This window comes from Drosophila navojoa, chromosome 3 (assembly GCF_054131105.1).
Source record: "Drosophila navojoa isolate 15081-1374.11 chromosome 3, UAZ_NAV_1.0, whole genome shotgun sequence".
Lineage (NCBI taxonomy): Eukaryota > Metazoa > Arthropoda > Insecta > Diptera > Drosophilidae > Drosophila > Drosophila navojoa.
The window spans coordinates 5,408,677-5,611,648 of NC_142891.1; the positions used below are offsets into that span (position 1 = coordinate 5,408,677).

Consider the following 202,972-nt stretch of genomic DNA (forward strand, 5'->3'; position numbering starts at 1 on the left):
TATATATATATATATATATATATATATATATATAACACAAGAATATCCTCGCTGTATATATATGCATGCATGTATGTATTTATTCTGTTGCCAAAATCTCTTGCAAATTGTTTAGTGGCAGTCCCGCAGTCGATAATTAATAATTAATAATTGGATAAAATAACAACTATTTCAAGACTCTTTAGAGATCAAACAAAAACACATTTGTTAATCAAAACAAATCAAAAGCTTAAAAGTTATATAACTGAAATTATTTTTTATTAAATTAATTCTAACTTAAATCCACTCTGTGTTCCTTAAAATTAAATAATAATAATAACAAAAACTATTGCCTTTATGACAGTTTGAGCGATATCTTTCGCCATATAAAAAATAAAAAAATAAAAAAACCAAGACAAAACCAATTGGTTCTTATACAGAAGTGTCGTTCCTAAACTAGAGTTATTCTATTCAAAGAAAATTGAAAGTATAAAACACCAATATAAGAATATTCGCTCAATCCAGTGGCGCTACAGGTATCACAAATACGGCTTGCGGCGGTTGAAGAAATACTGCCATGATTACAATTTGTTAAAAATGTAATTAAATATAAATCAAATTAAAGAAAAAAAAAACATCAGTTTTTTTCCGATTTTTTTTTTTTCATAAAATTTTGTCTTTTTTTAAGTATTTTCCCACTAAACAAAAGTTGGCCGCACTGCTTATCGCTAACTTTATACGTCGCGAAAATGGCTGATCAAATTAAGTTGAATGAAATAATTTTTTTATGGGTATGTATTTAAATATGTTATGTTGTCAAATATGTATGTATATAATAATTTTACTTTAACTTTACTAAATTATAAACATTCTAGAAACATTATGGACGCTTCTATGGTGTGCGGGATGGGCATTATGATGGGCAAAATGAATTAGAGCATAAATCAAAATCAAATCGTGGTCCGTCTTTAGACTGTTCTGAAAATTGTTCCCTATATAATAATCTACATGAAAATGAACATCGACAATTTTCCGATGTACAGCTACTAGGCTGGGCGCAACAGTTAGTATTGGTATGTTCTATGTTGTGTTTCTTTGTGCTTTTGGTCTAGTCAATCAATGGAATAATTCACAATTCTAGGGTCTTAAGGCTTTACATGATTTAAAAATAATTCATGGCAATTTAAGTACTCGCAATTTATATCTCCTCGACAACTGTAAAGTATTAAAGATATATTTGGATGTAAAGCAACCGAAGGAAGGACCCATTTCCGCTTATACGGCACCTGAAGTTTGTATATTTTATCAAATTACATCATACTCTTATGTACTTTTTATACTCATTCACGAAAGTGAATACACATACTCTGAAATTGGAGTGTAGATCCACATTGACCACCCAATATCACGTGCAATGGTGGATATATCTACGCCCATTGGGGGAGTGGCAAATCGGATAAAACTGTATCTCCTAGAGTTTTTAAGCTAGAACGTAAAAATTTTGCACGTGAGCTAATGTTATGATTCTATAAAGATTAATGAAAAACTTATATGTTTATGCCTTTTAGGGGCGGACCTGAAGATATACTGATTTTTCAAATTAAGCTATATTTTGGACATATTGATGCTAGAGACCTCCAATTTGGTATATATACTCGGGCTGACCTCACAAGACCAAAAAGTTTTGATGGATATATGTCCGCCCACAGAGGCGTGGCAAACCGCAAAAGTGTATATCTCCTAAAATATAAGGGCTAGAAGCTTCAAATTCGGGTAGTTAAATTACTAATAACTTCCTGGCCAAAAATAAAGTGTCTACGCCTAGTAGGAACTTGGCAAATCGAGAAAAACTGAACTTTTTACAGTATTAGAGCTAAACTTAGCTACTAGATTGCTGATGGGATGTGAATGAGTATTCCGCAGTCGGTAACGCCCGACTGCAACGTTCTTACTTGTTATATATAAGATCATATATTTTCAGATTCTTAAATATAAACCAGCCACAGAAAATAGCGATGTGTACAGTCTTGGTATTATACTTTGGGAATTGCTATCAAGGAAGAAACCCTTTAATTTTGATACAAAAAATCGAAGGTTTCCATCTATGATCTTAGACGGTGAGATGGCTAAAAGAAATTAATCAATTAGCTTGTCTAACTATAATAATTTACCATATGTTAATTTTAAAGGCCAACGCCCCAATCTGGATGAAATAAAACAATTTAATGAAGTAATACGATTTGCGATCGAACAATGTTGGAATGAAGATCCAAGCAAACGGCCCTCATTGATCGATTTGATTCTTGTGTTCAAATACGATTATATCAATGCTGAAAAGCTGAAGCCAATTGCGAGCAGTCTAATATAATTTTAAAAATCATCCGTCGAAATATTTTTTTATAAAAACTTGAAAATATATAAAAAAAAAATAAAAAAATTTGATTATATATATAAATAATATATATATTTTGTTGTTGTATTTAATTAGACTAATTTAAGGCAGAAAATATTTTGAGAAGCCTTGACTTGGCCAGCGATTAAAATCGTACATTGCACTGCTATTCATTTTGTATTATTTATAAATAATTGTGACTAAAATTTAGCTCAGCTGCTCGTACATTAAAAGAGTTTCGCACCAACCAATCAATAATATCCTATCATTTGCAGTGCAATTGTATATTTGTATATATGTACATATATGTATATACAGCGAGGATTTTCTTGTGTTCTTTTTGCACATCTGTTGCCAAAATATCTGGCGAATTGTTTAGTGGCAGTCCCGCAGTCGATGTCAAAGTTACGCAGCTTCATTGTCGGCCAAAACTAATAGCATAACTTTTAATGCAGGCTTGCGCTGTGAAATGTGGGTATATGGATCCGTCTTGCTGATGGTGTGAGGAAAGCCCGAGACTTGTGAAATACATTTGTTATGAGGCTTATTAGCGATTGTGGGTTTATTTGACGCTTTAGAGCTCGTATATGATAAATGGAAGGACAACGATATTTATTTTATGTTTACTTATACGTGAACGAGCATGGTGCAGTCGATAATGTTCGATTGCAATCGTTGGTCCTCCTTCTCGTGAAATATATTGCTGTTGTTGTTGTTGTTGTTTTTGTTGTTGCAGTTATGATGCTGCAAGGACAGCACATGCTGACCCATTGGCATTGAGGACACAACATTTTCACTACACACAAATTGTTGTCCTCCAACGCACTTGATGACGTGCTCTAACATCTCGTTGTCCTTTGCCATTGGTATATATGTGTATATATATAATTATATATATATTTATATTTATATGTATGCGTGTACAGTGATTTCTGCCTGAAGCGAACCGACATATTTCATTTAGCTTTAGTTCAAAACGTGAATCAATGAAATTATGGCCAACCGCTGGATAGATTTATGTATATAAATTTTTATATGTATATACATATATATATATATATATATATATATATATATATATATATATATATAAGAATACCAGTCTCAACCATTCTCGCATATGACTTCTTTGCATGCATGTGGCAAATGATGGGTGCATTTTGGCCAAGTTTCACTGTACGTGTAGCCCGCCAAGTAAGCTATATTCGTTTTACTGCTGCCTTTGTCGCCAGCTCAACTAGTTGTGAGTGTGATTGTGAATATGATTGTGAATGGAGCTGTTGGGATGGGGCATTTGACTGCGTGTGTGTTTCTTGCCGCCAGTTTGGCGCCTTCGTCCAAATCTAGAGCATCTGTAGCTTCCGTTTTGCTAACCGCCCACCAGCGCACCCTAAATCCTTCATCTCACTCTACCACACACACACACACACACACCAACTTTTATTCAGCGAGTCTTTCTCTTATTTTCGTGGACTCTTTGGCGCCAAAATAAAAAAAAAAAAAATTGATTTTGAATTCTATGCGAGAGACAAGCCAATAATTTGTCTTCTCCACTTTGTTGTTGTTGTTGGTCTTTAATTTCTTGTGGTTGATTTTTGAGGGTGCGTAAGCAAAGCGCTCTCCGTTTCTTGGTTTTGCTACTGCTTCCCGGGACAGTGGGATTTAAGTCAACAAATTTTGCCATTCTCGCTCTGCTCTGGCTATACACAACATTTGGATTTTCGCTAATGCCGAGACTAGTGGAATCGAGGCTTCAAAACGCTAGAAATGACGGGATATTTTTTGAAATGCTTCACCCCCTGTGAACCATCAGAAGAGTTGTAGGCAGTAAACAATTCAAATAACATGCATTTTTCGATTTGTTGGACAATATGTCGGAAATCTTAGCATCCATGGAGATGCTAACATATTTGTGATCATTATTGAGGCGAACAACAGGGGCTAAAACGATCATTGAGGTAACAAACGACTGGAAAGGATCCCACTAAAGGCTCTCAAAAATTGGTGCATTCTATTCCAAACCACATCCAAAAGGTCATCGATTCCAGAACGAGGTATAATTTTCATTGACTTTTTGTATATATTAAATTTATACTGTATAATATTATAATTAGTAGGTAAGCAATTTATTATTTATTAGTTAGGTAAGCAATATTTTTTTGAAGCTCTTATTAAAAATATTTAGAGGGATGATTTTTAAAATTATGTTAGAATGGACTGAGCTTTTCAGCTTTCCTATAATCGTATTTGAACACAAAAATCAAATCGACCAGTGTGGGCCGTTTGTTTGGATCTTCATTCCAACATTGTTCGATGGCACATCGTATTACTTCATTAAATTGTTTTATTTCATCCAGATTGGGGCGTTGGCCTTTAAAATTAACATATGGTAAATTATTTTAGTTAGACACGCTAATTGATTAATTTCTTTTAGCCATCTCACCGTCTAAGATCATAGATGGAAGGCGTTGGCCTGTTGTATCAAAATCAAAGGGTTTCTTCCTTGATAGCAATTCCCAAAGTATAATACCAAAACTGTACACATCGCTCTTTTCTGTGGCTGGTTTATATTTAAGAATCTGAAAACATATTATCTTATATATAAAAAGTGTATGAGGTAATTTGATAAGATATACAAACTTCTGGTGCCGTATAAGCGGAAATGGGTGCTCCACAAGTTTTAGTTGGATCCAAACATATCTTCAATACCTTATAGTGGTCGAAGAGAAATAAATTGCGAGTACCTAAATTGCCATGAACAATATTCTTATCATGTAAAGCCTGAATACCCTAGATTTGTGAATGTTTCGATTGATTAACTCGATCATAAACTCAAAGCAACATAACATATACTGTACCAGTATAAATTGTTTCACCCAATTTAGTATAACTACATCGTCGATGTTTATATGTATATATATATGTAGATAATCATAGAGTGAGCCAAATTCTGAAAAGTCTATAACCAGAAATTTTATCCCATCGGGATTCGTAACCATTTGGACTGATAAAACATTATCATGATTTATGTGTTTAAAAGTTCCGATTTCAGCTTCAAATTCTTTTGGCTTTTCATCTACATTTTTAATAAGTCTTACGACTTTCTTGTTAAAAGAATTTTTCACCGTTGCCACATTGCTCACACCATAGAAGCCTTCGCCAATTTTCTAGAATGTTTATAATTTAGTAAAGTTAAAGTAAAACTATTATATACATATTTGACAACATAATATATTTAAGTACTTTTAAATCAATTATGTCACTCCACTTAATTTGATCAGCCATTCTCGGATCGCAAAAGGTGACTAATGAGAGCCGAATGAGCCTTAAAATTATGGAGTTGCATTAGTTCAACATATCGATGTATCGTTAAAATAGAACCGTTGCAATAACTACAACAACAAGTTAGCAAAAGCTGAACAATTCGAACTCGAAACACTTTTTCATGGATGTTCATGGTGTGACTAGAGTGGAATGCGGTTATAACGATGTCTTGGTCGGTCGTCATACAAACTTGTATGTAAGAACCTCTCTACGTAGTACGTTTCCGCTTTTAACGACAATCCACTGACACAGCCGACATTTTTAAAGAAATAAAGCTATAACATTTTTTGTTTTGATAAAAAATAATTTTGTTTTACCTTAAAATATATTATAAGATTTTTCATCTCCGTCAGGTTTAAGCATCCTCCGGGTATAAATATTTAAAATTGTCGGTCCGTTATAACCTCCACTCTCCTCCACTCCACCGTGTTTTCATTAACTGTCGCTTATTTGGGTCTTCAAGTGCTCAATCAGAGTATCCATGATGTCGGTCGTACATAAGTACCGGTTTAATTTAATTGCAATCATTATTGGAAGGGGTTTCTAGCTTTTTTATCGATGAATGATCAAGGCTAAGTAACAAAGCAAATATTTTCATTGACGGCCGCTTACACGGCTCTCCATCCCAGCCCTGTTCAATTAGGTCTTCCATAATTTCTACATTCTCACAGAAACTCAAATCCTTCAAGTCTGGTCGAACACCTGTAACAGAAGTAGAGAAATAATTTCAATTGGCCCTTTTCATAGTTTTGCTACCTCTAACCGTTTGGTATGGAATCCCAGCGTCAGTATATGCAGGATCAGTTTTATGAAAGGGTTTTTTCCCAGACATTACTTCCCACAGTATAAGTGCAAAGCTATAGACATCGCATTTTTCAGTGTATTGATTGTGGCGGATCTGTGATGTTATAATAGACCGTAACAGAAAAATGAATAAATGTTAAATATAACAGTTTTAAAATGATTCGCTTTCGGGAATGAGTATAATATCCATGAGCAGACACAATAAAATTCAAATTCCATTTAATAATCGAAATACATACTTCTGGTGCCCTATACACATTAGTTCCTTTGTCGGCTGTCATTTCTGGTCCTAGTTCTCGTGCCGTTCCGAAATCACAAATCTTTAGCGTACAATAGTTATTTGTAAGTAAAATATTTGCGGGTTTCAGGTCGCGGTGCAGTATCAAGGGTGTCAGACTATGAAGATAAGCGACTCCCTGTTATAGAAAACTTTAGTAATATAATCATTAATAACTGGAGGGCGCAAACCTCGGCGCACTGAAGCATTAGATTTTGACGATGTGATTTTGTAATCGTATTGTTCTCGTTATTATGTATGTACTCATCGAGAGATTTATTGTCAGCATATTCCATAACCAGTCTGTTACTTGTTTGATCTTCACATTTTTTTATTGAAATGCCGTATAATCTTATAATATTCGGATGTTGAGCACGAAGTAAGTTCGTGGCCTCCGCTTCAAATGATTCACCTCCATCTGATGACCTGAGTTTCTTTATGGCCACATTCAAATTCGCAGTGTACACATCACCGTAGGATCCGCTGCCTATTGACTACATATGATGAATAAAACGGTATAGGTATATGCATACATATACATACATATGTATAACCATTAACTGTAGAGATTTTACCTCTGTCTGGTCTGTTATATATTTAGGATTTATTATTGCAGCCATGCTTTAACTGCTTGCAAGAAAACGACTTCAATTAACAAGTAATTGACAAGAACTGTGAGTCAAAACAATAATCAGCAAACTGTATGAAGATAAGCGCAATAAAGGGTCAGTATAAAAGCCGTATTGTCAATCAGAATAGTCGACAACTATCGTATTGCAGCATTGTAGTGTATTGTATCGATATATACAGTGTAGCCACATCGATGATCAATGATCATATTGGAGTACCACTACCATTAACTATACCCACTGGTTAGTGCTATACCACACACCATATGGCTAGTGACTCTACTGTTCTGGAGAATCGATAACAAATTTTTCCATCCCATCCATATGTGTATATATATATTTTATTATTAAATTTAATTTGTTGCAGTGATCTGATTTGATAGAGAGAGAAATACGGTTACAACGCGATCACATTGTTTCTGAATGTTCATATATTCCAAAGTCCTAGTACTTAAAATACGTTTTTTACAAATTGGAGTCAAAGGAAGCATAAAGTCCAAAATCGGTACATTACAAAATCTGTGTAATTATAATGCATAATTTATATACGCAGTAAATCTGAAGTCTCTAGGGTAATAGTAGTCAAAATATGCTGAAAAAGTGAAATAAATTAATCGAATTAAATTTTCAATGGGTTCAGGGTTCAGGGTATACAAAACTATCACATAACAGTGCTTGAGATAAGAATTTGAACTTTTCAGTTTCGTGATCGCAGCGCTCCGGCATTGCTGTGCTATATTTTCAATTATCAGCGACTGATCTAGAAGGAAATGAGGTGTGGCAATGCTGGCCGTGTTATGTGGGTAAAAGTGTCAAGTTGTAAAAATCGAAAGCATAATTTATGGCCAGCGGTTCGGGTGACCTTTGGACTAAACGGAAAGAGAAGTGGATACGGAATGAGAAACGTGCGTAAACATTTTTAATTATGTGCCCAAGAAGCATGCAACGTAAAAAATTAAAAGACAGAACAAATAAAGAAATAAAACGAAAATAGCAAAGAAAATAGAAATTATGACATCAACGTCGACGTCACCGACAATTGGCAACTGGACGCAATCGCGTCCATTTCAGTTGAAAATGCGGCCTTGTCACGCAACAGACGCCAAATTTGGTCAACTTTGATTTAATGTTGACCTCCATTCGCATATCGTTTGCCAAATTGCTCGCCCAGATTTTTCGCCCTCCATATAACTAAGAGCTCAGAGCTATTCATACACAGGATCCAATTTGAATGTAAGCATATTAATTTAAAAATTATAATTTAATTATGTTGTTGATATTAGCATCGGGTCTACTTTTGAATTTCCCAGCGCGAATTTCGTTTTCTTTCATCAACAGAGTTTTAATAAAAACCCGCTGATGGCATTTCTTCGAGGTCAAGCTAATCTTCTAACAAATAGTTCTCTTAGTTCTTCCAAGCTTCAAGCTCTTTTTTATACATTGAAAACAAACGACCCCATTAGCCAGCACTTGGCGCTAAAAATCATTTGATACTCTTTCGTAGAAGGGTATTTCGATTTTGTTGAACACATCCTCTGACCTAATAAAATGTAATGTATGTATTCAAGAAAAATATACAAATTTTTGGTGTGGAAATGAATATTCCCAAATTCTCTTATCGATATATATATATATATATATATATATATATAGATTGCTGTTCAATAAAAGACAGAGCAAAATGAAAAATTACACTTAAAAAGAATTTGAAATGCGAAAGAGTATTAAATATTTCAAATTACAAGTCGTTTGACTAAATATTTTCTAGTGGGACAGAGCCTTGACCTACACCAATCAGAGGCCGCATTGTTTATGATAAATTTGAAATGCTTGCTAGTTGCACTGCCTGAGGACTCAAAAAGGATGTTGAATGCGATAAATAAACGCCCACGCCAAGGCTAACATCGAGGCTGAGAAGCGGAACGGGCAGAACGACTCCACGAACCGGATGAGTTTTCGCTCTGGGGCGCCAACTAATTGCGGCTTCTGTGTCTGTTCTCTAAGCTCTCCTATGCATACATCATTTTACAGAGGTGGCTGGATTGATAAGTCCAAAGCACCGATAGAGAGACATGTATGCAAAAAGTATATGCACTGCAACAGTTTTTGCAGCGCGAGGAAGGGGGCGACTTAGAGGCTGCATGTGGCTACGTTTTATGGAATTTGAATAACATTCTTTGTGGCTCGCAGCCATGTGGGAGCCAAGAGGTTATTACTGTCAGCGCCACTCGAGCGCTGCGGGCCGACGCACCCACGCAGCGTACAAGGACAATGGAGTTGGAGAACCGCGAGAGGCACATAGTCCAAATCAGAGCAACCATCATAAAGTAGCGAGTTTCTGGCTAAATTAAATGCTACAAAAAAGTCGTAGTCAAATTAGTCGAGATATTCAGAAGTGGGCGATTAGGTAATGTCATTTAAATAATTCTACTGCATGTTCCAAGGGCCTATGGACACATCAACACACATACATACACACATACTTCTTCAATTTTAGGGAACTGAAGTGGTTTTGAAATATTCCAAATTTCGCTAAGATCTTAGTGAATTTCACTGAAATAAAAAATATTACGGCTTATATAACAATTATTAAATTGGATATGAGAATTGATGATCTTTTTAATCACTTACATATTTAATAGCAAGCAAGCAAATCTAATGAAAATCGCTAAATTTTAGAGGGAAATCTGTGCAATTCTGTCAACACTGGCTTGAGCAGCGCCGCACCCCGCATGCCTCAACGTTCGTGCCGCTCACTGTGACTTCGGCTGGGGGGCTCGTGTATTTTGCCGATGACGTCTCCGGTTTGTCCTTTGGAGCCAACGCCAGCAACAGCCACAATTCAAAATTCCTCGAACAGTTTGCAATTGGCCAACGCTAGCGCCAGAGGAACTCTGCTCAACGCGTCTCTCAAAGGAAGTGCAAAAAAAAAAAAAAAAAACAAAAAAAAAATCAAAATATATATATATAAATTTATATTTATATAAAAGGAATAAAATCAAACAAGTTAAATAAAAAAAAAAAAGAGAAATTGTGTCAAAAGCAGAAGGAAAGCTTCAGAAAATTGTGTTCTGTGCAATTTGTTGAGCTGGTGAAAAGCGGAGAAAAGTGCTGTGCGAAAATGTGCCATCGCCCGATTAGGTCGTCAGCTATTTTGTTGCTATTGCCCATCCTATGCTGCATATCACAAGGTGTGTGTGTGCGTGCGTGCGTGTGTGTTAGTTTCAAATATAAAAACTTTGTTAAGAACATAATTAAAGAACATAATTATTCAACTTTCATAACTGTAATATTATCAGAATTAAAGTAGATCGTCTATTATCTATTACTGCTCAATGCTCTATTCGACAAATTGGATCAATTCTTTAAAGTATGCAAAGTATTCCAGATGCCTGATCCGGATTGTCAGAGGATCTTTTATATTCAAGCAAATAACTCAAGTTAATTTGGTTTTATATTTGCAAATCACAAAATAATATTAGGCTTTTACCCAGCCGATATGCTCTTTCAGTTATTGTTTTATCTCTTTATTAGTGCAGCATGAAAACTTTTTGAAACTAGATTAAAATAATAAACTAAAATTCAGCTTTTGGAGCTTTTGGCTTCTAGTAACAAAACTAAAATAAATTGATGTAAAAATTATCAGTAAAAGTATTAGTAAAAAATAAAATAATAATAAAAGTTCTACTGCAGCCTAAAGATATGCAAGTGCTTGTATCAGACATGGGAGAAGACAAAGTGGCCGTAAGACCTAAAAGTCGTGGCCTGACCTTAAATAAATCAAATTTCGCCTTTAGCTTTATTTTTGAGAGTTACGCTTTATATACATACATAGGTACATAGGTCTTTCGTCGTAAAAGCTATGTATTCTGAATTCTTCTATAGACTTCAGATATATATATATATACTTCATTTATGTTATGATTAAGGTGCTTAAAAGGTAGCAACACACCATTCAGTAAATATTATTATCAGTATATAATAAAAGTAAAAATGTATTTATACATATTTAGGGTTTAGAAATTGTTTTTAAAATCTGAAAACATATTGTTGCCTAACCCACAGGCGCGGCCATAAAGTGCTTTGTGTGCGACTCAAGCGACAATCCCAGTTGTGCGGATCTGAAGTCCAACTCGAGCATTGTGCCTGAGGTAAGTTGATAGACGCCGCGAGTCTACCAATTGGCATCGGGCATGCCCTTAACCTTTGCCCAGTTAATGCCATTCACCTAATCAGACACCGTTGACCTTAATCAAAGTGCAGCTCGTACTAAATTAAAAGCACACAGTACATAAATTCTTAAAATGCAAGAATAAAAAAAAAAAATAAGGCAAAGCAAGAATTAAAGAGTGGTAAAATCGGAATAAAACGGAAACGGAAACGTGCGCCGCTGTCGTCATTGTTGTGACCGTTAAAGGAATGTGCTGGCATCCTTCCAAAGGCATGAGGCCCTACCGTCTTGGGGTACAACTCTATAAATGCGTTTTTTATTTCAGACAGACCTGGAAATGAATTTGGCATTACTAAGTGAATATTTATAGCTTAATCTGTAGCCAAGGATCTAGGCATGGAATAGGAGTCAACTGAGTTTCCAGACTACAGTGTGCTGACTGAACTATTTAAAGTATATTAGACATACTTCAGTAGGTAAACAGAGATTCCTAGAGAGTCTGTGTTTTTCTTTGTTTGCACAAAAAAAACAAAAAAAAAAAAAAAAAAACGTTATATTCATGAAACAATTCCTTTGGGACGTATCCATTTTTGGGTACTTTGAAAAATGTCCCAACGAATGCAAAAGTCTTTAGGCTACCAAGAAATTCAATTTATACAATGAACAATAATTTTCATTGGACGCTCGTGAAAATATAATGTTAATATGGGTAGAATTTTCCAGTATATTTTGGCATAAACTTCATTTCATTCACTTAAAAATCGAATCAAGAGTCGAAATATGATAATCCCATTCGAATTATTTTCATTTTTCTGCATATACATAAGTATATGTTCATCAAAGAAAGGGAAAGTCCAGAAATTCGCTATAATTTGTAACTGTTTACTGTTTATAGTATTAGCCAAGTCATATAGTTTCTGCACTTCTGACTGCTTATATTTTGTGGGCCAACGCATGATGCACGGCAAGGCCGTTGCACCTCCGATAAAAATAACAACAACAACAACAACAACAGTAACTACATATGATAACGATAACGATAACAAGACCGATAAGATAAGAGCTGGTAGCTGCATTGGCAATTATGAGCACAATTAGCAGCCCGTTAGGTGGGGAACTGGACTGGCAACATCTGATTAATCATTAGCCATTGTTCGTACGTGCTGCGCAAGTACAAATATTTACTATAGATGTTTATGATTAACACTTGAAAATGGTTGGGATTGTAGGAATGCACATTGGACAAAATGAAGTCGTTGGACACCTGGCTGTTCGACTTGAACAAGTTCTCCTACTTCGATAATGGGGCCAACAAGCATCCGCTCATGAATTGCCAAAAGGTGGTCGCAACTGATCGTGAGTATGAAGTCATCCATTTCGATCTATTTATGTACCTCAGGTACATATATTTGTATTGGATAATGTGAAAGTCCTTTGGCTGGCTAACATTTCATCTCTCCTTTCATTTGGTTGGCCGCAGCGAATACCAATAAGCTGGTGACCGCACGCTTCTGTCAGCTGGACACTGGCGACTCGGATGCATGTGATATACTGCGCTCGAAGCTGCGAATCACCAGCGATGCCAGCGGCGGGCAGCGACATCGGCGACGCGAGCACGACCAACAGCAGCAGCAGCAGCGACGCAAAGGCTATGGCCAGGATGCGGATGAGAAGGCGCCGGAGGAGGAGTTCTTCTGTGACATTTGCAAAACGGATCGCTGCAACGGCGCAGCTGCAGTGACGCTGACGTCATCGCTGTCGCTGCTGGGGCTGCTGCTGCTCCTGCTGCAGTGGACACGGACACAGCGCTGCTGAAGTGGTGGACGACGGAGGATAGACGGCGATGGCTGGCGACATTGGTTGCATTTAGGTTGAGTTAACGTTAACGTTTATCGTTTACCTTTTGTACATATTCAAGTGGCCATTGAGCGACACAGAAAAAAGAGAATCACAGCACACAAACCTTACCTCCCCCTGACCCCACCCCAAAACCTGACCACTCTTATTGCTACCAAAGCCCTAGATATGTAAGTGACAGCGGAATACGAATGCAACAACAACAACAACAACAACGAATTGCTCACAGATGCAGGTGAGCAGCAACAGCTACACAGACACGGCTATAAAACTACAGCAACAGGAACTGATGCGAACGCATAGAGAGAAACCGAATTGTAATAACGTATATATGTAATTGCGGCTATAAATGGACATACAACTGGACAGATACATAACTGCGGCTACCAAGATACAGGTAACATCGGAGATACAGTAAAGATACAGTACATATAAATGTGGAAAGGGAAACAGACATAGATACAAATTTAAAAAAGTCTATAAATAAGCAGTTACAGTTACAGATACAGACACTGAGCTACAGATACAATTAGGATGAAACATCTTCGATTATCTCTCATATATATAAAACTAAAGATACAGACCGAGTTCGAAATACAAGATTCGATTTTAAGACATAGAAAAACCAACCAGATACAGACAGGTGAGATACAGAGACCGACTGGAAGATATGCCTGTACAAAGTTACCGATACGAGACCAAAAATACAGATACAGATAGACAGCTACGGCGACTGAGATACAGATACACAGCTATTGATACAAAAAAAAAAAAAAAAAACGCACACACACACACACACAGCTACAAAGATACAAGTACGAAAACAAGGTACAGATACAGAACAGCAACTGCAGACAGACAGATACATTACCGCAGTGGCGCATTGACTCCAAGTAAATAGGCGAGTCTCAATTAACAGTTGGCTGAAAGAAAGCCAAAACGAAAGGTTTATTTAGCAAAAGGGCAAAGGTAACGGCAACCATCCAATGTATGTGTCTTATATCAAGGATTTGCAATTCAGTTCATTTGATTGAGAGTCCGTCACTTGGTCAATTAACACGAATTTTGTCAGGCAGTTGGGCTGAATTGTTTTGTTATGGCTTTATTGAGTTGTAATTGATTTGCTTTGAGCAAATATGGATGAGCTGAATGTCAAGTATGAATTCACAAAATGCCTTTAATTTTCTATTGTTCACATTGCAGTGTTGAATGAATATAAGATATATATATATAACATTCAAATGAATGATACCATGAAGTAATTCTACAATTAAAACAATAAAAACCGAAAATCAAAATACAATAATTCTGATTGCCTGATCTTTAGTTAATTTAGTTTTAAGCGCAGAAATAACAAATTTTTTATTATAAATGACATTTTGCAAGCACTCTTCTGTTGCTTGTTCATGGTTATTTCATGGTATTCGATTTGAATGTGTATTTTAGATAGATCGAACTTAAATAGATGTGCTTTACAAGACCATACAAAAAATAATTAAATATGAAAAGAAAAAATTCAAACACACTGAATGTATTTAATTCTGTGCACTCTTTCCGAAAACCAACAGCAATAAAAGATTCAAGATTTTTTACTATACTCTAACGAAAATACAAGGGAAAGAGTGTGCGAATTATGAAAAATATGTTAGAAAAACCGTTGATATCTGAGTGTTTAAATGTTTCAATAAAAGCGAGCGCTTTAAGCAATAATATTACAAGAAAACTATATATCTATATATGTTTATGTATATCAGTATATTAGAATGAAAATGTATGTATTTATACTCTGTTTTTGAAATACGCTAAAAACAATCAACAAAAGTGTGAAAAAGAAAAACAAAAACAATAAGGGGAAAACAAATCATAAAAATGAACCGTGCAACAAATGTTAATTAAATGTGCAATTAGAAAAGTTGAACAAAGCAATACAGAAAACTATTTGTGAAATAATAAACGAATAAAAAAAACAATGAGCAACACCACTCCACAGCGAGCTTAATTAAGTGCTTACGTCCCACGGCCACGCCCAAAAAAAAAAAAAAACAAAAAACAAAATCTGCACATTTCGATTGCTGCTAAAATTGTTGGAAACAAATGCAATTTTTTAGAGCTCAACTTAGTGTATAAGCAAAATGAAAATATGGCAAATAAAATGCACAAGCAATGCTGTATGACAATATAACAGTATAACACTCGCCATTGCTAGGCTTTTATTTACAGCACTTTGGTTAGTTGAACAGTATAACAGTTGAGCAGTATAACTGAATATCAGTATAACAGTATGCCAGTATAACAGTATATCGAATTGAGTAACTATAACAGGATGTCAGTATAGCAGTGTGACCCTATGAGCGTATTACTGAACAAGCTATTATTTTAATAGTAGCTGTATAACAGTTCTAAACAGCTGGTGGCGCTCCTCTTATTGTTGTATATAATAGTTCAATGCAATACAGTCCAGCTGCAATATTTTGATGCATTCCTCAAATAGAAAACTGTAGCAAAGTAGAGAGCATCTACAATGATAATTGGTTGACTGTCTAACAGTTTCTAGTGTAGCACAGTTGCCTGTTGATCGTTACAGTTTGGCTTCCTACGTTGTCTTTTGCCAATCAGTGATAATATTCCCATTACTCATGTTAGATGCCAACAATCAACCAGCAAATTGTCAAACCGCTCAACCACCCAACCACCCAACCATCCAACCGCCCAAACATGGCGGGAACGTTTAATTTGAAACTCTTTTTGGCGATGCTATCGAGCCGGCTCGACATGTCATCCAGCACAGTGCACGACATGTTTCAGCAGTACCGCAAATTATTTTCGCCGTCACATTCTGCTGATAGCAAATGGGCAGATGGTAAAAATTTTTGATAGAGTCATCCACAGCACAGCAGCCTGACGACGACGACGACGTGTCGCTATCAATGCTGGCCGTTCAATTCAAATTTTCGGTAGCTACGGCCGCAGTGACACGTCATTTAACAATAAAATATTGAGAGTAATATTTATCTTCAGGATAAATATTCATAATCGTCGTTGCGAGCAAAATGCGTCTCATCTACCTTTTGCTATTGTTGCTGGCATTTTACTCTGTCGGCAGCTCAGGTGGGTGAAATTGTCATAAGAAAAGAATAAACTAACTGGGCGATAGATATGGTTCGGGATAAATTATCCGTTGAGTGGAGCAGATAACGTTACTCCTGACTTCCCGATTTGCAGCACTGCGTTGCTATACATGCGAGGACTGTGATGAGCAGTCGGTCCTTACGGAGCTGGAGGTATGCAGTGTGCCAGCCTTGACAGCGGAGCAGCCGAGTGCAACTGGGCAGCCAGGTACAGCTGTATCAAGTCCCAGCGCTCCATCGAAACCCAATCCAGCGCCTGCCCCTAGTCCAGCTGCTCCGGCAGCGAGCGCAACTGCTCCAGGCACTGCAGGAGCAGCTAACAAGCCAGCTGCCGCTCCAGCACCGGCATCATCACCAGCTGCCGCATCCGAGAGCGAGGATGAGGATGATTATGACAGTGATGAGGAGGATGCTGCCCCAGGTGCATCTGCTGGCACCAATGGGGCTGGAGCTGCTGCTGCTGCTGGCGCGGGCACAGCAGCAGGTGCCGCAGCTCCAGCCGGTGCACCAGCTCCAGCCGCCGCTAATGGCGAAAGCGAGGAAGAAGAAGAAGAAGATGAGGATTACGATTATCGAAACAAACGCAGCATCAGTCGCCAGACTCAGCGACAGATCCAGAGCACACAGCGAGCCGTTTGCTATATAGCAAGTCTAGAGCGTAAGTATGGGCTTAGTATACGATTGTGTGCGTGGTTGATGACTCATAGAATGATTAGAGACTGATTGATAACTCTCTGATTGACAGTTGAATGTTTAATGACTGACTGATTATTGCTTGATAACTCATTGATCATTGGTTGATTGATTCCAGATCGATAGTTTATTGATTGACTGATGACAGACTGACTGATTGACGTCAGATTGATTGATGTCAAGCTGATTAATAACTGATTGCTTAATTGACAGTTATTTATAATAATGTTTGGAATCAAAAATAATGGACGCTTTGATATTTGATTAAATCTAATATGACAGCCTCATACCTAATATTTTAGGTATGGGAGCTTTTGGATTTATTCCTTAATAAGCCAATCAATCTTCCATTTCAAACAGAGCTTGAGCTTAAAATATTAAAAACAGGCTTTCCACCCGATATCTGATTCTATAAATAGCTTCATTAATATTAGGGTCGTAACAGGCTTCTTATCGCTACATTTCAAACTGTTTGCATTGATGAAGTGGTATCCAAGAAAACGTTTTACACTCGCTTTCCTTGCTATGGTATCAGTGAACATATCATATTATTATTAAATCATATTATTCAAATAATCACACTTAAGCCGAATGCTTAAGAAATGTGAGTTATTATACGCTCTTGTGCGCTAGGGCATGATAAATGGAAGCGGTAACAGAAGGAAAAGCGATTAGCTAGCGCGTTGATTGAACAATGCTGATGTAATGGGCCCATTTGTTATTATTAGCTGAACAACTGGCAACTCAATTGGAAACTTTGGATATTTATATAGTTATATAGTCAAAGCTGTTTACTGTGCATCTCTAATTTACGGCTCTACTTTGACTTCTTCTTATGCCTCTGTCTACTGGAAACTCTGTCTCCCTGATTAGGATGAACATGACATTGATAACAAATATGATATTGATGATACGAGCTATAATATTATGGATAAGAATAATGATAAGAAATAGACTAAGACACTCCAATTGAACACTTGTACTTATACTAATATTTATAGTAATGCTATTAACAAGAATTTCATTTACATGAACCTCGCTTGATTTTGATCTCGTTCCTAGTTAATGGCACGGAAATAACGAATCGTGGCTGCACCCTGGTCACCAATGACAATCAGAGCGATGTCTGCAAATCTCTATTTGATGGCTGGAGTGTGCTGGGCTGCACCTTATGCGAGTATAACGGTTGCAATTCGCCGATTAATGCCGCCGTTGTGGGCTCATTGACTGGTAACACTGGCAATGGGCGTTTATCGAGCGAAATACCGTTCGCTATGACGCTGCTGGCCGTAGTGTCTTCCTTGTGGATCTGTAACTGATAGCAAAACAAAAATATATATAATTTATAATAATAAACTATACATATATGTATATAAACACAAATACAAATATGTGTGCATAGTAGTAGTATGCGAGGGCGCTATTTCAAGTCTATTTCGATCTTAATTACGTGCCAGTCGCGGTGAGCTAATGAGCGGCCGATCTATTTTTGCCTAATTGTACAATTGGCCCGGGGCGATAAGGGGCTCGTGCTAGGGAAAGTGCCCAATCATTTCATTTTTCTTTCGGGCTACCCGTTCCCAGGTCCACAGCAATGACAAATCAATTACAGCAGCTGATAAGCCGAGAAATGAAACCGAAATCAATGTGACTTCATTTCTATTGCTGATAACTGATGATCAAACTGATCAACTGATAGCATTAGGCCTCAAGTGGCAATCGCTGCCCGCAAATTGAACGATTTACAGCCAGACAATTGGACACTGACACGAAAGGCGTTGCACGTTCTTAATTAGGTGATGAACGAATCTTCCGTTTGCGCACAAACATCGGAAACAAAGCAGCGTTAAAAACGAATTGGCTTTTAAGGTAACTTGTGCTCCATTACGAACAGCTGTTGGCATCTGAAATTAGTTTGCGCACAGCTTTGCAATGCGGTGTAATAATTAAGGCTATAACAGATGTATATATAATATGTACAAGTTGAACTCGATGATCGATACAAGAAAGTTACTAAAAAACTAGTTTATAGAGATATAATCACATAAAGATCAGCTGCTAACAATAGCTAAAATCCGTTTATCGAAACTGAATATATATATATATTCAAAGAGTAGTGTATCTGCTAGTCGACCAATCTGTGCGTAAATGCAATTGCCAAATTTGTAAAGCAAATTCGATAAAATATACTATATGATATTTATGTACTATATAGATATATATATATATGAAGCACATATAAAGGCAGGCTGGGCCTGTTGGCTTCCTTGTTGTATTTTAGTAACGCTTAAAGCTTCCGGGCACAGAGCTGTCAGTCTCGGTCGCATCAGTATTGGTTTTTCTCAACAACCTAACGAATTCTGAGAGAGTTCTCTGAGGGAGCAGATTAATATAGATATATATATATATATATATATATATATATATATATATATATATATATATATATATATATATATATATATATATATATATTCGAATATATATGTATATGCATATTTGTTTTGCTTTTGGCGATTTACGTGATATCGCCAGCAATTGCAGATCACAAATTTCACATTTTACGTTCAACTGGTTTTTGCTTGTATTTCTTTTGCCAGTTATCTGCGCTCGGGTCTCTGAAAAATATTGATGCGTCAGTTAATGCCCCAGACACAACACATAATTTTTGGCCATTTGGCACGATTCAGTCGCCAGCAGAAACAAAGTTAACAACATAGATGTGTACGCACGATCTATGCATGAGAGCGAAAAGAATCAGGGTCGAAATTACAAGAGCATAAACCTCCAATTGTGAATATCTTTCGTTTTTTAGCAACTTTTTTGAATTATTTCAGATGTTTCGTCGATAGTGTCAATAGGAAAACAAATACAGATAACTTCCACTCTTGTATTCTAATCTCAAATTCAAAATTCTTGCTGTAATTAATACAAAATTCTTATCTTGCTGTTTAAAAATATTTTAAAAACAAAGAATTTTTTAATCACTTATCGGGCTTACGATTTGTAGCACTCATAGCATTTTCTTCCCAGATAATGCGGCAATTATTGAAAATTAAAAAATTCCTACCGTTCTGCTATACACTTCATTATATTGTTGAAATAGATCTAATTGGGGTTAATTACTGTAAGCTGTAAATTGTATCCAGGTTATTCTTGCTTCGCATTAACCTCTATTTGACCTTGACTTTGCTGTTATCAAAGTTTTCTTTTCGGGCAGTCATACAGTTTGATTAGCAGCGAATGTTGTTAACCCTTTTGTGCATTCAAATGAAACACTTTTTTGTTATTTTGTTTTCAAATTTATGTTTTTTTTTCGTTCTAGTAGTGCTCGCGTACTCTTCTCGGCGATTCTCACGACTTGTTGTCGCAACAGCAGCTGCACAATAGGTGTAAATGGCACGGGTAAATACCAAATAAAAAAGTGTTAATTTATATAGCCGAGCGAGGAAAAATTGAAATCAAGCTTTGTTTATTTTGCGTGCTTTTAATATTGAGTAATATTAATCATGCGACATCCAGAGTTAAATCAACATTAACATTAACATTAATCTGGTGCACGCATAATGCAGTACCTCTATTAAGTAAATGTAGGGATTGACCGTTGTTTATATTCAAGGCGGGAGAGTCCCGTCAAGGTGTGCACATTGATTCCGACCAGAGCATCGACAGTAAACAATGTGCGACAATGTGCTTGAATTAGCATACAATTTATTACAATAGCTGTAAATACATTGTACACACAGAAAAAGTGAGCGTTAAATATTCAATTAATTATAATTTTTAATTTTTGCGCAAGAGAAAATATTTTGTGGCAAAATTGTAGCCTCTACTTTTAGACTTTACCGATAGTTTCTGCTGTGCCGATGTTTTCCTCTAAAAGCTGTACCTAGTGTTAAGTGTATGGATTCCAAAAATAAATCCCAAAAAAATCATATTTAAAAAAATATATATATGGTAATAAAATTTAAGATAAGAAAAATATTGAGTTTATAGAAAATAATTTTATTATAAATTATTGTATTATATTTCATACCCCTTTATGAATTATAAAATGTATAAAATTGAATAGATATTTGTATAATATTAAATGTAAATTTAAAAAAAAAAAATTTTTTTTAAATAAATAAATATTTATCTGAACTTTCATATATAACGCTTTTTCAAGTGTTTTTCATCAGGTTTTTCTAAAAGTTTTTTTGATATGCACATGCATAATGTACCGAGTGGGGATTTTGTAAGAAACCCAGACATTGAATCATTAAAAACAAAAGGCGGAAAACCTTTACGCATTTTGCTCATTCTCTTCGCGAGAATTCCCAGACGTTGGCGCGCATCAAGCGCAATTCGGAAGAGCTGCAGCTCTAGAGGGCAAAGCTAAAGAGCCGAAGAGAGTGTGCTCTCTGTTGCTCCTACCCTCTCTCTTTAGGCCCGTTCAATTTTCATTTTTTTGGCCATTTGGATTTTGCATTATAAATTAATTTGTTATCAATAAAGAAATATTTACCAACGCACACTCAGTACAGACGGGCAAACCTAAACTTAAACGCGCTCTCTTTCTCTCTCCCACTCTCACTCTGCCTCGGTTGTCTCTTTTACGCCAGCTAGCTATCTCTGTCTTACGCCGCGGCGCAACTGGCTTATAAAACTCTATAAAAAGTCTCAAACAAATCACAAGATTTTCAGTTAAATTCCAGAATTCATAAACTGCGGTCGCGTAAGCTGAAGTCGCGTTTGCATCGATCCATACATATATGTATATATAATTAAATATAAATGCATATATTTTAAAAATTGTTTAGTTCACGATATATACGATAAACAGTATATATAAGTTTCAATCAACTAATACCAAAATAAATACCTATATATATAGAATATAAAGTATATCACAATGAATCGCAGTTTTTCTTCAACTTTGTACGGCGCCTTTTTTCTGCTGCTCATCGCGCCAGGTAAGAAAACCCAAAAAATAAAAAAAAAATAATAATAATAAAAATAAAAAATCCAAAATATGTGTTGAGTGTCAAAGTGTCTGGGTCGATATCCTATTTGATGCAGCCCAAAAGACTGATATTAACAAAAAGTGATAAAAATATGCGGCCGCATTAGTTTGGCCCGTGAATCAACGACGGACTTTTCTCTATGCTAAGCACTATAAATATTATTGATAAAATGCAAAAAATTCAAATTAATTATATATAATCATTATTTTTGTTGCTGTGAAATGCAAAAGTACAAAATTCATAATGAACAAAACAACAATTAAATTATAAAATGCAAATTCATTCATTTGCATTCATTGCAATCGCAATTTTTTTTGTGCTTAAAAAAAAAAAACATAATTGTAAGGGGAAAAAACCAAAGTAAAACAAAAATTATCATAAATAATGCAAAAAATTGCTGACAATTTTGTACGTTCACATTCCCGATTTTTATGATGCGGAAATGTTGACACTTCACAGACATATATATCACAGATATATAACACTGCAGACAGCTTTTGATTTAAGTTTTGCTTTGTCATATTTTATCTATATATGTAAATATTAATAGTTCGACTTGAATTTACACTTTGAGCTTTAAAATATCTGAATAAGTTATAGTTGAATGTCCTTCGATTCTATAGATTATTGAGGCAAAAACTTCCGGTTTGCAATTTTATAACTTAGAAAAGAAATTGAAAAAAAAAAAACACACTAAAAATAATGATACAAAAAGAAATAAAAAAATATATATATACAAAAACTTAACGAAAACAAAAATAGATACAAATAATGACAAAATATAACTAAAAAATTGTAAATATTTAAAAAATTAACAATACATATTTTTGATAAATATATGCAGAATAAAAATAGAATCATACAGCCGATTATTTACGGATTTATATTGATATATTTTGATTTTTAGTAAATATATATATAGTACGATACGCTGCCATTTGTAACGTGGAAATTGAACTGGTTTTGCGAGGCAGTTGTAAATTTGGGTTGCACTTTAAGTGGATAGTTTCAGTTCAAGTTTTCTGTGTAACATTTAGTTTTTTTTTACTATGGGTAATCTCGTTTTTGACATTGAAACAGCGCTCCGACTGCTAATTGAAAAGCTGCGACTGTGCTGTGAGTTTTCAGTTAGTTGACTTTGCAGTGCACTTGGTACAGACATGTTTGGGACACATGACAGCTGTCGTTTAGCACTTATGCACAGCAACAACAACAACAACAACATCCACAACCACAACCTGCCTGAGTATTTAGCACCAAATCCAATAACCTGAAATTCCCACCCGATTCGAAAACAAATGTAAAACATTTGCGTACATTTACGTAAGCTTCACTCGTATGCAGATGTACCTAACTATCTATAGTACTGCAACTAACTAAAGTTCACTATTTATAAGTAGTTCGTCTGGTTGTCAGTCTATAAACTATAATTCTAATAGTGCCAGTTCCGGCTAAGATCTGAAACGCGTGAGCAGTAATTGCATCTGAAATAAAATTTTCTTCTATTCGAAAACAAATTTATCGCAGTGTTGAGCAATACACTGAAAAAAAATTTAATCATACAACTATTTTTATTAATCTGCAGATTATCTAATTTCGAATAACATTAGAAGTTTCACAGGCTGAAGCAATTTTTTTTTTCGTCAAAATTTTTTATATTTTCTATAAATTGAATCTGTTTAGAAAACAAAATTCTTAAATACAAAAATTAATTGAGCATTTAATGCGTTTGAAAATTAGTATTTATTTTAAATAAATAAATAAACGTTGATCCATTCCAAAGCGAGAAGTAAATCAAGTTTGATTCAATTCAATTCAATTCAATTTTCTACTTAAAATGCCATAAATAGATTCTCGTTGCGTAAACGGATCCAATTCTAATTTTAGGAAATATTTTCGCTCAGTGCATGCGTTTCGACAGAACTTAAATACCTTGCAGTAAGAACGCAACAATCTTGACTCTCTTTCGCAACGAAACTGGTTTGGATGAGTCGTGGCCGCCTAATGCTAATGATATTATACAACTCTTATTTATTGCAAATGAGAAAGGAAAATAAAATCAACGTAAATAAATGAACCCCAAGCTCATGAGCAAATCAAGTATAAATTCGCTTATCACGTGCCATTAAAGCCACATTCCAGCTATAGCCGGTGTCTCTCTCCGACTTCTACAGCCGAAGCTTGCCCATCAATCAATGTGATTTATTAATAATTTTTAAGTCAACAGTCGGGCAACTCAACCATATCATATATATATCATAGCCGTAGCAAAATGTGGTGGACGAATTGAATGAGCAGACGCAGCGTATGAGCAATATTGTTATACACTGCACGCGTAGTTTATGAGGGGTATATTTATTATTTACAGCTAACTCTACTGAACAATGAAATGGAATAGAAATTGCTTTCACTTTTAGTTATAGCAGAGCTTTTAGATCATAGACATGTAGACCTATAGACTTTTACTTCTGGAACCTATATAATGTATACAGTCTTACAGGCACTCACACAGTTGTGGAGCATTCCAGTGTCATTTAATGAGCCTAGCTCACTTCACTTCCGCCTCCCATAAAAGTCAGTAAACACTTTTGGAGCAATTGAATAAAATACACTCTGAAAGGCATTAGCAGCTGACTAACTGAAGAGTTCATTGAAATAAAGTTTATAAGTTATACTAGATTACAGTTCATAACATAGAAGAAATAGTTAATATATTGTATCATAGACAGAAGGCTCATAAACAATTTGCTTAATATTTACTTAATCTATTTTCTAATAGAGTTAAAGTCCTGAAACTGACGAACCAAGTATCATCTAGTCGTTAACTCCCAAATTATCGGCGTTTATCAACGGCCAGTGGACAGTTTGACTGGCATTTGAATAGACAGGAACTAAGCCCCGCCTACTTTGCTATTGGCTCGACTCCCGTTGGCGATGCGTCATACCTACACAGAGTGTCAATTGGCATCTGGTGAACAGAAGCTATATTGACATTGACTGCTCTGATAAGGCAATTGACGTAATTATGACAGTGTATCAAGGGGTTTGCATTATGCACAGGAAGACAACTATTTGCTGATTGTTGTTTTTAGTAATTGAAAATTTGCATGGCCGAAGATCGCTTCACACACCGTGGAGCTCGATCGATAAATGGTTTGATAATAGCTGAATAATGCAAACATTGCTCGAACATTAAAAGCTAATAATAAGAAATGAGCAAACATTGCGACAAATATTTTCGATGAGTCTATGAGCCCATTGCTGTGATTTATGGCCCACACATGGTCGACTTTCGATCGCTTTGTCATCGTTAATCGTTTATCGTTTGCTCGTTTCGCTGTTTACCAAAGCTGTAAATTGTTTTAAGAGATACAGATAAGGCCAGATATATATGTATCACCATAATTAAACTTTGAAGATTTCGTATGCGATATTGTTTAAGAATTTATGGAGCATTTAATTTATGAACACAGAATGCTGAGTCTTAGATCCCTTATTATATCACATACGAAGAGTTGTCTGTATTTATATACATATGTATGTATTTTGAAGCTACAATTTATATGATTTATGATATATGATACAGCGGTCTTATCGAGAATACGATCTGTATATACCAGGAGTAGCTTGGCAAATTTCTAACTAATATTACGACTAAGACATAGCTAAAAACATATCAATTCTACTTTACATCTAACCATTATCTGCTTTCACTTGCAGCCTGTCTTGGAGATCTGATGTGTTATGTTTGCAATAATTGTGAGAAGGTGGACAAGAATACACCTCTATTGGCCTGCAATGAGGACTTCTTCAATCAACACGGCAGCACCGAAGCCTCCACCGTAACGACATCCTCAAGTATACCAACAGACAGCGAAACCTCTGAATTGACACCGACTACCACCAGCAACCCGGAGACCATCATCACTACTCTAGAGCCTGAATCCACCGAACCAGGCACCATCGACACGACCGTCAGCACAGACCTGCCCATCCCGACGCCTGCTACAGTGGGCCCGCCAGAGACAACCACCGGCGTGCCTACGCCCCCAGCTGAAACTGGATTGGATAGGCTGGAGATATCGAGTAAATTTGCGGTCTCTACTGAGCCAGAAAACTCCACAGATCTGTACATTCGCCAGCGCAGAGCTGTGATTGATACAGGCATTAGCTATCACTGCTACAAGGTGGAGAAGACATGTGAGCAAATACATATAGATGACTCCTGAGCTGACATTACTAATTCCAATCTCTATCCATAGTAAACAATGTGAGGCAACTGGATCGCGGCTGCTCCCGTGTCAAGACGGACCAATCGGTTTGCAAGGAGCTTGAGAATCAGAACGTCGGCGCTGTATTGTCGCGTTGTGATCCGTGCACCATGAATGCCTGCAATGCTGCCACATCCACGGTGCATGCCTCCATCCTGGCGACAGTGGCTGTGGCAATAACTGCAGTTGTGCTGCAGCTCAAATAAAAAGTGAATACTGTGAGAAATGTTCTTCGCCGCCATCAAATCTTACACGCCCCCAACCGCCCCTCCATTGTTGTCCAACTCTCACTCGAACCCGGTGTTATTTAGTACATATTGCTCATCTCTTTAAGGTACACAAAAATACACACACACGCACACACACACAAACACTCTCGTTGTTAAGTCATGCGAAAACTTTATGTAATTTGTAAGCGATACAAAAACAAAACAAACACACACGAATATCGAAATATACATATATGTATTATACATACGCCTCTATATATATATAATTCTAAATGAACTAAAGCTAACCAAATGTGAAGCATAAGACAATTTTAATTGATATGTAATAAACTATTTATGTATTAAAGATTTTTCAAATTTTCTCTTCAAAATTGATTGAGAAATCTCAATTTTTGCCGTTTTTATTTTGATTGGGATATATTTATTTTAACTCTCAATAGGTTCTAGTTTGTGGCATAGTCGAATGGTTCGGGTAAAGGTTGATCCTAACTACCTTGAAAGTGTGGAAATATACGATTCGATGTATTGGATTAAGTAAAGAAATCGATAGAAGTACGGTATTTCCCTGTAGACAGGGACAGGGAGACATTATAACGTGCTGTGGTACGCCATGAGGAGAATGAGATTTATTGGAGTCATCGAAGAGTATTGGAAGGCTGAGATCATGTTTGAAGATCTGACAGCAATGTAAATCCAATGTAGGGGCTGCTACAAATCCGAATATATATTTGTTGCAATAAATTAACAAAATATCTCGCACAGAACTAATGTGTTTTAGAGATCCATATGAGTTAAAAATATATTTAATAATCTCTATTTTTTTATTTTTAGTAAAGAAATTTGTATTACTTAAAAAAAAACTTGTTTTTTTGCTTTTTTTTTGACTATGATAAACCATTCCTGTTATAGAGCTCTTCAATTTAATCTTCTAATCTGCAAGGCATGTTCACATCCATAAATCTCGTATAGCTCAAACTTTATCTGGAAAGATTTATGCATGCTATAAAAAAATGAAAGTTAATAAAGCTAAAAGATCTGTTATCTAACGTTATATAAATAATTACCTGGACCACAAAGTTCTTTGAGTTATGCTAATTATATTAACCCGCTGATCTGCTAAGATGAATTCTATTTATACCTGAGCTACAACTTAACACATTCTGTTATTTGATTAGGCCTTCACAACTTTCGTCACGATTTAAGTAAATATATTAAGAAGTCAGATAAATCCCCATATATCTAGTCATCAGATGTTTTCGTGTCGCTTGAATCACTTGAATTGAGTAATTTAGCTCTGGGTCAATGCTGCGCCCGTTGCGCATACGCCAACAAAAACATTTTTGGTAAGGAGGAAAGGGGCATACTTTTAGGCCCAACTATGCTAAGTAAATTTGCCCAGAGCAAACAGTGCACAAAAGCAAATCACCAACAATAAGATAAGATAAGATTTCATTAATAACAAAAAAAAAAACAAAATAATAATAATACAAATCGACAAAAATGTGCTCTGCTTTATATTTATTATGTATAAACAGTGCGTACGAAAAGTGTATGTGCGCATCCTTCTCTCAAAATATTGTGCCATAAATTAAAAGCGCAATAGTCAAATAATATTTATATTTGTAGATACGATGAGCCGAGAGATATGTCACTTTCTCATGGGAAATTTACAGCTAAATAGCAAGTGGAATCTGACTCATCGGAAAATAGCTAAATATTTGAAACACAACTGACTGAATGACACTTGCTCTAAATCATTTTTCTTCTTATTAATTCTTCTTATTAATTGATTTCGATCTTATATTAAACCAATATACTTTTTTTAACTGCCTGAGCGAGTGCTCGCCTCCTCGAGAAGTTGACCTTCATAAATCATAAATATATATAATTATGTGCCCCATAAAGTGCTACGATTTGATAATGATTTCTATAAAAAAAATAAATAAATAAATAAAATTAAAAAAAATGTATATATATGTATATATTCATATCTCTGACGATGATAAACAGCTCAGGGTGAGTGAAAGTTATTTTTTTTATATTAAATTTCGAGTTATCTTCAAACTTGCCGCGAGATAACGTGCAATGAGTGAACTTTTGATTTTCTTATGACTTGTATTAAAAAATCAATAATATATAAAATTATAATTTGAAATAAGATAACGTAATTTGTTTAGCGAAAAATTGAAGTCAGATTTGCCTAACTAAAAACTAATTGAAGTGCTCTATCTGCATGCCATACTTTCTGTGCCGACCTCGTATATACTATCATATATACATAGTCTATATTTTATAGTCATGATTTCTTAGACATAAAGATAGAACCACAGACGGGCAATTAACCGTCATATTTCCAAATTCGTTGACAATTAAGTACTTTGTTTTAAATTTAAGCAATCTAGATAAGACATTATCCCATTCATGATTCATTCACTAAAAGTGCATTTCAATGACATTGAAATTGGTTTTTCCCCTGAACCGTTTTAAGTTTATAGACCTTAGATGATAAGCGTTCATAGCTAAGTTAAATGCATTTCATTTCTTTTATTTTCTTTGCAATTACGGAAATGTATTGTTCCGTTAAAGGCAATATTTATTTTTATTAACCCACTTCTTGTATTTTGTTTTCATTTTGGAGCTATTAAAATATTTTTGAGAACTTAGTGTTTGGTTTTTGTTTTTCTATTCGTTCAATTACGTGTGCTGTGCGCAGACAAAGGCCATTTGTTAAACGGCTGTCCAAATATGTGAATCATCGGCAAAAAAATTGCTGGCGAAAATATTCATATTGCACCGCCGTTAGGTACTACTATATCTAAATACATATATACATAAACATATGTGTATATACGGAGAGACAAATATTCAAAATTATCTTTGATTTTTTTTATCAATTTGTCTTTGAGCTAAAGCCACACAAACATTCAGAAACTTTTATCAGTTTTCATAACTTTTGGCTTAGAGGCTTTGCCAATCGATAAAAAAAATAATATTAATAAAAAAAAAAAATGATTTTTTTGACTTGCTATTACACGAGTCTAGTTCCTTATAGACCCATCGTGAAAGGTATTGCAAGCCCTTAAGACTCCAGGTCATCCACATAAAGTCCATTGGCCTAGAGTATTTGACGATCGGAATGCGCATTTCGAGTGGTCAATAGGAAGCCAGCTTTTATGGTTCCCGCTTATCGCAGCACACTTCGCTGGCTAGCGGGCTCTTACACAAATGGTCTATATCCTGAGGAAGTGCGCTGTAGATATTGGGTCGACAAAAAGGCAATACAAATATTTGCCCTGGAAATCGTAATATGCTAGTTATCAGCAGCAGCAGCAGCAGCAGCAGCGGGGCGTATCATTCAATTCATAGCCGATCTTATCGACTCATCGAAAATTATCTCTCAGCAACAAAATGCCAAAAAAAAAAAAAAAAAAAAATACAATAGTACAGTGAGCGTACGTAAGAGTGGACAGTTATACATAAAAATAAATGTATTCATCTCTCTCACATTTATATATTTCTTTTTGATTTTAAATTAATCGCCTTCCATTTTGTTGCATTCATTCCCTTTAAAGTTGTTTGCTCATTTTCAAATGAAATGTTTGAATTTTAGCTTTATTCATGAACTAAAAATTCATTTCATACCTTCTAAGGTGCCATGTATTTTTTTTCGGCTCTTAATTTTAGTCCTGCTTGCAGAATTTTATTATTCTTACTTTCAGTAGTTCTCTGCTTGTGGAACTACATAAATTCCATTTAATTTCTTTTGGCTCCGCACGTGAAGTTAAGACTTTGCGAACTCCATCTTCCATATCTTGCGTTTCGACGACTCTCAGATTTAAATGTGGAGCGAATTAGTTCAGATTACAGCTTTGTTCTTTTTTCTTTTTAAGAGGTGATCCAGTTCCAATCAGCCTGGAAATTAAAGTAGTGAAACGCCAGCAAACTCCGTTTATAGAGTGTTCACTGTAACCGCTTACTAACCAGCCAACGGGGCGCTCTACAGTGTGGCCTTATCAGTGCCATTGGCCCGACCCGAGCAGCCAACCCATGAGTATCTTGGCCGGTGCCAAGTGATAAAAAAAAAGCCATGTTAACAATTTATTTAATTGGTAGTTTGCATTCGAGAGTCGAGCCGAGCTGTTGTCTATAAGCGAGAGCAACGCGAGTGTAGCCAAACGATCCTTGAGCCACATATCCTTTCAAAGTGAAAAAAGACTAACTATAAATACCAATGCGTTTCACTTACCTTTTGCTGTTATCCTTGTGCGTGTGCGCTGCCGTTTGGCCAGGTGAGCAGCGCGTTTTAAAACGCGCGCAAAACGCGCCCAATTATTAGGATTTATGCAATCATCAATACTCGTTGACAAACAGTGAAAAGCATATTCAAAGAATATATAAACAAATTAAAAGTTTTTTAATAATTGATATATTAGCTAAAGAGAAAGGAAGAGACAAAAACAAAAAACACAAGTTTCATAAATTTCAATTTCAATCAATCACAAATGGAAATTAAAAAAAAAAAAATAAAATAAAAAAAAAAAAAAAATTCCAACATCGATCGATTTCATTTCTTTATTGTCCTAAGTATAATGTTGAACGAGCTACGCTAGTTGCGCACGGGGCACGCGCCTTATCAGCATGTTCCACCCAATTCAAAGAAGAAGACCACGGCCATGCCCATTATTGTAATTAGTTCACATTTGATGTTACGCATGCCGCAAGAATGCCTTGGCACACACATGTTGTTCTATGCGCACTATTGAAGCAGGACACCGGATCGAACGCTATTCTCGACTCTACGAATTTTAGGCCTCGTTTATTTCACATTTATTACATCATGCATTGCAAGTTTTCCAATTATTTACAATGCTCACATACACTGGCAGAAAAACTGATATTTCTTTTAATTTACAAATTGATGAAGATCTTTTTCAAGTATATCTACTCTGTTTACAAATCTTTAAATTAAGAGAATTTAATTATATTTTTTCCTCCAATTATATACATAGAAATTCTCCAGAATATTCTGCTCTTCGATTCAATATATTTACTAGGCTGTTTTTATGTATTAGATAAATTATTTAGATAAATATATTTGAAGTAAAGATTGCCTTCACTTCAACTTAAAGCATATTTTTTCCAGTGAACTCTGTTTCCTCCGAACCTCTTGGAAAGAAATCTTTTATAACGTTATCAGTGGCTTGCATTACATATGAGCACACACACCCATATCATTTATCAATCAGGGTTATTTCTGACACAACTTTTATTTTATTTATATGAACAACTTTTGAATGTACTTTTTATTTTTTTAGCAAATGCGCTCGAGTGCTACGAATGCGTTGGATCCGATTGTAATGATCTGAACGAGGATCAGCTGGTTAGTTGCGAGCTAGATGATATTCCAGCGTCGACAACAACTACGGAAGGCTCAACGTCAGAGTCATCGTCGAGCTCAACGGAGTCGGAGTCAAGTGATTCGACGACAACACCGTCTGGTACCACTGATCCCACCAGCGATGACACAACGGAAACCACTTTAAAATCCACCGAGACCTCCACGCCAACGGCGGAAACAGGATCAACCACATCATCGGATACCAGTGAATCCACCGGAACCTCAGAAGCAGAGACAACTCCAGCTGAAACAACAGAATCTTCAACAACGCCTGACACATCAGAGTCTACTGGTTCCCCAGCATCATCCAGTTCATCGGAACCAACTACAGTTGAAAGCAGCGAAGCTTCCACAACGATCGATACATCAGAGTCCACCGGATCCTCAGCATCCAGTTCATCGGAACCAACTACAGCTGAAAGCAGCGAAGCTTCCCCAACGATCGACACATCAGAGTCTACCGGATCCTCAGCATCCAGTTCATCGGAACCAACTACAGCTGAAAGCAGCGAAGCTTCCCCAACGATCGACACATCAGAGTCTACCGGATCCTCAGCATCCAGTTCATCGGAGCCAACTACAGCTGAAAGCAGCGAAGCTTCCCCAACGATCGACACATCAGAGTCTACCGGATCCTCAGTATCCAGTTCATCGGAAGCAGCTACGGATTCCTCAACAAGCCCTGAATCCACAACGATAAATGGAGAGTCCACAACGATTGCTCCAAATGGAAAGCAAGCCGCTTTTGCTGCCGGCGCTCGATCCAGCCGTGCGCGTCGCTCATTGGCCGCCCAGGCAGCCGATCAGCTGATTCGCAACTATCGGTCCCTTGAGCCATCCGCAAGAGCCGTTGAATATCGTACGGCGGCCTGCTACAGCATCGAGAAAGATGGCGGTAAGTGGAGCGAAAGTTGTAGTAACTGCGAGCGGTTGTCAACGACTGTCAGATGCTCTATAGTATTCGTAGAGCTTTCTGCATTGAATGTAAAAGCTAAGGCAGTGTCCACAAACTGACTAGAACTAATCCAGCGACTTAAAACGGTGTCCCTTGGGTAATATTCTTTTTGCTTAGTCATGGTAGATCTTAATAGGATTATACTTTTAATTTTTTAAATACACGGCTGTCAACCTGTGAAGCCTTGGTAATAACACTCAAACTGTAAGGTTAAGTAATATTTGTTTAGAATTTATTTTTGAGTGAGTTCTAAACTCTATTCATGCCTTATATGTATATCTAAAAAAAAACTACATAGATATTCGAATGATATATTTGAGTTATATATATTGTAGAATAGTTATTTTAAATATATAGATAATATAATAGCTATATGTGGTGAGTGCAGAAAATCTAGACAGCTGCTCTAATATACCCTTCTGATCACTTTTTGAGTTCCTTTCTAATCGATTTTCTTTTCTCTTCTATCCCATCAGTGCTTAATCGCGGCTGCGTTCGCATACCAGTTGGCCAGAGTGGCTGCCAGGCGGTGCGCGAGAAAGTTGGTTTGCCGGAGGACGCTGTGGGAGATCTGTGCGACGTGTGCCAGATGGATCGCTGCAATGGCAGTGGCAGTCTACGGATGTCCTTGGCAGCGCTGCTGCTGCTTGTGGGCATAGGGCTGAAGAGCCTCTTCTAAGGCTTATGTTAATTTTATAATATACATATATATATGTATTGTATATCTATATTATATATAAATATGCTTATTTCCATTAGGTGATTTGTATTTGTACTTCAAGATGAAATTATTAAACGGTATAATAAAAATAAAAAGATAATAAACCATATCAATAGAATTTTGATTTGAAAAAATCATAGCATATTTATTTTACTTTATAATAGGTATAAAAAATCGTTTCAGACACTTTGTTCAGCTGACCGAATTGCTGATAACTTCAATTGCTTAGATAAACAAATCATCTATCAACCTCTATCGTTAGTTAATAATCCAATAAAAGCTAAGGAAATTATTGAAAGCAACCTGTAAATGGTAAAAATCGAATTGTTCCACTCATTGCTGGAATATGTTTATGACGGGTAAAAGTTCAACGATACCCATGGAAAAGCCAATCTTAGCTACAAACTAAATTTTTGAAGCGACTGCAAAATATGAAACTTATTCATTGCAAAACTTTGGTAAAATTATATGAAAATTTCGACTAATTTTTTATTGAGAATCCTAATTTGTTAAGATTAAACTAAATATTTCGCACGATATTAGTTTTGTCTTGGCGTATTTATTCAGGATTCTGAGAGCTTTATACATATGTACATCAAATATCAAATATTGTCGACGTGCGAAAAAATCACAAGACTTTTAGTAAATAAATGGGTATCAATATTTATGACCAGCAAATAATGAGATCTCTTAGAAAGGTGCGTTTCCAGGAAACTTTATCTAATCAATGTCATCATTTCGCAATTGTGGGGATTATAAAGTAGACTATTTCTGCACAAATACGATCATATTTTCTGCATGTCTATCTAAATGGCATCTGCGTCATATATAAATATATTATATAAACATATATATTCATATATATACATACATATGTCTGTGTCTATATAGGCCGGTAATCTTCAATGCAGTACTTATCGCAAAATCAAATAGTGACATTTCATACTTTTCTATTGGGCTATTCAAGGTGCAGCCTTGATTTTTATGATGTCTATTTCACCTATTCAACCAAATCAATACTCTAATTTTCAATCATTAACGAATTAGTGATACAGTCTAAATCGTAAATTATACGAGCACTCTTCGCAGAACAAAAAGTCTATAAATTAAAGATTTGACAATTTGTCGCTATGGAGTTAATTCGATCGATATTTTTATTTACATTCAATTTATTACACTCAATTAATAAATAATTTATGTATGTATGCGTATCAAAAGCTACATATAATCAAGTACATGAAAATGAGATTATTTATCATACACATTTTTAAGCATTTTTTTTATTTTTAACTTTTAATTATTTTATAAAAAGCTTCAATATGTTTGTTTCCATATATAAGTTGATTTATTATATTTTAATTTAGTTATTTTTATAAATTAATATGTTAACAAAAAATACACAATTTTTGTTTATTTATTTTATTTGTTTATTTTATTCTTTATTTCTTAGTATTATTTACATTGTTCTACATTACTCATCAAAATATTACAAAACTCCCTATCGTTCAGTCAGTCTCTAACTGTTTGTTATTTGCAATAGAATTTCCTCAGTGCTTAAAGCTCTGTGATCCTCAAAAAGCTCCAATGCGCAAGTCCGAAATAAGCACAACTGCAAGTGTTTTAGCTGGAATTCCAACCCAAACGAAAGTTAAAAGCTTTATAGCTTTTACGTAGTTTTGCTTACGCTTACGTAGTTTTGCAAAAATAAAAGCTTAAACTGCATTTATTGGTACTTACCATATATAAATATATTTGTATAGATAAATGTGTATGTATATGTATACATGTATAATATATGTCTATGTTATCTCGCCCCATTTGCCGTTATCAGCAAAAGAATTGGCTGAAAAAAAAAAAATATACAAAAGTCGAAAGATAACAATAATTTGTAGTGTGTGTTGAAATGGAATTAGAACTGGAATGGATCGAAGTCAACGAGAGGGCTAACGGCTACCTGTTGCAAAAGACGACCAGTTAGCGAGCAACAGTCGTGGCAAACGGTTTACATAGAGCCTAGAACAAAGCCAAAAACTAACCCAGAAGAGAAGACCAAATTCAATTACACAATGCAAACCCATAAACTGAGCATTCTGTTAGCTGCGCTTATCGCAATAAGCCATTATAAAGATGTAGCGGCGCTGAGTAAGTTATTGTATAGTATATCACTAAATCAACTTGTAAATATATGGATCAATCGATCAATCTTAAATTTATATAAATATTTGGATTGTTACTTACAGCATGCAGCACGGGTGCAGGCACATCCCAAGCCTGTGCAGATAATGTAACCGAATGTTTTGTAAAAACAGGTAAGATACATTCGCTGGAGCCCATGAATCATCCATAATTGGGATTGGCGCACACACAACTGTATATGGTTACAGATAAGTTAATATTTGGCTTACCAAAGTTCTTTATTGGACAAAGCTTACTTATCTGCAGCCAGGTGGACATGCGATAAGAAATGTATATTTTCATATACATTTTTGCACCTACAACGATATAGAATATGTTCACAAATCATTATTGGTCATTAAGCCGCTTGTGAAATCCGTAATTGACTTTAGAGTGCATTAAAGGTAGTACACTGTGTGAAATGTTTTAAGCATTTCCTATAGAACCAAAATTGCGAAACTATTTAATTATTTAGTTAAAGAGTATATATAGTACTAATATTCTTAAAGATCATTTCTGCCGGAATTTACGTCAATATTATGGGCATTATTCTGTAGCTCTCACACAAACATAGTAAACAGATAAGAGAAAGATTCTTCCTGGAACTCTAGCAGAGCGCTCATAAGTCGAATAGTTTTTATCAATATCTAAAAAGAAGGCTTGATTTTATGGTATTCCCATATATGGAGTACTTTGTAAAACTTGAAATTGTTTAAAATATTCAAAATAGTTCTGATGAAAGTGTAAATGTATGTCTGAAGTATATCTACTCCTGAAGACAGATCCCTGACAGCAAACTCCTAGCCAAGATAACTGAACGCCTGCTTGACTTTTGCAGATAATGGTGCTGTGACGCGTGGCTGTTCAACGGACCCCGCCTGTGCCCCGCCCAACTGCTTGAAGTGCAACACGGACAACTGCAATGCGGCACTGATGTGCAAGCAGTGCGATGCCTCCCAACCGCACTGCGGCAGAACGACTGGCGCGAGCTCATCTAACATGATATGCGGGTCGCCCACACAGCAGTGCGCGATACAGTTGCAGTCGAATGGTACTGTGGCACGTGGCTGCTGGAACTGTGCTGCGAATGATGCCACCTGCAAGTCCTGCGCTACGGACAACTGCAATGTGGGCATCTTTCCGGAGAATCGTCGCCTGTGCTACCAGTGCAGCGGCGAGTCCTGCAGCAACTTGGACAACAGCACCATGCTGCTGGGCTGTGCGATCTATCAGGCGACAGGACAGAAGTGCTATACGATCGGCACCAGTGCGACCGCAATGCAGCGTGGCTGCCAGTCGGACACGGCGGCGGACAACAAATGCTCGGCCACCTCAACCGATGCCAACTGCCTGTACTGCGACAACGACAATGGCTGCAACAACAGGCCGTATTCACGTGTCCTGGGCAGCTGCTACAAGTGCAATGACAACGACAAGTGCCCGCTGCAGCAGGCAGGCAATGTAACTGAATGTGCAGCGGCCGTGTATACCCAGAACGTGAACAGTTGCTATACCCAACTGCTTGCGAATGGTGTCGTGGCACGTGGCTGCACCAATGAGCTGACTGGCGGATGCAACGCATCCAACAATTGTGATGCATGCGAGGGCACCAGCTGCAACGCGGCCGCAGCCGTATTCAAATGCTTGATCTGTCGGAGCGACTACTTTGCGGGCTGTCGTGAAGGACACGTCGGACAGGAAAATTGTCCAAGCTCCAGTCTGAGTGGACCCGATGCGATGAAATGCTTCAGTGGAGAGTGGGGTGAGTGCGGAGATAGGAGATGCGTTAAGAAATAGATTAACAGATACGAGATCAAATCTACACTTTAGCTAGATACAAACATAGGTAAAAATATATCTAATTGATCCAATTTATGATCAATTTAAAAATACTTTTAGGAATATAGTTAATACGCTCATACCAACACTCTGAGATACCATGTGAAATATACCAAGAGAAAGAAAGAGATGGAAAAAGATACAGATAGTGTGTCAGTGAAGAGACACTGCTATATAGAAAGACCTTTTAAAGTAACGGAGATTAAGAAATAATGAGATTCCACAGAGGTACTCAACAAAGATATTTCCTACAGATACAATGCAATACAATACACTTGATACTACGTTCATCGTTACTGTAGAAATATAGGTAGTCACAATAGAGACACATTTATAGGTATTGTGAAAATCTTTAAAAAATACTCTGAGATATATTTAGGGTCACAGAAGCCGGGAGTATCTCAAAGACCTGAGACGAAAATGTTTATAAGCTCAGATACACTCTGGAGGATACATTTTGAATTATCTAAAAATATCTCCATAAGCCTCATCGATAATCATCCACATTTCAAAACACACAAATTTCAGTATTTCATTTCGCAATGAAACAGATTTGTCTTTCAATTAGCTTAAACTCTTTTTTTTAATGTATATAATTATAATAAATGACTTATCTTATCTTTGTAGATGGAGTCGTGATTCGGGGTTGCCTCAGCGAAGCGAGTGATGTGATGAAATTCCAGTGCTCAAAAGCGAGCTCCGCAAGATGCACCGAATGCACTGGCATGGGATGCAACACCGAGTCATACAGTGGAGCCGGCACCTTGCAGCAAATGGCTCTGACCCTGTTCGCGCTAATTTGCATTGTGCACAAATATATATAATTTGAATAGAGCAAACAAAAGCCAATTATATGACAAACAAAAAATATATATATACATACATTACTTATAAATCAAATCGGTACGGCCCATGCTACTTATGAGTCATTCATGAATCATTATTTACAGACCTCCCTAAAGGCCTTCTAGATAAAAAGTAGCTAATTAGGAAGTTAAAACACTTGACAAATTCTCTAAAAATTGTTATAGATGTTATAAAGTTTATTTCCTTTTTATTTAATAATAAATTGAGAGTTAATAAATAAATTATTCTAATAACAAAAAATTTATAAAAAAAAAAAGGAAATTTTTCTTATTTTTATTGCATTTATTAAAATTGGTGAAAAAAATATTTCAAAATTTCTTTAAATCCATTTCAGTTATTAAACATAATTTATTAGACTGTTGATAGCAAATGATTTTGTTATCAATCATTGTTATAATGTTACTGATACTGCATGCTTATATACTATATAGAGCGAAAATTGATAACTTGAAATTTTCGCTCAAGTGAATTTTGATATAGATGGAAAAGGTTTTTAAGATTTATTTCCTGCCTATAAAACATACATATGCAATGCGACTTCAATATCTCTATAGCTAGACGAGTCCTAGCCCAATAGAACTGTTACACATAGACTCAAGATCGTTAAACTGGCCAAAAGCTTAGCTGCCCCAGCGTTTGGTGCTAGATCCGAATTGCAGAGTGAACTATTGCAAAGCAGGCAGAGTTTCGTTTCCTTGCGACAGTACTTGTCCCCTTCCTCCGCGAGATCTGCCGCACAGCCGCGCATAATGAGCTGCGTATCACCTGAAAAAAAGAAGCGTAGAAAAATCTTGAAATAAAAAAAAAACAATCACAAGAACACATATGCATACACATATGCTTAATATTTCTTAAATACTTATATATGATACATATGGTTATATTCCTATTGTCCACTCTTGTATAACTCTTTCGAGTCTCAATATCGTTTAAGTAAGAAAAACAATTTTTTGAATATCTGGATGTCTTGTCAGAAAAGTCTGTCAACAGAGTCGAGTGTACCAAAAAATATAGTTAAAGCAGCAATACTGTAGCATTAATAGATATAGAGAGAGGTAAACAGATGGAGAGACTTCAAGGCATATACTTTACACACTTAAAACCTGAGCCAAGAAAAGGTTTAAAAACATTCACTACGTATTTAAGCCTTGATAAATAATAAATACAAATAATAATAATTTCAGATTTACTAACGTTTGTAAAGCGTATAGCAGCCGCTGCGTTTGCCGTTGAGTTGGCATTTGAGCTGCTCTTTTGGGTGCTCCAAACAGCTTCCGTTCCGATAGCTGGAGCAACTGTAGCAGGAATTGGGCAGCACGGGCAATGGAATGTTCACTTGTTTCACGGGCGCTGTGGGCGCTGGGGCTAGTGGTTGTTCCGGTGTTGGAGGATTGGCTAACGCTGCTCCCTCGTCCTGATAGTCGTGTTCCTTTGACTTGTCCTCTTTCTCGTTTGCCGCTTCGGCTTCATTTTCAGCTTCCTGGGATTCCTTCGACTTGTCTGTATCACTTGTCGGTTCCGGCGGCTTGAATGGAATATCGAGATGTGGCTCCACATCTGGCTCAACTTCAGCTTCAGTTTCCGTTTGCTCTTTGGACGTGTGATCCATTGGATCCGCTGCCTTCGTTTCAGTTTCCATTTCAGTTTCTGTTTCTGTTTCGTGCTCTTCCATTGGTTTGTCCGTAGCTCCTGCCGGCTCATGCTCTTTTTCCTTCTCCTGCTGCTCCATGGATTTAATTTCGATTTCGTTATCCGTCTCCGAATTCGATTCAGGATCCGGTTGCTGTTCCTTGGATCTGTCTTCCATTGCCTTATCCGACTCTGTCTCCACTTGTACTGTAGGGCTAACTTGTTCCCCTGTAACCATTTCCACATCCTGGCGTACTTCCTCCTCGTCCTGGTCCTGCGCCAGACTCCCATGCAGCAGCAGCAGAAGCAGCCAACATAGAAACTTCAGGTTCATTGTCAACTCGGTTTATTATGAAATTATTGTTTAAACGGGCGTTTAATTGGCCTATCAAAATCAAATTTTTTTTGTCAATTTGCATGGGATGCGCTGAGAGCTATGCAAATAGCCCAATAGCCAAATAGTATGCACAAATTAAATTTGATTGTCGTTTGTCCGTCTGTTCCAGTCCCGTTGCCGACGCGGCCGCAACTGAAGCAAGGCCATTAAATTGCTGGCCATATGTCGCTGATAGTCACGCAATTATCCGACTCTAAATTAAATCGATACATGACAGTCGACCCATTTAACTAAACTAAAGCTACCACCCGACCTTCCCAGCCCATCTATCTCATTCCCCATTTAATCGCTCCGTTTCTTCCTGAATAATTGATCATGTGAACTTTGAGCAGAGCTGAAGCCCTGTGCTCCACAACAATGTAGTATCCAAACATGTCCAAATGATATGTCTATTTTGCACCCGACCTATGACATCTGCGCTGAATCGCAAGGTCAATATGCAAGTCCAACTCAATCCAAAATGCCTATTATAATATATACATACATACATATATATAATCCACTATAAATATGAGAGGCTTTTTGTATAATTGAATTTGTATTAAAAGCTATGAAGCTATATAGTCTAATTAATATACGTATATTCACATATATACTATACATATAGGCAGTTTCTGTTTCATTAGTCCTTTCAAACCCCCTTAAAAATTTTATAGAGTGCGCTAATTAAATCTTGCTGCATCAGACATTGAACTATGCGATTCTCAGGAATTTAATTAGAACCCATTCGTGACGTTCAAGTTCCATGTTTATAACGTACCCACAAAAAAAAAATGTTTTTATTTTGAGCTATTTCCCACCTCTGTGATTCTCATAAATTCAAATTAGTCATAAGATCGTGCGTGTACTGATAAGAATTTCCATACATACGGGCACATATTATTGGAAATATATATTTACATAATGTCATTTTCTCATTGGTTATGATAATTTAGTCAAACTATAACAGGTATACCATATACATAAGTGATACCTATTAAAGACCTAGTTATATATGCTTTGTATCCTTAATGATTTCATTCGACACGACTTTATGTAAATGTTTTTATGCTGCGAAAAGAGTATATTGGTTTTCCCAATCTCACCTCACCTTATAAAGGATGGATCAGGATCAGAACCTATTTCGTTGTGAACTGATTTGTTTATTGCTTATTGAATATGATAAATGTAAGACATGGTCTTTACTATTTTAAATTCCCACTAGATTTATTATGAGCAAACTTTTATCTATGCATTGCATTGCATTATATTATTTCCAATTCTCAGACGATTTAAACAAAATGATATATAATTATAGTCAATACCTCTTTAACGACCACATTGCAATATGGATGGCCATTGCTCTTAAGCTCTTAGCCACAAATAGGGCTTATCCGTATCTCTGTATCAGGCTGATAAAGGCCTTTGTTCTATGGCCCAGTGATAAGCCATAAAACGGATCTCAATTGTCAATTGTACAGAAGCAATTTGACCAAAGGCTGGTGCAGTACAAGTCGTAATGAGCCAACCGTCTACTAACCACCTGCTGATCCACCTGTCCGGGCTCTCGCTCTGGCTTTGGCTCTGGCTTTGGCTCTGGCTGTGCGGTAAGTGTTGCAACTAATGCTTTTCCAATAATGCGTTAATCATAAATATTTCATAGGCCTCGCTCTGCAGCCAGCTAATGCCATTGTGTGTTATCATTGCGATTCTATCGCTCTGCCCGAATGTGCCCAGACCCTGGGCGAGGTGGGTGTATTGCCCTACAAAGAGTGCGCCACGGAGTTGACCTGCGCCATGTCCATAGGTGGGTAATCCATTATTATAAGCCATAAAGCCGTGAGAATACCTATATTCTATAATATTTCACTGTTAAAGTTGACCATTGTTGACAAAATGCAGGAACTAGAAAACCTACACAGTAAATTTAAGAACTCAAGCTATAAAAACATTCAAACGAAATAGATGTATCAACTAAATGGAATTAGTTATCGAAAACAAATTAAATTGTTCTGCAAATGGAGTACAAGTCTCTAGATTCTTAGGTATATAAGATCGGTACGTTCATTCCATTGCCATCTGCCTCTTCTATACGTTTTCCCATTTGAATTTTTTCAGTCGATTCGATAACGTATCGTGGCTGCGGTGCAGAGACACCCACCACAGAGGCCACCTATGCCAAGAGGTGCTCCAGCAATCTGTGCAATACTGGTGTCTATCCACCTGGACGACTCAAGTGTCATCACTGTGCCGGCGAGAGCTGTGTTGGGGCACCAGCAGGCAAGCCTCGGCCCTGCCGCTATCATCACGAAGAGGACCAGTGTTATACGGAAATCGTGAGCTCGACAATGGCCTATCGTGGCTGCAGGTCCGATACGAATCACACGGCAGCTGCCACAGCCCAGCTATGCGAGATTAATGGCTGCAACGATGCACTGGGCGCCTGGACGTTGAGGTGCGCCACCTGTGACTCACTCAAGGCACGCGGCTGTAAAATGGATCTCTTTCAGCTGGGTAATCGCTGCAATGTCAGTCAGTTCGAGCAGTGCGAGCAACAAATGCTGCTTGGCCAGGAGCAGGAGCAGTACTGCTACACGTACAGACACCTGGGGCGAGTGGTGCGTGGCTGTGCCGCCGAGCTGCCAAAGGAATTGGAAACACAACGCGCACAGCTGGAGACATGTGCTAGCGGCGACAATTGCAATGCCGGTTGCTTGCCACAGCAGCGCTGCCTCAGTTGCAATTCGTTGGAGAAGGAGACCTGTCGCAGCAATGCCACGGCTTTGATGAGCCAGGTTTGCGGCTCGGCTGAAGCATCCTCTTGCTATACCTGCGAGTACACCAATGGGCAGCTGAAACGAGGCTGTGGTGCACCACCAACTGATCCACAAATCCTCGACTGCTACGAATGTGATGGAAACAGCGATCAGCAGGCTTGCAATTCCTTAGACTTTACGCGCTGCTATCGCTGCAGCAGCGACTATGCCGCGGGCTGTGCCAACTGGGAGAAGCCGGGTGGCATTGATATAGAGCGATGCACAGAAACGGCAGCACCCTGCCTGGTGGTCAACTATATCAATGGCACCACCGAACGTGGCTGCCAGCGCACAGATTTCAACTGTGATGGTGCTGCCGTTGCCAGCTGCCGCAGCTGTGAGGGCAGCTTCTGCAACAAGGGCGCCTATCCGGAGCAGCGTCTGTGGTGTCATCAGTGCAGCAACTGTGAACAGGTGCAACGTGGACAAGATGCAGTGCCCTGCGGACTGTTAGCCAACGAGCCGACAGATCAGTCAGCCGCGTGCCTAGAATACTACGATGCGTTTAGTAAGCAGGTGATGCGTGGCTGTCGCTCCAATGGACAACTCTACTACGAGTGCATGCTACGGGCTGGTGGACAGGCGGGCTGTCGTCTGTGCCAGGATCATGGCTGCAATTCAACGCCTGGACAACAGCTGCGCGGCGCTCTGCAGCTGTCGGATTTCCTTGGCCAGCTTAAGCAACAGGAGCAACTGCTAGATCAACTGATACACCTGGAACAAGCTGAGCAACAATACCAGGTGAAAAGCTTGGAACCGGTAAACTAGTTGAGAATGATCTGCGCAGTTAGCCAAGCGACTCACAACTAAAATAAACATTTTAAATTGGTTTAGCATAATTTATGAAAAAATTGCATTAAACTAGACATTTAAACCGGCTACAAATGAACATTTAGTTAGCACAACTATTGCTGTGCGTCGGGTTCATTGAGTCGCGGAGGCTTGTAGCCGGGACTCAAAGCGCGACCACGATGATTGAATGTGTAGAATGATGGAAAGTTGCCAAGAGTATCCCAGGTCTTCTGCTGCATGTCCACGGTGGCGCGTATCTCCTTGAAGTTGCCCACGATTTGAATAATATTATAGACAACGACCACCAGGCTTATCACCGTTTGCAAAATTATCTACAACAGTAATGGTATAAGCATTATTCAAGAGATAAAACTGATCAGTTATGTACGTACATCTAAAGGTAGACTGGTCCACTCCTGCTCTGTTAGTCGCAAATAGGTGCGATCTGTTAGATATCAAAATGAGAGTTAATTTAGTATTCTTTTCGAGCAAAGGTTGACAAAGCTTTTTTTACTTACGATGTGCGGCTGAAAAAGCGGCATGCGCCAAACTAGCAAAGCCAGCAATTAACAGTAATTTGTTCAGGAATTTACTACCCATTTTAATACCTTGTTTTATTGATAAAATTTACAATATACGTTCGAGTGACTTGTGAAAATTTAGTGCAATTGAAATTAAACTAGTTAAATTGTAATTTGACAACTACACGTGAATGTTTTCCTGTCCAGCTGTTTGCCATTCAGCCGTTAACGTTGCTAACCTTGCCATATCTGTGTATTAACATAGCAATAACATTCACAATAGAATACAGCTAACGCTCGTGTGCATCTCTCAGCTTGCTTTGCCTTTCATTCGTATCAGCTACTTCGTGTGCTTTGGACGTCCGACGCGCTTTAAACAGACGACAATTTTTTCAACTACAAATAACAGAATCCACTTTGCACCGGTATTTACGCGCGCGCGTCTTTTTGCAAACTATTTAAACTGCAAAATTATAAACTGCTGTCCAGTTTCAGTTAATTTGACAGTGAATAATTAGGGCTTGTCTGCACTTGTTCTCGAGAGACCTGCGTGCGCCTTTTCTGCGTCAGTGTATTTGTGTGTGTGTGTGTGTGTATCCTTACATCCTCGTCTCTACCCCCGCCGCCGACGCCTTTGCATAGGGTGTGGTGTATCAGACAAAATTCCAGCGCATACAATTTAAGAACCAAAAAAAGGAAAAAGAACATGTCTGTCTCCTCGAATGCATCCTCTGCCTCGCGCAACGGCAGCGTCGATGATAGCACAACAACAACAGCTACTACGGACAGCTCCGAGCTGGCGCACATTTTGAATAGGCGACAGGAGATCATGGACTCCCAGGAGGCTGGCATCGAGGTTCCCCGCACCTTTAAGGTGGTCAATGTCTATACCGAATTCCATGAATTTTCGCGCAAGCAAATCAAGGATTATCAAAAGACATTCAATACGTAAGTTGAACCAAAAATAAGGAACCTATAGATGAAAATGATATCCTACAAGTTGATGTTTAAATGATAAAACTACAAATTTTAAATTATGAGTTTCCAATAGACAATACCAAGTTCAAAACTATTAAGATTTTTATAAAAACACCAAAAATAAAATATCTTATCTAACTCTATAAAGGAATTCAAGCTTTTTGTTTTCTATTATCATACCATTTGGGTTTTAAACAATATATCCCGTTTCTAACTTTTTATTTGTTAGTATTTTTACTGAATAATATACCCTACAAATTTAACGAAATGTTGCACAAAAAATGCATTTCTTTACGATTTCTGTTTATCAGGGAAGTGGATCGAAGTGAATCTGAATAACTAATACGAAATTATGAGCTACTGTATTACTCACCGTACAGGGTATAACTAATATCGTTTGCTTATTTGTTTACGTAATAAAGAGCCTATTCCAAAGCTCAACTCAGTTTACAGCCTCACAGCTCACTTTGACGCCTCGCAGCAGCTAGAAACAAAAAAGGCCGAACATCAAGCTAAACATAAAAAAAACTTTTGCGGTTAATTGACAACTAAACAATCGAGTTCTCCGCCACCCATCCCAGTAGCTCAGTTTCAACCGCAACAGCCCTCCCGAGTGCAATGAAGCATGACTCACACCTTCACTGACTTTGTCACAGTCATTTGCACTCATCATCGTTTAAAATTTCAATTCCGCGCCCCAGGCAAAGTGGGCGCGCTGATACTACTCAGAGGATTGAGTATTACATATTCAAATAAATTTGTTATATGCGGTTTTCTTGGGTTTTCAGTTGTCAGATGTCAAGTGACTAGAATTTTCCTGTCCAACGGGTAGATGGGTTTCCTTATCATATTATGTTTCATAATGATCTTTTGACTTTGACGTATTCAAGATTTAGAATGAAGAGAGTATTAGGGAGTCCGTGTTTCTCGATTCTCCAATGACGCGCTTGTTGCACAATCTTAGGTATTTGAATATCTTAAGTATGCTGTATACAGTATATAGAGTATATAAAGCTAGACATCCACTTGACACGTCGTATTTGATAACTTATCTCAAAGCTCATCCGAATTTGACTTTTGCGCGCGCTGATTGCGCTTTGCATATTTAGGCACAACAAAAAATAAAATAAACAAAAACAAACAGCATGCGATATGCTCCTTCTCTGTCTCTCTTTCTGCTCTCTTTCACTCGTTTACTTCTCAGAACCTGCTGCTGATTCAGCGCTTTGAATCAGCTGCATGTGTCTAACCGGTGTTGCCAGAGTTGGAAAAGTGAAATTTATAGCTATATTTTGGATTTGAAACTAAATATTTGACCATAAAAAGTTAAAATTATCTCAAATACAAAAGTATAAAATTGAAATTGTTATTAAATTGTGGGAAATAAAAAAGGTCAACCTTCCATTTTTCTCAAGAGCTCAAGGCAGTACAATTTAAATATGCTTTATTTACACAATTATTCAGATAAACGTTTCTGTAAATGATAATGGCTATAGCTATAAAATGGCTATCACAGCAGCAGTGCTCAACAGCATGCAATGCACACATACACACACACACACTCGCACAGACTACCTGGTAATTAAATTGCTCTTGCAATTAACAGCTGGATTCTGTGTGTATATATGCCTTCCATTAACACATCCAGCCAATTGGAGCACTGCAGCTAACTAGCTGTCAAAACAAAACTGTGAACAGGCAGCAGGTAGTGAAACATAACTCCTGTTTATCATCCTGATAATCCTATTTGAATTCATTTGTCATGACTCACCGCTGGGGCCAACTGGGTCAGTGCTTGGCCCATTGTCAAAACTCAAATATTTGTAAGACGAGCCAAGAAGTAAAACAAATAAACGAACGAACGAGCGAAAAAAAAAACGTGCCTTGAAAATTAAATTGGGCAGGGCTCCAAATGCTATTGACGCAACTCCAGAATTTCTGTAGAATAAATAATATACATGTATAGTATGACACAGAGCAGATTAAGCATTAATTGGGCCAAAGGCCTTCAGGTGTATGATGTACAGTATAATCAGTCCAGTCTAATAGAGAATAGAATAAAGAAGTTTGTGTAAGAATGCGAAATTGTATCTAAATTATAAATTGTATACATGTGATTTAGACATACATACATGTGTTATATAGCATTATACATTCATATTGATGATCTTCAATTTGCTCTTGACGCATTAGCTTTAAAAGTTTACTGTAACTATTCAAAATATTTCTTAAATTTTATGTGCATTTCAATTATAAAACTGGTTTTTCAGTCGATCGGACATTATATTCAATTCAAATTCTCTGAACTATCCCGGCAAAATGCCAATCGAAGTCTTCAGTTGATCTTTTAAAGAGTTTTTGTTGTTTTTTTTTTTTTTTATATATATATAAAGTTAAGCGAGCGACAAAAACAAAAACAATAACCGGCTGTGGCTGATGCGCAGCGAGCTTCTGACATTTCCAGTTGGATAACCCAGCAGCTCCCCTCCTCGTACCACGCCCCCTGTTATCAGATGAAGCGCTAATATTGTTATGAAACTGGAAGAACGTCGTAAAAGCAAACAATACGGAAAAAACAATGCATAATCAAATAAAAATAAATATTATATACAACTCAGTAGAACACTGAGTCATTTTGGTTTTGAAGGAAATTGTTTCTGATTCAGTTCTGAGATTAAACATAAACATTTACAAAACATATAAACAAATGCAGGGTATCTTAATTTCCTAGAGTACGCTAAGTTTGTATGTGTGTGCACGACCCAATTGCGCATAAACGAATGTGAATTTATAATTGTTTATACATATATGGGTGTATATGTTGCAGAGACCAGAAAATACCCCGTAAATAGTTAACTAATATAAGCATTAGAACATTATTCCTTAGGGATAAATCCAGAATAATTATTAAAAAATCATACGAATATCTCCATTAACTTAAACGAAAATAACTAATTATATGTATACCAGTGTATGTAACACATGAATCGAATCAATATACCCCATCCCAACTCAACTTTCTCAACTAAGTATAGGGTATCCTAAAAATGAAGAGGAAATCTCATTTGCCCAGCTCTCAGCGCTAATCGGACACGCAATATGTAATGCATTTCTTATAGCGTCGTAATTATTTGTTGATATTGCTGGATTTTAGCTTCCGGGTCGTTTTTTATTTCTTTTTATTAAATGCATACATTTTGGATGCGCCATTTTCCGCACGTTTTTCCGGAGCGAATGCGCAGACAAAGGCGATAAATGCCAGACGCTCACAACTTAATGATATTGATTTAAGTCTCTTTCTTCGTGCATTTAATGGACACACATGCTCTCAAGGGTCTGTCCATACATAAATCATTGGGCTTGTCTAGTCGTCTGTCCGCCGCTGATAAGCCTACAAATCCTTAAGCCAAGTGGAGAATACCAACCACCGGAGCCATGCTGACGCCTCTCACTTCTCGGTTTTGCATTGTTCAATTTGCATGTGGGCTTCGCATTTTAGCTTATTGTATTTTCAACTTGATTTCAGTTCAGCCAGAATAGCAACAAGAATCGAATTAGGGATGAGCAAATTTTAAAATAATAAAAAATGTATGAAACTTTGAAATATTTTAAATTTGTTCATAAAATATATTTTAATAGAATTTTTAATAAATTTGGTTGTCTTTAACGAAATGTGTGGTCTACCTCTAAATATAGAAATACCAAAATTTGTTTTGAACAATATCTGTTATTTTTATGAAATCTATAATATTTTCAACGATATATCGTTATACTGTCCACCTCTAGCATCGCTATCAATGCCAGGCCACTTGTGCTTACAAATTGGGTTCATGGCAAAATTTACGCCACTACAGACCACACACATGCACTGTCGCACACGCACTCACACACACACTCACGCACACAGACATGCAGGGAAATCTGTTACACGCACTTTAAAATTGCTCGGCAGGGTTGTTTGGTGGATGGACCCCACACGCACACTATGCTCATATCATTTCAACTGCTGAGCGAGACCTTTTAATTAAACCACACATTCACCACCCATTATCGCTGAAGCAGAAGAGAACGCCCTCCCGGAGGCCAGAGTACTTATGCAAAAAAAAATAAATAAAAGAAAGGGTTGTTATGTTGCACATTTTAGGCTAAACTGCAGTGCACTTCCTGTCTATGGCGGTGAGCAAGCGGGTCAAAGTGCAGTATACAGCACATAATACATATACATATACACACATACACATATCTTGTGACAGGTTCATTGACATTTGCAAATGTACATATTTGTCATTTTACATTTTGTGTTTACATTTTGCATTTCCACACCTTTGTTGTTGCTTCTGCTTATCTGCTATTGACAGCATTTTTTGGCCAATCGATAGCACTGCGTCGTCATTGTGAATAGTTTTTGCTTGTTTTGCTGATGCTGCCATATTGGCGCTCACTGACCTTTGCCAAAATGTACCGCATAATTGCAATGCAGGCGACCAGCTGTCTGGCAACATTCGCAGCGGTCAGAAGAAGGCGGAGAGCGGAGTGGAGCGTGTCTTATTGAGCACGCACGCCTGCGTCGCGACGCTGTGTGCGTGTGCATTGTGCTTGCAATTACCATTCATTGATTGACAGTGACTAAGAGTAAATAAATAAAAAAAAAGCCAGCATATATGTACGCATGGTAAGTTTATTATCTGTGACTAGTGGCAATGTCGTCGTGCCACTCAATTGCGGAAATATCAAATTAAATAAAAACCACATAGAATCATCGCCAACAATAAGCTGCAGTAACGGCAACAACGGCTCCCTTCCATTGTGCTTTGAACTTGCTGCACAATTAGTCATGTGCATTTGATAGTTAATTCTATTAGAGATGGGGGACACGAACCAAAGCCAGCCAACCGCAATGGTGGTTTAAATAATTACGACATTTGCTTTCTGTGGAACTTTTATTATTAATAAAATTTAACTTTAGCCCATGTATGTTTTTAATCATTTCTCACAAAACTTTATGATATCCCTCGTCCACAATTGCCCTATAAAGCGTAATTTTAATCCAGATAAAATCTAGTTGGTTCTTAATCAGCAATTACTTATCGACACAGTCTCAGTTTGTCATGCATTGTTCTTCAGCTCCATACAGCTCACTGCGAGCACTGACTCATAGAGAGTTGTGCTCGTTGCGTCGTCGTTGTTGTTGTTGTTGTTTCCTGATGCAACTAAAAATAATCGGATGCGACCCACGCAACGCTATGATTTTTGTGTTGCTCCAATTTCGAAATGTCAAAATATGATGCCTTTTTGCTATTGCTCTTTCAGTCTCTCTGATTGGAATTCTGCTTGAACTGAGCATTCCTGGGTAATGGGTACTGTAGAAGCTCTACTAAGAAACACATTTCAACTTTTTTGGGTTTGTATACATAAATTGTGGCTGGTATAAATAAGACATAATGGAAATGTGGCTATACACTCTAGCGAGCTTTTACTGTAGCTCTGTGTTCTTGGCCAAATTTACGATGCAGTTAAACTGCTGTTCATTTTTATCGATACTTTATGCGCACGCACTTCTCACAAAACTTTACATGTGTCTTAAATTTAAATGGCCCAGGCAAAGTGTATATTTGAGTACACAGGTGCAAGTGGGATTTCGAAATGGAAACAGACAGTCAGTCAGCGAGACAGACATACAGACAGACGGGCAGACAGTCAGTCCGTCCGTCAGTTCGTGTTGAGCGAAATAAACAAGATATTGTGTATGCAAGACGTCAACTGTGTACAATTTTTTTGTTTTTCATTATTCATTGCCTTTTGCTGTAGTTGACTTTACAATAGATTTAAGCGCTGTGCGCAATCACATGAAGAAATCCACCAAACTCAACTCGTTGCAGTGCATTTTAAACGTTATTCACAATAACCGTTACCCAAGCCCAATGGACACACAGAAGCAAACCACCAAGAGTCAGAGAGGGCGAAGATTGAATACTCTGACGTACATATGTATATCAAACTGAAAGTGTTTGGAAAATATTAGAAATGGAACTTATACCAAATTCGACCAACAGCCAAGTTCTTTTTTTTTTCACTAGTTCTATTATTAGTTGAGCAGTTGCATGCACGATAAATAACCTATTCAGTCGAACAATAATGATTGTTCAATAGTTCATAGTAAACTGCAAAACAATTCAATTGAAGGTATTACTCTATTATAGAACATACGGTTCTTTATTACTTAATGAACGTCTAAACATTACTCATTTATAATATATTATGTAAATTAAAGCCGTAATAAACAATTTATTCGAAGTCCTGCTATAGAATACGAGCCAAACTCTAGGAGTTAGCAAGCTGAAAGGTTTCACAATTCATTAAATGCTCATCATATATGATATATTCTATATGCTGTATGCCAAGAGTACTTCATACGGGGTATAGAAAAAGAGGTTCAAGAACATGACGCGCTGTGACTGCTGAGCGTTGGCATTAACCCGCTTGGGCCACCGAGCATAGAGAGCTCAGAGACCAAAAACTAAGAAACATACATAAATTCACAATGGGCAACAGCGAAAACAACAACAACAATTGGCGTCACATTAAGTTGGTAATAGAGAAAAGCCACGACTACACGTTCAATAATTGCAGCGACTTCTGTAGAAGGTTGGGATGGGCGGTAGGCGGTTAGGAGTGCAGCAAAAGGCAAAAATATATATACTGAAAACATGCATTTTGCGATTTACGATTTACGATGCAAATGCGGCATGCAACAACAATGGCCAGCTGACCCCGTTAGCTGTTGAACTGTACAAACCTACATGCATGCATCTGAAAAAAAAAAAAACTTAATTCGCATGTCTAACAAAATGCAATGAAGCATCCATCTATCTAGATTTTCACCCGCACTTATGAAATTCAGTGAATTGAAAACATTTCGTAATCGATAACACACAAAAATTAGGTTAGCTCTAAGCAGGAGGTCGGTCAGCGTTGCCTCAAATGCCACAGGAGAGCTGCAAGCGCTCAGGAGGAGTGCCTGTGTTAGAGCAAGAGGGCAAGTGTAGCGACTGCTGCTCGCCTCAGAGTTGCCAGAATTTTAGCAGCTAAGAATTCCAGCCAAGTTATATGTGAATTTAGCTTGCTATTAAGTTGCTTCAGCTAGAAACTTAATTAATGCTAAATTTAGCTAGAAGTTTGCTAAACAATCATTTCTAATACTTAGTTAGCTGAAAATAAATTAAAATTGTATCCACCTGGTGAAATATCAATTGAATTGAATAGCCACAAAAAATGCAATCGCTGTCATTTAAGCTTACATGAAAAACAAACAAACGTAACTTTACGTTTAATGAGCATGTGTTAAGCGAGCCAATTAATTGAAAAGAAAACCACAAAAACATAACAGCAAGAAAGAAAAAAAAGCAAAAGTCTGTCAATTGTCACATTGACGCAACCGAGTGAGACACAGAGACAGGCGCACAGTGCAGCTCATGGCAATTGAAGTTAATTAAATACGAAGTAGAGAAATAGCAACAATTAGCTGTTATGCCTCTAAATGCGTGGTAACACCTTCGATATGGGAGATGTAGAGATGGAACGAAATGTCGATTATTTCAATCTGAATCATGTGAAAGCACAAAGAGAAGATGATAGTATATGAGTTATATTTAATGTGATTTATGTTCAGAAAGCTAGGTAAATAAATTGAGAACCAGCATTGTCTTTATAAACCATAATTAACAATTAGGCATTGCTGATTTTTAATTTTAACCTGTGATTCTCGATTGAACTGTGCAAGTCTTTAGTCTAACTTGTGCTCACAATCTGTATCACGCGCTCATCTCTAATGCTCCGCTTCTGTCACCGTTAATTACTTTCACTCTCATCGCCGTGACAAGCGGCAACAACAACAATTTGTCGACCCGCGCAATTGTCGATACAATTAACAACGAAAGCATAAAAAAAACACGAACAGAAGAGAAACAAATTCGTTGGGAGCTAATGCAAGCGCTCATTAGACGAGATCTCGCAGTAGTTTTCTAATGATTGTGAAAACGAAATTGAAAACATGAAAACTGAAAGTGATGCTTGTATGTAATCGAGTGCAATGTGTAATCGATTGCGTTATTATTTATGAGCAAATTGGCTGACAACGACAAATACGACGACAACGCAACTTGTTGCAAGTTGCACGTTTCCTTTCCTTTCCTTTCCTTGGCCTGGCCGGGCTTGCCTTGGCTTAGCTAACTGCCTGACAGCGACTTTAATGGCAGCCTGTCTTATTTTTAGATGCGACTAGTTTGACTCGTTTCGCGGCATCCTTCAGAGACAAGGCAAGGTCGTGCTGTTTGTTGTCGTCACATTGTTGTTGCTGTTGTTGCGCCTTGTTGTTGTTGCCGCCAGCGCATCTGCCCCGCACGCGATTTACCCATCACAACAACAATAACAGCTGCTGCAACATTAGCTAATGCTGCGTTTTCTCCATGCCACACGCTGCCTCAATGCTCATTACGTAATTTAGCTAGTAAAATTTCTATTTACATTTTTATCGTACAATTTCCTGCCCACACGCTCAGTTGAGGAAGTGGCCCCAAACGAGCATTTGAACTTTTGACTATCCACGAATTCGTGCTCATAAAAGACGATGATTAATAAATATTTAAAGAAGATATTAGCTTGAAACTAAGTTAAAACGGGAGCAATCACCTATGAAATTAACCGCTAGTTAAATTTGTCTTCTAAATGTTGCGAATTTTACCATGATACGATCTAAATGAAAATATCAATTCATTTTATTGTACAAATGTATGTATGTCTATGTAGGGCTAGGCTAGTTCGACATTTCTATTATATTTACTTTTGCCGATATATTTTACTTTGTAAACTATTCTATAACTAGCGGGCAAGAGGTCACTTTTCATAGCTTTATTTAGCTAGCGAGAAGAGATTGCAATTCTCAAGTATATAAAATCACGTTTCACGTTCACGTTTTTTTTTTTATTAATTAGCAATGGTATTTATTGAACTTTTCAAGTGAAATTAGGTTATATTTATATAATCTTATCACTATACTTACTTTTTTGAGATTTTTTCTTTTTTTTTATTAATTTACATTATTTTTTATTTGTATTTTATTTATTTGTTTCGAATCTATTGTTTCGTTTCTATTTTACTTAATATTTATTTTATGTTTCTAATTTATAGCTATCATTTATCTATTTTTTTTTTTCATATTATTTTTTTTTCCATGAAAGTCTTTAAGTTTTTATAAAATTTTTATTTAAAAATTTCAAGTCATTCTACTCTCTTCTCATACTTTCACACTTACTGTGCTCAAATTTCAATGCAGTGTCATCCCAGGCACAAAACGAAACGTAAAGCGAAATTTAAGCCTCGAGTGAGCTGCAAATTTAGCATGAAATTGGGTTACCTTCACGTCTTATCGATTAGCAGGTGGGCGGATTGAAATAGCAGTTAACGTCCTTGTCCTAAAGCAAAGCGAAATATATAGATATAGATATATATATATACTTATGTGCATATATATAATAAAATTTGTTTCTTTTCTTTTACAGCTATGATACTGCTAGGGATGGTTTCTTGGATCTGAATGAGCTAAAGTATATGATGGAGAAACTGGGCGCACCGCAAACGCATTTGGGATTGAAGAAGATGATTGCTGAGGTGGATGAGGACCACGATGGAAAGATCTCGTTCCGTGAGTTCTTGCTGATCTATCGCAAGGCGCAGGCCGGCGAGCTGGACAGTGAATCGGGCCTGAATCAATTGGCGCGCCTCACCGAAATCGATGTGGAGCAAGTGGGCGTCAGCGGCGCCAAGAACTTCTTTGAGGCGAAGATCGAGCAACAGCTGCGCACAAATAAATTCCACGACGAGATCAGGCAAGAGCAGGAGGAGAGACGCCGCGAGGAGGAAGAGCGTGCCCAGCGACGCCAGCAATTCCAGCAGCGTGCAGCCATCTTTCAGTAGAGCGGCAATCGAAACGATTTCTACATGAAAATATAAATATATATATATATATATACATAAACTATATAATTCGTAGTCTAGCACGTAATCCTTGTGGCGTAGGTTAAACAAATGCAAACAATTTAGGGACGTGTCAGCGCGGAGCAGAAGTTTTTTGATATCACATCACATCGTAGTATAAACTAATCATTCACATATAACTCACTATATAGATATATATGGTTATATACATACATACATATATGTCTCCCACACTTACATATAGTTAACGAGCATACCAAAATCATAAATTTTAATTGTGTTTAAGTGAAATGAAAATTTAAATTTATATATTAATTTCCTGTTTAGTTTTAAGGATTTCTTTTTTTTAATTTTCTGTTCCGTTTTGTTACATTTTTTAAATCTTTCTGTATAAAATTTTAATCTTTTTTGTTGTTGGTGCCATTTTTTTTATAAATTTGTTTTGGCGTTTTGTTACTAATCTCATGATTTATGTTAAAAATTAAATTGAAATTTAAAAAAAAAATAACAAAATTACAAAATATATAAGAACAAAAAACAAGCAATTTATTTAACTTTCAAAACTTTGTTGTACATAATATGTTTTGCATTTCGTAATTTTCATATACGTCTCTTGATTCATTTATAAATTAGGTTAAATATTTCAGTATTTTCATGCAAGCCGTTCAAGCAATATTAAAATACATTTTACATATAAACATACTACATATACAAACATGAAAATACGAGAATACGAAAATAACGGCAATTACTATATCTAAATATGAATTAATGTATATAGTGCAAATAAAACTAATGCGAAAATTTAATAAATTGTCTTTTTATTATGCGAGAAAATTAAAGAGCAGCTGAAAGAAGCATGCAGATTTTCTTAATTGCTAACATAATCATTAGCATAATCCTTCTGGTAAGTCGATAGCAATGTCTATAATAATAATGACCTTGATAATAACGAACTAGAAACTCCAGTTTAAGAGAAGAGTCGAATAAAAATGCCAAAAATAATGAGAATGCAAATAAGAATTGATGATAATTATGAAGAAATATTTATAATCATTGAACTGAAGATGCCAATAAATATAATCAATATATATTGTCAGAAATTGTCATTATTATAACAATTTTTGTCTTATCATTAATTATGATCATTATCATATAAATTTTCATTATTATTTAAGTATAATTATTTATGTATAAGTACAGTAATTAATTATTTATTTTCGCATTAAATAATCTTGTATAATTACTTAAATAATCTTTTATAATTAAAGCACATTTAATATTTTATAAAAACTATAGCAAATATATTTAACATTTGTTATTACTTTTAAAGATCTAGCATAGAGAAAAAATTTGTAAAGAATCTACTCAATCCTAAGTGTCCTGTTTTGGATTCAGCATAGAGACATACTATTAATACTGTAAATTAAGTATAGTTAAACATTTTACAGATGAAGTTAGGTCTTCAATAGAGCATCCCCAATTCGTTACGTCTTCGCTGGCTCAAGTTCACTGAGGGCGGCGCCGCGTCGCTGGGAGTGGCGACAGCGCAGCATGTCGCATTTGAGCGCGTAGCGATGCTGGCAGACGGGACACTGGTGCGGCTTCATTTGCAGATGATAGCCCTTGATGTGCTGGGAGAGTCCGTTGCGCCGCTTGAACACGCGCTCACAGATGCTGCACTTGTATCTCCGCTCCGAGCTGTGGGTGATGCGATGCTGCTTCAGTCCGGTCAGCGAGCTGAACGTCTTCTGGCAGACGCTGCAGCTGTGTACAGTTCGTTTCGTATGGCCGGCCGGACCAGCGGTGCCAGCTGGACGACAGCGTCGCTTGGTCGGTCGCTTCGGTAGCAGCCGCTGGCGGCACTTGAGCTCGTGCCGCCTGTAGAAACGCCAGTGGGTGAAGTTAATGCTCTGGCAGTGCCGGCACTTGTAGCTCTGCAGCTGGGCATTGCGCAACGGCAGCGACTGGCAGATGTAGCGCATGTGCTGCCGCAGACCTAGCCGCGAGCAGAACAGCCGCAGGCAGCCAAAGCACTTGACGGCAAAGGTGCGCTTCGGTGGCAGCCCAAAATGACGCTTGCGTCGCTTGTGGCCCAGCAGCTGCTGCACGCTGGCAAAACGACGCTCACAGCGGGCGCAGCGCAGGCGAGGATTGGCTCGCGAGTTGGCCAAAGATTTTTGATTCGTGCGCAGCTGGCGACACGTGTGCTGCAGCCGTCTAAACCGTGCGGCCAGCTTGGCGTACGCATAGTTCTGGGACTGCGGTGCACTGATTGCCGGCTCGGCTATCAGATCATTGTACTGCAGGAAACTGCGCTGCATGTCCAGGATATCGATCTTCTTCTTGGCTGGCAGCTGCGGTGGCAGCCAATCCGCTTGCCAGTAGTCAACGGGGGCGGCCAAGGGCAGACCAGTTCCCGCCGCAGCTGGGTGACCCTCCAGCTTGAGAGAACTGTGAGCTGTCTGATTGAGATTGGGCGGCGGCACGCTGACCATGGGCATGGATGTAGATGTGGCCGTGGGCGCTGGAGCTGAAGCGATCGGAAGCGCGGGCGCGGGCGCAGGCGCAGGCGCAGGCGTGGCATGTGCCAGGGCATAATGCTGCTGCAGGCTCTCAGCTGTGAAGAACTTTGTGGTGCAGAAGGTGCAATTGTGCAGACGAAAGGCAGAGGACTGCACCACACTGTCGTTGAGCACCACAATGTTGGGCTTGGTGCTGGCCACTGGTGGTGGCGGGGGCGGTGGCATCAGTTCACAGATCAGCGGATTGGGTATCTGGCTGACATTTGTCACAATGGGCTTGCAGCTGCGCGGCTCAGCTGAAGCACTGGATTGCGATTGCGACTGCGTTGGCGGCAGCTCCTGCGGTTCGGCACCCTCCACCTTCTCCGTTTTGTATTGCTGCAGTGGCGGTAGCTGCCAGTCCTCCTTCGCATAGTTGTGCTCCTCGCTGAGCAGCTCCGTTTGCGGCAGCACTGGAACATTGCCGGGCTGCGACTGGACAACATCTGCATCGTCTGTTATGTTGATGAACGGATCGTCAAGATTTATAATCTCCATGATGTCGCAGTTGTTGATGATGTCCTGGGCATTGAGCATGGGAAAATTGCAGAACTGAAACTTTTGTTCCGTCTCGTCGTTCGTCTCTGGCTCATGGTCACAGCAGCCCTCATCCAAACCCATGTCAAGCTCGTCGGGAAACAGATTGTCGAGACTTTCGCACGCCTCCTGTTTGACCCGTACCACCGGCTCCTGCTTAATCTTCAGTTGCCGCCGATACTTGCGCTGCAGTTCGCCCTGGGCGACAATCACAACGTCGCAAAATTGCGAGAAACGCTCCAGTTGACGGCAACAATCGCCACAGATTTCTTTCGGCAGGGGCAGAGTGTCATCTTGGAGGATTTGCAGCGTGGGAAAGCACTTTTGGATCATGGCAAACAGCTCGAAGCTCTTGTCAAACGACACGCAATTGAGCGCTGCAATGCCACAGAAGCGACAGGTGCTTCTCGTGCCGCCAGTTGCTGGTGTCTGCTGCGTCTCCACTGTAGGCCGCGTCACCTGCTCCACAAGCACATTTAATGCATCGTCTGGAAACCGAACTGTTGGCACAGCATTTTTCTTCAACGTCTTCCGATTGTTGCTGCAATTGAAGTCGGCCTCCACGAAGTGGCGGCTGCAAATGGCGCTCCATTTGGAGGGCATCCACTGCCCGCTGCGCTGCGTGAACTCCTTCCATTTCTGCAGCAAATCCTTGCGCTTAAATGGAAATCTGCGACAGAGAAAACGAACATCTTCAACGGCTCTTAATTTGAGTGGACCGAAAATTTACCTGTGAAACGATATGCTGCCCGCATGCACATATTTATCGCTGCAATTAACAACTGCACAGTGTGCGGGCATTTGGCATTGTCTCCTTGTTTTTCGAATTCAATTGTCAATTTCAAATATTTTCACTTTTTCGTTGTAAATTGTATTTGTTTAATATTAGATGTGCATAATAAACAAAAAACGCCAATAACATTCAGCACTGTTAATAACATAACCATTTGAGATGCTGAATTAAATACGTTAAACAGCTGTTCTAGCTGCCGTTACAAAATTATAACCATTTTTTTTATTTTCTATCCCCACCTGCACCTTAAGACAAAATGTGATAATATACACAATTTTAAAATTCTATAATGAAAATTTGGCTGCGATTTGAAGAAATACATAACCGCTGAATAGTGCACGCAACAATGAGTTAACAGACGCCGTAAACGCTATTTGGCTCACAGACGCGGAACGAAAGTACTAGTTCACCTCTTATCACAGACAGCTGATCTCTGCGATCTCCCACCTCCCAATTAACGCCTTCTTTGCTGCCCGCTGGCTATGCTGCTAAGTTAAAATTGTTCGGTCGCTCAGTAACACTGCTCTAGTATTTTGGCACTGTTGCTGGAGGAGGAACGCATAGTTTGTGACAAGGTCAAACAAGGTCTTCAGCAAGAACAAAAGTGAAAGTAAAACAAACAAAAAATGTCACAGCTGTTGAAAATGTCGAGAGGTCATCTGCGGCAGCAATACAAATGCGCTGCTGCATTCACTGCAGAGCTGCTGCCCTATCTCGATGGGCAGCATAGGTCGATGTCGTCGGCCACGGGCGGCAAAGGGTGCGTGCATAGTGATAAGAAAATTCGACAACCAACGCGTGTTGCTTGTAAAGACGAGACAGATAAATTTAATTTTAGATTTTCGTCCATTGCGAGTCAATCTAATATTAATTCATTATTTTGCTGTTTAAGCGGATCATAAAATTTGTAGGCGTAAAATTTGGCACATTTTGTGGGACATTTTTATTAAAAGAATTCCACTCGTAAAAAAATGTCCCAAAATTTGTTCTTGTACCAATTAGACGTGACTGAATCGAATCAGCTGTTCCATGTTTAACCAACTAGATGTGTCTGCTAATTGATAAATGTACCAATCAGATGTTAACACGGAGTATCTTGTTTAGAGTTGCCAGCGATGATGCTAAGATATTTTTAATTTAAATTGGTTGATTAATTATGAACGATAAATTAACTGATGGACTAATATTGACTAATTTTTATTTGTATATTAAAAACACCTTTATATATGTAAACAAAATAATTTATAATATAGCTTTTCAAGTATATAACAAATAATAATATACTAAACAAGTTTTCATTAGAGATTTTGAATTTGATATTTCGCATTATCTACATATCTGTGCTACATATCTCTGCTAAATTTCCCTTTGAAGGATATGCAATGTAACATTTCCCTTTACTTGCCCAGGAGACTAATTAATGTAAATTAGAAGTACTAATTGCCGTTTCAATTAGACATGCATTAAAATGCAAAAAGACACACATAAAACATACTAAACTTATGTATTCCAATAAAGCATAAGTATTTATTTATATCTTCCGTTTCCTTCCAGTGAATATGATCTCGTAGTAGTGGGCGGGGGCATAGTAGGCGCGGCTTCGGCACGAGAGATCCTACTCCGTCATCCGACGCTCAAATTGGCCATTTTGGAAAAGGAGCCCAAGTTGGCGATGCATCAGAGCGGTCACAACTCGGGCGTCATCCATGCGGGCATCTACTACAAGCCGGGCACACTGAAGGCTCGCCTGTGCGTGGAGGGCCTAAACCTTGCCTACAAGTACCTGGACGAGCATCAGATACCGTACAAGAAGTGCGGCAAGCTGATTGTGGCAACAGATGAGAAGGAGGTGAAGTTGCTGGAGGATCTGCATGATCGCGGCATCAAGAACCAGGTGCGGGACCTGCGCATGATCGACGGCAATCAAATCAAGGAGATCGAACCATATTGCCAAGGCCTCAAGGCGCTGCACAGTCCCCACACGGGCATCGTGGACTGGGGCCTGGTCACCCAGCATTACGGCGAGGACTTCAAGAGGGCAGGCGGCGACATCTACTTGAACTTCAATGTGACCAAGTTCACCGAAACCAAAGAAGGTTCCGACTATCCCGTCACCATACACAGTGGGAAGGATGGCCGGCAGGTGCGCACCAAGAATGTTCTCACCTGCGGCGGCCTGCAGTCCGATCTGCTGGCCGAGCTGACGGGCTGTCCGCGAGCGCCACGCATCGTGCCCTTCCGCGGCGAGTATCTGCTTCTGTCCAAGGAGAAACAGCACATGGTGCGTGGCAATATATATCCAGTGCCGGATCCGCGCTTCCCCTTCCTTGGCGTCCACTTCACACCACGCATGGATGGCAAAATCTGGCTGGGACCCAATGCGGTGCTCGCAATGAAGCGGGAAGGCTATACGTGAGTAGACAAGAGATTAGAGTCGAATCCATTCGTTATCCAATTTAATACGTACAGCTGGGGCGACATCAATCTGTTGGAACTCTTTGATGCGCTGCGCTATCCCGGCTTCCTGAAGATGGCCAGCAAATATATAGGCTTCGGCTTCAGCGAGATGGCCAAGTCGGCGTTCATCAATCTGCAGGTGAAGGCGCTGCAGAAGTACATCCCAGACATCACCGAATACGATATCGAGCGTGGGCCGGCGGGTGTGCGCGCCCAGGCGCTCGACATGAGCGGCAATCTGGTCGATGATTTCGTCTTTGATCGCGGCGAGGGCAGCGGAGCGCTGGCCAAGCGGGTGCTCCACTGCCGCAATGCACCATCGCCAGGCGCAACGAGCAGCTTAGCCATCGCCAAGATGATCGCCGACAAGATCGAAACGGAGTTTGCCATTGGCAAGGCCAACTAGTTCCAATTGGACTCCAGCTAATATTTCTTATTCTGTGCATTTCTCGCTCATTCACTTTAAATCATAAACTCTTTTCGATCACCCCAATGTTTTTACCATTGTTGATTGTCTTTGTTTTTATTTTGCGAATAGATTTAATATCTATTTACTTTTTTGTTATTTTGTATATTTTTTACAAATTAATTTCAATTATTTGACGCGATGACAAATTGAGCTTTCACTGAAAGCGGCTAATTTGCTGAAATGTGTAAAATTATTTTCGAAAAAATGTTAACTAATAATTATATATAAAATAATAGAGATTTGTAAATTTTGTATGCTTCAAATATTAATTTATTTGTTTTCTAATTTTGTATATCTTCTGAATGAAATTGGAGTTAATCAGATAACAAATTGAGCTTTCACTGAATTTGTTGAGATATGTGAAATTGATTTCAAATAAATGTCAATTTTTATATATAAAGAAATTTATTTTTGTACATATAAGCTATACATATAAGCTATAGAAATGGCTTTGAATTCCCTTTCTCTTACCCTTTTCAAATGGAATTCTTGACGACTTATAAAAAGTTACTTCTTGTATATTTCTTATAGCTTAGCTTGGTCCTTGATCTCTTTAAACAGTGTGCTTACAGCTGCTCCATAGATCCTTTGAACATATGTATTATATATTCAAATCCCTTTCTCCCTAATTCAGCTCCAGTATATGCCGCTTGCATTTCGCTGAGGGCTCCTTAATGCCCAGCACCTTGATCTCTCTCTGCAGCTGCTGCACAGGCGCTTCGCTCTTCAGCAGCTCACGACACTTTTCATTTATGACTTTGAGGCCATTGGCCGCATGTTGTCGCATTTGTGGATCACAGTTTTCGTTGGCCTCAATGGCACGCAGCAGCCGATAGATGGGCAAGAGCATGTCCTGGTAGTTCAACAGGCTGTCCATGCCGGCCAATAGCTCGGCAAGCACCAGCAAGGCGCCCCGCTTGGCAGGCAAATAGCGCCCAGAGCTGAGCTCGGCGTCAATAAGCTGCAGCAGCTCCTGGAAGAAGCTGTGCACCTGGTAGGTCAGCAGGCGACAGAGCTGCGCCAGGTTCGCATAGGCGGAGCTGCGAAATTCATCCAGCGACGAGCGAGCGCCGTGCAGAAAGCAGTTGATGAGGACGGCCTTATAACGATAGCAGAGAGGACCTGCAATTAGAAATCAATAAATACCTAAAACTAATTATAAAGGGTATTTGATCATTTACCAATTTCTTGAGCTGCTTTAAGTATGGCTTCGCCCACAACCAGACGATAGTCAAGATCGGCTGTCTCTGACAGATATTCATCGCTGAGCAGATCCAACACCTCGGCCTCCATGATGTGCACCAACTGCACAAACAGACGGACGCAATTGAGAAATGTGTAGGACTCCTTCTGCTTGAGTGTGCTCAGTGCCAGCGCTATGATGCGATGGGATTGGGATAGAAAAGTGGGATCCTTGTTACGCAGAGACTCCAGCATCAATTGTATGCCATAGACCTGCAGATGCGGCTGCTCGTTTTCGATGAGCTCACGTGCTTTCTGAAAGGATGCGAGAGAGGCGGGAGCTGAGGGAGTCGAACGGTTCTGTTGCTTCCCGCCAACCAATTCGAGCAGCGGCTGCAGCGCATTCAGCAGCAAAGGATTTGATGTTCCACTTGCCAATTTCTGCAGTGGCTCTTGTAGCTGGCGAGTGGACTCTGATAGCTGCATTTGCTCGCTGCGCTCGAGCAGCTCCTGCAGCAGTAACAATATGAGCAACTGCATCTGTTCAGCCATCTCCGAAGGCTGCACTGTGATGGCCATCAATTGGGCCACCAGCTGAATAAAGTTTTTACTCTGAGTGGCAACCAGCTGCGCCTTAAGCGGCTCATGCCAAATGAGCTGCTCCAGAGCCACGAGGAGCTCCAGTTTTAGGTGATATTTTGAGTGCAGGAAATCGGCCAGTTCAGTTTCGGTGGAGAGCAACTCATTGCTTGTGTGTTGGGTGACCTGGAGCTGCTGCAGCATCAGCTCAAGCAGAGCCAGAAAAATCTTCGCAGTTAACGTGTGATCGCTGCCAGCCTTAAGCAGAGCCGTCAGGGCTCGACAATAGTTTTCCTCCTCCTGTTCTTGCTCCACTTGCACTGTAACAAGACCAGACTGAGAGGATAGCTTGATAGCCAGACGTGGATGCAAGGCTTGCCAAGGCGGCGAACCAGTCCTGTCCAAGCTATACAGGCGCTGCAGCACGGCAGGCAGCTCCTGCTTCGACTCCCTATTATCCAAGCATCGCAAGATTAAGGCAGCCAATGCGTTTCGCTTAGTTAGAATGTGTGGGAGGTGTTTGTATAGCTGCAGAAGAAGCGGCACAAAGGGCACCAGAAGCACGCTGGGCAAACAAGCGACGCTGGAGCTGCAGAAAAGTTGCTCCCAGAGGCGAATACACGCGCACAGCTGCGCCTGCTCCCAGACAATGAGACCATTCAGCAAGTCAGCGGGAGATGTCAAAGGCAGCCAATAGCTGCTGAGTAAACGCTCCACGAACTCACGATTTTCCACATTCAGTTCGTAGAGACGACGCAGGCTTAGCACGCCCGCTATTATGCCATTCGTCCGCATGGCACAGAAGTCGAAGATCTGCTCAATCAGGCGCTGCTGCAGACGCAACGAAAAGCCGCGCTGCGCCACAATCTGAGCCACAACTTCAGCGGTTTGCGTAGCGTTCGGTGTTTGTAGAGCAGCCAAGAGGCTGGCAAAGCCATGCGTTGCACCCAGTTTGTTCAACAGTTGATGATGGAGCTCTTTGGCCAATGGAGCAGATAGATTTGGAGTTGCCTTCAGCAGCAGCACGTGTCTAAAGTAATCCGCTTTGGATTCATTGTGCCATAGATAAGCGAGCGCCGCATTCAGTTGCAGAAGTTGTTCCGGACTGGGCTGAGCTACGCGCAGACTAATTACGGTCGCCAGCAGATCTCGCTGCACTAGCTCCATAGCATTTGCTATGTGCAGCTGACGTATGGCGAGCAGGCGAATGAACATTTGTACACTGAGGTAAATCAGAGTGCGATAGCAGCTGACACGCTGAACATCCTTGAAAACGGCTGACTTATAGAAATCCTCATGCAGCTGCGAACGCAACGCATAATAGCTGAGCTCCTGCGTTGCCCGTATGCAAAGTTTTAGATGAGCCACCGAAATTAAATCCTCCTTTGCATCGCTCTGGAAGTTTATGTTGATACTCAGCGTGTGCAACACGTGTAACAGTTGGATAATATAGCAATTGATGCAGTTTTTCAAATCTATCTGATCACTCTCCTGCTCCACTTGTAGCGCTATGCACAGCTCTTGCATCTGCTCGTTTAAATCCTTTTGAACATAATTCGACAATATTTTTAAATTAGCTTGAAGAACTTCCAATCCAGGGCTGTCCTTTGACTCTTTTCCACCGGCTGAAATATCAAATTTTTGATTTATGTCATAATTATAAGCCCGCTTTACTTACTTGCAGCATGTTTAAAGCTTAAATTTTCCAGCAAAGCAAAATATTTAGCTGTATTAATCATTGCGCGCAAATTTCAATTGCGCATGGAAATGTTTTGTAAAAATTAGACAGCTGTTCTGAAAACAATGTGGCAACGCTAAACAGCAGGTGTAATGCCAGAATGACATTAGCAATTTTCTATAAGTTTTTAATATTGTTTATACTGTATGCAATAAAAACTGTTTGCACATTTATATTTTTGCAAAATTTTAAGAACTGCAATACTTATATACCTAAGCTACTAGAAATCTACTCACGCAAGCACGAAAATTGCGTGCCCGATTGTCACACCAATTGCACAGCTCTAATTCGTTTTATCGGCTGGCAACCTTGCACAGTTAGTGAAATCCAATTTAATTGCAGCTAAAATTCGTTCGCTTTTTTTGTGTGCTGCAAATATTGTAAATAGTTATTCCGCGATCTGTGTATATAGACAAACAATAATGTGCTACTTCAATAAATAGTAAATAATACCAAATATCATTGATTTCGTGAAGCAATAGCTTGTCGTAAAATTCGTACGTGTAAATCAGGAAAATCGAACAACTTTCTTTTTCTATAGTGTGAGTGCGTGTGCCTGTGTGTGTAAAGTGTGCGAGAGCTACTGTGTGTGTGTGTGTGTATGTGTGCGTGCATGTGTATCGCTGCCATGCAAATGCGAAAAAGCGCAGCGTAAATTACAAAACTACGCAACAACAAAAGTTAATTAAACTAGAAAAAACCGAGTTAATTATACAGCTAGCGGGAAGCAACACACGCCCATCGTTGTCGAACGCCCACGCGATTAAAACACACACATTCACCTGCCGACGTCGACGTTGACGGCGCCGTCGCTGCTGCTGCAGCAGTAAACAACAGCAACTAAAATAGAACATAAAAATGAAGAAAATCCTGTCGAAGTTCGACAGAAATGAGAAATTGGAAAACTCGCACAACAGCTCCTCATCCAAGGAGACTAACAGTTTCGTCGGCAAGGTCTTCACTGTCGGACGCGTCACGGTCACCGTGGAGGATGTCTTGGCCGAAGGTGAGTACGAGTGCGAGGGGGAAAGTGAGCTGCTTATCAGATTTAAATATGTATGTATGTTTTATGAATGCGAGTGTGTACGTATGTGCGTAGGGTATTACACCACCAGACATTACCACCAGATTTAAATTGTGTTAGCCAGATTAGATAAAAATTGTGAAATATACATACATACATATATGCATATGTACATACACTTGAATATGCTAGTGTGTTCTACTTTTTTAATGTGGGGCGTAAACAGCTGCATCTCCCGCTTTGGCAATTTGTCGGCGCCACTTGTCGCGTGCTGCGCGACTGGGCACAAAGAAATTGTCGATTCCGTTTTCTACTATACAAATTAATAGAAATTCAATCAATTATACACATTAATCAAGCCAATAAAGCAAGCATTTTATACATATACATATATTTTGCTATTTCTCTTTTCTGTACGCTTGCAAACAAAGCTCTGGCAATAGTTGTCATCCGCAAAAGGCAGAGTTCAACCGCAATGCTGTTGCTCTAGCCTTTTTATAGCTAAAAATATATGAGATGTGAAAGAAGAGAAATTTGTTTGAACTTGGTTAGTTGAGTTCTTTGGGATTCTCAGTTGAAACTCTTAATATTTAATAAATAAAAAAACAGTCATTTTATTTCTTTGAACATTCTTATAGACAGCTAGCTATACATATTTTACATAAATACAGCTGTTTTTAGCTTTCGCCCGCCAGCCGCACACACTGCCACAGCCCAAGGCAAGTTGCAGAGATTGCCAATGTCCTTGAATTGAAGTGAATAATATCCTGCACTGCAAAATGCCCCCTCAATCGTCGAGTGCTTGGCAAATACCAGCTACTATTTTCAACAGATGCTCAACATTTTATTTGCATTTATTATTGTCCTATTGGTCTTGTGTATGTATGTATTCATTGATATGTGTGCGTACGTAAGGCCCGTTCTTCCACCTTTTACTTGGCTACAGTTATTGATATATTTGTGCTTCATTTTCATTTTTAGCTATTTTTGCAACTTGGCAAGCAATGTTCTTATTGCTATTGACTATAGAATGTCGGCGTCAGCTGTTGTTGTTGTTGCTGTTGCTGTCATTTGACTTGACTGTTAATTGACCAGTGTTGCCAGCACGTTAAGAAACAAAACCCCATTGCATGACTAAGTGCGCAAGCAAATGCCAAAACATAAGGAGTTAGCCACGCTTGCTTACCGCTATCTTTCTTAGTCATTATTTTGGGCAGTTTCTTATTCGACTTTTCATTGACGTCACAAATTGCAATTGCAACTGTGCATTGTTTTTGTTGGCTTTTGATATGTATACGCTGCCAACCTTCAGCATTGATTAACATTTGACTTTATAATTTCACAAACGCCAACTAAAAAGTCGAACACAAATCAAGCACTGCTACAGTTACAATTACAATCATACACACATATATATACATATATGTATATGTACAAACACGCATGCTTGTCGCATTTGTTGTTGTTTGTGGGTTCCCTAAATGATTTGTATGAGTGTATGTTTTATTATTCTTGTCATTGTTGCTGCTACTGTTGTTGTTATTATTATTATTGTTGTTGTACGTGACCTTCAGTAGCTTTGTACAAATGTATACATGTACCTATTATGTTAATTTTGTATGTATGTATATTACGTCGCCTTTTATCGTTCATTGGAGTGGCAGCAGAGTAAGGAAGGGTGAAACTACTTGGTCGGTCGGGCTGAGGTTGGGGGTATAGAGCCAGAGGTACATGTTAACATTAACGCCGTTTGTTGTGCTTGAATGAAATATCCATACACTATATAGCTGGCATAGCTAGAATAGAAGTAGATAAGGCTTGATTGGTTTCAATTTGAAATATACAAATGAATTCACGTTCAAAAGTATTAAGTAAAAATACTTTGAATACTTTTACAAAAGATAACTGTCCTAATGCTTAACAGACGTAAGTAAATAAAAAGTTAATAACATTTTAAATTTATGGAATATTGTTCATATAAGTTGGTATAGATATTTACTATCAGCATAAAATATTGTGCTAAATTCCCTGTTATTGATATATAGAGATAAAATAGCTTCCATTTCTTTAAGTAGTCTGTTATTGGTGCAGATATTTGATGTTAACTATTGTTAACATGAAATTTATTGTTATTGGTATAATTACATATCCAACTGATCCTCTTCTTGCTTCATTAACTTTTAGATATTGGTTTTGTTATTCTTTTCGACTATTCAAAACTATTCTTGAATAGTCTAACAACTTAAGAATCATACTCCACAGTGTTATAGTATACAAACATTGGCTGCCTGTTGGCCTTCAGTTGATGTTGTTTTTGCCAGCTGTAGACAGTCTAGACTTCACAATCGATTTAAATCTATAAGGATGACTAATAACGAATGAATTCCCTTATTGCAGGCGGCTTTGCCATGGTATTTCTGGCACGTGGCAATGGCGGAGGCAGTGCATCAGCCACCAAATACGCACTCAAACGAATGTACGTCAATAATGAGCACGATCTGAATGTGGCCAAGCGTGAAATACAAATTGCCGTAAGTGATAATACATAAAATATATGAACATTTGCTAAAACCTTTAATTCCATTGCAGAGCAATTTGAGTGGACACAAAAATATCATCGGTTATGTGGACTCGAGCATTACGTCAACTGGAAACGGAGTGTGCGAAGTGCTGCTACTGATGCCATACTGCAAGCATCACATGCTGGCCATGATGAATGCGAGGTATGTGAAAATTTATATGCAAAATATTCGTGTATCTATAGAGTATTTATTTGATTGCAGATTGCACGTTGGCTTCACCGAGCAGGAAGTGTTAACCATCTTCTGTGATATTGCCGAGGCCGTCTCACGTTTGCATTACTGCCAAACGCCCATTATTCATCGGGATCTGAAGGTCGAGAATATATTGCAAACGGATGCTGGAAATTTCGTACTCTGTGACTTTGGCTCGGCCACGGCCAAAACTCTGAATCCTCAGCAGCATGGCGTCAGTGTGGTCGAGGAGGAGATACAGAAGTATACAACGCTATCGTATCGTGCACCCGAAATGATTGACCTTTACAGTGGGAAGAGTATTACAACTAAAGCGGATATTTGGGCTCTGGGCTGTATGCTCTACAAGCTATGCTTCTTTACCCTGCCCTTTGGCGAGAGCACGCTGGCCATACAGAATGGACAATTCGCCATACCAGATAACTCCAAATACTCTCGTGGCATACATCAATTGATTAAGTATATGCTCGATACGGACATGGAACGGCGTCCAAACATTTGGCAGGTGTGCGAAGTGGCATTCCGGCTGGCGGGTAAAGATAATCCCGTGCAGAATTTGCATGTAAGTTCAGTTTAACCAATAGAGGAGGATTAAAATGTTAATGGGATTTTGTTTTGCAGAAATCCACTATGCCCAATTTTGACCAGCTGTTGGTGCCTCCGTTTGAGTCGGAGGCAAAGCGCATTAGTGCCGCAGCCAAGGCAGCTAAGCCGCAGCAGAACGTATCTATAGTGGAAGCTGGCACCAGTGTGGCGCCACGTTCGCGACCCAAAGGCTCCAGTTCAGTGCATGGCCAGAATGCATTGGGTCTGGGTCTACCGCCCAGTCCACTGCCACGTCAGAATATAACATCGCCGCAGCCACAGGCCGTGGTCGAGCAATTCCAGGCAAACTTTCCAGCAATGCCAGCAGTAGCCCCCACACCAGCACCAGCAACAACTGCACCACCACCAGCACCAACTGTGCCGGCAACAGCAGTGACAGCAGCAACTGGAGTGGCTCCCACAGCTGTGAACAACCTGTTCGAGTCGAGCGTCTATCCGGATCCCTTCAATGAGGCAGCAGTCGCACCCGTTGCAACTGCCGGAACTGCGCCATCAGCAACAACTACAGCAGCAACAGTTGTTGCCAGCGATGCCACCAGTGAATTGCCAGAGACATCAATCAATGAATTAGGCGCTGCCGGCACTGTCGGCACGCCCACCAAGCACATGCTCACACCGCCCAAATCGAGCGGCGCCGGACATCGCAGGAATGTCAGCGACACCTCGGCCTTCAATAAGTAAGTGCTCCATGAATATTAGCCACATCTGGTTGTCTCTATTTGTGTGTGTGTGTCTGCTCTTCTCTTGCCTTCACTCTCAACGCCCACGTCTTTACTTGTGTTTTCTCATTACACTCCTAAGAGCGACAAATGACGACGTTGAACAGCCACAGAGTCAATAAAAAACATAAGATATCATGTGTTCCCTTTGGCTCCGCATGAAAAATGCGCACAAATTTTATTACACACATTTCGCAATATTTATTTCCCCATAACTTTTGTGTTTTATTGCTTATTACATTCAAGCCTTAAACATGGGTTTCAAATATGTGCAAAATTATACAGTTATGTCTATATATATATTTATACATATATAGCTATGGTCAAGACTGTTCATTTTAGATATACAACTCGTTAGAGGATTAAATTGATGATCCCAATTAAAGTGAGAGCCATAGTCATATATCCAATTGTAATTTTCTAATTTTATATATACGACAAATCGATAATTATTAGAAGTGAACAGCAGATATCGAAATACGCTTTATTCATTATAGAGCCCTAATATATTTTTCAGTAAACTTATATCTCTTAGATCGATTGGTGTAATATTATACAACTATCGCTCAAATGAAGTTGATAACTAAACGCTTAATTAAATCTTAAAGTAACTTTCATTTAAATAAATTAACTCAATTACATTTTGCTACTGCACTAAACAAATTCATGAAAATTAATCATTTTTTAATACTTTTTTAAAGAAAAAATAATTTTTCCTCACAAAGGTTCACAATTATGTTATCCCTCTTGAAATGGTTGCCAATTGAGGGCATCTCTTAATCTAATCTCTATCCATGTAATTGATTTGGTACGCTTTGCTATCTCTTCCTCCCCGCTCATCTGTCACCTGATGCTCATTTCCATTTCCGTGCACTCATAATTGCATTATTTTGTTGCGCCGCCGCAGAACCTTTGCCAATGAGACGAGCCAGTTCCTGGCGCCATATAACAACAACATTGCCATGTGCGGAGATGGACCGCCGAATGCTGCATTGGCCAGCGCTGCCTCGAATCCGGGCATCTATGCCAGCAGCAATGCCACGGTCACATCCCTGTCCAGCAACGAGCTGGCGCGCCAGACCATGGACAAGCGTGTGGAGGCCTGGAATCCGTTCGAGGAGGAGCAGCCGTTCAGCCAAATGACCGAGGATCACATTTTTGAAGCCGAGTTCGATAAGATACGACAGCGTGGCAGTCAAGGCAGTGAGTAAATAATGACCTGAAGCTATAACAGTATAGAAATAAGTTTTCGCAACAATTTCTCAATCAATTTTTGAAGAGAATGAGACTTAAGCCTAACTTAGTAAAGTAATGAATCAATCAGGCAATGTGATTCAACGAATTCTTGAAAAGCCTTAAGCTTAGATCATGTAGTACTCAATCAATCAATCACAAACTCATGAGCTTTCATTTCCCACAGGTATAACAGCGAAATCTGCATCCACAACGTCAACGCTAACGCCCACTGAACAGAATGTGGCTTCTGTGCCAGCAGCTGGAGCAAACGCAACGGCTACGGCAACGGCGGCCTTGGCAGCTCCTCCTCCTCCGGCTCCAATCGGCGCGGCTGTGTCGCCCAATCCGACAGCTGCACTGGCTGAGGATCCGTTCGGCTCGGCGCCGTTCAGTTTGCCGCCCGGTCTGCGCGAGAAGGCGAGCTCGTTGCGCAAAACTGGAGGTAAAGCATGAAATTTGTAAAATTCTTATTGTTGCCAAGCCAGAAATACGTTTAGTTTCTCGATTGTTGCTTTTGTTGCTCTCAATCTCTCTCGATCTAGAAAGTGAAAATGAATTGAACGTAGACGTAGTCTAAAATACCCATCCACAATAGAGTAACAACAGCTACAACAGCCACAGCAGCAACAACAACTTCAACAACTGCAGCAGCAGCAACAACAGCAGCCAAAGCAACAGCAACAACATCTACAACAACAATTGACGGCCAGTAAAAAAGAAAAGAAAGAAAGGATTTTCATGAGAGAGAAAGAAATTGTCATAGTAAAGACAAACAGAAAGTGAGCGATTGGCTTGAGACAGAAAGAAAGAGAGCGAGAGAGAGAGAGAGAATGAGAGTGGGTGTAGGTGTGTGAGAGAAGTGGGGAAGTAGTAGTTTGCTTCGGAGTGCCATAGTTCGACCGACGATCCTCATGTTGCGATCCTGTCAAAGCTTACTTAAAAACTATTCTATAAAATCTGTATATGCATATATTTATATACATATGTATATCAATAATTTGTTTGTAAATATTCGAAATGCACAATTACTAACCAAACAAAATTTGGCACATTTGTTGTATATAGTATACTCAATTATACATACGTATATACAATATATATTTTCTAGTATGTTGCAACAACAATTTGACAAACAGACAGAGCCGAGTTGATCAACCACTTTGTCTTTAACTATAACCTTAATCTTAACTTCAACTCCAATCTAAGCGCTTCTAACAAACTCAAATATTTGGTGCTGGTTCTATGCTAGAGAAACAATTATTAACTTAGTAACAGTAACCGTAGCAAAAACTGTAACAGTAACAGTAACAGTAATTTTAACAGTAACTGTAATTAGTGGTTGTGGTTTTGTTTAACCAAAAACAATATTCAACAATTTCAATTGTAATTATGTATTTTAACATTCAGACTATGTATGTATGTATATATATGTCAAAAGGCAGCTGTGTAGTGCAAATGTTAACTAACAGTGCAGACAAGTGTTTAGACACTAGCCAAACAAAAATTATTGTCAGCAAAGGCTATGCTAAACTGCATTAACGTAAACGTTGCTATGTCTGTTATGTTAAGTAACAGCGCAATTGCAGTTAAACTGATTCCTTAAACATTGAACAGTGCCCATAACAGTAATTTGCTATGCTTCCTTCAATCGGAGATCTGTTACACTTAACATAAAAGCGAAATCAATTGTTATTGGCAGCAAATGTACTTCCCTATTGCCTTTCGACATATACTTCAGCCTTTTTGGGTCAACTTGATTGTACGTTACCATGCGCTCTATTTCTGTGTGTTTTTCTGTAAACTAAATTAAGGCCAATGAATATATCAAAGTATGATTAAAGCAAAAATTAAAAATTAATAATAAAATGTGTTTTAAAGCAATAATTTGCTGCATATCATCAAATTCGACAACCATTTACTAAGCTAATTTAAATATATATTGAAGTCGTGCAATTCTAAACATTTTATGCTAAATTATAAAAGATTACAAATTAGGCAAATTGAAAATTTATTTTAATTAATTTCATAAACATTTTTATTTTATGCTTTCCCAACTTTGCAAAGTTCGCGTTAAACTGCGTTCGCTGCGGATGTGGCGGCAATTGAGCAAATGAAATGCAATGCCACAAAATTGTTAATAATATAATTCAATAAATGTCCAATCAATGCTAGACAATATATATCTATATATATTTGCATAATGTCCAAGAGGTAAAGAGAGATCATTCGTTCCTGGAAAAAAAAAACGATCACAAAATACAAATATTGTTTAATTAGATGTTCAAGTGAAACCTGTTAATACTTGTATATAAAATTATGAAACAAAAAGAAAACTAAACTATTCGAACTTAAAGTATTATTCCAAAGAGTAAATATATAGTTTTTAAAATCAATGAACCATATATATATGTACATACTATATGTATATATATATATAAAATATGAACAAATATGAAGCGCAATGAAAAGCAACACAAAAAGTCAGGTAAAGATAGAAACGTAAAGCAGCAAATGCAACTTACAATTGACAGATATATATACACACGCAAATATATCAAAACCAAAATATATATTTATATATAAACAAATGTTGAATGCAGAAGAAATTGTATAAGCGTTAAGCAGCAAAAAGTTACAAACGATTTAAAATGCAATAAACCAAAAGAAAAATCAAATGCAAACAAATTTAATTAGCCTAACTTAAGCCGCGTGCACTACAGTGAATGCTCGATAGTATTAATAGAACTGAAAAGTTCTCCTTGCGAGCATTCACTGTACTTGAAATAAAATGGGATTTATCAATAACTATTTACTAACACCAAACGGCTATGCACAGGACAACATTAACTAAAATATTAAAAAAAAAAAACTATTTTAAGTTTATTATAATTTAAGAAAGCATTAAAACACTAGATCCGTCAAATGATGCAAGACATTTGTGAATACAAGACTTGTATTGTTTGAAAATATTTCCATAATTAATTTCATTCTATTCAATTCTTTTTTACAGTACTTGTGAGTACTTTGTGGTAAGGCTCTACTGTGTAATAAGAGTCACTAGATATAGACATACTCATCTGTCTGAATGTTAACTAAATCAATATGATATGGAATATAGACACATAGAATTAGTTAACCCTCAATAGATTCCTTAAACTGTTAACACAATCTTCCAAACGAAAACTTATTTGATAGAATCGAAAAAATATATCAATATAACAAGTCTTTGAATGAAATGTAAATTATGCATGAGACTATTCAGCCTTTATATAAATTGAATTCCAGATCTTTGATCCAACAAACCCAACACAGCCTGCAGTACGGCTAGCATAGATAACTGACATAATCCTTTATGTAAATGGAATTGCAGATCTTTGATCTTCAGTCAAATTAGTTATATCGTCCTGTGCATAGGCCACTTGAAGAAATGTATTCATAGATCATCGTTTAACTCACAGCTCCCAGGATGGCATCAAGGACGTCATATCTAACTAACCAACACACACACACACACAAATACACACCTACATGTACATGTACAGATGCACAGCTCATGATACTCAGACACAGCTCTACAGAATGTCTATATAGCATTATACATACATACATATAATAAGCATATGATCGTGTAATCCTAATCCCGGACAGAACTGTCCAACTGTCAGCCATGTCGCACTCGAACCAGTCCGTAAACTCATAAACTGCATAAAAGTACTTGATCTCATTCACAGCCAAATTCATTGTGAGCTGCTCGTCGGGCAGCGGCGGCACGCCCAGCATCCCAACAGCAGGGAATGCCATCTCATCCAGTTCATCCAAATGGCTGCTGTCCCCGACACTGGAGGAGGACAAAACGTCGCTGATAAGTCGCCTGAAAACGGACTCCGATGGCGCTGGCCTCGGGCTGCAGAGTGAGAGCGGCTCTGTGGGCACGGGATTCGTGAAGCTGCCGCTGGAGGATCGCAACAAGTATGAGAAGCTGCGCAGCAACGATCAGCCCACATCCGATGACTCCGACTCGGAGTTCTTTCAGCAGGACAGCGACGATGGCGGCGGCGGTGGCATCGGCGTCGGTGTTGTCGTTGGCGGCGGCAGCGCCAAAAAGGCGGCCATCTTCAAGCAGATCGTGACGAACAACATACCCGAGACCATACACAAGATCCAACAGGTGGCCTACCAGAAGGTGGACAAGACGACGCACCTGCCCATTGTGAAGAAACTGCGCCAGACGGCGACCACAAAGCGACCCTCATCGTCGGCACAGCAGGCGGCCCAGCAGCTGAACCTAATGGCCGCCGCCGTGGCTGCCCAGGCAGCTCAGCAAGCGGCCCAAACGGCAGCGGCGGCGGCCAATGGGGAATCGGACGATGATGCCGATTCCATTGGCTCGGCCAGCGATTTGCGTGCCGAGGATGATGATCTATTTGATGAGAATCCGCGCGCCACCCAGGCCAAGCCACGGCGCGTGGTGCCCCTGGACATGGACGGGATCAGCGAGAGCGTCAAGACCTGCAGCAGTTCGGCCTATCATGCCGAATGCGAGAGCGTCACCACGCACGAGGATGATGTGCGCAGTCGAGTCGTGGTCAAGGTGCGCATGCGTAAAAAGGATCGCTGCGCAGCGGTGGCAGCGGCCAGCGGAGACGCCAATCCGGGCTGTGTGGGCAGTGGTGCCGGCAACGAGGAGCTGAGTCCCACGTCCAGCGATCTGCTGCACAAGTTTGGCGATCGTCCGCTGCTGCTGGACGATGAGTTGGACTATGGTTCGGCGGAGAGCAAGAGCAGCAACGAATCCTCAGCACCAGCGGCCAGCGAACCAGCTGAGCCCGAAGAGCTGGACGTGTTTGCCATGGCGCCCTTCAAGCTGCCCGTTGGCAAGCCGCTCAAGCGTGTGGCCAAGCCCAAGCAGCCGCGTCCGCGACCCAGCGAACCGGAAATGTGGACATCGACGCCGGTCAAGGGCGCGCCCGAGACGCCAACCAGCCAGGCGGCAAACTTTGCCAACTTCCCAGCACAGCAGGAGCAACTGCAGCAGGAGCAGCAGCAGCAGCTGCAGCTGCAGCAACCGCAACTCGATGAGTTCAATGAGCCCATTTTCAATCCGTTTATCGAGCAGCCCATTAACAAGGAGAAGCAGCAGCAGCAGCAGCAGCAACTGGACGATGGCGAGCAACGTGATCTCTTTGGCTCGGAGCCATTTCCACAGGTAATACGCAAATGTGTTGTCGTTACGCCCGATCCAGCCCAGCTCCACTATCCCAACCACAACAACAATAGCAACAACAACAACAATGTGATTAAAATGAATGCTGTTGCACCTGTTGTCACGATCAATCATTCGATAATAATTAATAAAACGCCCGAACCGTTGACCAACCACCAACCGAACAAGAGCTCCAGCAGTGTCTATGTGAACGCGATCAGCTCCTGTTCCTTGCCAGCTCCAGGTCCAGGTCCAGTTCCAGTACCCAGCACACAGTTGCCTGCAATCACAATCGCCATTGCAGCTGCAGCTGTAGCTCCAGCTCCAGCTCCATCTGCAGCTTCAGCTTCAATACCACCAGCACCACCAATACAGCCCGCACCACACTTGCAGCCACTGCTGCCCATAGCCGATAATGGTTTTGTGCAAATCTCTCAAGAACGCTGCTCGGACTATACGCCCGACGACGAGGAGGAGCCCGTGGTGCTGCGCTCTGCCCACTTGGTGGCAGATAACGATGCGCCAGCAGCGGCATCGGCAGCAGCTGCGACGGCATCAGCCGCCGCCTCCATCACTGTTAAAGCCAAGAAGGAAAAGTCCCATTTGGCTGTGAGAGCTCTGCCGGCCAAGCTCACCCAAAAGGTCAAGGGACATGCCTATAAAAAGGTCAGCGCTGGCGCTCTCGGCTCCACCTCGTCCCTCAGCTCGGGCAGCAAACAGAAGCATCAGCGACTCCAATACCAATCCCATGACGATGATGACGATATCAATGTAGTCGGCGGCTTGGCTCAGGACGAGAATCGCAGCAACTTTCAGTCGAATACCATTCAGAACTCCGCCAAGACTGGCTTCAGCAATATGAGCTTCGAGGACTTTCCATCCGATCAGGAGATCGATCGCATGTCCAAGACGATACCGTTCGAGGTGGTGCGCAAGGAGAAGATGCTGCTCGAGGCCGAAAAGAAATTTGGCTCGCTAAAGCGACGCAACAATTTGTTCTCCTAAAACCGTTAACCGTTTACAGTTGCGTCTGTGCTTATCGGCACACTGTTATCAGCGCAAGTGGAAAATTCCTAAACAAACAAAAACAGAGTAGAGACTGAGACAATGTTTCAAAAAATTGGTTAGATGAAAGGCTGCTGCTTTTCTCTCAGTGTGCGTATTTACTCTATTTTATATTTTTATTTAATTGTTTTATTTGTTATGCGTTTCTTTTATACTTTTTATTAGCAGCTGCCACAGTTACAAAAACAAACACACACACACACCACACACACAATGAACTTCCAAGCACATAGAAATATATAAATATATATTGTAGACGATTTAACGTTCAAGCGCAGATCATGTATTTTTTGAGAATAGTATTTCTCTGGCTTTTTTTAACCCAGAGCTTAAAAACCCAATAAGAGAAGCAAAAGAATAGCAGCTCATCTATATCTATATGGCAAAAGATATATATACATATAACTAATAACTGTTATTTAGTGAAAACAATAAAAAAAAGAAACTGTAAATTAGTTGTAGCACATTTGTTCGATCGACCAGAAGAGATGTTGCTTTATGCATTATATAGAATTTATACGATTGCGTAAGTTTACCAAAGTTACAATTATTTGTTTATGGCATTTTCCCTTTGATTTGCATTGTCAAATTAACACTATTATTTATTTATATATATTATATTATCTATACATACATACATATATATAATCTTTATATACATATATATACAAAACATCAATGTGATTATCATACCCCCTAACACGCTAACAATATGAATGAAAGAAAGATCAATTTAAAAAAAAAATCAATTAATTTACTAACAATGAAATTCGTACTCAATTTGTTTATGAATGAATATGTATTCTTATCGACTATATATAAATTATCTATATATATATCTTTATATATATATATATATATTATTATCGGCGAATAAACTTGTTTCACCACAAATAAAAAGGGTATACGCTGTGTGTCTTATTTGGGCAGCCAATGTGCATCGGGTTGATGGTAACATTTTTTCGCACGCCACTGTAAGCATGCAATAGAAATATCAAATTATAAATGTGTCAATAATATAATTAATCTATATAGTTGTATTTATTTGTTGCGGAATAACGCCTCTACGCTCACTCGATACACTCATATCAATAACAAACGTAGAAAAATAATCAGAAACTGTAAGAGAACTGCTTACTGTGCCTTTTATTTGAGCGGCCACTGTGCCTATTGTAAACAGTGCTCATCTAAGAAATAGTCAGCTGTGCGAATGAGAAAAAGGAATAATATTAGACAAGCTCAGTAATGTTTTAGAGTAAAACTGTACCCCTTTCTGATTGCCACAGCTCATGACCAATAGCAGTAGCATTTTTCTGGACGCCACTGTACCCACTTAAGTCCACAGCAACAACAAATGTAAACAATAAACAGCTGTTTGCGAATGCGAAAGTGAAAAAATGTGAATAAGAGATGTGTAAGAAGGAAAAGTTGCCAGACACGATAAAATATTGTACAAAAAAAGTGAGCGACGAACAAAACAACAAAACGGAAATCAAGTTATCAGCAAAATTCTTAATAATCACGTACATTCGTAGGCAAAAACCGTGGCTAAATCCATAAACGCCGCAATTTTAAATCGCGTTAAATAACCCTAGATATACATACACACAGCCATATAAATTTGCTTTACCGTATGCAGTCGCAGCTGTCACGTAGCACCAACCGGAGCAAAATGGTGCCCGAGTTCACCGGCAATTGGCATCAGCATAGGGAAAAGCCACGCATCCTGGTCAAATGTGGCGGCTTCTCCAGCCAACTGGCACGTAATGTTAACGAGAAGGTCGACGGCGATCCATTGTGGGGTTCCCGATTCGATGCCACCCAGCCGGATGCCGTGATAAAAACCCACTTGGATTTTCTACGCAAGGGCGCGGACATCATACTGACCAATACGTATCAGTCGAGCGTGGAGGGCTTCATGAAGCATCTGGGCAAAACGCGCGAGGAGAGCATTGCGCTGATTGCTAAGAGCGTAGAGCTGGCGCGTCAAGCCAGGACGCTGTACCTGACCGAAGTAGCAGAAAATAACGGGGATATTGCCCCCGACATGCCATTGATTCTGGCGTCGATCGGGCCGTATGGTGCCCATTTGCACGATGGCTCCGAGTATACGGGCAGCTATGCCAATCTGGTCAACTTTAGCCAGCTCCAGAAATGGCACAAACCCCGGATTGACACCTGCTTGGCTGCAGGCATCGACGGGCTCGCTGTGGAGACGCTGCCCTGCCAGCTGGAGGCGCTGGCTGTCACAGATCTCATACTGACTCGCTATGCCACTCCTCGCTTCTGGGTGTCGTTTCAGTGCAAGGTGAAGATTAATTTGATAGCTTCAGCTAACTGTTTTTAATTTTTAATTGATTGGCAGGATTCGTCTAGTCTGGCGCATGGCGAGTCGTTCGCCGAGGCCGCTCTAGCCGTGTGGAACATGGTTGTGAAGTATAGGGCGAAGTCGCGCCTCATAGGCATCGGCGTGAATTGTGTGAATCCCAACCATGTGTCGCCTCTATTGAAATCTCTGCTGGCCAAGCTGCTCGACGGCGATACAGTTCCGCTCGTCGTCTACAGCAATCGCGGCGAGATCTACGACAGTGATCGTGGCGAGTGGACAGGCACTGGACTGAATGTGGCTTCATTTGTGCCCGAGTGGCTACGCTTGGGCGTACGCATCATTGGCGGTTGCTGTCGCGTCTATCCGGATGACATACAGGAGATACGGCAAACTATTGAAGACATCGCTCAGCAGCCGAATTCGCCAATACAAACATCGTTAGTTATATAGTCACTATCACTGCCGTGTCCGTCTCCGTCTGCCTGTCTGTGTGTGTGTGTGTGTGCGCGTTTTTTATTTCCATTCACTTTTCGGCCTAGACCCATATACATATGTATATGCACATATATACATACATATGTATATACATATATAAATTTATATATAGTTCATAAGTGTTTCTAACTGTACGAAATTGTTGCTAATTAGATAAGAACTAACAATTCGACAAATCAAGTGAATTGATGTCATTGAAATGTGCGAATTAGATTTTATTTTTATATATAAATATATATACATATATGTATATTATTCATTTATACATACGGTTCTACAAATGTGTATCAATGTCCAGAACAATACAATAAATCAACGCAGACCCAATCTTCTTGCAAAGTAAATGTGAATAGCTTCAAGCAGTAAAGAGCGATTGCTACTCGCCGATAGATGGCGCTGATGTGCTACTGCCAAGCACACAGCAGCCTTACCAGTTATACGAAACCTTTATCGTATTAAAATAGTCATGTATAGCTGCTATACTCACATCTCTGGAGTATTCTTTGTTATTCTGCCATATATAGCCATATCTGTAGAGCAATTCAGTTATGCGTATGCCACTTGTGTACCGTTTAAAGTACACTCGCCGATTGTCTGAGCCATAGTCTGCCATATGTCCGTCTGTCAGGTTCACACGAACAGGTCAAAGGCTATCAGACGGCGAAAATGTACAGCTTTAACCAATAACTGATTAAACAATTACAGTCAAATCAATACAGAACAGCGCCAACTAATTGCCGCAGCCGCTTCTCGCTTCAACTAGAAATTCCAAGTGGATAGTACTTATGTAGCATCCAATTGGCTGTGAATGCCCTCCGCTTGGTATTGCATCAGATATTTTAGCTCATTGGAGCAATGTGCCCCCGGCTGCGCATCTGTCCGTCCGTTTGGCTTGATTGTCTGCCTGGCAGCTGGACTCTACGCTGCTTATCACTAAGCCGGGCACTAGTTTGTTTTTGTTTGGCTTTGCATATATATATATATATATATATATATATATATTTTTGCTTTATTTTTGTTTTGTTTTAGCCGCTGATAAGAAGGAGGCACGCTATAAAAGCAACCAGACGGCATTGTAAACCACTTAAACGCGCCTAGAACGTTCACAGCACAGCATAGTTCATTAATATATAGACCAACGCACCGAGAGAGACAGAGAGACACATATGTATATCAGCTGCAGACTGAACGGAATTTAATAAAGCACAGCCACATTGTTGATCGCATCACAAGCAAATAGAAAACAACTATTTAATCAATTACAAGATCTATTTATAAGCCCTCAAGGTGAGTGTCAACGAAGCCATGCCTAGAGAGGAGAGCGTGTCGTGCGGAGCGTGAGTGAAACTTGGACGAATTTAAAATTGAGCTGAAGAGAAATTGGAGAGTTTTAAATTAATAGAGCTGAGGAGAAAATTTGTGTAAAGAGAAGAGGGAGGCAGAGAGAAAGTAAGGAAATATAAAATGTATATGAGGAAGCAAAGAACGAAGATAGAAGAAAACGGTGGCAAGCTTAAGGCAAATCTAGACAAGGCGAACAGGTGAGAGGAGAATAACAAAAGGAATTAGAAATACTAAAAAGAAATATCGAAGGAGAAGGTGAAGACTCTTTCTTCAAGACAATACAATTCAAGTAGAGTAGACAAGGAGCAAAATGAAAAGAATTAGAAAATAAGAGGAAAAGGCAGAACTTTCAGATGCAGGAAAGAATGCGTAACACCCAACACCAGAAGAAGAAATCAGTTTCAGATATAGGAAAAAGGCAAGGAAAACGTAAAGACCAAGACCTAAAACTACTTCGTGTCACGCATTAGACATGCATCTCTATTTCAATTACAAGATCTGCCATAATAGAGATCAATTGAGTGTGAAATGATCTCAAGTCTTTAAATTATATAGCTCAAGTTCAGTGAACTGCGGCACGGACAAGGCTATCGGGTGGTAAACAAACTCAACTACAATGTGTTTTCATTATTACGATTATTATATTAATCAGCGAGAAAAACAAACAACAGAAAGTCGTGCGCTTAGGCAGATGTCAAGGCTCACATTGGGTGCAAAGAAAGCTGTCCAGCCCAGCTGGTCGCTGCGCCATTGATAAGCGCAATTACAGCGATGTAATCAGTGCCTGGCAATACTATATAGATATGTGTATTCATGTAATTTAATATATAAACCAATACTCTTCATCTGCCCGCCTGTCGCACTCTAGCAACGGGTTATCATGGGTCTGACGCGAATACTGGTCAAAGATGGCGGCTTTGGCACACAGATGACTGTCCATGTGGGCAACTCTGTGGATGGCGATCCGCTGTGGAGTGCTCGCTTCAATGCCACCAATCCAACGGCTGTTATCAATACGCACTTGGACTTCCTGCAGAGTAAGTGTAAACAGCTCCAATTAGCAACAAACAATGTAATCAAATTGTAATCTTATTGCTGTATCTGCTCACCGATAGATGGCGCTGATCTGATATTGACAAACACGTATCAGACAAGCGTTGAGGGCTACATGGAGTATCTGGAACTGGATGAGCAGGAGAGCGTGGAGCTGATAAAAAATACGGTTCGATTGGCGCACATTGCCAAAGAGAAGTACCTGACGGAATGCTATGAGGCACAGTTGGCAGTACCTGAAGGTAGGCACTACTCTAGACCTTCCTTGTTGCTCTGTCTCTAAATCTCTTTTGCTCCGCAGGCTATCCGTTGATTATTGCCTCAATCGGGCCCTTCGGTGCACATCTGCACGATGGCTCCGAGTACACTGGCAGCTATGCGGACTATGTGCCAGCAAAAACCATTACGGACTGGCATCGCGTTCGCATTGAGGCGTGCCTGGAGGCGGGCGTGGATGCTTTGGCCATTGAAACGATACCCTGTCAAATGGAAGCGGAAGCGCTTGTCGAAATGCTGTGCGATGATTATCCCGACGTTAAGTTCTGGGTTGCCTTCCAGTGCAAGGATGAAAGTACTCTAGCTCATGGTGAGGATTTTGCAGATGCTGCGAATGCCATTTGGGATTTGCTAGCTGAACGTAAAGCCCTGGACAAATGCCTGGCGGTGGGTGTAAACTGTGTGCACCCTAAGTTTGTGACGCCCCTCTTTAAGAGTTTAAATGGTGAGCGCAGTCCCGATGAGCAGATTCCCCTGGTGGTCTATCCGAACAGCGGGGAGGTATACGATGTGACAACGGGTTGGCAGGGTCGTGAGCACTGTGTGCCGCTCGAGAATTACGTCCCAGAGTGGGCGCAGCTGGGTGCAAAAATCATTGGCGGCTGCTGCAGAACGTATGCCCGGGACATTCGACGCATAAGCGAGGCTGTCCACGACATAAACAAGCTGAAAAAATTAGTCTGAGATGAATATGAAGATCTCTGATGGGAACAAACTGCATTCGTTATAGGTATTGAAGTATATTTTTAGGTATTTAGTATGTAAATAAAAGATATGTCAAAATGTTCTAAATATTCTTGTCATACAAAAATAAACAAAACATTATTTCTGTAAATTTTGAATTGACATTACGTCAATCATGTAACGGCGCCGAAAATATCGAAATTAATCGAAAGCGTGTTCTATCGCCATTCAGCAGGGAGCTGTGTGTTTTCAGTGTACTTCACCAAGTTGGCAGCATCGCTTGAATGACATTCGCAAAATAACGCCGCGACCAGAACAAGCTTGCGAAAAATTGTAATAAAATTACTTATTTTAAATTAATTTTTACTTGCGCAAGCCACAACACACACTAATACAATGCTGATTAAAGTGAAGGTAAAGCTTGAAAGAAAATAAAATTATGAAATTAGAGTTGGTGAAAGATGAGTGCGCTAGCCATGCGTCAGCTTTGGCGGACAACAACAAAATTGAATAAAATAGTGTAAATTGCTAATTTTCTTTAATTTTCATACATTTTTAAATAGACACTGACAGGCAAGGAAATTGAGATTGACATTGAACCCACAGATAAGGTTGATCGCATCAAGGAGCGCGTCGAAGAAAAAGAAGGCATACCACCCCAACAACAACGTCTCATATTCTCCGGCAAACAAATGTGAGTCTGGCGAAAATCAAATTGAAATTAAAACTAACAACTTGTGATGTGTCTTTATTAGGAATGATGACAAAACGGCGGCGGACTATAAGGTGCAAGGCGGCTCAGTGTTACATCTGGTGCTGGCTTTGCGTGGCGGCAATCATATCTATCTAAAGAATTAGACTGGCGGCCGGCGTGTTGAACTCGTCTTAGTAAATTGGTAATTGGTGATCCATTTAAGTCATTTTCTACAAAGCCACTTTCATGTTACTCAAATAAAAGCCCTGAACGGCATTTACATATTTACGAAAACTAACCAAAATTATTGGCGGCTGTTTAGCTATCGAAGACGGATGAAAAGAGAGATAATTTTCTTCCGGAATCTGGAATCTATAGCAAAGTGTTTAAAGAATAGAAACAGTTATAAAAAAATACATAGGCATATATATTTTTTGAGCTCTATTTGCGTACATAACGTCCGACTAGCAAATGATTCTTTGGCGTGCACTGCTCCGGCTTGAGACGTGTGAGTATCACTTGGTAGCCGGCTTCCTCGGCCTGCAGCTTGCGATCCGTGTCAATGATGCACATGCAACGCATGCCCTGTAGCGTTGTCTCCGGCTTGCAGTTGCTGGTGCCCAGTTCGTGTGCTTGATCCGCCGTATGCGCTATATACAAATAGTCCTTCATATTGAGCACCTCCTTAAAGCGGGCGCTCAGTGGATAAGTGATGTGAGGCATGGGCTGCAGTGAGCCGTAGCAGCATGGACAGCAAACAAAGCCCGCATTCACGCGCTGGCACTGCTGCAGCACAATGTCCGTGGCTGTGCCGCAGGCATGCAACGAGGCGCCTATATCGAAGCGACCCATAAAATAATCAATATTGCACTGATAAAAGACACAGTTGTTCAGCTTCAGTTCGGCTGCACGCTTCTGGGCGTGCGCCAGCGAAAACGCCTTGTTCTCCAGTACAATGATGATGCACTGGGGCAGCTTTAAAGCGAGCAGTATAGCCAAGTGACCTGTGCCACTACAGAAGTCAACGATACGATCGCCAGGCTGGGCCAGGGAGACAACCGCATTAGCCATGTTCTCGAGTTGTTGGCGCTTACGCTCCAGACGCTCCGCTGGCAATGCTGAACTCTTGGCATGTGTAGGCTCAATGCACTGCCAGTCGATGAGCTGTTCCCCAAACGAATGCTCCGAGTCAATAGTGAATTGCAGCTCTAGTGATGATAGCTTGGATAATGCTGCCTCCACTTCGGACTGACTGGTATAAATGCGATTTCGTGGACGATAACGCTTGGGATCAGCCTTATAGAGGCTCATCTCCTCACAATCGGGTATGCAAAGTAACTGTGTATGCTCCGCTGGAGACACAAGAATGGGCACATACAGCTCGTGTAGGATGCGAGCACAGCTTGAGTCGAAGCTCTCAATCTGCAATATGATTGATGAGTATATAAATAAGTTAATATTCATTAAAGCGTACACACCTCGCTGAACCAGGTACTGATCAGTGGAAAATGCGGCAACATCTGTGCACAATGTTGGAAGACTAGACGCAGCAGCGGGTAGAGTATCAGATCAGCAATGGTAAAGCTAATCCCCTCGGCGAAACGATGCTCGATCAGCAGCTGTTCCTTCGGTATGCTGCATTCTATGAGCACACGCTCCTTGCGTTTCAGCGGGGTACCGTTCTCTGTTAGATTGGCCTGCTCTCTGGCCAATTTATAAATGTTATGCATTCGCACCGGTTGATTCATGTGCTGTTCAAAACGCACCACTTCGACAGGCACCTCACGCAACTGGAGCTCCCCGCTTTGCAACTGGCTGACCAGATTAACCACGTCTACCTCACAGAAACGTGTCCATATGGAGGCCTCCGCTGGTGCCAGAAGGCAGCTTCCCTTGAAGCCCAATAGTTGACGCATATGCTTGTTGGGTTGGCGTGCTACAATCTCTCGGCAAACGGCACATGTGCCTGCAATATAAATATTTCCATCCCGCTCATAGATGGGCAGACGCAGATCTCGGAGGGCGGGCAACGTGGCGGCATCGCGACATGTGATATGCTCATCGGTCAGTTCGCGTCTTAGCTGAGAGCTGCGCAAAGCAATTTTTCCAGCACCGATTTTGCTTGCAACAAAATTAACTTTAATATTTCGGGGCTCCTTGAGGTAGCGATAAGTGTAGAGCGCTAGGAACGAAGGCACGCTGGTATAAATCGTTGTTTCTGCATTCTGGGTGCTTAGCTCAATCTCCACATACAGTTGATCCATAGTTTAATTAATTAAATTAATCATTTAACTAAGGAGTATGAAATTCAAACAAAAAATCAGCCGAAACACAAAACCAACAAATAAAAATAAAATCAAAGTGCGTTTGAGGTTATGTGCAAAAATAAATAAAATCAGCTGTTTACTGCCAACAGGCGCAGGCAACAGCTAACAGCCATTCACAAGTAAACGCGCGGGGGAGATATTTGAATTGGTTTTTCGTACATTGCGCTAGAGTTTAGCCAATTTGCATTTGTTGTAATGTTTTTGTTATGCCGACATTTTAATTCAAATAAATCATTACGTAGTTAAACATACAACAAAATAAAAATTGCGACACAGCTACCCATATACAGTCACAGCCAGTCCAAGTCAGGTACTTGGGCCAGCGGTCAACGCTGTATCGAACCGAAACGCCAATGTTAGTTTAAATTGACCAGTTGTATGAAACAGGTGCGTGCTTTGTCTACCTGATTGTGAATAATAAGAGCAGGCCTAAAACTTCTAATTGGTTTGCCAGCAATTTGCATTATTACCCATCAGCTGTGCATATTTACAATGTGCGTACGTGTGTGCTCGTTTGTTTATTTGTTTGGATATGCGCCTGCCCAGTGGCGAATGCAGTGTATTGCAAGTGCTACAAACGTCATATGAGCGCAACAAAACTGCATTCGAGTCAAGGTCATCGGCTCATTCATTAAAATTGTATTTTAAAGTGAGAACGGATGTAGCCCCTTCAAAAAAAAACTCCAACAATCATTATATAATTATTTCAAGCGCATACTTAACTCTCTCTTTTTCTCTCGCTCTCTGTCTAGCTTTGTCTGTAAAGCTCATTCAAGCAGCGCTTTAAATGCGCAATACTCCCGCTACGTTGAAAAGAAGAACCAGTTAATGCTTTAATTGAAAGCTTATGACTAACGGATACCCTGTATGTCATTTATTTACACAGTGTCATTCAATGTTAAGCTTTTGAATTGAATGCAAATAAATGCATTGTATAATTTATTCGATTAGATTAGGCAATATTACGTAGACCCATTGAGTTTGTTTATGTCTATCAATTGCAAGATTGCAGTCACTTGTTATTTACTGATTTGTACTATCTAAATTGCAACTCAGACGACATAAACTATAAAATATATATAATATATATGTATATACACAATTCAATCAATCATATACATATGTATATTTATATACCATGTCCAATGATTAACATTAAGTTCGATTAATGAGGTGCGATCACGACTTGCTTTGTGCTCTGATTGAGCAATGTTGATAAACAAAGCAAGAGTTACTATACTCGACTTTGATATCACTAAGTAAGCGATAAACAAAATTTAGAGCATATTTGTCTTTGAAATTATCATACTTTTGTACATCGTTGTACTTTCTAAGATTCATTTCATGAAGCTGCATTGTATTTGATAATTTAGTGTCTTGCTTTATCTAAGCATAGACTTTATTAATTTTTCTGTGTCTTGTCGGTCATATTTCATAAATTTCAGTCTGTATTTATTTTCTAGTTTGAAACCAATGTTTGCATTTAATTTTAACTACTTTTTTATGATCTTCACCCTACAATTTTATTTTTACTTATTTTAGATTTTGTAGATACTAACTCGTTAACTCACTTCTCAAGACTTCAGTGTATGTTCAAATTATTATTCGAAAAAGTTGTTGATGCAGTGTCCCAATTGCAGGGCTAGGATAAGAGGCAGGGGTAATAATGTAGCCAAGTCGCAATCAAAATGTAAACAGTAAAATGCTATAAAAAATTAAACAAATAATAAAATTAGCTGAGCAAATGTAGCAGGCGTGACCCACACAAAGAAACACACACACACATTTGCAGTCACACGCACTGCCTTTAAGATATGAAGAAGATGTTGGCAACGTTGCGACGTTGACGTTGACGTTGACGTTAGCGTCGACAGCGCCGTCAACTACGACATCAACATCGACTGCGACAACGAACTTGTTTCAATTGAAGCGCTGCTGTCGTCCCCTTCGCATCGTCCCTCTGAAAAAGCTGAAATTCAATTCATTTGGCTTTTGAACGCAAAGCCGAGCACTTTTCGATCGCATTCAACATCATCGCGTGTGTAAGCTTTTAAATGTATTCTCTTTCTGTTGTATTCCGATAAAGGCAAGAACAACAATATAGATAGACAATAAAAATGGAGCAGTGGAATAATGTGGAGCTGAGGAGCATTACCAAAAAATCGTACACATTAAATCACGACTACGATGGAGCCCAAAGGCTGACCAAGGCTAACGAGAGCTCCAACGAAACGTCAACAAATGGAAATGGCAATGCCAATGGCAGCGAGAATAATCCGTCGGACAGCAGTCAGGTGCTGCAGCCCGGCTCAGATATCAAGCCTAAGCTGCAACTGGAGGAGGTGGAGCCATTGGTGCGACGTCTGTACGGTATCACAGTTAACGAGCTCAAGGAGCTGAAGGCCTACGATGATCGCAACTATCTAATACAGGAAGATTGGTGAGTAAAAATATAAGAGAGAAAATTAAAGTATCTGAATTTTTAAAAACTATTCATTTCAAAAAAACTATTCATTTAAAATGCTATACTTCAGAACAGTTTATCGGGATTGTCAGAATTCTAAAGAGATTTTGTTTATACTTCTTGAATTCAATTTTTTTTTTAAGTTATAAAATTACATCATTTTTTAATTATACTAACAAGATCTTATCAAAATTATTGTTAAACTCTAGATTGCTAGAGAACTATGAAAACAACATACTAGTAATAGAAAATAAATAAAATAAGAAAATTCAATAGGTACTAACTATAATAATATTTATATTTTATTGTCTTGCACATTCCGCAACAAAGTTTAAAAATCGTCGGCGGGGGTATTTGAACACAGATGACAAGTATTTACAAACGGCGCGGAAGGGGCGGCTAAACAGAGACACAAACACATACAAGCACACACACATATGCACACCTAGGTTTATTTATAGCAATATTAATTAAAGTTAGTCGTGCGGGGGGCAATGGAGCTTGACGTAGTTGCCGTGTTTGTTATTATTCTCTCGGTCACCTTGACAGCAGCCCATTTTCGTTATCTAGAAACACGCTGCACACTTACCTTGGCGCATCTCCTTCAGGTCATATGATCAGTTGCTTCATAAATTTATCCAAACACCATTCCCAACTGCAGCTGCCAAGTGCTTGCAACGACTTATGAAGCGCCATCTGGCGGACTGCAGCGCAGTTCATATAACACCATTGTGCCAATTGGAATTTATAATGCCACTTACTGAGCGGCTCGACTCGACCCTAATTATTTACATTTCTAATGACTCATTTGATAAGTATCTCTATATATATTTGTCATTTGGATATTGGGGCAGTGTTTGAGAGTACAGCCTTAGTCAGCTTAGTATTTCAATAAATTAACTTATAACAAATTGATGGCACTTGAACAACAATTACTACACGATACAAATGCATATTGGGCAGGTTATTTGAGTAGGCGTGGCTTGTGAAAGCCAAACATGCTTAACTTTGTTTGATTCTCGCTGATCGGCATCGACTTGGTACGCCCCTTCGCCTTTGGCTTGGACAGACCGACGCGCCTGGCAACGGGTGCCAATTTTAGCTGTGGCTTTGCTTGCACCTGGATGCTCGGCAGCGAAACGCTGTCATCGTCCGAGGATAGCAAAAGGATGTCTTCATTACTAGAAGCGGCTACGGAATGGGTTGTGGAAGAGTCTACGTCCTTTTCTGGAATGTTAGCTTCTTGCGACTGTTCGTTTGGCTGCTCTGGCTGCACCATTTCTTGCAACACTGGCGGTTCTACCTGCATCTGTTGCTGCTTCTCGTCTGACAGTTGTTCTTTAGGAACCCTTGGCATGCGCTCTGTTTCCGAGGTGCGAGCACTGAAGAACCGACTGCGTACCTCTACCTGCTCTAGCACCTCTGTCAAATTGCAACGCTTCGGGGGATTAGCTCTGGACTGCTCCATTGTCTTTAGGGGACTGCATTTACTAGGGCTCACCAGACGCAGCAACGATGCGTTTTCACAGACAGCAGGCGGGCGTTGCAGTGATTCCTTGGCAAAAGGGTTGTGGCGACTTTTACTCAGTACAGGCGAAGATGGGGGCGTGCTCTGGCTATTACTCCGGCTCGGGCTACGTTTACGTTTGCCCTTAAAGCTGTAAACATTTATCAGTTCAGCCTCTGTCGGCTTCGCTTGCTCCTGCCGTTGATTGGCTTCGATCTCAGCCTGTATGTTCTGGCCCACAAAGTCGATTTTCTTGAAGAACAGCGCGCAACTGCTCTGCTTCAGTTCCACTGGAGTTTCCTTGATTTCCTTTTGCCAAATACTTCTGTGCTTGCTGCGCTTAATGGCATTTGCTGACGCCGCTTTTGTGGCAAGCGGCGTAGCCTGATCCGGATGCCAGTTATCCAAGGCCTTGAGAGTAAAAGGATTGAGATTTCCCAATGCCAGCTGCATTGCCTTTTCGCTGTCTGGCAGCAATGAGCCTGCATTGCTGCAATAGCGTTCATCCGTTTCATAATCCTCTAGAGGGTGCAGTCTTTCCATGCGTTTCTCCAGCGGATTGTAGATGTACATGTGCTTGAATGTCGCCTCTGCCTTCATGAAATTTTCAATGTAATCATCATCCACCTGCAATAGAAATGCGAACATGTATATTTTTCCAATTGTATGCCGATTGTCCGTACTCACCTCCAAGTTACGCATATTCAAATATTGTGGTATCTTCTTCAGTGCTATCCGCATATCGTCCTGCTCCGTTTTCAGTATGAATTTACACGCTTTCGCCAGGCCAATGCCTGGCAGTGAGTCCAGATAATCACAGCCCGATAAGATGCACATGCGGCGAAACTTTTCGAAATGATAGCGTTCCTTCGAGCAGCCCATGGCCAGATGAAACTTTTCAGCCTCGACCAGTAAACCGTTACCATTGAGATCCAACTTAAATATGACTTTCTCTGCACCAAAGAGTGTGAGATCCGAGTCCTCGGTTATGATATACTCTGCTATGCCCGCCTTGTTGAGCCACGCCATTTGTGCGTCGGCTTCGTAGGGCGCCACAATACAATCGACGTTGCGCTCGCGGCACCTCTGTATGAGCCGTAGCGCCATCTCGTGTGTGACGTCGACACCACGACGCATCTGGGAACGCGCCTCTTCCACACGGCCCAGCCTCAACAGTTCTTTGGCCCGTTTCTGACTCTGTTGACGCGATTCGCGGCGCCGCTGTTCAGTGAGTGCCTTGGCTGGCAAATGTTGTCCGTCGAATACCAGAATTACCTTGATATCGTAGGACATCAGCATTTGGACGAATTTCATGCAATACTGTACGTAAAGATCCGTATCCTCTCCACGCACAATTTTTTCAGCACAGCTGAAGACACCTTTATGCAGCCAACAGTAACTGTCGACGGCGACGGTGCTACCTCTCAAGTCTTTTAGGTGCACCTTGGCTGATGCCTTTTCCAAAAACGGTATCAGCCCGGTTATACCCATCACAATTGCTTATATTTTATTATTAAATTATTAAAGTTAATACAGCATTAGGTAAAATAATTAGCAAAAAAAATACGCGCCAAAAAAAAAAACAACTTATGCGGATGCTGCTTCTTGCTGCTGCCAATCGCCCCGAATCGCACGTTAGAGAAACATTTCTGCGCTACTCAGCACTACAGAAATTTAATTCAAAATTAATAGTTTCCGTTTTCTTTTGCTGCAGCAACGTCAAGAATCCGCTGATTGTTTCGCATTCGCCACATGGTTATGTGCTGAAAATTCTCAACGCCTTGGATTCCAAAAAGGAAGAAGTTGTGGATGCACAAAATCAACTTTTGCTTTACTTGGGTAAGCACTGAATATATTTACACAACTGTTGATAGTAATAATAATATATCCAAAAAAGCCAAACAAAATGTGAAATGTCCCCGACCCATCGCCAATGCACGTGGAAATTATTATTCTGTGGAGCAGATCAACGGAAACAGTCATGTGGTTCGTCTGCTGGAATTTATACCAGGTCAAATGTTCCACGAGGTGCCGACAACCAAAAATTTGCTCTATCAAAGCGGTGAGTATTTGGCCAAATTGGATCGAGCACTGAAAAAGTTCACGCACAAAGCGTATGACACACACAAGACTCTGTGGATGTTGCAATCGGTGCCGCAGCTGCGCGATTTTCTGTACGTGCTCGAGGATCATCAGCGTAAGGCCTTGTGCGAGGAGATAATCGAGGCATTTGAATCGAAAGTGCTGAGCGTGCTGCCCACACTGGAGCTGCAGATCATCCATGGCGATTACAATGAACAGAATATCGTGGTAAATACGCTTGCTCAAGCAGCAGGCGGAGATGCACATCGTGTGACGGGCGTCATTGACTTTGGCGACACCAGTCGATCGCCCTTAATCTTTGAGCTGGGTATTGCCATGACCTACATGATGTTGCAAGCTAAGGATTTGGCTAGTGGTGGCATTTTCCTTGCTGGTTATACCAGCATCCAGTCAATTAGTACCAACGAGCGTAGCTATCTCAAATATTGTGTGGCCGCCCGACTGGCCCAGAGCTTGATCATGGGCGCCTATACGCACACCCTGCATCCAGGCAATGATTATGTCCTGGTCACTCAGGCTCAAGGTTGGCTGCTTCTCGAGCAACTGTGGCGAGAGAGCCTGGATACGATTGATGAGCTGTGGCAGACAACGGCCCATCAATATCTCACACAGAGCACTAAATAGTTCGGATTCGATCTTCCGCCCTTCACGAAAAGTTTGATGTCAATTAATCGTAGAGTGTGTCCAATTTGTAGTATTGAAGTATCTTTGCATTTTACTTTATTTTATGTATTATTTTAATTATTGTTATATGTAATCTTTTATAATTTACAATAAAACTTGTTAAACAATTAAATGTACAGCTTTATCTTATTCAATTTAATTTTATAGTGGGCGAATAACTATGTATTTATTTTCTTTAATAATTCAAGGGAAATTCGCACTTTGAACTAATTAACAGCTAAGTAGATTACAGCAAAACTAAAAAACAATTATGAAAACTAATATAAAACTGCGAAATAAATGTTATTTGCAATATACAAGCGCATCGAAAGATTTGCTGTATAAAAACCTTCAAAATGATAAATTAAATTGCTAAGTGTGAATTCAGTTGAATCTATATATATACATACATATATAGAAATAATCACCCGGGTACTTAGGCTAGTTGTTAATTTATGTTCTTAGAAGCTAGAAAATTTACAGGGTATGCTCATGCCAGAACTCTTCTGCTTACACAAACGTTGCACAAAGTACAGATATATATATATACATATATATCAATATATATATAACGAAAGTAATTCCAATATATCAAAACTCAGAGCTCGAATTGTTATTTTTACAACTTGTTCATCAAGTTTTATTTATTTATTTTTGCCGCGTATTCTTTTTTTTTTTTTTTTGGTTTTGAATGAAACAAATTTAAGTCTTGGGTTCAAAAATTATAATTAAACAAAAATCAAATATTGTGTTGTGATTGCTTATTCGAGATCCGTAGTTGATTCAGTACTAAATGCAGACAGCTGTTCATCTACCCTTAATTTGCAATCCTATAAAAACTAGTCAAATGACGATCAGACTTCTCTATATAAACTATGCAATTTATTAGTACACAACAAATCTCCTCCTCGCACACATACGCACACACTCATACAAATATATACCTGAGTAACGAGTTTCTCAATACACACACACACTTACACATGCACACTCACATCCTGTAACCAGTCTGCATTCAGTTGGCAGCTACGGATCCTTATAACAAACTATGAATACAAGCATTTCTGCAAAAATTACTCAATAATAGAAATACAAAAAAAGAAAATATAGTAATATTCATATACATAGGGTGTTTGAAGTCTACAATTTTCGAATTTGTTAAAGCCGAACCAAGCCAAAAAACTTTTCGTTTTCTGCCTTTTCATTCAATTATTTTTGCTGTTAACCAATTTAGGATAAAGCTGAGATGTTTTTTTGCTTTTTTTGACTGTTTTATAAATATTTAACATAAGTTTTGTTTACGTCATTTCAATACGCTTTAAAGTCTCTCTATAACTAACGACTGTTTACATAATTATTAATGGATATAATTTAAAGTTAATAAAAAAAATATTTAAAAAAAAAATGGATAAAGATTTCATATATATCTATAAATATATATATATATATATATATATATATATCAGCAATGTGCAACGTCAATCCGTGGGTATGTGGCATGTGGCAACTGTGCTGCTGCTGCTGCGGCACGCCTAACGTCGCCTTTGCCGCTTTCGCCGCTTGAGGAACACATAAGATGAATTCATTTCTTGGTGCCGCGCCTCTGCCGCCGATGTGGGCAGCTTTTTGCTGGCCAATGTTGCCACTGGCATAGCCTCCGCTCTGAGCCGGGCAATCGCCGTCTCACCGTGCACCGCCTCGAGCCAGGGCAGCGTAAAGTTCGGTTCGCTCTCACTAGGCTCCGCCTGTAGATTGACAACATTCTCGCCGAATGCCTGAACGGGCACCTCGGTTACATAGTTTATGGCCTCAATGTCCTCGGGCAGCGGATAGAATGTTGATATAGGCAGGGGCTCAAGCGGCACCAGCACCTCATCCTGATTATGACGCACACGCAACGCCTCGCTGCGCATCTGTTCGCGTATGTAGCGTGCATCGCGCTTCTTACGCTCAATCTCATCGCGCACGTACTTTTCGTGGCGACGCACAAATTCGCTATCACTCAATGGCTCCGTGTCATGCTTATCGTCACTGGGATGTTTGCGGATCACTTTCCACTTGGGTATCTCGAGACTGGGATTGTCGGCAAGCAGCTCATCGGCTTCCTCCAAAAAGAATTCATTGTCACAGTGAAATTCTTGGTCCTCCCACGAACGTGTCGTATATGGCTCCAACGATGTCAGAAATCTGGAATTGCTACGCGGTTTTTTAATAATTGTGCTCTTGTTGTTGTTGGTGTTGCTACTATTGCTGCCACTGCTAACGCTACTAATAGACTGCGGCGTTAATGGCGTTTGTATAGATGTTGTTGCTGGTGCTGGCACAGTTGCAACTCCTGCTGTTGCTGCTCGCTTATTATTACTGCTACTACTCGACAAAGTCAAACTGGGCGACGTTGCATTTGTCGGCGATGGTGCTGGCGTAATTGTAGCGCTTGTCTGCGCTATGGGTGGATAGATTAGGCTGGTATTCTGCATCTGAGATTTCTTGAGACGCACAAGCGGCAATGGTTGCTGCTGGCTCTGCAATCTTTGTTGTTGCTTCTGCAGATGTTCATGCAGCTTACGTTTCGTCTCTTCCTCAATGTTGGGGTCTTCCTTTTCCTCTTGCTGCTGTTGCTGTTTGGACTGTTTTAGCTCTTTGCTGCCACGTGGCGTCTTACTACGCTCCTGCTCGATGGGCTTTTCTTTTTCTAACTGTGGCTCTATTGGGCTATCATTTACTTTTCTCTTTAGCTTCTCGCGCTCTAGTCGTAGTTTTTGCTCACGCTCCAGATTTTCCTTTTGCTCACGCTCCAGTTTCTCCTTTTGCTCGCGCTCCAGTTTCTCCTTTCGCTCACGCTCCAGTTTCTCCTTTCGCTCCCGCTCCAGTTTCTCCTTTTGCTCGGCTTCTTGTTTTTGCTTTTGTAACAGCGCTGGATCTTTCGGCTGTATCCGTTTCATATTTAGCTGATTCATCCACGCCTCTTCATCTTCCTCCGTAAACGTACCTAAAGTTGCCTCCTGGTGCTTTGTATACGGTGTATTCGCTGTCCCCGTGGCCTGATTATTTTTCAACTTATCTGCACTACTTGCGCTTTTCACCTGCGACTCAGTTGCCTGATGGTTCGCCTCCAACTGATGTTGCTGCTTCTGCTTCAGTTGCTTCGGCTGCTTCTGATCCTCCTGGTTTGCCTCAGGCTGATGCTGTTGCTGTTTCTGCTTCAGTTGCTTGGGCAGCCTTTGATCCTTGCCTTCGCGTGGAGTTTTACGTTCATTTTCCATCGACTGTTTTTCCGACTTGGATTCCGGGTATGACTCGTCAAGGCTTTGCATTAGCTTTTTCTTTATCACCTCAAGCTCCATTGTTAATTTAAGCTCTCCCTCCTGCTTTTGTGTATGCTTTTGCTCGTGCTGTTGCTTTCGCTTTTTTCTTTGCTGTGCCATGTTCTCTGTATCTTGCTCTAGTATGGCATCGGACATTCCTTCTTTTTCACTTGCAGTTGATTGTGTTGTTGTTTTTGCTGCTGTATTCGGTCCCTTTACTGGCAGGTTTTTAAGTTTAACAATACGCTCCTTCTTTGTGGTTTCCACATGCGACTTGGTTATCCGATGGTTGGCCGCAGTTTTAACCGTTGCCGAATGCAGCCTTACTTTTTGTGACATTACTGAAATTGTTTTTTCTTCAATTTCCTCTTTAACATAAGAAATGTGTGTGGTATCCTCCTTCTTCTCGCACTTGTCCTCCTTCTCATCATGCTCCTTCTTCTCCTGTTGCTCCTTAATCTGCTCTCGCTCTGCCTCCTTTTCTGCATTTACCTCTTCCGCCTTCTCTTCTTTTAACTGCTGTTCTACTTTCTTCTCATTCTTCTCAACTTTTAATAGCGACTTTGTGGTCTTTGTTACTGCCACAGGCAATGTGGGTTCATCACATTTTTTCGATTGGAAACATTTGTTTACAATATCCTCTGAACAATTTAAATATTTCAACTCATTTTTAATGATGCTTGAGACTTTCTTGTGTGGCTTCGCGTGCGCGGTATCTTGCAACTGAAAATAAAAATATATAAAAATGAAACTCTCTTGTAAATATAGCAAACGCTTACCTGTCGGAGCAAGTCCTCTTGCAGTTCTTGTTGCGAGACATCCATGCCCATGTCTATGTCGCCATTGTTAACTATTTCGGAGCCCATCTCAATTACTTCCTCGTAGATGTGGCCATTGTAATTGTTATCATCGACTGTCACCTCTTCGGCACCCAGCTCTTCTTCAGCTCCGATAATAGTTTCGTTACCGATTTCCATGTCATGTGCTTCGGGCGTTTCAATATCCACATGTTCCTGTTCCTCGTCAATCTCCATTTCCATTTCCACTTCCTCCTCTTCCACCTGCTCCTCTTCCACCTGCTCCTCTTCCACCTGCTCCTCTTCCACCTGCTCTTCTTCCTCCTCCTCTTCATGTTGTTCCTGCAGCTCATGTTCTTCGTGCTGATCTTGAAGTTCGTGCTCCTCAAGTTCATCGTGCTGCTCATGATGTGCGTGCTCCATATGCTCCTCGTGCTCCTCATGCTCTAGCTGCTCTTCCTCTACAATTTCTAACTGACTATGAAAGTCGTCTATCTGAATTTGCTCTTCTTGCTGTTTTTCCTCTTCCTGTTGCTGTTCTTCTTCTTCCTGCTGTTGTTCCTCCTCCTCCTGATGCACACGATGCAAAAAGAAGGTTCTGACTTTCTTGCCGCCATTGAACTCATTGCGAGACTTATTATTCTCTACAACCGGTGTTCTTGGCGGCAAATCTGTAACAGATGTAACCAAAACATTTTGCGTTTGGTTCGAATGTGTCGCATGCGTCGAATAGCCTTGCTGCAGCGCCTCCTGCTGCAGAAACTCTATTGTCTGTGTATGCTTGTCCGCACAACATTGATATTTAGCCTTGGGCTGCTCATCAATTTCGTTTGCTGAACGCTTGATATGCCTGCGAAACTCCTTGCGGAGATCCTCAATGGTTTGGCTGAGTTTGGCTATCTGCTGCATTAGTTCCTGGTTTTGAGAAAGTAGGGTCTTGATGCGCCCATTTTGATCCTCCAACTTCTTGTCTTTCTCCATTAAACTTTCGTTTTGAGTATGCATTAAATCCAAGTGGAGCACAATCATTTTTTTCAGCGTGTTGTTCTCCACTATCAATGCGACAACATCTGAACCGCTACTGCTGCTCCCGGGTTCCGGCAAAGGGACTTGAGATAAGCCAACGCCGTCGACTCCTCTGGCATGTTGTGGTAGCTGTTGTTGCTGCTGCTGCTGTTGCTGGGGCGGCGGTGGCTTGTAATAGATGTTGCCACCGCCAGGACCAATGGGAGGATGTTTGTTGTAGCCGTAGTTATTGTGATTGCGCTTGTAGTTCTTGTAGGGTACCTGATAGGTGGATCTTGGTATATGCGGAGGACCACCGTAATTGGGTGGCTCCATGTAGCCACCTCTTTGTTGTTGCCATTTGAAACGGTTATCCATTGCACAGTCACAAATGGCACACGCACAAACGTTTCTTATTACTGTTTTCTGTTCACAAAATGTTGTTCATAGTTTTGTCGTGTTTTGTTTTCGGCTTGCAGCTATTCACCACGGCACGCCAACTTTTGACAGCCGCAGCTGATGGACGAACACAGCAAAATGCGTAAAACGGAAATATTCACCACTCTAAATTTTTTTCTTCTATCGCTTTTTCCCAGAAAAATGCGCGTTTGCAATATTTTTGCGTGTTAATCACACTGACGCTATGACATTTGGTAATTTCATTTATTTTATTTGCCAAATGGCAACTTTTCGAATACTTCTTTTAGTTCTTTTTTCTGCTTTTTTGATTTTATGCGGATAATGTAAACTCGCCCGAAAAAAGCATTTTAGAAGTATGGCGTTACTAGTGTTGCCAGGCTGCACGAGTACAGGGTTGCTTAACTCTGCCACGCTGCCAACTGTTAATTTTCACCACTTCTATTTTGCCGTCTGCTCTGTTTTTGTATGTTAAAATTCATAAATTAATTGATTGTTACAATATATTACTGCAAATTATAATAATTCCATGCCAAAGACACATAAATTATGTAACAAAAACCCATATCTCAGGACACGAGTTGGCATGTTTGCGAAACGTGTTTAGTTTTAATGTGAATGTCAATGGCAAGAAGCAGAAAAATGGCGCTAAACTAGCTTGTTTGGCAGTAGCCGAGTGGTAGACTTGTAGGCTTTAATGCATCTCAATGGCATCCATATTTGGTGAGGATGGGGTTGACGACCTGTTCAATGATAATATTGCCATCGAAAACGATCAGTTACCAAGTGATGGCGAGCCAGATGCAGGCGAAAAACTGTTTGGCGACGATGATGAGGATGCAGCAAATGGAGCTGGCGAAGGAGAAGAAAAAGCCGTTAAGGTGGAACCCAAGAAGCGCGCAGTACGGAATCCACGTCCACGCTTGACAGTGGATACGCTACGTGGCCCACGTGGCCTGCACACGATTGAAAACTATTTCAAAGACATCAAATTTAAGGGCAAGGGCTACGAGAAAGATGATTTGAATGAGATCCTGCGGCGCTTGCAACATTGGGGTCATCGGATGTATCCGAATTACACTTTCGACGATATACTAAACAATATCGAACGTCTGGGCAAGAAGAAGCCATTGCAGGTGCATATGACACGCTATCGATTGGGTCAGCTGGAGGAGTTAGCTGAACAGAATATTGAGCTGCAAAACGATGCTAATGATCAGGAGAATGATGATTATGGCGAACCATTTGATGAATTCGATGCCTTGCTGGGCGAACAAATTGCTATGTCCAAATTAGCACCTCGTACACCGGCAATCAATCGTAATTTGTCTACTACCAACAGCACACTGGTGACACCTTCATTCTCACGTAACGCTATCGTATCCACGCCATATACAGGAGCTGGTCCTACGATAGCTACTGATGATAGCATCCATGATTATGGTCAACCGCTGCCGCCATCTCAACCGGCAACCCCTGCAACAAAAAGAGCACAGCTGTCCGCCGAGCAAATGGCGCGCATTGCAGAAAATCGTCGGATGGCACAGGAAAAATTGCGAGCTAAGCAAGCGGAGGCCAATGCGGACAAATAGTTTAATTTAAGTAGAGTTATTTTTGTTGTATTGTTAAGTGGGCGTTAAGAAATAAATTAAGATTCCAGTACATATGTGCTCTAGTCGTTTTATAGATTCCCCAGAATTTTACTATACCAGTATATATACACATAGTACATATGCACATGAATGTTGCAGAGAATGAATACAAAGAATTGATTAATATTTTATTTATTAATATTCATTCCTTAGGCATACTAATAATAAATTAATTAATATTCGTAAATAAAGATGTTCCAGTCGTTTCCTATACTAATGTAAATATACACACGTTCAGGTGCTAAAGTCGAACTAACGAGAAATACTATTGAATTCGATGAACTACAAACAAATTCCTAACTGGGATGCATTGCATAATCAAGGTACAAGCGTGATTAGCGAGTGTGAGTCGGTTTGGATGTGCCTTTTAGGTTGTGAAGCGCAGGGCTACGCGTGGCAGCATTTCGAATAGACCCTTGGCCCCCTTAAGGATTACAGCGATAATATTCATGGTGAGTAGATCAGTATTAGGCACAGATTGCTCATCTGTATCCTTTGGATCGGAGCTCTGTTTGATGGCTTCGCTTATGACGTGAAGAAGGCGCTGATAGAGAAACGATTGGCGATAGATCGGCTTGGACAAGCTAAGATGGTCATCTTTGAGCAAAAAGAATTCACCGAAATCAATTCGCGACGATTCCTCCGTGACAATGCGCAACGGGAACTTAAACGTGGTCAACATGGTGGGCGATCCTTCAGCCACACTAAGGACATTCACATGACGTAGAACGGTGTGCAGACATCCCATGAACCGACGATGCATCTCCAGCAATTTTGGTGAGTTCTCTTCCATTTCCTTAACCTCAATCGACGGCGACAAAATCACTTGCATATGCTGTTTCCATTTAGCAATAGGCGAGCCGCGATGCGGAGTACCCAGAAATACAATTGCTTGCGTATTCTTGGCTAACTGTTGCACATTCTTTTCTACAGAATCTACAGATTTTAGCAGTATTAGCTTTGTAAGCAGTCCTCCCATGGAATGACCTATCCAGACCACAGGTCGTCCATTGCCCACATCGGCGGTGGCAATGCGTTCCAGCAGCGAGCTAGCGCGAACATCAATATGACCCTGGCCCTTCTCACAGGGACAATACTTGGTAAAGTTGGCAGACCATTCGGTCACTGCGGACGTATAGTCAATGCCAATGATTCTGTAATAGTGATTTATATGTGAAAATCATTTGCAATACTTAGCAGCTGAACGTGCTTACCTTGAATCGGGATAATCATCTGGCAACCATTCCATTGGCCAACAATTTGTATACTCTTCGCTACTATCTTGATTAGTCCATTCATTGCCCGAGACACTAAAATTGCCACGACAGTTCTCGTTAGCTTCCAGTGGTACATCTGGATGCACCACTTCCCAGTCCGAATCCAGCTCAGCTTCACTGCAAAGAGTTTCCATAAACTCTTTGGTAGCCGTATCGCTGATGTTCAAATGTGTATCCTCAACCTTCTTTTTGCTCGCCTTAAGCAGAGCCTCTGCGGGTACAAAGATATTTCAATATTAATCGGAATAAAATTGGTAGTTTCTTTTCAATTACCTTTCGTTTTGAGATTATGCCTGTTTGGATCGGGCTGTATTTGTGCTGGTATTAAAGGTCTACCCTGCTGCTTGTTGTACTGTGATCTACTTCCATTCCTCTTTTGTTCGCCCACAAGAAAAACATCATCTGTTTCGCTGGTGTAAAAGGCATTCTTGCCATAGAGCCCTAGTTCGGTTGGCTTACGATCGCGTTGACGCCACGTAATGAAAACGCCACCTAATAATCCATGAATGAATACAATATCCGCCTTGGGCTTGCGTCGGGTGCGCACACGTGGATGCAATGGATATACATTGGGCGGGTATGTGAACTGATTGGGATCATCGTGATCCAGATTGGCCATTGTCTTGGCCGATATGACCTGTAGACGCAAGTCGGGGCACTGTTGCCACTCAGCTAACGCACCAACCCAGCCAGACACAAAGAAATGCTCAACTGCGTCTTCAACCAGGGATAAATTAGCTAGAACTTTGCACAGTGTAGAAAGCGTTTCATTGTCATCGGCGAAAATTTTGCGCAGTTCCATTAAATGCATTAGGCCACCCTCGTGTATAATCTTTGCCGCAACTTTGGTATCCTTGGTGATGTGATGCAAAAATGAGATGATTTCCTTCATCAAATCTGTGTCCAATACGGAAAGCGAAACGATTTGATCCTGTGTTAAAAATTCACTGTCATCGTTCTAAGGGGAGAGCGACGAAAATCGTTTAGTTTTTGGGTCAATCCTATGACTTAGCCATATACTCACCACATGAGCCTGATTGGGAAAGTATTTACTGAAGAAGTGATCCACACAGGACATGGGACGCAACCGATCGAGCATCGTGTGCAGGTCACTGAGCAACAATTTCGGATTGCGGATGCAGCCACGCCTCGGCAGTGGCATAAACCAACGCATATCGGCGCCGCAACGGGCCAAAGAGACAGATGTACGTGCATCACAGATCTGTGCCAAATGCCGGAAATCCCAATCTTTCAGGTGATCCATACAGATTAGCTGTTGCACGGCCTTCAAGCGCTCCGCCTGGCTGCCGTTTTGTGCTATGTTTAGCAGACGCCAGGCCACCGAATGCTTTGCTGACTTCCACCATTTGCCAATGGGATTGATGATCACGCTTATCCATTTCTTATCGTCCTCCTGTTTCTGTTGCAACTTGCGCATGGATTCCCGATAAATGTGATACTTAATGTAAATATACTCAGTGCGACGCTTGTCTGGCTCCTGTTGCTTCTTTTCCACATATTGCGATAAATATTTACGAATTTGAGGCGACTCGTATAGAATGATGCCGGCACTAAAAGAATAAGTTTAAGAATAGTTGTAAATTGATATATTTAGCATGTTGTTGTTGTCGCGCTTGTTATTGTTGTTTACTCGTTATCGTTGACTTGTTTTCATTCTATTTAACCCAAATATCAACAAGCCAGAAAGTGCTGCCAATAAAACCTTGTTGACAAAAACGTGCCATAAGCAAAAACAACTTTTAGTTTTATAAAAGTGGGCGTGTCACCTATAGCAAAGCACAAATGGCGCCACACGCGCCAGAATAAATTTTCATGTATAAGCAAACAATAGTGTTGCCAATTTTTGAAAATAAAATCTAGCAGCTAAAATAGCCGAATTTTTCAGTAATTGAGATGTTGATTTGTGACTACATTTAATTATAGTTTATACATACATATCTATTTATCTATCTATCTAATGCTTTCAATTTTAGTACATATTACAAAAATTTTAAGATTACTTTTCTCGAATATTTTCAAATGTACTGCCAATGTTATCAGCTGAATGACTCATATTTCTGACAAAAATGAAGCCAAATGTAGCTAAAAATTAGCGAGATAACCAACACTGAACAATATCAAACAAAAATCGTTGGGGGCCGTTATTCGCAAAAACTAATGCGCACTATTTCGGCGCTCAGCACGTTTTGTTGTTTATGCGCATACGTGTCGGTGTGTTGGTGTGATCACTGATCAGGAGAGGGCCATGACCAGCTGTTACGCACAAGAAGCAAAGAAGCGATGAAAGCAACAACAAAATTAACTCTATCATGCTATCTCATTTTGGCAAAATCATACGTTTGTTTTGATCGTGTTTTGTGTTAACATCAACAACAACAACGTCCGTTGGCTGTTGCTCAAAATGTGCAGAGTGAATAATATGTCTGTTGTTGTTATTATTCTCCCTTACAAATGCTGTAAACAAATGACGTCACAACTGCAATCGCCCGATTTATGGCAACAAATGAGGAAACACGTAATTATCTTCTTTTTTTGAGTGCAGTTGCACTTAGATATATTTAGTTAAAAAATACAGGCGAAGTACTTTTGTTCAGGGCCAAGTGGCGCCACACTCAGCACATGTGTGCCAAGACTTTTATATTTCAGCTTGAATTTGAAATGACGAGCCCCCACATTTAAATGGTATGGTTATTCATTCGTTTTAATTATATATATTATAGTACCAGCTGTTGCTGTTACAATTGCACTTGCTTTCACTTACGTGGTCAATATGCCAAAACCCCCAAGTAGCTTTGGAAAACGGCGTAATGTTGCTTTAATATCCTCTAATGACATTGCCTGCTGTATTTCGCTTGTGTTTGTGTAGCCTGGTGAACTCACTAGTAAAATTTGTCAAGTAGTTGCCAAAAGTTTACTATGTTATTTATTTTTTTTTTTTTTTTTTGTTTTTATATTTGGTTCTCACTATCACAATTTAAATTTAGATTGTTGTCTCAGACTTCGAACTTATCACTTTTACTCAAATTGTATTGTTATTTTTTATTTTATTTTTTCTTAGTAGTGTATTAATTAATAAGTGTATTAATTAATAAGAGACCCCTCTGGGGTCTAGAGTTTTCTTTTCTTGAACTTTTGTGTTGTGCTTCAAATTGTTGAATGACTGTTTTGTTTTGTTTCGTCTCTTTTATCACTTTTCGTACGTGCAAGGGCTGCCACACTGTTTTATAATACACACAGTGCTGCCACGTCGTTAGCAACAATTACGGACAATCTCTCAACAAGAATGTTTAATTAATATGATGATGTTGGTTTGAAAAAGGTTTGGTGGTTTTAAACAATGTGTTTATTAAAATAAAAATATATTTTTGGCGTCACAGTCGCTCTTGTAAAATATATTTTTAAACTCGCGCTCGCTGTTAATAACACTTCGGCATATGTTAACGGCTCTCTCACCGTTGTGCGCTCTCCAATCAGAAAAACTGTTTGCTTTGTAAAAAACTGTGGAGCGCGAGTATGTTGCCTACGCTCAGCGAGTTTGCACGCACTGGTCTCGCATTTTGTGTAAGCAGAAACTGTGTTGAATTAATGTACAATAATGAAAATACATTTTCGCGAGCAATATGGCACCAAAGGGGAGGAAATACTGTATGTGACGCCAGCAGGTGAGTTGATAATACCACAATCATATCTGTAGACAATTATGCAAGCATCATTATCCGCAGATCAAAGCAATATTGTTCGAGTGCCTCTACGCGGCGATAAGCTGGTCATTCAAGAGAAGTTCTTGTTATTTCGTGTGCTGCAGAATGTCTTTCTACCCAAGGGTTATCCGGACTCTGTGTCCGATGATTATGCGGCGTATCAAATCTGGGATACAGTGCAAGCATTCTGCAGTACCATTTGCGGCACACTCTGCACACACGCCATTCTCAAAGGAATCGGAGTGGGCAGCGAGAATGTGAATGCCTATTCGGCGACGGTCACCTGGATACTAAAGGAGGGCAGCGGGCATATGGGACGCATTATATTTGCCTGGTGGCAAGGTAGTCAATTGGATGTGGACTCTAAGAAATGGCGACTGCGAGCGGATTTTCTCAATGATCTGGCAATGGGCATTGAGATCTATGTGCTTCCCAAATATCCGCATTTTAGCACGCAAATTCTTTGCGGCTCCACCCTGCTAAAGGCAATTGTAGGCGTGGCGGGCGGTGCGACGCGTGCTGCATTGACGCAGCATCATGCGGTGCGCGGCAATTTGGCGGATGTCGCCTCCAAGGATAGCTCCCAAGAGACGTGCGTCAATCTGATTGCCTCCTTTGTGGGTCTCTATCTGCTGACTATGATCAAGAGCCAAGCGATGCTTTATACAGTTTTCTATATTGTGGTCACGCTGCATCTCTATGCGAATCTAAAGGCTGTGCGCGCTGTTTGCTTGCGCACCTTCAACGAATCGCGTTATCTAATTACATTAGAGGAGTTCTTTAGGTCGTCACAGATGCTAACACCACAGCAGGTGAGCTTTATTTTTCATATACTATTTATATCTAATATCTAACTACTGTCTCTCTTTCAGGTCAACAAATTGGAACGCGTTACTCTCGGCCAAATGGTCTCCGTATCACTGAAAATTCGGCTCGGCTTGAGCGTAAAACATCTCATAGATGAGTACAAGAGCAGCGATGTCATCGAGGATATTGTGTCCTCGTTTGATCCCCATGAACACTTCATTATAGCGGAGAGCAAGAAGTATTTGGGTGTCTATTTGCATTTCGATACACGACCACAGGATGTCCTGAAGGCTTATTTCTTTGGTGTCTCCTATCTGCAGGATCGGAAACATATAAAGGAAAAATATTGGGATATCCAAGGCAAATGGCAAGAGTTCTTGAGTCTAGCGCAAAAGGAAGGTAAGATATACCAGTCGGAACTGTGTCGATCTGGTTTTGTAATAAACAAAATATTTATAATACTCCTTTAGGTTGGATAATTAATCAGCATTTATTGTTGGTTGATGAATATCGTTTGGACTGGAAGGCTTAAAGAATGACCTAAGCTTACTAACTGGACCAGATACGATAAAATGCTAAGATCGCCGCTTGCTATGAATGACATTATTAAATTATTATTTTGTAGGCTTGGAGCATTTAAACGACACAGACACTCACTCACACACATTCTCACATATCTCACATGGTTAATAACCATAAGGCAAACGTTGATATTAACAAAAATGATTGCGACTATGCATATTTACACATTTTAGATTTTAGACACAAGAAAACATTCATGCGCATCTATCTCAACTATACTTAATAACTGAAAGGTAAATCATTCGAATATAACGTGAACATCTTCCAACTAATGTAACTCTGCCTTAGCACAAAGTAACGTTTGTAAACGATATTCAATATTATACTCAAAGAGTCCTTATCTGGACTTTCTCTATTTGTATCTAGGCCATCTAAAGAAAAGACCCTCAAGAATTTTAGAATCAAACGATGTGTTGGAATATTTAATGAATATAATGTCTATTTTTTACTAACTTACCACTTGTATATTTCGAGGAGGTACTTTTTACCACAAATTGAAAGCAAAACTAAGAATATATAAAAAAAGGAAACTTCGCAACGATCGATCCACTTAAATTGCAAGTCATAAAATGTGTACAAAGTTCATTAACTGAAATTAATTAATTAAGCACTCTCAATTAGTACATTTATACAAGATACAAGAAACGTGTAATATTATTTATAAGCTTCGTATATTTATGTAATAATAATTGATGTATGAATTTTATATTTTGCAATATACTCAGTCCATTAGCTTAGCACTTAAAAGTTAGCTTCAAAAATGCTTTTTTTACTATGCGAGTCAATGGTAGTCAAGAAATGCAATTGATTTTAATAGAACAATAAATAAAGTTCTTCGCAATTTTATGCAAAGATAATCGAATGATGTCTTACTAGTTGAATACTTAAATTTTGTAATACAAAGATAACGGATTATGCGTCCTGTGTCATGACAAGCAGACAACACATATTTAGAGCAACTTTTTGCACCAAGTTTGAGCGTTTGGTCCCACTGTTAAAGACGCTGTAAGTTATTCAAACAACAGTTTCGTTACTTTTGATGTTAATTAACAGCTTTGTCGCTTCACAGTTTTGCTCTGTTATCCGATTTGAAATTTGGCGGGCACTTAATTCGAGATCCCTAAAATGCATCTAAGCAATCAAAATTAAGTATTTCGTTGATAGATCCAATAGTAGTGTATTCATTATTAAAATTATTGAAAATTCAAAGATGGAGTCTTAAAAAGAGAGGTAGTCTGACTGCCCCAAAATCATATCCACAAAACAACAATATCATACTCTAATTTTTTGCATAGACTGTGAAAACACCCCAACAGAATTTTTATACAAACATAAAGAGATAAACATACAGACATGGACATAATATAATTAGAATTTTACAAAAGATAACAAAGCATAAAATACGTTTTTTATAAATGGGAAATCGCATTCTACCGAGGCAGTTAGTGTCTTTGCAGACCCCATAAAGTATTTATATTTTTGATCAGGGCGACGAGCTGAGTTGATCTAACCACTTCTAAAGCACTCTTACTTGTTAATACTAGATTTCAAACAAATTATTCTGGCAGTTCTAAGCTGATAAGATAACCATATTTCACTATCGATACAACAAAAGTGAAGCAAGCTATCAATAGGGTAGTGATATTATGCAATACCCGCTGCCCAGTATATCCACAGAGAAATGACCTTGGAAGTGCATGGGCAACATGCTAATAAATCGAGCGATGCACCCAACCTGAAACGCACCGCAATGCGATAACAATTAATAAGCAATCGAGGAGGCACAGCAATTGGCAATCAAATGTGTTTTTCAAAACAAAACATTTTACTGCCAAACTATAATTATTATAACTGTTCGCCGTATGGACAGATATAGCAATAAACAAAGTCGCCAAATCGGTCAGAGTGTTGGAATTCCTAATGTAGTACTTGTCGCACTTCTCAGGTCTGCTTTGACTATTCGCCTTTTAATGCACGAATTTGTATGCCGAGCAAGAACCTTTAATCGGCGAGTTTATATTATAAACACACGAATCACATATCAGATCGATGTCAGTCGTGGTGCGACGCCGTTGTACACAGTCCGTTGTTGGGTCGAGCGCTGCTAGGCACGGGAATTCAATTGAAATTCAAGCAGAATGTTCATCAGCCTATCGACGTTTCTTATCAGCGTGGGGGTATATGCACTCGCCGCTTATCTGTACGAGCAGCTGAGGACGCCCTATCGCTTGCTGAAGTTGCGCCTGCTTGGCGATGCGAGCCACAGGCTGAGCATCAAGGAGCGCTTCGGCAGCTGGGCGGCAATCACGGGCAGCAGCGATGGCATTGGCAAGGCCTATGCCATGGAGCTGGCGAGGAATGGCATCAATGTGGTGCTGATAGCCAGGAACGAGGAGAAACTGAAGGCGGTGGCCAAGGAAATAAGTGCGTGAAGAGAGAATGGAATGTGTGTCACATGAAATTGGTGTATAAATATTCTTTTTTAAACTCTCTCAGCTACGGAGTGCAATGTGCAGGTGAAGATTGTCATCGCTGACTTCACGAAAGGCTCAGCCGTCTATGATCACATTGAGCAGGAGCTGAAGGATTTGCCCGTAACCATACTCAGTAACTATACTCATTCAGTAATCTTGATCTGAGCTCATCCTCGCATCCTGCATAGTTAACAATGTGGGCATAGGCTTCCCTGGTGGCGTCGGCCGCGTGAGCAAGGATCAAATCCAGCAGCTCATCGATACAAATGTGTTAGCAGCAGCCCAGCTATCCCGCTACTTCCTCCAGCGCCTGCGCTCCGAGAAGAAGCAGGGCGCCATTGTCAACGTCAGCTCCGGCACGGAACTGCAGCCGGTGCCCTATGCGGCGCTTTATGCGGCCTCAAAGGCATTCGTGCGCAGCTTTACGCTGGCGCTGCAGTGGGAGGCCGCGCCCCTTGGCATCCATGTGCAGTTGCTGTCGCCCAACTTTGTGGTCACCAAGATCAACAGCTACTCGAAGCGCATTATGAGCGGTGGCCTCTTCATACCCACGGCGGAGCAGTATGCACGCAGTGCTGTGGCCCAGCTACGGGATGGTGTGGACGAAACTCCTGGTTATTTCTGGCATCATGTCCAGAATGCCGCAATGACGGCCTTCCCATGGAGATTGCGTTTAAATTTGGCTCAGATATTCTTCAAAAGAGTTGCTGATAAGAAATAGGAGCATTGCATACTTCTGGACTGCTCGAGAAATGAATATGGTTTGTGTCTTAGCTAGTTGTCTTGGCAATGACGTACAAAGTTGTTCACAAATTAAAAAGCTCTAAGAACAGTTGTTTTTTGTTTTCATTGTCAAAATCAATAAATTTTCTTGAATGTACAAATATTTTACTGCGAGTTCTTTTTAGTCTTTTCACGCGAACAGACACAGGAATTAGTTTTTCGGACTGCGCAGGTAATTCATTGATGTTGTTTATAGTTTTCTATGTGTATAAAATTGGATTGTTTAGAAATTGTGTATTTATAAATAGTTTTTCTAGTCAAACAGGCATGCGCCCAAACAATTTTTGCTATATCTATTTCGTTATTTACTATTTTCTCGACACCTTTTCCATAAAGTCATTCAGTTAGGTTTTTCAATCAATAAATATTTTCACTCACGCAAGCTAAGTGCAATCAAAATACTTTTCAATTATTATGTTTATTTAGCATGTTTGTTTATTTTGTATGGAAAAGGTTTGAAATACGTCAGCTCATAGAAATCGTTTTATGACTTGATATCAAAGTAATTAGATTTTCAATAGCATGGTTCTCTTAGTTATTAAAAGAATTTAAAAAAAAAAATATGTTTAGTTTTTCTTTTATTTCATATAATTGTTGTATAATAAAAAAAAAAAAGAGTTTTTTTTTCTTCAGTCACAGTTTTAATATATTATTTACTTAAATCGTTTATCATGTCGGAGCACTTTGACAACGGAAATTTGTTATCATTAGCAAAGGCTCCAAGTTCAGTTCATGTCGTGTAAAAAACAATTTATGCATCTTTCACTTAATTGATAGCAATTAGTTGTTGGTAGCACTACAGTACTACTACTAGATACATATATACATAGTCCGACTCGGCGTCCAAGTGTGAGTAGCCCAATTATGCACTTGAGAGCTTTCCGAAATGTGAACCAATTTAACAATCACACTTTTGCCTGCAGCGTGGAGACTGTCCAAAATCTCTACTACAATAGCTCGGCGATAATTAAACGTCTCATAATTTGCCAGATTTTGTAATCTTCGCACCGCGAGCAAAACATAAACTCTTGCTGTTTATGAAGTAATGAAGCTTAAAAAAAAGCCGAAAAAGAAGCCGAAAGAGCTGCAAGACGTCTCGTCTGGGTTTTGTATCTCTCTGTGTATCTGCAGTCTGTTGTTCGTGCTCATGACTTAGGAGACAATTGCAGCTTGTAAAGCCCGAATAAAACTATATATAAATATATATATGTATGTGTATATATTGCTGTACACATACATACATACGATTTGTTGTGGTCGTGAGCTCTGCGCGGCCTGCAGCTCGAGCTCAGTTTTGATTTCGGTTTCGGTTTCAGTTTCGGTTTCGGTTTTTAGTGCGTGATCGACGCTCAGACTCGCTACTTGTGGCCGCAGCTCAAGCCGTGCAGACACTGAAAATTACAACTATAAACACAAAAATTAGTTTTAATTGAAATTCAATGAATTCCCAATTGAAAACTGTGCGCGTTTATTTCCCATATAGTATATGTGCCCATCATGCTGATTAGTGAACCGAACTGAACTGAACTGAAGCCTTGCCGACAGCTATCAGCTGTCGCTTATCAAATTTATTTGTATATACATATGTATTTGTGTGAATATCGTGTACACTATATAGACTTTATACTGAAACAACAATATTCATTATGCAGCCGGCACTGGAATTAAGCATTTATACACTGCTACGCATGGCGTTCATTTGGCAGCTCGTTTCCGTGGCCATTTACCTGGTCGGCACTTTGGCCATTGCCGCCTATCTCTACGACAACTTCAGGTCTTTGATCAGCATTATCAAGGCGCTGCTGGAGCCGTACTTTCAGCCACAGTTGCCTCAAACATTGCTGGATAAGTTTGGCAAATGGGCGGGTAAGTTTCGTTTAATAGATTGTCTCTATTCCACTCTCTCTCTCTTCCTCTCTCTTTCTAATTTTGTCTATGTGTGTGTGACACATAATATAAATAATAAATATCTAAATAAATTATAGAATATTACTATATCATGTAGGAAAGTAAGAGATGAAGTTTTTACATTTCTGAAAGATCTCAAATATCCTTTCCCTCAAAATCCATTACTTCAGTTCACTGAAAGCATTTTCAATAATAATCATATAATAACGAAGATAATCAAGTATAATGCACATTACATTATTGTATTTTTCTTACATTATTATTGACAATTACATAGAAATTTGCAAGCTTACAAAATAATGTAAATTGCATGCCCAAGGGCAGCTTAATAGAATTTTTTTCGTGATCATCTATGCTATATTATTTCTACAAATTATTTCCTAGATTCATACACTTAGCCAAGTCAGCATGAAACAACAATTACCTATCAAACCATTCATGAGAACTATTCGTTAGATAAGACTAGGAATATCTCGATTTCATTGATAAGGCTGGCCCATCGAACAGCTGTTTTGGCGTTCACTTGCTCTATATTTATTTACGAGTTGTTTATGGAGCAAATCGAAGTCATTCAACTCGCACAGTAAAAGCGAAATCAAAACCGGATTTATTAAGATTTGACTGCAAGATACAGATAATATACAATTAATTATTCAATTTGCATACTTATATAAATAACATGATATAACATCTTGGGTATACCAAAAAAATTTTATATACCGTGTATATGAAGAATAATAATTGGATTAATTACTTCCATTGGCATGGTTAATATATTAATATCTTAATTCTATGCTGATCAAAATTTGATAGAAACAGCGCATTTAAAATAATCAAAAATATATTAAAATTTTATTTTCAATTTTACAGCAAGTATAAAAGTTTTCTTATATTTCCCTTGATACAAATACAATATTTAACTCATGAAGGCAAAGTAGCTTTTTTTTCGCTTATTCACTTTCTAATTGTTACCCACGTTTAATAAATATTATTTTCGGAATATTCTCAAGTGTTTTTGACCTTGACTACAATGAGTTTTACTTGATAGTTTTTCCCCAATTTCGAGTACAGCTGGCGAATATTAAACAAACTTTTTAAGAGTCTGTGCACATTTGTTGAGCTATTCATTCAGCTGGAGCCAAAACACACGACCCGTTGCAGCTGCCATTCGCTGTCAATATTTCCGCTGCACAAATATTTGGCAACAAATGTGGCCAACAGCTAAAAAACAACATCGCCAGCACCAGCAGCAGCAGCAGCAGTAACTACAACAACTTGTATTTTAACGGTGCCAGCAATTGCCGCCTGTTGGTCAGTTGCGCAGTCGCACAGCGGCAACAGTTGCATTGACTCATTGCAACAGCAACATCAACTGATCGCAAACATCAGCAGCAAGCGATGTGTTGTATTTCAGTGTTTATGCCAATTTTTGTGGCAGTCATATGTGTATTTGCTTTGGGCTAGATAATGGCCACTAACTGGTATAACAAATACGCCCAAATAAATAAACTGATTATTTAGATAATTAGCAAGGGTGTGTGATGCAGCTAACTGTAGTCTATTGCCTAAATGTAACTGAATGTGTTGCATGCAAATCTAACAATGTTTGCACACAAATCAAATAATATGATGAAATAATATCATTGCTTAGTTTCAAATGATTTATATTCCAAACATGAAAGCTTGCATTGATTGAAACATTCATATATTTATACATTAATAAACTCATACATTCATATACATATGTCTACATTTATACATGCATATATTTATATATTCATACATTCATTCATTCACACATTCATTCATTTCATCATCTTCGCGAAACCTGTTGAAACGGTTTCATAGCAAAGAGAAGATGAATTTTGAGAAAAATAAAACCATGGACTAATTGCTTAAGTCTCTTGAGTATTCCTCCATTCCGAGAATAATTAAAATACCTTCCTTTCTCTTTTTAGTGATAACCGGTGCTACAGACGGCATCGGTAAGGAATATGCCAGGGAATTGGCGCGCCAAGGTCTCAATCTGGTGCTCATCTCACGCACCAAGGAGAAGCTCATCGCGGTAACCAACGAGATTGGTGAGTGAACAAACATATTCTGCATATAACTGAGCTGATGCTGACTCGCGAAACAACTTTTACAGAGAGCGAACACAAGGTGAAAACCAAATGGATTGCTGTTGATTTTGCCAAGGGACGTGAGGCCTACGAGCAAATCGAAAAGGAATTGGCGGGCATACCAGTCGGTATACTAGGTAAGTGGAGTGCACTGCGAGAAAATGCGCGTGGCTAGGTTGACAAATTCAAAGGCACAGCAGATATATGATGAAATGCTAGAGGGAACAAAGACAAGAGTTAAGACAGATTCGAGAAATTTTTCATTTGCTGAATAATAAGAATCAAGAGTATTTATTTTACTAAAATCTAGATTTAATATGTCATTATATTAAAGCAGGTTCTTTATTTTGAGAGAGCTTAAGCAATCAGGAATTCGCAGAGTAAATATTTACAGAATCTTACTTTGAACGAAAAATTTCTCACCAATTATACCTCGGATGTATAGCGTGAGGTTTCGTTTCTTATATATTATTAATATTATATTTGCATACATTTTATGTTTCTGAAACCTAAAACAAAAATTCATTTAAACGTGGAATTATTTAGAATATCAAGGTTTTACCCACATTCATTGTCTTCTCTTCCTATAATTCCTACATCTCGTTGATCATTAGGAAAATTAAACAAATTTTAGTTGATTAATTTGCTCAAAGCTTAAACTCTAAATGAAGCACTTGAACAGGCTAAGCTCACTCAATGCACTTCAAACTTCAATCGAATTTCAGTCGCGAAACATCAACAACCTCTCTGAGGCAGCCGCCCAACTCTCGAGCGAGATTGTAGCCAACTCATTGTTGGCTAACAGTAGCCGTTTGTAACCGCATGACGAGTGACACTAGCAATTAATGTTTCGGGCTTTGTTGTTGTTGTTGTCAATGCCATTGACAAAAGTAGTAAGCTGAGCAGAGCTACTCGTAATGGCGTGCAATTATGATGACTCTTTGGCTCGCCGTGGTAGGGCCAGTTTTTCAAACATTTTCAAGTACATCTAAATAATTTCTGTGTCGAATTTGGTTTGGCGAACGCATAAACGCTTTGACGCGCTTCAGCAATTTACATTTTTGGTCGAGACAACCTTGCCAAAAGAGCAGGCAAGGTTCCGCTGGCCGATAGGCATCTCTGGCCTTAACCCTGTGATAACTCACTCCGAATCCATTGCAGTGAACAATGTGGGCAGAATGTATGACTATCCGGAGACACTGGATCTGGTGCCGGAGGACACCATCTGGGACATATTGACCATCAACATTGGCGCCGTCACCATGCTGACCCGCAAGATCGCGCCGCAAATGAAGGCGGCACGCCGAGGCGCCATCGTCAACATTGGCTCCGGCTCGGAACTGCAGCCGATGCCCAACATGGCCGTCTATGCGGCCAGCAAGAAGTACGTCAGCTACTTCACCCAGGCCCTGGAGCAGGAGCTGGCCGAGTACAATGTCACCGTTCAGCTGGTCATGCCCATGTTTGTCATTACCAAAATGAATGAGTATTCGAATTCGGTGATGCGCGGCGGCTTCCTGATACCCAATGCCCGTAGCTTTGCACGCTCCGCCGTGTTCACGCTGGGCAAGACCAGCATGACAACGGGCTTCTGGACGCACGGACTGCAGGTGAGGCAATTTATTAATTATCTATTTAACTTTGATTAATGCATCTCCCATTTGCAGTACTTCTTCATGAAGATGGTGCCGCAGCATCTGCGCATGCTCATTGGCCACAAGTTGACGCGGCGACTGCGCCTCGAGGGCTTGAGCCAAAAGAAGTTGACTTAGATGACATGCTGCGAGCCAATTGCAGCAAACGCACATAAAACGTACATTCTAAGAGTCTTGTAAATATTGAGGCCTAGTTTTAACATTAACCAAATTATATAAACTGTAAACATTTTTCGTAAAAAAAAACCGGATAAAAATTCAGCAATTTTTCGCCAGCCGATTGCATAATTTCTGCAGTAAGAGAGAGAGAGAGAGAGGAGTCGTGGAACCGGTCTTGACCAGCGGGCGGAAGAGCCATGTGAGAGCCATGCTTCATTGCATCGAGTTGGCATTCTTGAGGCCTAACGTTGTTTGAATTTGGCTTAAACCCAAATTGGAATTATTGTACATGCATCCGCATGCAAATGAACGTCAAATGGAACTCGTGACGGCCTCTCTCAGTTGCAGTGGACAGTGCCCCCAATTATGCAAGCTGACATTACCATGCAACTTTTCGACTGAGGCAGTACGGCAGAGGCAGCTAACCTCTAAAGCATTTGATGGATGGCCCAAAGGGCGCTGTAATTACTGGGGCTTGGACACCTGTAAAGCTTTTCAATGTTATTTACAAGCCTCAAACTGAGCAATTAGAAGGGTGCAATAAGATTCGAGTGCGGATGAAAGAAAAATGTAATTTAAAGTAGGCCTGCGAGATATCAAATCAAGCAATGTAAAAATATTATACTACGATAAATATAAGGAAAAAAGTATCATAAAAATATATGAAATACCTGTTATTAACAATCCGAACTTTCAGCATTTCAAATATTTACATCTTTTTATCCAAATTTTATCAGCTGTATAGACGAAACTTTTACAGATCTTTACTTTGCTTTACAAATAGCTAAATTGAAAGTCTCTTCGTCCATAGCCAATGGCAACTACTTCTCATATGAGAAGCCTATGATGGCTGCCAAGACTAATGAAACATTCATGCCATTTGTCAATTAGTCTGAAACGAAAGCGTAATCAGTGAGGCGAACAGGTGAGGCCATCAAAGGTGTGCGCTGTAAAAGTAATCAAAGGCATAAACGGAAATTACATATAGCTTCCGGCACCCAAAAACTGATCACATATACCTTAAATCATTTTATTGCTTTTATTTTAAATGCATTTTTACTTTTTGGATTTTGAATGCTTGAATTTATTTACTTCACAATTTTAATAATTATAAAATTAAATAATCAAACCATATATTAAATTTATGAATCCATGATGGCGTGGCAGATCTCATAAAATATATATGTATGTACATATAGGTACATTTATAGATCGGGATGACGAGCTGAGTTGATCTAGCAATTTTAATTTGTATCGATAATAATCGATAAATTGACCTCATTTTTAAGGGTATTTTGAATAGTGCTAGATATATAGCTTTCAGATTTACGATTCAGGCACACGAACTGAATTCTTGTATCATTCCGATATTTTATTAATGCAGCCCAAGATCCTTTCGCAATTCGGATATCTCTCAATGATTCAGAGCAGCGTCTTAACGTAAATGGCATTTTTTCCATAACAATCTTAAACTTAATAACAAATGTCTCATAAAGCTGCAAAGTAATTTGTCTTCAAACGTAAAAAAACGTCTTTGGTTGAGTAATTTAATTCAGGCAGTCAAAGTTATGATACTCATTATGATACATAAGATTGCCAAAATTCATTTCACTGATGTGAAAACTTAGTTCCATGAACTTCGCTTCATAACTCAACCGAAACTAACTAATCTTGTAACTCTAATTGCCAGCAATGCTTCAGATAAAACTAATAAATGAAATATACTTACTTCGCTTACATTACATTAATTTTTCCCTTTATTTATTATTTGAAAGACAGAATAAAATCTCTTCTTTTTTTTGCGTTTTGTTATTTTATTCCTGCTTCTGGTTGTTATTTTTGTTGTTGTTGTTGCATTTTGTTGCTTGTGCAGCTGTTGGTCTTGTTGTTATTTACGAAAAAATGCAAATCGAATTAAATAAAGATCTTACATATTATGTGCAAAGTGTTAAACAATGAAATTCGTAATTTTCCTATGTGCGCCATGAGCTGGTTGTTGTTGCTTGTTGCTTGTTCGTGTTGCTGCTGCTGTTGTTGTTGTTGTTGTTGTTATACACACTTATACTGTACATTATGGTCAATTAATAATTAATTGAATAAATTCCATTGAGAAACAAAATTGTTGCCTGTTAATATTTATGATTAGAGCAGATGACGCCAAGGCCTAGCAGGCTATAAAAGTTGTGAGTGTCCCAAACGTTCCAATTGGATTGCACGAATGACTGCAATATATACATAGATAAATATAAATATGTTATACTATTTGCATATGTGTGTGTGTACTCAAATCAAATCGAACTCACCGGAACACACATTTCCTCTGGCAATCGCAGAGCCCCCAAATGGAACCGGGCAGCTGCTCTTATGGCCTGCAGCTTTGACGTCATCTACGGGAAATCAGAGTCCAATAAGAATACATTTGTTACAAGCATGCCAACTAGCATGGGCAGCTGGCTGGCTCAGTAAAATATATTTAGTTTGCAAAGTATATATTTAGTTTGCAATGAGATAATTATTGCCCGCCCTCCAAAATAATTTATTTGAAAAGGGAAAATGTTAAGTTTTGGCAGCCAATATTGAAATTCAATTTGTTGTTTTAAATATATACTATAATGGCTTTTCTTCGCATTCAAGTGGGTAAAACACATAAACAATGGCCACAGCAAATGTGTTTTAAAAAAAAATGTTATTTTTAGCTGAGATTAAAAAAGTAGAATTCTTCAGATTAAATACATTCTGCTAAAATAAAATTTTATTTATGCAAATTCTTTTTCTATTTTCAATTTTTATTGCAGAAAAAAAAACAAAACTTGTTAAAGAAATAAATAAATTTTCTTTTATGCATTTTCGCAAATTTTCAGAAATGCTCAGAAAAAAAAGAAATCTAAAGGAAATCAAAATATGATCAACGCTCAAAATATCACGTCGAATTCATTTGACAAATCTCACACGCTGCAATAATAATTCAAAAGCTATTTTATACACATGTACACATACATAAACAAATTATATATACATGTGTTTTATATATATAAAACGCAGGGTAGGTTAGATCTCTAGTCAGGCATGTCGCTAAAAAAAATTGAAAACTTTTTGGAAAATAATTTTTCTATTTTTTCTTTTTTTTGTCGCAACTTTGGAAAGCGTTGCCAAAAAATAGAAACCAAGCATAATCATGAAATATAGCTATTGCTATCTATATCTATGCTGAGCTATAGTATGTGTGTCTTCAGCTTTTCATTTTTGCTAATTTAAATAATTAGTGTCAGAGAACTGCTCATTATAAATAGGAAAATACTTTTTGATTTGCGATCGATGGCAATAATTTGATTTTTTTTTTTTTTTTTGTATTATGATGATTCTTATTTTGGCTGTGACTTACCTGACTTAGGGTACTAATAGAAATCCATTAAATGCTAGCGACTTAATCCTAGTCGGTAAGTAAATTTGTTTTTTATTTGTATCATATTTGAAAATGTTGTTGTTGGAATTCAAAATTCAACATGTAAGCATATATCCTTGAACTAGTAGATTCGAATCATAATTAATTTAGAAGGCGGCTTCGTAGAAGGCATAGAGCAAGAAGAGCAAGAAGGCCAGGATTAAGAAGGTGGTAAACAAACTTCTGGCTTCATTCATTTTGTTATTGTTGCTGTTGTTGTTGTTGTTGTTGTTTGCTGGATTTTATTTTTAATAGAGAAATAAAATTATAATTAACCAATTAGTCAATTGTGGAGCACAGCTATGAATATTGTTTGAGGTCTGTTATATCAATGCACTCTATATGATTACACACAGTTTGGGTAGTTGCAGGAATCGGCAGACCGTTCGTAGCAAATGGCACGAAATAACTGAGAAACGCACCAAAAAATATTTCTCCACAATTTTTATCTAGAATCAAAGTCGGACAGCGGCCCGCAGTCAGCAGCCAGCTCATTGGAATTATGGTTTATATATGTATATAAATATCTATATATGTGACTATATATATGTATATATATAAATAAATATATTTCGGCTATATATATATATGGTAGCCGGCCACACGTATTGGTGTCCAGTTGTTGCGCATATTTTGATGCGGCACACATCGTCTCTATATGTGTGGACCACCACACGTATACGCAATATTATATATAAGTGTGTTTAGATTCCATGTGGATGCGTGTGGGCGCTACAGCTGTAGCTATAGCTCTTGACAGCTTTCTGTCTGCAGCAACTTCTCCATAGTTCTCCCAGTTTCTCTCTTTCTCTACCCTTCAATGCGGCCATCATTCATTTGAGGCATTGGCAAATTGCTTGGGAAATTTATTTATTTCTTTGTTATTCAGTGATTGCTTCTATAAGGTCGGCCGACGTGCTACTTTACCTTCCAGGCAGCTGTAGTCTAAATCGCAATTTGCATTTATTTTCCTTTGGCCCGCTAAATACGTTTTCAAATTTCTTTTGCCACATGTTTGTTTGGCCTTTTTGAAACATGTCCAAAACATTTCAAGGCACGTAGCCCCGACTCTGCCCTACATTTGCTGCTAATTGAATTTCTCGATTGCTATGTGCATACACATTATAAAGGTGCCTTTTTAATTTAGTGTTTGGAATAATTTACTGAATGCATGTTGAGACAAAATTACCGAATCTCGAGAATCTTTATAGCTTTGAAAATTCATTAAATTCGTTTTCTTAAACGAAGAATTTTATATTAAAATTTCTCTTTCTATATATACAAGTGATTGTTTACAATTTTATATTGTTTACAACTAGAAAGTTTCTTTAGACATTTTTCTAGAACATTGTGTTTATGTTAATAGAGAGAACAATTTGTCATGGAATAAGTCTGCGCTTTTGGGCATCGATCATCCCTCGAACTTTCAGATTTAACCTTCAGCTATACTCTACATCATGTTTCTAGCTGGCAAAACTTTTAGTCTGGTTTCCTTTAGTGTTCCTGGACATGTACTATACATATAGTCCTTAATACTTTACCCAAATATAAATATCGTTGCATAGACATATAAGTATATGTCTGAACATATACATACATATACATTTATTTCTTCAATCCTCTTAGTTTTTTACATTTATGCCAAACCCTAAATTACACCAAATCAATATACCCATTTTTACTCTGTGAACGAGTATAATGTATGTATGTATGTAATGTAATGTATAATTTAAAAGATATACATATATTTATACTAAACGTTAAACCATCCCCGAATTCGGACTCACATTTAATTACTTAATCTTATAACAATGCACACACTCACCTTTGCTCTATGCCCCAGCCTGGAGTCAGTGTTATTTACAACACTGCATAGATGATCCAAAGGAAGAACAGTAAAATGGCCAAAATGCCAAAGGTGGTGAACAGATTCGTGGCCTCACTCATTTTAATTCAAGCGCTATAAATAAATGTTGGAAAATACAGGCAATTAATAAATTATTAAGGTATCATATTAGATTCCAATTGGATGGTTTTATCTCTGCTCAGACAACCTCGCAAAGGTCAGGCAATAATAATATTAGCTCGTGCGTGAATATTTAGTAATATATTATGAGCTCTCCGCACTCAAAAGGTGTCCATTAATTTTCTAAAAACACATATCATTTTGTTTTTGAATTATACAGCGTGTTTTATTTTTCATTTTATTATTTTATTTCTTTTTATTGCGAATACAAGAAATCATATGAAATGTTTTTTAAACTGCCGACATTCTCCAAACAGACGCGTATACTAGAAATATATTATAATATATATTTATTTGATGTTCTGCATTAATTTCTATTTAAATCTGTTTTTTTAGTTGTTGTTGTTGTTGTTGTACTGCTGATAGAGCAATCAAAATGTCTGTCTGTAGTACATATATACAAAAAATTGTTGGCATAATAATAATTCCAGCTTTATAGATTGGAACAGTTCCAAATATTTCTCGATAAATTTATTAGCACGGCACACTTAAATTCGATTGGGATTACGCAAAGCGATTTCACTCGACACAAGATAATGCCAACGCTGCCCCTGGGGTTACCTGGATTCTTATGCGGGTATATGAATTTTAAAATTTTAATTTTTTCTAAAAGGGAAACCTTTTAGTTTTGCGGACTATTTGTGCTATTAACTGCAGCGAGGCTTTGGCCCAACTAAAATCGATTCACGCACTTGCTCGCTGAGTTGCGCAAAATATAGCAAAAATTCAAAAACATTGGCGTGAAAGTATCTATAAAATAAAAAAGAACACACACACACGCACGCACACCTAAACACAGACACACTCACAGTTAGATGTTGGATATATGGGAAAAGAACGACACTCAAGAGAAAAACGTTGCGCTGTCAACTGACAAGTGGAAAATGAAAATACATATCTGTGTATATATGTATATATAACTATATAGTGGTGGGAAAAAAAAGTCTGCTTGCTTTGCCTCGCTTTCGATTCCAAAAAACACATTGGCCAAAGTGAGATGCCAATAGAAAATGTTGCTTGGAGCATGCTTAAAGTTAAAGCGAAAATTCACATCGAAAATAAATAAAATAAATTTTCTTAGCCGCTTTGACAGTTTGCGAGCAGCCGCAACCGCTAAAAAACGCAACAAAAATGTTTTGAAAAAAAAAAAAAAAAAAATTTAAAGAAAAAAGAAATAATGGAAATGGGTAGAACAATTCTGTTCTGCATTAAAAATAATTTATATACTATATACACTGAACAAACATGTTTGTTTCATATCAACACTTGCGAATCTTTCCATTCACAAGTCTTTTGTTTCAGCTTTTCAGGTGCAAAGGAACCTAGCCAAAATGAGGTTCTTTCCAAGGCACAACAAAACTCAAGATGACGTTTTTAAATATCATTAAAATTCACATGCCTTGAGCTAGAGCATAAATTCTGCACTTGAGCTGTGCGGATTCAGAAAACCTAAGACGAAATGCTAATAAATACGCAGAGCTGTGTATATAGTATATGGCTTATATACTACAGTTTATATAGTATATTGTTTAGACTCTGCCCACACTTTCGTAAACAACAATTTGACGTATAATTTGGGACATGTTTCCATACCAATATTGAGTGCCTGACAGTTGTCATTAACTCAATTTGAAAATGCACTGCGCAAATGCTTGAAGTGAACTCTAGAAAAACAACAATACAAAGAAATATATTATTAGAAATTATGGTCTAAATCATCTGCATAATGACTGAAACAATTACTGAAAAATGTTTGGAAATATTTTAGGTTCAATGATCACGAAATTTTGAAAACATTCGACCTGACATGCAGTCAAGAATGGAATGAAAGGAAAGTGTAAAAAAAAAAAAACAATGTGTTGAAAGTACTGAAATACGAAATTTAAAAGCTATTTATAGTATTATTTTATGGATTTTATTTATTTTTTATTATGTTATACATTTTTTACGTATTCTGCTTGCAGCTCATTTAAAATGTACATATTTAGAATTTTTGTAAACAATTGTTTTATGCCAATTAAATGTGAAAGAAATTTTCTGCTTAAAGATATTAATAGCCTAAAATCAAAATCAATTTAAATATTAAGAAAAAAATTAAATAGAAAAATATTTTAGGAAATAAATAAATGAAATTTATATTTAGTACATTTACATATATCTAAAATATATAATATACAATTAAATGGGTGAAATAAAGTTCTTCAAGAAAAACATTTTTCATTGTAGAAACTGCTCTTTAATCTTAATTATTATTATTATTATTAAATCATTAATTGTACACGGGTATTCTGTACATATCTTAAATATCATAAACTCTCCTCGGAGAATCTCTATTCCAATTGGCTATTCACATCGGTTGATCATGCATTTAGCCGGCGGATTCATCTGTGCCTCCGGCCCACACTTGAAGGCAGCCTGAAACTCTGGCAGATTCATGTAGCCCCGATTGAGCTGGGCCGCAAAGATCTCGTCCTGGCGGTTGCACAGCTGCTGCGCCACCGCATAGAAGAGTACGCGATGTTCGTCCAGGCCGAAGTACTGCAGCACAAACTGTTCGGCAAAGACGAATCGCTCGCCCTGCAGCCAGAAGTGATAATCCCGCAGAGCGGCCTGAAACGAGCGATGGAAGTGAAAGACATCGGCCACCTCATGCGCACTCAAGGGGCGATAGATGGCCGCCAGCTGAGCGTCGTAGAGCTGCTGCGTCTGTCGCTCCAGGCAGTCGAGAGCCGTGTAGTAGCCATCGGTGTCCTGCAGGAGGCCAGAGTCGCGCCACAGCTCCAGGCCCTGGGTGGCGTAGTAGTGATACATGGGTCGATGCAGCGACAGCAGCACAAAGTGCAGAAAGTGGCGCAGGAAGTAGGCGGACTGCTGCACATCCTCCGCATCCACATAGGCCGACTGGAAGCTGTGCCGCAGCTGAGCGCGCCGCAGCTGCAGCAGATTGCCGTAGAAGTGATACGGCCGGAAGTGCACCTGGCCATACCACGACGTCAGCGCGCTGATGTTCAGATAGTGCTGCGCATGCGCCTGCAGCAGCCGCGCCACCTGCAGCTCGCGGCGCTCCACAGACGCCGGCCACAGATGCCCGTACCAGTCTCGGCTGCCCAGCGTGGAGCGCCGGCGCTTCTGGAAGCGCGTCGTGTGCAGCTGGTACATGGCCAAGGCCACGTCGCGCGTCAGCTGTGGCGCCAGCACGTGCCACTGCCAGTACTCGGCGTGCAGCAGCCGCTCGAACTCCGTGGCCAGCTCGTAGCAGTCCCCGTAGGCCAAGCGCTGTTGCGCCTGCCACAGCACATAGTTGTAGACGATGCGCGGCTCCGTCTGGCGCAGCACGCCCCACGCCCGCGTGATCTGTGCCACATCCAGGGGCAGCTTGCGAGCCGTTACCAGCTCTTGTGCCGTAAAGTTCAGCAGGCCAAAGAACGTTTGCATATAGTCCATGGTATTGTCATCCAGCTCCAGCTGCTCCTGTCCCGGCGCCGGCGCCGGCGTGCTCTGCCGTCCTCGCTTGCCCTCGGTCAAGCTGGTGGCCAGGGGCAGCTCACCGCGCATGCCGCGGCACAGCATGCGCATCTCGTGCGCCACAATGTGCCCCACCTGGGCATGACGGCCTGCCAGCACGTCCGACATGCTCGCCTGGAACTGCCGCTGGCTGGGACAGGGCAGCTCCGCTATAGGCGCCACATAGATGGCCTGCTCGGCAAAGTAAATGTGCAGCAGCGTGGGCAGACCGTGCGCCGCCAGCTGCGCGGCCAGCTGTATCCAGTTGAGCTGCTCGTCCAGCTGCCGGCGCTGCCATTGGTGGCGCAGGAAGGGCCAGCCGGTGAGCGCCTCCTGGTGGGCAGCTAGAAACGGCACTTGCTCCAGCATGTGCTCGAGGTGGGCGTGCTGCCGCCCTCGCATCTTGCACTCGCCGTACAGCTCAGCCAGCAGCTTGCCCGGCAGCGTTTCAAACTTTTCATAGTGCCGCTCAAAGAACTGCATGCGATCCTGCATGTTGTACAAAAACGGCGGCAGTGCATCATCTGGATCCGGCGCTTGCTCCAGCTGCCCAAAGTTGCCGCACGCATGTGCATAGAAATCATCGCACGGCTCTGCGCTCCCATTCCTCAGTGCCACCAGCTGCTGCAGATTTCGCTTGTACAGGCGAGTGAAAAACCTGGCCGCCTCGTCCTCCTGCTCCTCAGTTGCTGCTGCTGCTGCTGCTGCTGCTGTCCCTGTCGTGCCTTCGCCATGTGCCAGACTCGAGGCCATCAGCAGGATCGCCAGCTGCCATTGCCAGCGCATTTCGCTCATCCGCTCGCCAGCCTCAGCGCGCTAGTACTACGTCTCGGCATCGAAGCCGGAGGCAGGCAGCCGAGCAACAGCTGATAAGCCCCCAACTAGATGTGGAGCACAGTGTGACGTACACCAAGCAAAATGATAGCAGTGCATGCCCCAGGCGTCTAACGCCTTGACCTTATAGATTTCCGCTCTAGCGAATTAGACGCAGAGAATGTCAACAATCTATTACTCATTGCTAGGTATTAACCGGCGTTACACGGCTCGAATTTCAAAAATGTTTATCGAACTATTGCCTGCTGTTTGAGATGGACTTCGAAATTGATTAGTTTTAGACCGAAAAATTTCGAACTAAAAATATTTAAATATTAATTAAAATGTAAATGAAAGGCAGAAAGATACGATATATGTCTCTAAGTATACATTTTAATATTTTCAATATCTATTTACTGCAAACAAATAACATCAACAACTCTGATACAAATAGCATATGTTATATAACATTACTCAACAGCCATTACAGCTAACAATAATAGAAACATTTCAAGTATATACATACATTTGTATGTATGCATGCATATATTATGTTTAATAAAATTAACTTATAGAACTTATATCATGTTAGACTATATACAAATTAAACAAGTCTCATTTATGCATTTAATAAACGAATTTACTGCTGTGCGAGTACATTATGTATGCACTGTATACTCCTGTAATCGACATTAACAGCCCAATTGATCTAGACCTGCCCATCTGTCTGCCTGCCTCGATACATTTAAAAGCTAGTGACTGACCTAAGACTTTTCACTGTCAAGTTTACATCGATAGGATTTTCTCATTTTCAATTTGAGGTGAGGTACAACCATTTCCGCTCAACTCCTACAACGTTCAACAAGCTCCGCATCCAATTTGGTAATTATACTATTCTATCCACACTTTAACTAATCATGTTCAGTGAGAAGGTAGTTTAACATATAAAGTTCAATTAGAGCAGGCCAAAAATATTTGAATTAACCATTTTATCTTGGATTTGGTAAAAAACGTGCGCAGGTGGACTTCTGCGCAGTGGGTGTACATAACCTAGAATGCCCAAAAGAGCCGCACGTCACGTGCTCTCGTCTGCCGTTGCTTGAAGGAGTCTTACTTAGTTTAACAACGATATTAATAGATTCAATTGCTTCAATGTCCGCCTGATATAATGAAAGGGTTTTCCTGCAATTAAAGCCAGAGATTTCGAATATATGTAAGGATTTGTTTTTCCATTTTTTGGTTATATTAACAGAAGTTGTGAAAACATTGTGAATTGGTAGCGACCAAGTGTCCACTAGAGGTGTTTTTATTGTAACATCCATCACAACTATCAAGGATATAATGCAAAGTTATTTTCAGTAATTAAAATGTATCAATTTAGTTTTTGTTTTAAATCGAACCCTTACTATTTACTTACTCAGCTTACATCTTTTTAAATAGAGATTCGTTACAATTATGAAGAAACTGGACACCAGCACCGTCGAGGAAATCCTGAAAGGGGAGGAAATCGCGAAGCTTCGCGATGCCCTGACAGATGAGGTACCTGCGAAAGATGAGAAGACTTTAAAAGCTGAAATGGCACCGAACGATGGTGATAATCCGAAAGCTGAGGAAGCCCCGAAAGTCGATGAAAAGATGAAAGATGAGGAGCTTCCGAAAGTTCAGGCAGCCCTGAAAACTGAGGAAATTCCGAAAAATGAGAATACTCTGAAGCTCGAGAAACATGTGAAAGCTGAAGAGACTCCAAAATCTGAGGAAACTTTGAAAGCTAAGGAGACTTCAAAAGATGAGAAGACATCGACTGATGATGAGGATTCCGCCTCTGCTTCCGATGAAGAATACAACCTGCCTTTGGGCTTAAAGACGTCTCAATATTTAAAGTTTTTGAAAACCAAACTGAATGATAATCAAACTACTATTAGGAAAGAAGTAATTAAAAGTGAGATAAAACGCGAGATTAAACGCATAATATATGAAGCTACAGCTGAGAAGGAATGGCCCTATGATAACCATAGTTACTGAGCAATGCAAATACTTTCTCAATGAAGTAAATAAAAAATGTGAATCAAACAAAAAGTATTAAACCGAAAAATAAATATACATATGTATTGCAAATAATATTTTTATGCATATTTCCAGATATAGTTAAACTTGTAGCGCGTGTCAAACTTGAAAAGTCTTCATAAATTTAACAATGTTGCTAAACTGAGTTATAAATAAATTAATGGATGCTGTCTGAGTGTAAGAGAGAGAGATAGAGAATGAGAATGAGAATGTCACAGCTGTCGCTCGTTTAGGCACTAATGCTTGTTCTATTAGTTTCCATACTACTTGACATTCCATGCCGAAAAGATTATTAGTGCCCCTGAAAGTATAGACAGCAGCCATACAGACTTGTGCATATACATAGTTATCTATAGATATGTTTATATATATGTCTAAATATACACTCCATAAAGAATATACATATGTATACTGTGGGCGTTGGCAGCCACACGCAGCGCTAATAAATTGGGAAATGATAGAAATTGGCCAGAACTAGAAAAGAAAACTGAAATCAATTAATAAATCAATTGTATACCGCGCACATACCACTAATAATCCCCCAGTGCTCCAATTAGGTTAGCAGCTGTTGCCCGAGATTCCAAGTGGATAAACAAAAAAGAAGCCCAATTTTAAGTATGTTGACGTGGGTCGGGAATAAAATATTTGTATTTAACTTGCATTATCTTTGAGCTCTAAAGCCGTAAGCCCATAGAGTCGACGTTCCATGTATGTATGTATGTACATACGTCTTAAGGGTTTGAGCGCTATAAAAGCAGAAGACAAGCAGCACTCAGCGATCGTTCGCTTCTTTTCTGTTGTTGTTGTGCGACGTGCTTGACTTTTATACGTTGCTCACTTATTAAAACAACAAACACGTACGTAGCATATATATGTATACATGTATGTGTGTGTGAATGCAGATAAATTTAAGGTCTGCATTGGTCTCTCAGCACTTGAATTCACAGTTAGCTAATCCTCTGACTCTCAATGTTTTCACTTTTTTTTATGCTCAACTCTCACTTTACACACAAACACACGCACACACACACATACACATTTACACTCGCTGGACAGCACATTGGCCAAATTGGTCATCGGCTTGAAGGCCGGCATTCAGTTTCTCCAACATATTCGGAACAGGCACAGCTCGCCGCCACGCTTTAATTATTATTAATTCGAGAAATAAATATAAACAGCGCGCAAGATGAGCTACTACAGGCTGCTGGCCATAGCCTGCCTGTGTTCAGGTAACTACCAAACAGTCTTAGCCAAGTCTAATGTCTCACGAAATTGAAATCTCTCTCTAGTCTCCACTTGCCAGGGCGGCTCGGTGTTTGATTTCGTTACACAGTCTGCACCACAATTGGATAATGTGACAGCCAAACCCGTTGCCAATCGAGACATCACTATCGGACCCTGTAAATGGGCCATTGGACGCAGCTGTCCCGATCCTGATGTCAAATACTATATTTACACGCGACAAAATGTCATGGATCGTCAGAATCTGCACGTTGACGAGTCCGCAGAGCTATCCAATCTCACCAATTCCAACTTCAATCCAAGAAATCCCACCAAAATACTCATACATGGCTACAACTCCGATATGTTCCTGAGTCCGTTGCAACAAATGCGAGATGGTGAGTATGTGATGCCATAGAAGGGCATTGAAGATAGATATATATATATTGCTCTATAGTTCCATATAGCTCTATATATCAATATACAAACGATGTAGTACTTAGAATGCATCATGCAGCTTAAGATTTATTTATCCAATTACCTAAACTCCCATTAAATCCCTTATAGAATACCTAGCCAAAGGCAATTACAACATAATCTATGTGGACTGGAGTGTTCTGGCGCCGAGCCCTTGCTACATAAGCGCCGTGCACAATACGCGGCAGACGGGCGCCTGTACGGCGCAGCTGATCGAGCGTCTGGTGGAGATGAACAATACGGATATACACATCATTGGCTTCTCGCTGGGCGCCCAGGTGCCCAACTATATAGCGCGCAATTTGAAATCGTTTCAGCTGCCGCGTATCACAGGACTGGATCCTGCGATGCCACTGTTCATTACAGCCGGCCTCAATGACAAGTTGGATCCCAGCGATGCGGCATTTGTGGACGTGATACACACGAATGCCCTGGTGCAGGGCAAGCTGGAGCGTTGCGGACATGCTGATTTCTATATGAATGGCGGCATTTCGCAACCGGGATGCTCGGGACCACAGTGGATGAGTGGGTGCAAATCTAAAAGGGAAGATTGACGAATTTAATTGACTCATGAATGTTTGTTCTAGATTCCTTTGCCTGCAGCCATCAGCGCGCCAATGCATATTACCTGGAGTCCATACGCTCGCCCAAGGGCTTCTGGGGCTGGGCCTGCAGTAGCTACATCTCCTACCTGCTGGGCATGTGTCCGCCCACGAACTATCTGCTGGAGGCCGGTGACAATGTGCGTCCCGGCACGCGCGGCATGTTTCTGATAGACACCAACGACACCTCGCCCTATGCGCTGGGCAAGTGGACGGATCTGCCCACGCTTGGCGTCAAGCGGCCACGCACACCTCCGCTGCCGCAACGCATACCAATGCAGAGTGTGGATCCGCTGCTGCAGCACATCGATCCGTTCGGCAAGCTGGCCTATAATTTCAATAATCTGCCAAGCACACCAGATACGCACGATCTGTATGAGCACTGGACCAGCTACAGTCCACCGCAAATTACGGAAAGCGAGAGCGATGACTCCATCGAGGAGCAGGATGTGGGCTCGGGCGATTTTTCAGAGCCGCCGGATGATCGTCAGCTGAGGAGCCCGCTAAACTGGTGGGATTACAGACGTAATCTTACCTATGGCTACATAGACAATGATATATTCAGCACGCCGAACGTGCACTAACCATACACCACAAATGCTTAGCTCCCTTCCCTTGCCCCATTAACCATAGAGCATCTGAAAGACTCTCTCATGCAAATAACATTCCAATTAATGATAATATAACTGAACTTAAAATAGTAATATTAATTTGATCAAATAATATATTCCCCTAGGTGTAAGTAGTCAAAGTCAAGTAAAGTAAAAACTAAAAATTTAATGTTGTAGCTACCCCTACTACATATAATTATTAGTAAATACATATATCTTATTATTTGATTTATTGTATTTTTAAACAAATCGCAATACAATAGCAGTTCGTACATAATTATATTGTAAATTGTAATAAATCGCCATATATATATATATATATAATTAGTAATGGACTTACGAATGTTGGTGGGCGTGCGCGTGAGCTGCGTCCGCAATGAGAGTGGATAATAGATGGGGTAACTAAGCCAGTAGACACTGAGTGGAGCCCATTTGGCATTTACAATACAATTTGTTGCGGTACCGCCGCCCTACGTCTGACAATCGAACGGTGACATCTTGATTGGTGTTTGGTGGCATCCTGCAACGCCACTACTTGATTTATTATTTGAGCTTACTAATAAAATGCTAAGCCGTATCTCTAATTCCGCTGCTGCCCTTGTCGCCTGCGATCCGATGCGGCCTACACTTTCTTTTTGACCACGCGTTTGGCACGCGGCGCTGGTGTAGCTGATGACGCATCTGCTGTCGGCTCTGACGTTTCGGCAACGGCGGGTGCTTCGCTAACATCTTCCGTTTTTATGGCTGGTTCCAACAACTCTGCTGCTGGCGATGTTGCCTCATCAGGTTTAGCGTTTGTGCTTGTGGATTCTGGCACTGGCTCTTTCGCTGGCGATTCGTCAGCGAGCTCGTTTTTAACATCAACATCCATCGAGGTGTGCTCCGTGTCGCTGGTGCCCGACATGGGCGACGGTGGGGCACGCACTGCATCTGGATCATCGTCCTCCTGTGAGTTCGCTGCGTCGTTGTTGCCTGTGCTGTCATCTTCGGCTTCAGTCTCCTGTATGTTGATGTGATAGAGTTTCATATCCTCCTCTGAAATGGGGACAGGTGCATTAGAGAGCGGATCCCGACCATTGAGTGACTTGGGGAATGCAATCACATCGCGTATCGAACGTGCACGACACAATATTGCTATAAGACGATCAAGGCCCAGTGCAATGCCACCATGTGGCGGACAACCAGACTCCAGAGCGCTGAGCAAGTGCGCCAGATGATCGTGGGGTATTTTCAGAACTTGCTCCAAAATGAACTGCTGCATATCACGATCGTGAATGCGCATAGAGCCACCGCCCACTTCCTGGCCATTGAGGACCAAATCATATGCCTCAGAGCGTATGGATTCCAAATTGTCACAGCTGGTGGCGAACTTATCCAGATCCTCAACAAGCGGCGCCGTGAACGGATGATGCACACTCTCCAGCTGATTTGTAACGGGGTTGCGCTCAAACAGTGGAAAGTCAACAACCCAGAGGAAGCGATATTCGTTGGGTTTCTTGGTTTTTACATTCTCTACAAGGAAATCGTGGTAGTCTACTCGAATGCGACCCAGAAGATTACGCTGTGGAGAAGGATGAAGTTAAGCATTGTATGAAAATAATAGTAATCATTTACTAACCGTCTCCTCTTTGGGTCCAATACACAGGAAAAGTAAATCGTTCTCCTCCAAATCGAATTTCTCAATAACCTCAGTGGCCACCTCGGTGCCCAGCAGCTTTGTGAGCCTCTCCTGCACGTCCTTGGCAAAGTTAAATTTGCGCACGAACAGCGTGCCCGAGAAGGCCTTGCTCAGGCTCTCGTAGTGCTTGCGTGCAGCTCCATTCCAGAAGGCTTCGCTGGCGCGCACCACAATGGCATAGGCGCTAAAGTCATTATATTTGCCCTTGAAGTTCTCACTCTTCTCGATAATGTCCGAGACGTTGTTAAGCAGGAAACAGAATCGTGTGTCCGGCTTGTCGGTGCCATATTTCTCCATGGCCTCTTCGTAGGTGATGCGTCTGAATGGCGTTTGTAGCTTGGGCAAGTGCTTGGGCCACGAGTAGCGCAACGTTTCCTCAATCAGTTGCATTATATCATCGCGACTAGTGAACGACAACTCAATATCAAGCTGTGTGAACTCCGGCTGACGATCGGGTCGAGTGGCCTCATCGCGATAACAGCGCGCCACCTGGAAGTAGCGATCGATGCCGCCAGACATCAGCATCTGCTTGAACTGCTGGGGGCTCTGCACCAGCGAATAAAAGTGACCCGCCTTGCGTGTGGGCACCACAAATTCCTGGGCACCGCCGGGCGTGCGGCGGAATAACGTTGGCGTCTCCACTTCCACAAAACCCAAATAGTTAATCAAATACTCGCGCATGCGCATTATAACCGCCGAACGTAAGCGCAAATTATGCTGCATATCATTAAAACGCAAGTCCAAGTAGCGATGCGTGAGACGTAAGCGTTCGCCGGCGCGATTAAATTTACGTATCTCGAAGGGGAGATTCTTTTTGGCCGCGTTTAGTACGTCGATTTTGTCGGCCTCGATTTCAACATGTCCTGTGGTCATTTTTGGATTTATGGTGGCTGCTGGACGCGGAATAACGGTGCCCTCGACGCGCACAATCGACTCAATGGGCACACCGGTTTCAGCATACTCCTCCAGCCCCTTTGTCTTGGCCAAGATTAGTACCTGCGTTTGGCCATAAGCATCACGCAGTATGAAAAACTTGTTCATACGTTGAAATTCCAGCCAGCCGCAAATGACGACCTTTTCGTTGATATCATTCGAAGTCAGTTCGCCACAGTTGTGCGTACGATCTGCAAATTTGTTGGTGTCCGCCACCTTCTGGCGCTGCTGCTCAACACAAGCCTGAACTGTGCTCGGTGCGCTCGTTTCACCGCCATCCACATCGCCATCACCATTATTGGCGCTGATTGCGTTGCGAGCAGCGGATGAGGCCTCCTCGGCCTCGAGATCATCAATGGACATCTTCTGTACTTTTTCTTTAACCTTAATGGGGCCCTCGTAGGGATCATCGGGATTTAAGACTTTTACACTGGTCACACTAACTTCCACTTCGCCCGTATCATATTTCTACAGATAAAATCAAATCATATTAATTTATATTGCGACTTTTGAATTGTTTTATACAATTACCAAATTTATGTTTGCCTTCGGCCTTCCGAGTACTTTTCCAACAATTTGCAACACAGTTTGTTCTGGTGTGGACATAAAGGTGTCCATTAGCTGCATAATGAAATTGAAAGTTTAAATTATGCATATAATTTATATAAATATGTGATTTACTTATAAGACTATCTCAAATTGTTATATTTTCTGGAAAATTTAATATACAATATATATTGCATAATAGAGTTAACTTTCATATATTCATTATCTACTAAAGTTCATGGATACTCACAGATTGATCTTCGATCATCAGCTGAGTTTGTCCGTAGCCATCCTTTAGTTGCAAGAACTTGTTGTTTTTTGTTGATGGTATCCAGCCCACTAAGGTGACGGTTTTGCCAACATCATCTCGGCGCAGATCATTACAGGTGAGATCACGATTCTCAAAGTATTTCAAGATATTCTCATTCTCTGCAAGAAGAGTTCTAGAGTTATAATAAATAATGATTGACCTATCAATTCATCTACTCACTGGCAATTTTATACTCTGTGCTGGTGATGCCCAGACTGCTCTGTTGCTGTGCCATGGTGCTGTAGGTGCGTTTGTCGCCGGCGCGTTTCGTGCCGCTAGCCGGAAAATGTATGCTGAGTATGTCCTGCACCTCCACTTCGATTTCACCTGTGGGCATTGTCTGGTTACACGAATTATGTGGTCTTCGCATCACCTGACCCACAATTGTGAGCGTTGTGTTCTCTGGCATGTTGTTCATGCGTCGTGCCACTCGTGGATGTTTGTCCTCCAGCACAACCAGCTGACAAGCGCCACCATTACGATCGCGCAGCTCAGCAAAACGATTCACACGCTTTTTAAACAGTCGCCCGGAGAGCTCCACAAACATGCCGCAGTGATGATTCCTCAACTCTCCACAACTCTGACGCATTGGCTGTGGTGGCTGTGAGTTCATGCTAAAATTACTGGCCATGGCGCTCATTAACTGCATCAGATCGTTGCCTGAGATATTGGGACCCACTGAGAAAATAAAAACATTTGATATATTTTAATTGCTTTGGCTCAAAACTCTTTCTCATATATTATTATATATTATATTCAACCTATATGGATGCTTAGCTTTCCTCTAAAGCCTATCTGCTATATCTCGAAAAATTAAAAAAAAAATTATAAATTCATAAAAATATTTAGAAGTCAAATATAAGAATATTTGAATTTCCATTTCTGTATGCTTTAAAAGCTCAATTATAATTCACTTCAGCCATATGACATGTTATTTATATAATTCTCGGTTATCGCCTTAGCCGATAACAATATCGTTGTTGACATTTTTGTCGACTGTGCAGAACTTGAATGTTGTTGCAATTTATAGTTTCTTATTGAAATAATTTACTTACTGTTGAAGGGATTTGGACCAGGGCCGAAATTGTCATTATAGCCGCCTCCTCCACAACCGCCTCCGCCACGATAGTTATCAAAGTCGTTGTAGCCACCGCCTCCGCCACCCCCACCATAGCCACCGCCACCACCATAACGTCCACCTCCTCCGCCTCCTCTATACCGACCGCTCATGATCTATAGAAAGAAATATACGAAGCCATGAGACTTGTGCCTTGTGCTAATCGATGCGCCAGACTTACGTGACTATAAACTTCTGCCGCTATTGGGGCTGTTGCTGCCGGATCGCTACCGTTGCTGTTGGAACTACTTAAGTTAGTTTCTTTTTGGGTCGATTTTGAGCTGCTATAGACTGCTGATGATTTCCCAAATTGTAGCAGTCGCTGCTGCGGACAACGCCAAACGTTTCTGGAAATTATAAGCATTTTAATTTAAAGCGTTGCGTTCTTCACTCGCACAATTTGCGCCTTTTGCAACCGATAAAAAAATTTTCTTTTCTAAGCACGAGCAACACTCACACATTTACAAAAACCTTATACGTGCGTGTGCGTGTACGTACGTGTACATGCTTATGTTGACTGTGCATGTGTGTGTGTCTGTGCCGGGCGTCGCGAAAACGCCGATGAGCTATTGACCAATTTGTAATTGGTATTCGCGCTTACCTAAGCAATATGATGTCTTTCTCTAACACAATTGAGGGAGTTATTTAATGCACTTAGCTAGTTTAACACGCGCACACAAATTTGTAGTTTCAACTACAAGTCACTTGGTTTTCTTCTGAAAAATAACTCAAATATGTTTTGGCTTGGTTCTGGTGGAGGAGAGAAAAAATAAGTAGAGCAACCTTTTATCGATAGTGCAATGCAAAACATCGATAGAGCACGCTAGTGGTGAACTATCGCGTCACAACTACAGCTGCTCGACAAAGCACGAAGTACGACCTCAGCCTCAGGAACTAGTTTAAAAGAGTAGGTAGATTAATACAAATTTTTAAGATATACAAAATCCATTCTCTTTATTTACATAAAGCTTAAGATCATTAACAAATGCATAAAATAACAACAGATTTGTGTTACTCAGTACTATGCATGACTTGGATGTGGCATTCAAGTTTCCTCAACTTGCATTTGGCTTATAATTAAAGAAAAGTACGGACCAGATAATATTACCCAAAGTCTACCTGTGTTCAGTTCCATTCAGTGCATTCTTATAATGTGTAATGACATAGTCATGATAATAGGCCATAATGCACAATGGTTGTCCCAATATAATAGATGCCCAAACAATAATATTTCCCATGCGCGGACCCAAACGTCGCTCGACATATCTAGATATCGCTGATAACGGTATTTGACCCATCATGCCAAGGAAAGCCCAAATCTTGTACGTTTGCAAGGGCACTGAAACCTGTAAAGAAAAAATTACATTATGAATCGAAATTTATAGCATTCCAAAGTTGCATAATAGATCTTACCAAATACTCATGGAAAAACGCACTGAATAGGAACACAATTGTGGATGCTTGGCGGGACGAATATCCCATTTGTACAACGGGTATATATAGATGACGCACGCACCACCTATGCACCGGCATATTCCAGGTACGCCAAAATGTATCAATATTATTTGCGTTCCACCAATCACAGTAAAAATTGCGATCGGCGAAATATAGCACTTCGCCAATGGCATTAAGAAAAGAATGGAACAACAGATAGAAGAATATCAGCCAGACTAAATGATTGGGAAGCTATAAAGAAAAAAAAACATATATACAAATTATATAAATCATCATATATGTATATAACAATCCGTACTTACTGCAAGTTTCAGCAGACGTTCTGTGGCCAGAGCCATATCCATGTTGGAGAATGGTATCAAGGAGTTGCGTACTGAGGGTATAATCCATTGTTGAAACAAGGCCATCAAAACATTAACTCCAATCAGCACTTCCAGTAAACGTTTCAACAAAAAACGCTTGCGGACGCGCGAAGTGCGTGGAAAATTCAATTCATAGCAAAGTGTTGGTGCGCACAAAAAGTACATAATGTCCTTGTAACATAAGTTTTCGGGATATTGAACCAACTTAGCTACATCTTCATCATCCTCACCGCCCGTCGAATGCTTTCTCTCTAAAAATAAGAAAAAAATTATAATGTTTTCAAATAATAGAAAAGAATTACTCAGCACTTACTCAGCTCTGCTACTGTAATACTCGGTCGTCTTTCGCGTGGCTGCCTTTGGTAATAGGTCTTCCGACACCACATATTAGTCTGCACGTAACTCCAGAGCTTAAGGAACAGTACGGAATAGTAGAAACACACAGTAGTTGCGCCCACTATACATATATAGATATATATATATTAACATATACATAAAATATATATTTCCTCTTATTACTCACTTATGCTAAATGCAGATCCTTTGAGATGTATTATAACTACCGGCAATAAAACCGAAAAAATTATGTTTGCAATTTGAATAACCATACCAAGGCCTTCGGATATTATTTCCTGCAAATATTCAAAAACAATGTCCGTTACTTATCGATAGTCATGAATAAACAACTTTTTGCACAACGCTCGATGTATTTCTAGAATTCTTAACGATAGCCCTACTTATCGTTCATCGCTTAAATGCCCCATCACTTCCGTCGGCACATTCGTCATTCCACCGTTTCGCACAACGCTTGGTAGCTTACGCTTTGTGTGCGCAATTTCGTTATATGTCGTAAAATAGTGTTAAACAAGACTTATTAAAAACGCAAAAGCCTACGTGATATATAAATATAAATAAATAAGAAGAAATCAAAAAAATGGAAGTCACAGACGCCAATTTGCAGTTGCTTGCCGGCTATTTGCAACAGACGCTTAGCGCAGATCCAAATGTCCGCAGACCTGGTAAGTATGTGTGTGTAAGCTTAAGAGAGAGCGCGAGAGAGAGAGCAACATTGTATAGGTGCGCGCGCGGGAAAACGGCGGTACCTTAGCGGTTCATCAAATCAACGGAAAAAAATGAGATTGTTGATCGAGAAGCTCTCTTTCTCTTTTAATCTCTTACGAACATGTAGATCTTGACTAAAACATGTTTCATTTATTTTCATTAAACAGCCGAAAAGTTGCTGGAATCAACAGAGTTGCAGCAGAATTATCCGGTTCTTCTGCTCAATCTAATCGACAAGGCCACTATGGACATGACCATACGAGTGGCGGGCGCCATTGCATTCAAGAACTACATTAAACGCAACTGGGCCGCGCACGAGGACAGCGACGAGCCGGATCGCATACACGCGTCCGATCGCAACACAATCAAAACGCTGATTGTCACATTAATGTTGCATTCGCCAACGGCGTTGCAGAAGCAGCTGAGCGATGCGGTGAGCATCATTGGAAAACATGATTTTCCCAAGAAATGGCCGCAGCTGATCGACGAAATGGTGGAGAAATTCGCCTCCGGTGATTTCAATGTAATCAACGGCATTTTGCAAACCGCACATTCGCTTTTCAAGCGCTATCGCTATGAATTTAAGTCGCAAGCATTATGGGAGGAAATTAAATTCGTTCTGGACCGGATGGCCAAGCCATTGACGGAACTACTGCAGGCCACCATGCAGCTGAGCACTCTGCACGAAGGCAATGCCGAGGCCTTGAAAGTTATTTACAGTTCTTTGGTGCTGGTCAACAAGGTGTTCTTCTCACTCAACTCACAGGATCTGCCCGAGTTCTTTGAGGACAACATGAGCACCTGGATGGGCGCCTTCCTCCAGCAGCTGGCAGTTGATGTCGCCATTCTACGTACTGATGATGACGAAGATGCCGGCGTCTTGGAGCATCTGCGCTCCCAGGTCTGTGAGAATATCTGTCTGTATGCACGGAAATACGATGAGGAGTTCAAGCCCTACATGGAACAGTTTGTGACTGCCGTCTGGGAATTGCTGGTGAAGACCAGTTTGCACACCAAATATGATGCGGTGAGTAAGATTTATATTTCTATTGAATTCCGCATTATATGATACACCAAATATATGCTTTAGCTCGTCTCAAATGCCCTGCAATTCCTTACGGTGGTCGCCGAGCGGAAGCATTATCACGGAATCTTTGAGAATCCGGAGATATTGGCGCGCATCTGTGAGAAAGTTGTCATACCCAACTTGGACATACGCCCCTCCGACGAGGAGCTGTTCGAGGACAGCCCGGATGAGTATATACGTCGGGATATTGAAGGCTCTGATATTGATACGCGACGACGCGCCGCCTGTGATTTGGTGAAGACGCTCTCCATCAATTTCGAGCAGAAGATCTTTGGCATATTTGGTCAATACCTACAAATCTTGCTAAGCAAGTACAAGGAGGATCCGGTTGCCAATTGGCGTTCAAAAGATACGGCCATCTATTTGGTCACCTCCTGGGCAGCGCGCGGTGGCACCCAAAAGCATGGCATCACCCAAACCTCGGAGCTGGTGCCCTTACCACAGTTCTGCGCCGAGCACATTGTGCCCGAACTGGAGCGACCCAATGGTAATTAAATAATTCGCTCAAACCGTGGGCTATGCATATATATCAGAATTGAGTTGGCCTTAAACATTTCTCCTTTCTCTCTTTGTCCCGCACAGTAAATGAACTGCCCGTGCTTAAAGCAGCTTCTATAAAGTATGTGATGGTCTTTCGCAGTTTGCTGGGACCCCAGACTTTGGCAGGCTGTTTGCCACATCTCATTCGGCATCTGCCCGCCGAGAGCATTGTAGTCCACAGCTATGCGGCCTGCTCGCTGGAGAAGATATTAACTATGCGTGATGCGAACAATACGCTATTGTTTGGCCCCCAGGTAATTGGTCCACACTCCAATCAACTAGTTAGCGGATTGTTTGCAACGCTTTCGCTGACTGGATCAGCGGAGAACGAGTACGTTATGAAAGGTGAGTTCAAGGTCACACGCAACATATACAATATGGACACATTCATTAATTCGTTTGTTTCTGTTGCTTAGCCATCATGCGCAGTTTCCATGTTCTACAGGCAGGCGCTTTACCATTTATGGCCGTTGCCTTGCCACGCCTTACCGAAATCCTCACATATGTCTCAAAAAATCCGTCTCGGCCGCTGTTCAATCACTATCTCTTTGAAACCCTGGCTCTATCGATTAAGTATGCTGTTTTCAAAAATTGCAAGGCTATTTAATTAACTAATGTTCCCTCCAGAATCGTCTGTCAAGCGGATGCTACGGCTGTTAGTTCCTTTGAGGAAGCACTCTTTCCCGTTTTCCAGGGCATCTTGCAACAGGACATCACGGAATTTATGCCCTACGTATTTCAAATGTTGTCTGTTTTGATGGAAGTGCGCGAGGGCAGTGGACCCATACCGGAGCCCTATTGGGCACTCTTCCCTTGCCTTTTGGCACCACCTCTATGGGATCGCCGTGGCAATGTAACGCCTTTGATTCGCCTGCTGTCGATCTTCATCAAGCAAGGCTCTGCACAGATCCAAGCGCTTGGCAAATTGGTAACTCAAGTTTACGAAGCATAATGAATTGTCGCAGCAATCGTTAACAATTTTAATATTTCAGAATGGCATTTTGGGCATATTCCAAAAAATGATCGCATCCAAGGCAAACGATCACGAGGGCTTTTATCTGCTGCAGAATTTGTTGTACTATTACAACGCCGACGAGTTGCAGACGAACATGCGGCAAATCTTTGGCTTGCTCTTTCAACGACTGTCGTTATCGAAGACCGCCAAGTATGTGAATGGCATCATTGTGCTCTTCAGCTTCTATGTGGTCAAAGTTGGTGGCACTCCGCTGGTGCAGCTCATCGAGCAGATACAGCCAGGCATGTTCGGCATGCTGCTGGAGCGCGTATTTATAACGGACATGGCTAAGGTCAGCAAGGAGCTGGATCGCAAAATTGTCGCTGTAGGCGTTAGCAAGCTACTCACCGAATGCCCCGAAGTCTACTCTGGACAATACAAAACCTTCTGGCCCCGTCTATTGCACTCACTAGTTGATCTGTTCGAGCGCCCGCCCGAAAAGTTGCCCTACTTGGATGGACTTGATGGTGCCGCTGACGCAGATGTTGCGGTCGATGCAGAGCCTGGCTACCAGGCCGCATTCTCTCAACTAACATTCGCACAGCCAAAACAGGTGGATCACCTGGCCGATGTGACCGATTCGCGCCTATACTTGGCCAAAGCGTTGTCCAACTTGTCACAGACTGTGTCGCCAGCCGAATTGACCAATTTAATCACACCACTGGAGATGGACTATAAGGAAGTGGTGATGAAATATTGTAACCAGGCGGGCGTACGCCTTGCATAAGTCCAACTGCTGCTCTCATCCATATGCAAAATAACACACATACACACACACATAGACACACTCAATGCATGCATTATTCTCATACAAGAATTTTTTATAAGTGTAATTATATAATCGATGAATTATTAATTGTCATACATGAATTGTTTATAAGTGTAAAAATATAATCGATACATAGTTATGTTTGAAAGAAGGTAAAATATGGAATTGAATTGATTGAGAATCGGAAAAGGGGGCATATTTTGAGCTGAACTGGAATTGAAACCGCATGAAATTTGTGACGAACCGAATTTCATATCAGTTTGCATAAGGAAATAATGACAGAATCAATTTAAACTAGTATTTCAAATCAAATCATGTGTGCTTAGCGCCTTCTGCCGTTAGCTGATTAAACAAAAGGCATAAATCCAATTGGGACAGTTCTCGGCTCAGCCATGTAGCAGCTGTTTAAAACTAATCTCTTTTCGACCATAAATCCAAATTGGAAATTTCAAGTTTTTAACAGCAACGTTTAGGACTAAGTTCGCCAAAATACAATGTGGGGACTAATGAACGAATGCGGTCATCGATTGTACCAACTGGGCCGACAAAAACTACAAAGTGAGTAAATCATGTACTTACCAGAGCCAAACCCTTTTCGACAGCCAGACAGAGGGAGATGTGCACAAAAGAGTCTGAAAGAGAAAGTTGAAAGGGAGTTATTGAGAAACTCGACTAGAGGTGTGCGGATAGAGGCTCACTTACACAGGATTAGAAATAGAGCATTATGACCTTCGCCCTGATCGCGTCCGCTCACAAAGAAATACCAATCAATAGGATTGATGCGTATGCCGTATCTGTAAAGGATATTAGTTAGGATTCTCTCACTCTCTACCTCTCTCTCTCTCTTTGTAATAGTCACTTGATCAGATTCTCTAGACCCAAACGCAAACCGCCTATGCAAAGCAGCAGAAAGCCCCAGTTGACCAGCCCCGTAAAGTTGGTAAAGCCTGAGCTCCAGGAGAACAACGAATCGCGGGGACGATGAATGCTACAAAATGATCGTTAGATAGATACACTAGCCAATCAGTTTACGTCTCTCTTTTCACTCACGATCTGTCGGGCTGGGCCTTGCGCAGTTTGGCCTCCTTGTTGGAGATCTCCTCGGCCCGTGTCACGCTCTGGGTGCGTCTGTAGCGCAGCTTCTTCTCGCTGGTGCCGTTGCCATTCTCATCCTTGTCCAGCACCTTGCGATACTGACGCAGATCAATCGGATTGCCATGCTGATCGAACAGGTGCTGCGTCGAGTTGCGATTGCGCAGATTGTTTAGGTTATGTTCCGTTACAGAGGCGGAGCGTCGCAGGCGCTTCATCAATCCCCCAGCGGCGCCATCCTTTTGGGCCGGCTGCGTCGTTGTCTTGGGCACCTGATCCTTGGGATCTTTGGTCGCTGTCATGGCTCTCACGTTGTCAAAAGCTGCACGGCTGTGCTTATCAAAAAGAGAAACACATCGATTAGCTTTCAATTCCTCTTTTATTTTTATTTCTATTTATTTTTACATTTTTCGAATCTTATCGTTCGCATTCCTTTAGAGCACTAAACATTTTGCAGTTGATAAGAAAAATCGTAGTTTGTTTTTGCTGCAGCTCTTAGCGCTTTATCAACGAGGCTCTTGAGCTAAGCCAGCAGATCGCAACAGTCGCAACAGTTGGAAATTATTGTCTAAAATTAAACTCTCCAAGTATCATAAAACCGCAGCTGGTTTGCAGCAATTTGCGGCTAAAGTTCATGCACTTTAACAGAGATGGAAGGAGAGGGCGAGAGGGAGCGAAAGCGAGACAGAAATACAGGCATACTGTGTAGCTAATTAATATTTACCTATCCACTATATATGTGATTATATTGTAGAGAAACATATTTACACATCTGTGCAACTGGAAGCTGTTAGCTGGCTTCAAAACCTGAACTGTGATAAGCTGCAGCAGCAGCAGCAGCAGCAGTTGCATGTGCTCGGTCTGGCCCGGGCCAGGTAACAGGCATTACGCGATCGAGAAGATTAGCTATAGTGCATAGTTTAACATGCGAGGTGATCGCTAAACGTAAATCGCAAATCACAAGTCGTCAATTTGCATTGCAAATTCTAATGGAGCAATCGACGCTGAATGTCAGACTAAGTTAGCTCAATGACATTATCTTAAACTAGCACGGGTGCTAAGGATTTTCATACCTCTGGATACTAAAAGCAAATGACTTCAAATTGGATTTCTAATTGAAGCAAATAATCATTAGCTTACATACTAAAATTCATATATGCAGTCCTGGTCTTATTAGCAATAGCACAGATACTTCTGGTACTTGAACATAATTGATAGATGCAAGTTCTAGCTAGAGATAAACAATGCTATGTTTATATACGCTTATTAAGTGGATGGGTATATTAGTTCTGTATAAGAAGAGACTTGAAAGTACAGTATATTTCCCAAAAGCCCAATAGGGGCTTGACAAATTTCGAAATACAAGTTGTATAACAGTATATATATTATATTGTGACTGTCAAAATTATAAAATTTAGAATAAACACTCGCATTAACGAACCAAGCCTACAAATCTGTAGTAGGTATGCCTACTTCCAGCTTAAAATATTAATTATAGAGGTCTGTTACTTCGCCTATTCACTTACCAAAAAAAATTACAAAATTTATGAGCCTTTGTTAAGGCGAGAACAAATATATGTTTTATGACAGTCTACAGCTTATTTTCTCAAACTGAAAAGCAAAAATTACACCAATTGGGAAATTACAAAATCGAAAAAAAACTACCCAAATCTCCATGCTTTTATGTGCTCGGATCTTGGCAAATCCGAGAGTATTATATAGTCAGTTACGCCCAATAGCTTCATTATTACGTATTCCTCCCTTTTATAGAATTTTTTACTAAATGGTCCTAAGTTTTGGTTGGTTGTTTCATTGCTCTGAGTAATTTGCGCATAGAACTATAATTCTAATTATTTTATATATATTTGATATATTCCTATTTATAAAACAGACCTTGAACTGAACCATTGACTTTTTTCGCAAATTTTAGGTTGAGCTGATTAGCGAATTCTATGCTGAAACAGCCTTGAAAATAGAGCTTTTACAATCAAATGGACTTTGCTGCATTGTAAAGTTGCATTTGTCCAATAGAGAGTTCTGAACATATAAGTAAATAATTTAAGATGTGCTCAATCAGCGATCAAATGAAACATTCGCACCTAATTAAAATAGTTGTAATTGTTTTACGCACTTCAAAGCAAAGAAATTCAGTCAAATCAAAGAGCAATTTAATGAAATTGTTTTTGATTAGCTAAGTTTGTTGTTCTGTTTAGCTCTTAATCTAATGCATCACTAAATGAAATTCAGAGCATAAACAAAAGCAGCTCGAGGGCAGTTTTATTAAGCAAAAATTAAATAATATCAGCACATTCTCTAATATATACAAAACAAGCAAACCCACACAGCAACACACTCAAGACTATTCCAAAATTGATATACTAGCTATACAATATATATGTATGTAGGGGAATACATATTATGTGTACATACATACATATATATATAAGGAATTAGTATGTATTTTAAGTTGGCGATACGATTCGCATTCGCAATTTGCGTTCACGTAACTTGTTTATTATTGATATTCTCACAGAGCAGAAATATGATTAGAAATTAGTTTAAGCAATTACTGCAAGTCAATATGAGTGTTTTAATGTATATTTTGGTTTATTTTTAAAAGAGATTTAGCATTGAATCACAGCGCCGTTTGGTGGGGTTATCACAATAAAATATAATAATTGCTTGAGTAGTGAATATTCTACGTCATTTGTTGAACTAAACAAAATCAGAATAAAAGCAATTTAATTAATTAACAGTGCTTCGACTATATTTAACTTCTAATATATGTACGTAAACAGAGAGATAAGCAAATACGATTATATCGCCGCTTATCACTGCCTATAAAAAATTTATGGATTTATTATTGGAGCAGATAAAACAAAGTGTTACCACACGCATTGAACTGTATCCGAGAAGTTAGTACATACATACATCATTGACCTGTTCTTATACATTATTTTCTCTACTTTTGGTATGTCATTCAGTTGCACTTCTCTTATATGACTACGCATAGCATAGAACGGTTCTTATACGCTTGCTCGTGTCATTGCACTACGTATACCATTCAGCTATTGATCTAATAACATTGCACTGCTCTTATACACATGCGTATGCCAATTAACAGTTCTTATACGCTGTGCATGCTTGCGTGCACACAGTCGAGTCATCGTGACGCGATTTCATTAGGCAGCTCTTATGGCTCATCAGCAACGCGAAGCAAAGCGGAATGAGAATGCGGCACAAAAGCTGCACTCAGCCAACACATGTGGAAATAAATACCAACCATATAGAAGACAAAGAATAAAAGTATTTATACATATTTACATGCATAGGTGTGCGTGTGTGTGTGAATATTTACATTGTCAAGGTGCTTGCTGCGTTTTTAATACAATTGTTCGTATTTACTTATACTTTAAAGCAGGGCATTGACATTACGATATCTTGTACTCTTATAACAAGTCCAATAAGACTGACCAATACACTTCCGATTGAGGGTATTCGTATGTATGTACAAATTACGTAATGGTGGATTGTTGTTAAAATGACTAAAGCATTTTATATATGTATGTATCGATATGTGTGTATATTTAATAATATATACATATGTATGTACATATATTATATTTATATATTTTGTGTGTGCTTGCAATTAATTCAAGCACATGGCCAGTAAGCTAATTACACGGACAAACCGGTCGCCAAACCGGCAAAACTGTCGAGAATCGAAGCCCGCAGCTAAAGTAGGTCAGTAATGCAGGTCAATTTGGATGCCTAGATGACTTAAGATGCGGCGATAAGATTCAATTGTTTGGCATGGATTATATAAATGATCGTTTGAACGCGTTATCTCACTTCCAATTAGAACTACTATGTATGTAGGCGCTCAGACGCAGTGATTCAAACGTATGTGCATATGTATGTATGTTCTTTACAATGTAAACGGATGCTTGGCCACACACAATCGAATTGAACAGCTTATCAGCCGGCAACTGGTGTCTGCGCCCACCGAAATGCTATCAGCGACGTCTGACATTTGGCTGATAAGAACTCGTAACAGGCAGACCAGCATTTTTCCTTATTTTACATCAATGGAATTTGACTTCCAATTGGTTTTGTGCTAAGTTCAGAGGAAAAACACAGTTTGATTGCAGTCTTTTTGCTGTATGCATTTCTCTCATTCAACTTCGCACTCTCCCTATGCCTCTCTTTCTGGTTCTCTTTTCGTGCTGTTTCTCTGTTTTTGCACGTTGGATCGCTGAACCTGTTTTCTGCTTAGAAGTTTGTTTGGTTAGTTTTTTGTTGTCGTTTGGCGAGAGACGCGAACTACTCAAAATATTTGTTCAATCTGTTTTAAGACGCTAGCAGACAAATCAAGGTTATCTGAAATACGCATATGTATATACATCATAAATACGCACACATATGTACATATATACAGTCTGATCAGATATGTATGTACATATATTGACACCGACACATTTAGTCACACTTTCAAAGTCCAAGTGCGGGTGAGTAAAGTTACATAGTTGACTGATTTCTTCTTATATACACTGTAACTTATCGTGAAGCCCTCCCACGCCTGCCTCTGACTCATGAGACAAGGGCTACAACTACACGTGTTTGTCTAAAATTTTGTTGCTTCAATTTGCGATTCCCAATTCCAATGGAACAGTCAACAGATATGGAGAGCGAGCTCAAGAGCGAGAGAGACACGCTGCAACATGGTTACACTTAATTGCTTTGGTCTTCAGTTATTTGTCTTCTCGCTCACTCATCACTATGCAAACAAAAGCGAAAGCGAAGCAACGAACAAAATAAAACAGCAACAGCATTGCGTTTTAGCGGTCAGTTTGACGCTAGGTAAACAAAAACAAATACACAAAACATTCATATTCACCGCTTAAATCAATGCACTAGTTGATCTAATTTGAATTCAGATATTCACTATATGTATGCAGATTAGCTTAATTTAAACACTTGTCATACAATTTAGCTGTGTGTAGAGTAGTTGCTGTTATTTGTCACCCACGGCGCGCATGGAGCTTATTCCAGAGAGCGTTGGAAGCGGTCTGTTTTACCGTTCCCTTCGAAGTCAAATTCTCAACTGTTGCTTTGAAAATCGAAACAGAAATAAACAAAGCAAAATTGCAGAGCGCGTTCGACGACAACATGCATACAAACAAACGTTTGTATGTCAGAGCAAGCAGTGTGGAAGCTGAAGAGAGCATTCAACTATCTATATCCAGTTGATTAGGGCAACAGCGAAAAATTAAGAGAAGATTTGATGAATAGCGACTAACGATCCCCATAGGGTGGTTGTCTTTGCTAAGATAGTTTTGGGTCGACTGCTTTATGCTATAGGTTGTTGCAGTTGCTAAATGTTGCTGTTAACTGCTTGCTGTTAGCTGTAAAAAAACTTCGTCCATTATTCAAATTCAAATTTGAGAAATAATTTGTAAATAAATTATTAATATTTATTGTCAATTATTGCACACTTAACAACTAAAAAACAAGACATTTTTCGATAATTTAATTTAAATTACAATACGAACAACAAACAATACATGATATTATAAGACTACAAGCTAACAGCATCAACTTCTTTAAAGCTTACTATTATTTACAATTTAAACAATTAGGTGTATGAAAATTTTCTGATAGATTTGGTATAGAGCGCAGTTTTAAGAAACACACAAAAAAAATGCTGAATTAATGTTAATGACGCTGCTCGACATCGTCGCCGTCGCCGTCGTCATCATCCTCATCGTTGTCGTTAGCTTGGCCAGGTGCTAGACCCTCAATCAAGTCGTCCAAATCATCATCGCCATCATCGTCCACATCATCGACGAATTTATCGATGCGTTTGAGTAAATTATGTTCACTATCTGACGTCTCGTCTTCACTCACATCTTCCAGATTGTCCAGTTCGCCATCCTCCAACAACTCGTCAGCCTCCTCATCATCATCATCAACACCATCATCATCGTCGTTGTAGTCAGCTTCGTCTTTGGCCTCGGCCTTAATACGCGACTCGGGCAATTGATCATAGTCAAAGATTTGCCGGGTAGCACGCGGCGGCTGTTCAGGCTCCGTGCTGGTCGCGATCTGTGAACCATTTTTGACCTTCTCATCATCATCAGCAGCAGCATCATCATCATCATCATCATTAGTGTCAGCTGTCTCCAGCAGACTCTCTATGCTCGCCCCTTGGCTGCCTATGCGCGGCTCTGGCTGCTGCGGCTGCAGCTTCGTCTTCATTGTCACCGGCCTCAAGACGGTGCTACTGCTGCCCATTGTGGGCGTGGCCAGCGAGCTGGTCGAGACTATATCTTGCGCATCGGCAAACATGTTGTCCAGCAGGCTAAGCAGATCATGAACCCCACCAACATTCGCTGCCGGACTCTGGCTAGTCGAGGCTGGAGCTGGCGTTGTTGTGGCGCTTAGACGAGGTCGCGCTGTGGTTGGCACTGTGGTTGCTCTTGTTGTTGTTGCCTTTGTTGTTGCTCTTGTTGTTGCTGGTGCTGGTGTCGTCGTCGTCGTCGTTGTCGTCGTCGTTGTTGTTGTTGTTGTCGTTGGCATTGTCTTTGTATGCAAATGCTTCACCTGATAACTTTCGACTGTTCCGCGCTTCTCATTGGGATCCGCAATTCGCACCACCGGCTCACGCTTCGAGATGACGGGCACAATTTTCGGACTGTGCGGATCCAGTTCATTCTGTCCATATGTCTTGACCTTCGAGTGGCCCTCGATGATGAGATACATCGGTCCGAGCAGCGGCTTGGGCGGCTGTTTGTAGTGCGAGAAGAGCGCATCGGTGGTTAGCTCCAAGGCGGGCGCCACAGTGGGTCGCTGGGCCAGATTACTCGTCTGTGGTATCATCAGCCGAGAGCTGCTCATCGTCGTCCTCGTCGACGTCGTCGTCGTCATGGTGGTGGGACTTTTATAAATGGGCAAAGCTGTGCTAGTTGTTGCTGTTGTTGTTGTTGTAGTTGGTGTCGTTGGCTGTGCGCTGGACATGAGCATGGGTCGAAAGCCGACGCTGGCCGTGGGCATGGCCATCGTGGGCGTTACATACAGCTCGGCCTGGCTGCTGCTCGCCGTGGCCGTGGCCACAGTGGGCGGACCTGGCACAAAGGTCACGGGCGCATAGGCGAAGGGCGGCCGAGTGGCGCTGGCCATCGACTGCGGCTTGGTGGTGCCCATTAGATACTTGGTCGCCGGCATTGTGGGCTTCATGCGCTGCTTCATGGTCGGCTTGACCAGCTCCTTCTGCAGCAGCTCGTGCAGCCAGGGCTTGCGCACGGGCTTGGCGCCCGTTCCATGCGCATGGATCGAGTTGGGAGCATAGCTCGCGGTTTGTGGCCGGGAGAAGCTGTAGTGCTGCATGGACTCTTGATGATGGGCATCCGCGTAGCTCAAGCGATGCGGCTGCGTTACGCCCATGCTGGACAGACTGGACAGACTGGACATGCCGGACATGCTGGACAGGCTCGGCTGGGAGTGCGTATACCAGGGCGCCGTGGCACTCGAGGTGCTGCTGTAGTAGTGCGTGGTGCTGCTGGAGGGCTTGCTGTGGCTGCTGTGGCTGCTGCTGGTGCCGGGCGAGCTGTAGCTCATGTAGGAGCTGCTGCTGGGCGAGTTGATGATGTTGTGGCGATACTCCACATGACCCATGCCCTTCATCAGCATGGGCGGCGGCATGAGATGCGTGTGTGGCATGTGCAGCATCTGCTGCTGTTGCATCTGCATCTGCATCTGCATCTGCTGCTGCTGCTGCGGCGCATAGTAGCTTCGGCGTATGGGCGCATACTTGGATGGCATCGACTGATGCTGCTGCTTCTGTTGCTGCGTCGGCCTGGGCCGCTCGCCAGGCACGCCCAGCAGCAGAATTTCGCTCTTCGTCTTGTTGCGCAACAGCTCCGCGGGCAGCTTCTGCCTGGCATCCTGGCCGCTGCTCGCATTGTTCTCCGCCCAGTAGCGCACGCGATCCAGCGCCGGCGGACTGTAGTCGTAGGTGGGATCCTTTTGCAGTGGATCCCCGTGGCCCAGCGGTCGCCATTCGTTGTTGTTGTTGGGGTCCACCCGAGGCGCTGCAACGAATCGAAGCAACAGTTGCATCAATTAAGTGGAACATGTGCACCTTTAATTGCTCCCCATCAAACTGGCCTGCAGGCGGCCAGCTAGCCAGCCAGATGGAGCGAGCGATGCCCCCCGGGCAGCTCTGGCAACCGCCCAGTCATTGCTCGTTAAAGTGTGAACAAATGTTTTGGCACCGTGCATCTAGTCAAGGTGTACAGCGCCAGATGGTAAAGTAAACAAAAGAGGTCTGGCTGAGACTGCTCGACTAGGAGAAAACACCTGAACCCACTTCCACATTTTATAGAATATATGAATCTACACTTAAACGTTGATGACTCTACCTCTAAAGATATAGGAGCTATAATTTTGTAACTTATTTTCTATCAGGGCTTTAATCGATAAAACAAGAACGGGAGTACTTATAGATTCTTGGAAGTAAACTGGATATGCGGGCCTAAGAAAATAATTTTCAGGTTTCTAGTCTTCTGAGATCGACGCGTTCAAGCATACAGACAAACGGACAGACGAACAGAAAGACATAGCTATATCAGCTCAGCTCGTCGCCCTGATCAAGAGTAGACATATATATATACTTTATAATATCTGCCACACCTCCTACTGCCTGTGACATACATATTCACATTTTCAATGGGTTCAGGGTATTCAGAAAAAAAAACCGTTCTATTCAGCTGAGAATCGAGTGTAGAAGGAGTTGATGGAGTAAGGCAGGAAAAGGTAATTTGAGTGTAACAAAAAATGATATTTATTTAAAAATATGATTTATATGAACTTTATATAAACTACATATAATAATCGGAATCATGAGTTACAACTTTTATCTGTTTAGACTTAAGACTGTTTAGGCTTTCTAAAATTTCAATTTGCATTGCTGATCGAATATTCTGCAGTGAAAATGTTGAGCTACATATTTGTTATTGTTTATTATTAAATCTGATTATTTACTATTTCGCTGGCAACATCATACATTATAATTCGCTATAAATATATTCAACTAGTGATTTCTTCCATTCGACTCTTCTTCGTTCATCGAAGGCCTCCTCCAGAGACAGCTGAATTAGCCGCTGCTCAGGCAAAGAGTGAGTGACCTGCCATTCAGCTGTGGGAATCATGACAAAGTGTGGCACTTATGACCGGTGCCGGGCCAACCAATAACGCTGAAGTCATAGGTCAAGCTGCCTGGGGGCGGTGTGCGCCCACTTGACTGCCAAATGGCAATCACCAGTTGGCAGATCATGGCCAGCTTCCAGTGCTGGGAGGCAGGCAATCAACACAGCAAACAACTGATTGACTGATCAGAGACTGCGACCGAGCTACATAGAGACTCTCCATGGTAGTTGTATAAGCTATTAGCTGAAACCAGACAAATCGCTTTCCATTTGAATGCGACGTAGATCAACGTGAGGACTTGCACCGAACTAGGAAATGTGCGCCCGGACCTGAGCATTTTGATCTTGTTGCTATGGCCGTGCGCTGGCAATTTTCGATTTGTTTGGCTCAATTGGTTTTTGTGCCTGCCAATGATTAAATGGCTCTGGGCGGCACCGAACTACGCTCTGGCCATTCACATCTATGTATATATGTATATGCACTGCACTCACTATGCACCATATGCATGCATGTATGTGTTTTGTATTTTTCGCTTGGCATTCCCATTTATCCTTGCATAATTGTCCAAGTCCCAAGTCCAAGTCGTTTTCACTTTCATTTGCGCTGCACCACATTAAAATACCGCGCATGATTGCGTTAAAATTGTTTGGATCTCCTAATGCTGGTCATTAAAATAGCCCCCCCCCCCTACTTCTCCCCCCTCTCTCTTTCTCTCTCTGCTCACGCGATGCGACTGTTGTAGAGCAAACAGGTGGACAGGTGATTGCGTCTCCGATCTTGTGGTCGTGTCAATTATGTCGGCATTTGGCGGTCGAAACAAAATCAAAGTGCAAATCTTTCATATTTGCGGCATTTCATGCGGTTCATTGGCAGCTCGCATCAGTCTAACAAATGCACCCCACTGTCATGCCCCTCGCTCCCTCTCTCTATCTCTCTCTCTCTGTCTCTCTGCAGCTTGGCTCACCTGTCGTCGCATTGGGCGTTACGAACGTCAAGACATTCACTTCATCCTGTTGACTGGCAGCCTCTGCCGTTCTCCTCGCCGCGGCAGCTGCCTCGGCTGCTGTTTGTGGCAAAACCTCAAACACCTCATCAGCTGCACAGGGGGCGTGACAGGCGGCATATAGGCAGAGCCAGACGCAAAATATTGACAGCAAATTGAGGGTTTTGTGGCGTTCGCTAATCATCATGAAACGGTGCGGGTTATCTGGAAATACAAATGCAAATTATTTTGGTTGTTTTTTTCCTGCATTTTTTTTTTTTTTTTGCTTCTATTATGCATTCCAGATGATTCAATTCAAGCTCGGCTTCCATTGCCAACGAAAGACTTAGGCAACGAACGCGATTTGTTTTAGTTTTAGGCATTATCTAATTGGTCTGTGGTATTTTAAGATAGTTGAGCTGTTTGTTAAGATTAACTACTGTGGTATCATAATTGCTGAGATCTGTAGAGAGCACAATGTAAATAAAATATTGCAGACATAAGTCAGGTGTTTGACCTTGAGCATTCCAATAATAAATGTTCCTATTAAAACAAATGACGGGCGAAAAAGTTGAAATCATAATAACAAAAATCACTATGATTATACAATTAAATTGTAAAAATTGTGAAAATGATAAAAAAAATAAACCTCAAGCTATTTGCTTAAGCCTTTTGTTCATTTGAGAAAATTAATGAATGAAAAAGAAATTTATAAATTAAGTATTTAAATAAATACTAAATATTAGTTTACAAAAAAAATATATATACTGTAAAAAATTAAATAAAAGTTTTATTGATATATTTAATTATTTAATTTTGTTTACTAATTGGCATTTAAGTCGTAGGTCCATTCGATTTTTTTTTTTTTTTTTTTTAATAAATTTTTATAATTTGGTATCATATATTTTCTATATATAAATTAAACTACAATAATAAAAAAATAAAAATTAAATGCATAACAATATATAAAATAAAATTTAATAAATTAATAAATTTAAGAAAATAAACGAAATTATTTGATCCAGTCGTAAGTTCCTCAATAATAAAAGCCGCTTTTAACAGCTCTTACTTTTAATTTGAGTAAACGCGAATCGGTATATATGTCTAGGATATCACCTAGTCCGTCTCACTGACGCTTTGTGTCTTAGTGAAGACTCAACATGATCTCGAGATTTCTCAACTGTGCTCGAAACTGTTTGCAGAGAGTGACAGAGAGAAAGAGAAAGAGAAAGAGGCGCACAGACAACTTTATTAAAAATCATATCGCCTGAGACATCATTTCTTTGGGTGGTCCATTTAAAAACGAACCAACAACGACGACAGCTTCTCTGCGGATCTCCAAAGGTAATATCTCTTGGTACATGTCCTTAGGGTTTCGCTCGTCGCTCAACGAACGCGACTCTGACGCTTCACGCAGCGCTGTCATCGGACGTGTTCCCGTTGAAAGTGAAATTTGTGCACGGTTTTTCGATTTTGGAACATATAAAAAATACGTATATGTACGAAAATTTGCATTTATTTTGCAGCTCTACTGGTTGCTGTTGTTGTTGTTGTTGCTGCTCTTGTTGCGGCTGTTGCATGGCGTCTGTTGCCGCTTGGCGGCAATCGTAAAAATTAACTTGATTACTACACGCATAAATAAAGCCATTAAACGGCAAACATCTCAGCACGGACAGCAATTAAAATCAAATAAAATTCACCGACGGCTTTGCTAAAGAAGCCACCGAAGTTGGCTAATTATTTGTCGGTATGCGTTTTTGACTTTTTTTTGGGGGCGTGGCCTGCACAGAATTGGCGGTAATTACTTTTATTTATAATAAAAGTGAATTACACGAAGCTGTCGAGTATGAAGGATTTGTTGAGCAATCTATATGAAATGGGTTATAAGAGATATGTGTATATAAGGCATAGACAAATTAAAGTTAATTTATCTTAAGCATTTTACCAAATACATTTACAGCTCGCATAGAAGACAGTGAGTAAGATATAGAGATAGGGAAGAGTGGAGAGATATTGTGAATGATCTAGCTTACAGAATTTTATAATTTATTTTAAGACATTTTTTCAGAGAAACGATTATTTTTGTTACTTTTTTTAAACTTATAAATGAAGTATGCTGCAATATTCCAGCCATGTTTTACATCATGACTATAACATTTAAATAATATAATAGTAAAAACCAAAAACGACTCTTAACTATTTGAATTAGGCCTAGTTTTGTGCCAATTCATCATTGTTAATTGCAATTTTCACACTATTGTCGCGTTGCGTTGTTATTTAATGCGCTCGCTAACGGCTGCAGTTACGATTTATTTTGCATAATACATTTAATTATGCATAACTTTTTTGTTATTTAATTGGCTTTTATTATGTTAACATGAATGAGCCGTGAGTACGGTCGTTAAACGAGTTTATCTCAGCAGCAGGAAGTGGCTCGAAAGTCTGTCTAACCATGTGCCTCTCTTAGTTGTTGTTGTGCAAAATGTTGTGATCTAACATATTATGCTTAGGCCCGAATGCCGAGCAAACGGAGTATATGATATGAATTTCGTTCAAAAAATAAATGATTTTGAATGCAATTGAATTTCATTTGCGTTTGATGCAGCAGATTCTTCTTGTCTCACGAACAATAATGTTCTGTTAACAGGGCCTTTAACTCATTTTAATAAGTTGCCTTTCTTTACAATAGCTGCTGTTAAAATGTAACGATAGCTACGTAAGATAATTCGTTTATGCCACTAAACGCAACGTTCTTAGCTTTCTTTACGTCATGTAAGCATTACATACATCAAATATGAGGAATTACAGAATACTGTTACGTTACTAAATAAAGCTTTTTGAGCTTTATATTATACCACTATACTTTGCATAAAGTACATAGATATGAAAACTTAACTATGGTTCTTAACAGAATTTACTCTAATTGCATTAACATCAAATGTTCTTCGCAGAATTTGTCTTAATCGCATTAACAGCGTAATGTAATTTAACAGGCTACGGACCAAATGAAATTAACTTAACATATCGTTGCACCTTAAACTGTTTGCCGAATATGCTTTAATTTAGTATATGTCATGCGACTGTTTGGAACACCTTACACAGCAACATACTGACTAATTTGACTCTCATATATTCAACCTATATATCTCAGTATTTCATCCCATTTCTTTTTTATTTTAAAAGTATATTCATGCCTGCCTTTTCCAATCAAACACGGTTCGTAATTTCAGAAACAATTAACATTTCACTCAGTTGAAAAGTGCAAGTTATTTATATCCTAGTTTCCCTGAGTGTGGGCCACACGAGAGTGAAATATATTGGCTTATCAGCACGATAGATCAACTTTTGAATACGTGACGATGTGTGGGGTATTACAAGTCCGGACTGTGTGCATATGGCCAATATGTTTTCAATACGTACTCAATGTACTTTCGATGCTTCAAACAATCTGCAAATGCATCTGGCAATGGCCCAACCCAGAGACCTCGCTCGCAAAGTGACGGCTGCTGTTAAGTGAACGCTTAAGTCAATGAGCCGGCTGTAAATGCATGAATGCATGAAGCTAACAAACCGACCAATAAATAAACAAACAAGCGCAGCAACAGCAACAGCAGCAACAACAACAACTACTACTACTAAGTGACAAGCAAAGCCAAAGCCAAAAGATTCATTCAAGTGTGCGACACTTTTTATGCGTGACATAAAAAGCGACAACAACAACAGCAACTGGTCAACAACAAAACTGGGGATGCATACCAACATGGCAGCGTATTAGCAAAGACAAATACTAATTGCAGCCAAAGCACCAGCAACATTTGCAGTAGCAACAGCAACAACAATAACAACAACAACAACACCAACAGCAGCAAGAGCAGCAGCAGTTATTGTTGTTGCTTTTGCTGCCGGCAGTTAATTTCATTTAAAGAATGTCATCTTCACTTTAAGTGAAAGATAAATACACACACACACACACTCGCACAGAGTTGGAAAAATCGACAGTTGCAAGTGTTTGGCTTTGTCTCCTTTTCCTTCAACTGCAATGCGAACATTTGGCGCTTACCGCTGGCCACGCTGCGTATGAGTGATGAATGTGTTTTATTGTTGTTGCTGCTGTTGTTGCAGCTGCTGCTGTTAGCTGATGATCGTCTTAATTCTTAGCGCAAATAGCATGGCACATTCGATTTCGCCGAGAGTCCGCCGTGAAAAATTGAGTTTGCTGAAAGCTTCAGCTCATCGCTAAACAATCGATAGGTAAACATAAATGAGCTGACAATGGCTTAAGCTAATTATCGATTATTTATGCTAATATCGGTTAGCTGGCTATTGCAAATGCAGCGATTGAATTTCTTTAATTAAATATTAATTTATATAATTTATATATTAATAACATTTGAGATTAAGGAACGATTCTTTGAAAACAAAAAGTCTCCTAAGCTCATAATACATTGAAAAATGCATTCATCACAGATATCTATTAGGCCTCTCATGCTTGTCTACCACATCTATTAAGTACCAAGTAGGCAAAAAAATAAAAATAAAATAAAATAAACATAAAAATGTTTAAAAAATATGTTCACACGCTCAATCATCATTTTCTAAATGATAAATATTTAATTATATCCTTTTTTTTTCAAAGCTACAGCATTTAAAATCATAAAAGAAAACACATTTTTAACATAATTTTGTTAATATATATTTCCCTAATAAAGATATTTTCTGTGATTTTATATAAAAAAAAAAAAACAATAAATATTTAATTTAATTCATTTAATAATATTTTAAAATTTGGTAACACTTTTTAAGACTTTTTTTAAGTTTATATTTTTATTTATATTAAAATGTTTAAAAAAAAATGTTTTATATAAAATTTAAAATTAATTTTCTTATAATATTTAATTTTGTTTATTTGTATTATCTTTTGAAGTCAATGACTTTTTGCTTTTAAGATTTTCACATACATATATACGTAAAAGAATAATCAACAAAATCAAACATTAGCGAAATACCTACCATACAACGCGAGATAAACACGAAACACAATTCACTTGAGTGCGGTTAATTTGAGCTACTCTGTCGTTGTCGTCGTCGTATAATCCTTTTACTATTGCTCAAATATTTATCACTTTGCGTTTAGATAATTTGCAGTCATTTCCTTTGCGGCTGCTGTTTCAGTTGCTGCCGCTATTGTCACAAGTCACAAGTCACAAATGAATAAGTGAATAATCAGACTTTTGGCTTAATCGCTAACCCATTCCCATTCCCAATTCCGATGGCAATTGCATGGGTCTGGCGAGCATTTCATTTCATTTCATTCAGTAAATTTCACTTTTAAGCGACAAAGCCCGACGTGCTGCGAATCACACTTGCTGCGCGCGGGCCGAAGACTCTCCAAGTCATTCGCACTGCTTCGAGGAGCAGGAAACTTTGACTGAAATTGAAACTGAAGGCTAGAGGCTGTGCGGCTTACTCGTTGGCGCATCCGTTTCAAAACGCGTCCGTTTGTTAACTGATTTCGCGTTGTGTTGGCCAAAACTCAAATTCGAAAACTGCTCAAGAAGCGTCAGCGTGGACATCGACGCCGGCTGTGGCAGCGGCAGCGGCATCGACGTTAGCGTCACTGCTGCAGTACAACGAACCAGACAAGCAGCCAGACTGAGACCCCAAGCCACCTCGTCCCACCTTTCTGTTTCCCGCTCTTTCTCTATCTGTCTCTCTCTGCCTCTCTTCTCTCTCCGGCTCTGTCCCTCTCATCTCTTCTGCAGACCATGCGGCGTTTACTTTACAATTGCCAGCTGCACTTGTCGCTGCTTTGCTGACCAAAGCGAATCAATATAAATGCGTCGCAGTCACCGTCACCGTCGCCGTCGGCAGCGACGTCACCGCACGCCAAAGTTGTCGTCTTTTATTATTTGTTGTTGCGGCTGCTGCTTCGACTGTCTTTGGCTTTGGCTTTGGCATTGCTTTTGGCTAGTTGGTCTCGCGCCTTCCACAACTCCTCAGCTCCTCCCCTCCCCCCACTCTGCCTGCGCCAACAGACTCACTTTTCACTGCAACATGTTGCTGACTAACTGACTGACTAACTGACTGACGGCCGCAGTCTGGCCATGAAGTTGTCTACGCTGGGATTATCAAACACAACAAACCGGAGACAATGTTTACGCTTAATATGATATCAGCGAAATGTTAATCATATTCCTTTAACATGCTAGAGATAGGCAATTGCTATAAGCTCTGAACTGAGGAGTATCTAGGCAAAATATTGGCAATCTTTTTGAAGTTTAAATAAACTCAAGTATGTCAGAAATCACTGATTAGAGACTATTAAATAAGTTAAATATAGATCGTCTTCCTTGAACAAAACTTAGGCATTTATTTTAAATTTTAACTTTGAATGTATATTTTATCTATATATTTTTTGATTTATTTTTTTATTATTTTTTGATTTACTTTTTTTATTTATTTGTTTATTATTTATTTATTTATTTTACCTTATATTTATATATTATTGCTTATTTTTTTTTTCTATTTATTTAATATATTATTATTTATTATTATATTATATATAACTAGGCTCAAGTTGTTTATAAATTAATATTGCTAATCAGATTTCTGTTAAGTTAATACAATTATTAAAGTTTTACATAACGTACTCTATTTAAAGTTAATACCCTAAAATCAATATGAAATAAGTTTCTTCAATTATGCTAAAGTAGTTCAGACCTTCAGAAGAGTTTGTAAATATTCTGAACACACTTTTGCTTATAGCCAAATAAGGTTTACTTATTATATGTTGCTAATAGATAGATTCGAGATTCTTAACACGTTTTAGCTTGCAGCTATTTGGCACAAGCAACAAATAACATTTCACCCAAACAATCAGCAATTGAGCTGTGACAAGCTTTCAAAAATATGTAAAAGAATGTAAAAAAAAAAAAGCAGAAACAAAAACACATATATATTTATGTATTGTACTATATACTTTAAAGACTTATACACGTATAAGACTTTCTAGGTTGAACTTATTCAAGAGCTGCAACTGCTTCAACTGGCCAAGAAGTTTGTTGTTGTTGTTGTTGTTGTTGTTGTTGCCGGTGCTGCTGCTGCTGCTACTTGGGCGGTCAATGTCTGATCCAACTTTCGCTTTTGTTGCCTGGACAAGTACAATTGGCATGTTTTATGTGTGTTGCATAAAAAGCAATCTTTGGCATTTGACTGAATCAACATTTCTTTGGTGCTGAAATTGAAAAATATGTTAAGAGCTTAAGGCAAATAGCCGCAGCAACAATAACAACAACCAACAACAACAACAAACTGTGACAGTCCAGTCATGCTGGGCTTTGGCTATTGTCGATTTGTTGTTGTTGTTGCTGTTGCTGTTGCTGTTTTGGGCGTGTGCGTCTCTGCCAAGAGTTTTGTTGACGTCGCGCGACTTGAGACATGCATAAAACTTGTAAAGCTATTAAAGCGCTTACTGCGACAACTACAACAACAACAACAACAACAATAGCTCATACGGATAAAGAGACAATCATTCAATATTGTTGTTAGTTTTGAAGCCGGCTCATTAGCTTGATGTGTTAATTAAAGCGAAATGTTGCAGAAATTTTTGTCAAAAAATTGCAAACACAAAAGACTTAGGCAACGAACTTGACGTTGCATGACTTTCACAAAAGAATGCAAAGTAAGTGCGCTGTATTGGTGTAAATATGAATTTGTTTGTCAGGCACGCCCACTTATACGAACATACACATACAGTGATATACATTCTCACACACACACACACACGCCCGCATTCAGCTCTTTGCCCCTGCGCTTTGTCGGCTTCGCTTTGTATGAGAAATGGAGGCGAAGCGACCGAAGTTGGTCAATTGGTTAGTTTTGCTGCAGTCTCCTGCCACTCCTGCTGCCCCCCCTCTAATTAGCGCTGCATTGCGTGTTGCATGTTGAACGTCCTGCGTCGCGTATATAAATTGTATCAATAAATTTATTGATTTCAACTGTTGCTGCTGACTTGTTAAATATTTTGTGCAACGATTTATGTTGCCAGCATGCAAATTTGTTTTTCCTTTCAGCTCTTGCTCTTGATGCTGTTGCTGTTGTTGTTGTTGTTGTTTGTGTTTTATGGTGCTGTGCGGCTTTAATGAACATGTTGCTGCATGGAAAGAGTCATCATAGAGAGAGAGAGAGAGAGAGAGAGAGAGAGAGACGCAAACGCACACACGCACAGTGCGGCAGCTCGACAGAAATGTGGTGCGCGGTGCACGTTTAACGATCTGAAATTAGGCAACCTTTCACTAGCCACAATATTAATTTCACCCACAACAACTTCCGCTACCTTTGCGTAGAACACTTTCATTTGTCTCTTGGCTTGCATTTGGGTTAGGGCAGTTTCGATTTGCTGCCGCTGCCGCCGTTGCCACTGTTGGCACCTGCCATGCATGCTAAGGCTGGCGAAAATCGAGCCACAATGAAGCAAGTGAAATGTTGTTGTCGCCCGGTGCATAGCTAATTAGATAAACAAATTTTGTGTTTCATGCGCTTTTTGCTTTTGCTTTTTTTTCGGTTTGGCCTACGGCGCGCCGTCAGAGCTCCTCGCACTTTGGCTACATTGTTGCACGCATTCGAAATTCGAATTATTGAAAAGTGAAAAAATACAAAAAACAGAAACAGCAACAAAAACAAACATCAACTGCATACGTAGCGTACGGTTTCTAAAAGAAAGTGAAAATCCAGCGCTGACAGAACGCAGTGTGCGCGTTAAGCGTAAAGTGCGCCGCCTAATGGCCGCTCAACGTGCAGCGCCTTAGTTGGCCAGGACCAGACACTCAGCTGCCACTCAATCGAGCTGAGCTCGTGTCGTGTCACGAGCACGATTTGTCAAGCTGATAGCTGTCAGATAAGTTATATAAGGCTCTGGCAAAGCTTAAGTCTTTGCATTAAAAGCCTAAAGCCATATCATCTTACTATCGTATCATTAGAACTTCCATATAAACTTCGCAGCGCTCAAAAATTCAGCAGATTAAATTTATTTATTGAGCTATAAACTAAACACTAAAATTTCCTGTGGACTGTCTTAACATAATATTGAAATTTCAATCTCATATAAGTTCAAAGACTTCAATATCATATAGTACAAATTTCTAAGCTTATATAAGGCTTTATTGAAACAGCAGCTTAACTATACAAAAACTGTTATGAATTTAAGCATATTCACAGTAATCATATTACAATAACGATATGAATCTTAGCATATTTACAGTAATCATATATCTTTTCACTATTCGATATTATTATACTATTATAATCACTGCTTATATAAACACTTTATATATGCTTATTCAATTCTGATTGGATTAAGCCCACACTGAATCGTGCTCAGTGGCTCATCACTGACTGCTACGAGCCGCTGATCCACTGGCAGCCAGGCTGGCGAAGTCATTCACAACTTTTTGATGCTAAACAAATATGACTAATTATGGAGGAACTGAGGCTGGCGCGCACTAAACAGTGCCGCATAATGCGATCGTCGTCTTCGTTTCGACATAGATGGGCTGGTCGCCTTCGTCTCTCTGTCTGTCTGCCTGCCACTCCCCGACTGCGACTGAGACAGAGACAGAGACTGAGACTTCGTCTAGTAACCTGTTGGGGATGGATAGACAACGAACAGCAACACCCGCAATTTCGCCAATTCGTGGAAAAAGCAAAAAACAAAAACAAAAACAAACTAATATATATGTATGTATATAGATAACATATAAGAACGTTGCAATCGGGCGTTACCGACTGCAGAATACTCATACTACGAAAAACCCTGAAACGTGCTGGGATCAAAATTTTGAACGTAAATTTTGGGGAGGTAACCGGCGAACAAAAATGAGAAAAGATTTAAATTTCCATAACAGTGTTTTGTAACACACTGTTATTTAACTGTGTTGATTATGTTCTGTTCGCCTAGTACTTTGGCGATTGCCAATTTCTGGAACTATGACCCTGGACTCAATCTAAATTGGAAGCTTCCAGCTCTTAAGCTGTAGAATATAGCAACTTTTGCTGTTTGCTACGCATCTATGGGTGTAGAGAGATCCCCCAAAACTTCTTTTTTTATTTTGCACAAAACCAATATACTCATTTCACTTTCGCGAATGAGTATAAAAATAAAACAAACCGTGCAATTGCGATTTGTATGAATGAAATGCGTTTTACGCGACTTGCTCCACAGTTCGACGTAGTTTTCGCTATAGATGGCAATGGCTCAGCTAATCTGTCTGCCTTTCCACTCTTTACCCCACCTCGCTCGCAGATTTAGCTGGACGTTGTATGCACCATATGAAGCCAGATGCGCTTCGTAGACAGAGCACAAGGCAGAGCGAATCTAAATGGAACTCAGGCGAGCCGCAGCGGAAACTACGTTGGGGCATTGCGCCCGTCAATCTGTTGGCCGAAGACTTTGCCACCGCAATCAGGGTTTTGCCACCGAACAGCCACTGCATCACCGCCTGCATGGACGCCTATCGATCACAGGCACTCACCTTTGCCAATCGTTATCAGGTGCCCAATATTTTTACCAGTTTTGAGGATCTGGCACGTTGTCCAGACGTGGGTAAGTAAAGAGATCAGGATACAGATACAGATACAGATGCAGATACAGATACAGATACAGATACAGATACAGATACATCAGTTATATTTCGAGCATGTTGCAGATGCCGTTTATATATCTCCGCTGAATTGCATGCATTGCGAGCTGTGTCACCTGATGCTCAACCATGACAAGCACGTCCTATGCGAACAGCCACTCTGCATGGATGAGCAGCAAGTGGTTCAACTTGTGAGCAAAGCGAAGGCACGTGGTTTGTTTCTGATGGAGGGCGTCTGGTCGCGCTGTCTGCCCGCCTATCAGTGTTTGCGCAGCGAGATCATGAGACGGAAACTGGGCACAGTCTACGACGTGAAGTGCCAACTGGGCTGGCGTCTGCCCATCGCCCAGACCAGCAGGGCGACCTATGCGGGCGTGACAAAGAACTGGGCGGCTGACTGCATACAGCTAGCGTTATGGATCTATCGGGAGGTGCCGATGTTTGTGAAGGCTGCGGGCAAGCTCAATGATGGGGGCGTTGATGTGGCCGCCGAAATAGAGCTGTGGTTTAAGAACAATCGGTGCGCTATCCTGGAACTCAGCGCCGAGAAGAATCTGGAGAATGTTGCCAGCATACGCGGTACCAAAGGCTCCGTCATAGTAAGTTCTAAGAATGAAGCCAACTTAGAAATAGAAGCCAACTTCTTATTCCTCCTAATCATTTCAGATGAACAACTTCTGGTGTCCCAAATTATTGTTATTTAATAATAAGGAAATCAAATTTAAATTGCCAAGTACTGATCGGCCAACGTACTTTGACAGTCGTGTTGGCATGTGCTACGAAATGGAGGAGATGCGCGAATGCATACTAAAGGGACGCACAGAGAGCAATCTGTTTAATCACAGCGAGAGCCAATTGATGATCAATCTAATTGATCAAGTCACGGACATGCTGGCAGTCAAGGGGCAACACATAAACGTCCAGAGCGTTGCGGCAGTTCAGTAAAACGCTGACGGATCGTGTGAAATTCTCTACCTTAAGAACTTTGTCTTATTTTAAAATCTTTTGATTATTAAAATATGTAAACAATGTTAGAACTGCTTACACTGCACTGTTAGCTAAGACACACACCCAAGTGTAAAGCGCTTTTAAGCTTAGCGTAGACAACAATCTAATCAACATTTTCAGCTTTTACAACACTTCAAGGCCTGATCAATACAATTCGAAAATTAAGAATAACAAAAACAAAAACTTCCGAGCTTCGGGAATCTTCTATTACGATGTTTCTCGAAGTTTTATTTTTTGAAGCACGTTGAACTTTTGATTCGGTATAGCTCGAGAAAGCCCGAGGTGTTGAATGAGTAATATGTCCGTCAGTTGATAGCGGTAGACGATGCTTATCACCGGCTCGTCTGATACGTAAGAATTGCATTTATATAAATAAGTGGCCCACTAATCAAATTAAAAGCTTTTCTAAACATAAACCTTATGGGCAAATGAGGAAAGTAGGTCAGCGGGCAGGAGAGCGTCAGCCGACGTGGGACAGGCCTTCGTTCTTAAGCTAACACGCAAAACTACATACATATGTATGTATGTATGTACATACAATATGTTTTTATATATTTTTATATATGTACATACATATGTATGTATATATGTACGCACATATGGCATTTACGTGCTGCCACACACGTCTGGTCTTTGTTGTTTGAGGATAAGCATTCAGTTTGTTTTCCTCTATATTGGCATTTCAGTTGTAACGGAAAATTTTTGGCAATGAGCCGGCCAGTGACTTGGAAATGCAACATGTGTTTTTGATACCCGATCATAATGATGATGCAACTTAAGAAACATACATATGTATGTACATACACATGTGCACTCTCCCGGGCACTGACGTGGCGTCAAGTAAGAACAATTGCATACACTCGCACTTAAAATACACACAAATGTATGTACATATATGTATATAATGTATTTTGGAAAACGTGTCTATTATGAAAGACATTTAAAATAATTTATATACGAGGCGAAAAATGTGTTTGACGTTGCGTTTCTGTTTATGTTTTTATTTTTTTGTTTACCGCGCATTTTGTAAACACAACAAAAATTAAATTGCGCAGCAATTATTGTGGAAAGCTTCTCATTCTCTCTCCCAGAACTTTTGCTCATACATGTTTTACGAGCGAAAGAGAGACAACGAGCAGAACAACAAACACCCCAATAGCAAATGATATAGAAACTTCCAGAGTTTACATAAAACTCCAAATGAATTTGTAGCTTATCTTAGTAGGCGATAGTTTACTTTTGGGGTAACTAACATTCGAAAATGTATTCAGTTTTGGCAATGTGTATACATACTATAAACCGTTCATATGGAGCTAACAGTCAGACAAATCCCTGCTCAAATTAAAAAAGCCTTTGCTTTATTTTAAATTAATACAGATTTAAAAAATAAATAGGCAATACAAATCAGGTAAATGGATAAAATGTTAAAAAAAAATTATTCAACTTGAAATACACACCGCTGAATTGTCAACAGGGCAGGCGCTTGTGAGAGAATCAGTGAGCGAGAGAGCAACTCATCAAACCTCGTAAGCGGTTCGAGAAAAAGCTCTGGCCGGGTAGTATATAAGCAGGTGGCCGTATGCGACAAAAAGTTCAATTTCCATTCGTACTTTACTGTGACAACGTCGTAGCTAAAAACCAGTGGAAGTAACGCATAAACCAAAATAAAAACTTTCATCCAAAAAGAAAAATCTGGAGAGAGAAACAACAACTGAAAGGCCATACCTATAATTATAAACAAGATCTCAATAAATTACATACGTACATATATAAGAAGAAGCAAGCAACATGTCTGAGGCATACTTTGATGAATACGAGCACTACAACTTTGACCATGGCAAACACATCTTTTCGGGCCACAGCGGCAAGCAGCGCTCCAAGAAGGAGGCCAGCGAGCACACCAACCACTTTGACCCGTCGGGCCACTCGAGGAAAATTTTAACCAAACTCATGAACACCAACAACAACAAAAAGATTTTGAAAAACTGATACACCAGGTGTACAAAGAAAGAGACGTTAGCACATCGAGTGACTTGAGAGTGTGAGAAAGGAAGAACAAAAAAAAAGTAAGAAAAAACACCGAATTAAAAGTGCACAGCGAAGAAAAAAGGAAAGAGCATAAGGAAGAAATTTGAAAGCAACTCAAAGCAACCCAAGAAGAAAAGAGAGGAAAGGAGAATTTAAGCTGCTTCGGCGGCAGCTGGCACTGTCGGCTGTCGCTGAAAAAAACACTGGAATTACGTATTTGAATATACATAGTACTAGTTTCTACAATTTCCTAAACTTAATACATACATATACTTACGGACTTATAATTTAGTCTTAAGCTTAGTACGTTTCAAATTATGAAGTTTGCTTTAGGTATAACTTATCAAATAAAAATGAAAACTAATATAGAGATTTGATTGTGTATTTTTTGCATTGGAAGTGGGCTTCGTACACCCAACTCACACACACACCAGCACAAAGTCAGAAAAAAGCTTTGTTCGTATTTGTGTTGCATCCGATTGCATCTCCCTCCCGCATTGGGCGATTGTGAATGCATGTACATATGTATGTTTGTATGTACATATTTTTAGCCTTTTAGTTGAACTCATTTGCACTCAGCTCTGCGCCTTGCGATCGTCAACCACATGCATATAAATACATACATATGTACGTATGAGTTTGTATATATTCTTTGTTTTTGTTATCTCGGAACTTCAATGCAAAATGTCTGATTAGTATCGAAGCGGACATAATGTTCTGGCCTTAGCATCGCATATACGCAATAAAAACGTCTTTCTGTGAGGGAACTAAGTAGGAACGTTAATTACAGCTACACACATACATATATGCAAATTCTAATTGCCTATTCATATTGCCTCTGCCCCATTCAAATAAGAATATTTTTTAACTCTGATATGAATTGAGCTGTTATCGCAACGCTGTTCTGTTAGTGGTAAATGTTTTAAGAGAGTTTCATAGCAGAGAGCTTCCGCAACACGCTACATCCAGCTGTCACATGTGCCTAACAGCCGTTCAACAGCTCAACAGTTACGCAGCTGTTCGACAGTTCGGTGTGTTCTATTTTCTAAGCAGGCTAGTTGTATTCCACAATATTAATTTTTATTTACTCTTTACTAAAAAGCATTCAAGCAACAGTTCATATTTGCAAAATTCATTGCAGTGTTAAATTACAAGACAAACGTGAGTAGCCAATGGTCGCCCACCTATACTTCAGCCCCCCAACCATGTGCTAAAAATCAATAAGGGGAAGGGCAAAGCTAAAGCTGCCAAAATCGTGGGCCCCCCGCCCGGTATATACTTAGCGAATCGCCGCTATTCGCGCTCTGAGCGCTCAGAGCCCCCAGTGCGTATGATAAGACGGCCGAGCAGTGATTATTACACAATGTTTTCGTCTTTTTGCAGTTTCTACAAGCTGCACACACATTTAGGAAGGCCCACAAATGGCAACGTTCCTGAACATCAACTCCATTAAACTAAACAAATGGCAAGTGGCCCTCATCTTGGGCACGCCCTTGGCCATCGGCCTGGGCATATATGTGCTGAATCGCAGTTCGCGCGACGGCGCCAAAAGCGGGAAGACGCCGGGCAAGACCAGTGATGCCGGCAAGACGCGACAGAAGGGCAAAATCGAGAAGCAGAACCTGTCCATCGATGGCACCGCCACAGATGCGGAGCTGGAGCAAAAGAAGAAATCGGCAGAGCTGGGCGAAGAGATGTCGCCGCTGAAGGAGGCCAATAACTACAAGACGGAGGGCAACAATTGCTACAGGAATGGCAAATACGATGAAGCAATTAGCTTCTACGACAAGGCCATAGACAAGTGTCCCACCGAGCATCGCACCGATATGGCAATATTCTACCAGAATCGCGCTGCGTCCTACGAAATGCTTAAGAAGTGGAACAAGGTCAAGGAGGATTGTACCCTGTCGCTGGAATACAATCCGCGCTATGCCAAGGCCTACTATAGGCGGGCGCGTGCCCATGAGGCCACCAAAGACATGGTCGAGTGCCTAGACGATGTGACAGCCACCTGTATACTGGAGATGTTTCAGAACAACAACACCATCATGTTCGCCGATCGCGTGCTGAAGGAGACGGGCCGCATCGACGCCGAAAAGGGTCTACGGGATCGTGTGCCCGTGGTGCCCTCATCCAGCTTCATTAACACCTACATGCGTTCCTTTATAGCCGATCCCCTGCAGACGATGGTCCTGCCCGAACCAACGGAAAATGATGCGCCGCCGCGTGGTTTTATACGCGCTCGACGTGCGTTCGACGAACAGAAATATGATGAGATCATTGCGGCATGCACCGAAGAAATCGAATCCTCCGAGGCGGAATCGCAGTACAAGGTGGAGGCGCTGCTAATGCGTGGCACATTCCATTTGCTGTGCGGCTCCTTTGCCGACAGCAAGCTCGACTTTGACGCCATACTGGCGAATGGTAACTGAATCGATATCCGATTCGATATAAATAAATCATTCCTTCTCTAATGGCAATCTTTTTGTAGCCGATGCGGACATCACACTGCGGAGCTATGCGTATATCAGACGTGCTGCGTTATTCATTCAGACGGAGGAGCGTGAAAAGGGATTGGCTGATTTTGCAGAAGCCGAGAAACTGACGCCCGACAATCCAGATGTATATCATCAGCGTGCACAGATCCTGCTGCTGCTGGAGCAGATCGACGCGGCGTTGGTGGAGTTCGACAAGGCTGTGCGCCTGGCGCCCAATCATGCCATTGCCAATGTACAGAAATGTTATGCCGAGTACCGTATGGCGCTGATGTCCGGCGATCAGAAGGGCCTGGAGCGCGTGATCAAGGACTTCGAGCTAGCTATCAAAAAGTTCCCGGACTGTGTCGAGTGCTACAGTCTAATGGCTCAGGTGCTGGCCGACCAGCAGCAGTTCCCGCAGGCGCAGAACTTTTACGATATGGCCATGAAGCGGGCGCCCACAAACCCCGCCCTCCTCGTCCATCAGGCGATCATGATGCTGCAATGGCGCGGCGACATCGATGCCGCTGTAGCGCTGCTGAATCGTGCCATCGAAGTGGATCCCAAGTGCGAGCTGGCGTATGAGACGCTCGGGACCGTTGAGGTGCAGCGCGCCCAGCTGCGGCGTGCTGTTGACCTGTTTGAGAAGGCGCTGCTCTATGCCAAGAGCCAGGCGGAGCTGGTCCACGTGTATTCGCTGCGTAATGCGGCGCTAGCTCAAATCAATGTCACCCGCAAGCTGGGCATCGACATGAATTCCGTGTCGGCGATGGCCCAATCCGGTTTCATGCAACAGGGAGCCATGTAGACGAGACGCAAGCAGACGAGGAGTATAGATTGGCCCCCACCAGCACCCCCTCCACGCTATATGGTGGAACGATGGCAGCCAAATAAGCAAGCATTTAAATGCGTTTCAACTGACGTTGTGTGTGCTACCTAAGTATATTTACACTGACCTATTTCCGATCGACTCGCACACACAGACAGACAGACAGACAGACAGACAGATAGACAAACACACATACACTAATCAATGAAATGAAATGATCATACCTGTTATATATCCACAAGACACATAAAAGATATGGAAAATCTTATTTTAGTTATTGTGCTTTAGTTTTAGCAATGAAAGTCCTCTATAATGAAACATATAACACAACTGTTAAGTATCTTTTTGTGTATTTCTATATATATGTATAGTATTGCCTAAGCGAAAACTATCTAATATAGTTAAATGTTAGCCTAGCTTTAACAAAATTATAAAAATTTCTAACAAAAAAAAAAAAAAGAACAATTGGGCTCAGGAACGATTTGCCGAAGACTCCAATTGATTGTAGGATTGCACCTCGCCCGATATATAGCCGGCACAGATAAACCACAGGGTCGCTCGAATGCTGCCAATGATGGCGTATTCCTCCTCCAGTTTCTCCAGCACGGGCAACACCAGCCCGGGTAGCGCACCCAATCCATTGGTGATGCCCATCAAGGTGCCGGCAAAGTTGGGACTCATGTCCAGGGGCAGCAGCTTGATGCCCGCATAATAGGCGCCAAAGGCCAGGATGCTCCAGGGTCGGGCCGAGCTCTCCTTGTCATGGATAAAATACATGGTCACGCTAATGAAGACCAGCCAGGACATTAGGCGACGCGTCTGCGTGCGATTCAGGATGCCCTCGGATATCAGATAGTCGCTGAACGAGCCGGAGGTAAGGGATGCCAGCCAGCTGTAGAGATGTGGCGCCATTAGGCGAACGCTGGTCTCCAATTCGTTCCAATAGGATTTGCCCTTGGCCTCCAAGTCAAGCAGCATCTGTTCCAGCTCCTTGGCAAACTCCTGTTGATTCCAATCGTGCTGCATGTTGGATGCTATCAGCGCCCAAATGGGTGCATTCAACAGCATGTTGCTCCAGGGCACAACCTCATTGGCATCCCCAGGCTCCGTTTCCAGTGTTTCGCACACCTGACTCTTGATATACTCCCGTTCGCTGCTCTGTATGTACGGCGAGTCATCCGGCTTGCTATAGCAGACCACAACCTGCAAAGGATCAACCACATTAGCGATAGCCAATCAGGCAGAGATCTCTTACGAAGCCCATGAACCAGAGAATCGCTCCACTGCCCACCACATAGAAGGCCACCGCCCAGTCCTGCTCATCGATCGTAAACCCACTGACCAGGTGCATAAATATGATGCCAATTTCGCCGGCGCTCAGCACCGAACTGCACAGCCTTCCGCGCTCCTTCTCCGGCACCCATTGGGCCAGCATTGCGCTCACAGCCGGAAACGTGGGTCCCTCGAATAGGCCAATCACCATGCGCAGCAGCATCACAGATTTGGGTCCTCCACGTCGCACGATTGTGGGCGTGAGCAGGGTTAAGATGCCCGACGATAGTATCGAAGCGCCCAAGATCCATTTGCCGCCGTAACGCTCCGCCAGCCGCCCGCCCGGAATGTGGGTGATCATGTAGCCCACATAGAAGGATATTGTGATCAGCACCTGCACCTCCTTGGTCCATATGTCGGCACTGTTGGTCACGGTAATGGACTCCGGTTTTCGCCCTGAATGCTGATACACCTGTGGCTCACACGCCATGCCACTCTTTTGCCTTGGATACGAGGGCGTCGGAGCATTCTTTGCCATGCGGCGGGATTGTCTCGTCGTGCGAGGCTGTCGTGTCGGTCGAGCTGGCTTCTCCTTAGGGCCAGCTCTCGCCCGTCGATTGATTTTCGGCTCACGGGCATTTCTCGCCGCATATGGACTATTCGCCGTTGGGTGAAATTTCGCCGCAAAGGCATTTATAGCCGTCAAGACTTTATTCGCCGCATATCGACCGTGCGCCTTATCGGAATTCGCACTCGGCGCCTTTCGCCACGTACGCGGCGTATTTTCCAATTGGACAGCGACCAATTCGTTGCAATCCCTGGCGATGCGGCTCAGCGAGAAGTCCAGGCACAGGCGTATGCTGTAGGCATTCACAATGGCCAACAGGGCAAAGCCGCAGAGTACCAAGCGCTGTCGCACCTTCAGATCTATAACGATTAAGCTTTATATAGCCCCCCATTCCTGCTTCGCTACTCACAGTCAAAAAACTTGCGCAATTTTGGCTGCACTTGTGGCATTTTGTTAAAATATACAAATATTAAAAAATTAAAAAACTAAATACCTAATTAAAAATCTAAATTTATGTGAAATAAATCACAATTCACATATGATGTCATTTGAGTTGTAGATGTTTGTAAAGCAATACAGTAATAAGTGCCTATAAAAGACAAAGTGCAAATTTTGAGAAAAAAAAATCATAAGGGAGAACAAAGAAAAATAAATAATAAATATATAATATATAAAGAGTGTTAACTACATATTATATATTTTGATCTCATTAAAAGGCTTTCCAAATATTCTTGCAAAAATAATTTTTACTTTATTTTCTTTCTCTCTTTAGGCAAGAATATTAATCATTTCTACAAATTATCTGATTTTTACTACTTTATATTTGTATTCAACAGGAAATTCTATAAAAATAGATAACGTTAGGCTTTCATTTAGCTGAAATACTGGAGAACTAGAGTACTCCCACTTTTTTCAAAAATTCTATCAATGAAAAAACAATAAATTCGTCTCGCTATATAATAATATTTACAGATAATAAGAACTTGCGCAGGTTTTTGTATTAGTTTATGCACTTTATTTGAACTAACATTATAAAAACAATTATGTCTTAACGTTACAGTTAAGAGCACATGTATTACACATTGATCAACAATTAAAAAATTTCGTACAATATTTAAACAGAATGTTTTCTTTTCCATCTTCATTTTACATTTTGCAATGCAAATTAGGTACATGCTATCCTATTATTGTTTATTGTTTTACTTTTTGTGTTTTGCTAAACTAAAATCGCATTCTTTTTTTTTTTTTTGCTCTTTCGTTTAAATACTAAATAATAATTAAGAGAGTAAATTGCTGCAGATGCTGGTGGGAGGGGGGCAGGCGGGACGGGTGATTAGATAGCAGATCTATCCTAAGCATAACAGGCATAAGTTACATGGGATTAGTTAGGGCCTGGGAGGTTTTGTAGGGGGGAGCGCATAGCTGCAGCTAAAATCTTACAACTTACTATAGATATAGACATACATATATATATATACTTAGTTAGACAGCGCACTGGGGGCCGACATTTTGGCATACTATAAAACTAGCAATTGCAATAGATGATCGCACATTAACAATGTCTTCTGGCGGTTCCATAACAACAAAATTCTCGAAATTCAACAGGTGGACGAAAACATCACACGCACATGGTTGGGGTTGGAACTGAAGCACTTAGGCTATGGCACTTTGGATCTGTTTGGATCTAGGAGCTCTGCTCCAGGGCCTTCAATTTGGGCTGAGGTTTACGTTCTTCGGCCTCGAAGTCGACGCTGCGTGGCTCGATCATTGCACCGTTGAAGGGCTGCACTTCGCCGGACGCCCAAATGCAATAGATGACGGCCGTGATGAAGAGCACGCCAAAGGCCACCCAGAAGACGGTGCGCCATTCGAGCAGCGTGGCATTTGGTGTCATCACGCCCACCAGATAGGGCGTCACCACGCCCGTTATCGCTCCGATTCCGTTCGTGATGGCCATCAGAGTGCCAGCATAGTTGGGACTCATGTCCAGGGGACTGAGCTTCATGCCCGCATAGTAGGCGCCCATCAGGCCCATGCAGATGGTGAAGAGGACAACGACAAGGACACGATCGCAGCCGGCATAGGAGGCGCCCACCATGAAGATGGCCGGGCCGAAGGCGGCCAGTCCAGTCATCACCTTACGCGTGTTGGTCGTATTCATGATGCCACGACGAATCATCCAATCGGCCACAAAGCCGCTGCCCACCGACACGATCCACATCATCACATAGGGCAGGGAGGAGTACAGTCCGTTGGCCTTGATCGAGAACTGCAGCACATCGGCCATGTACTTGGGCAGATCCGTCACCATGATATAGAAGCCCCAATCGTGACCGATCTGAGCGCAGACCAGCGCAAACATCGGCAGATTGGTCAGGATGGCCTTCCAGGGTGTCGGCGGCAGATTATCGTTACGGCCAATTGTTCCAATCTCCCTGCTCAGATATTCGCGCTCCGAGGGCTTGATGAACGGATGGCTGTTGGGATCGCTGAAGCAAAGGAAGACCTGCAAGCAAATGAAGTACAGTTGTGTTATAAGCTGATCATATAACAGTTTAAGTACTACAGTTTTATTAAAATATGCTTATAAATACTTGCTACAATACTAAATCATTTTTTAAATACCGGATAACTTTAGCATAATCTTGAAATGGATTAGCTATACCCAATTGAGCTACAGACATTTTTGTTGTTTAAAAAAAGTGAATATAACTAGTTTATACTAGATTTTCAAAAACAAACAAACGAACAAAATTTACATAAAAATGTATGATAAATATTATAATGAACTTGTCGAAGAACAGGTTAAGAAGAAAAAATACTGGAATGAAGCAGATTGTATAATAAAGTCTAAAATATTAGGTCAAACAAAAAAGATCAGGAATTTCAACCAAAAGAATTGCTAATTTCATTCATGAAAACAAACAAATGAAAATGACATTGATGAATTTCAATTGTTGTCCTTGACTTAGTTAGTATTAGAACCCAATTCAAAATTTATATAATATAATACTAAAATTGCAGTATTAAAATACTAAATGACAGTACTTGGATTTAGATTCATGATAATAAAAAATTAAAATAACAAACTCGCAAATTTTAAAACTTTTTACTAGTGCTATCCATTAATAATAGAACAAAAAAATAATAATGTAATACAAAAATATAATAACAAAAAAAATACTGGACTAAGAAAAAATAAACTTTTTGAAAACAGTGTAGACATTTATTTAAAAAATACTAAATAAATACTAATTAAAATACTAAATAAATACTGCATTTTAAAGCTCCAGAATGAGCAGAAACTTTATAAAATAAAATACAATAAAGAAAATAATGATCTATTCTATATAAATATAAAAACTTGTGAGGATACTTACGAAGATGACAAACCAAATGACGCCAAGACCGCCAAAGAAGTAGAAGACAAACGGCCATTCGTACATGTCGAGGAAGACGCCCGATAGCAGGTTGCCCATAATCGTGCCCACCTGACCACCGCCCAGGACCAAGGCGCCCAGTTTGCCACGCTCGTTGGCTGGCACCCAGGCAGCGAGCAGGACACTCAGTGCGGGAAATGTGGTGCCCTCGCCCAGGCCCATCAGGACACGCGTCACAATCAGCCAGTCGGAGCCGCCCTGCTGTATGGCCAGCGGGGTGAGCATCGTGAAGACAGCCGTCGATAGAATGCCCAGGCCTAGAGTCCATTTGCCGCCAAACTTCTCGGCGAGCAGGCCGCCGGGCACATGGGTGACAATGTAGCCAATGTAGAACGAGGACAGAATCAGGCCCTGCAGCTCCTCGGACCAATCGTATATACCGCTACCAGAGGCGGCGCCATTATCCAAATCATCGGCTTCACAGATCGCATGGCCGCCATCTTCAGATTCCGTGCTGTTCTTCTTGATGACCAGCACTGTGATGGCCTGGGAGAGACACACACGCATCGTATAGGCATTCAGGATGGCCAGAAAGCCCATTATGGCCAATATCACACGTTGTGGCAACACAAAGTCTGCAAATGAGTCAAGAGTTCGGATCAAGTTTAGTTAATTGATTCTACCAATTAGTAATACAATTAAGTACAAAAGTTTCGTTGACGTCAATGCAAATTTGTGGGTGCCCAGCGAAGTGCACTAAAAAAAGTTAGCATGTGAATAAATCGCCAATTTGCTGGGCTGATTTTGAAAGTTATTCAATTAGAGTAGACAAATCAATTTTCAGCTGTTAAATGACAAATTAAATTTGATTGCTAGCTATCCACAGCGTACATATATATACATACATACATATATATTCATTTCAATTAGTCAGCGGCAAAGTTGTAATGTGTGCCAGGCACGTAATCGAAATTAGAATAAATAAATCAAGTTAAAATGGTCTAGTTAGCTACTAGATCGACTGGAATATACCCTGTACTCCCACAAATGGAAAAGTGGAGAGATCTGGAGTAATCTTAATTTGTATATACCATAAAGCTAAATCAACTTAGCTCTACAAACACTTAAGATGTGCTTAAGAAAGTGAAGATTCCTAACAATTTTAATTGATTTCAGAGAATTAATTGAACAAAATTATCAATGGTGTAACGATGTAAATTGAATAGAAACCTGATCATCGCGTGCTGTGGCGCACTCACTGGTAATGCCAAGGTTGTGAGACATATAGACAGACAGTTTGATGGAAAGAACAAGTACAAGGACGAACGCGATGACGGACAGACAGATTGATGGATGGGCAGCAAGTAGAACAAACAGAGTAGAAAGGTGGATAGATTTAATTACAGACAGAGAGAAACAGTATCAGTTAGATAGAAAGATAGACGGGCAGCCAGAAGAAAGAGAGACAGAGGGTCTGAGCAGAGGAGGAAGAAGGAGGATCAGGGAGATTGCGAATTAGACGGAAGAACAGATATGCAGACAGATAAACGGACATACAAAAAGAGGGACAGATAGAATGTCAGACGGATACATAGAAGAACGGATATGCAGTAAAAGAAGAACATACAGAAGAACGATATATATACTCCAAAGGTTCACCCACGCCCCATTCGTCCTGGACATGCCCTTTCACAAAGTCATCAATCCAAAACTTCCCTGCCTAATAAAAACGATAAATAGTGGGAAAAAACTGTGAAATTATTTGGCACTTGCATAATCTCAAATAAATATTTATGAATTTATTGTTAGTATGTATGATGTACTTTTCATTTGAATTATAGCCTCGTCTTTATGACGCCATATCATCATAATTTGTTAAATGAAATTATGTCTTGATAAGTTAAGAAATTCCTCTTGTTATTCGCGATAAGTTAACGTAGCTAAATCCGAGGAAGGAGTCATAAAAGCACAGTTGCTCAGCAATTAACAATTTTATTGTTCGGCTTTTAATTTGAAATTCAGAAAACATTCGTACGCACAAACATAATAAAAATACCAAACAAATTGATATGGCTCGATTCTTGAGATATTTCAATTTGGGAATGTTGCTTTTCTCAATTTGGTGGTTTTTGTATTTTATTTTATTGTATTTTAATTTACGAAATGCCAAGGTTAAATTAATGTTAAACGTGTATTTTTTTGAATTTTCATTTATTTTTTTTTGTGGCTTCAAAAACTGTTTTTTCAATAATGAGCTTTACAATTTATTAACACATTACGCAGTACACGTATACTAATAATAGGGGCGTGCGAGAGTTAACAATTGTGCTTCACAACGAGAGTAAATGTAAGGGAGTATACTGGTTTTACGGAAGGCCAGGCTTGTTTTGGATTTCTCTAACTATTCCTCTGTCCACAGCAATATAGACTTGGATATCTCCGGTGGATAACCAAAGATCATCAACCGGATCATCGTGAATGAGTATTATGCAGTCAGCTAAGCTCCACTGGACGCATGCCTATCTATTTACTCTTGATCGCTAACCAATTCATGACAATATTATTAGAGCAAGAATAAAAACAAAATTGAGTATTGTTGATGTGTTGATTGTCGCACCCATAATTATCCACGCTTCAGTCAGCAGCATCGGCATGGGCATCGGCACCGGCCGTAACACCCATTGCCCCTACACCAAACTCTGGCATCCCGGCCCAATTTCCAGCTGTCAGTTGTTAATTCAGTTTATAGGACGATGGGATTTTGGTTTAATTGAGAAAAGTAAACAGTAAATCTAAGCGACGTCACTCAGCTGCAATTCTATTTGGACAAGAAATTAGCACTCATAAATTATAATATCTATGTATATATGTATTTACGTAGTTCCAGTACGGACGGCAGACAATTTAATGATGTCTCAATATTTACCAAAGTGTTTAACAAATACTCGAAACGAAAGCCGACAGCCGGCACAAGATTTATAAGCAACACGATTCTCAAATAAAATACAATCCAATTACCAGGCACTACAAACCGGGAAAAGGTATTGATAAGGCGGCAGTGGCTCTATATACATAGATATAGATAGATATACATATACATACACACATATATATGGTATGCTTTTATATGTAAATGGGGCGCTAATCATATCATGGAGTGGGCCATAATTTACTCGATTCTAATCCTCAATCACGATTAGTAGCCTTCCGTCATTTGTGTTCTTTATTATGTATGCCCGGATGGGTTATCTGATAGCTGATAGCTCTGTAGATATGGTTACACTAGGCGCAGACATTTAGATTTGTATTATGCGATAAGCATAAGTAATTACTATTATAAACTATTAATGAGAATTACGTATAGTACATTTCCGCACTAAAAATTCATTAGTTAATGGAATAACAAATATAATATATAAGAACAATTTGTAATAATAGTTGCAAACGAGGTGTGTTTAAATAGTATTTACAAATTTAAAATTCAATATTCAAAGATATTTAAAAAAATATATATATATTTAAAAACTTCTTGAATATAGCTTGAAAAAAAACTAAAATACAATTTACTATACTTTTTGAATGCACCTCGTAAAACAATTTTGCTATTACAATAGTTAGCTGACTAGAATACAATATATTTGCAAGCTGCATATACTAAAGTTTTTTCTCTTTGCAATTGCATTTTAAGTGGAAAAACTTAAGTAAATTATGAGCTTTGTGCTGTGACAAAGATCTGAGATAAGCCCTAACTAACAGAGTCTTTATTTTTATCAGTTATTATGTATACTTATATATTTATATTGTGATTGGCGATAGCACGACATCATTTTTGTGCAATTTCTTCAGACACGACTTTTTACACACTCATTCTTGCGAAAATTAAGCACGAGGCTGAAGTACATTGTGTATATGTACATATATTTATATGATATGCGTGCACTGATCCAGTTCGACTGCGGATAAGGCATGGAAAAGTTGAAGAGTTCAATGAGTCCAAGCATGCATATCGCAACTATGTCAGGCAGAATCCAAGAGCTAAGCCTACGTTAGACCTAAATAAAGCCTATGTGCTATGTTATAGAGGCAATGACACATGCTGGATAATAAATCATAAGTGTCAAGAAACCCATTCAAACAAAAGAAAACTACTTAAGCACCTAACTCACGTTTACAGCAAAATAAAAACAAATAAACATTTTTCTTCCACTATTTTCAACCTTAACAAAATCATAAAGATTTGCATATGACAAATATATTCACTCGAGCTGAAGCTGATAAAAATATATAGGTATACATTCCAGTTGGAAGCATTGCAACATTTCGGAGATATATACTACATATCCATATATCATCTTAATATATTTATATGTATGTGCTTAAGTTCTTACAAAAGAAATGCTTGCCCAAGACTTTCAGTCTTATTATGAAGGAAGGGAACGCATTGGAGCAGAGTAAAAAAAAAAAAGCAGAGAAAGAAAACTCGTTTATTACATTGACCTTGCCCAAAAAAAAAAAAAAAGACAGATAGAAAATAAAACAATGGAAAGGAAATGAGCATTGGCTTTATAAGGAGGTCACCCGCTAACGCTAGTTGCCCCATTGAAGCAGCAACAGAATTTATATAAAGATATGTTTATATACATATGTACATCTACATATTTATTTTTAAATTTTTGAAGAGATTTTAACAGGTTGGTGATAATTGCTTGGGCACAACAAAAATTTTATTTGCAGCCTAATTGATTCGCTTCTTTTTAACTCGAGTTTGATATCTGCTAGATTTAGACTCTACTTTAGAATTCAAATAGTGATATTATTGCAGATATTACTATAAATATCATATATAAGTCGACAACGTTTGCCAGCACTAAAAAAAACTAGATCTGGAAACTAAACAAAAAAAGTTTTATACACTTTAAGTTTTTTGTATAGGCCTTAAAAAAATGTGCCGTTCAAGAGATGCATTGGTAATTTTTGTTTATATAAATTATTTATAATTTTGCAAATATATAATCAGCTTTATTTACCTTAAATATAAATATACGTAAAAGACGAGTTGCCTGGCATAAAAAATTCAAAAATTCAAGAATTCACGAATATATATATGAACACGTTTTGCTACTTTATTTGACATCGTTTCGATAAATTCGGTCATAAATTGCCAAGTAAGGTAAATACATGTCTGGGCTGTAGCTTAAATGTAGTATAAGTATATTTAAATATTGCTGTAGATATATAGAAATACGTTGTAGTTGAACAAATGGCCTGTGTAAAACAATAAGCCTCAATGCTGTGCACCCTACAAACATGCGTAGGCAGCTCTGAAATTCCAAGAACTCTCAGAATTAAGCACGGCTTTACTTTATTTATTTGTAATTTTTTATTTATTATTTATTATTATTTTTAATTATGTTGTTGTTTTTTTTTTTCTTTGAGTTGTTGTCGTCATTGTCTCGCCTTTCTTGATTCACATGCAAATTCGATGCCAGACATCGTCATTTGTACATAGAAATAGGCAAATTAGAGATCGATTGACCGCAAGATTATTGATGATTATGTTGACGCGTGCCTGGCATATAATGCTATACCTAAACAAAGATCAAACAGAATCGCATCCGTAACCAAAACATGTACGGAATACAAAAAAAAAAAAAACAATACAAAACAAAAACTGAATCGGAAGTGCAAATGCAGAGAAGTAAAAAATGGTTTGTCATTGTTTATTTTATGCGATATACATACATACATATGTATACATATATATATAAGGTATGTACACTTAAAAGTTAAGTTTGCATTCAATTTACTGTTTTTTTGTTGTTGTTGTTGTCGGTCAATGTCGGTTGAGCAATAATTAAACAAAATACATTATAAGAATGTCGAGCCAGAGTTCAACGAATTCGAAATCCGATTTGAGTTTGATTTCGAATTCCCAATTCAAAGCACAACACACACACACATACACTCAACAAGCATACTGCTCCCACACTTTCAAACACTTCCAATTGGATTCTTATTGCACTTACACTTTGATAAACTTATGCCCCATTGCGGTTGTTGTGTCATCTCAGCCGTATTTTGTTGTAATGTTAACAAATTCGACAGTTCCTTCGCCACGGTTACGGATTACGCTGCTCGCTGCGGCGAAAACAATTATAATTCACACTTTGGCCGCACAGATCCTCGGCGCACACGATTTATTTATTAATTCTGCTTTGATACACTTTTCACTTTTGGCGCACGCGCAACAGGACAGATAGCGAAAGCAAAACGCGACGACAGAGACAGCGGCAGACAGTGTGAAGCGAGGAAGCGAGAGAGATAGACACTGAGACAGAGAGACAGCGATGAAGAACCGCACGCAACGGCAACTCGAATCGAACTGCGCGCACGAGACTGGAATGTGCAATGAAAGTGCACTGGAATCACGCACTTCTTGTGGGCTTTTCTTCAGTCTTTAGCTGCTGCGCTGCTGCTGCTGCTGCTGCGGCTGCTAGTTTTGGCTTCTGCTGCTTCTTCTACTACTTCGTCTCTTATTTGGTGTGAGTGCTTTTACTCTGTCGTCGTTTATTGGTTTTAGCGGTTTTTCACACCACACGATCTACCGCGCTTTTGTTCTGCCTTCCGCGCACGTCGGCTGTTAAATTTCAAATGAGAAATTATTTCCACTGACTTTAGTTTATATGCGAACAGATAAGCGCTGCTGCTGCTGCTGCTGCGCAGCTCAGTCTGCTCAGCTGCTCAGTTGCTGCTGCTGCTTCTCTGCTCTGCTCTCAACTGCTGTTGAGAGTTATTGCTGCTGGCGTCACTGCCAGCGTCGATCAATGCGTCAAGGAATCGCAAGCTCTGCATGTACGTGTGTGTGCCGATACACACTATACGCTTATATAGTTTTAAGAGACCCCACTCATAAAAATCGCTATCTGGCCGAATTGCCCGTCCTCGTGGTCAACGACGTCGTTGTCGCCATCGCCATCGTCGTCGTGGACGTCTTTCACATGCTCCGTGCGTTCCCGCCCAAGGAACTTTATGTTTATATACTTCTCATTGTGTACGAACTCATTTTCGTTTCATTTAACTTTCGATTTGGAGCTGCATTGAATATTTTAACGGGTTTTCGCAGTGAATCATGTACTTATCGAACACGCGCTACAAATATTATAGAACAAACAACTATACTAAAGTACCCATGGCTCTACATACAAGGGTTTAACCGTAGCAAATGGTCATTAAACTTCAAATTAAATCAATTATATAAATGATACCCCTTACTAACATTTTAAGGCATGGGGTATACATGCCATGGAATAAATATATGGGCAAAAACTCTAACTAGATCAATCTAACACATCTGTCTGCACTCTAGAAACTACTCCCATAAAAATGTGAAATATCTATTTTTCTATACTAAACACACCTTAATTTTACTATCAGCTCTTCTATATCTACATAAATCGATTTACATATCTATTAGTTCAACATAATTATGGAGCCATACGAGTTAGAGCTATCAAATTTCACATGTTGATACTCATCTTGAATACAAATCATTTTTTTGATAAAGCAACATAAATGTAAAGTCCATTAGGCATAGTTAGTATTGTATATTAAGGGTACTCGGCTAGTCTGGAATTTCCCACGCGGGATCCCGCTTAATTACTTTCAGCTAATTTATGACGAGCTGTCAAAGAAAAGGTCCATTATCGAAAACAGAGTATTCAATACGTGCAACAACGTTTGCCGGCCAAATCTCTTACAAATACGAAACAAAACAAAATAAAACTAACTAGTACAATATTTTAGTTTTTTTGCTTTGTATTTTTCTTTGTGAAATGCAATTAAATCATATTTTTAGGCGAGGGGCGAGAGACAGCTGGAGACGGAGGAGGTGTTCGTAGCTGGTTCTAGCTGGGTGCTAAAGTGAATGGTTTCACTATTAGTTGAGCGAGCACGCTATGTACTACTATATAGCTAGTATGCAACTACATCTATAATTCTAACCAAAATTGGTTTACAGCAGTATTAATTTTGTTTTTGTTTTTGATTTTTTCTGTTTTACAATATTCGACATTAGCTTGGTGCAAATTGTTCGGTTTATTGCGGTTGAGTTATGATAGATACATTAGATATATCTAGTATATATATATATTAATTGCAAAAGTATTATTTACTGCATAGTTCTTTGAAAAGCGCTACTCGAGCTGTGGCCTAAAACCAGTAAATGAGCGATCTAAATGAATGATCATTGCCAGTGTTTAATTGTTATAGGCGCAACGTGATCCGTATGCCAAAGACAATCAAATACGAGCGTTATCTAACTACGTTAGATTTCGAAAACCTCTATTATATGTATTAACCACAACTATGTACATTTATTGAGATTAAAACAAATCACAATCGGCTTTGGATTATAGATTATTTATCAAGCGAAAGGCTCGGTGCTTGGCGACAGTTAAGTATTATGTCCTATATATGTATATACATATGTATATTTCTCTGTAAGTGTGTATTACCAGCGCTGCAGGTTTATCAGCCAAGTTTTTTATTTTATTATCAATGGCACACTTTGTTCAGGCTGTAGAGCAAACGAACAGCGATTGAACTTAACAAGAGTCTGATAATCAAGAGCAAGCACTTGACAAACTGCAAACTATATGATATATTATAATACTATATATATATGATCTATATGTATACATCTATGGCATTTCTAAGAAATATTTTTAAAAGCGCCCAAATGTGAAATGGCATATTAATTGATAATAACGGCCACTAATAAAACATATTTATTAATTGCTAATGCTATCAGTATATTTATGGTTCGCTCTCCTGCCCTCCCCAGCTAACCCTGAAGAACTCTACATGTATGTGGCTCAATGAATGTCGACAGCTTAAATTAAAGAGCGCCTCCTCCATTCAGACAGACGTATCAAATGACCCACGCATGTGACACAATCCAATCCCAAAACGATCTGACAGACAGTTCGGTTGAGCTGCGTGTGATGATCTTCATTGTTGTTGTTATTATTGTTGTTGCTGTTGGTTCTTCAATTGGCCTGCTGACTTGCAGCATACCAGATCATAAAGAGCCATTCTGCAATTGAAATTGAATTGTTTGTACATCATTTTAATCAACAAAAATTATGCCAAATATCCATCGAAAGAACATATCACACAAGTATGACTTATATCAAATACCCTATATATATCAATTACTATAAAACGAATAAACTATATTTAAAGTACTTAATTTTATTTTTCGGAGTATTATGCATATATTCTTATACTATAATTTTTTAAATTTATTTTTATTATATTTTATTAAATTTTTAATTTTAATTTATTTATATTTTATTTTAAAACCCGTTTTTATGATTTTTAATTTTAAATATAATATATAAATAATCATCAAAATATAAACAAATGTTTTAAAAACTTTTTTTATTAAATCTAATTTTTTATTATATTTAATTTTAGTTTTTTGTTTGTTTGTATTTGTTTTTGTTATTATTATTTTTTATTTACATATTTTTTATTGTTTTATTTTTTAACTGTTTCAGAAACGAATTTTAAATTTGGTTAATTTTAAATAAATATTTAAATATTGTTTTTTATGTTTTTATGATGCTGAATCATTTAACTAAAATATATATCGTTAATAATATTTTATATTAACAAGTCTCAGTTTCCAAAAACAAAATGTCACCAACATATTATATCATATATTTAATTATAATAATATAATTAACAACTTATTAATTTCGTAAAACTGTCTGGCAGCAAATCGACCAAAGCCCTCAAGTTAGGGTATTTCTGAAAATGAATGCAAAAGCCGGGTATATTTCCATGTAAAGTCCCAAATCCGGCTAAAACCGCTATCCTCGTGTCCATGACCGAAAATATTTCCGGCTACAACTGGTATGCCCTATATATATATATACATACATATAATACAAAAATGGGCTCAGACTGCTCATACTCTCAATATCTAACTTCCATTCGAGTATTTTGCGTTATTTATTCGAGCAAATTAATTGAGGCCTACGAAATGAAATGCCTTTATGGATGGCCGTCTATTTATGGCTCTGTCGCTCGTCTCGGCTAGAGTTTTGTCAATCAGTAGAGTGCGGACTGTGACCCTTTGAATTGATGGAACTGTAACTCGAACCGAGCTCCAATAGGCGCCGCATTGAGCGCTTGGGTCAATTAAGACAGCAGCGAAAGGCGTAGGCAAAACAACTCGAGGGCATATCGATTATGCCCTCGCCCCAAGGCAGGCAGACGCCACTGGTCGAGAAAGAGCTGCAGAATGTGCACTTGATTAGCTCTTCAAGTCAAAAGTAATGGCCCAGTGCAATCCCAATGTCAGTGAGAAACGTCTCCCATATTCAAGTGTCAACTGCGAATCACACTCTCATTTATATTGGGACAGGGCAAGGAAATCCCCCGCACAGCAGCTGGATCACACTTTGCTGCCATATGTCACTGTCTCTGTAAATATTCGTAATGATCATGATCGTAATCATAATTAAGAGATGACTTCAAGTGTGCACTGCTGCCCCTGACCTTGTTTCTCTCAAGAAGTTTCAGCTCGAATCGATTCTATATATGTATATGTATGTATGTATGTGCTTATAATATTTGTATTTAGGTTACATCGAACTGTGCTGAGGGGGAAAAACGAGAAAACTAGTTTCAAATTTAATTCAATTACAATATTATTCTAGCTAGCAGTAGTTAGTAGGTGATTAAAGCATTTTAAAAATAGATAAATAATAATTTACACTTTTCAGCTACAATTATTTGTATAATTTTATATGCTAATTGAAATTGAAAAGAAATACCTCAAAATCTTATGATACCCTTCATGAGATCTGTCGCAAAATATCAGAAAATAGTTTAGTTTTTATTTAATTTTTTAGTTTTTATTTAATACAAAATTTATCATTTGAGCTTCATAACAAAACTATAATAATTAAACATAAATCAATAATATAATATTATAATACAATATTTATGATATTATATTATAAATGCCAAATTATATTATATTATAGCTCCATTATTATATGTAAGTATATAATATTTTAATTATTTTTGTATATAAATTTCATATTGTTTTTCTTGGAAATTAGCAAAAGCTTTTGTCTGGCTTTCATGTTAATTAGCTCTACCACTATAATCATATTACATGATAATATATATGTACATATATCTAAAACTAGACTCTTAATCGTTTGGGAATTAACGAATACAAATTGATAAATAGAAATTCTATAAAATATGCCAAAAGTACGGGATTTTTTTTTTTTAATATTTATCTTTAGTTATACAACTAAGAAATTATGCCATGAACATTACGTGAACCGAAATAAAGTAAGTGAACAATTTTTTTTTTCAGAAGAGGTCATAACTCACGAGGGTAACCACCATACAAAGACAGAGAGAAAGAGACAGAGAGAGAAACCAGTTAATACTTAAGCAATTAAAAAAGCTTGCCACAAAGACAGCTATTGACATTTTGAGGGTCGCGGCCAGTAAAAGCTAGCACAGGTTTTCAGCAGACTTGCCTAGTTAGTTCAGATATTATCCACAATTTGGAATTGTCATGAAAAGTTGTCACGAGACTTGAACTACTTTGGCTGGAGTGGAACACGTACAATTGCCTATCTAGCTATCAAACTCAAGAGTTGACTTTAGTAATCTAGAGGAGAGTGCCAGCAAATTGAAGGCTGTCAACTAAAACTGAGGTGTTTATATGAGGTGTACATATGTGTGTATTGGAATCGGTTAGCACGATTTGATCTTTACCCTGCCGTTATGTTTTTGGTTTTTTTTTTTTTTTTCAATTATTTTCCATTTGATTGTGTTTTTCAGTTTAGCAAATGGTATTCCTTCAGCCGCATTATCTAACTTATGTACATGTCGTAAAGCCAACTAGAACTTGCTATCTTAAATATAGCGTTTACAGCGGTACTAATAGTAGTCTAATCTTTATAGCGCCAGCAATGACTTTTGTACCGCAGAGCATCGTTGACTTCGTTGACTTGAAAAAGGCTCGCACCGCACTCCACTGCAGCCAGAAGTAGATAAGATTTAGGGTTTCTATTTTCGACATGGGGCACAATGGTGAAGCATATATCCGATATAAATCTGACAGCATGTGATTCAGTTTATTGAAGTCGCACGCCGCCAATTCACCCATCTGAATGTAGCTCTAACTGTGTTTATTGTTTTTCTTTTGCTTTCATGTGAAATGGGTATATGGGCGTACTATCTGTGCGTACTCATGAAGGTTAAGCTATTTGGCTAGAGTCTTGAAATTGTGCATATATATCAATATATGCTGCTTAATCTTATCTTATAAGGTTGTAAGACATTTTTCATACACCCACAGAGTGCGAGGTAACTACGAAAATCTTGGTATTTTTTTTACAAATATTATAAATATTTGCTATACAATCCCTAAACGAGTATCATGCAGTCGTCTAAGCCCGACTGCAATATTCTTAGCTGTTACTTTTAGTAGGTGTGTCATCGAAATTCGTAATATCTTAATATCTTAATTGCGCCTGCGGCTCATTAATGGTTCGATTGCATTTATAGAGCCTTTAAAAACACACACACACACACATAAATTATATAGTGAATTTCCCAACACTTAAATGAACCAATTATATTATTTACTAATCAAATACAAGTACAACAAATATGATAAAGAATTTATAAAAAAAAATCCCTCAACTAAATCAGGGAGGCAAGCCTGTAAACACCTGTGCACAACACATATAATATGCATACAAAACAAAATTTAATATACCCAAGTCATTAAAAGTGTGAAAAGCCGTAAGAACCTTTAGCACGCAAATACTGTCTGTTCGCTTGTCAACGGAGTTAAATATTTAATTGAAGCGTTTGTGCGTTTAAATATTTGCTCGAGCGTTTCCTAATAAACTCAGCCGGATTCCGATGCAGTAGCTGGGGGCGTCACGCATTATGAAATCGCAAATTCAGGTTCATCTCTCATGAATTAATGTGTTAAAATATATGTATTTTTAGCCGGCATTTTATTAAGACGGAAGTGAAGTGCATTCGATGTCTTGTGATGTTTGAGAGTTTTCCTGATCATATCCAACTGTAGAGTATTCAATATTTGAGTATTCCTATCGAGAGTTTATTTGTCTGTCCATTAACGGTTTTTCTTCTATAACTGAATGACCCAGTCTTTACATTTACCTGTTATAATGGCTTCATTTGGTGGGCTCTACAGCAAATGTGTGATAAAAGTAACTAATTTAAATACAAGCACACACACACACATGCATAGCAATACGGACACACACACACACCAACGAAAGCGAGTCAAACAATGAAACACCTTGACCTTACGAACAGGTGTAATAATGTGCTCAAGTGAAGTTTGCCGACAGCAGGGCAAAAGTAAATAAATATTTACGAATACAATAATAAAAATAAAGGTAGCATAGAATCTCAAGTCAGCAGACGTTTGTTTATAAGATTAGACTGCCCGCGAGGCAAGCGGCATGTGAAACAAAAATCCATGAAGAAGAAGAATAAAGGAAAAGCATTAACAAACATATCCTGTTATCCGTTTTATTGAAATCTAAAATCAAATGGAACATGTTAAAATTCCTTTCAGCAGTACACTGGTAATAGTTTCATGTGCCTAATAATTTGTTTAAATAAAAGCAAGAATGCTTGTGTCTTGTTCACATATTTTCATTAAACTTTTTGCTTCATATACAGATTTTGCATACATAAGCGAATAATAATCACAGTTTGCTGATAACGAAGCGATGAAAGTGAAAATACGCCCATTGCAGTAGATTGCCATGCAATGAATTAACACAGATTACTTCTCTCATTTGCTGTTCCGCAAACAACAAACTTTATTTATACATACATATATATATTATGTATATATGTGTATATACTTTTGTTTTTCTTTGCGCGATTCTTTATAATAACAATAATATGGCATTGGCTTGTGCGACCAGTCAACAAGATATCATCAAGTGTTTTCGCAGCATTGTGGATGCTGTCGGCCTTTTGAACTCGACACAAATTTGTTGGCCATTGACCTGACGTCGAGTGGTTTTCTAAATACCCAGAAATAAGTCGATTTAACCTTTAACTGATGGCTTAGTGGTGAAAGTGTACAATGCTATACGTTTAACGTGCAAGATGTTTCAAGCTTAATAAATTTCAAGCGTTATCGAAAAATATTATCAATATTATCGAAAAATATATCAGTTAGTAATCGTTTTTGTTTGGTATTTTTTGGCCTCATCAAGCACAGCTGATAGTGTTGCGAAATATCGTGATTGACATTGCGATATATCACACAATATTTAGCTATACAATTCGAGCACTTCAAGTGAATGACTGTTATACAAAGGATATCTCTAATAAATCATAGCGACAATTTTATTATAATTACAATATTGTTATGATTATGAGTTATTTCTTTAATTAACTATTTAATTGTTATTTATACTCAAATATATCGTTTGGCTCATCCATGCTACCTATCGTACACAGAATTTGTAACTCATGTCCATCTCTATTTTTGCACAAGTCATATTGTTTTTGTGTTGAAAGTAACTTCATATAGTTGGAGGTGGATGTCGGAGGCCTAGACATGAGCGATAGCGACGACGCGATATGGCTAGAAATCGGTATTAATCCTCAACATGTTGTCTGTGAATCAGACGACGGCCTCTATAAGCTGATATGCGATAAGGGCTGGCTGCAAGCGTTGGAACGTCATCGAAAGCTTTCTCAATTCCCAGCCTGGCCCCAGCTGGATAGACGCGCACATCCCACGGGGCCACTGGAGCATCCCTGGACGCGCATATTGGTGCAAACTTATCGCAAGCAATCGCAACGCAAAGTCCATCCCTTGCCAGCAAGAGGAGCGAACGGTGATAATACACACTTCCCGCTGAGTTACTCACAAGCTGTAGCCAATGTAGCCAATCTCAACTTCAAGCAGCTGTGGGAGGCAGCCTACAAGCAATATGCAGGCGCTCACGTCAAGCAGTGCAGGTCTAATGCAGGCACACAGTCCAAGCAGATGTCAGCAAACAGCGGAGGATTTCAGCCACATGATGTGGTGCTCCGCGAGCTAATACAACGCATCTACAATTGCCCAGTGATACTGTGTCAACAGGAGGGTGATGGAATCTCTAACACTGATGTGAACTTGACGGGCGACTGTCATGCCAATGTGCTGCCCGCTCTGGTGGCCATCGAGACGAGCACACATTTCTGCATCTTTCACTATCCGCCAGCGCTGGAGTGCAGCCTTTATGACTGCATCAGCTACAGCCCCGCCCTGCTGGGCCGGGGATACAATAAGACGCTATTTATCATCTACCAGCTGTTACAGCTGTCAAGGTATTTGCAGTCGCAGGGCCTGTTCCTGGGCGATCTGCGACTGCAGCATGTGATGCTACGCGAGAATCTCTGGCTGCAGGTGCTGCCGCGCCTGCAGTGCAATTTACTAATGGGCGAGCAGTCGCCAGCGGTGGACATGTCGCCACTGAGCTGCCCCGAGTTGCCCAGCTCACCCGAACAGCTGCCATCCAGCAGCACCATCGATCTCAAGCTGGCCTACGATCCGGCTCAGTTCAATCTCCGCGAATACTGCGAAATGTGGTGCAATGGACAACTGTCCAATTTCGATTATCTAACCATACTCAACAATGCCTGTGGCAGAAGCCTGACGAATGCTGCCCATCACCACATAATGCCTTGGGTCACGGACTTTGCGGCCCGCAACGGCCACAACTGGCGTGATCTGACCAAAAGCAAGTATCGCCTCAACAAGGGCGACGTCCATCTGGATCTCATGTATACGCATGGCAGCCAGCACGCGACTGCCGAGGCTGTGACGCCTGTGGAGCAGCTGCAGGTGGCCCACCATGTCTCCGATTTTCTCTCGGAGATCACGTACTTTGTCTATATGGCACGACGCACACCTCAGTCCATACTCTGCGCCCATGTGCGACCCATTTGGGTGCCCGCCGAGTATCCGGTGTCGATACAGCGCCTCCAGGAATGGACGCCCGACGAATGCATACCCGAATTCTACTCGGATCCCATGATATTCAAGAGCATACACGAAGACCTGCCTGATCTGGAGCTGCCGGCGTGGGCCACATGTCCCGAGGACTTCATATGCAAGCATCGTGAAGCGCTGGAGTCGCAGCACGTTAGCGAGCGACTGCATCATTGGATTGACCTCAACTTTGGGTAAGCCATGCTAGCGCTTCAATTGGACACTCTCTCCTCACATGCATATTTCTTTCTTGTACAGCTACAAGCTGAGCGGCAAGGCGGCCATTAAGTCCAAAAATGTCTGCCTCAGCCTCGTGGATCAGCACTGTAATCTCAGCCAGCGTGGCATTGTGCAGCTATTCACGCAGGCCCATCCGCCGCGTCGGTATGTGTCGCCCTGGTTCAACAAGACGGCGCCGCGCATGTCCCAGCTCTATGGCAACAACATTAGCCACACCAACAGGCGCCTGGCCAGAAGCAGCGATAACCTGCACGCAGCCTCCAACAGCAAGAGCAGCGGCTCCATGGAGAGCAGTTCACCGCGCATGTCGCTGCGCCCGAGCGATGAGCCATCGGGCTCCGGCTCCAACTTCTACAATATGACCAATTTCATTGAGCTGCCGGAGCAATATAATCCGGCACTGCTGCTGCAGCAGCTGGAGACGCTGGAGACCTTCTATGCGCGCACCTTCCCACAGCAGCGCGCCCCGGCCAATCCAGAGGAGAAGATGATAAGCAGCGACTTGCTGTTCGAGCACAATTCGGCGGAGCATTCGTTCACGAATCAACTGTTCGCCTTCGATGGCGCAATTGAGACCAATTCCAAGAATTTGCTGGTGCCGCCGGCGCGAAGCCAACAGAGTCTGCAGCAGCTGCTGAGCGATTGCCGGACGCGAGAGCTGCAGGTGCTGGGCTGCCTCATTGTGGAGCTGTTTGCCATGCAGCGTCTGCGACCGCTGCTGACCAGCAACGGGCCGAGTGCGAGCTTCGAGTGCCGGCTGGCGGCGTGCCGCACAGTCACCCAGATCCACAGCCAGGAGCTGCCGATGCCGGTGCGTCGCGTGGTGCGTCAACTGCTGCAGCTGGAGCGCAACGAAGAAGATCCCATGCCGGGTCTACCCGTGCCGACGAGTGCGGCCCAGCTGCTGGAGCCGATGTTCAGCCTGGCGCTGCTGCCCTTTCCCAGTCACTACATTGCGGTCTATGCGTTTGTGCGCTCCCTGCACGCCTTCCAGCTCAACTTCGAGCTGCTCGACCTGCTCACACATCTCAACTGCAGCGGCGGCAGTGAGTGTGCCCGCTACACCGAGCTGGACCGGCAGCGGGTGCTCTTCGAGCGCAAGATAGCCGAGTGCAAGGTGATGTCCTCCTGTGCCCATGTGCGCCGCCTGCTGGAACCTCTCTCGTATGCCTACGAGCAGTTTGCACCCGTGGAGCTGCTGCTGCCCCACATCATAGATCTGCTGCGGGACGAGCGCACATCGATACTGACGGCCTGGAATCTCTTCGATCCCGTGGCGCAGGCCTTAGGCATTGCGCAGACGCAGCAGCATTTGCTGCAGCCCCTGCTGAAGCTGTACGACGTGGAGAGCAGCGCCCTGGTGGACGAGGCCAACAGCAGCACAAGCAGCAGCAACAACAATGGGGGACACTTGCGCTTCTCCTCGAGCAGCTCGTTCAAGTCTAGGAAATCTGTGAAGCTCTATCACCACAGCTTCCTGCTGCGCCTGATCGTGCGCTTCGGACTGCGCTGCTTTCTGCAGCACTTCATTGCACCACTTATCGAAGCCGTCGGTGGCTACAAGGAGCCGGAGCAGGGCAATGGCTATCACTACCATAGCGCGGGCAGTCGGCGCACCAGCAAGAATCTCAGCTATGCCGCCGAGGAGCTGCCAGTCGTACAGGCGGAGCCTAAGCCAGACGTTGAAGAGCTCTTCACATTCGAGGAGGATCAGGAGAACAAATCAATTGATTCCTTCGATATGCGTCCCTCGTCCACGGCCATTGCGGAGGAGGCACGCGAATCCGACGGCAGCTCACCCGACAAGCTGGCCATCAATGAGCTCATGTACGGCGCCAAGCTCTCGCCGGACAAGCTCTCACTGCAGAGCCAAGGACAGACGCCGCCAGCTGCATTGCCCCCGCCCTTGATTGGACCCCGCTCGCCCACCATCGAGATACCCGCGAGCAGCTTGCGACGCAGCTTCCAGCTGAGCGCCATCGATTGCGATATCGGCTCCAGGAAGAGCGTCGATAGCTTCGAGCTGATCAGCCAGGTCACCAGCACAGCGGCCAATGAGTCGGCGGAGTCGGTGCCCCAGACAGACCCCGAGGCCTCTGACTCACTGCAGGCGTCGGTCATATCGCGCATCTCAGAGGCCAAGGCCCTGCAGAACAATCGCATTAGCGAGATGAGCGCGGAGAGTCTCGTCTGGCTATCGCATCGCCTGGGTCCGGTGCTGACGGCTCGCCACATTACGCGCAATCTGCTGAAGCTGCTCTCCCTCTGCTACGTCGGCCAGGAGAATCTGCTGCCCGAGATGGAGGCAGCCAGCAGCAGCAGCAGCCCAACAGAATCATCAACAGATGCCGCCTCCAATCTCAATTACTTCAGCATTGCCAATGCCCGGGTCGTCGGCGATCGCAGCGCGGCGCGAGTTCTGGAGTGCCTCATGTCGATAGCGGGTAAGTCTGTGTGCATAATGATAATGATGATATCATCATCTATTGACAATAATATTCCGACATATTTATTTGTTAATCAATTTACTGGGCTTTAATTGAAGTTATTTCCCGGAAATTTCACACTTGCTTGACTCAGGGCTTAGTTACCCGCTTAAGTTCTAGTAGCTAGGCACATTGGACGTAGAGCAAGTCAGCTTTCAGTTGAATAATATTGTTTCCATGACTATGACTTTTTATTTATGTACAGTGGTTCGCAACCGGGAAAAGGAAATCTAAATTAAGAGAAGTATAATTCAACATTATACCTTGATTTCTCAGGGCTTAGGGCAAAATAACTTCTGATACTTACGTGATGACAAATGACAGTAGCAATCTCTCGAGTTTGCAAAATATTTTTAAAAATTTAATAATGATAAAAATAAACAGTGAACCACTGTAGAACGCCGACTTACCAATCGATGGTTCATATGATAAAGTTATTTACTTTACTTTAAATTTATAGAGCCTACTAAACTCTTTTTACTTAGAGGGATGTATACATAGGCATACATGTACTAATTTTCGAGGGAAGTTTAGTTAGCATGCCCTAAGAGGTTTTCTCACGTCGACTTCTTCAAATTGAAAGCCTGAAAACATTGGTGAAATATGCCCATATATACATATGTATATACTCCCTCAACACGTTCAACTTTTCCTGAAACTATTTTAATTTTCCAGCACTCTATGGGGAGAACTTCCTGCTGCTGCAGTACTTTCCACACATCAGCGAGCTGATTGGGCTCTGCTCGAAGCGCATGACGGGCAGCCTGGAGGGCGCCATCATTAGCTCGCTGCAGCTGGTGAAGTACATGCTGCCCTGCCTGATGGATGCCAGCATTATGGAGCACCTGCAGCACATACTGCTGGATGCCATCCTGCTGCCCATACTGCGCCTGCTGAGCTCCACGAATCTGCTCATGCCCAGCGGCTATCTGGGCAGGTCGGTGCTGGCGCGCAAATTCCTGGACGCTTGCTATGCGCTGAGCGTGCGAATCGGATCGGATATGACGCGGGAGCATCTGTGCCAGTCGCTCTTTGCGCCCTTCTTTCTAATCTTCAATAAGGCCTTCGGGCTGCCCAATGACTTTAGCTGCAATCTGGCAAATCTCTCGCTGAGCGGCGGTCCGGGGCAGCAAAAGCGAGCGCAGGAGGAGCTAAGGGACGTGTTCGGGCCGGAGCTGGCGCATACCGCCTACTTGGCGCTGCTGCGCTTCCTGGGCGAGTCCATAATGAAGCGCACGCTGAGCAACATGGAGTTTGTGCTCACGCTGTGCCACGAGCACGAGCAGCCAGCCGCTGGCCAGGACACGGCACAGCTTAGCCAGTCGGCCAATCGGATCAGTCCCGTGGATGTCACAGATGCAGCGCCCTGCGAGACGGCGGCGAATAGCTTCGGCACCCAGATCGTCGGCAATCGGCTGCAGGTGCCCAGCAGCAGCATGGAGCTGCTCGATATGGTGGCCTACAAGCTGGACCACATGCCCAGCACACGGCACCTCAAGGGCAACTGGCTGGCCTACTGGCGGCACGAGACGACGCGCAGCGAGAAGGACAACCAGGCGCTGAATCTCAAGCAAATTCGCCTGCAGTCCTTTGTCGGCCACACGAACTCCGTGCGCGCCATTTACGCGCTGGAGAACGAGAACAGCTTCATATCCGCCTCCAAGGATAAGACGGTCAAACTGTGGTCGCTGCGCAGCGAGGGCGATGGGCGTAAGAGCACCGCCTGCCAGTTTACCTATACGGCGCACAAGAAGTCCATCAATTCGCTCAGTTTTCTGGAGTCCCTGCGCTATGTCGTCTCCTGTGACTCGGGCGTGCATCTGTGGGATCCGTTTATAGGCCGACCTCTGGCCATACTGGATGCGCCGCGGCATAGTGCAGTCACCGTCGTCAAGTGCCTGCCCTCACATTCCCCGCTGGTAGTCGCCGGCACAGCCGAGTCCACGGTGCGGATCATCGATGCTCGCTGCATGCAGTACGTGAATGAGTGGCGCGTCTGTCATGCCGCCTTGCCCAATGCCACTGTGCGCTGCCTGGCGGTGGCTCCGTCGGGCAACTGGCTGGCCGCCGGCCTCTCCTCGGGCGTCATTGTCCAGCTGGACACGCGCACCGGCATCGTGCTCAACAACTGGCGACCCATGGAATGTGATCTGCTGCAGCTCACGGCGCCCAGCGATCAGGTGCTCATCAGCTCGGCGCTGGATCACAGTCTGGCCGTGTGGCATGCCCTGGACGGCATTCTGCACTATCAGTTGAAGTAGGATCAACCTTTCCTCTTTACAGAATTTATTCTAATATAATTCTTTAATCCCTTCCAGACCACCGCCTGAACCGGCCCACTTCCTGCAAAGCGTTGGCTCCTCCCTGGTCTATGCCACAACTGGGAATCGTGTGGGCGTCTACGCGGATGTGGGCAACTCTCATGCCCTGCATACCATTACCAAACTGCGCTCCGAAACGTTTCGGGGCGTGCTCACCTCACTGGCGGTGTTGCCACTTAATCGAGCTTTCCTTGCCGGCAACGAGAGTGGCAACATTGCTTTGCTCTGCTAGCGGAGCTGATATTACTAAATTTAAAGACAATTATATATACCTATATACATACATATATTCACACGCCTATACATATATTAGTTATAGCATTGAATGGCACCAAATATTAGTTTAATACAACTAAGGAAATTATTCAATATACTCATTCGGCACTTTAGAGGTTCATAGTTAAGCTGCATTTAAACAACGGCTAGATGCCCCAATTCGATTCCAGAACAAAATGTGTATTTCAAGTGCTAGACTTAGGTAATCAATATCTATATTGTATTAAGTGGTAAAGTATACATAATAATCTACATGTTTGTAACATGCAAATAAACAAACAAATATTTCAAATTAATGCTTTCATTTGGATTATGCTAAATTCTATTTTAATAGACAAGCGAAAGACACCTGCTCTTTCAACAGTGCACGCTGAACTGACTGTCCAAATGAACACATCTCGAATCCAAGTGCACAATTGTCTATGTGTGTGTGGTCTCAGCATTCATTACCGCTCTTTCTCAACATGATTCGGATAAAGAGAGTGAAGCGTATGTGCATGTGTGTCATCTATTAGAATAAGCTTTAGATTGGGCAACTTAAACTCTCTCCCATGTAAGTGACAAGTAAATTAACAGAGTCCGAAAAGTGAGCAGCATTGTCTATGTGTGCGTGGTTGTAATGTGCGTAAGCTTTGATATCTTCTCTCAGGCTATTAGGAGAATGAGTAAAGTTTAGCCATTCACATATAAACATACATATATACATATGTGCATGTGTGTGTATGTCATCTCTATATTTGCATAAGCTACATACATACATATATATGTACATATTAAAAAGCTTAAATTAACATATGTACATATGAAAATGTATGTATGTATATACATATGTACATATGTACATACTTTAGTTTAAATATTAATTATTGTAAAATCACATTATTAATTGTAAAAGTAAGTATAAATTTGCATTTGTATAATGAACGATATTATTATTATTAGTATTGCATTAGTTACTATACATCTACATACATACATACATATGCATGCAATCAATTGCAACTGTCAGGAGCTAGGCAAGCGATGACATACCCCTGCTGTTCAACTGCCGAATAAGAGCTTTCTGTAAAGAGTTGTTCTTATGATGAACGCAAAGGGAAATTTTCTTGTTTTGTTTTTAACTGCATCAGTATTGCTGCTCCATGACCTTTAAAGGAGTTCGCAAAACCAGAGCGAAACTGAAACATTCAATGGGAGCACAGAACATACAAGAAACATACAATCTTGGTTATTTTATAATGATGTTTTACGTTTTTGTTTTATTTGTAAATTTTTTCTCAATTTCCTCTTCCACATCGCCTTGAGTTCGGCCAATGAACTTGGAGCACTGTTAATCAACGACTTGCGATCTCAAAGGCAACTACTGTGTGTGTACGTGTATGTGTTTGCATACATGTGCATGTGTATGCGTGTGTGTAGGATGAATACTGAGTGAGTATATGGAGACCGCATTGCATTTATTTTTGGGCGACGCCAGGCAAAGTGACTTTCAGCGATGCGACGACATTTCGCTTGGCTTCTTTTTTTGGCAACTTTTTGCATTGGCATTTTCGTTGTTGTTGTTGCTGTGGCTGCTGCTGCTGCTGCTGCTGCTGATTTTATTGTTGTCGCTGTATGCACTTTACGGTAGAGTCTGGGCGACGTATGCGTAAGACATTGATTCTGGGCGCTTGTTACAATGAGGACTTGCAGAGGACAATAGTGCGTCTAACTCCGAAGATGGAGCAGCTGCATACCCTAAACGCATGTCTCTCCCATTGCTGTCCGCCCTGTACCCGTATCGGACTTGATTCACCTTGAATTTAAGGAATCGTCGCTGCCAGCAGCCGTGCGTAAGTAAATGCCCTTGCATTTGATAGCAGCAACAACACAGCAGAATGTGCCGCGAGTTAGCTGATTCACTGGACCAACAGCGGACCAAGGCAACAAGTTGGCTTCGATATGAATTGTTGTTTTTCTGTTGCATGTTGTAAGACGATGTCTGCTAACATGCTGCAAGCGAATGTTGAAGGCAGTTCGTAATGGAACATGTTATAGCTCGAGAGAAAGTGGACCAAAAATAGTGGAGACAAATTATAAGTATATAGAGCAATTTTTCTAATATAAAAGTATCACATATGTATAAAGTGCATACATAGTATGTACATCAATATGTATACTCAAATATACATATATACATACATACATATGTACATGCATGTACTTAGAGCTGTCACGTATTTACGTTTCAAATTTCCCCATTTAAATTAATTTGAATGGGGTAATTTGTAACGTAAGTGCTTCTGCTAACAAAATGTACATAAGTACATTCGTATTCATGCAGTAGTTACATTATATTACCCTAAATTTTAAAGCAAAAAGCACAAACATATGTACATACGTACATATATGTATACATAGGTATGTATATATGCACAATGTATACATATGCATATGTTCATAATAAATCACGAAGCTATTAAAAATAAGTAAATATACGAAATAAACAAATTCAGCGACATCGCCAACGTCAACAACAAAATCCCATTCAAACAACTTGATCACGATTACGCAGTCCCAAAAAAAAAAAATAAAATATATATATGTACATATTTATATGTATCAGTATGTGTACACAGCGCGACACAAAAGTATGTGGGGAATTTGAAATTTCCGAAGAATGGTTTTGCATGAAATTTCACTTACTTGCCCGAACAGGCTAGCAGCGTAAAGCAGACGGCATTGTTATGCTTGGAATGCTTTCGGTATTTTGGCGGGCCGAGTGAAGCGCATAGCGGGCAGAGCGACGGCAGCAGGGTTGCCAGAGCGCGCGCCAGGGCGAATATGTTGTGGCGCGGCGTCCAGCGATCGAATCTGGTAGCCCGACAGCGCTGCCACGAGACCGCAAGAATGTTGAGGTTGTGAGGTTGCCTCCAACAAATAATATGTATGTTCGTTCGTTCAGAGTGCACACACAATACACAACAAAAATGGCCGGCATGTGGCGCGCGTCAACAACATGTTGTGTTTACATACACAGAGGCAGCCAGCAAGCAGCCTTAACATGCGCGCTGCAGGTGCGAGCGGTTGGGCAACAGCGGCGTTGCCAGAGTCACAGCAGCAGCACTTGCGGCGAGAGACACCGAGGCTCGAGCACTCAAAATGACAATGTTACCAACATACAAGCGAAAAATATCAGCAGGCGCCCAGCAATGGCCAGCTGGCAAATGTCCGGGACCGCATGCAAACAGTGTGGCCCTCGCGCTCATATTTATAAATTCATGACAGTTTATGCCATCAATTTTATAACTCACACCCGGTGCCGGGGGCGGCGAGTCAATAAATTCTCAGAGGCCGACTACGTATTTTATAGTCGCGCATTGCAGATCTGACATAATAACTAAGAGGCGCGCAGAATGTGTAGCTGCTGGTCTGTTAGCTACATAGACATTCGAACTCGACGCCGCTGTTACCTACCATTACTAAAACTCAAGCGGGCTGGGTGGGGCCAGGCGGCGGGGCAGGTCTCTCTCTCACTCTGTACAATTAGCAGCTGAACGCGTTCAACGCTGTTGAAACGCCATCGAACAACGACGCGTCGTCTGCGTGCGTCTACGTCTGCGGCCTTTGTGGGCGTTGCTGCATTCTATAAAATCGAATTTTTAACGTTCAAATGCTAACAGAGTCACAGAACTGGGCGCAGCGAGCGATGCCATTTGGCAGCCTATCGATTTTCATCATGTTAATTTTCGCGCGCTCGTTGCCTGCTAGTTAACAGGCGCCCACCCCATGAATTGGCATTACATATTAGGATTGCCAAAATAATAGCAAGACGATTAATGGGCCACAAATTTGTTGTGTTGCGGAGAGATAGAGCGAGACAGTGAGTGAGAGAGAGAGAGTGTGCGGTAGAGTGAGAGTCGGGCGAGTGTAATAGGCTAAAGTGAGTTGCTCGATTGTGAAAGTGACGAGCGCAAGCGAGAGAGCTGCAAATAACACAGCATGAATGCCCTGTTGCGAACAGGCATGCGCAGACAAGCGTATAACTTCTACGATATATAGCATTTCGGACGAGTTATTTGAAGTGAACAACCATTTGATGACCGTGCATGGACACTCTCCTACCCGCCCCTGGAACAACAGTCCAATCAACGCAGCCAACTACCACCGCAGCAAATTGGCAACTGGCAACGAGCAACAGCTCGCCGTCGCTGTGCGTCGATGCAGTGGTGCGAGTGAGATAACAGCTGTGCCTGACTGTGTCGGCTGTGCGACGCTTCTGAGTGGGCAATTTGAAATCGTTTTAATTTCGAAAAAGAAACTGCAACCCGCCCGTAAATAGCGCCGCCGCATACAGGCAAATGCTGTGCGCCTGTTCGCAAACGATTAAATTCAGTTTAATCATCCACTAAACAGCTACGAGATACCGTTTCGTTCGTTATTATTATTATTACATGCAACAAGTCGTCGTCGTCGTCGCCTGTCGCCCGATTCTCCCTGCCTCTCTCCCACACTCACAAACTCTACGACGCACAAACAATGTAAGCGGGAAACGACCGCTAAGTGGTGTCGAATCGCATGAGAAGCGGCCCATTAGAGAGCCAGAGCGTAATTGTGTGTGTTTCTTATACTCGAAACGGGGAAGTGCTTTCAATTGAGTGCGCAAATTGGATTATCCGTTCGACAATGAGGAGCACAGAGCATGGAGCACAAGCAGCAGCACATCAAACGAATGCTGCCCAGGCCCCAGCCACAGCAGAAACATCTCTAATCCCATAAACAGAAAGAAACAAGCAGACACACACACAAACACTGGCGCACTCATGCTCTACACACGTTTGTCTACACGATATATTCATCTCTGTCGCACCTGTTGCGAGACTTCTAACATAATTTCTATTGAGTTTTCATTGAAAATCTAATCGTGCTGTGTGGAGAGCATGCTGCTAAATCTCATGCAGACCTAGTAAAAATGTTTGTTGTTTCTTAAAGAGCAAGAAGAAGCCCGGCCGAGCATGAGAACTGTGTGTGTGTGCTAGTGTATGAGTGTGTGGGGAGTGTATGTTGCTCGCTTGTGCTCGGGTGCGAGTTCGGGTTGGCTGT

General features: G+C 40.4%; 39 protein-coding genes and 3 long non-coding RNA genes across 62 annotated transcripts; 25 read left to right on the forward strand and 17 right to left on the reverse strand.

Annotated features, from left to right (window-relative positions):
• Positions 1-6,053: 6,053 nt before the first annotated feature.
• LOC115562378 (mitogen-activated protein kinase kinase kinase 7) lies at positions 6,054-7,506 on the reverse strand. Of its 2 annotated transcripts, none has more exons than XM_030383804.2 (5): positions 7,352-7,506; positions 6,968-7,270; positions 6,739-6,915; positions 6,452-6,593; positions 6,054-6,397 (listed from the first exon to the last, which is right to left on the reverse strand). In XM_030383804.2, exons 1-5 carry the CDS (start codon positions 7,394-7,396, stop codon positions 6,210-6,212), a joined length of 855 nt encoding a protein of 284 aa, XP_030239664.2. In that variant the 5' UTR covers positions 7,397-7,506; the 3' UTR covers positions 6,054-6,209. The 2 variants fall into 2 exon arrangements, with proteins under 2 accessions (XP_030239664.2, XP_089113946.1); XM_089257820.1 differs by having other exon boundaries at positions 6,247-6,397; positions 6,459-6,593; positions 7,352-7,499.
• Positions 7,507-10,191: 2,685 nt separating this feature from the next.
• witty (without maturity) lies at positions 10,192-15,623 on the forward strand. Its single transcript, XM_030383802.2, has 4 exons — positions 10,192-10,596; positions 11,471-11,556; positions 12,806-12,932; positions 13,057-15,623. The coding sequence occupies exons 1-4, from the start codon at positions 10,527-10,529 to the stop codon at positions 13,389-13,391; spliced, it is 618 nt and encodes a 205-aa protein (XP_030239662.1). The 5' UTR covers positions 10,192-10,526; the 3' UTR covers positions 13,392-15,623.
• Positions 15,624-15,955: 332 nt separating this feature from the next.
• On the forward strand, positions 15,956-18,643 carry LOC115562374 (uncharacterized). 2 transcript variants are annotated; one of them, XM_089257426.1, is made up of 4 exons: positions 15,956-16,541; positions 16,656-17,219; positions 18,317-18,481; positions 18,521-18,643. In XM_089257426.1, exons 1-4 carry the CDS (start codon positions 16,484-16,486, stop codon positions 18,571-18,573), a joined length of 840 nt encoding a protein of 279 aa, XP_089113552.1. In that variant the 5' UTR covers positions 15,956-16,483; the 3' UTR covers positions 18,574-18,643. The 2 variants fall into 2 exon arrangements, with proteins under 2 accessions (XP_089113552.1, XP_030239660.1); XM_030383800.2 differs by having other exon boundaries at positions 15,957-16,541; positions 18,317-18,643.
• Positions 18,644-21,920: 3,277 nt separating this feature from the next.
• Positions 21,921-27,150, forward strand: LOC115562375 (uncharacterized). The gene is made up of 3 exons (XM_030383801.2): positions 21,921-22,209; positions 25,981-26,460; positions 26,523-27,150. The coding sequence occupies exons 1-3, from the start codon at positions 22,149-22,151 to the stop codon at positions 26,735-26,737; spliced, it is 756 nt and encodes a 251-aa protein (XP_030239661.1). The 5' UTR covers positions 21,921-22,148; the 3' UTR covers positions 26,738-27,150.
• A 3,706-nt stretch (positions 27,151-30,856) lies between these two features.
• Positions 30,857-33,953, forward strand: Mur29B (Mucin related 29B). Its single transcript, XM_089257886.1, has 3 exons — positions 30,857-31,050; positions 32,077-33,054; positions 33,591-33,953. Exons 1-3 carry the CDS (start codon positions 30,993-30,995, stop codon positions 33,791-33,793), a joined length of 1,239 nt encoding a protein of 412 aa, XP_089114012.1. The 5' UTR covers positions 30,857-30,992; the 3' UTR covers positions 33,794-33,953.
• Positions 33,954-35,780: 1,827 nt separating this feature from the next.
• LOC115562388 (uncharacterized) lies at positions 35,781-38,849 on the forward strand. Its single transcript, XM_030383824.2, has 4 exons — positions 35,781-35,977; positions 36,076-36,144; positions 36,849-37,772; positions 38,477-38,849. The coding sequence occupies exons 1-4, from the start codon at positions 35,902-35,904 to the stop codon at positions 38,671-38,673; spliced, it is 1,266 nt and encodes a 421-aa protein (XP_030239684.1). The 5' UTR covers positions 35,781-35,901; the 3' UTR covers positions 38,674-38,849.
• Positions 38,850-39,032: 183 nt separating this feature from the next.
• LOC115562399 (uncharacterized) lies at positions 39,033-40,896 on the reverse strand. The gene is made up of 2 exons (XM_030383844.2): positions 39,911-40,896; positions 39,033-39,481 (listed from the first exon to the last, which is right to left on the reverse strand). Exons 1-2 carry the CDS (start codon positions 40,677-40,679, stop codon positions 39,282-39,284), a joined length of 969 nt encoding a protein of 322 aa, XP_030239704.1. The 5' UTR covers positions 40,680-40,896; the 3' UTR covers positions 39,033-39,281.
• A 1,220-nt stretch (positions 40,897-42,116) lies between these two features.
• On the forward strand, positions 42,117-44,376 carry LOC108649318 (uncharacterized). Its single transcript, XM_030383794.2, has 3 exons — positions 42,117-42,328; positions 42,385-42,528; positions 42,840-44,376. Exons 1-3 carry the CDS (start codon positions 42,241-42,243, stop codon positions 44,303-44,305), a joined length of 1,698 nt encoding a protein of 565 aa, XP_030239654.2. The 5' UTR covers positions 42,117-42,240; the 3' UTR covers positions 44,306-44,376.
• Positions 44,356-45,053, reverse strand: EMC5 (ER membrane protein complex subunit 5). Its single transcript, XM_030383797.2, has 3 exons — positions 44,848-45,053; positions 44,722-44,774; positions 44,356-44,661 (listed from the first exon to the last, which is right to left on the reverse strand). The coding sequence occupies exons 1-3, from the start codon at positions 44,927-44,929 to the stop codon at positions 44,443-44,445; spliced, it is 354 nt and encodes a 117-aa protein (XP_030239657.1). The 5' UTR covers positions 44,930-45,053; the 3' UTR covers positions 44,356-44,442.
• A 111-nt stretch (positions 45,054-45,164) lies between these two features.
• Positions 45,165-56,362, forward strand: Swip-1 (EF-hand domain-containing protein D2 homolog Swip-1). Its single transcript, XM_030383795.2, has 2 exons — positions 45,165-45,798; positions 55,386-56,362. Exons 1-2 carry the CDS (start codon positions 45,557-45,559, stop codon positions 55,798-55,800), a joined length of 657 nt encoding a protein of 218 aa, XP_030239655.1. The 5' UTR covers positions 45,165-45,556; the 3' UTR covers positions 55,801-56,362.
• Positions 56,363-57,078: 716 nt separating this feature from the next.
• LOC115562391 (uncharacterized) lies at positions 57,079-59,844 on the reverse strand. The gene is made up of 2 exons (XM_030383830.2): positions 59,653-59,844; positions 57,079-59,592 (listed from the first exon to the last, which is right to left on the reverse strand). Exons 1-2 carry the CDS (start codon positions 59,721-59,723, stop codon positions 57,309-57,311), a joined length of 2,355 nt encoding a protein of 784 aa, XP_030239690.1. The 5' UTR covers positions 59,724-59,844; the 3' UTR covers positions 57,079-57,308.
• Positions 59,845-60,082: 238 nt separating this feature from the next.
• On the forward strand, positions 60,083-62,874 carry L2HGDH (L-2-hydroxyglutarate dehydrogenase). Its single transcript, XM_030383834.2, has 3 exons — positions 60,083-60,475; positions 61,270-62,127; positions 62,185-62,874. Exons 1-3 carry the CDS (start codon positions 60,342-60,344, stop codon positions 62,576-62,578), a joined length of 1,386 nt encoding a protein of 461 aa, XP_030239694.1. The 5' UTR covers positions 60,083-60,341; the 3' UTR covers positions 62,579-62,874.
• Tango6 (transport and golgi organization 6) lies at positions 62,772-66,295 on the reverse strand. Its single transcript, XM_030383829.2, has 3 exons — positions 66,081-66,295; positions 63,823-66,027; positions 62,772-63,763 (listed from the first exon to the last, which is right to left on the reverse strand). Exons 1-3 carry the CDS (start codon positions 66,139-66,141, stop codon positions 63,267-63,269), a joined length of 2,763 nt encoding a protein of 920 aa, XP_030239689.1. The 5' UTR covers positions 66,142-66,295; the 3' UTR covers positions 62,772-63,266.
• Positions 66,296-66,397: 102 nt separating this feature from the next.
• Nak (Numb-associated kinase) lies at positions 66,398-79,487 on the forward strand. Its single transcript, XM_030383826.2, has 8 exons — positions 66,398-67,146; positions 69,562-69,695; positions 69,754-69,887; positions 69,948-70,500; positions 70,560-71,221; positions 72,171-72,466; positions 72,684-72,941; positions 76,231-79,487. The coding sequence occupies exons 1-8, from the start codon at positions 66,999-67,001 to the stop codon at positions 78,705-78,707; spliced, it is 4,662 nt and encodes a 1,553-aa protein (XP_030239686.2). The 5' UTR covers positions 66,398-66,998; the 3' UTR covers positions 78,708-79,487.
• A 709-nt stretch (positions 79,488-80,196) lies between these two features.
• Positions 80,197-81,827, forward strand: Bhmt (Betaine-homocysteine S-methyltransferase). Its single transcript, XM_030383838.2, has 2 exons — positions 80,197-81,075; positions 81,133-81,827. Exons 1-2 carry the CDS (start codon positions 80,401-80,403, stop codon positions 81,544-81,546), a joined length of 1,089 nt encoding a protein of 362 aa, XP_030239698.1. The 5' UTR covers positions 80,197-80,400; the 3' UTR covers positions 81,547-81,827.
• An 828-nt stretch (positions 81,828-82,655) lies between these two features.
• LOC108649769 (betaine-homocysteine S-methyltransferase) lies at positions 82,656-85,099 on the forward strand. Of its 2 annotated transcripts, none has more exons than XM_030383839.2 (4): positions 82,656-82,878; positions 83,804-83,972; positions 84,051-84,230; positions 84,290-85,099. In XM_030383839.2, exons 2-4 carry the CDS (start codon positions 83,816-83,818, stop codon positions 84,946-84,948), a joined length of 996 nt encoding a protein of 331 aa, XP_030239699.1. In that variant the 5' UTR covers positions 82,656-82,878; positions 83,804-83,815; the 3' UTR covers positions 84,949-85,099. The 2 variants fall into 2 exon arrangements, with proteins under 2 accessions (XP_030239699.1, XP_089113945.1); XM_089257819.1 differs by lacking the exon at positions 82,656-82,878 and adding an exon at positions 83,380-83,532.
• Positions 84,992-88,043, reverse strand: LOC115562393 (glutathione S-transferase C-terminal domain-containing protein homolog). Its single transcript, XM_030383833.2, has 2 exons — positions 87,121-88,043; positions 84,992-87,064 (listed from the first exon to the last, which is right to left on the reverse strand). The coding sequence occupies exons 1-2, from the start codon at positions 87,904-87,906 to the stop codon at positions 86,084-86,086; spliced, it is 1,767 nt and encodes a 588-aa protein (XP_030239693.1). The 5' UTR covers positions 87,907-88,043; the 3' UTR covers positions 84,992-86,083.
• On the forward strand, positions 85,116-85,946 carry Nedd8 (Nedd8 ubiquitin like modifier). Its single transcript, XM_030383842.2, has 3 exons — positions 85,116-85,362; positions 85,512-85,642; positions 85,704-85,946. The coding sequence occupies exons 1-3, from the start codon at positions 85,345-85,347 to the stop codon at positions 85,804-85,806; spliced, it is 252 nt and encodes an 83-aa protein (XP_030239702.1). The 5' UTR covers positions 85,116-85,344; the 3' UTR covers positions 85,807-85,946.
• A 153-nt stretch (positions 88,044-88,196) lies between the features above and the next one.
• Positions 88,197-94,839, forward strand: LOC115562395 (hydroxylysine kinase). Of its 2 annotated transcripts, none has more exons than XM_089257816.1 (4): positions 88,197-88,360; positions 90,056-90,409; positions 93,655-93,779; positions 93,838-94,839. In XM_089257816.1, the coding sequence occupies exons 2-4, from the start codon at positions 90,087-90,089 to the stop codon at positions 94,665-94,667; spliced, it is 1,278 nt and encodes a 425-aa protein (XP_089113942.1). In that variant the 5' UTR covers positions 88,197-88,360; positions 90,056-90,086; the 3' UTR covers positions 94,668-94,839. The 2 variants fall into 2 exon arrangements, with proteins under 2 accessions (XP_089113942.1, XP_089113941.1); XM_089257815.1 differs by lacking the exon at positions 88,197-88,360 and adding an exon at positions 89,831-90,011.
• tos (Exonuclease tos) lies at positions 91,241-93,476 on the reverse strand. The gene is made up of 2 exons (XM_030383831.2): positions 92,628-93,476; positions 91,241-92,567 (listed from the first exon to the last, which is right to left on the reverse strand). Exons 1-2 carry the CDS (start codon positions 93,429-93,431, stop codon positions 91,398-91,400), a joined length of 1,974 nt encoding a protein of 657 aa, XP_030239691.1. The 5' UTR covers positions 93,432-93,476; the 3' UTR covers positions 91,241-91,397.
• A 531-nt stretch (positions 94,840-95,370) lies between the features above and the next one.
• Positions 95,371-100,706, reverse strand: msl-1 (male-specific lethal 1). Its single transcript, XM_030383851.2, has 2 exons — positions 98,791-100,706; positions 95,371-98,734 (listed from the first exon to the last, which is right to left on the reverse strand). The coding sequence occupies exons 1-2, from the start codon at positions 100,189-100,191 to the stop codon at positions 96,239-96,241; spliced, it is 3,897 nt and encodes a 1,298-aa protein (XP_030239711.1). The 5' UTR covers positions 100,192-100,706; the 3' UTR covers positions 95,371-96,238.
• A 91-nt stretch (positions 100,707-100,797) lies between these two features.
• Positions 100,798-101,894, forward strand: LOC115562407 (protein TIPIN homolog). The gene has a single exon (XM_030383856.2). It carries the CDS (start codon positions 100,938-100,940, stop codon positions 101,820-101,822), a length of 885 nt encoding a protein of 294 aa, XP_030239716.1. The 5' UTR covers positions 100,798-100,937; the 3' UTR covers positions 101,823-101,894.
• A 108-nt stretch (positions 101,895-102,002) lies between these two features.
• LOC115562406 (protein SERAC1) lies at positions 102,003-106,434 on the reverse strand. Its single transcript, XM_030383854.2, has 5 exons — positions 105,942-106,434; positions 104,184-104,730; positions 103,433-104,117; positions 103,097-103,370; positions 102,003-103,036 (listed from the first exon to the last, which is right to left on the reverse strand). The coding sequence occupies exons 1-5, from the start codon at positions 106,013-106,015 to the stop codon at positions 102,250-102,252; spliced, it is 2,367 nt and encodes a 788-aa protein (XP_030239714.1). The 5' UTR covers positions 106,016-106,434; the 3' UTR covers positions 102,003-102,249.
• Positions 106,435-106,541: 107 nt separating this feature from the next.
• LOC108658497 (RUS family member 1) lies at positions 106,542-108,976 on the forward strand. Of its 3 annotated transcripts, none has more exons than XR_003980148.2 (5): positions 106,542-106,842; positions 106,903-107,693; positions 107,754-108,087; positions 108,159-108,503; positions 108,559-108,976. XR_003980148.2 is itself a non-coding variant. In XM_030383855.2 (4 exons), exons 1-4 carry the CDS (start codon positions 106,776-106,778, stop codon positions 108,218-108,220), a joined length of 1,254 nt encoding a protein of 417 aa, XP_030239715.1. In that variant the 5' UTR covers positions 106,542-106,775; the 3' UTR covers positions 108,221-108,976. The 3 variants fall into 3 exon arrangements, 1 of the variants encoding a protein (XP_030239715.1); XR_016196466.1 differs by having other exon boundaries at positions 108,637-108,976; XM_030383855.2 differs by having other exon boundaries at positions 108,159-108,976.
• A 1,319-nt stretch (positions 108,977-110,295) lies between these two features.
• On the forward strand, positions 110,296-111,630 carry LOC108649765 (hydroxysteroid dehydrogenase-like protein 1). Its single transcript, XM_018098800.3, has 3 exons — positions 110,296-110,694; positions 110,767-110,877; positions 110,933-111,630. The coding sequence occupies exons 1-3, from the start codon at positions 110,409-110,411 to the stop codon at positions 111,463-111,465; spliced, it is 930 nt and encodes a 309-aa protein (XP_017954289.2). The 5' UTR covers positions 110,296-110,408; the 3' UTR covers positions 111,466-111,630.
• Positions 111,534-117,654, forward strand: LOC115562358 (inactive hydroxysteroid dehydrogenase-like protein 1). 3 transcript variants are annotated; one of them, XM_030383780.2, is made up of 6 exons: positions 111,571-111,699; positions 113,180-113,393; positions 115,394-115,516; positions 115,582-115,692; positions 116,717-117,165; positions 117,223-117,654. In XM_030383780.2, exons 2-6 carry the CDS (start codon positions 113,216-113,218, stop codon positions 117,325-117,327), a joined length of 966 nt encoding a protein of 321 aa, XP_030239640.1. In that variant the 5' UTR covers positions 111,571-111,699; positions 113,180-113,215; the 3' UTR covers positions 117,328-117,654. The 3 variants fall into 3 exon arrangements, with proteins under 3 accessions (XP_089113563.1, XP_030239640.1, XP_030239639.1); XM_030383779.2 differs by having other exon boundaries at positions 111,625-111,699; positions 112,451-113,393; XM_089257437.1 differs by lacking the exon at positions 113,180-113,393 and having other exon boundaries at positions 111,534-111,699.
• A 1,505-nt stretch (positions 117,655-119,159) lies between these two features.
• On the reverse strand, positions 119,160-124,098 carry LOC115562367 (uncharacterized). Of its 10 annotated transcripts, none has more exons than XR_016196472.1 (5): positions 124,083-124,098; positions 122,637-122,771; positions 120,752-121,046; positions 119,673-119,756; positions 119,160-119,591 (listed from the first exon to the last, which is right to left on the reverse strand). It is a non-coding gene; the product is annotated as an uncharacterized LOC115562367 (long non-coding RNA). The 10 variants fall into 10 exon arrangements; XR_003980139.2 differs by lacking the exon at positions 124,083-124,098 and adding an exon at positions 123,647-123,663; XR_016196468.1 differs by lacking the exon at positions 124,083-124,098 and adding an exon at positions 123,641-123,656.
• A 999-nt stretch (positions 124,099-125,097) lies between these two features.
• Nepl9 (Neprilysin-like 9) lies at positions 125,098-127,386 on the reverse strand. The gene has a single exon (XM_030383803.2). It carries the CDS (start codon positions 127,134-127,136, stop codon positions 125,181-125,183), a length of 1,956 nt encoding a protein of 651 aa, XP_030239663.2. The 5' UTR covers positions 127,137-127,386; the 3' UTR covers positions 125,098-125,180.
• Positions 127,387-127,839: 453 nt separating this feature from the next.
• LOC149091633 (uncharacterized) lies at positions 127,840-129,389 on the forward strand. Its single transcript, XM_089257827.1, has 2 exons — positions 127,840-128,036; positions 128,595-129,389. The coding sequence occupies exon 2, from the start codon at positions 128,610-128,612 to the stop codon at positions 129,174-129,176; it is 567 nt and encodes a 188-aa protein (XP_089113953.1). The 5' UTR covers positions 127,840-128,036; positions 128,595-128,609; the 3' UTR covers positions 129,177-129,389.
• A 40-nt stretch (positions 129,390-129,429) lies between these two features.
• On the forward strand, positions 129,430-134,782 carry LOC115562356 (pancreatic lipase-related protein 2). Of its 2 annotated transcripts, none has more exons than XM_030383773.2 (5): positions 129,430-130,075; positions 130,275-130,447; positions 130,508-130,837; positions 131,007-131,441; positions 131,504-134,782. In XM_030383773.2, the coding sequence occupies exons 2-5, from the start codon at positions 130,405-130,407 to the stop codon at positions 132,100-132,102; spliced, it is 1,407 nt and encodes a 468-aa protein (XP_030239633.1). In that variant the 5' UTR covers positions 129,430-130,075; positions 130,275-130,404; the 3' UTR covers positions 132,103-134,782. The 2 variants fall into 2 exon arrangements, with proteins under 2 accessions (XP_030239633.1, XP_089113957.1); XM_089257831.1 differs by having other exon boundaries at positions 130,306-130,447.
• AspRS-m (aspartyl-tRNA synthetase, mitochondrial) lies at positions 132,345-137,505 on the reverse strand. Of its 2 annotated transcripts, XM_089257828.1 has the most exons (8): positions 137,315-137,505; positions 136,895-137,060; positions 136,652-136,829; positions 135,777-136,274; positions 135,537-135,715; positions 135,272-135,361; positions 133,748-135,208; positions 132,345-133,690 (listed from the first exon to the last, which is right to left on the reverse strand). In XM_089257828.1, the coding sequence occupies exons 3-8, from the start codon at positions 136,824-136,826 to the stop codon at positions 132,752-132,754; spliced, it is 3,342 nt and encodes a 1,113-aa protein (XP_089113954.1). In that variant the 5' UTR covers positions 136,827-136,829; positions 136,895-137,060; positions 137,315-137,505; the 3' UTR covers positions 132,345-132,751. The 2 variants fall into 2 exon arrangements, with proteins under 2 accessions (XP_089113954.1, XP_030239612.1); XM_030383752.2 differs by lacking the exon at positions 137,315-137,505 and having other exon boundaries at positions 136,895-137,092.
• Positions 137,506-137,639: 134 nt separating this feature from the next.
• On the reverse strand, positions 137,640-144,930 carry mdy (diacylglycerol O-acyltransferase). Its single transcript, XM_089257830.1, has 10 exons — positions 144,820-144,930; positions 144,054-144,425; positions 143,863-143,991; positions 143,706-143,797; positions 143,583-143,635; positions 139,054-139,162; positions 138,844-138,987; positions 138,471-138,781; positions 138,127-138,399; positions 137,640-138,059 (listed from the first exon to the last, which is right to left on the reverse strand). Exons 1-10 carry the CDS (start codon positions 144,855-144,857, stop codon positions 137,829-137,831), a joined length of 1,752 nt encoding a protein of 583 aa, XP_089113956.1. The 5' UTR covers positions 144,858-144,930; the 3' UTR covers positions 137,640-137,828.
• Cse1 (chromosome segregation 1) lies at positions 139,280-143,161 on the forward strand. Its single transcript, XM_030383766.2, has 7 exons — positions 139,280-139,549; positions 139,760-140,619; positions 140,683-141,166; positions 141,262-141,564; positions 141,636-141,792; positions 141,847-142,147; positions 142,212-143,161. The coding sequence occupies exons 1-7, from the start codon at positions 139,465-139,467 to the stop codon at positions 142,959-142,961; spliced, it is 2,940 nt and encodes a 979-aa protein (XP_030239626.1). The 5' UTR covers positions 139,280-139,464; the 3' UTR covers positions 142,962-143,161.
• On the forward strand, positions 143,313-165,958 carry LOC115562360 (trans-1,2-dihydrobenzene-1,2-diol dehydrogenase). Its single transcript, XM_089257832.1, has 4 exons — positions 143,313-143,561; positions 164,585-164,884; positions 164,988-165,520; positions 165,588-165,958. Exons 1-4 carry the CDS (start codon positions 143,498-143,500, stop codon positions 165,864-165,866), a joined length of 1,176 nt encoding a protein of 391 aa, XP_089113958.1. The 5' UTR covers positions 143,313-143,497; the 3' UTR covers positions 165,867-165,958.
• On the forward strand, positions 144,293-149,176 carry LOC149091634 (uncharacterized). Its single transcript, XR_016196473.1, has 2 exons — positions 144,293-144,427; positions 149,089-149,176. It is a non-coding gene; the product is annotated as an uncharacterized LOC149091634 (long non-coding RNA).
• On the reverse strand, positions 149,545-159,893 carry LOC108658074 (uncharacterized). Its single transcript, XM_030383768.2, has 3 exons — positions 159,295-159,893; positions 154,267-154,509; positions 149,545-152,185 (listed from the first exon to the last, which is right to left on the reverse strand). Exons 2-3 carry the CDS (start codon positions 154,490-154,492, stop codon positions 149,811-149,813), a joined length of 2,601 nt encoding a protein of 866 aa, XP_030239628.1. The 5' UTR covers positions 154,493-154,509; positions 159,295-159,893; the 3' UTR covers positions 149,545-149,810.
• A 1,464-nt stretch (positions 165,959-167,422) lies between the features above and the next one.
• On the forward strand, positions 167,423-168,329 carry LOC115562366 (uncharacterized). Its single transcript, XM_030383792.2, has one exon. The coding sequence runs from the start codon at positions 167,718-167,720 to the stop codon at positions 167,916-167,918; it is 201 nt and encodes a 66-aa protein (XP_030239652.1). The 5' UTR covers positions 167,423-167,717; the 3' UTR covers positions 167,919-168,329.
• A 616-nt stretch (positions 168,330-168,945) lies between these two features.
• On the forward strand, positions 168,946-171,531 carry Tom70 (translocase of outer membrane 70). Of its 2 annotated transcripts, none has more exons than XM_018098798.3 (3): positions 168,946-169,118; positions 169,341-170,381; positions 170,449-171,531. In XM_018098798.3, exons 2-3 carry the CDS (start codon positions 169,379-169,381, stop codon positions 171,240-171,242), a joined length of 1,797 nt encoding a protein of 598 aa, XP_017954287.1. In that variant the 5' UTR covers positions 168,946-169,118; positions 169,341-169,378; the 3' UTR covers positions 171,243-171,531. The 2 variants fall into 2 exon arrangements, with proteins under 2 accessions (XP_017954287.1, XP_089113959.1); XM_089257833.1 differs by lacking the exon at positions 168,946-169,118 and adding an exon at positions 169,133-169,281.
• An 82-nt stretch (positions 171,532-171,613) lies between these two features.
• On the reverse strand, positions 171,614-173,660 carry LOC108649766 (dietary and metabolic glutamate transporter). Its single transcript, XM_030383769.2, has 3 exons — positions 173,513-173,660; positions 172,519-173,462; positions 171,614-172,466 (listed from the first exon to the last, which is right to left on the reverse strand). Exons 1-3 carry the CDS (start codon positions 173,550-173,552, stop codon positions 171,735-171,737), a joined length of 1,716 nt encoding a protein of 571 aa, XP_030239629.1. The 5' UTR covers positions 173,553-173,660; the 3' UTR covers positions 171,614-171,734.
• An 853-nt stretch (positions 173,661-174,513) lies between these two features.
• On the reverse strand, positions 174,514-183,147 carry dmGlut (Dietary and metabolic glutamate transporter). The gene is made up of 3 exons (XM_030383772.2): positions 182,510-183,147; positions 176,484-177,118; positions 174,514-175,609 (listed from the first exon to the last, which is right to left on the reverse strand). The coding sequence occupies exons 1-3, from the start codon at positions 182,547-182,549 to the stop codon at positions 174,788-174,790; spliced, it is 1,497 nt and encodes a 498-aa protein (XP_030239632.1). The 5' UTR covers positions 182,550-183,147; the 3' UTR covers positions 174,514-174,787.
• On the reverse strand, positions 178,694-179,591 carry LOC149091635 (uncharacterized). Its single transcript, XR_016196497.1, has 2 exons — positions 179,361-179,591; positions 178,694-179,301 (listed from the first exon to the last, which is right to left on the reverse strand). It is a non-coding gene; the product is annotated as an uncharacterized LOC149091635 (long non-coding RNA).
• Positions 183,148-191,030: 7,883 nt separating the features above from the next.
• On the forward strand, positions 191,031-197,893 carry Wdr81 (WD repeat domain 81). The gene is made up of 4 exons (XM_030383749.2): positions 191,031-192,761; positions 192,826-195,251; positions 195,969-197,550; positions 197,612-197,893. The coding sequence occupies exons 1-4, from the start codon at positions 191,146-191,148 to the stop codon at positions 197,844-197,846; spliced, it is 5,859 nt and encodes a 1,952-aa protein (XP_030239609.1). The 5' UTR covers positions 191,031-191,145; the 3' UTR covers positions 197,847-197,893.
• The last annotated feature ends 5,079 nt before the right edge of the window (positions 197,894-202,972 follow it).

Excerpts from the sequence above, each read along its gene's own strand:
- LOC115562378 (XM_030383804.2), bottom strand. The coding sequence starts at position 7,396 with ATGGCTGCAATAATAAATCCTAAATATATAACAGACCAGACAGAG. Across the intron at positions 6,594-6,738 it reads ATGTGTATAGGGCACCAGAA|ATCCGCCACAATCAATACAC; the intron begins GTATGTATTTCG and ends ATAACATCACAG. Across the intron at positions 6,398-6,451 it reads TCCATACCAAACGGTTAGAG|GTGTTCGACCAGACTTGAAG; the intron begins GTAGCAAAACTA and ends CTTCTGTTACAG.
- witty (XM_030383802.2), top strand. The coding sequence starts at position 10,527 with ATGTGCCATCGCCCGATTAGGTCGTCAGCTATTTTGTTGCTATTGCCC. Across the intron at positions 10,597-11,470 it reads CCTATGCTGCATATCACAAG|GCGCGGCCATAAAGTGCTTT; the intron begins GTGTGTGTGTGC and ends CCTAACCCACAG. Across the intron at positions 11,557-12,805 it reads ACTCGAGCATTGTGCCTGAG|GAATGCACATTGGACAAAAT; the intron begins GTAAGTTGATAG and ends TTGGGATTGTAG.
- LOC115562374 (XM_030383800.2), top strand. The coding sequence starts at position 16,484 with ATGCGTCTCATCTACCTTTTGCTATTGTTGCTGGCATTTTACTCTGTC. Across the intron at positions 16,542-16,655 it reads TTACTCTGTCGGCAGCTCAG|CACTGCGTTGCTATACATGC; the intron begins GTGGGTGAAATT and ends CCCGATTTGCAG. Across the intron at positions 17,220-18,316 it reads CTATATAGCAAGTCTAGAGC|TTAATGGCACGGAAATAACG; the intron begins GTAAGTATGGGC and ends TCTCGTTCCTAG.
- LOC115562375 (XM_030383801.2), top strand. The coding sequence starts at position 22,149 with ATGAATCGCAGTTTTTCTTCAACTTTGTACGGCGCCTTTTTTCTGCTG. Across the intron at positions 22,210-25,980 it reads TCTGCTGCTCATCGCGCCAG|CCTGTCTTGGAGATCTGATG; the intron begins GTAAGAAAACCC and ends TTTCACTTGCAG. Across the intron at positions 26,461-26,522 it reads CTACAAGGTGGAGAAGACAT|TAAACAATGTGAGGCAACTG; the intron begins GTGAGCAAATAC and ends CTCTATCCATAG.
- Mur29B (XM_089257886.1), top strand. The coding sequence starts at position 30,993 with ATGCGTTTCACTTACCTTTTGCTGTTATCCTTGTGCGTGTGCGCTGCC. Across the intron at positions 31,051-32,076 it reads GTGCGCTGCCGTTTGGCCAG|CAAATGCGCTCGAGTGCTAC; the intron begins GTGAGCAGCGCG and ends TTATTTTTTTAG. Across the intron at positions 33,055-33,590 it reads CAGCATCGAGAAAGATGGCG|TGCTTAATCGCGGCTGCGTT; the intron begins GTAAGTGGAGCG and ends CTATCCCATCAG.
- LOC115562388 (XM_030383824.2), top strand. The coding sequence starts at position 35,902 with ATGCAAACCCATAAACTGAGCATTCTGTTAGCTGCGCTTATCGCAATA. Across the intron at positions 35,978-36,075 it reads TAAAGATGTAGCGGCGCTGA|CATGCAGCACGGGTGCAGGC; the intron begins GTAAGTTATTGT and ends TGTTACTTACAG. Across the intron at positions 37,773-38,476 it reads ATGCTTCAGTGGAGAGTGGG|ATGGAGTCGTGATTCGGGGT; the intron begins GTGAGTGCGGAG and ends TTATCTTTGTAG.
- LOC115562399 (XM_030383844.2), bottom strand. The coding sequence starts at position 40,679 with ATGAACCTGAAGTTTCTATGTTGGCTGCTTCTGCTGCTGCTGCATGGG. Across the intron at positions 39,482-39,910 it reads CTGCTATACGCTTTACAAAC|GTGATACGCAGCTCATTATG; the intron begins GTTAGTAAATCT and ends TCTTTTTTTCAG.
- LOC108649318 (XM_030383794.2), top strand. The coding sequence starts at position 42,241 with ATGAGCCAACCGTCTACTAACCACCTGCTGATCCACCTGTCCGGGCTC. Across the intron at positions 42,329-42,384 it reads GCTTTGGCTCTGGCTGTGCG|GCCTCGCTCTGCAGCCAGCT; the intron begins GTAAGTGTTGCA and ends AATATTTCATAG. Across the intron at positions 42,529-42,839 it reads GACCTGCGCCATGTCCATAG|TCGATTCGATAACGTATCGT; the intron begins GTGGGTAATCCA and ends GAATTTTTTCAG.
- EMC5 (XM_030383797.2), bottom strand. The coding sequence starts at position 44,929 with ATGGGTAGTAAATTCCTGAACAAATTACTGTTAATTGCTGGCTTTGCT. Across the intron at positions 44,775-44,847 it reads CGCTTTTTCAGCCGCACATC|ATCGCACCTATTTGCGACTA; the intron begins GTAAGTAAAAAA and ends GATATCTAACAG. Across the intron at positions 44,662-44,721 it reads GGACCAGTCTACCTTTAGAT|ATAATTTTGCAAACGGTGAT; the intron begins GTACGTACATAA and ends TTACTGTTGTAG.
- Swip-1 (XM_030383795.2), top strand. The coding sequence starts at position 45,557 with ATGTCTGTCTCCTCGAATGCATCCTCTGCCTCGCGCAACGGCAGCGTC. Across the intron at positions 45,799-55,385 it reads TATCAAAAGACATTCAATAC|CTATGATACTGCTAGGGATG; the intron begins GTAAGTTGAACC and ends TTTCTTTTACAG.
- LOC115562391 (XM_030383830.2), bottom strand. The coding sequence starts at position 59,723 with ATGCCCGCACACTGTGCAGTTGTTAATTGCAGCGATAAATATGTGCAT. Across the intron at positions 59,593-59,652 it reads GGCAGCATATCGTTTCACAG|ATTTCCATTTAAGCGCAAGG; the intron begins GTAAATTTTCGG and ends TCTCTGTCGCAG.
- L2HGDH (XM_030383834.2), top strand. The coding sequence starts at position 60,342 with ATGTCACAGCTGTTGAAAATGTCGAGAGGTCATCTGCGGCAGCAATAC. Across the intron at positions 60,476-61,269 it reads TCGGCCACGGGCGGCAAAGG|TGAATATGATCTCGTAGTAG; the intron begins GTGCGTGCATAG and ends GTTTCCTTCCAG. Across the intron at positions 62,128-62,184 it reads ATGAAGCGGGAAGGCTATAC|CTGGGGCGACATCAATCTGT; the intron begins GTGAGTAGACAA and ends TAATACGTACAG.
- Tango6 (XM_030383829.2), bottom strand. The coding sequence starts at position 66,141 with ATGATTAATACAGCTAAATATTTTGCTTTGCTGGAAAATTTAAGCTTT. Across the intron at positions 66,028-66,080 it reads AAGCTTTAAACATGCTGCAA|CCGGTGGAAAAGAGTCAAAG; the intron begins GTAAGTAAAGCG and ends TTGATATTTCAG. Across the intron at positions 63,764-63,822 it reads TAAAGCAGCTCAAGAAATTG|GTCCTCTCTGCTATCGTTAT; the intron begins GTAAATGATCAA and ends TTCTAATTGCAG.
- Nak (XM_030383826.2), top strand. The coding sequence starts at position 66,999 with ATGAAGAAAATCCTGTCGAAGTTCGACAGAAATGAGAAATTGGAAAAC. Across the intron at positions 69,696-69,753 it reads AGCGTGAAATACAAATTGCC|AGCAATTTGAGTGGACACAA; the intron begins GTAAGTGATAAT and ends ATTCCATTGCAG. Across the intron at positions 69,888-69,947 it reads CTGGCCATGATGAATGCGAG|ATTGCACGTTGGCTTCACCG; the intron begins GTATGTGAAAAT and ends ATTTGATTGCAG.
- Bhmt (XM_030383838.2), top strand. The coding sequence starts at position 80,401 with ATGCAGTCGCAGCTGTCACGTAGCACCAACCGGAGCAAAATGGTGCCC. Across the intron at positions 81,076-81,132 it reads GGGTGTCGTTTCAGTGCAAG|GATTCGTCTAGTCTGGCGCA; the intron begins GTGAAGATTAAT and ends ATTGATTGGCAG.
- LOC108649769 (XM_030383839.2), top strand. The coding sequence starts at position 83,816 with ATGGGTCTGACGCGAATACTGGTCAAAGATGGCGGCTTTGGCACACAG. Across the intron at positions 83,973-84,050 it reads GCACTTGGACTTCCTGCAGA|ATGGCGCTGATCTGATATTG; the intron begins GTAAGTGTAAAC and ends GCTCACCGATAG. Across the intron at positions 84,231-84,289 it reads ACAGTTGGCAGTACCTGAAG|GCTATCCGTTGATTATTGCC; the intron begins GTAGGCACTACT and ends TTTGCTCCGCAG.
- Nedd8 (XM_030383842.2), top strand. Across the intron at positions 85,643-85,703 it reads ATATTCTCCGGCAAACAAAT|GAATGATGACAAAACGGCGG; the intron begins GTGAGTCTGGCG and ends TGTCTTTATTAG.
- LOC115562393 (XM_030383833.2), bottom strand. The coding sequence starts at position 87,906 with ATGGATCAACTGTATGTGGAGATTGAGCTAAGCACCCAGAATGCAGAA. Across the intron at positions 87,065-87,120 it reads TCAGTACCTGGTTCAGCGAG|ATTGAGAGCTTCGACTCAAG; the intron begins GTGTGTACGCTT and ends ATCATATTGCAG.
- LOC115562395 (XM_089257816.1), top strand. The coding sequence starts at position 90,087 with ATGGAGCAGTGGAATAATGTGGAGCTGAGGAGCATTACCAAAAAATCG. Across the intron at positions 90,410-93,654 it reads TATCTAATACAGGAAGATTG|CAACGTCAAGAATCCGCTGA; the intron begins GTGAGTAAAAAT and ends CTTTTGCTGCAG. Across the intron at positions 93,780-93,837 it reads TCAACTTTTGCTTTACTTGG|CCAAACAAAATGTGAAATGT; the intron begins GTAAGCACTGAA and ends TATCCAAAAAAG.
- tos (XM_030383831.2), bottom strand. The coding sequence starts at position 93,431 with ATGGGTATAACCGGGCTGATACCGTTTTTGGAAAAGGCATCAGCCAAG. Across the intron at positions 92,568-92,627 it reads TGAATATGCGTAACTTGGAG|GTGGATGATGATTACATTGA; the intron begins GTGAGTACGGAC and ends TTTCTATTGCAG.
- msl-1 (XM_030383851.2), bottom strand. The coding sequence starts at position 100,191 with ATGGATAACCGTTTCAAATGGCAACAACAAAGAGGTGGCTACATGGAG. Across the intron at positions 98,735-98,790 it reads AAGAGGACTTGCTCCGACAG|TTGCAAGATACCGCGCACGC; the intron begins GTAAGCGTTTGC and ends TTTTATTTTCAG.
- LOC115562407 (XM_030383856.2), top strand. The coding sequence starts at position 100,938 with ATGGCATCCATATTTGGTGAGGATGGGGTTGACGACCTGTTCAATGAT.
- LOC115562406 (XM_030383854.2), bottom strand. The coding sequence starts at position 106,015 with ATGTCATTAGAGGATATTAAAGCAACATTACGCCGTTTTCCAAAGCTA. Across the intron at positions 104,731-105,941 it reads GGTTTTGGCATATTGACCAC|TGCCGGCATCATTCTATACG; the intron begins GTAAGTGAAAGC and ends TTATTCTTTTAG. Across the intron at positions 104,118-104,183 it reads TTCCCAATCAGGCTCATGTG|AACGATGACAGTGAATTTTT; the intron begins GTGAGTATATGG and ends CTCTCCCCTTAG.
- LOC108658497 (XM_030383855.2), top strand. The coding sequence starts at position 106,776 with ATGAAAATACATTTTCGCGAGCAATATGGCACCAAAGGGGAGGAAATA. Across the intron at positions 106,843-106,902 it reads ACTGTATGTGACGCCAGCAG|ATCAAAGCAATATTGTTCGA; the intron begins GTGAGTTGATAA and ends CATTATCCGCAG. Across the intron at positions 108,088-108,158 it reads GAGTCTAGCGCAAAAGGAAG|GTTGGATAATTAATCAGCAT; the intron begins GTAAGATATACC and ends ATACTCCTTTAG.
- LOC108649765 (XM_018098800.3), top strand. The coding sequence starts at position 110,409 with ATGTTCATCAGCCTATCGACGTTTCTTATCAGCGTGGGGGTATATGCA. Across the intron at positions 110,695-110,766 it reads GGCGGTGGCCAAGGAAATAA|CTACGGAGTGCAATGTGCAG; the intron begins GTGCGTGAAGAG and ends AAACTCTCTCAG. Across the intron at positions 110,878-110,932 it reads TTTGCCCGTAACCATACTCA|TTAACAATGTGGGCATAGGC; the intron begins GTAACTATACTC and ends CATCCTGCATAG.
- LOC115562358 (XM_030383779.2), top strand. The coding sequence starts at position 113,174 with ATGCAGCCGGCACTGGAATTAAGCATTTATACACTGCTACGCATGGCG. Across the intron at positions 113,394-115,393 it reads TAAGTTTGGCAAATGGGCGG|TGATAACCGGTGCTACAGAC; the intron begins GTAAGTTTCGTT and ends TTCTCTTTTTAG. Across the intron at positions 117,166-117,222 it reads TCTGGACGCACGGACTGCAG|TACTTCTTCATGAAGATGGT; the intron begins GTGAGGCAATTT and ends TCCCATTTGCAG.
- Nepl9 (XM_030383803.2), bottom strand. The coding sequence starts at position 127,136 with ATGAGCGAAATGCGCTGGCAATGGCAGCTGGCGATCCTGCTGATGGCC.
- LOC149091633 (XM_089257827.1), top strand. The coding sequence starts at position 128,610 with ATGAAGAAACTGGACACCAGCACCGTCGAGGAAATCCTGAAAGGGGAG.
- LOC115562356 (XM_030383773.2), top strand. The coding sequence starts at position 130,405 with ATGAGCTACTACAGGCTGCTGGCCATAGCCTGCCTGTGTTCAG. Across the intron at positions 130,838-131,006 it reads GTTGCAACAAATGCGAGATG|AATACCTAGCCAAAGGCAAT; the intron begins GTGAGTATGTGA and ends AATCCCTTATAG. Across the intron at positions 131,442-131,503 it reads CTCGGGACCACAGTGGATGA|ATTCCTTTGCCTGCAGCCAT; the intron begins GTGGGTGCAAAT and ends TGTTTGTTCTAG.
- AspRS-m (XM_030383752.2), bottom strand. The coding sequence starts at position 137,077 with ATGCTTATAATTTCCAGAAACGTTTGGCGTTGTCCGCAGCAGCGACTG. Across the intron at positions 135,716-135,776 it reads CACAGAGTATAAAATTGCCA|AGAATGAGAATATCTTGAAA; the intron begins GTGAGTAGATGA and ends CTCTTCTTGCAG. Across the intron at positions 135,209-135,271 it reads CGAAGGCAAACATAAATTTG|AAATATGATACGGGCGAAGT; the intron begins GTAATTGTATAA and ends TTTTATCTGTAG.
- Cse1 (XM_030383766.2), top strand. The coding sequence starts at position 139,465 with ATGGAAGTCACAGACGCCAATTTGCAGTTGCTTGCCGGCTATTTGCAA. Across the intron at positions 139,550-139,759 it reads TCCAAATGTCCGCAGACCTG|CCGAAAAGTTGCTGGAATCA; the intron begins GTAAGTATGTGT and ends TTCATTAAACAG. Across the intron at positions 141,167-141,261 it reads CGAACTGGAGCGACCCAATG|TAAATGAACTGCCCGTGCTT; the intron begins GTAATTAAATAA and ends TGTCCCGCACAG.
- LOC115562360 (XM_089257832.1), top strand. The coding sequence starts at position 143,498 with ATGTGGGGACTAATGAACGAATGCGGTCATCGATTGTACCAACTGGGC. Across the intron at positions 164,885-164,987 it reads GGCACGTTGTCCAGACGTGG|ATGCCGTTTATATATCTCCG; the intron begins GTAAGTAAAGAG and ends AGCATGTTGCAG. Across the intron at positions 165,521-165,587 it reads GTACCAAAGGCTCCGTCATA|ATGAACAACTTCTGGTGTCC; the intron begins GTAAGTTCTAAG and ends TAATCATTTCAG.
- mdy (XM_089257830.1), bottom strand. The coding sequence starts at position 144,857 with ATGTTTCTCTACAATATAATCACATATATAGTGGATAG. Across the intron at positions 138,988-139,053 it reads AGGATCTGCATTTAGCATAA|TGGGCGCAACTACTGTGTGT; the intron begins GTGAGTAATAAG and ends ATATATGTATAG. Across the intron at positions 138,782-138,843 it reads TATTACAGTAGCAGAGCTGA|AGAGAAAGCATTCGACGGGC; the intron begins GTAAGTGCTGAG and ends TCTTATTTTTAG.
- LOC108658074 (XM_030383768.2), bottom strand. The coding sequence starts at position 154,492 with ATGATGATTAGCGAACGCCACAAAACCCTCAATTTGCTGTCAATATTT. Across the intron at positions 152,186-154,266 it reads AACGCCCAATGCGACGACAG|CGCCTCGGGTGGACCCCAAC; the intron begins GTGAGCCAAGCT and ends GATTCGTTGCAG.
- LOC115562366 (XM_030383792.2), top strand. The coding sequence starts at position 167,718 with ATGTCTGAGGCATACTTTGATGAATACGAGCACTACAACTTTGACCAT.
- Tom70 (XM_018098798.3), top strand. The coding sequence starts at position 169,379 with ATGGCAACGTTCCTGAACATCAACTCCATTAAACTAAACAAATGGCAA. Across the intron at positions 170,382-170,448 it reads TGACGCCATACTGGCGAATG|CCGATGCGGACATCACACTG; the intron begins GTAACTGAATCG and ends ATCTTTTTGTAG.
- LOC108649766 (XM_030383769.2), bottom strand. The coding sequence starts at position 173,552 with ATGCCACAAGTGCAGCCAAAATTGCGCAAGTTTTTTGACT. Across the intron at positions 173,463-173,512 it reads ATTGCGCAAGTTTTTTGACT|ATCTGAAGGTGCGACAGCGC; the intron begins GTGAGTAGCGAA and ends TAATCGTTATAG. Across the intron at positions 172,467-172,518 it reads TTCTCTGGTTCATGGGCTTC|GTTGTGGTCTGCTATAGCAA; the intron begins GTAAGAGATCTC and ends GATCCTTTGCAG.
- dmGlut (XM_030383772.2), bottom strand. The coding sequence starts at position 182,549 with ATGACACAACAACCGCAATGGGGCATAAGTTTATCAAAGT. Across the intron at positions 177,119-182,509 it reads GGGCATAAGTTTATCAAAGT|ACTTTGTGTTGCCACAACGT; the intron begins GTAAGTGCAATA and ends ACTCATTTGCAG. Across the intron at positions 175,610-176,483 it reads TCATTTGGTTTGTCATCTTC|GTCTTCCTTTGCTTCAGCGA; the intron begins GTAAGTATCCTC and ends ATTTGCTTGCAG.
- Wdr81 (XM_030383749.2), top strand. The coding sequence starts at position 191,146 with ATGAGCGATAGCGACGACGCGATATGGCTAGAAATCGGTATTAATCCT. Across the intron at positions 195,252-195,968 it reads GTGCCTCATGTCGATAGCGG|CACTCTATGGGGAGAACTTC; the intron begins GTAAGTCTGTGT and ends TTAATTTTCCAG. Across the intron at positions 197,551-197,611 it reads ATTCTGCACTATCAGTTGAA|ACCACCGCCTGAACCGGCCC; the intron begins GTAGGATCAACC and ends AATCCCTTCCAG.